Source organism: Netta rufina (assembly GCF_964035555.1).
Source record: "Netta rufina genome assembly, chromosome: 7".
NCBI lineage: Eukaryota > Metazoa > Chordata > Aves > Anseriformes > Anatidae > Netta > Netta rufina.
In genome coordinates, this window is record NC_140130.1 from 18,218,386 (window position 1) to 18,502,328 (window position 283,943).

Here is a 283,943-nt window from a genome sequence, read left to right on the forward strand (position 1 = left end):
CGATGATCTGGACGAGGGCATTGAGTGCACCCTCAGTAAGTTTGCAGATGACACCAAGCTATGCGTGTGTGTCGATCTGCTTGAGGGTAGGAAAGCTCTGCAGGAGGATCTGGATAGGCTGCACCGATGGGCTGAGGTCAACTGCATGAAGTTTAACAAGGCCAAGTGCCGGGTCCTGCACCTGGGGCGCAATAACCCCAAGCAGAGCTACAGGCTGGGAGATGAGTGGTTGGAAAGCTGCCAGGTGGAGAAGGACCTGGGAGTGATGGTTGATAGTCGGCTGAATATGAGCCAGCAGTGTGCTCAGGTGGCCAAGAAGGCCAACGGCATCCTGGCTTGTATAAGAAACAGTGTGACCAGCAGGGCTAGGGAGGTGATTGTCCCCCTGTACTTGGCTCTGGTGAGGCCGCACCTCGAGTACTGTGTTCAGTTTTGGGCCCCTCGCTACAAGAAGGACATCGAGGTGCTTGAGGGGGTGCAGAGAAGGGTGACGAAGCTGGTGAGGGGCCTGGAGAACAAGTCCTACGAGGAGCGGCTGAGGGAGCTGGGCTTGTTCAGCCTGGAGAAGAGGAGGCTCAGGGGCGACCTTATTGCTCTCTACAGGTACCTTAAAGGAGGCTGTAGTGAGGTGGGGGTTGGCCTGTTCTCCCACGTGCCTGGTGACAGGACAAGGGGGAATGGGCTTAAGTTGAGCCAGGGGAGTTTTAGGTTAGATGTTAGGAAGAACTTCTTTACCGAAAGGGTTGTTAGGCATTGGAACGGGCTGCCCAGGGAAGTGGTGGAGTCACCATCCCTGGAAGTCTTTAAAAGATGTTTAGATGTAGAGCTTAGGGATATGGTTTAGTGGGGATTGTTAGCATAAGGTAGAGGTTGGACTCGATGACCTTGAGGTCTCTTCCAACCTAGAAATTCTGTGATTCTGTGAACTATGTGTTTGACACATAGTAAGGAAACCTACTTTTTAGTAAGGAAAGAAGTAGGCAAGGAAGGCTGGATGGCTATTACATGTTTTGATGGGGAAAGACCTTCCTGAACTCACGAAGACTGCAGATCAAACTCCAGAAAATTATCAGCTGCATTAGCAGCACTCCATATAGACCAAGTTTCCCACCTTTCCTTAGCCATTACAAGGATAAAGTCTTTCTGCCCTTTCTCTTTGCTAGTCAGAGGCTGGGAGTTGACTGGGAGAAACAAGGCTTGCATCCACAGTGCACTGCAGCATCCTCCCACTCCTGCTGCTGTGGGGGGCAGCACCTAGGCAGTGAAACATGAAAGCAAGAGGCTTGACCAGTGGTGGAGTCTGGAAGTTTACCAGCAGCCTTAGATGACGTCCCATACTCTTCATACTCTTTATTTTTTAGCAGATTGATTTCATGGATGAGGAGACTGTGCCAAACATTTTACTCATTGTGTTTTCCTCGACTGTAGGACAGATACTAAGGGGTCTCTATGTCAAGGAGGAGGAAAAAAAAAAAAAAAAAAAAAAAAAAAAAGGCTATAGTAGACATCTGTGAAACTGTAAGGGTTTTGGAGAATGTAAGAAGGGAATACATATTCTCCTCCTGTACAGAGCACTAAAATAGCAACTGGCAACACTTAAACAGTCAAAAGAAGGTGGATCTTCACACATCACTTCCTTGATCTGTGGAACACCATTTGGCAGGATGTAGATTATTAGATTTTATGTGTTCAAAAGTAATCAGGCAAAGACATGGCAGAAAAATCCATTGAGGATACTCAAACACAAAGATACAAAGTATGGCTCAGGAATCACTGGAGGCTGGAGAGCAATCTGAAAATGATTTGTCTGTGGTTGCCTTACTCTTATCCTATTCCTTTGGACCTCATTTTGAGCCACTGTGAGCCAGGATCCTGGGTTGGCTTGGCTATAGTCATGATCCAGTATATCCATCCCCATGCTCCTCTCTCTTTACATTAAAATCTGGCATTTCACCGAACATTTGCTTTTAGCAGATTAGGCTGTGGAAATCATCTTGCCGGTTCTACTGCAAATAACATCTCGGCTGCTAAAATACCATTTTCAGGGAGGACTCTTGTTTAACACCTTGTATAAAATCGCAGTGTTGATGTCTGCTTTTCTTCTGACAGGAATTAGACAAAGGCTCTGATGTGTCCAGCATATATTAAGGTTCAGCATTTAAAAATTTACATAACATGTTTATTTGCAACATGCTACACAGGCAGTGCTTGAGATAAGATACAAACCCTACCACTGTGTTTCAGATGACCGCAGAAATGACCTTTGATCAACCAACTCAAAAGATTTGGTTAAATATTTGTATCTGAACTCGTCAGACCCAAAACACATCTCAAATGACTTAGGACCAAGCCAATAAAACAGCTTCTGTTCAGCAGTCATTTGCAATATGTAGCAAATTTCCAAGCTCTTGTTCAGGCTGCAAAAGGGCAAGGAAGTCAAGGTCGTATCAGCCTTCGTGTGACCTGTGTTGTGACTCCAGCAGTAAATTGCTGTGTAGCTTCTGTTTCTTATCATCTTTTAATAAAGCCACGAGGCTTAGCTCTAGATTATGGTCAGCATTAAATAAGAACAGGCCTTTCCCCGATCCAGACAGAAAAAATGTCAGGAAATAATACAGTAAGTCCCAGTGTTACACCTGGTAAAGAAGGCTAATGAATTGCAGGGAAGGTCTGAGCTTAGTAGCGCTCCTGCATTATGGGGAGAGTGCCCACCATTCTTTTCCAAAGGCCAAACTGGGAATCTGCAGTAGAAACAGGACCTGAACACCGATCCGCTGAAACCTACACAAGGCCCTCACCAGGGCACTCTGCAGTTTTAAGAAGTTGCTTATCACCATCACAAAATATAAGAGAAATATGTCACCAATAGTTTACATGCTCTGAAAACAGTGCATATCATAAACAAAAATGATGACAGACAAATTCTCTGAAAGACGATTTTAAAGCCAAGAAAATTTCAGCAATCAATAAGTAACAAAACCTTTGGCTATGCTTGCAGATATTGAGTAACTACAATCATAAATAAAACAGATGAAATATAATTTATTTAAAACACAAAGAAAAAAAGTTAATTGACACTAACACCAAGTGATATAATATATGCCTTCATTATGCTTTTCAGTCCTGCCGGAGACAGAAGCAGACAGGTAGCAAAATGGTTTTGGAAGCCAAAGGAGGAAAGCAAAGAAATGGAACAGCCCTAAAAATGGTGCCACCACAGTGGCACAGCCAGCACTGGACCATTTTAGCAGGAGGACAGTCCTTCTTCACTGTGCTGACACCATCTTCCCATCAATTGTTTAGAAAGTCTGGATATTGCAATTTCTTCAATATCATACAAGAAGCCCATAGTGTGATACAACACAGATGTCTGTAGGGGAACACACTACCAGTTATTCTTCTCATCAGTCTAATCTTCTGGACAAGTTCTCCCAGATGGATTTACTTATTTTCTTACTGTCTGGGAATCAGTTTTTGCATGGATAATATTGCAGAAAACAGTGACATTTTAGTACTGTGTTTACAGACATGCATATCTGTCACATTTCCCAACTTCAAACACTAACCAAGGAAATGTAGAATAACTTGAGAAAGAAGTCCTGTGTCAGGAAATGGAAGGAAATGAGGGAGGTGTACTTAATATACTTCCTGTCAACAAGCAGTGCAGAGGGCACAGGACAGGGCGGAGGGCACGGCCAAAAGCATCCTTTTGCTGTAGAAGTGAGTGCCAAACTAGTGAGCAAGTGTACACAGTGTACAAGGACAGAGGCAGGTGAGACGGGGCACTAGTGGCTGCCTTGGCTGAAGACCCAGAGTCATTTCCTATGTGAGGGTTTATGCCAGCTGCATGGTGACAGAGGGAAATGGAAAATTTGGGAGTTTCTGGGACATCTTTTCTGCTCCTTGTGATGGGAGCCTGTTATGAAATGCTCTGGCAAGGAATGACCTGACACAGCCTGACTGTCTTTGACCTGCATTCCATCAGGAGCAAGAACTTGCATGAACTCACTGGGGCAGGAGATGACAGACGGTGCATTACCAGCAGGACACAAGCAGCAGTGGCTGATGAACTTATGAATGAGACAAAACTAGTATTTAATTGATTAAGGCAAACATCTGCGTGCTTTATGCTGAAGTGAGATTTTTTTAATCTAATTTTTGTATTTCAGTTTCATTTAGTGTTTGACAGTGATTGACCTGTTCTGTTCTGTGGCAGCTTTCCTCATTTGAGTGTTGATTCTCTTGCCCCATCCCACAGCCAAAGCACGCAACAAGCTCTTCCAGTCCTCCCCCACTGTGTTTCATGCAAGGCACCACTGGGTGAGCAATCACAGAATCATAGAATCATAGACCAGCTCAGGTTGGAAGGACCCTTAAAGATCTAACTCCAACCCACCTGCCACAGACAGGGATGCCACCCACTAGATCAGGTTGGCCAAGGCACCATCCAGCCTGGCCTTGAACACCACCAAGGACGGGGCATCCACAGCTTCTCTTGACAACCTGTTCCAGAGCCTCACTACCTTTACAGTGAAGGATTTCCTCCTAATGTCTAATCTAAATCTATCCTCTTTTAATTCGAGACCATTTCCCTTTGTCCTATCATTATCTACTCAAGTAAAGAGTCCTTCTCCACATTTTTTATAATACCCCTTTAAGTATTGAAAGGCCACAATGAGGTCTCCCGAGAGACCCCGCCTTCTCTGCTCCAGGCTGAACATCAGCCTTTTTTCATAGAAGAGGTGCTCCAGACCTTTAATCATCTTTGTAGCCCTCCGCTGGACTCGCTCTAACAGTCCCACATCCTTCTTGTGCTGGGAGCCCCAAGCCTGGACACAATACTCCAGGTGTGGCCTCACAAGGGCAGAGCAGAGGGGCACAATCACCTCTTTCCCTTGCTGGCCACCCCTCTGGTGATGCAGCCCAGGATGCAGTTGTCCTTCTGGGCTGTAAGCATGCACTACTGGCTCATGTTGAGCCTTTCCTCCACCAGAACCCCCAAGTCCTTCTCCACAGGGCTGCAAGTCCCAGAAAAAGACTCTTCTGCAGCTGTCATTCCTGCCTGCTTTAAGTGTGAAGGGTGGCTCAGCTCCATCTCCTAGCCAGCATCATCTACCATATATGTCACGTCCTCTGGAAATGATGGTGCCTAATGCATTCTCTGTTGAACATGACAGATCTTCCCTATCCTTTGTCTTAAGCTCATTTGGAATAGTGGAAAAGGAAGACATCAACTATTATTTATTTTCCCCACTTGAGAGGTATGAAAAATATGACATTTCAACAAAACAAAAAGTCAATAATAATAACAAAATCTGGTTATGTACTGTTGCTTTCTTCCAATGTGACTTTCAGATCAAGTCATTAACTGAAGTAAATCTCCTTGTAGTGCTAAGGCAAAAGACACACAATGATCCATATGTGGTACAGTACAATATATGCTGTTGGCATGATATAACAAAACGAAGTACAAACAAGAAACAAATCAGACATACTGCACCACCTCTCTGCTATTTCATAAGGACTTGGCAAGAAGGATATTTGATTTGTCAGTGCACATATGTTGGTTAAACGTTTCCTGATGAACTCAGTTAATCTAAGAATTGGCTGAAAAGATCTAACATCAGACTTTCTAAATAGCTCTTATTGAAAAGTAATCTGAACTTCCATTACCTCTTTCAATCTACCTTTTAATTTACCGTAACATTGTACCTTTCAGTGTAAGATACATTGACTCCTCGGACTAAAAGCTATTAAGGAAGGACTCTTACCAATATTTAACTCAGGTGTACTTGAAGGCACCTAAAAATTAAGTATAGCTGAAGGCCTGCCTAAGAATACTTTACACTTTATAAAGGATAATTTAAAATAAAATAAAATAAAATAAAATAAAATAAAATAAAATAAAATAAAATAAAATAAAATAAAATAAAATAAAATAAAATAAAATAAAATAAAATAAAATTAAATTAAATTAAATTAAATTAAAAGCATCACCCCATTCATTTTACATAATAAGATGTTTTTTCTAAGTCTGAATTGAGTTTTCCCAACTCAGGAATCACAGGTGAGATGAACTACACCCTTGCAATGACTACTTCTGGCCACTCCATTGATGACCATAATGCCTGAAACATATTTGCATGGAGACATTTTTGATTCTAAAGGTAGAGTTCAAAACCAAATAGGCACCAAGTGACCATGTCACTTTGAGGTTAACCTTTTTTTTCCTCACTTCATTTTACTGTCTGTCAGCAGAATGCTGCTGCTGGGAGTAAGCCCTAAGGTAGCCCTAAGTCATACACCCACAGCCAATGGTACACATCAGAAAAAAAAAAAAAAAAATCTTTAGGGAAGCCTGCCCAGAATTTTTTTTCCGATATTGTCTGTTAGTTGTGTGGAAGAGTTTGGAGTGATGTCAGCAGGCTGCTGTCCTTCTTCTATTTCTACCTGCAAGAAGAAAGGACATCCTTGCAAAGCATCAATGTGAGACCAATCAGTCATGCTATGAATATTAGCTTCCCCTATCCTTCTTTCTGTTCCCTATAAATTCCAAAAATATTTTTTACATTCTAAGCAAACCAAAACAATAAATAAGAAGCCTCGGTGACAGGTGACATAAGGTGACATAAGGACAATACAACATATTTCCTCTCTTCATAGAGAATAAATAACCCCAATGACCTGCAAACCTGTAGTCATGCAGATGCAGCAAGGTAGGCTCCAACATGACAGGATAATTTCTTAGACTCTGCACTGCACTGGTTATGACCCTAGAAGTTTGTTTATTCTGCGTGAGAAAGTCCCGTTTCATTGTGCAATCACAGAGTGACCCAACCCACCCAGCATGAGCAAGAGATCTGTGTGGAGGTAGCACACCAGGCTTGCTCCTCGTGAAACAGGGATAACTGGAGTTGAAGGACTCCTCATTCTCCTAACTACTCAGAGATACAAGTCACCAGTAACTATCACTTTGAGAGCTGGGTTGACATAAAATTTGTGAGCAAGCCATTTGTTTAGGAGTCCTTAACAGAGGGGAAGATGAGTTAGAGCTGATCTTGGACACTCGTGGTCTGCAAACACTGCTTTCTCAGGTGCTCTGCAGAGCCTTTCCTCCCAGGTCTCCAGCAGAATCCATTATTCACCCCAGTCATAGCATCAGGCTGTACAACCTATCCAGTCACACACAGTGAGATTGTGTCAGTGGAGAAGGGTTTTATGAGCTATATCTGACATATCCAGGCCTGCAACACTACAATATATGTACTGTGTTCATCAGTGTTACATAAATCAGGGCAAATCTGCATGATGTTTATTTAGAACTGGTGGTAAACATTGCATACTCCTTGCCAGAGACATAGCAACAAGAGATTGATCATCTTGTGTCTATTGAAGCTGAATGCCTACACAGATATTGTAACACTTAACATCTATAAATTGTTCTTTCTCTTCTACGTGCTGCTCCTAAGACAATCAGGCAAGACAGGAATTGATCTTTCAGGCCAGACAACAGAACACATGTTGCAAGCAGACAGAATTGTGCTTCATGTATATACATAGGTGTCATAGTTTTGTCTGACACAGAGTTAATTTTCTTTGTAGAGGCTCATACAATGCTGCCTTTTGGATTTCTGATTAAAAAAAAAAAAAAAAAAAAAAAAAAAAAAGAGTGGTGATATAGCACACTGATATTTTGTTGTTTCAGAGCTGTGGTCACACAGAGCCAAGGGCTTTTCAGCTTCTCATGCTGCCCTGCCAGTGAGGACGCTGGGGGTGACCCAGTAGCTGGGAGGGGACAGAACCAGGACAGCTGGCCCAAATGTCATGCTCAGCAATAAAAGCTGGGGTAGATAAGGATGTTCAGAGTGATGGTGTTTGTCTTCCCAAGAAACTGTTACGGGTGATGAATCCTGCTTTCCGGGAAGTGGCTGGACACCTGCCTGCCAAGGGGAAGTAGTGAATGGATTCCTCATCTTTCTTCGCTTGTGTGCACAGCTTTTGCTTTACCTAGTCACTGTCTTCATCTCAACCCATAAATTCTTGTGCTCTTACCTTTCCAATACTCTTCCTCATCTAAGTTGGGGAGAGCGAGTGAGTAGCTGGGTGCTTGAGCTGCCTGCTGGGGTTAAACAACAACAACAGGCTCACGCATTCCCAGCTGCTGTCAGACAGCCTTTGGCACAGATGGAGCATTAGCCTGACCCAGGCTTGTCTGCTGGCTCTTCTTACACTCCTCTGCACACATTTCCAGCTTCGTGTTGCTGTACAACGTGAGCTGTGTTTAATTCACTTAATGACAGAGTTGAGAGGGAGCCGGGATAGAAGTGTAACTCTTCAGCAGGCAGCAATTTATTTTTTTGTTTTCTTGTTTTCATGCAAATCCACCAACAATCTTTGGAAAACAAAACAAAACCAAACCCTCTTTGCTACCACAGTTGTGTTTCAGTAAAAAAAACACCCAGTTTTATTCCCCAAGGCCATGTACTCCTACATTATCACTAAAACTGTGATGTGGTTTTAGTTTGTTTGTTTGTCTATTTTAAAATGTAATTAAGGTAGAGCAGAAGCAAAGTCCGTGTAGTACAGTCACAGAGGTAGATTGTGGAAGTGGCTGGATTTCTACCTGCCTCTGATGCATTCTCCTTGCCAGAGGAGAAATCATTTGAAACAGTGTTTGGAAATGGTGTCATTGTTAAACAGCCCATTGAAAGGCAGGTAGGATTTACTATGGAAAAGAGAGAGAGAGAGAGAGAGAGAAGGACTCTGTGTGTTAACTGATATGGTGTTATTTTGAGAAAAGAACAAGTGCTGCTGCTTGGCCAGTGCGTTAATATTTGAGCAGACCAGAAGGATGCAGGAGGGAGGATGTTCCATTGCTTTTCCATCCCACCAGTGACTGTGGAAGGGGTCCCGGCTGCTCCCAGTGTTTTGAGATCCCAGAGCCCTCTGCTGGCTGGTACTGGCCACGCTGGCATTTTCTGGTGCTACGAACCAGGGATTTGAAGAGGTCCAATGTCTTGCTTTTCACTCCTTCGTGTTTTTTCTTTAGTGACAGCCAATGCCAGTATCACCATACCACCCAGTCTCCTTGGCAGTGGCTGTGCTCCTCTCTATTCCTCTTTTTGCCTCAAACACATTAACCATGCCACCCCCATTTGTCTTGTCTGGAGAAATAAATAGCATTCCTTTCTAGCAGCTGGACCTTGGGAAATAGAAGGGTCCAGCAGGTTGCCAATGGCCTGCAGAAGACCAGGGTCAGACTGCAGCTACACTGTAAGTATGGCTGCAGGAACCCTCCTCTGAGGTGTTGCTCCTGAAGTGAACAGCTGTGGTCCTCCATGTCAGCACCAGCAGACACTGCTGCAAGCCTAGCAGCCTCCGAGTTCCTCTGGTGAGAGGAGACAAAAAGCATCACCCACATCCTGTTGCTGGGGTGTGACTTGGCTAACCACTGGCCCTGTCCCTCCAGAAACCTGAAAGGAACATCTCTGCTGGACCCACAGCCAGCTCACAGTGTTGGTCAGGAGCATTTAGCATCAGCGCCTACCCTCCACCAGCACAGAGCACTGCAGGATTTCCTCTCATTTTGGACAGCCATGGGGTGCTCTGGCAGCAGCATGTGGCTTGGTGCTGTTCCAGTGGCAGGGAGCAGCTGTGCTGATGTGGGTATCACACACAGCATGCGGTGACATGGAGCTGTGCTAGCCTCACTGCAGCAGCCTTATGCACTTGTCTTCTAGTTCAGTTTTTTTTTTTTCTTAAGATTAGAGATGTTCTGCTGTAGGCAAGTCCCTACATCTGCTTTCCATACCATGCGTTCAGATTTTGGGAGGTACTTTCCATGAAAAGCTCATACAGAGACAAACAAAAATCTTTATTGCTATCCCTTAGGTTAAAGATTGCATCAGGAAGGCAACCCTGTGGGACAGCGTTTCATGACCATGCCTTAAAAAATACATGCTGAAATTTACCATTTAAAACTTTTAATGAGAGTACTTATGGTGTATCTACATGGACACAAGACCTCCTTCCTATGAAGTTGAATGGTAGGAATCCCCATGAGGCTGCTTAGGCTGGGTTTGCCCAACAGAGGGGAGCAATTTCCCTCTTTTGCAGCGACTTGGTGAGCTTGCAAGTGACACAGACAGGTACCTGTTTTTCTGTTGCTTTACGCTATTTGTACATAGGATAATGAGAAAACAAACAAACAAATACAAACTTCCAAGGAAGCAGAAGGCAAGTTTCTATGCCCAGGGGAATTTGCTAAAGGTAAATGCAGCAAATGGAGCAGTTCCAGAACAACTTCTTCAGCAGTAAAGTGTTATTATCTGGTGTTATTGCCAAGTGCTGGTATCTGAACAATTCTCCTGTTCCTCCTCCTTTCACTGGGAATTTGGAACAACTTTTGAGCAGATAACTTGAGAATTCTTTGTCCAAGTGTTTGTTTGTGTGTTTGTTTTTTGTTCCTGCATGCTGCTCTCCTGCTATAGTGCTGAATCTTCATCAGACAGCACAGCAGTGCCTGAGGGACCAGAAATGCCGGCCAAAACATAAGGGCATTTGTGTAAAATTGTCTCCCATTTTTTCTTTGCCTCCTTCTCTTGTGCAAGTTAGGCTTTTAGCAACACAACTATTCTGGCAAAAATATCAGCACTGGACTTTAAGGCTGTGAGACTTCCCTGGGGAAAGAGCAACCCCTGTGGATATTACTAACCACCCACCATTGGAACTAAACATCCAGTTACAAGACTATGCAAAGAAAACAAGTGCCATTGTATATTATTACCTGATTGCTTGTTTTCCTTTTTGATCACCTGTAACATGTCAGAAAATGCAGGTCTCCTGGCGGGGTTGTGAATCCAGCAGGACTTCATGCACGCAATCAGTCTAGCAAACTTTGGAAAGCTGAAATCACCAGTGATATTTCCTAACTCTATGAATTTTAGAACCTGTTTTCATTTATGCAGACAATAACAACAACAACAAAAAAGCCACATCAGCTTTCTGAGAACTGGCGCCTGGATGCAGAATTTGGCCCCACCAAAAACATGTTAGTAACAAAAAAAAAGACTAGCTTGCACTGCATTGCATAATAATTGCATAAGAAACAGTAATTTTTATGTGTTAATTGAAGTTAGTAGGAATAAACAGTTCCTTGAAAAGAGGTTTTGCATAGTTGCTATGTAAATCCTTTAGCAATATGCTTGAGTTTACACTGCAGCCTTTTATTACTGAGGGCAATAACCTGTTTCTTACCTCTGCAGAGGGAATTATCTTCAAAAATGTCACAGGATTTGCACTGAGATCTGTGCCCAGCCACTACACCAGGTCAACAGGTTGAAAAGTCACTGTGGTGGAAGAAGGGGCAAGGGTGCTGACAAACTGATGGACAGACAGCTACAGCACAATCAGACCTGCTACCCTCAGGACTGGGCTAAACATATCAGCAGGGAAGGAGAGAGGTGATGCCTGAATACAGTTTACACATGGGAAAACGTAGATGAAGACAAGAACAGATTATAGGTAAAATGCACATTCTTGTCTAAGAAGGGAATCCCACAACCAGCATTACAGGTGCTATACTGAGAATACGGTGGAATATTTCTCAAATATTGACTGGATTATGGAGAAAATAATAACCCACTGATAAATGGCAACATCCACACTTGGGAAAAGCTTTTTTCCCCCAAAAAGTGGGGAAAGCTTTTTTTTCCACACAGGAAAGAGAAAAATTGGAAAATGGGTGTTCCCATTCCTAACAATGCCCAGGTTACAAAGAGGATGATACTGCATAGCATTGTGGCTTGAACATGTGCAGGTTGGTCAACTGAGCTGTTAGATCTTCCCATATCATAATCCCCAAATTAAAGATGTCTGATACTCAGGAATAGAGTCTATCATTTCTCACTTCTGGGGCAGCCCTACTGAAGAAATGAACAGGTTATTCATCCAATATATTTCTGTATATTATAGAGCTGAGGGCAAGGCAAAGCAAAGTGGTCCATGGGTTTTGCTGTGGATCCAGAGACTTGAGTTCACACTTTGCATTAGTGGCTATGGCTAACTGAATAAGAGAAAAGGAAAGGTGTATCATGAGACACATACCTAAGATACTGAAGAAAAATATGGGCAAAAGGCACAACAGCATTTTTATCTATAGCTATAGCTATATATATTTTACTTTGCCATAATGTCCAAGTTTTCTGCTGGTCAGCAAGCTACAAGACAGTATCTCTGAAGAAAGAAAAAAATACATTCTTCTATTTGGACAGGTAAAATATAGAATATGGAAAACACATCTTTAAAAGAAAACACTCCACATTTTCCCCATTTTCCACAGGAGCAATTAGAAAGACATAGATATTGTAAAAGAAGTTGGTGCTAAAGTTGTGGATGAATGAGATAGAGTTTGTTGTGGGAAAATGGGTAGAAAAGAAAGGGGAAGTAAAACATAAAAATGCACCTACCATTTAGCTGAATCTTTAACTTTGAGCATTATCTTGTTCACGGAAGGCTCAAACAGGTTGTCTTCAGTCCCTGAATGAGACTGCTCTTCACCAGTGACCAACTTTTGCCACCACCTTTCAAAAGAGAAGAGAAAGGGTGGGGGAAAGAGGAGATTTAAATCCATGGCATTTATCCACTGTTTAGGAAATGCAGCATTACAACAATGCAGGACTTACTAGACAGTTTTTTTCTATATTCAGTTAACAGCAACAAGCCCCAGTGTTTCTCAGTGCAAGGATGAATAATGATGGATTGACATGGCCTTGATATTCATCCAAATTAACCATTGAGAAGTTAAGATAGTCAATATAAGCTTTTTACACAGCTTACCTCATGGGACAGAGCTGCGCATCTCCAGAAAACAATTAGACACCTCTGTCTTGGAAACCTACCTTGGCTTATGATGAATCTCTGCCTGGGATGGCATTCCTCATTGCATTACCATCTGATTAAGAAAAACAACTAAACATTTTGCAAACTTCTCTGTTCTAGCACAGCTAAAACTGTATCATTCAACATGTGACAAACCATCTATGACTATAGTTATAGTGCTGTGCTCCTTAATGTCCCTCTCTGTGTATTTTCCTGCCCATTTGCTGAGGGCTTACTTTGGACAGGGATCTACCTGGGTGGAAGTGGATTGTGGCTGCAGGCAGCAGCGGGCCAAGTGGAGGCAGGAAAAGAAGCCAGGGAATAATCTGAAACAAGACTGCATGAGTAGAAAGCACAAATACCTCCAGGCAAACATGACCAGAGTTAAAGTAGATGTAACTGCACTGTAGATTGCAGTGTATGACCTTCCTAGAATGAAGATAGGCCATGGCAGAAACCCCCAGCTCCAGGCAAATTATAAATTTTCATCATCCATGCTAAGACTTGCCGCAATTTCTATTTGGAACTTTGGATTGCCACGGAGATGCTCAGAGCTCTGCAAAAGAGAGGCATGAGAAAATTAGGAAGTGTTGTCAAAGAGCAAATGCTTGTTAGCAAGTTATCACAAAGCAGAACTCTGCCTCCATATGTGTCCCACCCACCAGCTTCCCACTCTCCAGGAGTGAATAACAAGACATTGTATTTTGCCCCAGATCTCATTCCTCTATCAACCCAGAGGAACTGTCTGGGATCCCACATCAAGACATAACAAACCCAGGTAATAAGTCAAGGAAAATCTCTGTACAGAGAAAGGACTCTTTGCTCCATCCCACTGGTATAAATATGCAGAATTTCTCTTAAATTCAGGAGAATCACTCCAGATTAGTATAGGAATGAATAAGAGAAGAATTATCCAGTAACGTCTTCAGCTTCTGCCCAAAGACATCTCCATGATACAAACACAGATTTTCAACATTCGCCTGGAGGACTCCTGGGAAAGGACACTCTATGATCTATTTCTCAGGTAATTATGAACATCTATTAATTAGAGAGAAACCAGTCCATTGATGACAGGCTGAAAATCATTATGCTGTGGAGTTACACCTCCACTTTCCTTGCTTACAAGAAAAATAAAAGCACACATATTCAATAGCTCCCTATTAGCACTGTGAATACTCCTTTCTGAAGCTTCCATCTCTGCTTTCAGAGAGAAGGAAAAATGACCTTTCTCTGCCTGCATTTGGTAACAGAGCACTCCTACAGTCCCAGAGCTTGGGATAGACCTGAAGGCTCTGCACTGATCCCTGCACCTCATGGCCACATCACTGCTGCTTTGGGACAGCTTTTATCACTACCCGTGGGATCTTGTTGCGCTAACTTCAGAAATGACTGGTCTGATGTTTCTGCTGTGTCTGAGAAAGGAAGAAAGCCTTTTGTGTGATTGCACCTGAATGACAAAATGTCAGCAACATATTTAAAGATCTCAGACAATGAGGAGTGAACTTGTTTCGCTGAGATAAAAACAAATGCTGCGCCTACCCAGAGTGGGAATGCTGTCTACACAAAATGTCTCCATGTTTTTATACTGATAACCATGGAATAGCAGATGATAATGACCTGGTAATCAGCCATGGAAAGCCATGTCTGCATATTTATAACTGGAAAAATCATGGTACCAGGGGAATGTCAGACAAGTCTAGGCAAGTACATAACCTTCTGAACACGCTGAATGTGAGCCCAGGGCTGATTCCAAGGGAAATCAGACCAGCAGAGATCACTAGGGACCGCCCGATGCGTTTCTGAGAGTCATGAGAGGACTCTTGACTTGCTGGGAGTCAAGAGAGGAGGAGACCTTTGTGCTGTCAGAAGCAAAAATCTATCAGGAAGGAAAATCCCATATAGCATATTCCTACATAGGAATACTGTAGTGGGATACCAGAGCATTACTACTCTTTAAAGAGCATACTACTCTTTACCAAGTAGTGAAGATCTACAGTGTTGGCAAAAGACAAGAAATGCTTCCCCAGCAACTGCCCCACTACCACCACACTAGGCCACCCACCACACCATCCCATCCTGAGCAATGATCTATCTATAACAAGAATTTGAGAGGTCATTGCCACTGGGACTCACATTTTTTGAATCTATCATCAGACTCTCTCTGCTCTCATCATTTTTCTGTGAAGGAAGCTTCTTTTTCCTGATGTTCTCCCAGAGCACAATGGGCTATCTAAACACAGTCACAAAGCTACCTCCAAACCAAACAACTTTCCACCAGAAATGAGCTGTTTCTGGAATGCAGTAGAATAGCAGTGGCAACCAATGGCAGAACCACAGCATTAAAGGTGTAAGATTCATGTCAGTTTTCATATTGTCCTAATGTCAGATATTTCTCTCTGTTTTTCTTCATTGACTCACCAGTCTAAACTCCCCCAAACCAGAACCCTGCTGCAACTGAATCACATCTGTCCTCTACACGTCCTCTCCCCTCCAGGTCTGCATGCACAGCCATCCCCCACCAGTGCTCTATGCACAGGAAATCAGTCCATGGCCATCACTTACTTGGTGCCTACTGCTGAGTTTACTTCCCCAGGTCAAGTCAGATACTGAACATAAGAAATGTGTCCTTTGTCTGAATACCAAACTGATGGCTAGAAAGTCAAGATCAGTTCTACACAGTGGTGGCTTGCATATCCTACATTTCACTGGCTATTTAGAAAGATAAACGATAATTTCGTATTACTGGAAAGAAAACACTTCATCTTCCCAAGATACTCAAATCTCACTGGAGCAGTAAGATTTCTTGGAATTCTTTAGACAAGACATTTCAGGTCAACTAAAGACCTAAATGCAACCCTCAGGCTGCAAAACCAGATTTTTCCCCTACTTCTGTGACAAAAGATGTAGATTAAACAGTTAGAAGTGGTGTTTTTTTGTTTGATTGATTGTTATTTATTTATTTATTTATTTATTTTAAACTGCTATAGATGTGTGGGTAAGACTATCAGGCAATATTATCACCAAGTGCAGATAGTGTGACCTTGTTCTGTCTGTATTTCTAGCTGATGCAACCTGAGCGATGTCTATCTTAGAAACCATTTACACACGTCTAAAAGAGTTAGAATGCATTAGTCTTTGAAGACTGGTATGCATGTAACAGGGATAGTCTTCATAGTTTTCTGTGTGGCCTGTATGATGGTATCTCCACCAACAAAATTCCTGCAACTATAGTAACAGCAGTAATCATCATCCTCCAAGACTTCAACAATCTTCTTGTTAATAAAGCTGTCAACATCCATCTGCTCCTTGTTCCATGGTGCAGGTGCAAATGGGTTGTAGAGGTTGTAGCAATATAACTTATGAAAAATAAGGTCCCCTGAAATGATACAAGGTCAGCAATCATACAGCTCATTCCACTCAGCTGGGAATATTGGTTCCATATGGGAACATCCTTCCAAGAAATCCAGTTAACTTTACAGTTCAATGACTGTTTCTTCACTAGGAAGAAGAGCATTAGTTTTGCCTACTGGAGATGCACTTGGCAATGTATAAACAGGTATTAGAGTCTGAGTGGAAGCATCTACTTTGTATGAAAGAAAAAGATGCCTATTAGGTTAGTTTGTGATTGCAGTCTCTGAATAAGCTTTTTGGGTTCTTGCATTTCTCTTCAGGATTGTCTGAAGTTTTAGCTTAGCAAAAAAGGTTGAGTACGGAGCAAGATCTGATTCTCATGAAGCAGGTCATTGTCTTTTCTTCCAATTTTATTCAATATGATAGCCTGAAAGTGAGCCGAAGGTCTGTGAGAGGAAAACTACTTCCCCTTGGTGCTTTGAGGCTCCAAAGAACTGATCCTAAAGGTACAGTAACTGAAGTAAAAATAGCCAGTACCTTCACTAATCATTGACTCAAGAGATGTTGGTGTAATTGCTAGAAAATCTGAGCAGTGACACTGCAGTTCAGAACAGCCCTGAGTAAACTCAGGTTCTGCACAACTCCAGCGTTGGAAGAAAACAGAAATGTATTTCACGGTGAGGTTTTACTTGAAGTTCCTCTTGCATTTGGTTCTTGTTGAAAATTAGACTTACCACATTTGTAAAGTAAAGGTAAAATTTACATATTGTGCCATCAAGGCTCTGAGACTTGAGTAACCCATGTTTGCTCTGAAGTTCTCTACTGATGATTTCCTCTGAGACACTGATCATTTTCAAGTGTTTCCCTTTCTCTGCCTTCTCAGATCTACCCCACAGACCTGGGACAATATTGACCTTGTAATAGTGGGTTTGAGGGAAGTTTCCAGTCAAGAAAACAATGCTGTGAGCCAGCAGACCAGCTGCAGGTTTCAGCCTAGATGTACTGGTTTTGGAGACCCTCACACTACATTTTTTTTTCTCCATACTGCTGACAGGTTTCTGTATCGCTGTTGATACTCATTCTTCTCAGGGTATTAGCATGGCTTCTCTTTGCATCTATGGGAATTTACCACAAGTCCTAAAATGTAGAATTTACCAAAGTTCATCTCCCACTAGTTCTTAGTGGGTCCTAAATGCTTAATGTCCTTCGGCAGATGAAACAATCCTTCTCTGCCAGTAGATGAATAAAAAGTTCTGCTCAGGAGCCAACACTACACAAATAATTGCCACCAGTTCCCACCACAGAATTTGTGAAAAGCCAGTGGACCTAAACCATGGGTAGCCTCCAAAAAGGACACATTTTGTAGTCCAGTTTTTGCATACTGACAATGTATTGTATCCTTCTACTCCATACAAATCTCCTGTCCCTGAGCAACAATATGCAGCCAGATATCCCTGACTTTTGGAGAATATCCTGTCAGACACAGGTTCTGGTCCTAACTACCACATATACCCCTGGCCTAGGTAGCCTGCCAGTCCTCATGCAAATGCTCTGACTTGGCAATGTAATGAAGCCAGGTAGAGACCTTTTTCTGCCATAGTCAAATTAAGAACATTATAGATGAGACAGCTGTTTCTACAGTTGTGTTTGTTTGTTTAGGCATATTTGAAAGATAACTGTGGTTTTGTGACCATACATACCCACATGACTTCTGAGAATAAAGACTTCAAACCTAAACCTTGGCGGTTTCCTGTATGTTTTCTCACTGAGCCCAGCCTGGAATGAAAAATTATTAATAAGGGTGAAGAGTGTGAAAGCATCAAGACCTCATGAGCTCCAGAGCATCTCATTTATCACCTTCTCCTAGATAACCTGATTCCATTATTGGCCTGGAAACACAGGTAACTTGAGGGAGCACTAATTACTCTTTCATATGGCTTTCTGTTTCTGAATATTGCCATGAGTCAAGTAAGCAAAAAGGAAACAAATCTGCAGTCACAAGGCCTGCTCTTTATGGAAATGAAAATAAACTGCAGGAGCAACACCTGTAAAACAGATCTAGCAGCAGTCTGAGTAGGTGAATACACTATTAACTAATCTGCAGCTAAGTGGCTTAAAAAGAAAGAAAAGCAGAGCTGGTACCAACGAATACCTATCTGCTTACAGTGGGATCTTGGCTGAACTTGCCAACTAGTCTCACTGAGTGATGTTCTTCCCAAGCACATTTGTCTTGCAGTTCCCATACACCAAAGAGTACAAGCAGCCTGGATTCAGGGAGGTGAGCCAAACAGTGCCATTCATCCTGCAAGTAGCTTGTCAGGAAGGAAGGAGTGAAGAAGTCAGCAAAGCCGGAGACAAATTCATCTATCCTGTAAAATCACTGAGGAGTTCAGCGATTAGGGCAGCGGTATATATTTTACTGCCTCCACAAAAAAAAAAGAAAAAAAAAAAAAAGAAAAAAAAAAGTATATTATTTACCACAAGCCCCATCAGAATGTCTGCTCCTTCACATTCTTATATTTCGAATGTGGATTTTATGGACAGAATGAAACATCCTCCCTGGTTCTTCCCATTGCCAATTCCTTTTCTTTTCCTCCTCTCTGCACAAAGCCAAATTCCTTTTATCAGGAGCTGCCTGGGAAAACAGTGGAAAATGCTGGTGTCTGATAGCAAATCCATCTGAGGTTTAGTTCCTGGGAAGTGTGGTAAAGTGTTCCGGGCATATGTCTGATTTGGAGCATGGTTTTTTCCTTAGTTTATTTTTATTATTTTTTACACCCATTCTTGACTTCAGTCCAGTTAAGTACTAAAAAATGTGGAGATAAGAACTTTGCACTCACTTATCAAGAAACTCTGTATCTTGTTTCTTCCTGCAATAGATAAGCAAAACATGGCAGGTTCACTTGCCATCTCATGGAGCTACCTTAGTTTTGACAGAGGTCTTCCAAGAACTGGACAGCTTATTAACAAGTCAACTTTATTGACTTCTTATATTTTTCTTGGCTTTTTGAGGTGAGAATTCAGTTATTCAATTACAGAGTTGGCCTAATCACCAAGTAGTGGATTTTAAACACCACAGAACTGAAGTTAAAAGGCTGCTGCATGTAAGTTTTAGTTGTGCTCACCAGATAGGGTGAATTTGGAACTGGACAGAAACCTACCAAAGCACAGATGTTAAAACTAGGATATCAAATTCCAACCCAGCTCTTACAGGAAATTATGTGGACAACAGCTTACCTACTATTTCTCCCACTGCACTGAAGGCATTCAGGCATTGTTCACCACTTGCATATGTTCAACTAGGAAATTTAATGTTAGAGAAAAACAAAACAAAACCAAAAACAAACAAACAAACAAAAACAGCACAGAAAATTGCTGTGTTGATTGCGTAGCAAAGCCAACAGCCTTTCTAGTGCAGGATGCAACCCCTAAGGTGAAAACTAGAGGAGAGCTCCACAGGAGGCACTGAATACCGATGAATGGATACATTTTTATCCTACTGAACCTAAGGCTGTACCTAGGTATATTGTATAGACATTCAGTGATCTGTTGACATTGAGAAGACTTAATCCAACTTGACTTTGCCTGCTCTCACTGACTGTGAGCATAAGCTTTATGAAACCTACTACAACTACCCTCAGACCCACGCAGTGTTTAGGAACTTTAGCTACTTACACATTTCTCTGTCACCTAAAATGTTAAACTCTTACTATTTTGGCCTTGTCTGAGTCAAAGAGATCTTTCTTTGTTTTAATGAAGCAGAAGAAGATAACACTCTCAAAGTTCTGGTTTCTGGACATTAATGCCAGATAACCTGAAAAGCATCTAGTTTCCACCTGGGAAATCTCAAGAGCAGGTGAGGCGCTGAGTAAAATTATATTCCCTCCACACTGAGGGCTGACATGTGAATACCCTGTTCAGAATCCCCCAAAGGTTTGTTTGTTACCATCTGCTTCAAGCAGAAGGGCACCCAGCATGCAAAACCAGGAGTACTGAGTGTGATGAGGCAACATTCATATCAGATATGGCTAAGTAGATGGCAACAGCTCAGTAATGATATTCCCACTTGGTATCAGTAAGGGCTGTCCTTTAACAGTGCTGTTGGGACAGCCTATGTACCAGGAGTAGGCCAGGAAGAACAATGAGAAAGCTTCAGACAAGTAGATCTTCTGTACTGTGACATGCACACCAAGGAGCTTTTACATGCCATTCCATCTAAGCATGTATTGAAACCAAGAGGTGTTCCAATGCAAAGGCAGAGGTACTGAGCACAAGCTACCACACCATATCCAATTAGCTGACTGCATGTACAGCAAAGAGTGAATGAGGACTGGTTGTTGCAGTGAAACAAAGAAAGACACTTCAGTGAGAGGGTGTTGGCCCTAGTGGTCAGAACTGTGATGAACAAGATTACCAGCTCCACTGAGGAATAGGACTAGGAGACAGGAGGGCTTATTTTGGTGGCTTTTTCCAGGGCTGGCAAAAGATCAGTTTTTAGCATATTATTGCCACCCTCTTGTGCTTTGGAAAAGAATTTGCCCACAACTACTAGCCATAAACATTAAATTATTTTCTGACCACAATGATAACTTCAGGTCAGCTGTCATAACATTCCTCATAACCTCCAAAATACTCTCCACACACACCTCTGTGTTTGCTGTGTTGTTCTATGGCTACAGAGAATCCATTAAGACATAATATGTCTAAAATTCTGCATTTATGCTTAAAACAAACAAACAAACAACAACAACAAAAAAAAAACAAGCACTTAAACCACTCTTTTGCTTCTGGTTTTAGAAATGATAGCACAGATCTGTGAAAAGCAGCCCAAAATGACTACTTCAGCTGCATTTCCCTTTCCACTCTCCCTTTCAAAGCAATTTAGTGTATATCCATTCAATATGAAAAGAAGTATATGTTTATATAGTTGCGTTAGAGCTCACAGAAAATGAAACTGTACATCTCTGGTATCTGGAGAGCTCTGTCAGTAGCAGGAATACTTTCTTCAGAATCCCCATGTCACTGCATAGGACAACCACCCTTCCCAATGTTTGTCAGATAAAGGAATATTCAGGCTGGAGTTTAATTCTTCAACTAGCAAACCTATTCTCTCCTGCCACTGCTGAAGACAAGCAGTACTTTATCCATTATTTTGTCCATGCATCCAGACAAACAAATCATCAGCTTTAGCTTTGTAAGGATACTCTAGCAATACAGAAAGGAAATTCAGGCCTTGTGGTCAGATCACAGAACTAGCACCCTTGTTTTTCTGAGTTTTGCATCTATTTTTTTTTGGAGGCTATGGACAGATCTCCACAGATACTTTCCCTCTGCCTGCATAGCTGACATACATTCTGTGATGTGCACCACCTTTCAAGATGGCATTAAATTTCTCACAGTTGTGAGAGGGCCTCTCTAACCTTTTATAAAACCTCTTAGATGCCAAAACCCCAAAACATGGACAGCAACTTTCTGCTCACCTGAAGTCCCTCCTGTGTCTGTGATGATTTGCCTCATCACTCTGCACTTCCTCTGAAGTCACCTGCCTGTATCCTTGTGATATATTTATGTCTCTGTATATATGCAACTGCATATATATGAAGACAAGCTGGTAAGCACATAGTTCCTCCATTCCCCTGCATACTGATGTGTTATTGCAGAGTGTTTGAGTGCCTTGATGCAATGCACCTACCCTGACTTTCCATGCCCTCTGCACTCAGAGTCCACAGCTTGTGCTAACTGCAGTGTTCAAATTGGGTTCCTACCACCTACCAGCTTAGCAGAGATCACAGGCTGGGGGAGGCGACAGCAGCTGGATTTGAGTGTTGAAGCTGATGCAAGGAAGAGGTTGCTGATAAACCACAGGAACACAACAGTGCCCTCATAACTGGAACTGGTGAGGCTGGGCCACTGAGATCTGCATCCGGTCTGGATCTCTTGAGCTGCTGGCTGTAAGCAAGCAACCCGTGGTTTTTATTTGACACATCAGAGACTTAAATCCAGGGACAAACTGCAGACATATAGTTACAAACAGAGGGAATTCCAACCTAGGAAATAACTGAAATAACCATTAAATCATGGCAGCTGTCAGCTGTCCAGAGTGTTAATAAAGATATGATGTGAACTGATAACAGATTTAAAGAAATTCTTACAACGAAAGGCTCCAGGAAATTAAATCTACTCAGTGTAGCAAAGGAAAGGGGAAGGATGTAGAAGGGAAGAAGTCAGAGAAGGATCTTCAGTCACACAAAGCTACTGCAAGAAGCTGTCTGTTGCAAGAAGGAAAAACTGAATGTGTGCACACTGGAAACATGTCACGTAACTTTAAGAGCAAGAGGGAATCACCAGTGAGACAAGTGAAAAAAGGGTGAATCCTGTACTTTGGTAAATCATGAGTTTTCAGTGAAGATAGTTCACTAGTTAAAGCATCCCCTGTTGAATTTGAAAAGAAAAATCCTTCAGGGAAACACAAAGACCTGTGTTATGCTGAGATCAGTCTAAGCAATCATAAATACATCTTCTAGCCATAAAAACCCATGACTCATTTAACCTCCAAACTTACCAGCCCTGTTTCTGCAGTATTTATGCTTGTTTATAGTACAAATAAAACAAACCAAGCACTTTGAGCTACCATAGTAGCATGTGCAATTATTTCCTAAGGTACCACTTAACTGCTACTGTGGCTGGAAAGGTCAACTACTGATTACAAGTTACTGTTCATGAACAGGTCTTTTGGGGACTATTCCATGCTCTGCCCTGTGTGCAACAGAGCAAATAATTCTGAGTGCCCAGCCTTGAACATGATGTCTGCCCTCTAGAATCAAACTGTAAGTGTAAGCAGGGATCAGGCACTCCCCTTGGGCAGAGGAACGTGACAGAGCGATGGCAACCTGACTGGGCTGGTGACTGGGAGAGGCCTCTCTCATGCAACACAGAAGAAAGCTCTAGAAATTAACTGAAGTCTCACTCTGCCTGAGGGGGAAAGCTTCCAACAACACTTCCCCATCCCTTTCTCACTAGCATTAATCATGTTTTACAGCTGGAGCATAGTCTTCTGTGACCAAATGCCAAGAGGAAGGGCAGAGACAACTGAACCTCCCAACCTTCTGTCAGGACATTTGCAGAGGACGTCTCCCAGTCAACTGAGAGTCACCACAATTGGAAAAGACAGCAAAGAAGCTCAAGCTGAAAAGTCGGGTTAAATTTGTTTGCTTGGGCCAGCAAAAACAGCCATCCAGCCAAGACACATACCATTGACTTTCAAATACTGTTAGATACTACTGTTCAACATGCATCATTCCTTGTCTATCTCACATTGAGTGCATGACCCACACCCATCTGAAGTGAGCACTTTTTTTTTTTTTTTTTTTTTTACACTTATAACTTCCTCCCCTCTTTCCACAACCTCAGCTGCAGTTGAATCAGGCTGCTAATATCAACCTTCAAAGTTTTACAATCAATTCCCCATGCTTCCCATCAGCTGTACTTGTGTCCCCCAGGTCCACAGGCTGGAATGCAAGGGAACAGATCCAAGAGAACAGCCATCAGCCTCTCTTCCCATATTTTTCCTAGACAGGTGCTTGACCATACAGATCATTATCATATAAAAGCTGAGGCAAGAGGACATTCACTTTACACAGGTAAAGAACATATGTAAGGGCTAGTAAGTTGGATATATTGCATCGGTTTGTTGTGAAATTCAGGGGTGTTTTTTTTTGTTGTTGTTGTTGGTTGTGTGTTTTTTTTTTGGCTCGCATGTTATGTTCTCTGATCCCCAGGTACTATTTCAACGTCACTAAGCAATTGCATGCCTTGGTGTCTGCAGTCATCACTTCTTACGTGTTGTGGTAAAAGGAATATGTACTTCCTCAAGAAAAGGAAGTGGTCTCACCTTCCACATTTTTGCTGTAACTCTTCAGCTGGTGGGAGAAAAAGGGAATCAGACTACTGTACAGAGTCTAAAATCAGCTGTGAAACAGAAAGGAAATTCACTTCAGTAATACCCTTTTCTGAAACTCACATGAAAGACAGAAATAACTGCATTTCTTGAAGTGCTGAAGCTTCATTTTTCTACACAGTACATTGTGCATATTCCTGAAAGATTTTCAAAACATACAGCATTAGAAATTGAGCTAAGAAGTAAAAGCTAGATTTTCTTGTTCAGTTTTGTTTTATTAGCATATGAAGCTTTCTTATTTATTGAAAAAACACACTGCAGGCTTACAACACCACTACAATGAATAATTTCTTTGAAAAATATATGAAATAAAAAATGACTTTCTCAGGTGAAATAGATAATGATTACTTGGACAAATCCAAGGATTCCTCTTACAAACTGTCACTTAAACCTTCTCCATATTTTGTATACATGTAGCCTTTTTTTCCCCACAAAACAAAAGGAACTATCCACAAAACCCAGCTGCCTCAGCAACAAAACAGAAATTGAGCATAAGCACTGTTAAGTCTTTACTTGTTACTGTGATAAGCAAAATATTTGTCCATATGTATCAATGACAGTAAACTCTGCTGGCAGAGGCTGAAACAAACCTTGCTAGTTTTATGTAGAAAATACATACGTCCATACAGGTAAAAAAATTTTCATCTCCTATGTATCAGGTTTTATAATTTCACATGAACTCAGTAAGGAAGTGATAAAAAACCCCTCAGCTATGTTATCAAAATGTCCTGCTTCTACCTTCATCTTGATGGAAGCATTCAAAGTTGTAGTGAAAATATTTAACATTTGCCTTTTAATCGGATTAAAAAATGATATATAAACTTTGAAGTTTATGATATTATGTAACCAGTGTCATCTATTAAAAATAGGATGGATTTTTAAAACATGACTTGCTTATTGCTCCTGATACTATTTTCATTGAGTAAGACGAGTGACATGAGGAATATGAAGACACTCATCTTCATTCAGTTTTTACTGTTACTGTTCAATTCTCACATGTAACGTGGTGGTGCTCAGCTTGAAACCAACAATTTCTGTGATTTCATTGTTTTGACTGGAAAATGGAAAACTAACAGAAACCTGTTTCTAAACAGTACAAAAATCCTGGAAAAATAAGCTTGTAATAAATTTGACCTAAGGAGCTGCCAACTCACTTTTCAGTAAGGTCAGTCATAATTGTTTTGAAACCCAAAATAGACTATGGATCAGCTCCGATGGAGAGGGTATGTTATATTACCCATTTCTAAAAGGTCACTGTGAGAAAGAAGCATATGTAACAGGAAAGCATACATTAGCTTTACACTCCTCTGAGCTCTCCTGGGTATCTGCTCAAACAGCAACACTGTTGGGAATGCGGTCTGGGGAAAGGTAATAGTAAGGGAGCTTTTTGCTCTTGTTGCGCTCGGTGATGGTGCTGACAATCTCATCCAGATTCTTGCGGAATTTTGCCATGGCCTCTTTCACCGGCTTCTCCACAAAGTGTTCATCTGGGTACATGCCTAGAAACAGCTAATTGGAAAACACCAAGAAATCATGCTTAGAGATTTAAAACAAAACAAAAAAGCAAAATACTGTTCTGTCTTAATGTTACCTCACCCAGTAGAACACACACCCCGAGCTTCAGGAACGCTACTGTTAGGTACAATCACTATTAACCTAGCCTACAGTAGCACTGACAGTGAAAGGTGCTGTCCTGTTCTCCCTCCCACCCTGGTTGCTGCTTCTCATCCTTGCATGTCTCTGTCTACAATGCTGGTACAGGTGATTATTTGGAACCATCTCCACCTGCAAGGAACTGATCCACTCAAAAAATCAGCACTTTTATTTTTTTTTTTAAGGTTAGTGGTCAGCCAGACCAGATTCCCAAGCCAGATCCCTGCAGAGCCACTCAAACATTTGTGATGCTAAAGGAAGGAGCAGCATGGGAGGGGAATGAGCAGCCAGGGATGAGAAAAGAGGACGACTGCTTCTTTGAGTGACAGTGAAAGTTACTTCTGACTTAAAACTGTCCTTTGAAGTTCAGCCGTACAGTTGCTTTGGTCAGTTTGGATTCTAAGGGTGAGCTGATAGGTAACTATTTCCCATAAGACTACCCATACTACTAGCTTCTCAGCTGAGATCTGCTTTATCCTTAGAAACTTCAAATCAAGTACCCTCTCGCCTGTATCTTCCATTTAAGGACTTCAAAACATGACATCCAGATACAGCCCTTGGGTGAGACAACCTACAATCATTTTACATGAGGGAAATGTCTATAGACCACGCCTACAAAGCTTCCTATAGTGTTGTTTTTTTTTGCAGTCCACACCAGCCAGACACAAGCCACAGCTCTACTGCACATGGCACTGGGGCAGATTTTCCAAATGGACAGGACACAAAGGGACAAAGAGTGCCACAGCTTCTCTACCAGCTCTACTGGGGCAAGGACTGAAGAAAACTGTTGTGCCCCAGCAACTCTCTTCCTCCCACACCAGCATCCTTACTCGGTAACCCCATGCCCGAGTTCAGAAACTTTCATCTTGGCTGAAACACAGCTTCAGAATAAAAACGACTTCTTGCTCAGAGCTGGCTTGTATCTGTCAGAACAAGGGCAAACCCACACATCTCCTCATGCTGAATTCAAACACAGAGCCAGGAGCAGCATTACAGTCTCATGCAGACACGGGGTCTTGCCATGGTCCCTGGGGTCTCACCTACATCCACCAGGAGAAGGGAAGTTGACTTACTTCATTGTCCTGGAATTGGCTCAAGGCCCAGACAGCTCCAAGATGCCAACAAGAACGTCCCCTGTCTGGCAGGCTCTCCACTATCTGCTCGATGGTGACTGTTCCCTTTTGTGTCGGAGGAGGGCAGCGCATTGTTGGTGGGGCATTGGGAATCCAGGAACACCAGTCATACTGCACAAGGCAAGAAAGCACATTGAAAAGCTACAGTGGCTGGTTGCCATTTAGGAACATTGCACAGAAAATTTTAAGTCTTAGCCCTGGGGATTTTGTTTCTGTAATATGGGCCCCTCAAGAAAGAGAAGATACTCAGTACTGTGGTAAAACAAGCCTGCAGTTTTTATTGTGTTTTGAGGAGATTTTTTTTTTTTCCTCCAGTCATAATGCATCATTCTTAGATCCCCAGATTTGCTGATAATCTCTGTTACTGGGGTTGTGACTCCAGTACCACATCTCTGAGCTTACATGCGCACTTCGTGCTGGGGCACTGTCAAACCAGGGCTCTGGTTTCCTGACAGGCACCCACTCAGAGTGAGACATGGCCACAAGCCAGCATTTCCTTGCCAGGCTACTAGGGAAAGGTGGTTGGAGAAGCAGCTGATGGTGAATATGGCATATGGATATGCTGAACACCAGACTGGGAACTCAGTCTCACTCCTGGGCTGCTCCAATGTTGTGGAATGGTGGTGCTTCATTTTATTTTGCCTGAGATATGACCCTGAGTTTTGCTGCCATCTGAGATGCTGCAGTTACCTTCACCCCTTTTTTTCCAAGTAGTTTTTCATTATTTTCATACATATTCCCTGCCATGCCTGATGCTAAGTCCCATTTTAGCTGGGTGCCATGCTTACACTGTTCTCAGTCTGTTTCCACACTGCACAGCCATCTCCTCAGACCTCTCTCCCTGCCATTTTTTCCTATGGCCGAAGACCCTTTTGCTGACAAGCTGAATAACCTCTGCATGCCAAACTCCCCCTCTCAGTCTCTGAAGAGAGGATCGCATGTAACAGTGGATTTGAAGCAAACAGTTGCAGAGATCCCCAGTCACTGTTGTGGCACAAGAACAGCATGGGTTCATTTAACACCTGGCTCTAGACCTGCTCCAGGGGCTTCTGAGCTGTAGGGGAGGACAAGAGGGTCAGCATTGGAGAGTGATGTGGGGTATGTTTGGGAAAAAGGGTCTTCTTGCTTATCTGTGAAGTTATCTGTGCCTGAAGCCAGAATATGTACCAAAGAAAGCTCTGTGCAAAAGAGATTGACAAAGAGATTTGCTTCTGGCTGTGAGGTCTGTTTTCCAAAATGCTTTGATGCTAGGAGAAACAGCATTTGAAAAGCAGACTGCCACTATAATTTCAGGGTGGATATGTGTCAGTGAAGGGATAACACAGACTATCAGCATATGACACGTTAAACATCACAGAGAAATTGCCAGTTGGATCACAAACATGAGAAATGAGCAGCAATGCCCTATCCGTGCACTGGGAATATTAAGCATGTAGCTGCTTTTAAAAACCTGACCATAAACTATCAAAAAAAGCCAAGATCCTCAGGGATATAAGGATATACTGCTTACAACAGCTACTCATGGTAGTCACCCATGCACACCCTCATGGAAAACGCAAAGCAAAGCCACTTAGTTTAACTCTTTGCATTTTGCTGCATCTTGAGCCACAGACTACCAGCACACATCCAGGCAGTTCAGGTGATGTCTGGAAGGTATGGGGCTGTGATAGCGAGATTATGCACCTCAACCCTTCAGCATTTCTGAAATGGGTCTTAGCAACCTGTTTAAATGCTTTAAAAACAAACAAACAACCAACAACAAAAAACCTGGTCCCCATAATAAAATTTAAATATAAAATAATATAGAAATTATAGCCCCCAAACTTGAGCTTTGGTACCTACTTAAGACTCCGAATGTCTTTCTCAAAATAATTACAAAAGCCTCCAAAACAATTGTTTCCACAACCTTCACAGGGATATGCAGATGGCCCTGCAGTTATTTTGGCCAGAAAGAACTATGTAAAGCTGTTTATCTACTAACAATAACTTCTCATACCTTGCCCCAGTAGATGCATCTCCCAGACCAGAAGGAAGAACAATCTTCCCAGAAATTCCTACCTGTCCAAAATTCACAGCTGCATGCTGGGCTGATGTGGTGAATATTATCACTGTGAGATATTCTGCTAGCTTCTCTCGTGTCTTGATCATCTTAGGAAACCCTGAATGACAGAGAAGAAGTAACTGAAGTAACCCAGCCGTGAAACAATCCAGTTACACAGTAGCAATCAGCAAGTCAAAGAAATGAGTTAGAGGACCACGCAACTGTCACTGAAAAGCAGGGCATTCTCTTTCTGACTCTGCTATGGTTCTGCCATGCGTTCTATCAGGAGTTATTCAACATGTCTGCATCCTGGCTGTGCAGCCATAAAAATAGAGTGATCCTACCTTACCCCATTCAGGTTTTTGAGGCATCACTACTCCTTGTAAGTATGGGGCATTCCTTAACAGAAAGGCAAAGCGCAATTTTACCTTTAGAATATATGGTATTCCCTGTTCTCTCACCCTACCTACCCTGCAGCAAGGAACCCAGAGAGTCCACAGGGCAGGGGCCTCAGGTGCTCCCTTTTTCTTCCATCTGCAATGCAAGCAGGGAAAGTTCATGCCAAGGAGCAACTCTGTGTGTGCTTGTGTTTGTAAAGGTCCGAGGCTCAGCTACCAAGCGTTCTGTAAGAACGAGTGCAGGGAGAGCTTATTTGCTGAAAAGGGAAGTGAGGAAATGAGAACTTCTGAAACAGAAACAGCAGAATGAGGAACAGAAATAATTGCATCAAGGTGTCTTTGAGAGAAGAATAATGAAACAGCTATACAAAAAGGAAGAAAGGAATAGTCGGGTACAAGGGAAATATTTTGTCATCAAAGCACACCCAAGCCTGCGTCTCTCCTATCCTCATTACATCATGGTCCTGTGTTCCTCCCCCTGTCGCTGTCCCAGCCCAGCATGACCACAGGCCCCAGGATACCTAGAGAGCTGACAGCATCCTGGGGTGAGCTGCCTCTGCCCAGCCTGCCTGTGCCTGCTGCTGCCACATCTCCACCATGAACCAGATGCAGATGTGAACTCAACCTGACAGGGGCAAGAGGACATGATAACTCTGGCCAGCCACCAAACCCAAAGAGGAGAGGATATACCATTGCTTCTTGCACCCTCCTATCCTCAGCACACTGTGCTTTTCTTTCAAAGGTGCTCAGCATGCTCCCAGTCAGAGCAGTGCTCCCTGGGCACAAGTGGAGACTGGAAAGGGAGTCTAGGGTGCAACAGCACCCCCCATTTATGCCTGTTCTCTTCTTTACAAACCCAGACAGGTCATCCTGCTCTCTCTGACCCAACCCTTCGGGTGGCAGCAGTGCAGACAGGTGATGTTGCAGGCCTGGAAATTTTCCTACCTATAGTGGCAGTCCTGCTGCCAGTGGTGCTTGTACTGCCCCACTCCAGCTGTAGCCCTGGACATACTTGCTACTTGTCCCCTGTCCAGATGCTAAGGTCAAGCATAAAGTTCCCACTTGCGGGCTATTTTTAAACCCTAAGAGACAGCTGGAGAAATTAAAATGATAATAACTAGGTATCATTCAATCCTGTGCTTGTCCAGGCATGTAGGCTCCAGGAGGTTGTTAAAATGAGTGGGAACATCACAGTTTTGCCTGGAGTTCTCACATATAAACGTATGTGCATGTAATGCCAAAGCAATATGACACAGATCACCAGCCAAAAGGTGTTTCCAGATTTAAGTCAGTCAGGACAGTACAAAGAATCCCCACCCACATGCATTAGCTCCTGAAAATCCTCTTGGACAAAATATGTGGGTGGAAGAAAATAACATGTTTAGGAAAAGGCTGGAGAGTATTAACTTATGTGGAAGAACAGGGCCATATTAGAGGTGAGAGCTCCTACGGTCAAGTAACGGTTTGCAAGAAATGAGAGGCAGCAAGAGGAGACAGCAAAAGAAAACACCTCTAACGAATTATGAGAATTATTGCCTTCTCTTGCAGGGAAAAGAATAGCTTGACCACAACTAGTAAGCTAAACAAATGCGAAGTGCAGCATGACAGTTCTGGGGAGGTTCTTACTTGTTATTTGATGCAAGCTTTGTAGGGCAGGATTCAAGGGGGTATCACTGCTCCTCGGGATTTCTATCACCATCTGTCTGGTGGTGCCAACAACACATAACGACAGCCCCTCCCCTGACAAGCTTACAGCCTCAACAGAGAAGATCAAAGGTCCAATCCCCCATGTAAAGAGAGATTACATGTGTTGCCCAAGCTTATGGTGAGAATCTGTGGAAGAGGAATGAGTAGTTTCCTGAGGGAGGGAAGGAGGACCTGATCCAGGGTCTCGCCCATAAAACTGCGAGTCTTTGGGCCAAAGGAGAGGCTCTCCAACAGTTCAAGATGTGCTGTGCAAACAGCCTTGCTGTCACTAGTGACCTGACAAGCTGCAGACCTGGCCAGGTACATTACCTGCAGCCTTCACGCCCCTCATCCCGTACATGTAAATGTCCTTGACAAAGGCCTGGAGTTCCACATCCTCACACACCACCTCGTCGGTCTCGTAGTAGATGTGAATCACATCCTCTGCAAAACTGCGGATAGAGGAACAAATGAACAAGACGAAATGAAAAGCGGAAAGAAAGCCTGCCACTCCCGAAGGCCTTCTGCTGAGCTTGCAGAGAGGATGGACACTGCATGAAGAAGGGAGGGAAGAGCAGGACTCAACATGCTCCCAAAAGCAGTGGGAGTGCAGTCATTTCTAATTGCAGCATCACTCCTGCTCCACCAAAAAGGCTCTAGATCATACTCTGTACCCTGACCAGTTCCCAGTGCTTCTCTGTGCTCCTTACTCTCTTACTTGAGCTTTGCTCCTGCCCAAACCTCTTCCTCATGTCCATATCCTTCACTTAGCACAGACTTCTGTGCATTCTACTTGTATATGTGGCTCTTGCACTGCAAGCAAGGGTTCCCAAGCTGTGATAGGGGCACTGTCCCCTCTATGGGGGACACTCCAAAGCTGCTCCTGAATATCGTTCAGACAGCCTATCTCCTCCTACCACATGTACTTTTCACAAAACTCAGGTGGTACGCTCTAAAGTGGAGGTGGCCCAGGATATTACTGCTAGGGACAAAACAGGGGCTAGAGCTTCTTCCCATGCCCACAGCAGACACCTCCTTGCTGTTCAGTCCCTCTTGTCATAATCCCTCCTTCTATACAGCCTGCCCACGCTAACTCACCTCTGGGAGAAAAGCTCTGAAAACACTAAGATAACAGAAACGGTTCTGGAAGCAGTGAAAACAGAAAAGCCCGATTTCCTGCAGATGTGCATCTCATGATTACATGCGCTGTGCTGAGAAATTCTGTTAGCTCTGCAGGTACCTATAATCTCTTTCTAAATATTTTGACAACAACTCATAGGGTGAAACATTTGACTGCAGAAGTTCACTGATGAGATTAAGAACTGTTATCCAATCCAGACTTCTCTTCTAATAAGCTATCAATTTATAGCTATTTGGAGACCTTCACAAATCTGTATGTGGTTTCTGTTAGCCAACCAAATCAAAAATTGTTGTGGAGGCAGACAGACAAATAACTGCACAAACAGAAAGGATTTTAGTAATTTTTGCTTCCATTGGAAACCAAATAAAAAGAAAAATCCTGCAACATGCAGAGATAAAGCTGCACTGCCTGACCTCTGCCTCCATCACCTGGCACCTGTGCCAAATGCATACAGAAGGTAATCCTTGTCTTATGCAGCAGCAACACTTTAGCCCCCCTTCCATGCAAACACAAATTAGGATATGAAGTGTAGATAAGGTCTTTGGGAAGGAATATTTTTTGCCAAGATCTGCAGTTAGATCAGAAAATAAAAAAAGCTAACTATCAGAGGTTTAAAAATTTGCTGTGTGACCATCAGTGTTTCTAGAGGGACACACTTAGCAGTTTTCTTAAGGCTAAACCACCTACCTCCTATGAAGTGATGGTGGAGACAGAAGTTATTTCATCAAAAGAGTGGAGACTGACACCCCTTCAGAGTGTCTTCACACACCCTAAAGGGCACTGCTCACACAGATTTGTGGTGACCGGATGCATTACTGTTGATTCAGGGGTCTGGACATCATGTGCTCTAAAGAGCATTACTCACACCATTTATAAACCAAATACTTATGAAGAATCTCTCAATCACATCTGAGGCAGAGTAATACCTTCCTCCAGCTAAATTAACACATACAAGCAATCAAACTAAATTGAGTTAAGCACTGTCTGGTATTTGAAAAGGCATCATATCTCAGTTAGCACTAGAAAACACAGGAAAGAGAAGAGTGGCAGGAACAAACACACACAGGCAGGGAAACTCCATCAAGAAAACAACCACAGAAAAGTTATAATTTCCTTTTCTCTCAAATGGGCACTTAACAATTGCAGGAAATATCGCAAGATAACACCTTGCCAAGACACAGAAAAAGCGTATGAGGCAAAGATATAACCAACACTCTACTTCATGTACACAAATGATCTGATTTTTACTGAACATGCTTTTCAAAGGCCACAGGATCAGAAACAGCTGTATACTTAGCAAGCAACATACATGGTACAAAACTACATTGCTTGTTAAATGAAATGCAATTGGAGAATAACTTTTTTTTTTTTTTTTAAAGTAGTCCATTCTGATTTAGGATTTCAGTTCCAAAAAGGAGCTATGTTTGCATGGCAGCCTTGCAGGACCTCTCCAGATTCAGAATTGTTGCCCTTCCTGGCAAAACCTGGGTCTTGCAATTTTAAGGCATTTTAAGAAAGTCGTTCAAATTGGTTAATGGATAGTTTACTGGATTTCAAAACACAACTCTCTCACGCAAGCCACACTTACACTTCTGCTTCCAGAAGAACCCTGATAAGCTCATGTGGGTAGCTCAGACAGACCACTGGGTTTTCTCCTGGCTCATGCATAGCTAAAAAAAACCTAGTTAAATTCCCTTTGCAAGGCAAAGCTCCAACTCACTAAACCCTGTTAAATCCTATAGAATTCCTATTTCAGGGCTTCTGAAATACAGAACGCAAGAAAACAGGGCTGAAAAGAGCAGGAATAAGAAGTCTTTCAAGAGTGTGTGCTTCATTATATATTTTTTCTTCGGATGAGATGCAAGCTACAGATATGGCTGTCAGACTCCAGCCCAGTACAAGCTCAAAACTAGGCAGAAGACAAACAGTACTTTGCAGGTAAGGGACTGTTTGTCAGTTGCTCAGCTGTCCCTCACAAAAGTAAACCTGAGAGAAGCAGAAAACACTGAATAGGAAACCCAGCAGGAGCTGTGAACTTGTAAGTGTTTTTCGAGATGGGTTCACAACGCCCCATGTGATGTCATTTATTCCCTGCCCTGGGGCAGGATCATCTTTACCTATACCACTCCTCCAAGTTCTTTATTTAAAATGGTATTGGGAGCCCCCACATTTGAGGACCTCACAGGCTCTTCAGATGAGCTCTTCCAGTGCTCCTTTCTATCAAACAGTTATTTGTCCGAAGTCTAGCAAACATCATCTTTGTTGTAATTTTAGCCTTTAATTTCTTTTCCAATACAGACAAAGGGAAAAATTCTTTCTAGAAACATTTAACCCTTCTGAATAGCCCTCCCTCAATCTTCTCTCCTCTAGACGTAAACAATGCTAACTCTGAATTTCTCATTTTTCCCCTCCGGACTCTGTACCATCAGCCCCAAACTTTCCAAAACCACACTGTTCACTTTGTGGTTTGGGTCTTGTTGCTGCCACGCCACTGCTACTGTTTGACATACTGCTGGTTTTGCCTCTCCACTTCCTCAGGGGACGGATGTCTGTCTGTGAGGGAAGGCACACTGTGTTCACAGGTCCTCCCAGCTCTGCTATGGCAGGATTGAGTCCACACACTCTTTTCCAACCTCACACAGTTCCTGATGACCTAATTCAGTGCAGAGTGGTGGTACCAGCATGTCACTCAAGAACAGAACAGGGAGGAATGTTGACAGCCTTTGGCCTGTGAGGTTGTATGTGAGCAGTGGCGATGTGGGCACTGATGTGTTAACGATTCTGTGGGACGCATGAAAGGACAAACTGGTGTTTCCTAGCAAAGATCTATACCTGAGGAAGCAAAATCTGAAGGGAAGAACCACCACAGACAAGTTACAATTCACATGTACAGCAGACACATCAGATGCTGGGCATTACACATCTATTCCAAAGAAAACATTCAAACCAAATGCACCAGAGAGGAGTGCAAGGCAGCAGCTAGTATAACCTACTGATCCCCTGTTGCACCTTTACTGCCCAGTGCAGGCATTACCAAGACATGCCGGTGCCATGCTCACAAGGCTGTGATGAAGAGCAAAGTGTGCAGTGAGAAAACACAGTTGTCCCTGTGGGACAGTGACTTTATTGGCTCTTTCCAGAACCACAGTCTCTTACCTCTTTATAGCCTCCCAGACTTTAATGCCATCATCCCGATAATAGTAGTAGGGGATATCCTCTTTGCTGTCCATCCCTTTAGCTTTGATCTCATCAGGGAAGCAGAGTGAGCTGTAAGTCAGATCCTTCATTGCTTTCTGAACCATTTGTACATGTCCTCCTCCACCTGTAGCATTTGCCTGCAGGAAGAATGGCAAGACATGAACATAGATAATGTTTTCTTCATGTTGAGGTTGGCTTTCCAAACCCCCAGGAGATGGCAGTCAACATTGGTGAATCTGTTTTTACCAGCAGAAAAGCACATTTCCACACACAAAAAGCACCAAACTGCAGAGGTCCAGGATTGGACATTCAGATTTCACACAGTTCTGAACTGGTGACTTTGAGGTGAAAGATACCATCTTTAGCACAACAGGAAATGAATTCACCACCTCTGTGTCTCAAATGATGCTGGTTATGTTTCCCTTTTAGTAGAAAGGTCAAGAAACAACGTGGTATGCGATGGGTAAGGAGTTAAAACACATTGGGAACCATGAAGAATAATGAAAATATGCAAAGGGCATTACTTACCTTGTCAAAAAGGCCACATTCACAAATAAGCTGTTCTCGGGCTTTGGTATTGATGGCTATTGTGAACCGCATGTGTGGCACCAAGAGCTGTAAAATGGGATGAACAATGAAAGAAAGCAAATTCTCTGACTGAACTTAACAGCAACCATGTATAGAGTTTGATGTCCTGGATGACAGGAGCTAGCTGTATGCTGCCTTGCAAGGCAGCTAGTTGAACCATCTCAACCAGGATTTAACTTTTGGTTTGTTAAAGATAATGTGAAAACCTCCCCGACCTCCACATATCACTCATGCAAGAACCAACCTTGAAGAGGGGATGCACAGCAGGCAGCTGCCGGAACATAGCTATGCTGAACACCTCTGAGACTAAATGTGTCCGTAACAGATGGGTCACTGTCTGGTGGATGTGGAAATCCGATGAGCGAACCCAAATTTTGGCCAGCAGCCAGTCATATGTAGCATCTGAGGGAAGGAATATGGGATTTTCTGGCCCAGGCTTTTGACCAAGCTGAAAGACACGAAAAGAATACAAAACCTCAGTCATTCACATTTAAGATGAGACAATAAGAAATGTGCTCCTTTAAAGACCCTGACAGCAACCCCACCTGGATTGCAATGGGTACAATTTTATTCTCCAGATTCTTGTACAGCAAACAGATGGGTGCAGCCAAGTACTGTATTGTGCATGGGTCTGTTTTATTGGCGTCCACACCATCCAGTAGTTCATAGTCCACAATGAAAATGTTTCCTTGCTGGAAAACAAAAAAAAAAGCCTGATGTGTTTTAACAGATATGGGCAAGAGGAAAGAATACAGCAGAGTGTTCCTGGTGGGAAGGACAGAAAAAGGGCAGGGCAGCAGCTGGAAGGCAGATGACAAAGAAAAAGGAAAAAGACAGCACACAGGGAAGATAAGAAAGAAAAGCAGAAAGGCACACGCGGCAAGGCTCAGAACAAAAGTTGGGAAGTCTTGGCCAGAGACTGGCTTATGCCCTGCAGTTACGAGTGGCTGCAGGCCCACCCTTGCTCATGGTGGCCCAAGGGTGATGTTTGCCACTGGCAAAGCAAGCACCTTTACACAGACTACCTGACCTGTATCTGCTGAGCCTGACAACAAGCCTTTCAGCAAGGAGTGGCTATGTATTTGGCATTCACGCGGGGACACTAAGGTGCAAACAAGTTTTGTGCTGCTTCATCCCCCATACTTACTGTACAGGCAAAAGGAAGGGACCATCCCTGCCAACCCTTCTTCAGAAGATTAGTTCAGCTCTGCAGGTGACAGAGGTTAAGATTATTCTAGGGAAGGGTAGGACGTTTTGTCCTTCTGAAGCTCCCTAACCTTTTAGCCTTTTAGACAAAGCCCCTGAAAAGGGCTCTTCACCTCCTGGTGACACCTCTGCAATCTGGCCTGCAGACGAAGAGAGGAGATGTAGCTGAAAGCAGCTAAAACAGGATTGGGATGTTAGAGAACATGAGAAGGAGCAGATAGAGTCCAGCTTCACTTGGAGCCTCACCTTTACTTCCTCCTCCAGGGTCAGGTTCCTCTCCAGACTGCATTCTACCATATCCATAGTCACTGGCAACTTCTTGGGTATCTCTGTGCATCTCCGGATCAGCACAGGATTGCAGCCATTCAGGAACTGGTAGCCAAACATAAAATCTTCCTTCCAGTGCTGCATCACATATTCTAAAGGAAAATGGGCCTGCAGCTTCAGTATCAGTGCATTTTGAATTTCTGCCTTCCTCTCCACCTTTTGTTATACTCCACTGCAACTTTGACTAAAGAAAGTTGCAAGAAAGGAATTCCCAAAGTAGATTTTTTTTAAAAATCACTTAAACAGACAACGCAATCTTTGCTTTTCTCTTTGAGAAGAACAGAATTGATAATAACTTGTTTCTCCATACACAGCAGCTATGAAGAGTAAAATATTCCATTCCAAGGAAAAATACTCTCTCCATCTGCAGACCACCTTCTCGGGTCTTCCACAGCATTTTTAAACCTCACTCTTCAAATTCTCAGGGTACAGACAAATAAGCCTCAAAATAACGGCACCGGCAGGGGAAGGGAAATATTCAACATGGGAAGGGAAAGAACAGCAGCAAATGGAGCAGTTCACTTGCCTGGAGCTGGGTGAGGGCTTCCTGGGGGGAAAGGTTTTGGCTGTGGGCTTCTCATTGGCTGTTTTAATGTGTGTTTTGTGTTTTGTTTTTTTCCCCGTTTATTTTTCAATTGTTAATATAAACCTAGATTAACAACTCTTCTGAATAAAATGGTAGCTTTAGGTACTCCATCTTCTTACTATTACATATGTAGTAATACTGCATGTTTCCAAACTTGCAGTTCTCAGTCTCCTAGTATTATATTGCCACTTCAGCCTACTACTTCAAAGCCAGAAAAAACATGATTAACATAAAAAATTCCATCAGTATCTTCAAGGGAAAAACAAAAGACTTAACCAAGTAACATTTCCCACTATGGCCTATTATCAAAAATAATAATAATAATAATAATTCCAAAAAAATTTTCAGAAAAAAAAAAAAATCAGAAAACCTTTTTCTGAACTCAATTTGTTTTTCCAGGAAAGGTGAAAGGATGAAAAAGAGAGGTCTGGAGGAATGCAGTGATGATTAAAAAAAATTTTTTTTTTTTTTTTTTTTTTTTCTAACAGAGGAAGAAAAGTTGAGTTTACTTAAAGTTTATATTTACATCATCTCTGTCAACTGCACAGTGGGTTTGGAGCTGTATCTGAAGTCTATAGGGAGTAAAAAATGACTCATCTCCTTGGACAGAAACTGCATGACTAAAAAACGTCTTGAACCTGTTTCTGGCTGTGTATGGCTTGCAAATAATGAGATTTGGTTACATTAATATAATTGAGACTGATTCTTAAAAATTTAAAACTGGCAGAATTGGAGTATTCCTCAGGGACATGGAAATATTATCAATTAAATTAAATATAAATTATATCTAAGCCTTGTGTTAGAAGTATTTTAGGAAGCAATCTTATTAAACGTAACAAATTCCTGTAATTAGCTTTTAATAGCTCTGGACTCCTTGTGTGCTTTATTTTATACCTGAAACTGTAGAAATTCCTCCTATTTTTGTTAACTGGTCCTTAGCCAGCCTGAAGAGAGGAAATACTTCAGAGGAGGAGGGAAAAGTATATTCTTTTGCAGAGTCAGAACAGACCACTTACATGCACTTGAGGAGCCACACAGGAACTACTGAATAGTATCTGTTTACCTATTATATCCAGTATCACAGTAAAATAAAACCAAGTGATATAACCGCCAGCCATAGTATCAGGTTGGGTTTGGCTCACAAATCAAAGGCATCCCAGCCCTGCTTTACAGAAGTGACACCATCTGCCCATTCTGTCTGCAATACTTCTACTCAGCTTTCAAATAACTGCTAAGATTTCATACTGAGAAGGATTAAAGAAAAGAAGAATTTTCTCTTTGTATCTGAATACTACATCAGTGGAAGATTTAGCAGTACCAAAGATACTCCAGAAACCAAATAAGCATGAATACAAAAGTGAAACTCAGGCTCTTACAGTTTTGTTTTTTTCTAGTAAGAAGATGCCAGCATGAAATGGTAAATGCAGTGCCACATTTAATGCAGTATGCACCAGTAATTCTGACACATTTTTTAAAAGAGGTAACATTTGGGGTAGATGCCACAAGCCTTTTTAAGCACTAACTTGCACTAATTTCCAGTAAGAATTATGGTTCCTCTGGTTGTGGTCTGATGTCCTATTTTGTCTGCAGCAGAACCAGGTAAAAAAGCTACAGCTCCGAGGTCATTCTCAGCTCTGCACAACCCATCCCCAGACCTGCTGGACTGATGGCATGCATTTTCATGCTTAGAACAAGTTCTGTCAAAACGACCCCTGTTAGGAACAACTTACCACAAAAAGCATTTGAGTTGCACCTTATAACTGGTGCAGATGGCCTACGAGAACTGACAGAGGGGAGCTACAGCAGAACTGAGGCAGTGGTAACCTCCCCATGTCGGAAATGGCATGAGGAGCCAGGAGCTTTAGCAGAAGCATAACCAGGACCAGGCAAATGGCTGGGATGTTAGGTAACAGGCTTTAATTTGGACTATGCAAGAGGCCAGAGGGCTAATCCTAGCACTAACTTTTACTGAAGAACATTTCCAAACAGAGCTCTTGGCAGATTTTTCATGTGTTTAGGTGGCTGAAATGGGAGATATGTAAGCAAACTTTCAAAAAGGCCTTAATATGCTCTGAAAACCCCACTAAACTATCTTCAGGTTTAAATGCTAAATACATTTGAAAATTCGTTCAATGGGACTTGCACAGATCTGAAAAATAAGTTTCTAAAAGCCAGAAGAGACTATTTTATCTCCTTTTTTTTCCCCCCGTTTCATTTATATATTTTTTGGATATATTTATATATCTACAATCATTTATATTCTCTCTGGTATAACTTAGGACAGAGAACATCACTGAGCAATCCCCAGCAGTTCTAGCTTGTATGACATCATAAATTAGAGAAGTTGTGGATGCCCCATCCCTGGAAGTGTTCAAGGCCAGGTTGGATTGGGCTTTGGGCAACCTGATCTAGTGGGAGGCGTCTCTGCCCGTGGCGGGGTGGGGCTTGAAACTGGATGACCTTTAAGGTCCCTTCCAACCCAAACAGCTCCATGATTCTACAGTAACTTCATCTTTTGGTCTTTCAGGCTGTTACTATGATCAGCAGTCTAACATTAGAGTCTGTTTACGATAAATAATGTGAGAACAGAAGTGTAGATCAGCCACTTCCATCCTAATCAGATATATTCTCGACAACAAATTAGTCATTTGACGACGCAAACACAAGCAAATGCTGGTAAACCCACCAGAGATTGTGTTGCTGATTCTCACAAAGATCTTCTCAAAATCCGCGAAGTCACTCCAGGAGGACTGGAACATGTGCATAAACCGGTTGATATAAAGATTCTCCATTCTAAAAACAAAACAAAGTCCTGAATAAATGCTACATAAATGCTAAACTTGTTGTTATTAAATAGAAAGAACTTATTTTGATTAGATGATAGTGGATATAGAATAAGGTTGACTTTCCACTAACACTTCAAATGTGCAAAGAAAAGCACATTCACTGCACAAAGATTGGTAGGGAAGATAACAGAGCAAAGAAAGACCACAGCGTCACAGGAAATCCTCCCAAACAGAATTTGACGGATGAACAACTCCAGAAGCCTGGAGTTATAAACAGTACACTAAGACTGAGGAAACACTAAAATGAACTGCATTAGAAATGGCTGAAGAGGGCAAAAAACCTGGGTGAGGGTCTCTGCTTGCTGGTAGTGTAGGTCATATAAGTACCTGAAGCCTTCAGAATTAGCCCCACCTGCACATGATTAATACTCTGCAAATCTAAAGAATTATACACTGCCAACAGCATCTGAAGGTCCAACCCTGCAACAGACGAAGGAATCTCCCAGCTATATTTCTTTCTTTCTAAGTTCAGTTTTGCATGTCCCAAGAAACGGAATTTTCCCTCCTCTTTTCCACTACTCCCTATTTCCATATAACTCTCACAACTCTCACATTGTTCCTTAAGCTTGTACCCTCGTCCACTGTTCCACTGTGCCTGCCCTTGGGTTTTCAAACACACCTCTGTCTTCCTTCCTACTGCATCCAAACTAAAGGAAGACCCCATGCCTTCACCTCAGTTGTGCAGATAGCTATCCTAAGCCCCCAGAGCACAACAGGGTAGCTAGATAGGAACTATCAAACTAATTCCCCAGAGCTTTTCAGTCTACCCAGCCAAAAACGTAAGTGTAGATTTTCAACCAAACGTGCCAGTCAAGAACATTGCTGTTCCTTGGGAAAATGTCTTTTGTGTAATACCAATTCTCCAGAATGGCTGGCTATCTACAATAAAGCTTCAGATTTCTATTTCACAGTTATGTGCCCTTACAGCCAAAGACAAAAACAACAACAAAAGTCCCCGCACTCTGTTAAATGTTTTGCAAGTTTTACTTGGCTTTGAGTCAGGATCTCTGACAATATGTTGCAGACTGGTAGGGAAGGAGGCTAGATGTGCTGTTAAGCTCCCTACTTCTCTTATTGACCTATGCTTGACGTCAAAGCCCCCATCTGATGTCCTGGGAGGCACATCTTTCCAAAACACGGCAGGACCAGCACATTATCAGAATCACAGATGTAGAAATTATAGGTGATCTTAGAGCAGCCTGGTCTCACCACAGGCTACCTCACCATTTGATACAGCATGATGCAGCTTGGCCTTGGGAGACAGCTCCAAAGTAGACTCAGAGGCCAAAGGGCTCCTATTTTCCTCATTAACTCTGTATTATTTCAAAGAGTTCAGTGGGATTTTTCAGGCTCATCCAATAGTCTGGACTCCATTTTCAATGACATGAGACGTGCAAGTGGGTGGGTCGTGACTATTGCCACAGGCAGAACACACTCCCATGTGGCTAACCACACCTATCATCATCTAAGTGAGGAGCTGCTGCGAACAGTTTTTCTTCAGCCGGGTGTCAAGGGTACCCTGATACCATCTTTTGGTATCTGACTGAAAGGCCTAATTTTCCCAAATAGCCAGAGGAGAGAATATCTTCAGTGGGTGACACTGATCACTAAGTTAGATGCCTAAGGTAGAACATGACAATGACTCTTCTTCCTGTGCATTTCATCAGAGCCTTTCCTCCCCCTGTCTACACCCAAAACAGTCTAGCAAGAATGCAGAGGCATAGGCAGTTCCAAGAGTGAAAAGCCTAAAAAATTGATTTAAAACAAGACAATTTTTCCTTCATTTTTTTTTTCTCCTATTTTATTTGACTGCAGGTCCAGCTGTGAGAAAAGAATGCAATTTTGAGATTCAATGAAACATAGAAGGTGAACACATCCTTATCCTGCACTAAAAAAGTTTTTGCAAAATTCCACAGATACTTACGCTTTAGAGTAGTTCAGGACGAAGTCAATTCCTTTCTCATTGTCAAACTGGATGTCACGGGGCAGTTCACTGTGAGAATGGGCATCAATGCTCAGTGGAAAGCCAGGATGCCACTCCTTCCAGCTGAGAAAACAAGAGAGATTGGATTAACTACATAACCTTACCAGCATGAGAGCTGTATCATTCATTCACCTGCACTGCTTCTGTGACTCAGCTATAAAGAAAAATTGCAGCAGACTCATTTGGGACAAAAATAGTGACTTACACTACATTAATACTCACCAGTAACCTACAGAAACCTGAAGTACAATAGAAGGCATCTACTTGGCCACCTACTTTCACAAAACCCAAAGTATCTTATTATCTGTGATATTTCCAAACACCTGTCACATTTGGTTGAAAATGTCAGTAGCTACAAATTTATTGAGAGGGGAGGGGGCAGAAAGAAAGACGGCTGTGTAATGCACACTGTTTGATCACATTAGCCTCACAAAATACAGCCTAACAGTGTGAAATGAATAATGAATAACCTGAGAGTTCGAGTAAGCAGTGATGTGTTAAGGTTTTGTTAATTGTATTTGTATAGTGGAAAGACACAGGAAGACAGACACAGAAACACACAGGGGTTGTAACTGACTTGCACCACAAGTCTCTGCTGACCAAAGGCATGCTCAGACAGCTACCTCCATAAGATAAAAATGGTGCTTTACCCAACTGGCACTGCAGAAATCACTAAGCAGGAATATTATCTGCCCTAAATTTGCCAAAAATACTGTGAAATTACTAGCATCTAACGTACTCAGACATGTATTTAGTTTCCTCCAAAAGGCAACTCTACCAGAGATACACACAGTCTTGCCTCAGCTCCTCAGAAAAGCCTCACCTTCATGGCACTCATTTTTGGCAATGTAGGATCTTGCACTGTGCCCCATTTTTACTTCAAAAGAAAGCAGGGCAATTTGTAAAGAAGGTTTTGATGATATTTCCAAACCTCCTTCTGCACACAGACTGCATTGGGCACTGTCAGTTAATGCACATGAACTGCAAATCGCTATTTTCCTGGAATTAAAAGTGGTTTTGCCTTCCTTTTTGCATACATAAATAACATTTTGTGCCACCCATCTTTTTGATCTAGCTTTTCCTCTGCTGTTTCCCATCATTTGTGTTCAAGATCTTTTCTTAGTCAAATGATATAAACAACACATATGCCAAACCTCAATCCAGCAATTCTGAATGGACCCAGTGTTATTCTCTACTGATAAGGAGGGGCAAGTGAGAGAAACTTTTGTTCTTTTAACAGAGAGTATGTTTCCACAGAAAGGAAACGCATATCTTCTGGAATTGCCCACTGATAAAAGATAGCATTTTTTTGTTGTGACCTTCTCTTGATTAGGAAGGTCCATGACAGTATAGAGGTGGGTCATACAACTGTGTTTTGAAGGCACATTCCAGACCACTCAAACAGGGCCAGATCTTCCACTGCACCTTGTGTAAGAAGCAATTAAAACTAACTTGCTAGAGCAGCCAAGGAAGTTCTGCTAAGAGATGACATGCTTAGATGATATTCCAAAACTGGAGTACGGCTTGCAAAATGCAAATTAAATCTGTCTTTGACCATTCTTGAAAGAACAACTGCAGGTCAGAGGCTGTACACATGTAGAGACTGTACCATTGAATTCCAGCTTAAATCTTCCAGACAGGCTTATCTGGGATTCAAGTATCTCGTAACGCCACTTGCAGCAGCATGGCCGTCATTTACACGAATTCCATCTAATGTAAAAAAAGCATAAATGGCGAACATGCAATACATTTTTTTTTTTTATTTTTATTTTTTTTTACCCAGCAATTCAATATTTAGAGGAATATGATGATCTTCCAACCCCTGACACCTGATGGGAAGAGGCCCTGGACTTTCTGGGGAGCTATGAGAGACTCACCGATATGTTTTTTGACGGTTCTCAAGCTCTTTACGTCTGTGCTGCTTGAGAATCTGGGTCTTATCATCCCGAGGGAGCTTTGCTGTGAACCAGGGAAAAAAGACAGGGTTATGAGGTTTCTCTATTCCCATGCAGGTCTTGAGGAGGATAGCAATGTTTCCAAACCTTCAAACTTTTGACCTATACTTTTACAAAGTTTCTGTAAATGCTCACATGATCCAATTGAGTACCTCAAGTAGAAATGCAGGTCCCTACACAGTCTGTGGAAGGAGATAAGCTCCTAACTGGGTGCCTCCAAGAGGCAGGAAATTTGGATAAGCTAAGAACATCTGTCTTAACTCTATATAAAATCTGGATTCCTAACATAGACACTTGCTGCACTTATCTGGTGTTAAATGGTCTGAATAGGATCATGGGAATTAATTTCATATTTCAGCATGTAAGGGTGTTTTCACTGATCAAAGAAATCACAACCACAATATTATTCTAGCAAATCTTCTAAGTTAAAAAACAACACTGGGAAACATGTCCTACCCTCTCTCCTTACACTGTACTCTCCTTGACCAGCTTGGGGCAATGAGCACATTTTTGTGCTATGAAAACAGAAAGAAAACCAGGGAGGCTTCGTTCCCTGACAGCTTGCTCTTCTGGCCACATATTCACTATAATACTAAATAACAGAGACTTCCTTAGTGATCAGGAGAAAGGGCAAGGTATATGGCTTGCTTTACATATGCAAATGAAAAGGCAGATAAAGCCCTAGGAGTTCCACGGAAATAGGTATTTGGGGTTGGACACTTCAGAGGTAATGTAATTGTTAACACATATGGCTAACAATTTCCAGCTGGTTGTGTTTAAGTTACAGGGTTTCACTTGATTTTGTCCTCTACCTCACCATACTCCAAATGCCATGAAAAGCTGCTTTTTTATGGAAAGGTTGCAGTTGCTATAAATCAAACTATGAAGTATGGAAAGTCCCCCCCGAAGAACAAAAATAAGGAAACTGACACATAGTTGTCATGACATGACAAAAGGCTTTAAACACAGTTTTTCAGCACGCAGCATGTCTGACCAGACAGCCAACAGATTAATGGGAAGACAAGCATTTATTTCAATCGCTTCGTATATTGTCAGCTGTTTTCAGGCATTCATGCTGCAGCCTTCTACAGCAACAGATACTAGGAAAACACAGAGGGGAACAAGGAAACACCAGTGAAAAAAACCTGCCCCAACCCTGATCACAGTAAGTGGGTAATCGAAGACTGTTAAAACACAAATTTCAGGACCAGCAGGCTACTTTGAACACAGCACAGAAGTGCTGTAACACTTCTCTCAGTCAGTCTCTGCTACTTTCAGCAGCCATATCTATCTCACCCTGCTTTCTCCTGGACTTGATAACATGCAAAGAGAAGGAGCAAAAAGTGGAGCTGTTGTTTCCTGTCAGTCCTTGCACCTGCTGAACAACCTACTTTGGGATTTTATTTTACTCTCAGGAAAATGAGACAATTTCCAATCAATTAATCATGGGCCATTTAGGGGCTTACCATGAAACAAAGATGGGACATCAATTATACTAGCTCAAAAGGGCTACAGAGATGTGGAACAGACAAAAATTTGGCATTAGGGTCAGCCTTCAATTTCAAGCCCAGCGTATTGAGCAAAGGAAAGAGCGCTCCCTTGCATGTGTTTCCCAAAACATCCAACTCAACCGCCAGTGTCCAGCCTGACAAAGAAAGTGGTGCTTGTCAGCAGGGACTGCCCATTCCCTAGGATGCAGAAGGGTTCTGGCAATGGTTCTCCACATGATAGAGAAGACTGGGAGGTACAGTGGGAAAAAGGAATGAGCAGTGGGAGAATTCTGGGAACTCCATAGAAAATCTGGTTTCTTAAGGTGCTCACCTCTTCCATCTCGAAGGACAATCTCTTTTTCATCTGTAATCCAACGGTAACATGGAAATTCCAGATAATCACCCAGTGGTGTTTTTACAGTGACATACTTAAGGTACCAATCGTCTTGGTACCAGTATTTTCGTTTCTCAATTTTTATTAGCTGAATTTCTCCAAGGTCTTCTTCCACTGTCACATCATAGGAGTCAACCTACAGAGCAGAAATACAGTCAATGGTCCACTGCGTACACAGGGAGCACAACCAGCACTACACAAGCATACCTGGCCTTCCCAGTGGCCTGCTATGGCATGGGTACAACAGAACTTTCTCACTTCCACTGGTTGAGAAAAGGAAGGGCCATTATAGAACTGAAATGCAATAGAAAGATGAATAAAAGAACAAATAACATGCAGAGCACTCCAGAAATAAAGAAACATTTTGCATGCAAAGCAAAAATGGTATTACTCCTTCAACTGTTTGCAAGTCTGAGAAAAATCTACAGACCATGAAAGCATTTGCTACTACCCTAGCAATAGCCAAAAGAGACATTGGTTGGGCAAATCTATTCATACAACTGGACTGGAAGGATGATCATGAGACCAAGACATTGGACTAAGAATCAAAAGATCAGTGTGTATTATTCAGATGGGTTTCAGACTCAGGACAGCACCCAGATCACCTGAATTCCTTTTGCCTCTTGCTTCTTGTGGCTGGTCTGCTTCCGTTCTCCATTTTAAAAATGAGGACAATGATGCATTTTCTGTCTGTATCACTCAGATTCACGAAGGAATATAAGCAGCTAACTGAAAGCAAGGTTCACAAGAACCCCATCTAGCTCTGTATGTACTTCAGGATCTTCAGGCACTCAGTCTTTCACAGAAAACAAGTCAGCATGTGGAAACATGGCTTAGTTCCTTAGTTTAGAGTTAGCTCAAAGGCTCAACTACCGCAATAAGTAGAGAACTCAGAGTGGCATAGTAGCTAGTTTGGTTAGTCCTTTGCCATCCTAAGGATCACAGGAGCTTTCCACTGAGTGGGTACCGAAGGCTTGGGCTGCACACGCCTCCCCATTCAGCTGTGTCCTCACCAGCTGCCTACGGGGACAGGCTCCAGAAACCGTGGTCCTGTCTCTACAGGCCTTGCTAGGAAAGGCAAGACACCTTGCTCAGCCTTGCCAGAAAGTGTATATTTGTGACCATGTGCAATAGCAAACCTAAGCAGCCAAGTGCTCTAGCTACTGAGGTGCGTTCACTGAGGACCACAGAGAAGCAGTCACCCAGACAAAGCAAAATACCCGCCGAGGTCAGGCACCAGTTTACTGTGAAAATCCTCTTTCCCACAATGCTACTTTCAGTGTTGCAGCATGACCAGGCCTGGGAGAAAGCTGGTTGTGAACGTGCTGCTCCCCTCAGCACTTCTTGCCCATGCTAAGCACCTACAACCCAGAGCAATGGCTGTGATGAATGAGGATTAAGCGCCTCACTAATTGGCCTAGTGTATTTAGGATGGTGAACTCTTATCCCAAAGACAGGTGCTTCAGTCCACCCATGAGATGCAGTCTTTTACTGCATGCAGGGACAGCACCGAGCAAACTGTAGTTCTGGTAGCACTTGAACTACCAGAACAGAAAGAAATGAGTTATCATTTCCAGTATGACCAGTAAGGAACCACATGGTACTAGGTAGTTCTGGAGAATGAAAATTGACTCTCACTTTCCAACAGCATAAACAGCTAAGGGCAAATAGGAGCAGCCAAGTGCTCATTGTAGCAAAGCAGAATTGGCTACAGCAGTCAGGAGGGCAGCAGCCAAACCCCACTCTGTGCAATGATCTGCTAAGCATAATGTGGTTACAAGTAGAGACTGCATTCTGTCATGTGTTTTCTAAATGCCGACAATAATCTTAGAAACAAATCAGTTGCTGATATCGAAAGGGTGAGCTACTCTTTCTCTATAAGCTGCAGGGTCTTTAGGCATTCACCTGCCTGCATGTGCTTTATCATTTGGCTCTCTGCCTAGACACCGTGTTCTACTTGCTCTTTTCAGGAGGACTTTCTAAGCTCTCTCCAGGCATTTGATATATACCCACTATTACTGTCTTATTTGCTTAAAAAAAAAAAAAAAAAGGCAGCTATTTCACATAAGGACCAAAACCGAAAAGTGAAGCAAGATTAAATTCCAGACAGGGAAAAAAAATAATAATAATAATTTGTAAATGTCTCCAGATGGTACCTGTTATTTCAACTCTTATGAAAGTAAGAGTATGAAAGTTTATGAAAGTATGAAAGCACTCATACAGTTAGAAGAACACGCAGGCTAAGAAGGACCCCTCAGTATCCTTCTCTTTCTCATTCAAACCCAAGTTTCCCACATTATTGATGCCAAGTACCCTTTTCTGTGAGCTGTGCATCAATAACTATCTGTGATAATCACTTCAGGATGAAGACATCTATCTGTCCACCAAAAATTTGGGATGACAGACTTTAGTTCTCTCACAACTTGCTACATGAAACTACCAGCTTTCATAAAGTTCATCACATCTAATTGATTCACAGCAATGAGAGAAAAATAAATATCCAAACCCTTTAGGTTTTGAAGTCCAAGCTGCAGACAATGAAAGACTGTCTGTCTGTCTTCCCCAAAAGATGTTCTTTGATAAGCTTCGAAACTGTTCAAGCCAGATTGCTACACTACAACTCCTATGAAGTTGCTTCAAACCAACAAATATAATGAATTTCTTCTAATACATAGCCTAATTTCACTTTAAGCTCCAATATTTAAAATTAGTATCAGCATCATGCATTTTGATATGCTGAGACTTAACAGACTAATCTCAGTTTGAGCTATATTCCCCCTTTCCTACTAAAGCTAAAGATATCAAACAGTTTCTTTTAAAAGCAGGTTTATCATGTCTTAAATCAGAATTTGCAATGTTTTTGTCAACAGTGCACCCATGCAAACAAGGTGATAGCAAACAGGGGAACTGTGCTTCACAAACAGCATGGCAGTCCTTGGCAAGCTTGGAACGACAGCTTGCCTGCCAGGACTGGAGCTGAGAGATGAAAATCCCAGAGCTAAGACTTCAGTCAGCATATTAAAATGATGCCTCTCTTTCTTCTTGCATATCCCAGCAGAACAGAAACAGTTCTTTTAGTAGAGATAATAAACTTATCCTAAACATTTTGAATGCTTATGTTGCTGGATCTTGAGCCCTTTCACCCCTCCCACACACACTGTCCCAGACCAGCTAGAAACATAATGTGTACAGGTAAATCCATTCCCTTGATGATTCAAGATTTTGAACCAGATGTGGAGACTGAAAAAAGTTAAGCAGCTTTTCTCAGAAATCACCGTAACAGTGACTTGAGCCACCGCTATGGTGATTTGTGACTGCAAGACCTGTGCTCCTGGGCTAAATGGATGGAGATGCCTTCCTCCCACAAATGAGGATTGCAACTATCACCCTGATCTTTGCCTATCTCCCCTTGTCCAACATTCTCAGCTTCACTTGTTGATCGACACAAGCAATTCTGGATGATGCCTAGAAAACATAGGTAATAGGCTCAGATTATTTCCCATTCTTCAAATCTTCTTTCCAGAATGCAGTACTCGTACTGTTTCTAATTCAGGTTCATTTCCCTGCAACTTCTCATTTTCTCAATAAGAGGAGTGACCCTAAGCTTGTAACAACAAACTTTTCACCAGGCTCAGGTTTCGCATTGAGTCAGTGTTTCTGCAATTCCGTATGCCTTTTCTAAGACCAGACAGCACCTTGCAAAAGAGCCGCTAGTCTCAGGCTATCATACCATTTATCTCAAACTTGGTCACTTCCTGCTCATGCACCTCTTTACACAATTACAACACAAAATTAATTCTCTTTTCAATTTCAACACAATCCTGTTGCATTTGGTAGTCCAGAGCTGGAAGTAACCACCTTTCAGAGACACAGACCCAATGAAACCACAAAGCTACGCAAATAGCTTGTGTTCATTACTGCAAAAGGAATTTAAACACATCAAGACTAATGCAATAACCTATAGAGCAATAGTAAACTACATCTGGATCAGAATTGCTTTGTATTTTGCTATTTGGGATTTTTTTTCCTCCAACTTTTCACTAATTTCCAGTTCCAGAGTTAGTCATGTACAGAAGAAACACAGTCTGAACAAAGACAGTGTCTGGACAGGGGAAACATACTGCACCATTTTTAGCTCAAGTCCTCATGAAAACCTCTTTCTGTCAAATGTTTAGTATAGCACAGAAAGTCTGAAACCGTTTCCCCAAATCCTTGTTGCTCAAGGCCTGACTACTCTTTTTAAAATTGCTCTTCTCTAAATGTTTAGCTAACCTCCATTAAAAAAGAATCCTCATATATTTATGTCTATAGTTCCTGTAATTTCACATTTATAAAAATACATCTAGGATTAAAAATGAAACAGCAATGTGAACCAGACTCAATCTGTTGATAGAAATGCCAATTTGATAGCCAAGCCTTTGGAATGGGAATAAACCCATTCCTCTGGTAAAAATCTCTTTGAGAATATTACAAGAGCCCTTAAATAGTTGTCAGTGTAATGCAAAAAGGACATTCAATTAGCCTAAATGTTCCCAAGGGTTTTTAGACATTTTATGACCATCATGGTTCCATGTCAATGGCAATTCTGGAAGCAAGGATTCCCTCCTCACTCAGCTTTCTCTACCTCTAAGCCAGGAAGACTAAGGAATAACTGAGATTAACTAATGCAATTTTGCTACTGCAGTAACAGTACATCAGGCGATAGAGATGGTGCAAGGTCCTGAAAAACGCTGAAGGTTAGTTGTTCAAGGCTCTTATTGTATCCATTGCATGAGGTCTCCTGGTAAACACATGGTGCCCTTGATGTCTGCACAGTGAGCCAGAGGTGACAGGAGCTTTTATACGGCTGACTTCAGAGTGAAAGAACAGAATTAGTGACAGCTGCTGGACTCTCCAAACTCCTGTAGCATCCTGTCCAGCTATTTACTCTCTGTAAAACCTCATCTCTTTCTGATTAAGGGGAGCCTCCTGCTGACCAGCCTAATACTGCAGCAGGGATGACAGAGCAGCACCCTTTCTGTAAGCATGAAGCTCAAAGCAGACAGAGCTGTACTTCCCTTCTGGAAATAGTTGTGAGTGAGTTTCAGCAAAAAGCAGATGAAGGGGTAACAGGAAGAAAACAGAACTGAGGGACACGATGACACTCATGCTGAAATTGCTCTGCACCAACAGGAACTTACTCAAAAAACAGTGAGTGAAGAAGAGCAGCTATGGCTTTCTAAATTGCCCGCGTCCAGCACTTGGCAGCACTAAAACTAAAACTGAGCTGCCTTTGTGCAAGCCCCCTCAGTTTTCTCCTCACCCCTCTCCCTCTACCAACATTTGGCACACAAATCTTCCATTCAGGAGTGGTTGGAGCCCCTCATCCACTGTATCTAGTAAAAGTCACAATTTGCATTAATTTAAATGAAGCCATTACCAGAACTACTGAGACTGGCCCAACATTTAGCAACTAAACTGTAAAGTGGACAAAGCCTTACAAGACAGTACTGTAGAACTGTTGTTATCCACAGGAAAAATGTCCCCCCCCCCCCCCCTTTTTTTTTTGTGATCACATTTAAATTGCTTGACAGAAAAAGAAAGTTATAGGGATATTAGTGACACACCAAGACAGGACTGGTTTCAATTGCTGCATTTTACAAACCAACCAACCCAAAACTCTTTTTACCTTCTGTGTGTTTTTTTGTTTTGTTTTGTTTTGTTTTTTTGTTTTGTTTTGTTTTTGGGGGGGGGAGGATGGGTTTTCTGTTGTTGTTGTGTATTTGTATTTTTTCTTTTCTTCTCTCTTTGCACAATGTATTAGTAAGACTTACAGTGTTTTGGGCATAGCATTACCTGAACAGGTGCCTGGAGAAATCCACAGCGCTGTCCAAGAAAATGCCTGCAGCAACAAAACTTAGCACATCATACTGCAAACATCCCATAAACCAGGCATACTACAGACCACATTAAGAAAAGACTGCATAGTTCTCATATCAGACAAACATATAACAATGAACGGAAATAATTAATTTGGGTACTAGGAAAAGTAAAGGTTTTTGTCAAGGACCTTTGCAGCTGGAAACAAGTTCAGAAAAACAAAAGATGGACCCTGTCACTGAAAACTTACTTAGCTAACAAAATATTTTGTCTAAAATGCTAGCTAAACACTTTTACACAGACAAATCCTTTCAAATCTACCTAAAAGCTACAATCCTGAGGTGAACATAAAGGCTTTTTCTAGGTACACAGATCTGCTCTAGAGCTACCAAGCTCCACCAACCTCTGCTCCTTGCCCCCTCGCCCTGCAGAGCCCAATGCTCACACATCTGTCCCTGCTGGACCTGTTCCCACAGCAGTTCCTGGACAGCTGCTGGGCATACACTTGATGCTCACATCATGGCATTTGCTCCCTGTGACAGGATCCTGTCTCCCTAGATGTTCAAAGTACTGCCAGCCACCTCTCAAAGATCCTGAAGCCCTCTTTTGGAGCCTAGGAATAAGAGCAGACTGCCTGGTTGCAGGAATCACTCAGTGCTCATCTCCTTAGCCAGGAAGGGCTCACTCCTGGGCGAGCACCCTAACCCTGAGTCTGCAGAATACTCTGAAGCCTTCTTCAACCTCTCTCGCTAATGCTAAGCTTTGGTTAACGTTACTTACTTTGGTAAGTATGTGACTGTTCACTGGATAAAGGAAGAAGAATAAGAGGATACCCATCTGGGAGATTAGGATAACAAAATCTCTATGCAAATGAACGTTTAATCATGAAGAAAAGTAATTTCAACAGCAGCAGCTGGTAAGTGCCCACACCTCCGAACCTTCTAGACCACTTACCTCAGCACTTTTCACTAAAAATATTCGTGGACCATATCTACATACACCATCAACCCTTCCTCAAAATGCTGACTTCTGTTAACCATATCTGAGGTGTCTAATGCAGAAGAGGCCGGATAGCTGACTTAGGCTGTGAACCTCATAGGTAGAAATAAGCCTCAATGCGAGGCAGCACCGTGACAGCGAAGTCCCACTTGTACGTGCAGCTGTAGGTCTCATTTCCAAAGTGAGTTATGCTAAAACTTTCAAAACCACTTAAAACGGTGAGGATAAACTAAAGCATATGAGGCTGCAGACAGATAGCTGTAACACTGTGACAAGGTGCCAAGACCCCAGAGAGCACAGGACGCACACGCTGCAGTAGCGAAGGGCAGCAAGAGTGACCCAGCCACCTGCCCAGCCCCAGCCCACCTCACCTCTTTGCTCTTTTACAGCTTTCCCTGGAGCTGGGGGGGGCATTTCTCCTGGCAGGCATCCCGCTTCCCCTCAGAAGCTCCCACCAGGAGGTACCTCGGAGGCAGCACAGCCCTGCCTGCCGCCCCGGAGCACCACCCGTTAGCAGGTAGTGCACAAGCAGCGTTCACAGGGAAGCACCGGAGCCCCCCAACCACCCACCCCCGGGCAGCGCGTCCGGGGCCGCGCACTCACCGCGCCGCGCTCGAAGTCGTTGTAGAAGGGCTTGTCCAGGAGGTGCCTCTCGCTGCAGCCCGCCGTGCCCTCCAGGCTCAGGTACACGTAGTCGTCCGTGCCGGCGAACCACTGGCTGCCCGTGGCCACCGTGACGGTGTAGGACGGCATGGTCCCGCCGAGCCGAGCCGAGCCGAGCCCAGCCGCCTCCTGCCCGCTCCCCGCTGCTCAGCGCCGCCTCCTCCCCGCAGCCCGGCCCGGCTCTGTCCTGCCCGCCCCCCCGGGCCGCCCCCGGGGGGGGGGACATGGGGACGTGCTGCTCGCCCTCTGGCCGCTCCGGGTACAGCCGCGCTGCGCCCTCGCTGTGCGCACCCGAGAGCCGCAGGTCCCCGCGGGGCACCCGGCTGTCGGCTCCAGGCACCCCACACGTTGTGCAAGGAATTCCTCTCCTCTTGTCAAAATCCCTCCTGTCCCGGCACAGCTGCCTATCAGCGCTGTACATACACACATCCCACACCATTTCCACGGTAAAAATCCCATAATTTCACAGTCCACATCCTGCCTAGAACAAGCACCAAGTCTCTGCTACAATTAAGATGCTAGCGTTTGGACAAGTGAAGAGCTGTCTGATGCTGTACACTTGGCCCTTAGGCACCAAAACCTCCTATTCTATTCTCCTATTCTCCTATGCTATTCTCCTTTATTTTCACCCAAAACCACACGCTGTAACCCAGCCGTCTGATGCCGTGCTGAAAGGAGCCAGGCTGGGCTTTTGCAAATCCCAGTGTCCTGCCTCCATTGCTCTGCAGTCAGACCAAGCACCTTCCTTCATCGCTGCCAGCCAGGTTTCTGTGCTGCTGTGAATTTCTGTGGCAGGCACCCAGAGCAAGAACAATTAAAATCAGCTGAGGAGTGATAAACTAAAATCAGCTTTGCTCATGGCACACTGGCACCCCAGCTGCTGTGCTCACACACATTAACCCACTCCTCACAGCCTGAGGCACTCATTATCAGTCCCCAGCCATCACATACAGATGACAGAAGTGACAGACATCAGCAGCTTGAAGTTAGCACTGGCTCTGCCTGCTTCTGGTCTGGCAAATGTGGCTGCAAAGTGCTTCATGCCCCCTCCAGCACGAACAGTGAGCTGCAGCAACTTGGGCTGCTGGGCACCACTGCAGATACACTTCCTGAGGCTCTGCTTCAGCTGCTAAAATTGGAGTTATCCACGTGGATCGTGGCTTGCTTGCTTGCTTACCCACTGTAGTCAGTGGTGGCCACACAGCACTCTGGACAGCCTGCAATGCCCTGTTCTTCCATCTGGGAAGTGTGACGGCACTGGGCTAAGCTCCTACATCTCTTCTGTACAGAGACTCAGCCACTTGCTATACTGTGACACCATCAGATATCAAGGCTCTTCCACACTGAGAGTATGTATTTACATGTAGGCACAAAAAAATAAAAATAAAAAAAATCACTGTGCCTTCTTTGGCTATATGGAATTGCTCAGTGTGAGTCTCTAGTCTGCTGCTGCTTTTAAATTTTAAAACACCCAGAAGTGCAAGACTGGCAATGGTCACATTGCACACCCAAGGTAGCTGCAGAACCCCAGCCCAGAGCTCTGATCTCTCCTCCTGAGGTTTAAGCAGCAAGTGGCTTCCTGTGTAGTGGGTTTACGTGGCAAGGTTTTGGTAGCAGGGAGCCATAGGGGTGGTTTCTGTGAGAAAGATCTAGAAGCTGCCCCATGTTTGGGAAGGGCCCCATTGTTTTCCAGATCCGGGCCAATAAGCGATGTTGTTTTGCGCCTCTGTGAGAGCATATTTAAGACAGGGAAAAAACGCTGCGCCAGACAGCAGCCGGGAGTGAGAGAACAGCCTTGCAGGTGCCAAGGTCAGTGTAGAAGGAGGGGGAGAGGTGCTCCAGGCACCAGAGCAGAAGTCCCCTGCGGCCTGTGGTGAGGCCCATGGTGAAGCAGGATGTCCCCCTGCAGCCCATGGAGTACCACAGTGGAGCAGGGTTCCACGCTGCAGCCCGTGGAGGAGACCACGGTGGAGCAGGTGGCCCTGCACCGACAGAGGCTGCCGCCTGTGGAAGACCCCTGCCAGAGCAGATTCCAGGCCGGACCTGTAGCCCGTGGAGAGGAGACCACGCAGGAGCAGGTGACCTGGCAGGAGCTGCTGCCCGTAGGGGAGCCAGGTTGGAGCAGTTTTCTCCTGAGGGATGGACCCCGTGGTACGGACCTGTATCTGGAGCAGCTCTGGAAGAGCTGCTGCCTGTGGGAAGCCCACGCCGGATCAGTTCATCAAGGACTGCATCCTGTGGGTGGGACCCCACAGCACAGGGGACGAGAGTGACCGAGAAGGAGCGGCAGAGAAGAAGTGCTGTAGACTGACCATAACCCCCATTCCCCCATTCCCCTGCGCCGCTCGGGGGGAGGAGGTGGAAGAGGGTGGATGGGGGAGGAAGGTGCTTTTGTTTTTTTTTCCTTTGTTTTCTCACTTCTCTCGCTTGTTAGTAATAGGCAATAAATCTTACTATCTCCTTATGCCGAGTCTGTTTTGCCCGTTACAATAATTATTGCGTGATTTTCTCGTCCTTATCTCAATCCTTGAGCCCTTTTCACATATTTTCTCCCCATTCCTCTTTGAGGAGGGGCAGTGAGAGAGCGGCTGTGGTGGAGCTCGGCTGCCCACTCGAGCGGAACCACGACATCCTGCTACACCGCAATCCCTTCCAAGGATACTGTGATCCCATGAAAGTGCACCACAAACTCCTAAGTCCTTCCTTACTTTTGATTTTCCCTTTATAGCATATTTCAAAGAAATCACACATCATTTTTGCACAGGTGCCACCAGCACTAAAGTTCTTAAATTTAGGCTGACAGTCAGCTTTCACTCAGAGCTACCTGAAAATCTTTTCACACGTCGGTTCCTCAGAACCCGCTTTTGTCAGACACGAGGCCACCTTCTGGGCACCTTTGGTTTTGCTGCAAATACGGAGCAAAGCATTGTTCAAACCTTGTTTAGTGGGTTTCCACATTTCTTTGCATTTCAGTTCCCAAGCAGCGTTTGAACCCATCCCATTCCCATGGGTGTTAGGTTTTGTTTTCAGACTGTTCTGGCCTCTTCTGCACAGATCTGCCTGTGGAGTCTCCCTACAGTACTGCAACTTCCCTTACCAACACAGTAAAGAAAATACTTGGTGAGTTTGGTCCTGTATCTGAAATCCATAGGAGTGTGTTGTTCTCCCTCCAGCCCCTTCACAACTCTATCTCTTTTTAGTCTGCTCCTTTAGAACCTTTCAATTTTATCTCAATTTCCACTTGCAGTGATTTATTAATGATAGTGTTTACTATTGGTAGAATTGCACATGCTTCATATCAAGATCCTGCCAAACAGAATAGATCATTTTTCTATGTGCAAAAAGAAAAACCAGCCCTTTTACCAAGAGACTACCTTATTTCACCCCTGAGGAGACCGCACCATATGAGACCCCTGCATGATTCTCTTCTGTGTTTTACCTGATGGTTGCTTGACGTCGGACAAGGAAACCATACTTGGAAAAGGCAGTTGGATCACCTGGCTGCATCCAAGGTGAGTGTCCTAAAGACGAGGACAAGGGACGAGCGAGCCCGCTGCTCAGGCACACAGACAGAGGCAGCCTGCTTTCCTCTGGCCAGGCCTGGGAAGGAGGCGCTGCCTCTGCCTGGTAGCCCTGTTCCTGCAGTAGGGGAAAACACCCAGAATGGTGAAATAAAACTCCCTGCCCCTTTTTGGAAGCAGGGCATGAGCCCGCTGCAGGGACAGGAGGGTTATTCATGGGTCCTGTTCCTCTAAGTAGTGCTCAGATTCACTGTGTCGAACTTCCCAGCGGAGGGCAGTTGCTGTCCCTCTCAATCTCCTTGCAATGCCAATGAGAAACAGGGTTGTACTGTGAAGATGTCACATCCCTTATAGCTCCCCTGAGGCTACAGATAATTTGGATCAGCAGATGGCTCCTGAAGTATGCTAATAAAGGACTGGGGATGGGGAGGAATGATGCAACATGGTAATTACCAAATGATGGAGGTGATCAGCAGAGCCTGCAGAAATTTACAAGCTACATAAGTAATCTAGGGGGCATTGGCTTAGTAGCTGAGAACACACGAATGCTAACTGCACTGCTCCACCAGACCAGAAAGCAGCAGCTCCTTGTTCACAAGCCTGCTTCTGTCCCAGCTAGAGGGACCAGAAGTCAACCCTAGGACGGCAAAGCTCAGCACAGGGTGTCCTTGCTCTGCTATCCAGGTGGTGGCGACGCTGACACCAGTTGAGTCTATTACAAACCCGAAGCAGGGTTGCTATACCAACGCTTACCACAATATCCTTAAACAGTCTGTGTATCCTTAAGCACTTACCCGAAATCTGCAGATCCTCTCGCTGCCCCTGCAGATGTAGCCGTGCTGCTCTGGCATTTTACTAGAAGAGAGAGGAAAGGAGGCAGAGAGACAAGGAATGCAGCAGCATTTGGGGCCAACCTTTGGGGATCTGAGAATCATGAAACTGGAATAGCTGTGGGGGACTGAAGTCTGGTGCAAATGTCCCAAGCCCTGGCGACAGTCCCAACAGAGGCACGTGCAATATCAGCTCTAATTTGAGGGCAGGCAGGTCCAAATTCATCCCTGAACTAATACCTTTGACTTCTGCCTCCACTTACTTTGGCCCTGTGCTACCAGAAAGCTCAACTGTTGGATTTAATTTTCATGAGAAAGTGCTCTGTTGGGATAAAATTAACCATCATCTTGCTGGCAGGAGAGTGACTTAGGTAATCCTGTGGTCCTGGAAAAAAAATCAATCCTCGTGTAACAGCACTTTCAGGATGAAGAAGTAAAGCACGAGAACGAGACAAGTGGCAAGATAGACTCCAGAAAGACCTCTGTTCATCCTCAGGAAGGGAGCAATGGAACTTTATGAGTTAATTTAGGATGCAGAGGGGTAAAAAGCCCATATGAAGTACTACGTATGTTGCCTAAGACACCTGTTTTCTCAGTTGGAATCAAGTCAGAGACATTTCCTATTCTCTCCAAACCACAAGGATAACCATTTCCCTTGACAAAGGAACATGCTCTCCCCAACACCAGACCCTACAGCTCTAATAGTGATGAATTCTCCTAAGCTTGCATGGTCTGCCCTATTTGCAGGTGGTCTTTGAGGAAGAGAGCATCAGAGCAAACCAGCACACCACCAGGCTCCCAGCAAAAATGGTTGGGAGGTTAATTTTAGTGAAGTCTTAAAATGTTAGGAATTGCAAGCCCGATTCCTTGAAGTTTGGGGATTTAACAAGCGCACCCTGAGTGGTGATCACCCTCCTCCGCTCTGTGCAGCCTCAGGGTTGTTTTATTCAGTTACTTCAAACCCTCCTCTGATGTTAAAGCCTTTGAGACAACTTCATTCAGCCCCTTAACACTGCCAGCCAAGGTCTCCTCTCTATTTTCAGCTACCAGTTCCTCTGTCACCAATCTTGCCTTTTCTCTAGAATACACTTTAAAAGAGTATTCTTAAAGTTTGCCATCACTTGACCCTTTCTGAGTAGTATTACTTTTTCAATTATTCTATCCTGAGTAATGCACTGAACTTGTTCCATATTTCCTTTATGCAGAGCTCTATCATTTTTAAAACCTTCCCTGCCTCCCTTCTGAATTACTTACTCCTCTCCATGTGGCCAGGACGATTTTTTTTTTTTAAACCTCTGGTTCTTATTCTATGAGATATTTTTGCCTGATTTTCTGATGTCATCCATCCATCCTAAGGCTGTGAAAAAGCATCCTCTTCTCACTGTCTGGATTGTGGTAACACCATACCCCATCAATCCCAAAACATCAAAGAGCATCCTACACATCAGAGAAAGGAGCCAAACACATGATTTACAGGAAAAACTGGGATGTCAGGCTGACATTGAGCTTTATATACACCGTGCCAGTTTCGAGTACTTCCATAGTTATCCTTATGAATCACATGCTGACGTAATTTGGCTCCTCCTGACACAACCCTCTCTGCCCTACTTTGCCCAGAGACAAGCTGAGGACTGAGAAAATAATTACAGTGGTGAAAGAGGAAGGGCTGGAGGGAAGACAAAGGAAATTTGGGTTGCATGAGTAGAATGAATGGGAAGGGCAAACACACTATGATACGGGTGAACAGGCTGAGGATGGGGAAATCTGGACAGTGGCTTCCTGACAACGCCCTTGCAGAGAGGTCATCTCCTCTCCAGCCAGGGCGTCCTGTGAACCCCGCTTTCTGCACCTCATCCCTCTGCTTCCCTCAGCCCTCTTTCCTAGGGGTCCCACCAGAGCAGGCTAGCAGGCACAAGTCTGGCTCTCAAGGGGCTTGGTTTTCTGAGGAGCTGGGAGGCAGCAGCTGCAGTCTCCATTTAACACCTCCACAGCTCCTAGAAGACACTCAGGTGGATCTTCCCAACCCCTGCTGCTGCCCTCCTGCCTCACATGGCTTCCCTCTGTCCTGGTGCAAGACGCAGCTCACACTGACGCTGTCCACCAGCTGACAGTCACTACTCACCACGTGGCTTCAGCTCCTGAGGTCAGCTGAAAAATTCAGTCCCTGGAGCCACAGCTGTGCCACTGTTCTGCTCTGCCTTGGAGATGGGCACGCTTCACACAGTGACAGCAAGACTCTCAGATCAAAGTGAGGTTTGCAAGAGGGAAGAAGTTATTTTGTCATTAACTTGAGGTGCCTGATGCCAAAAGCGTTTTTAAACCAGAGTCCAAAGAGCTCTACAGGCTCTGCTCCTTAAGAAGCCTATCGGCTTTTTAGCCCAGAGACTGTCAATCAAATGGCAGGCCCTGTATCTCACTTACTATCTCTCCAGCAAGGTATTTTTGTATATAAGATTTGCTGGTGCATTTTAGTAAGCTTTATACAAGCAGTTTCATGTACCATCACCAGATGTGCTTCACTAAGGAATACAGGACACAGACATTTTTGCTTTGCATGAAAAACACCTCTCTAGGGCTGCAGTATTAAATATCCTCCCATTCCTTACCTGAAATAAAATTCAAAATTAGTCACTCTTTAAAAAGAAAGATAAATTAAAAGTCTCTTTGAGACCCCCCTGTGTCTGTTACTGCCAATTTTCCAGATCTTATTTACTCTTTGGCACTTATGCTTTTGTTACAAGCTGTCTCATATCAGTGCATATAGCAGTTTTCCTTGATATACCGGTGCTACAAACCTATTCTATACAAACTGCTGAAGACTTCATGCCTGAGGCTTGGTCTTGCCATGAAAGCACATATAGCACTGCAGTTGTGCTTTATGCAATGAACAGCTATTGCAGTTGTCCACCACTTGATGCTTATGCAAACTTTCTTCTTAGACATGAATCAGCGTAACGAGCATCATCTGCTCGGCACCAATGCACGTGAGAATGACGATATCAGACATCACTCACAGCAACACTCAGCATTGACTCAAGAAGCTCCACAGATTTTACTGCCCACAGGAGTCCTCTCTCCACCTCCTGCATGGAACAAACAGACAACTCTTCCCACGATTCCTACACCTGACCCCAAAGCACCTATACAAAGTTTTATCTTCTCACTGCAATGAAGGAGTCACCCACTTATTCTGGTGATTAACTAACCTTTTATGATCTATGACATCTAATTGTCATGGATCCTACTGCATGTTGGTGCCCTATGCTGAAGAGCCTTGTGGTCCTGGGTTCACTCTGGTGAAATTAACTCACTTCATTTGATCATCCCACTACTGGGAAGCTCAACTTTTCTCCAGGCTGGGCTGCTAGTGCTGTTTGAAACAAAATGGATACTATGCTGATTTTGGTTTGTTCTGTTTCTTTTTTTTTTATAGAAACACTTTATTGCTGCAGTCAATAACCCTGTGTATCACACACAAATAACCAATTACAGTTTAAGAAACTAAAAATAATTCTGCAAGTGGCAATACTGAGAAAATGAACATACATGAAAGTATACAAAACTATACATTTAAGTTACTAGAAATTTACTAGCTAAAAAATTCTGCAGAACTGTGAAATGTCTTGTATAAACTATACAACACATGCCAGTGTAAAGTTGTTTAATGTTATACAATTACCTATCTACAAATGTTTTACCTAAGTACAAGATCAGCTGCAATTTTTAAACAGTTATCTTCTATACAAAGACAAGTGCTTTCAGTACTTCATTGGAATATACAGACACTGCAATATCTCAGAACTAGAAAATAATCACAAAATAAAAGGTCCTGTTTAGATGTTTTCTTTGCATATCTAATATAATGCTGCGAAAATCCAGCCAGCAATATCCTTGCTTTTGTATTTGCCCTGTTTCCCGCATATTTGAGAGGGATCCAACCAGAAACACAGACCTCCCTTTCATTGCTGGCCGCAACCTCCACAGCAGACTACACTGGAAATCTGTATCTTAACACGCCTCAGCTCTGGGGAGCCAAGTCCCAGTTTGCAATAGATACTTACCCAGAAAACACAGGGCAGAAGGAATCTGCTCCTGATACAGCACCAGCACAAGTAGGCTGGATGCCCTGATCAGCACAGGGGACACAGTAGGAGGGCTGGACAGGGAGTTACTATTGATTCCCAGGACTTCTCATGCTGTGGTACAGAGGCCCAGGACTTGTCTAGCTCCTTGCAGGCTTGGTGTAACCTTTGTTGAGTCCCTTCTGCTGAAGCAAAGTCAACCTCAATGACATTCACCAGGTAATGGTGGTGGAACTGGCCACCTCTTCAGAGCCCAGGAAAACATTTTAAACACTGACCTCCTCTGCAAAATACTGGATTACAGTTGAAGAAAGTCCTGAGAAATCATAGTAATTTAACATTTCATGATCTCATAAAGTGAAGCAATCTTATGCAGCATATGCCTGTTATTTCTAACACAACACATGTTCATGACCTGGCAGATGCGCTGAACACGACATAGCAGGGAGATTTCCTTGGCATAGTCAGTGATTTTTTGGACAGGACTTAGGAGTCAATAGCAAAGGGAGTCTGGTCAGATGTCTGGGCCATACCAGTAAACGTTCTGGCAATCTAGCAAAGGGGCTGTGGTAGATGGTATTGAGCCTACATTCCCTCCTATTTAAATTCTCATCTCAGGGAAGTCACAGGTAATCTGAGCTAATCCCGGGGAAAGGACAAGGACCAGAAATGTCAGACTTTATTTGTCATTTCGAAAGCTGCCAAAAGGAAGTTTTGGAATGCCTGGTGTGATGGGGGGCATGATCGCTTCCCTTACCAACATTGGGCAGAAAGAACGGTGCTCACCTGAGCTAGCATCAGTGCCTCACAGCTAGAAGCTGAAAACAAGTCAACAGAATCTCCTTAAGGAGGAAAAAAGAAAAAACACCATTCAGCCTTCTTACGCCATTTGATAGCACCATGCAGAAGCAGAGAACTGCAGCTCCAGAAGCCCCCTGTTAACATCAGGCAAGAATTAGCACAAGTGTGATCGGCATAAACAAAAAATCCTGACAGATGGATCTCTTCTAGTTCAAACCAGCTCCTGCTGGTTTAAGCAATCCTCAGTAGAACAGAGAATTAAATACTATGCTTTTCTTTCAGAAAAAAGCTACTGTGGAAAGGGAACGGTAAGCAGCAACACTGGCTAAAACAATTTTATCTGCAATTATTTTTCCCCAGAAGATTTTACTAGAGATGGTTTTTCTTCCCAAGTTGAAGATACATAGGGTTACAGCAAAAACAAACAAACAAAACAAAACTTCAGCATCCTGAATACACTGAACACCAACTGGCATATGTTGCATGGAGCTTCCAAAATGCCAAATGAGATTTCACAATGCTTTACCAAGAATCATTTGTGACAGTGATTGAAACAGGACCAGCATCTTACAGTATGCCATACTGGCGCTTGTCAGAACATCAGTCAGACACTTTTGCTTCTCAGGTGTGAGCTGGAGCACACACAGGTTTCATACCAGAACTTGTCCATTTTCATTTCATTTCCTTAGTGGCCACAGATCAGATGAGAACACACACAGCATCAGTCTGCAACTGATTCTGTGCATCTTGCAGACACGAAAGCCGTGTGCACTTGGGCATTTCAGAAGAAAACGGTGAAGGTGTATAAGACCTGATCAACCCACCTGAGTTTATCCAGTAAACCTTTTCACAGAACAAAAACCAAACCAAGACTCAATGTTATCTATCTGAGTTCTCGGAGCAGGATCATCCACAGTGGAGTTCAAGAAAGGGTCCAAGTAATTGCACTTTAAAATATGGCAGGTGTAGGCAACAAACTCTACATGAACGTGGCCATGAAGACTGCTGCCCAGGTATTAGCAGGGCTTCTCTGCCTTTATCACATAAGTATGGGATATCCTGACACTTCACACAGTATGCAAACCCATGCCAGCGCAGCTTTGCTAGGACTGTCCAGAAATCTTAATATTTTAAAACATTTCAAGAACAAGGTACCATGTTGTTCATGAAGATCACAGCCAGTAAGCTTCAAGCATGAGATCATACAGAGGCGCGCACACACTTTTCTTCTAACAGCTCTTAGTGTGTGTTCTCTTACCATACACCCCTCTGAGGCTTTTTTTTTTTTTAAGATTAATTTAGAAATAAATTAATATTACATTTTAAGAAAAAAATAAATCACTGATCTCTTATTCTTTGGGATATGTTAAAGCAACTAATTTTAGTATGAGAAGATTATGCCCAATGAAAGTTGTACTTGGAAAGGACAAAGTAAAACCTGAACTGGACCTCAGGATTTAATTCAGTATCTCAGTAAATAAGCAGAAGCTTTTACCTAACTGAGAAGTCCAGGCAACTCCTACTAACACCAATCAGAAGATTATCATTGTCTTTACAGAGATTCAGACTAGGCTCTGGTAGAGAAAGTTAGCTTTCAGATGCAGAAGCCTCATGTGCTGAGTTTTAGTGGGGCTTTGGGCCTGCCCCAGTCACACTGATGTGAGACTTTGGTTAAATGACTTGAAACTGGACAGTGGTTCAGTGAAGCAGAACGGTCAAGTAAATGGGTAAGTCTGTCTAAAGCTCTGCAAACAGATTTTAACACTGTCCCTCTTTTTGTTAAAGCTGACTGATTAAAAAGAAGTCCCAAATTCAAAGCAATAGCCAAAGCAATTCTCTGACCATGTAATTCATCGCCTCAGGACTAAAACCATGTTTAAACTCATACACTTAATGTAACATTCACTTCCTCAACTTTGAACTTAGTACTTCCCCTCACAATGCCAAATTCTTGGGTAATTCACACATGACACAGCACTAAAGAAGGAAAACCAATTTCAGCTGTATTGACTAAGTATCTTTTTTCCATAACAGCTCACATTTTTACTAATATACCAACAAAATCTTAACCAATGGTTCGGAATGAAAGTTACATCAGGTATATAGGTGCAGGTCTGTTGATGGCCTGACCTGTTTAAAAAAAAAAAAAAAAAAGCAAAACCAATCCCCAGAGCATTGAAACCATTACGTATTGAAAACAAACACTGTACATATCCACTACTTCCCAAACACAAGTCACGAGTGCAACATTCTTTGAAAAAAACATTGTTCCTCAAAGGAAACCCAAAGAGGCAGTTTTTTAGTGTTATGTTTAGTAAGATAATGTGTTCATGTGTTGGAAATCACAGGTTGGAATTTTAATTTTTTTTTAAATAAGGCAAGAGGTTTACGTTTCAGTAGAATGGATGGGGTAGAGAATGAAGAAATGTTCTGAAAAATGACACATTCTTTCAAGTTTCATTCTCATTGGACATACATATTACAAAATAAAGATTTTTAAAAGTGCTATATGCTTTATGAGTCTCATCACAATATGTAAAGCATAATTTTACACTTGCTGCCTAAGACAAAATGTTAGTGGCAGTGTTAGCAGTAGATTAGACTCTAGCTTTCTCATTTCCCTCAGTTTCTGGGACAGCCTCCTTCATCCTGCTTAGAAAAAAAAAAAACACAAGACAGGAAAAAAAGACAACAACCAACACTCTACACGTTTTCCAGAATCATTTAGAGTCATCTTCTAAAGTAACAGACTCCATGAAGTTGATGACAGTTCACCAGCGGCTTGCTTAATACCACAACCAAGGCTCATTCTACTCAGTAACCTGTGGCTCTTCGATCAGCCCAGTACGTGAGACGAAACGTTGAGAGGTATGCAACCATGATAACATTGACAGATACGCCAAAGGGATTTAAAAAAATTCCCACAAAACGCAAATGTAAAAAACTTCATCTGCCAGACCTCGGCTGTTAGCCAATTTTAAAAAGGTAGAGCAGTTTGCAGTAAACAATGATATTTTAAATCTTCAAGGACATACAGAAACACCCATCCCACCCAGCAGTCAGACGTGAAGGATTTCTGCAGCACAGTCTTCTGGCTCTGTGTAATGTGAAGAGTTTGTATCTGAATGGTGAACCCCAAGCATTTCTTTACTTTCAAAGTTTGGCTCCATTAGTGCAGGTTTTTCAAAAATATTCTTTTTGCTAGTTTCCGGACAGTTTTGTACATATATTACTCGGTTATAAGCTTTAAGTCTCTTCCATAGCTGTACGTACACTTTGCATTGTACATACATGAACAGAAGTCCTCCAGTGAAACCAATAGCCACAACCACCAACTTAGTCCAAAATGGCCATTCTAGAATCCCTGAAAGAAAGAAAGAAAAAAAAATGAATATATAAAAAGGACCAGGTCAATATTGGGTAGACAATATGGCGTCTCTCAAAAACATTCCTTAAGGAGACTATCACAGAGTTTGTATTCTGCCAATTTTTTTTTGTTTTGCCTTGTTTCTCCCTTTAAGTTAAACATATGCAGGCTTCTAAGCTAGTTGAGTTCACATAACATGTTGAATGAGCAGACAATTTTATCCTCATCAGACCCAGTATCTTCTAGTTGAACTACAGCATCTCTTCTGGTGCAAAATGGCAAGTGTTGAAGATACTGAAGTGTTCTAGCAAGCTTATCTGCCATATTAAGAACAACCACCTGTACTTTTCCTGAATTTGTGTGGCTTGAATACTCAGCCACTGGATCTTGTTACATTTCTATCGCCTACATTTAAATGAGGGATTACATATTTTATACATCTTCTTTTATAGGTCCTGAATCCACTCAGTCTCTCTCCTCTTGAAAGATAAGCATCACAAGATGGATATGAAACCACACTGAATCACACACTTCCAGGTTTCTCACAGAATCAGCAGCAGCATAGCAAAATCACAGGCAAGTCTTCAAAGTTTTTACCAATGTGCAGGCCACTGTTCTTTTGGAAATGCATGGTAGTGTGAAAAGATGGAAAATGCTTTAGTCCCCAAACCCAAAGGGCACTGCAACATGACTACTGATGAAATCCCACCAGTGATTAATATCTGAACCTCTGACTCACAGGTGAGCCATCTGATGCTATCTGTAGGCAGCAATAGCCTACGCTTGCCACTGTGCAGACATGAATTCATAAATGTATGCACACTCCCCACATGCACCCCAGCTCCTCGGAGCACTCCCCAGATTTAGAATCCAAATGAAGGGAGCAAAGACAGCATTGTAACACGTGCTAAATATTCCGTTACTCTTCCTAGTCATGTTCATCTAATATATTTATTTGCTAAAATAACCTGGAGACTACAAATCTTTGACAGCATATGCTTTTCATTATTATATGGAAACCTTACATTGAAAGAACAACAATTTTTACCATACACAGAAAAAAGTGTTGGATAGAACAAAAACTACAAGCTTTCATTCAAACCAGCTTCCTGACTGAAGCTATGAACAATCTAACTACAGCTAAAATTAAAAATTACTGCAAAACAGTTCTGTTTAAAGTGTGATTCTGTTCTGAAAAGAATAACGGCTCTGTGGGTTTGCAGGCCTATTGATGCTCAGCTACCTCCACAGATGATGCTCTTCAACCACAAGCTAAGCATTCTCCAACTGCTTATCAAGTTGGCATCCAGCGCTCTGCAAGCCAGTACAGTTTACTTTGAATCAGCCACAATCGCTCCCAGCCTTGTTACACACCCTGTCCCTCCTATCCCTGCCTTCAGGGGGAGCTCAGTTGCCTGAGAAACCGTTCTACAACAGATGGAAATCATGGCCCAGCACACCAAGGTAAACAGATTTCAATTTGGTAAATTTACAGCTGGCATTCTGAAGAAAACTTACTGTTCAAGAAGTTAAGACATCCTTGCAGTGGGGTGGCAACCACTGCATGAATTGCAGTGTGTCTCATCTCAGTTGCATGAATTGGAGTCCTAAGAATCAACCTGAATTTCTTCTGCTTCATGTACAACCACTAATTACAATTTCTCCAGCTGAACATGTCTCTCACAGGAAACTTGTGTTAACCCATCTCACAGATGGCTGAATAGAAAGACTAATCCTGTTAGTTTGGCTCAAAGATTTGGATTTAGGTTCCTCTTTCTTCTTCTCTTTTTTTAAACTGTTCTCATTTTGCTCAGCTAAAGGTAGCCATAGCAGCAAACAAATGCTTACATCCCTATCTGCTCAGTAAGTGTTGCAGTTGAAAACTACATTAGCTAAGCCAATGCAATTTTGTGTCTGCTACAGTGGATTGGTTCCCGTATCTGTGCATTTCATAACTGCAAAAGAAATTGCTCTGAAATAGACTTAAAAGCACCCACAGACAAATTTACACCAATTTAACTAAGTCATTTAAAAACTGCTTTTAACCCAACCCAACCTCAGGCTAAAGCTGCCTCATCTATGTAAAAGCATTACCTGCACACTCATGTTGTACACCCTCTCTGCATTCAGGATCAATAATTATTCCAAGGGAATAAGTGGGAAGATAACCGAGTAACATACCAGTAGTCTGTCCCTGTTTAATCTCTTCAGCAGTCCTGTCTATGAGGACATACAGAGACCACACAACGCAGGTGATGGCAATGATATGGAATGTCACAGAGCACATGATCTTCCTCCTCTCGCTGGCTGTCATCTGTAACTTCTCCCACTGTCAAGAAATCCAGAAGCAGAGCAAAAGATTAAGTATTTATCACAGTTAACAGAGAGTATAAAAACCAAACACTGATAAGAACAAAACCAGACAGCAGACCAGTTTTAGAAGTCACACGACGACTGTCCTGACCACAGCATGCGCGTGATGGCTGGCAACTTGCTCTGCTGTGACAGGAACAATCGGTCCTGGTGCAGGACGGGAACATCAGGGCTCAACTCTCACCTGGAGCCTCAGCACAAAGTCATCACACCCTGCTCACCCACACAGGCTCCAGCACAGCGGGATCTACAAGCAAGGCTGCTTCTCAGTGCGTTCGTAACTGAGCAGCAGGCACTCACACTCAAAAATGAACATCTTGAAGGGCGAAAGGGCTGCCTTGCTCAGGCAGGCATTCAATAACACACAGCAGTAAGAGTAGTACATGATCCAATCGTCCAGTATGTGTAAGATATCTCACTCTGAGCTGTTAAGAGGCCCCCGGTGCACAGCCAAGGCTGTTTAGCTCTCAGTTGAAGGCTGTTTAGTTCTCACATCCTACCTCTGGAGGTTTCATTCTATCTTCACGTATATTTAACGCTACTTACAGCAGCAACACCCATATTTTATTTTCAGTGTTTCAAGTGCACTTAAACACGTGCCCTAAGAATATACAGCAGAACTGGGCTAACAGCTTTAGAAAGTGAGATTATGCATCAAGTTAAACTCCCAGACCTGCATCTTTCAGCAATGTCTTTACAGCCGCAATAGAAACCACAAAGTCAGGTCACTGACATTTAGGAAGGATAGAAAGAATGTAGACAATTATTATAGATGCTTCTAACATAAAATACATGGAAATTTTCAAAAACAGCTTTTATTTATTTATTAACCAATGGCACCTGGAAGTTTTTTGTTTGTTTGTTTTTAAACGCATTTTCTCTGTATGATGAAAACTTTTGCAGGTTTATTATGCATCCTTCAGTGTATTCGCTTGGAACAAAGTGTTAAGGTGTTTTGTTTTTTTTTCCCCTCACACTTCCATAAAATATATACCAGGGTACTTAAGCTTCTCATACATACCCATGTGTTAACAGAGAGCTGCATTTGATGTCTCCTGAAATAACTCATAGAAAAAGTTGACTTTGAAAAAGAGGGAAAGTGTGGAAGATAATGAAGATGACCTTACTGATACGACTGAGATCACCCATCATGTTGAATTATTGTTACCAGTGCTTCAAATGCAAGAATGGTTGAACAACAAAACAGAGACTTTGTGATCCTCTGTCTTACCAATAATGTCTTTGGCTAGTTCAAGCCATATTTCTACATCAGTGGGCGTCCAAGTCTCATTATGGCACAAGAACTGAAGACTTCTAGCAATGACGTTAAAGATTCGTGCTATGCTACAAAATTATATTCTTTCAACTTCCTTAGAAAAAGACTGGACAAAACATTCCATTTGGATGCTATGTTTTAAATAAGAACTGGATTTTGTATTTAAACAAAGATGTTTAGTTTCTACAGACTCTTACAGAGTCACAAGGTCTTGAATTTTGACTAGTTAATGCTCCTCTTTTCAGTTCTGCAGCTAGAGCTCCTCGGCTATATCTCCTGTGAACTGCTGCCATCGGAGTCACCAAACCAACCCACATCACTTCATCTCTTCCATCAATACAAGTCCACATCAGAGAAGTTGTTCTGCAAATTATTTGTTCTGCCTCATCCCCAACTGGAAACTAGAATCTGGAAGCCCCTGGTGCACTGTTCTGATGACAGAGCAAATGGCATTTCACAATTACAACACTCAATATTTCTTTCTTTTTTTTCTTTTTTTTTTTTTAAAGTGTTGCTAGAACAAACAAAATAGTAATAATAATAAAAAAACACAGAAAAATCAGGTCTAATTGTCTTTTTTTTTTCCTCATTAAATTAAAAAATGAAGCTTCCCTCTCTCTCTCCTCACTTTCACTTGTACCATGACATGGTTTGTTCCTCATTCTCTTCCCTTTGTAACTTACTGTTTTAACACGCCACAGGCCAATAGACAGTGATGCAATACAGCCTTAAGATGCTGAGGATTTTAGATTCCATTTCTACCCTACAAATATGCACAAGCCCTGTTATTTGTTCCATCCTGTTCATAATCACCAGTTCCACACTGTTTTGTCCCCACTGACAGGATACCAGAAAGGGTGAGTTGAAGATGCAGAGGCAGCTTGTCTTCTGGCTGCAGCTGAACCTCTACAGGACTCTTTAGACGTATTTGAAAGGTAAATTCCTTCTTATCCTTCTAGCATCTGGTCTCTCTTCCATGGATGACCTGTTCAGATATAACTAATGATGCCAAATGACTCATTTCTGAAGGTGGTCAACAGCTTTCTCTCACAAATACACACAAAATGCCTCCCCTGCCCACTCCAGGCAGAATGAGCATAGAAGAATAAGCAGCTAATTGGCACCTATCGCACCTCTTTTTACTCAGGCTTCTCTAGAATAATTTCTTTCATGCCCTATGAATGGGCTGCGCAAAGAGTTGTCTGTTGAAATAACAGAACCTATGGCAACCAGTACTGCAGCTCAGAGTGACAATGCTCTGTGCTAAGGGGGCTACCAAGGAAAAAGCTACGGTTCTTCGAAGGCAATGATTTGCTCCAGTCATAAGCAGAGGTCATCCTATCAACAGGAGACGCTATGCTATATATACTGCAAATTGCACACCTCCACTTAAAAAAAATAAAAAATAAAAAATAAATGAGAGTGTTTGAATTATGTTCCATTTTCTGTTAGGAGTTGGTTGTGGAAACTGGACAAGTCCTCACAGTAGCTTTCAGATGGCTGCTGTCTAGACTTCCCACCCTATATGATTTAAGATCATCATATTTGATTGTGACGTCTCTCATTTATTCGAGCTCCAGACTAAGGTTATTTCTATTAACCTCTTTCACTTTGGTAGATGTGGCAAGATTTGTCTGTGCTAAGAATACCAGTGACTTCCACCTCAAAATCACAATGGTGAGGATTAACTGAATTTGAAAGCTTGGAGGACATGAACAGAAGAATTCAAGCACAAAACTGGACTTACAATACAAATAGTGTTTAAGTACGTATACTTTAAATCACCAGATTTATTAAAGGTATTCCTATTTTATAAAACAAAAACAGAGGTTCTAGCAACATGAAGTACTAAAACTTAGTCACACACAAAGAAAAGATAAAACATTTATCGGTGAACCTTCTACTTACACTAAAATAGGTTCTTGATAAAAAATGCTACAAATTTCAACCGAATTATATTCGGAATGTATGATTTAAAAGAAGTTTAAACTGAGATCTTCATATTTTCAAAAGAATTTAAAAGCCATGTAGACCTCAGTACATACAAAGTAATACAAAGCTCAGTCTTTCAAGAAATAAAAAAACAACAATATGGATAACTGCAAAGCAAATGCCTTTGTGCATTAGCTCAGAAATGCAAATGTGAAGTGAAAAAACAGGTTGCTGCATGCACATATGCATGAGCAAGCATGTACGTACTTACATTTACACAGAGAGAGCTGCTGGGCTACAATAAATCTCAATTATTTTTTTCCTGTTAGATGTGGGGCAATGCAACAAGAGAAAGGGCTGGAACTCATTTTCAGTTTCAGGTTGGGCAGTTGAACAGTATTCCCACCTTAAATTCTCAAAGCAGAAATATCATGAGAAAGGTTAAAGCAGAAAAATGCTGCCTCTCAGAGCTGGATTCCATCGATGTTGAATTTGCGAGGCTGAGTGTTAAGCAATTTAAATTCTGCACCTATACAAAACTGACCAGATTTGCTACGGAGCCACAGAAATATGATAAATACGTTGGTTCTGTGAGACTGTGGGCAAGGACAGCCTTCTTTCAGCATGGATGCATGTGTAACAAAGCCTACCTTTCGCAAAGGCTTCAGTTTTGTCTCCATGATGAACTCGTACTTGCACAGTTCACAGCATCGCGTATCTGAGCTCTTGATCCATTGCTGCAGGCAGGCTTGGTGCACAAAATGAAGACTTCCCGTGCAGTGACAGGGGGTAATCAAAGGGCTCTCGTCATCTCCTTCACAGTGACATATCCTGAATCAGAAGCAAAGCTGCTCATTAGAAGAGGAAGCAGAAAGGATGTGAAAGAGGCATGTAATATCTGTGATCACACACGGCTGTCCGTTGAGGATCCTAAGACATACATATCAAAGGAACATCTTTCATAAAGGAGCTACAACTAGAGAACTCCCTTGCTGCACAAGCACACACATAAACGCAAAATAATTGAGTGCAGACACTGCTAACTAATAGATGAGGCGGACACACAGAGCCTGACAGAAATTTGGTATCCTAAAGAAAAAAAGAAAAGTGTACAAAACGACAACCTTTCATCTACCAGAACAATAGCACTTAACTGAAAATAGTATTTAAACAGATCAGACAGCACTTCCCAAGACAAAATATGCAGAGGCACTGCTATCTACTCATGGATTATGATCTAACACAGAAGATGAAACAAAAATCCCAAATGAATTGTGAAAAAGCCCAACCCAGTATCATGAAGAGTTAATTTAGCCTGGATTTTGCACAAGGGAAATGATTATTTCTGGTGCCAATTGCTAAGAAACAGAACCACGCTGCAAAGCTATAGCATCGATTTTCCTCAAATACACCTACTCTAAAAGGACTAATGGCTTTGCTCTTCAATTCCTACCGTGCAAGAGCTGCTAAGGAAGGAACAGCTCTGCAAAATTCCCAATTTCCCTTACTGCCTAACCATGCAGACAGAAGGGACACCTGATACAGTGCTACTGCCAGGTGATGGCATTTGATTTCCAGCTTTAATTTATACACAGCACTTGGGCTGCATCAGACACCACTAACTCCTTCTAACCATGCGGAAGTGGTCATGAATTGAAAGGGGGATGGTAAGGAGCTCAGGGAATGAAAATAAGTTACTAAGCATATGTGAAGTACATCCTGGCATGCTGCCATCCCTGTCTATTACTGAAATCTCTTACTGATGTGTAGCATCTTGCCTCTCACGACCTTGCTGATAGCTAGCAAGTGGGACTGAAGGAGTAGGCAGATTACAAGAGCATCTTGTTGATGACAAGCCAGTAAGGAACTACATATTGCTGGTAACGTGGTGTAGTGTGTGTGTGGGGGGGAGGCACCAAAAACTGGCAGGTAGTAACACAGCCAGCTTCAGAAAGTGGTGTCAGGGAGGAGAAAGATTAGGACAGTAAAATGCTAGGTAGAAGGATGTGACAGTTACTCCTGTACTTGGTGTCTCCTGCTCCTCAGACATTCTTTGGAGCTGAGATGGGGCAGACCTGCAGACAATTCACCACGAAGACAGTCCAGAGTAGCATGTTCTTACTACCTGCATATATGATTAATACTCTGTAGCTAGAACAAGAACACCCCATCCTTTTTGGACCCTATACTACAGACATCACATGGGCTCATCACTAGCACCCAGTGCTTAGGTCTCCCTTTCAACGAAGGCATCCAGAAAGCTCTTTATGAATAAAACAGCGTGTTGGGATACAAACTGGGAGGTAAAAAGTAAAGAAAACAATCTTAAGCTATATGGACCCGATCTCAGAACCAATGTTCAAGCAGCCTCTTTTCCTCCTCATTTCCCACCCTCTGACACAAACCAGCAATGGCTGTCAGGAAAACACATTGCTCATTAAAAGCCAATGAATTTTCAGCTTGGCTTTTAGTATGCGTAGCTGATTCTCTCATGATATTCCCAGTTTGGGCACTGATGAGAGAAAAATACAGCCTCAGAACCCTGAACCTGAAACAAATTGAAGACAATTTATTTGACTCCCAAGGAAATTCTTTTGTTTAGTAGACTTGTTAAGTGCATCAGAGGGGTTAAAGGAAGCAGAGAGAAGGTTGCATGCTTCAAATTGCACAAATTAAAGCAAGGTGACAGGGTGAAGGAAGAGACAAACAGCACAAAGGCAGGGAAAGCAGAATGGTCACCACCGCACACGGGAGGGCTCGAAGGTCGGCGGTTCTCCAATAAACCAACCTGCAGGTATCCCCCGATGTAGACACAGGGGAGACAGGGGGGAATTTTTCTGAGAGAGGGGAAGGGCAGTCAAGGTCACTGTCCTTCTCAACTGAACAGAGCGGCGCCCGCTGCTCTTTTGTTTTCAGTTTCACTGAGGTGCTGTCCTCAAAGACGTCATCATCTCCCATATCATCAGAGCAGAAGTCCGTGCTTTCCACCAGCATGCTGGAGGACTTTTCAGCTTGAAAGTGACTGGAATAGCTCTCCAGTTCATGGAACTTATGCAGGCTGCTGGTGCTAGAGTTGTGGGAGAAGGAAAAAAGGTAACGCAACAGTTTTTTGCTTCTTGAGGTGTCATGGTCCACTTTGTCCTCCAGCAAGGGGATGTGTACAGCGCTGCGGTTCTCTGCTCCTCCCGATGCACTCGAATAGTTGGAAAGGGAAGGGATGTAGGAGTGCTTAGAATTGCTAAAAGAAAGAGGCCTGAGATTCAACGATTTCCTCTCTTTAAGATGAAATTTGTTAATCCTCAAATACTGCTCTTGAGTCGGGGTCAATTTGCCTTCTGAGCATGTTCGCTCCACATAGTCAAAGCACTCACTGGTGCTCTGTGCCTTCTGGTCCACGTCATTGAGGGACTTGGAGAATTTCATGGTGCGGGTGGGCTTTACATTCTTAGCAGACCTGAGTGCCTGGCCCCGATCCTGCCCACGGGAGTTTCTCTTTGCTGCATGTAACGTGTCCTGACAGATTACTGTCACAGTGACCCCTTGTGTCAGAGAGCTCTGGCAGTGAGGATTTTTCAAGACAACAGCAGACTGCACTGGACTGTGATGACAACATTCAGAAAACACTGCACTGGAACTGCATGCAGAACAGTGGAATAAAAGCACAGAAAGTAAAACACAATTACATAAGAGAACATGTAATTAAAAGTGAAGAAATGAGAATTACAGCTAGTGTGGGAATGTCATACGTAGCGGGCCAAACAGTCAGTGGGATTCAATGAAGCAGTGTTAGAAAGCAGTTGAGTCAAACAAATGGGACGCTTCAGATCAGAACCCCGTGTTGCTTACTTCCCCATACACATGCTTTTTCAGTTTTGTTTTTTCTCAACTTGAATCTTGCACGAGCCTTGCTGTAGCCATGCAAACATCACACTTTACCTGCAGATGTCCTGATTGGATGGTGTAACAGAAGTCCGAGAGAAACTATGAGGAGCAGAGATAGAGGTTGGACTTCCAGCCTGCAGTGAAATAAATCAAAGAGAAAAAAACAGTCAGAAACTGAAGAGTTTGGTAAGCACAGCAGTCGCCTTCAGGGTTAAACACAGCATATAGAGCCAGATATCACTCTACATCACATTCAAGGGCGAGCTGCAAGAAAGTGAGGCTTCATTGTCAAGTGCTAAGAAGGGAGGTCACAAAGCCTCATCCTTGGGAAAACAGAAATCAGAACAGAAACATTTCTCCCCAAGGTCAAATTCAGCCATCTCTGGAGCAGAACCTGCCAGCTGTCAGACATTGCACAGAACAATAGCTCAGGAAATGAGCAATGCTACAGTAATTAGCATAATTAGACGGAGGTGTGTATATAGACTAGTCGTAATTGAGCTACCACATAATAGCTAATCCTTCCACTCACAATGAATACAATAGATTAGTGGCTTGTTTTTTGTTTTTTCTTTTTTTTGTCTCCCCACAAGACATCACCATCAGTAATTCAACAACTCAGGCACTATATGGGGACATATTTTCAGTACTAGCATATGTACACGAGCACTGTCTGCCAAAACAGACCATTCCCTGAAGTACTCTTTGTACTTCATGAGGCCTTTCATCCCTGCTCCTACTCTGACAGGGTCTTCCACCTACTTGCAGAAAAGGTGTGGCAGCAGCCACGCTCAGGGGACCTGACAAGATCACAGTGTGAAATAGAATAAGCAAAGAATTCAGAGTAAGCAGCATCCTGTTTCAGAGTCGGAACTTGATGGCCTATTATTACAGGTTTTTTTTGCTGCTATACGCTGTGGGTCACTAGCTGAAAATTCAGGACACTTCCCAAAGGTTTTGGTGAGAATGAGACTGATGTTGACAACCCCCTTAATGGGCAGAGAATCTCTGAAACAGTTTTTCCCATGTTCCACAGCTGTTGGATATGCCGTGCAGCTTACCCGCTGCTGCAAATCTGTGCTCTCACATCCCAGTTCAAATAACGCTTTATAGCTCTCTTGACCTGCCCAAGCAAAGCCTGAAAACCACAATAGAGGAATGCATTCAGCACAACAAAACTATTTACACCACACCACACCACTGCATTGCATCTGTTCTTGGTACACAAGCATACATTATCACCTCTCTCAGGTCTCTTCAATTCTGTATTTAACTAATTGAAGAACCCCATGGTATATTTAAACAGGACCACTGTGGGCTTTTACAATACACAATGCTTGTCACACAATATTTTCTTCTTTCTTTGTCTGAGAAGGTGGGTATGCAGGGAGACTTATGCTACTTTATAAATACAAACACAACCGTCATCTTCCGTGTTACGTGACTCATCTGTTAAGGTTTTGTTTCTTTAGCCCAGCAGTGAAGAGGGCAATGTGCCTTGCATTGCAGCAGGATGTCTCAGGTACACCAAGCCTGAAAAAACATGTATCCATTTACAGCTGGGCCTGCAAGAATCAAGGGCAAGGCTCAAACACACACCTCTTGGTCTGCAGCGAGACACCTCAACTTGTTTCCCATCCTACCAAGATAGGTACGCATAGAGAAAAATAATTAAAAAAAAAAAAAAAAAAAAAAAAGAGGAGGATAACCTCGTTCTAGAAGGCAAACTGAACAATGTCTTGACTGTGACAAAACAAATTAAACATGTAAAGTTCAGTTTGGGCTTTATCCTGGAAAGTATGGTTCTTACACTTTACACCGCTTGCACATGCTAATGATACAGGATGTTGATCATACAGGGAAATGAATTCAGCTATTACTTGGATTTTTTCTATCTAGTCTTTAATCTATTCTACAAATACTCAACTCCTATTTCTTAAAAAGAGTGCAGTAATTTTTTATTTTTTTATTTTTTTTTTACGACATACAAGTTAGCGAAAGAGCTGACACACTATAATCTGGTGCGGTAATTACGCAAATGAAAATTAATATGACTTAAGTAATGAATTATTTAAAAAGACATATTTAGCAATCTTTTAAAAACAAAATATTGAACCAGTAAAACAGCACATCGCATTCTGCCATGGAAACAGAGTCATATATTGCTGGAACTGCAGTGACAAATCAATTAATAAATCTGTGTCTTTTTTTTTGTTATGAATCTATCACAAAAGGTAACCTGCTTGTAAAGAATCCACTCTCTTTACTTCTTCATTTTAGAAATGAAGCATTAAAAAAGACAGATGTGTATACAATGTGCCAGTCTAATAGCAGATGATTAGATTGAGTAATCCAAAATTTCCCTTCCAAACCCATGTTACCTGTTTCTTGATCCAAATGCCTGTCACCATGATAGAATGTCAAAGTCACACTGCTTGGGAAAACAAAAGGCTGGGACAAGCAAGAAATTATGAAATTTTGTTTACATTTCAAGATTGTTATTCTGTGGCTAGATGCCAGCACTGTTCACAATAGCTTGCAAACAAACAAAAAACTAAAACCACAAATCCACACCAAAACACCAACAAACATACCAAAAAACCACCCATACACAAACACACATGTGAAACAACTTTCCTTTTCCTCTTATCTTCCTGCTTCTCTTATACAGGAGGTCTTTTACTCCATCTTCAGACAAAATGCAAATGCAGCCAAAAAATGAACATAAGATAACACTCATGGAAAGGCACCACAAACTGGAACAACAAGGTACTGGAGGAAGTTATATCCCACCCTCAGCTGAAGCTGATGTAAACTGTGGCTACCGCTAACAGCCGTGGTTCAGTGTACCTCCAGTCTCTCGTACCTCCCACCCTCCTTTCCTCCCATACTTTTCGCTCGTGGAACTATTTACACAGCTGCACTGCAGATCAGATTAGGATACTGAGGTAAGGCCAAACTAACCACTTATTTTGCTGAGCTTGTTTAACGTCAGTCACTTCCCTGGCTTCACTTGCCAGAGGAACATTAGTTAGTTACAGCAATGAGTCTCTAACAGTGAGAAGAACACAAAAAAAATGCAAGTTGCTGCCCAAGAAGTAAGGAAGCCACAGCAAAGAATAAAGGAAGAAATACCAGCAGCCCTGGACCAGAACAGGACAAAGAAGAGGTGATGTTATGGCAGAATGCAGCAGAGAGGTGGATCCAGCTAGCTCGTAGCACTGACAGCTCTCCCATGCAAGGCTTAGCTCTAAAAAGGTTGAGAAAATAAGCAATCAAAACCTTTACCATCATCCTTTATGCATCAGAAGCATCCTCCCAAGTGGTAGCACCTTTGGGTAAACTAGCTACTTATGATGTGGACAGCAGCAAAAGGTTTTAAAACACTCCTTATGATAGGGAGTTTCTGCCATGCTCGTTCTCTGACAAGTATCCTAAGCTTGAATTTCACCCGTCTAACCCCAGAATCACTTGCTGAATCACTGTGGACTTTCATGCCCTTCACTCTGGGTGAATATCAGCTTCAATGACAAGCCCTAGGAGATATGTGCTAGAGAGTTATCCTGTACAGCCAGACTGGTGGCCTAAAATAGCTCAGAAATAAAGGTCAATAGATAGTTAATTGTGTATATTGACATTCCCATCTAATGCAATTCAGTGAGGTCACAGTGCGGCCCTCTGCACTGGTATTTGGATAACCACTATAATTCTGAAGGCAGAAATCCCTGGAAGACTACAGCTCTCTATAGTGCTGCCATCAAGAAGATATACATACATCTTACATACCTTATATAAATATTTATATCTTACATGTATAAGATATATATATGTATAAATATGCATGTGTGTGTGCAGCCATAGCTGGTTGTCCTCATTCTCACCCTATCCTGCAAACTGTGATTTCTTGGTAAAGTAACTCGGTCTTTTCTGATTACCTACTTGTGACCCCATGCAGCACACCAAAAAAAAAAAACCACACCCCACCCTGCCTCAGAAAAATTGTCATCTTTGAAGTCAGCCACAGTGAACATGTCAAGGGCTTGGGTACATTCACAAACAACCTGCTTCCCTGAGATGTCACTTCTGGGTATAGTTGTTGTCGTCTCACTCTGGGCTGTGCTTTTGTACTAGTAGTTATACCTCGTTTTAAAGAGCAGGGCCTGACACATTTTAACAACGTAATTACATTACTTATTGATGATAGAAAGTTAAAAAACAACTTCAGTCCAGTGTATTTTTCTCCACTGAGGGAAAGTCTGAAGGAAGCAAAGAAAGGGTTTCCCCCATACCTGCAAACCTTATTTCTTGGTGCCACATGAATAGGAATAACATTGTGCCCCTAATATTTGTCCTACAAAATCATCTAGAAGGCTTAGCTAAGGACCCGGCAATTAACATAATAAGCACTACACACATTTTAAAATGGATCATACCTCTCCTTTGGTATACAGCTGATGTTAAGGCAGACAAAGAGTTCAAGAAAAGCAGCACAATCTTAAATCTTCCGCTCATGAGGAACTGCAGCACAAGAAGCTTCAGGAAAATACAAATGTAACAATAGAGCAAGCAGCCCAACACTCCACAACCCTAATCTCAACCTGGCGTTTTGATTATAGGTTTGCCTTTATTTTACACTGTGATGAACCCATTTCAAAACTACTCTCCTGCTGAGTTAGAAAAAAAAAAAAAAGGAATAAAAAGCTTCAAAAGGTAGCTTGCACCTGCTGCCAAAAAGACTGATGCTACAAGATGTGTCAAGTGCCACCAGACCATTGCAGCTGTTTCTGTCTGCCTCTCTTCCCTGTAAAAAAAAAAAAAATAATAAAATGGGAGGACAGTGATAGTTATCTCCACTGAGCCAAATCCAGCGACCACCAGGTCCTCCGGGGGCTTAAGGAGACACAGATAATCATGGTAGCTGCTGGCTAAGGAGAGACATCACCACTGCATTGGAGTTGTCTGTGCCCCAGGTACAACAGAGGCCTAGCCCCACCACATTACTCCCCGCCCCACACAGCCTCGGCACGGTGATGTTTTTTCAGCCGGACATCACAGTGCTGCAGTGGGCCACAGGGACTTGTGTTTGAATCAGATTCATCTCTGCTGGCATTAACGCATCACAGTGATCAATGTGGTATAAACAGAAGAAAGACAGAATCAGAGGGATGGTCATCGTGTGCTGTATTTTAGAGGAACTCATTATCGAAGAGCTATTTTATCTCTCTTGTGCAGACCCCATTTAAACATGTATTAAAAAGGCAAGGCTGCTACTAGATGTGGACATGGCAGACACTTATCTTGCACTGTGCATCTCCAAAGGCAGTAAAAGCCCCAGGCTCTGCTGCCTCCTTAACTTCGACCATGGAAACCAGAAACCAGCACCCTATATCTGTTCCCTGGCAGGATCTAGGTACAGTCCATACAGTGATGGGGACCTTGTGAAAAGAGGCCCTAAGTGCCACTGCAATATACTCCATAGCTAACCTGGCTACTCTTCAGGTACTTGAACGACATCTACGAAGAGACCCAGGGAATCTGTTGTTCTTCAAGAAGGGGATACCATTTTGTACATTACACAACTGTACCACACGCCAAGAAAGACTGCAGCTAGCTATGATCTAGCCTCTGCAATACAGCCATTGCTCAAACACCCAGCTCTCACCTCTGCATTACCTATCAGCTACGTTTCTTCTGCTTTTTTCCCCGTGTTAAGAGGGAAACAACAGGAGCAACCAGTCTAACTGTTCCTCCACCACACACTCCCAATCCTCTCTCTCTGTGGGCCACTTCTGTACCATTCTCTGCTTGCTCCTTTGCCCCAGCCTCATCTCAACCAAAGTGGCAAAATTCAGCTTTGCCTGACAGATCCCGAGCCTGGGCTGAGGGCAGGCAGGGAAGTCTCAGTTAAACCCAAGAGATGCATCCATCATTACATCGGAGTCACTGCAGAAATAATTGCTTTGCTGGAGCCATCCGACTTCACAAGGATGCGACGCATTTGTGTTTGTACATTTTCAGCAAGCACTGCATTCCCTTTACTCACTGGCTGAGGGCTCCTGCAGAAGTGCAATGCAGCTGTAGTCTCCGGCATGTATTTGTGGAACAGATGTTGCAGCTTTGCTGCACATGAGACAAAGGAGGCCTCCAGCTGAACCAGCACACCCATGCAGCAGTGCAATGGGACAGTGACAGCTACTTGTGCAACCAACCTGGCATTTGAGGTGGCCAGAACAGGCTACCTACATGCAGGCTAGGCATTGTGGAGGGTGGGCAGCCCTAGATGGCATGTTGTTTTTGAAAGCCTTTTCTAAATACCAGCATGTCAGGATCAAACATCAGTAACATCTGGTCTACATGAGCTAAAATTACATCTAGAAACTAGGAGTAATGGTGTAGTCAGCTTCTCCTCACATTTCCCCAAGAACTCTAAAGGTGAATTCTGGCAGGAATTTTTCCTAGAGATATCAGAGCTGTAGGAAACACAAAGCAGGCTATTTATCCTTTCAAAATCTCCCCAGGCATAATTCAGCCTGCCTATAGCACAGGATTAAAGTTGACTGAAAACAGTAACAACTACACAGATTCTGCAGGGAGAAAAAAAAAAAAACAGCCCATCAACTATAAAATCTTCCTCAAAATACCTTGAATAGACTGGGGAAAGAAAACTCTTCCAGGTTTCTCCTTCACAGGATTCCCTTCACACTTATATGAAGTAAGAATCTGGCGCCAGGAGGGGCATCACGGCAGAAGGAGACTATTACATCCCTACCAACATTACTGCACTGTGCCCCAGCACAAGCTTACTTCTCTTCTGAGTGGGGAAAAGAGTATACCTTACCCTTCATGTCAGGCATTTTTTCCTTCCTGTCTTATCCTATCCCTAGCAGCTCAACAGAATCAGGATTTATTTTGTTTAAGCAACTTCTCTTTCCCTATTCCTCCTTCCCCCCAGACCGACGTACCTGAGCAGCAGACCTTTCAGCTAGCCCTGGTCATCTGATAGACTACAGGACAGCTAAGCCCAGTGACTGAAAAACCTGGACTGCTTTTCTATGGGCAAACGCTCACTGAATCCATCAAAGCTGCAGGCAACAGTGGACGTGTGTATTCATATGCTTTCCTAAATCTGTTCCAAGCTGATGAACAGCCTAAATGGATTTTAAATTTTATAGCAAGCTTAGGCTACCACTTTGCATCTGCACTGGCTGCCATTCAGCCCAAGAATAATTTAATACTTTACAGCATGCTTCTGCTCAAAAGATAAAGCTATGCAGGCCTTCAGAAAAGACAAAAGCATTTACATTTTTTAAGGAGCATACTTTTGATTCCTTTGCTGTGATCCCAGTATTAACATTTTCAAAATTTACCTCTCAGAGGGCTATAAAAATAAGACTACAAAGTGCTTCCTCACTATGCTAAAATCAGCCCTCCACAGCAATCAGGTGACAGGAACAGTACGCAGATGACCTTAAGACATTTCCCTGTATCATGTCATCAGTTTCGGGGCCTATCAGACACTTTAAAGGTAAACAATATCACTAACATCAGGATAACTGTTTACAGCCCAGCTTTGTTATTGACCCCAGTTGTGCTCGTTAGCACAGTTTCTTTCAGTTTCTTTATTTAAAAGCAGAGGATGTGAATTACCAATACTATGCAAATCCTTTTTTGTTTTTAGCTACTCTGTGACTAGCTGTGTTTAAGGGTCAATTTTATCTATATTTAGAGGATGAAACTTCTATTACACTTAATTATTTCTGTGTGGCTTGTATGATGAAGGTATTTACTAATGAATAGTGGCTTCTTGACAAAAATGCTGGCTTAGGGTATGCAGCTGAGATTTGAACCTTGACTGTGTAGTTGTGTGCCAGCCAGCAATGTTTCAATCAGTGTCACTGCTCCTGAACAAGGCAAGTTTGGAATTGCGCCTTGCCCGAGTCCCACAACTGAATCAATTCAACCTCCCTCCAACATTTTTTTTTTTTTAATTTCAAAACAAACATAGAAGAGATTCCACAAATTCAAACATTTCTTGTGGAGCAGATTTAAAAAGAATGTTTGAAATATACACACCAGAAAAGCAAAGAAGGGCCTGGAGGAATGCCACATCCCCCAGTGTGCAACAGACTGCATAAAACCTAATAGCACCATATGAAGATCCTCCTACATCTTATCCCCTACTTCTTTTTCTGCTGCTTCTGGCCTCCATCCCCAGCCAAATGTTCTTCTTTTCTCTTGGCCTGGACGCATGCACCAGCGTCTCTTCAGCCTCTCTTAGCATCTGCCCCTTGGAGGACTGCCTTTTGCCCCTTCCTCCCAAGGGAGGGCTCCACCTGGCCCCAACACTAGAGGTCTAAGTTCGGAGAGGTCCTGCTACCTTCACCAGCTGATTTTATTTTCAGTGGCACCATCTGTCTGCCTCCCTCCTTGATCACTTTTAGCCCAAGGGCACTGACTCCTTTCCTTGGTCACACTGAGTAACACAGCATCCTCTCTTGGCTAGAGGCTGAGTTCTGACTCAATCCTTTCCACTCAGGTTGTACTGTGCAACTGAGAACAGTGGAAAGACACACGGTAATAATCACAGCAGGTTCATAATGACATAGCAGCACCAGAAAGGGCTTTGAATCAAGTGCCAGCACCAAGCATTTGTAGCAGCTCTGCTACACTGTAAGCTAGATTTGGATGGAAAAAATAACAGCTGAAACAGTCATTTGCAGAAAGTGTGATCATTATTTCTGTACACACAAACACACACACACCCCAACATATCTGGTAAAGCAGCATATAATTGATGAAACTCAACTTTAGTTAAATGGTTCTTCTTAAAATAGTGCAGTGTCAGCAAGCTCTGGGGATTCTAGAAAGGTCTATATAGGCAGCCAAGCACTGCCCGACGTTTTCCTCTACATGTATTCAACCTGAATTACTTTCTAGGTTGTTACACTATTCTAAATAAAAATAAAAGGCACTTTCATATTAAACCTTGGAACTAATGAAAAATGTTTCACACACTCAAGATTCCCCACAGCATCCCGCTACTATAATCCTTCCTGGTTTGCCCCACAAATTGCTTGTGACAGCCATCCCAGTGGTGAACTGCAAAATAAATTACTGCAGCTTAGCACTGAATTGTCTGGATGCACAAGGCAGCATTCAGATGGAAGGGGCAAATCAGGTGACTGATTTCACCGGCAGGACTTCCACCTCTTGCCCTTGTTAGGAGCTACCTCCAGAGTGAAGTGGTTGTGGATCAGACACAGGCAACAGAGGGTCAGCAAGAATGTTTGTACCTCTGGGAAGCTCATGTTTGGAAACAAAAATTCTCACAAGTTGAACTGGCAAAGCTGACTTTAGATCCCCTTGAGAACTTTTGCAACACGCAGCAATCACTTTGAACATTTCAGTGTTCCAAGAAGAATGCAAATATTGGCATCTCATTCACCAGGGAGAGCTTTGCCAGAGTACAAGGTCCTTCCCATTGCACTACCACGCCACCAGCTCTTGATGAATTAAGAACGAACTGTGCAGCCAGCTTTGCGTATGCTGCTTCTGCTGGGACTGGCCTCCTCTGTGAGAACAACCTAATGGGAATGAAACTGCTGCTGCCAAAAGGCTTGTTGTGCTGAATTTCACACACACACGAAGAAAAAATATAATGATACTTGATAAAAAAAAAAATGAAATTTCTAATGAAAAATGCCTGGAAAAAAAAAACTAACAGTAAGGATCCCTAAGAAGAGAATAGCAAGGGCAAGAAGGAATAGCAACAGTGCCGTTTCAGAAAAGTACAAATAAAAAGTTATACTCACCTGATATTTACTTCAAAATCCTGTGAATACACATTTTCTGAAGCTGAATGCAAAATGCAGTCCTACATCACTCCACAATAACAACACCTTTGGCTTGGTCAATGTTACGCACTCAGCCAGTTGCCCTGCTTGTTATTTAAGACATCTAGTAATCCTGCCTTTCTATTCCAAAGTGAAAGTTATCTGTGCCCATATAAACCATAAATTAAGTACAGCCACTGTTTCTTTTGCTGCAGATAGGCACAAATCGCTTCACATATCCCGAAGTACCCAAATGGCATAAAGTGATTTGAGTCTGCCATTAGAAGTCACTACTACCAGCAACAGCGGTGAAACAGAAGGGATAAGGTTTATGCACCCTGTGAAAAATACTGGTCAGCCAGAACAATGTTGCTTGCGTGAAGGCTTTAAACAATTGTATTCATGCAAGCAAAAAGGTAAACTCAAAGCAAATTAGATTTCAGCTAATTAGAAGTCCTCTTATTTGTTAAGCAGAAGTAGGGATAGGGTGTGTTATTGCCATAGGTTGTCTTGGACAGAAGACGTTCTTTTCCTGATGAAAAAACAAAGCAACTGTGCTTTTGAGGTCTCCATTTGTTATACTGAAGTGCGACTACAAGGAGCAGCGCATCATGTTTCCCTCACAAGACCAAGATTGTAATAGCAAACAATTCAAAATACTTACATAGCCATGACCTAATAGCAATGCACGTCATGACACTAGCAATATAATTCAATGTTGAAGTGACAATAAGTAATTCTCAAGAACGTATCCAATACATAGTATGGGGTATATTGCTATACGCGTCTTACACTGGACAGCTTATGCAAAAAAAAAAAAAAAAAGAACATACTCGATTGATGGTTTTGGAGCATTTTTTCCCCAAGATAAAATCTCAGGCATGTGTCATCTATCTTGCTCCTACTGAGCTAAGGAGGCTGACAGTGTGAAAGAGAAAACCTACTGTAGCTTCCATTTCATTTGACCTGTAAAGACAATCTGCACAACACCAGAGGATTCTACTGTTTCAGGAGAGTGACTATCAACTACAGATTGTCATGAGCAGCATTTTCTACTGGTCACGCTCTAAAATATACCACCCCGATTTTGAAATGAAAGAAAACCCAGTATCCCCAAATTTATCAAAGACAGTTATATCGAGGAACATACCTTAGAGATGTTACTGGAGCGGCTCACAGAATGGCCCAAAGCTTTCTCATTCTGAAAGAGGAAGAAGAAGATCATTGAAGGAACAAATTACAGTTACGAGGATATTTTAAACCTGGTATTAGTAACCAAGTATTATGGAGAAAGTCTTACAGCTGTGACTTTTAAGGATGTTGCTTCTATTGACATCAGCTTGATTTGCCGCATTTACTAAGCTGTTTTGTTTGCTTAACAAGCTATTACGCTGCTGAAAATCAAATAGGCAAGACAAATACAAACTGAGAAACACTAGAACAATGACCTCTTCTATCTGTACTGCAGAGCTCCTTCCCCAGATGCCACCTGATTTGGAAAGGATATTTTTCACCCCTGCCTCATCGAGATCTAAAGGCAAACATCCAACCACTAAAACTGAAAGCTCTTGCTTAAAGAAAACATTCCAGTGATGTAAACAGAAGTATCCCAGTGGTGCCTGGAAACAATTCTGAATAACCACATGCATGTCATTTCAGGAGACGAAGCAAGAACTACTGAGGAACTTCTTATCTACCACAGAACTCAGAATTAAGCTGGAAACATCATACAAGATGGAAATCAAAAGCCACAATTCTTAAAACTGAAGTCGGTGACGAACATATCTGTTACTTTTCACTATGCAAGCCCTGATGGATAACAAACATCTCCTACCAAAATAAACTACAAGTTTCACCAAAATATTTCATCCTTTATGGCTTCCTGCTTTCTGAACATCAATTTACCATCAGTGCAAATGGATGTGATTATTCCACAGGTATGAACCTAGAAACTGATCTGCAAAGGCTTGTTGCTCGATTTTCTGAATAAAATCCAACAACAAAAACGTTCTCCTAAAAATATTACAAACAGAGCCAGTCATAACATTTCATTACTGATCTGTATCAATGCTTCTCTAATTCTGTGAAGCTGGGAGGAAAAGCTGTTTGAGACTTAAACCTCCCGAAACAGGGCACATTTACTACTTCCTCCTATGGGCTCTGTGCTGGCTAAGAGCTTCTAGAAGTGCACCCTTCCATCTGGTATTTCAGGAACCTAACAGAGATGCTTTGATAGCACCCTCTTCCAGTTCTCTCTGGCACCAACAGACCAGAGACTAAGAACAGAAGTCCTGCATACATAACAAATGGGGACATTTAAAAAAAAAAAAAAAGGAAGCCAACTGCACTTGCTTCTAGGTCAGCTCAGATAAAACGCACATGGTTTCAGATCTTACGCTTGTAATTTGTCACAATTCAAGTCACCTTCAGTGACCAAATCCTGCATCAAGCCCGCCTGGGTGGCTGGGCACCCAGATGCAACCCCCACACTTTGGGATCTCTGCACCCCCAGCCATTTCTCCTTACAGCACACTCCCTGAGCAGCTTGAGAACTCTGTGCCGAGAAAAAGTGAAAGCAAAGCAAAAATTTCTGCATATGCTTACAAAAGCAGGAAGGCTCCATCTTACAACACTGGTTGCCTCTCCGCACAGTCATGGACACTGCCGTGGTTGACAGATATAAATTGCACTTCCTCCTTTAAAAATTTGAGGAAGCAGACAAGGTGTTCTGAAATCCTCTATCTGTAGGAGTCTGAGTACCTAAAGGGCAGTGAAATACTCTTTCAGAAGAACAGAGAAGTGACAAATTTTGACTGATAGCCAAATCAAAAATCAGCAAGGACCGATGTAAGGTCTGGTGTAGCTGTGGCCTAAATTACCATTGACCTGAATGCCAGATCTGCATCCTGCAATGCTGAACTTGATTTGAGAGATGACTATGAGCTTTTATTATGTGGATATCAGTGTCCCTGGAACAGAAACAAACAGCTAAAGACCCCCAAAGAATACAGACATGATGCTTCTGTGATGACTAACACTGGACTGGGCTCCTGCCAGAAGAAGCACTGCTAGGAACTGACTCCAACTGTAAGGGAAGGACCCAGCTAATTTCATCAAAGACATTGTAACTATAGCAACAGAAAAAAAAGTTCATTGAAGCTACAGAATGCAGGAGAAAGAAGGGGGGCAGGGATGTGTTCTCAAGCTATGACGACGAGAGAGCAACGCAAGTTGGCAAGCACGGAGATTTGTCACTGCCTGCGTGTGAGGTGCTGGGGGAAGCAGGCTGTGCTTGGCCTTGCAGGGATGTGTGGGAGGTAAACAAAGCTCAGCTATGTGGGACAAGAAGAAACGGTAGTGAAGAGTGAGACCTGCGGCCAAGAAGTCTCTGCCTGAAGCAACGCATAGAGCCCTACGCAGGTGACAGTCTGAAATCCAGCCCCAGACATCAAAGACTTGCAGGTGAAATTCCTGGAGACAAAAATCAAACAGAGCCGAGCTCTTTGCATTAACTCAACACTCCCCAAATACTGCTACTAGCTGAAGAAAATGCCTGCAAGGGAGCACGGCTGAGCTTACACAGGCACCTGTGTTGAAAAGCATGTGCTAAAACTCAGTAACTCTGAAGAGGCTGGAGGACAAGAGCTGTATTTGCACAACACAGTGAGTGATGCAGAGCAAACACACTCTTAGCCGTGCCGCAGAAACTAGTCTTTCTGCTCTGCTCCCAGCACTGTGATTTTATCTGATGGATGCCAGCAGTGTGAGATGCTCGTATCATCTTTATTGGTCTGCTGTTGGCTATGTACCTATCAGAGGTCCTAGTCAGTACATGACTGGGAACAGCTGGTATTGTTATTGCATGTGTAATCATTTCTAAACAAAAAGTGGGCTTATAAAATATTCCTCTATACAGAGTGCACGTACACATATATAAGTATCTGAGATATTTCTAAAGGACTCGGCTATGTAAATGTTTTTTTATGGTTCTGTTCCATTACCACATAAAACAGGTATGTCCATAAAGTCAACAGGAAATCACTGAAGTCTTAGCCCAGACTGGACAAATTCTGTCCTCTTAAGGGCTACTTGTACTGGCAAAGAGGAGGAGCACCAACTCAGGCATGTGCTGAAGGAATGACAACTGACACAACAGCCACTACCAGATCCAACATGGATTTGCAAATACCCACACACAATCTTTTCAGTTAGGTTGGCCTATCAATGACCAAGCAACTCCCTCACCTGGTTAAAATTGCTTCAACCTTCGGTCACCAATTAGCCCTGCCTTCTTCCACCTTCTAACATTTTTTTGAAACAGCTGCTCCAACTCTCCCAGTTTACATGCACCCAGACTTTAAAATGCGGTGGGCTGAAAACAGATAAATAACTGAGTTTCATCGTGTAACAGCAATTTCCAGTTCACTATGACCACTCAAACAGCATCTCCACTGCATGCTCTTAGTATTTTTCTTTCCAACTTCTGCAAAGAACCAAAAAGATTATTTTTTAATAAAAAAAGAGCAACAGAAACACCTCTAAGTAATATGTTTCATGAGGTCTAGCTATACCATTTAATTCTCTTTTACAAATAAAATAATAAAAATCTATCCTTAAGGGAAAAAAAAAAAATACTGTGGAAGATATTACATAGAGACAGCACTTGATGGTGTTTTCCATGCTGCAGTACATTAAGGATAAGGTATACACTTTCCAGTCATTAAGCTAGAAAACAGCTGAAAAGCCATAGATGGAGCTTTTGCAATGGATGTATTTTAATGACAGGCTCAATGCAAACAAACAAAAGCTCACTTTTCACACTATAACCATCACCAATACATTCATCCTGGGATCTTTTAGATCATTCACAAATTAACACTGACTTCGGAGTTGAAAAGGCGAAGTCTCCATGACATTACTCCTCTCACTATTCAACAAATAAAGGTACTCAGAGACTATTCCCAATATGTTTTCATTGCACAGTAAAACACATTCCAGTGCAGTAATTACAGCTCCAAACAAGCTATCCTTCCTTCTTGCAAAAGCTTTAGTCTTCGCACTTGAATGGAAAGCTCAGGATGAACTCAGCATCTGCCAGCATGGACCACACAGTCATCACCACTCAAAGCAAGTGTGGTTCTCCTTAAACACATCAGTCTTTCTGCATGGGATAATGGGAAACCTGCCTTTCAAAATTCATCCTACTCAAATAGAATTACCTCGCAGGCACTTAAAAAAAAAAAAAAAATCATCATCCAGATAGTAAAAGCTTGCAAGAGCAGCAAAGACTTCTCACAAGTCGCTCACTGCCCACTGCTGCTCTGAGGTCCCCATAAGAGCCAGGCTTCAGGGAAATAAAGAGGAAAGCAGGAGTGGAGGAAATGAATTACAAATAGGAGAACTGCTACCAGTTCCTACCGTGGCATGTTTTTCTAAGTTCTGGATGCAGTTGCTCGCCACTGCTTGAATTCCCCTCCCAACTTTCCTTTCTTTCTCTTCTCCTTGAATTCACTCGCTACTGTGGCAGCAGAGCTGTCTTATTCCTTCTACGGTTACTTCAGCTCACATCTGTTCCCCTGCAGGACCCTTCACCTTGCCTTCTGCACCTGGACAGCTCCTTTTCCCTCTGCTACCACTCCTCAATTACTCTCGCATAAATGGCTTGCCTCTCTTCAGAGACCTCAAAGCTGCCACTCCCCTCCTATCCACCTGTCTCCCATACTTGTTACTTTAAGTTATTTTACCCTTGCTTCCCAACTATAATGCACCTGTTTTCCAATAAGAGCAACAGCTATGTAACTCACACAGCCATGCAAACCCCAAAGCACTCGTTCCTATTGCCTGAGCCAGGAGGGTTGTCCACTCCTTCACAGCAGTTCAAGCAGCCAGAGGTGCTCTCGTGCACTCACAACACCCATGTGTTACACCACCCTTTCTCCAAACTCAGCTGTAGACTCAATGCAGCCTTAGCAAGTGGGTACCCTAAAGAAAAATGCTTTGGATGTCCCTTGCCAGGACAGAAGGAGAAAATTGTGAAATGGTTTGGATTTTGTGTTCCAAAACTACTCAGGACTGAGCTGCTGAATGACCCTTCCACAGTCAAGCTGCAAGTCATCCAAGAGTGAAACTCATTTCTTCTATCAAGCACCATGACAAGAGCATGAATGCTCAGCTGTTCTATAAGCACGCAGCCACACACACCCAGGTATTGTTTCAGGTTTCATAACTGTGACCAGATTTCTAAGCAACCTCTCCCAGTGTTTATGCAATCTTGCACTGCAATCCTACACCTGGGATATAGGAAGTACAAAGAACATGTGCTTTTAGTTCACGCAGGGGGCTGTTATTGTCATCGACTGTATCAGCACATGCACTTAATTGTCCAAAGTGCCTACGATGAGAGGAAAGAAATGGGAAATGGCTTTATGAATTACTTTCTTCTTTTGTCAGAGCTGATGGATTGTTAAATGACAAAAGATCTGTCAGCACTAGATCTTGTGATTGACAGAACCTAACATTTAATTATTTCTGCAGGAAATGGTATTTTGCATCATATCAAATGAACATGCCTTTTATTTCTTTGGCAGTCACCAGGCCATCATGGAAAAGCAATAAACTTAATAGTTTATATAAAGCCAGTGCTTGACAAACTTCTTAGTCCTTCCTCCTGTCAAATTTTTTTAATCTATGAAATATAATCAGGTATCATCAAGGTTCATCAATGATTTTGCATGCAGCTATTAAAATAATGGCATCTGAGCCTTGCATCTCTGCTCCTGTGTCGCATTTACTTCTGGACATTACCTCTGCTGAGCTGAGGCTGCCTGGCCTGGAAGCACAAATTTTCATTTCTGCACGAGACCATAAGCCTGCTATGTTTCACTAACATCACATCCATTTGTGCATTCATATGCCATGTGCCCAATTTACAACAAAAAGTAAACTGCAAAGTGTTTGGCATCCAAGATGTTTATGGATGTTCTTATCTTGCTGTTGCCAGACAACCTGTCTAAAATGGATGCATGTCTATGGGATGCAATGCATAAAAGCGAATCCTTCCCTCAGGAAACAAGTTATATGAACTACAGAAGACCTGATCCTAAAATATACACCCTTCATGGTAATGGAAACAATATGCATTAAGCTTACCTGTGTGAAAATGCCATTTCAAACAATTTCATGTATTTAAAAGCAGAAAGAGGGATACAAACACAAGAAGCCAGCAATTATGAACAGATTAAAAGGGATAACATACTGTCTTTTGTAGATTAAATGCACTTAATGCAACTACCAGAATTCTCATGGTACACTAAACATGTCAATATGCCAAAGCAATTGACAATTTTAAACATTCACAAATTAAAAAACCCCTAGGCAACTGATAATTTGTAATTTCTTAAGCTGCCAACAGACACAGGAAGACTGCAGCCCACATCAACTCTCAGAAGAGGTGGACTTTCTCAGTGCCTACTTAGCTTTGTACGTTCAGTTGTTTACATGCTTGATACCACACGTTCCCCATGCTCAGTTGCACAGTTTGCTAATCCTGTGGAACCTCCCAAAAATGACATTGAGAAAGCATTTGGGGTATTTTTGGCAACATTTAACATGATATGGCCAAAAACATGCAACAAAAAGCTCTTGAAAGAGAACTTGTAGATATCAGCCCTGTTTAGTAATACCTACTTATTACATACCAGCCTGGTTTTGCCTGAAATTTCATCTTCCCATTTTTATTAGTGCAGTTTGCAAAATATTCTGAACCACAGCATTTCAAACTCAGTGTTAAACAACCACACAAATTTAGCTAAATGAGGAACTGGGCCCTACAGAACCCAATAAAGTTATTTAGCCAAACACTGGTTACAGTGAGATCCTTGTAAAAATCTGACCTGTGATGTTTTGGAGAGTTTTAAGCAAATTGTTTTTAATGATAGTTTGTAAGGTGAAAGAGTACGTGCATAATATTATCTAAGAGAAAACACACAAATGAAAAAACACATTTAACCATCCTTACATAAGTAATTCAAAACTAGTTAAGGAAAATGATTCTCTGGAAGGAAAGATGTCTAGTCTAAGCTGAAAGAAAAGGTATGCTCATCACTGAAATGGCAGTACATTCGAACCGCAGAACAATAACCTCAAAGCAAAAGTCTGCTAATAAAAGTTGTATCAAGCGATCAGTTCAGAGCTCCTAGCTAATCATGCCAGCAACTGATTATTTACACCCAATCATTTTAAGAACATATATGTGCGCCTGTGAATGAACACACACACATACATTAAGGTTTTAATGTTCAAACTTAATAATAACTAAAAAAACGTACACCAAGCATACACACACAGCAAACTACCCTCTCCTTCCTGAAAGCACAGCCCCTGTACACAAGGAACAAAGCAAAGAACTCTCTAGGTGCAGCAGGCTACTTCAGCCAGTGACTCAAGAACACTTCGTACCCATCACATCGTCAGGTAAGCACAGTTGGTCTCGCCTGGGACTAGCCTGATGCTTTGGTACGCAGGCAAGCAGTGCATGCCCAGAGAAGGCTACACAGTAGCCTCTCCTTACACCCAGAAGATAAAACATGCTGTAAATGTACTTACTCCTTCTGTAGCCTAAAAACCTGTACTCATTAACTTCAGAACAACAGTCAGGGCACTTGACACATCAACATATTTAGCAACATTAAGGGAATTCAGAATGCTGAGTTCCCAAGAGTCACAAATAAACAAGTTTCAGAAACTGGTAAATGTGGGTTGCACTGAGAAATACTGCATTGTTCATCTGCTAGCAGATATTCTGGCACTTCGTCATGCAAAGGATGTTCAGGACCTGTTACTCATAAGAGAAAATCCAGCCAATTCTGGTTACCTTCCAACCATACAGCAGGGAAAGGGGAAGTATATCACCACACATCCAAGATATCAAGGGGAAAAATAACAAAAATGTAGGGAAAGAAAAAGAAGCAGAATTTTGATGTGTTCTGTTTTTTGTTCCTATATATAACACTCATTAAACTGGTCCCTGATGTAAGAGCAGGACAAGAATTCAGCATCTATCTCCAGATCAGTTAACATCACGTAGATCCGTGCCTACCTAATAGCTGATGCTATCCAGTTTACTGATATTGATCACTGGGATATGCATATGTCATGTTCCCACTTTTTCTCCTACATCTGTCACAATAGCTTATGCTCACCAATGAAAATTGATTACAGAAATCTTTTGGGAGGAAGACAAGTGCTCAGGAGACTTAGATTCTATAAATTCTTGATACTTTGCCTCTGAGTTACGCTTACCGTTTCTGAGTAAGAAAACACGATGAAAAAATCCTACGGGAGACTTTTGTTTGTTTAGGAAGGTCAACTTTTTGTTTAAAGATGTTACTGAAGAAAAAAGAGATGGTATTGCCATATAGAATAAACGGATATTCTTCCATGAAGGCACGGAAAGCAAAATCATCATCCCCATTTTGTCAGGGGCATTTTTTTTTTCGTTCTGTATTCAGCAGTAGTGCTTCTTGAAAAAGAAGACCTTAACAGGTATTTCCTCTCTTCAAAATGTAGCAGCAGTCAACACGGCCAACAAAATGCCAGCACAGAGAAAGAATGAGTGGAAATGAATACATGTATTAAAACCAGGATAAAAAACAAGGCAAGCCAACTTGCGTATGGTCACTAGAGTTTAAATCATGGCTTTACGTAAGTTGATGGAAATTCCACCAATAATGCAATCAGGTCTGGAGATCAGCCTCTGTTGATATGAGCAGATATCAACAGAGATATATTATGGCAGAAACGCAGAATTCAGAGCAACAATTGGGGTGAACAATATAGACAAACCTTTATATGAGGACAGCTGAAGCAATATATTATTGAAAGAGAAAGTAAATAAATAAGATGAAGAAAATACATGCCGCTAAGAAACAAGACATCACAGCTGTGTCCCACACCTTCAGCAGAACACCAGGAAGTAGGTGATGCACGCCAGTTATTGCAGACTAAGGCACATACACTTGCTGTGGCTTATCAAGCATTATTTCCTGGAAGATGCAAATAAACCAACTCTCCACGTAGATATAGTGGTCCCACTGAAGCCAACAAGAAATCCCGCTGGTTTCAGGGAGACTTGAACTGAGCCATGACCAACAGCCTGATCTGAAAAAAAGTATTTCAGAAACCGCAACTGGCATAAGGCATACCTTAGCATATTGGGACCTAGAGCACTTTATAAATACTGACTTGCCTTACAGTATGAGAAACAGAGAAAGAAATTGCAGCAGGAGCTAGCTAGAAAAAGACGTGTTTACCTTGCACATGGAAATCTATGTTTGCTTGACGTTCAGCTGGGAGAAGCAGGAACCCCACACAGGAACATACCCGTGTGCACTGCTAACACTGAGCACTGCTGCAGCCCACGGAGCTAAATAAAGCAGGGACAAGCCCAGTGACCCAGCACGGCAAGGCAGATAACCTAAAGGCCAACAAACAGGAAGCAAAGGAATGAAGTTTTATGAGCAGGTGGTGTGAACAGGCAGCATGGTGCTCGGAGCATCTCTAAGCATCTCTGTGTAGGGCTGTCGTAACTGAGAAAGGGACGCTCCGTGTAGGCGTCCTCGTTTCCCATCACTGTCATCCTAAAATCGTCATGTCAGATTACAGCGGAAGACTGTCTGAGGCAATCAGACGAGAGACGAATAAAACTTGCCGGCTGCAGAGGAAGCCCTCAAAAAGAGCACTGCTCTTCACCCAGTTGGGAAACTTCAGAGCCGTCACAGTCTAATGAGGAGGGTTGAGGTTTTTGTGTGCCTGCTGAACGAGCTGAATGCCAGCAGCTGCGTAAGAACTAAATTTATCACCACAGTCCCAGGAACGCTTGCATTTTCTGCTAAAATAAAATCTCAGGGCCATTAGCCTATTGAAATAGAAGCTTTTCCACTTAACTGAAGACATTTACTCATTCTTATTCCTCAGCTCTCATGCTCCAGTTCCAGTAAAATCCTGCTTGGTTTCAGAATTTATTTTTTGGAAACACATGCGCATCAGCTCAAAAATCCTGGTATTATGTGAGTAGTATTAAACAATTCACTTCACTGGGCTCCTCTGCCTCTCGCATTTATTCACATGAAACAGAAAATGAGCTGCAGCTGTCAGAGCCTGACCTATCGGGGACCGTACTGCATTCTTGCACATGAGCTGACAGAGCATTTTCTAAAGTTTATTTCCTAAGGGGAAAGGGTTATAAATAAGTCTCATATTCACAGTAAATCTCCTGTCCTTCATTCCCGAGAGCTCTGAGCTAGGGCAGTTTTTGTCACAGGAAATTGCAGCAAAGTTTTCAGAAAAAGTGTATTAGCTTATATGATTTGCTTTTGTCAAACTGCTTTAAATTTACTCCCACCAAAGCTAGGTTTTAAAAATTAGTTTCAATCTTCTCTTTGTTCACTGCTGTACACATTCATTATCTGTGGAAATCATATTGCACATCTATGAAATCTGCAGTTGCTGTAGAAGATAATAGATTTTATTAAAATACATTTTGTAGTTTTTAGAAGCAATTTTTTTTAAGAGCACAAGGAACTGCTAATTGGCTAAAGGCATTTCTGTATACCTTCTGAAAAATACATAAAGTCTGACTGCTAGGGATGTAAAGTTTTCTCTTAGGTTCTCTGCTTGTAATTGAGCTAATGAGAAACTCAAACAATAAAAGAAGGGGCTCACCATGGGCTCTAGAATCCAGCAGAGAGGATTCATGCTTGGGGTAGGATCCTTGGATTGTAAGCTTTTATGCCCCAGGGATCACACTGACAGTGTTTACTGATCCCATTACAATAAAGTTCTGATTGAGAACTTCTACATATATGTGTGTGTGTGTGTGTGTATATATATTTTTTTTTAATCCCTTTTTGATTTCTCTTACTTTTGAAGATACAAAAGATAAAATTATCCCAGAATGAGAATACTATCCCTTCCAGTTTGCAATGACCACTCAAGTATTTTCCAGGAGGCTGAAGAATAAATAACTGCTGATTTGTAAATTTATGTTCCTTAAAGGCCAAAACCCAGACAAACAATATTGCCTACCTAGACATCAACAAGATGTCAAAATTCTTCCTGATATTTTAGTTTTAAATGGGTCTTTCAGCAGGGACACAGTGAAAAAAATAAATTAGATCATGTATAGTCATTCTTTATAAGATGCAATAGATGATATGGCCAGATTACCACCTCAGGGAGAGGCGAAAGAGCAGGGGCAAGTATTAGATGCTGCTGAGCTGCACCTCGCAGTGCAGGCAGTTAGACTGATGAAACAGCAGCATGGGATGTGGATGCAACCTGCAAGAACAAGTGGACTTTGTTCCAAAATACAAAGACCTAAAAGCATGAAGACTCGAGAACATCCTGGTCCAAATTCAGACTTGCATACTGGAGATTCCCAGTTCTTTGTTTCCAAACACAGACAGTTAGAAAAGGTGAACAAGACTGATCTAAATTTACAAGGAAAGACTAAGGGTTAGATATTGTTTATACTGGGTCCTTTGCATTTTAGCCCTGTACTTCTCTATCACAATCCTATACGTAAGTGCTTTGTTTTGAAGAAATCATTGTTTTCTCACAGGCATCCAGGAGGAAATTCATTAATTAAATTATTTGTTAGGTCAGGCAAGACCTGAGACTAGCAAGCAGAGATTCCAGGAACAGAACAAGCCGCATGAACAACTGAAATCCACTCAGAGATAAAGGCAGGAAGGATGGGCACCTTGAAAGGGTACCCACTGAAAAACAGATCAGAGGAAGGTCACAAGGTACTGTTTGGCCTTGCAGTTATGATATCTATCTGCAAAACTTAACTGATGAATTTTTAATAATCCTCAAATTAGGGAGATGGGGATATATAAATACAAAGTCTGGAAAAAGCCTGTGGCTCCTTTGAAATGCTCCCTGTAGGCTCTAAATAAGCCTCCCTTGTGAGCTCTCATTCAGCACATGGAAGGGAAGAAAAAATCCTCAAAGCTCCTAAAACCAGTAAAACAGGCAGTCTAGTCCTTCAGCTAAGGACGAAGTAGTAGAGCAGAACGGTAAATCACAAAAGCAAGAGTTCAAAGGGACAAATGGCCTTTTCTCTAAGAACACAATCAGAAAAAAAACACAACACAACACTATTCTTGTGGGGTTTGTCAATAACGTCTGCCACTAGCACCTTGGAGGACAAAATGGATGATACCAAGAAGAGGGTGTAAAATTGGAAGAACCTCTCATAATACAAGTATGGCTTGAAGTAACACACCCAAATCATCAATGAAAATCAGGCTGGACCACTGGGCTGAAACTTCAGCACAGAATGAATGTGCTTCTTGTTTAACACCTTTCCTGCAAAATACTGTTGTCCAAAGTGAAATACTGCAGTTGGTTAGTGCTGACCAGCAGTAGGGAGCAGCTCAAAATAGGAACTGAACAACTTGATAAACTATAAGAGAGAAATTGAAGCCAGTTTGCAATTTACAGCCCCTTACACTCTATACCAGTATCTTGAAGTAGGCAAATGTAATGGTCACTTGGTAGATCAGAAACCCGAGACACAGGGAAATTTTGCTGCCCTCTAAAATTTGTCCTTCCTTGTCCTACACCTACACACAATGATTCTTAGTGTCACAGGCAGCAGCTGTGCCCTCTAACAGGTGTGTGGCACAACACTGCATGTATTTTGCATAGTACTTTTGCACAGGGTGAGTTTTACGTATAGTGAAACTGTGCCAAAGCAAGGAGACTGTCACTGAGATCTCTTTCATTTTTCTCAGTAGCAGAACACAAGTCTCCAAACTAGAACTCGTCAGGGCATTGATTTTCATAGAGTATCAGACTTTGGGATCTGCCTGAAGAGCTGCCACCTGGTAAAGACCAACTACACTTTATTAAGCTCTTCCTTGAAATCAGAAGAATGGTCTCAATCACCCCACCAGTCTTCCTCCTTGAAACTTTACACTGCTTGTCCCATTCACCTGTAAATGTGATCCCAAATTCTCCTTGCACTTCCCTTGCTGTACAACAGCCTTCGGATCTCTAAGCATGATAGCTCTCGAGAACGCAGGTGGTGGTACTCCATGCCCTTATTCCCACACAGGGAGGCAAGCAAACTGAGGCTAATATAGATAGATAATAAAGTAACGTTCAAAAGATGCCTTCTTTTTGTTAAAGGTGTAAAACTATCATGGCACCACAACACAAGGCAGCTACAGGCTTTTCCAAAAAAAGATGGAATTTGGGATCTTGGGATTCAAGACTAATACACAGTACTTTGTACAGTAGTTCTATTGGAAATCCTCATCTAGGTATACCGATATTTTGTTTTTTTCAGCCTTTGGCAATCAGAACCCTTGCTGCCCACGCTCCCACACATGCATACATAACCAGTGTGACTGTGGAACTGAAGTAAGAGGATTACATTCCAGGAGGGCCATGTTTTGGTGAGAGACTAGAGGCTTAAGGGGATTAAAAGATAGGAGCTGCTTCTGAGAGTGACAGGGTGAGAAACAGCAAAGCCCACACAAACACTGCCTGAAAGTAAGCATTGCTTTGTATTCTTCATCAGCAATGAGCTATAGCAAGCAGAAAAGCAAATGAACCCGTGACCATATCAGTTGCATCTTCAGCCACCTCCACTGGCCCCAGCACCATCTTAGCTCATATCATACTTGAATTTTCTGTTTCTTTGTGCCTTTTATTACCCTTATTTCTTCTTAGCTGCAGCTCCAACCACATGAACCAGACATTTTCTCCTGTCTCTGTATTGCCTGCATTCGTTTATCCTGTGTCATTTCCTGTCACCGCTGGTAAACAAATTGGAAATACTTTTCAATTCTACACAATGAAAGGGTATAGGAATACTATATAAAGGAGTGCAACTTCTATATCAAGAAATTACAGGCAGAAATGTAGCTGTCTTCAAAAGATCTAATCCTGGGTACAAGGGAACTCCTGTAAGCTTTAGCAAAAAGGACTGTAATCATTTTTAAATCCAAGAGGATTTTATTTTTATGCTAGCTAACGCTCCTCAAAGGTGAAGCATTAGATTTGGCTTCCAGTTAAATATGCTTTCCTAACAAATACTCACAGAAGCAGGAGTTTTGCTCCCTGAATGATACAGAGTTAAAATCACTATCAAGAGTTACAAATGCCAGAGGGCCTAGCAGGACTGAATACCCTATCTGGATGCAATTTAGAAATAAGAAAACAGTGCCAAATTCAAATGATGCTTTCAAGAAAGAACAGAATTCAAGAGCAGGACTCTGGTGCTAGGCATTATAAAACACAGCAAAAGGTTCAATAGCTTCAGAAAGCTTATAAGCCAATACAAGAAAATATAAAGGTGACTACAACACCCAGACAACAAACACTAAGAGGGATGGACACTGGTTTATTATGTATGAGTAAAAGCAGCCAGGAGTATTTAATGTCAAATGCATTAAAATAAATACATATGTATATATATACACACACAGGTGCGTGTGTTTGTATATATTACAAACTACATTTTTGTTTCATTTTATGGGGGAAAAAAAAAAGTTCTAAACCAGGCCAAATCCCAAATGATACAGTAAAATATAAGTCAAAGAAACTATCTCAAAAGAGAAGTTCTGAAATGTCTGCTGATTTACGATGACAGAGCAGTTGATCTCATTCGACCACATCCCAGACAGAATCCTAGAGCAAGAGCAAGGGTTAGGATGACCACTGAGCAAGGCTTTGGAACCAGGAGATGCACTTTCTGTGGTCAGACCTTAATGACCTTGGATACCAAACCTTTCTGAATCTCAAGTTTGCCATTTGAAAAGAATGGTATAGAATATTCAGACCTCACCTCAGAAAAGCACTGACGGTAAAACTACTTCATGCCTATAAATGGTAAAGAAGCCTCTCTTACGGAGGACGACCTGCAAAAATGCTAGCGTTACAATAGGTGTACTTAAATTCTCTTCCCAGTGCTGTTCATGACCTCACAATTTCCTCCTTGTTAAATTCACACTTCTTGATATTGCAGATGTTCTGTTTTCATTTCAAATAATCTGTGTTCACCTTTCTTTTCCTCTCAGTTAAAAGTATGTTAACATCTTCCCTGCAGTCAGACATGTGAGAAGGTTTCCGCTTGTGCTTCCACAAATCAAAAGCAGCTGCTACATGGCATGGCACAGCAAAAGTGAAATCTCTTAAATAAAAAACAGAAGAGCAAAAGGTGAAAGGAGGATAGAGCAAGCAATAAGCAATATAGCCTACAATCAATACAATTGAGAAGTAGTAAAACAAACAAAAAGAAACAATCTTTTTTTTTTTTTTATGGCAAGGCAACTATTACATTTCTTTGTTGAATTCAGTATGAGAAATGTAGGTCTTCTGATGAAAGTCAAGTTGCAGAAGCTACTAATGGTTTGAAGCATCAAAAAAATGTAGACTGAAGGGCATGCTTTATATGGGATTCTTCATGGGATAGGGGAAAATATCTAATAACGATCAATGTGGATTTCCCTTTCCAGCTGTTCCCACAAAGAGATGTCCTTATCCCTATTGTACCTTGCCCACTTTCAAGTTAACGGGCTACTGAAAAGAGAACATTCACATCCATCCTACAGCTGCTGCTTCTCAGGAATACCTTGGGAAAACAACACCAGCTCCCACTGCTCTTCCAGACTGAGTTTGCAGAATATGCTAAGTTCCCTGAAATGCCTTTAAAATGCCTTTTGGGGAAGGATGGACAAAGAGAGAGAAAGAGACAGGTCTGCTTTTGTGTTAGAATAGCACTGCATGTACTTAGCTTGATTTTTCTATGGCATTATATGAAATTTGGCCTTTGTTCTATTTGTTTTGTATAAATGCAGGTATGCCAGGAAAATCGTGGTGCAACAGAAACTTACACCCACACAAAACTCCCTGTCCTGTGCAGCCAGTGTTAGTCCTCCAATCAAAATAAGCTTTATGGACAGACTTTTTCTTTCTTGTCTACAGTGTATTTGCCATTTGTGTGCAGGCATTGTGCTAAATTGTGAACCTTAGAAGTACAAATTGTGTTTTTAGCCCTGCAGCTATAAGAAAAAATTGGTAAGTCTTTTCATTGCAAAAATGCTTCCAGTTGAAATACACTGGCAGCCTGAACCAGCTAGTCAAATGGGGGCAGGCTCTCTTTTGCTAAATGCTTATATAGCAAGGATGGGGTATAGTAACAATTGCACACCACCAAAGTTCATGCTTCAGGATTGATGCATATCAACACGGACAGTTGTGAACTCTTTCACCACTGAGGCCAGTAGTTTCCAAGCTTTTCCATTCAGTAAGTCATTTCAGGGATGATGACTGCAGCTAGGCTCACCATTTCTACATTTAAGAGCTTCTGACCAACTGTAATACCTACATCAGGCTACAAGACAGACAATCAGCGAGTCAACTCCTTCTCTGGACTCTGACCATAACTTTGGAAATGGGGATTCGACAGAAGTCGGGAGATTAACTTGACTTCAAACAAAGGATATTTTTAGGGAGAACAATGCACAGTCAGTGCTCTCATGGAGACTATAGGGGTTGCAGGGCCACAGTTATGGGAGGAGAAAGCATTACAAAAAAAAATTAGCAGAAACATTAGTTCCTTGACAAAGCAGACAGAAAACGCATGGATTATTACCCTAACCACAACGGCCCAGACTGGATTTGAAAGCAGAGCTGGTGCCTCAAATAGCCTAAGGTATTACATCTGGTTCTTCAAAGTCGTCTGACCCCTCTGAGACAGACAAACGCTTCCTTGGGGAAGAGCATCGTTCTTTCAAAGTCATAACGCTAACCAGTGAACGGCAATCAAGATAAAACAAGCACCCCAATGAGTCATAAAACATTAATTTTCCATTAGACAGCAAGAGAGAATCTGATGACAAGAAACAACAACAAAATTAGCTATTAACAAAAACCAGATGGAATGGCAAAAACCATTCAAAGAAAACTATTAACCTAATATCAAGAGAAAGAAGTAACAGGGTGTAGTAACCACAAAACATCTCAATACAAAGACCAACCACCCATCAAGGTCAACATAAGGGAGCTTAAATTGGTTGGTTCTGAGATAGCTTCCTGTTACGCTAGGTTAAGCTGACATTAAATTATCCAGAGGGGAAACAAACAAAACACTCAAACAAGAGAAATGCAAAACCCCATGTTGACAGCAACCTAGCTACCCAACAAAAAGCACAGGAATCAGGCCTTGGAAGAACATTTTAATGACATTTCTACCTCTTCCCAGCAATTCCCTGCTACCCCAGTGCCTTCTCTTTTGAACTACACATCTATCACTGACAAGCCTGAGATTTACTAAAATGAAGTGAAAGATTATGGCATCTCCACAGTCCAGACTAGGACCTAGGATAAGGTTGGTCTAGTAATATGCCAATTCAAGTCACCCAAGTGCCACTGAAGCACTACTGGATGTATTACTCAGAAGCTAAACTGTTCCCCACTTTTTTTAAACAACTACAATTCAACATTGTCAACCTCTGATACACACAAAACATGACTCAAGTTTCAAAATGATGAGATTAGCTCTAAACTCATAAAAACAAGTATGAGTGTGCACATCCCCAATCACAGAGGCTGAGTACACCAAAATACACATGGTAAAAATAAGTCTGCAACACTGCCTAGTAACTGCAAAAGACGTGAAAAAATGCAAGTTTTAAGCATCTGATGGAAAAAAAAAAAAAAAGAATTTGAATAAGGTTAAAAAATGTACTTTTATCTTCACAGCCTTTCTTTCAGTTTCATGCAAGACAGATGCATAGGTATGGTGCTTCCATGCTCCTGATATATATATATATATATATATATATATATATAAATATTTTATTAACCCTGTTTAGACTATACTTTCAAAAGTGTTAAATCTCAGAAGCAATACATATGTTTTTTTGGTTTTAGGCAAATATCACCATTTTCTTTTCTAGGACTCAAATTCTGGATTTTTTATTTTATTTTATTTTTTTCCAAATAAGGCTGCCATTCGCAGAGGCAAGGCTGTCTGTTTAAGGTTTCCACATAGCCAACGGGTTCAAGTCATTATGTCCTTTGCACGCAGTCCCTCAACAATGGAATATGGAGAAATGAGGGATAAGATAGAGGGAAAAAAGTGAACAAACCTGTGTAGTCTTTCAGTCCTGAACTGCTTAACTGAAGAAATGGAAAAATCACCCTCTTCGAAAACTCTTCTTCATTATCTCACCTTCACTGAGACAATAAGCTCACTGGAGCGCATCCTATGTCTTTAGGCCCATCTGTACAGCACCCTTCTGCTGTCTGCAGATAATAACAAAAAAGAAAACTTGGAAGAAACACCTGGGGATATGCATGTCTGGCTGTATGACAAAAGGCTTGAGCTGGGCCCGTCTGATTTCCTCACAGGTATCTTCACAAAAAAAGCACCATGAAGCCATACTGGGAGAGACAAGTGCCACTTCTTTCAAACCTATTGTGGAACTGGTCTTGCACGAAAGTAAATGACTAAAACAAGAGTTAAAAGGTGATATGAATCTCATAGGTTTTGCTCCTAAGGGCAGTAGAGGAACTTCAGAACAAATGTCTTTGGACTGCTACTTGAGCTCCTCTGACTCATTAAATCCTAGTTTCTAAGAACACCGGCGAGATGTTGATGGCTTGGCAGTTCTTGATCATCCATGTTTAAGGCATGTAAGGTTCCCACACACCTGTAAGTCATCAAGCATATTTATCTAGCAGCATTAGTTATCTGGTGATCTTGTAATCAAGGTAATAAAGCAGAAGCAGAAAAGCCCCTAATCATGATCTTTGTCCATCATCCATATATAGTAGACAGATGAGAAAGGGATGTTGCTAGTTAAGAAATACATGGATTCTAAGAAACATTACAAAAGAATATTTTTAGCAAATGCAACTATGGGAAAGAAGTGGGTAGCTTTAGCAACAAATGAAAAGAATCCATAAGTGAAAACAACATATCCAGAAGTGATATTTAACAAAAATTAAATGCTGATGTTAAAAACACATCAAGAAAAGACATGAAAGGGAAGGAGAACAAGCCACAAAAAGACATCAAAAAGGAGAGGTAGAGGCAAGAACAACATAATCTGAAATTCTCTGTTCCTTACAGGTTTATGGTTTTAAAAGACCAGAAAGAAGGGTGTTGCTTTGTTTTTGTTTTTTGTTGTTTTTTTTTTTTTTCCCCTGGTCTTGTTTTTCCTCCGGAAATCAACACTATAGTAACTTTGCAAAGTTGAGGCCTGTTCTGTAGCTTCAACTGAATAGTTTTGACTATCTTTGCTCTTCTCCAAATGCTCTTCTAACATTGTCAAGTAGAGTTTCCCCACTGGGGCTGACTGATTTCTATTGTAGTTGATAGGCTTTCTACTCTTCTAAAAACTCTGTAGTCCTTTTGATGCATCTCAGACATCTCAGAAAGAAAGATTCAACATGGCCCTCAAAGCATTATTAACAAGCTCAAAAGATATGGTTTGGTAGCTACAACACTTATGGTCATGATGTGTATGAGAGAGAAAGACAACTCTGTCACACCACATTATTATCTTTTAAAAAGGATACTGCTAGACACCCTTCTTTCAAACCAGGGAGACACATCTAACTCTTGAAAAAAAAAAAGTGTTGCCAGAAGGCAGTATAGCTGAGTAATCATCATGAAGAGACGACAACTTGTGCTAACTGGAATCACCAATACTAGTTAGTGTCAGGATGCCTTTACTAGGTGTAGTTAAAATCCACTGATGCCACTCAGAAATCAATATACCATCTGTACCAAAGCTTTGAGAATTACAGTAATCACATACGACCATTTAACAGAAAGCTTTTAACAGAAGAACAAAACAAAACCGGAGATAAGCCTTTCCCTCCATTTCCAGGTACTCCTAGCATCTCCTCTGCTTAAAGAGTTCAGGCCTCAGAAGGAAATGGCCCAACTGAAAACACTCTGAAGTTTCCGTGAAAGAAGCAGTCACAGATATATCGCTGATTGTTGTGTTGGGAGACGCACTTTCAGTTCGTGGTTTCATCACTGTTTTTGTATGCTCCTTGGGCAAGCCATTTCAATTTATAATTTAGTTCATTGGATGTAAAATGGAGCAAGCAAAACTTTCTTCTCTTGCCCTGTGGACTCACTTTTTTAGATTGGAAGTTTTGAGAACAAAGCTGGTCTTTACCTACATATCTACAGTACCTAGTAAAATGAGACATATGAGTTATCTTCAGTGCCAATATCACTCCAAAGTACCAAAAAATAATGCTTTAAGAGGGAAAGTACATGTTCCCAAAAGCTACTTTAACTGAAGTCTTGCTATAAACACCACAGGGACTCTAAATGCCACCAGAAACTGGAGGTGGCACAAGCAAGGACCATACTGACAGCCCAGTTCAGCTCTTAGAAGTCCAAAAAAATATATGGAAAACTTAAAAACATATAAGGTAAAAAAAAAATATTTCTTGATAAATCAACAGCAATATGAATTACCTTGCCATGACTGATGCCAAGGTTTAATATTTATAAAGAAGCACAGTGTTAGATAGCTCTACAGTGATACCCCAGCAAAAACAACCCTAGTTTGAGAAGGAAAGGCACTTGTACAGAAAAGACAAGTTTTGTACCAAGTCAGAATATTCCTCAAGCCTCCTGCTTAAAACTGTTTTAGCCATACTTGTTTCTAGCAAAGGTCCCAGGAGGTACTGAGGAAAATATAGAGTAGGAAGGCCAACCTCTATACTGCACAAGATCAGTGAGTAAAGCACCAGCAACCTAGTGAATAAATCTTATACATTACTGCTTTTGTAAAAGAAAGTTATTTTCACAAATTAAATAGTTTAGGATCCTTCCCCACTTCCCTTGAAAGCACCTCAATAAACACATAGACTTCAGGATATTTAGGGTTGAAATTTTGTCAAATTCTTTCTGTAATCCAGGTAATGTAGGTTGACTAGTTCTGGGTTTTCTATGCTACCACAGATAAAAGGAAAGGCAAATAATGGACTAAAGTAAATGGAGAGGTGTTGGTTGTTATGGTTGTTGTTGTTTTACTACAAATAAAGAAAACAAAGTTTTCATAGCAAAAGGGAGTCACCAAGTAGAGTGCCACAGGTATCCACGCCAGGGCCCATGCTACTTAATACAAAACAGTCTGAAAAGCAAGATACTGAGGTTTCAAAGTTGTCTTCCTGTAGAGCTTCCTGTCTTTAACAAAGACAAGGTGCAGAAATATAAACAACAATTTTAGCAGTTGCTAAAACAGCAGATGAAACGCAGGATGGATAAATGTGAAGTGACAGTTTGAATTTTACATATTCGAGGCTGGGGTCCAGGAACTTAGGAATACAATCTTCAGGTTCTAGAATAAATTTTAGAGAAACATCAGCTGAGTGCTTAGCAGTGATCAAATTAACAAAAACAAACAAACAAAACAAAAAAATCAAAAAACCTCCACAAGTATTTGTAATTATTAAGGAAAGGATGGAAAATAAAACAGGGAATCCCCATGTTCTTCAGAAATATCACCTTAAATACCACGTGCTATTCTAATCCCACAGAAATCAAACAAGAGTTAGTAAGACTGAAAAGGATACGAAATGGGTAATGGGGTGACTAAATGTGTGAATGTTTTCCACTGAAGAAATGACTAGAGAGACTGGGGCTCTTCAACATGGAAAAGTGATAACTGAGAGGCTGCATGTGATAAGCACACAGAGAATCATGACAGTCATGGAGAAAACAACTAGGAAACTACCACGCTTTTCTCCCAGGAGGCAGCCAATGAAATGAGCTATTCAGAACAAGAGAGACAATTTTTTGTACAATCTGTATTTAATGGTGGGACCCTTTGCCCCATGTGGCTGTGGATTCTCAACATTTTATTTGGGTCCAAAAACCTGTTGGAGATATTAGTGGAAGAGGAATCTAGTAAGAACTATTAAATATGAATACAGAAAAGTCCTTGAGCTATAAATCAGTGGAGGCCGGGAGAACTTTCTGGGGAAAAGCATATGCTTGATGATATAACTACTTTTAGACATATTACATAATTATATGCCTGCTTTTATTCTGGTCTCCAAGCACCTACTTTGCATACTGACAAAAAATGCTTTGGCCCAACCTGGTACAGCAGTTATGTTCTCAATTCTATCTGTGATTTCAACTTTGTTGACAACTTCAGGATTCCTTCTATTGTGAACATAAGGGACAATTTTGTTCTTTGCGTCGGTTCTCTGGAATAATCATCATTCATGAGACATGCATTTAGTCCTGAAGGATTCAAGAGAACACTATTCTCTCCTCCCATATGGGAGACAAATCTGTCCAGCAATGGAATTTAGGCCCTTAGGATAAAAAACAAAACAAACAAAAACCAATACAGAAATCAGAAAACCAACGATGTATAACAGGAAGCAAGTAGAAAAATAAATGCCACCAGCAGTGACTTAGATACATGTGGTGCAGAGACCCCCTTAGATAAAAATACCCTGGGACAATCCTATAGAGGACTGTGCTCTCCTCTGCAGGAAGATAAAACAAAAATGCATTCCCCAAATCCCAAACTGCAATAGCTGCTGCTGTCAGTTCCTTCCTGACATCCAATTTTCTCAGTGCCTTTCAAGCCAGTGTTCACTAGCTTCACAAAAACTCCTCCAGAAACACAGGAAAGGCACAATGGCCAAAGCTCTGAAAGTTTGACATGGAGGTGGTCTGACTTGGAAAGGTTTACAGCTCCAATTGGCCTGTCTTCATGATTTTGGATCTAAACCAAAAGTCGTAAACATCCCTACACCAACATTTGCCAACCGTGTTGCAGTGTCTTTCTGCTAGCTTTAAGCTTGGATGCCGCGCTGGTATACAGTCACCTCACCACAAGACTGGTCTCTAAACTTCACTGTGAGGTAAATGCAAGGCTGGGGAGCTCCACGGCACAACTGCAACGCCACATTACCATTTATTGAACACAAAACCTTGCAAAGCATCAGAACACTACTTTACCTCCTACCTCTTAATTCTGCCGTTACTTTAATAGGAATGCACAAATAACGTCAGAGCAAACCAGAGCTGTGCCACCAAGATAGCATATCACTGCACACTGTGCCCAGGACTTGCTCAGAGACTACGTGGCTAGGCAAAGCTCTGCAGTGATATGCTTCCACAGCTTTTGGACTGGAGTTTGCTTGCACCAGCAGTCAAGCCCTGACTTGCAGTCAGTCCACCGAGGTGTAAGGTGTGGTCAGACAACCATGTGCACATGGTCAGTATCCTACTGTAACCTCTGCCCACATTGCAGTCATTCCCATCCTGCTGTGGCAATCACTGACAGCTCACTCTACTGTTCACCAAGTTCTTCTACCACCGTATGCCACCATTAGATGACAATCAAGTGGGGTATCTACTATAAAAATCTTCTCCACCAGGACCTCTAGTCCCGTCACTGTCATGCCACGTGCCCACCTTTCCCTCAACTGCTAGCAATTCTTCCTGAGAACACAGTAAAATGTTGCTGTTATTGAAACCACTCCTCCTCACAACAGTAACCATATGAAGACATCAGCATCCTTCTACTGATGTCTTGGACTAAATCCACTGCACCAGTAAGAAGAGGAGAGCCAGTCTGGGTTGAGTATGATTTATTTTCCTAGTGGTCATGGGGATGGCCAGACCACAACACCCTTTGACCTTAGGACAATATACGCTACTCTGAACCAGAAACACACACTCATGTCCTTCACAAACAAGAAACACAGATTCACAGTTCCTAACAAATCTCCAAGGCTTTCAAGGTTGGAAAGGAGGAAAAGGATTGACATGGTTTCATTCCTCACTGCTCTGTTTTCATGGTATCAGCACATCCTGTGGTTGTAGTAAGCATTTAAGACAATGAGACACAGAAGTCTGGGGAAGTGTTGCTTGGGACAAGCAGCCTCTGTCCCTACTCTTACTAACCCTGTGCAAAGAAGCCTCCCACCTGCAGCCCCAGCACTTCAGAAGGAAGAAGCTGTTTCATTTTGCACTGCTGAAAACTTCATTTTCAATCTAAGCTTATTCTTCATGTCTTTTAAAATTAACAAAAAAAAAAACAATGAAATGGCAACAAATGTACATCTGTTCATCTACCTTTAAGATTCCTTGTCAGCTGAGAAATATAAAAACAAAGTTTCTTCACTGCTTGATAGGTCCAACAAAAGAGGCCACTCCACACTTGGCCTTATCTGTTTTTCCCACTTTTCCCAAGGACATCATAGCTGCAAATGTTTCATTTAGATGCTATTACAATAAGATGTTGCCTTTTTATGACAGAACTAGTTAATAACACCTCTTACATTCACTACTTTAATACCAACATAAGCATACTTTTCATTTTAGTTTGTGTTGTTTCTTGCTGCTGCCAAATTTTGTATATTTTCACTGTATTTCTTACTGTAGCAGTAGGAATCATTATATTCCATTACATAGACATGCTGAGATTGGAGATAAAACTGATATGGAGTTTTATCCAGTAAAATCTTAAGGTTTCCTCCTCACCTCGGTCTCAATACAGAGTATCATGTTTCCCTTTCTGGTTTGATTCCAACTCTTCACCATGATCCATTAAAGAATTAGCAAAAACTGGAGTTAAACCCTTTTTCCACCTTATTCATTAGTTAACTTTTTTGTTCAGTGCAAGCTCTCACCTTCCTGGATTGTAAGTAATGCCTGAAGTACTCTTGCTCAGTCCGAATATTTTCCTCATTCTTTGATAATGGAGCAAATTTTTGTGAACCTTTGCAGTCATTTTGATCCAGACATGGGACAATTCCTTATTTTATTATTATTACTATAAATGAGTCAATTAGAAAATTGCAAGCACCTAAATAAAGCAACCTCCTCTCCTCAGGAATGAGATTTTGCAATCTGCAGTGTCATAGTCCATCTAGGTTCCTTATGCCTCAGCTGCACAAGGATTCTGAGAAATTTCTGCAGCACAGGCATAAGCCTGAGTGCCTTCAAATGGCATGTCAAAGATAATTCTCCTGTCTGGGCCCAAACTGGTTTACACCAGAGATGAGCATGCTTGAGTCCTCTCTTTACCAGTAAGGCTGTAATTGCCATTTTGTTCTAAAGTGACAGTATTAAATCAGTATCTGATAATTAAAAAAATAAAAATTATGCAAAACCTGAATGTTGATAGTTGAAAAAGAACAACACAGAGATGCTTTTAGGAACTATCAACACATTATCCCAGTGCATTAAATATGAAAGTGCAGAAATAACTTCCTTCTCTATCCCCTGATGGCAGACAACAGGGCTCTAGACTACAGGTTTAACCAAGTAGTGCAGCAGGAAAATATGCTAGTAATGTAAAAACAAAACAAAACCTTAAAGTTTAAATAACAGAACCCCAAACCTATCTCTTCATTCCACTGACCTCAATCAAGTAATTGAATGCCTGGAACCTCCGAAGTCTCAGGAAATCAGAAAAAGAGCCCTGGTAGTGAGTTTCCATGAAGCAAGGACCTTACACATTGGAAGTTTTCACAGTCTATTTTCAAAAGAGCATTAGACTGTCCTTCTCCTTACCTTACAAAAATACAGAAACATCCGCATAATTCAAGTGATGGATCAATTCTCGCTGTATGCACAGCATATAATTTAAGGACCTTTAACATAGTAAGTGCAAAGGAGCTGAAAGTTTTTAAAAACTGAAGATTTCAAGTTATTTAGGACTCTCAAAAGTACTGATGTGCCCCACCCCACAAAACCACAGGTGGTAGTGTGTGACAAAATACAGTCACTCCTAGTTGCTAGCAAAAGGAAAACAGAAAAGTCACTAAATACCACATTCTTGTGTACACACAAGTTCTATTTAGGTGATCAAGTAATCTTGAAAGAAAACATACTGCCAGGCAGTGTACATTTAAGCTTCACCAAAAGCATGTGATCATTAATCTCCTCCTGGGGGATTTCACTTAAAGCTGACAATTTCTGCTTCCACTAGTAATACTTATTTACTAAACACTGAATCAGACTTAAAGCTACCATTTTTAAAAGAAAGCAGCTTGTCTGCACAGCACAGCATTTCACCCTAGTTGTCCAGCAAGGACTCAATCTTTGCACTCTCAAGTTTGGAGTTTTCAGCAGCCCACCCCTCTCTCTCTCAAAAAACAAAAACCGAAACAACATGAACAACAAAAACAATGAAAAGCCTCCCCCCCAAAGCAAACCACCCCCCTCAACAGGGAAGGCAGGCATGCAGGACACATGCACATGCACCCGTGCAGTTCACTGCCAGAAGCAGCATCCATACTTAAGACACACAAAGCAAAAAACATTTGAACATTCTTGCCAAACGACATTACGCGTTTGCATTCTTCCCTTTCTCACACATGCACAAACCCACACGTTACAGAGCAAATAATGCTCACAGAACCGAACAAAGACCCTTTGTTATTGTTCCATAAGGTTTTGCAAAATCCCCTTCTTTGTCTAAACTGAACTAGTGGTGTTGCTTGAGCCATGATGATCTAAATATACAAAGCATGTACGGAGAAGGAACACAGACTTCTTTTAGAACTGATATCATTAGAAAATATAGACAAGCTTTTGAGAATGCAAGCCACCATTTCCGAACATCTTTATTCAGAGAAAAAAAAAAAAAAAAGAAAAAAAAGTAGTAAATACTGCAGCCATTCAAATGCACACACTCTGAAAGGACACAATTGAAGCTTAAGGCTTATCACACCCAGCTGTGTTTTAGCAGAATCTCTTATGGTTACCTCCCCCCAAATAAAAGTGCTAATACCAGTACAATTAAAAATTGAGTTTAAAAGAAAAAAAAGACCAAAACCATCAGCAGAAGAAAAACAAAAAACAACAACAACAACAAAAAACCAACAGCAAGCTACCTCTCTACTTTTAATAACCAGCACCTTCAGAAGAATGCTAGTGTGCATGAAAGAAAGGTGCTTAATAATAACAACAAAACGCAGCTTCACAATTAGGACTGAACAAAGTACCACACTACAAGGGATCGCTCATGTAGCGCTCTAATGAGGAGCCTCTACAGCAGCCTTTCAACCGGCTGCCCTAACATACATATTTATTCCGCAAGGTTTAACAGCATCCCTACAACAAACTGCAAGCCACAATACTCTGCTGACAAGGCATTCGCCTACCTGAAGCTTCATTTTCCAGCACGAATGCATGTGTGCATCCTCAGTGTAGCTTCCCCTGATTGCATGACTCCTGTTAGGCAGGCTAAAGAGATGGAGCTGTGTAAGCAAAGCTGCTGACTGCCCTACATTTGCCTGCAGATGAAGAGAAGGAGTTGGTACTGTGCTTGCCCAGGCTTGTTTAAGCCCCCTAAATATAATACTCGTGGAGCTCGAACTAGACTAACTACATGCTCCAGCTGATCAAGTGAAAGGAGCCTGTGATGAATAATGCATGAGAGCTCCCATGAACACGCTCCATTCCTTGCTGCAGCTGATGTCCACCTCTTCCCCCTTCCCAAAAGCAATCCCTAACAATTTTTGTGCTATGAAGCATAGCAGTTTTCCCTGTGTTCAAAGAGCATGGAGCCTCTCCCAGATCCAGTTTCTTTCCTTTACTTAGTGAAACCAATAAATCTGGTGATTTCTTTTCTTTTTAAATATTACAAGTCCATGTAGGTAGAAGTGAAAGAAAGAACGATAAGCACAGGGCCACATCTCTGGACTATACAATACCAGTCAGTTCTTTTGAAATGACTTTTTCTTATTCCTAAGGGAATAGGAGAAGCCATATAAAGATGAACACTGAAGACAGAAAGAGTGGGACAAGTCAGAAAACAATACAACAAAAAGAAGATGAAAAATAAATACTTGCTCTAGCTGGCGAGTTCAGTTGGCTGTATACAGAGAAAAGAGGTCAGGGGAAGTTAGTGGGTGGAAGAATATGGGGTATAAATTCACATGGTTCTTCTCCTGAGCAATAAATTCCACCATCTACTACAACTTTGCAAACTGACTACCAAAATCACTTACTTTCAGACATTCTTCCAAAGAGTGAACAAATACAGGACTAATTTGCAAGTACTTTATTTGTGAGTGCAGTTACTGCAACAGGCAAATATCAATAAATGCCACTTGCAAGTTCTGTACTATTTATCAGAACTGTTTTGTTTTGATTTCTGTTAGATACACAAGTTATCTGGCATCTGTTTATCAGTTACCGAGGCTGAAGACAACTGAGAAGGGCCAAAGAGAAAATGATACTCAACACACTCAAGAGTCACCTAGTGCTCAGTTGTGACTGGTTATTCACTTTAAAGGGACTCTTCTTTCACCTCCTCTAACAGTGAGGTGAGGATTTTTCCCTTTAACTCTCTCTTTCTTCCTTCCCCCAGGTAGAATATCCCTTTTTAAAACGGAAAAGTCCAGTGCAAAATCAAACCCACGTAAAAATTTACCAAATCCATAACAAAGGTTATGAAAATACTTATCAAAATTCTCCAGATAAACCTCAAGGAGGCTAAGGTTTTAAACACCTAAAAGCTGGGGCCATAACTGTCTCCTCCAGGTTCTCCATCACTATTTTATAAAAAGGGAACCAAGAAGCTTCCAAAGAATTAGCAGGGCTGCCCAAGTCAGAAGGCAGTGTCCGTGCATGAATCCAGTCCTGTACCTTACATACTACCAGGTAAGTAAGCTGATGAATACGACAGGTACAGGAAAGCTACTTTATAGAGAGATCTGTTTCTGCAAAGGAAGCCAAAAAAATACACCTTGCTAGGGAAAACATAGTCATATGGCATTCTCAAAGCCTGCACTACAAATTAAGTGAATACAGTGAAATTAAGACAAACAAACAGTGAAACAAACAACTGAAATTAATCATTCTGAGTGCAATACACTTCCTAGCTTTGAAACAGGACATATTATGTTTGTTTCTATATATTTGACTTGATCTCATATACTTTAGCAAGCAGTAAACATCCAACTGCAAGACTAACTCTATCAATGGCAGGGTTCAAAACCCATCTATTTTCATACCCTTTACAGTTAAACAACAGAATCCCCCTCCCACTCAGGGCCAGCCTTGCAGACTCCTGCGTGCATGCAGAGCAATACCTGGATTTGGTTCTCCTAGCACCAGTGCTAACAAGGACTTTGCAAGCAAAATTTCTGCCTTCGCTAAGCCTGGGCATCTGCACCGTCATGATTTCACTCTCTAGATGTTTTCTTTAATATCTGCGCTTACGACATGGAAGCTGGAGTTGATCTCTGAGATTGTTTTCCACTGAGTTCTGAGATTGTTTTTCAGAGGCTCTGACTTACTGGGGCTAATGGGATTACTGGAGGGGAGGGAAAAAAAATCTGTCATAAACATACAGTTGTCGGGCTTTGTATAGAAGGAAGTATACATCACCCAGGCTTAGTAAAGAATTTGCTTTTTTTTTTTTTTTTTTTTCTTCACATAATCCCTTGGATATTTGCCCTCTTCCTCTAAGTACTCCAGGAGGTTAGGTCAAAGGTTATGAAGGTTGGTTTCTAAACTTAATTGGTATCTTACTACCATTACAAAGAACTGTGCAAACATGGCAAGCTGGAAGAGAAATGCAGTTTAATCACCCAGTGCATCAGCGTTATGCCAAAGGACTATCCCAGAGCTGTCTGCACATGGCCCACAGGGCTGCTCCCATAGCACTGGCTGCTAGGAGTACAGTTCTGGGAGAGACAAACCAGAACACAGACAGATGAACGTAAGAGTAATTAAATGCTGTTTATTATTCCAGACAGTTCTCTCAGTTGGGTATTTCAATTTAAAATGTAGCATGAGAGAATTCTACCCTATCTTCCTGCCCAAAAGGGTACTTTATCACAGAGAGATAAATTAAAAAAAATATAGTTTTCTTAACCTTTTGAAGAATAATGAACACTTTTTTTTCCCTGAACCCATAATTTCATTTAACTAAAAATCTCATCTTCCATTTAAGAACACACACCCATACACAAACCCCCCAATTTCTGTATGTCACCCATGCACCACAGCATCTGGGGGCACTTTACATTTCATTTAAACTGAGGAGCATTTCGTTGCATTCTCCTGCATGCCTGAAGAGTGATGTTGCCACCGTGAAAAGAGATGCAAGAGATGCCTCACCCCAACAAGAGCTATGCAGAGCACAATCATCCTTCATTCATGCGCACTTAGTAGGTGAAACTTGAAATAACGTGTGCAGTGTCAGCTCAGAGACACATCACTTCATTACATGCTTAAGCTAGGGGCCAAGTTGAATTGTTTTGGTTAAGTACTTAGCTGCTGGCTGGCCAGTTAATTTTACAGTCAAATTTTGTACAGTCTATTTAGTTTCTCCCATTTTTAAATAACTGCAACCTCCTGGGGAAATTCTCTCGTAGACCATCTGCTTGTTTCCTATAAATCTCCTTTTCAGACCTTACGCAAATTTCCAAGCTGCCAATCAGAACTTCTTTGATGTTTAGTTGGTGATGAGGAAATAAGAAAAAAAAATTAAAAGTACTGTGAACTGAAGCGTGCAGTACAAAAAGTTATCACCTGATCAGTAAAATAATGACAGCAAGGTCAGTCATTTCTCTGCAGCAGATACGTCCTCAGTAAGAGAAGCATTTCTGGTCCTTCCTGGCCACAGGTTAGGACAGGACATTCATGATCCACGGGCAACATACCTTGCATCTTTAGCTGAGTATATTTTCACCTGAGAGTCTGCACAGCCTTGCAGAGCAGTGCAGGAGTTGCCCACAAGCATCTCTTCAGCTTTTTGGCTGCTGACCCCAGAACTACCCCAGTGCAGCGGGAGAGGGGCTTACAGCTGATGGATGCAATGTTACCCATGTCCAAATCCAAAGGGGGGGGGGGGGGTAGAGGGAAGGAAGAAGTAATTTGGATGGCACAAGGGTAAGGAAGGAAAGAGGAGATAAGGAGATGGTAAATATCACTGTTTCTTATCTGTGAATTTGCATGGCCATGCTTGTGCAAAGCCGCCCTGCTCCCCAGTTTGTGCAGCACTGCAGGGCCCATGCTACCTGAGACAGTTTCCAAACAAACAAGGCAGGAGGGAGCTGCAGCAGTCACTGAGGGAGCTAACACACTCTGATGTAGCAGATGTTTCTCCCAGCCTGTGTGTGTCTCACAGTGTTAGAAAGTGAGGGGTTTGTATCTATTTTTAATGAAATTAACACCAGTGTTCAAACTCTCTCCCGAGCATGAACAAACACCACATAAAACCCCACACTTGCATGCAGCAGGCAGAAAGATAGCTGCACCTGCGGGTAGGAGCTGACTTTTGGCTGCTGCCCGTGCCCAGTTCAAGTGTTTGTCACTGCCACAGTAAAATTACACTTCTGCAGAGCACTATAATGGTGCCTTCCAAGGGCTGTGGGTGTCACTAATGCACCTACCAAACAAGAGTGGGATACAACAATACAGTCTGCAGATTTTTTTCCCCAAAAAGCGTTAAAAGACTAAAGGAAAAAAAAAACACACACACACAAAAAGCACTTCACACTAGAGAAAATCTAGTGATTGAACATGAAATGAAAAGGCCAAACAACTAAAGGGCATATTGAGCTTCCTGAATGGTTTTATTTCCCCTCACATCTACAGTTTTGGCTCCTTGTTCTGCTTTTTGGCCTCAGAAAACCATGCTGAGTTCAGAATAGCGGATTGCACACAAGTTCTGCCCAACATAACTACACATGCAGGAACTAGTTAAGACACTTTCACAACCATTTGAGAAATCTAAGGAAAAAGTAAAAAACAGAACTTTGTAATAAAGAGGAACTGCAAGAGCTTCCTCAGAACTTCTCCCATAAATAAATAAATAAACAAATGAGATCAGATTCAAACCTAGCAACAGCTGAAACCCACCTAAATATTGCACAAGATTTTAACAGAGAAGATGCAACAGACGTGGGGTCAGCGCTCTGCACTGAACACCTCCAAAAGTTCTGGTTATAAACCAGAACTTCAGACTTCAAGTTATTTGTCTTAATAAATGAACTGAAAAACAGCAGGGCCATGAAATCAGTTGATCTCGTCTGCTTTCCTTCACCCTGTAATCCATGGAGACTTGTCTGCGTGCCTCAGCCAGGTTTACTACAGGCAGCAAGACTGAAGCGAGTCTTCAGGTCTTTCAGTGATTGACTTTTTGTGTTCCAGTTGGTTACCCCACACCATCCTGGTGGGCTTTGCAGGGGCACCAGAGCCTGCAGCTGACTCATCGGTGGTAGACACGAGTAGAAAGGCACGGCAAGACCTTTGCTAGCAGAGGATGAACAGTAAGAGTGCATTTCAGAGGCAGACAGGGAAAACACATCTGGGTTTGGTTGGGTTAGGGCCTGGGGAACAGCACTTTTAAAGCAATTCCCTTAAAGGAGCAGCTGTAGAGTAGAGCAGCAACTAGAGTTAGGGAGAGGTCAAAGGGAAATCTTTAAGGGCTTTTCCTAATGGATAGCTATCTTCTAGCTGTTTTTACAGATGGGCTTATATTGCAAAGGTCACACTGAAACCAACAAAGTTGCCAAAACACTCAGACCCAGATATCGGAGCTCTTGAAAGCAAATATTTGTATCTGGAGAGCACGCCTAGCACATTCAATACATACTTCTGCTCTCTCCACATTAGTCAGTGACCCAAAACAGATCAGACCAGAGCTGAGCAAAAACACTGCACGCTTTGATGATGGCACAGCATGCTTTGAGCCCCTTCCCCAGCAGCTGACTGCATCTGTGCTGCTCCCAGAGGGTGCTGGGGCCATCTTGCAATGCCAGACAACTTGCCTGGGCATTTCACTCTCACCGGTTCTACTCACCTCACAGCAGCACAAGCTTCCAGTGGCTTCACTACATTTTTATTTTATTTAAGTATTTAATGTCATGGTAGCCTCAGGGTCTCAGTGAACTCAGGCTTACACCATGCAAACACAAGCAAGAGTTACAGTCATGCAGTAACTTGGAGACACATATGAGGAAAGCTTCCCTGGCATCCTGAATGCCTGAATAATCCCAGAGACCTAAATACAGCTCTGGCAGGAGGGTGAGGACAGCAGGGGGATTGCTGGCAGTTCAGGGGCAGAACTGAGGACTACAACAAGGAACGCCTTCTGACAATAAGCGGCTGATACCAATCCTGACACAGAGAGGGCTGTGAAAATGTTCATATACCCAGGAGCAACAGCACTGATTCATGATCTTTGCTGTATTTGCATTCAGAAAGAAACAGGTTTATAGACAAAGGGTTTTAAAAAAAACAACAGCAGGACATGGACGCAAAAGAGTGGGAACCAAAACTCAGAGTGGGACAACACAGCCCTACCACTGAGGACACGTACCAATTTCCCATGTAAACTATGGACACTTTAAGGGAGGGAAGGCTGTCTTGCTGGAAATGTGCTCTCCCCATCTATTTTTTTGCCAGCCTATCATCTCCTATTAACATTCCCTAGTAGCCTATTTTAGCCCACTGAAACTCCCACCTTTATTATGCCTGCAATGGTAAAGTGCTCCTGCCTTTAGCGCACCCCACAAGTTACAGCAGTCTAAGGTCAGATGCTGCCCAGCGCACAGCAAAGCATCTTTTTTTTCTTTTTGCAGTCTTTACATTAACTAGTTGCTATCCCTAGAAACATGCAAGTATTTGGAGACAGGAACAGAACAGTGCCTTCTCCAATTACCAGCGTGAACTAACAGGATTCCATTTGACAAGAGCTGTAAGGAAGCCATATGTTATTAGAAGTATTTTCCACGGTAGATTAATAGAAACAATTCTGTTCAAGAGAAAAAATATCTCCATAAGAAGAGGAGCAATTCAGTCCAAGGTGTTTATGAAACTCTTACCTTACTGTTAAGTCTGCCTGGATTAGTATTCATTAAAACCATTCAGTTCAGATCACGATTTTGTGAGAAGCCTTCTGCAGTGCCTGATGACCCTTTGTAAAGGGCACAAGACAGCAAAGCTCTGAGTTAGCATAAGACGTCATTCTGCATCCAAGTGACAGAAAGGGACACTCGCTATTCACAGGCATAACTGACATCAGAGAAGGAAGGTGAGAAGAGATGTTACCAAATGATCCCCGCTTCTTTCTTTAAATCTATGAATTTTTTTGAAGGCAGGTTACTTTACCAAGTAGAAGTTTACAATTGCTTTACATTATGTGATTTTCCTTCTAAAAATTAAAAGCAATACTAACAGAAAACATGCTAAATGGTTAAGAGATGCCTCCTGGCAAATCTGAAGTTGGCTTTGTTAATATACAATCAAATAAAGATCTTCCTAGTGGTCCCACGCCAGGCATCAGTCAATATTTTCTATCATCATGTGGAAATTAATAAAAAATGTAGAAAAGTCACTGGCAGCTACATTTACAGGTGACACAAACCTTTGCAGGATGGTAAAAATGAAGAGTCTGACTGCCACTGAGCAACTGAAATTGATTTGGGGAGGGAAAAAAAGAACTCAAACTGTGTTTTACTTTCAGCAAGTCAGTGACACCAAACTGCAACTGCAGTTATACAGGCTTCGACCCATAAAGCTCCTGTACACTGAAGGATTTAGGAAGTTGCAGTGAAGTAAGAACTGGAGATGAGAACCGGAACTGAGTTTAAGGACCAGATCAATGCATTTCGCCGCTGTGTTAGAGCAAGGAGGGATCAGTTTTCCCACTGAAACACAACACTGCCAAAGTGATGTGCTGGAGAACTAAGAGAGTACAGCAGAAGCAGCAACAAAACACTAACAGGAAATAAGTGTGGCTTGCCTTGTAATTGAGACTCTTGCATACGCAACTCCAGCATCCCAATCTTTCCTTTCAAATAGAAAGAGAGGGGGCAGAAAAGGATTTATTTTCCTGCCCCCAAGCATTTTTAAGGCTGCGGGAAACACCCTACTGGAGGGATTTAAGAACTTTATCTGTAAATTTCTCTAAAAAGAGAAACCTAACTGGCTTGCAACAACCAATAGGTCCAAGAGCACAATTTAAAGCCTGTTTCAATTAATAGAGAAGGAGGCACCAACAACTAGCTACTAGGAGATAGAGACAGATAAACTCAGAATTAAAAACATAGAAAATACAAGGCAGGTATGGTTTCTGTAAACTGTGATGGTGGTTGGCATGGAAACAAACTACCAACTAAACTGGAAGATCTACCCCTTTGTCTTCAACTCAAGGCTGGAGGCTTGGCTAAAGCTCATCTTCTTACCAAGAGTTACAAGCTTAACGTACATTGCATCTGGTTAGTGCTGTAACAGAGGTCATTGCAAGTCAGATGTGACCATCCCTGCTGGCCTTCAACATCAAAAACTTCAAAGAAGTCATTAAAATAAAACAAGGCATTCTCAACCTGACTGTGGGAAAGGGTTTGGTGGTGGAAGGTGCTGTTTTTGTGCTGCAGACTTCAGTTTAAAGGACAATCAGTCCTTTATTAGCAATGCCTAGAAGGACATAAATATATTTTTATTTTATGTTCTACTTTACGTCATAAAAAATTCAACTAGAATAGATTTTAAAATAAAAATCTGTACTCCAGCATGCCTTTCTCTCTTCCATGTAAGCCAGCATCTATTATTATTGTATGATGATAACGATTTTTTACTTGATAACTTGACACAATGTAAGCCCAATAAACAAGGTTTTCATATTAATCACAGAAGAGAACCAGTTCTGTTCTATTCCCAACTGTAATGGAAGAGGGTACCTTGCATTAGTTTAAGCACAATGTAACACTGGAAGTACCCAGTGGCCCTAACTGGTAAATGTTTCTGTGATGTACCCTAACACTCCCCTTTTAAGTGCTTAACCTAAAACAGCTTTGGTTTAAAGCTTACAGGTACTCAGTAGCTGTGCTTCTCTTTTCCTGAGTATCCTAACCTGGGTATCTGAAAACAGAGAATCCTATTTAGGGGGTCACTTCAACATTTCTTCCTGTGGATGTTTCAGTAACTCCAGTGGCTCTACAGTGCCTGATGCTTGTCTGCAGCCAAAAGGGAAGTTGTACAGGATTTCATGTGTTATAAATCTATTTAACTGCTGTTATATTCATCAGCTCATAGAAATTAAGATGCAAAAATTAGTGAATGTTTCACTTGGTTGACTACAAGCCTGCCTTGCAATCTTTACCCAAATAATGTGCTTTCTGCCATTCACATTACAGTAAACATAGCTACAGAGGACTGGAAACTGGGAGGTAGGGGAGAGCCCCTGTATTTCCTATTCTCTGGAGTCAATCAGAAATTTCCACTGTTGTGCATAAAAACTGAAACCAAAAACCGTCAATGTAGCTACTTGCTGAGTAAAAATGTAGTGATTTTTCAAGCTGATCAATCCAGAAACCTATTCGTCTGGCATCTACTGGTTGGGAATAGTTATCAGAAATAGGCAGGCAGACAACTGCCAGTAAAGAAACCTTACAACTGGTGTGGGTTTTGTGCATCCAGTCAGAACTGACTAATAAGTTTCCTGCTCTGAAGCTTTCCATTATGGAAAAGCTATCAATCTATGTTAAAATGCTGTTCCCTTGAGCACTTTAAAGGGAAAAAAAAGTAAATCAATTGACTTTTTTGGGGGGCTCCTGTCTCCAGTTCCTAGGAAAAGGATGATCTCGTATTTCCTTTAAGAATTCAGTGCCAATCCCTAATTCTGAACAACGAGGTCGTGGGATTTAAACTATAATTTAGGAAGAAGAAAGAAAAGCTAAACAAAATATTGCAGACTGACAATTTCCATGGGCTGTATAGTCAAATCTGATATCAACATTCCCGTGGGGCCTTGGAGAATTTACAGACACGCCTACTTACATCTGCCCTGGAAAGACAGCAGTAAACTGTGGGAATTACAACTTTTTATTCAGTACAGCTACTCCTCAAATTCTAGAAGATACACGTGAGATATGTATCTGGCTCTGGTTTCCGGCAAGCATCTTTATCTCTGTTTAAGAGAGGTCAACATCCCCCCACGGGGAAGCAGAAGTCTACACGGGAGATTATACACAACAGATCAAACTTGGTAGCCACCTCTGAAAGGAGTCCTGGTACAGGCTGAAAAGCTATCCTGAAATAGCTTGAAAATAAAAAGGGACAGCATGGCATGTCATTCTTCTAAGTCACTTCTTATTTTCCTAGTAACTAAGTACAGAAGAAACTAAGGCCTAGTCCTCAAGGCCAGGCTGGATGGGGCTTGGAGCAGCCTCTACTGGTAGGAGGTGTCCCTGCCCATGGCAAGGGGTTGGAACCAGATGGTCATTAAGGTCCCTTCCAGCCATTCTGTGATTCTATGAAAGACTAATACACTGGCTCAGAAAACTGTTGTTCAGAAAAAAAATAACCAGCTTCTACACAGATTTGTGGTGTGACGTGGAGCAAGCTCTTAACGTCCACCCTTGCCAGCTCTACAGAAACTTATCTATTAATGTAATAGCTCGTATAAAGCTCCACCTGCAGAAAGGTCAATTATTTCGTTGCAAAAAGATTTCCATGACTAACAGAAGGTCAAGGAAAAAACATCCACGCCTGCCTGCCAGTGAGCGTACATCCTTCTGCTGCACACGACCTCTCCTTCCCAGACTCGTTTCCTCACCCGCCTCATGAATCAGGCCAGCTTCAACCACGCTCACGGGGCTCAGCATCCCCAGGAGCCGTGATCTCAGGTATGCGGAGGTGTTCCTAATGTTCATCCTGCGTTCTCACTTCCCCTTATGATCAAGCCTGCTACTTCTGTTGCTGAAATGCCTCCTGGACTGGCCTTGCCACTTGAGATCACCTCTTTCCTGAGCTAGCCTTGAGGCTGCGCGGCACTCAGAACTCAGCCCTCAGCATCTGCTCAGTTCAATGCTGTGACTCCAAAACTATACAATAACAAGTGCACCTGAGCTAAGAATAGCATCTCAAGGATTTTTTCCCCATATATCACCCGTTCTGCAATCTTCCCGTCTACTGGCTGTCACCCACCTCTGTTTGCATCCTCAGGCAGGCAGAAATCTGGTACTCCTGGAGCAGCAGAAAATCCTGTGGATAAATTAAGTGTGTGTGTGAGGGGGAGGTATTTAATTATGTGTTGCCTGGCTTCCTGGCCGTACTGAAGCTTATCCAAGAAGGTTGCAATGAAGGATAAACACAGCACTGGTACAAACAAACCCAGAGAAATATGGTTAAGATAACTGTAATTAGCTAATATGCCAAATGATGCACATTTTCCTTCCGGGTAGCTGGGCACACTGGAAATCTGCATCTCCAAACCCACCTTTGATATATCCTTAAGTTATACAAAAAATAAGATGTATGTCACAATTCTTTGCTACAAGCTTCCTGAAAAACCTGAAATGTAAGATAGAAATTTAATACTGAAAATGTTCTAATGTTAACGCTATATCCAAACCTGCTTCCAGATGCTCTCAGAATCTAAGGACGTGAATATCCAAACTAAATGCACACACTTGTGGTTTCACTGACAGGTGCATAATGTGTGTGCAGTGCGTTTAGTCACACAGTCTCCAAGTATTGCCTCCAGGAACACCATGCACATGCTGCACCCTCGAAGAATGTGCCAGGAGCACACAGCATGTACATAGCACAAAGGCTAAGCCAAATTTTGCAGGCATGAGGGCAATCCCCTCCCTGATCCACAAAGCCACCTGTTGTCAGGTCCATGAGGAAACTGATACATCCTGCATTCAAGGATATGAAATAAATATAAAAGGGCTACTTCCACTCATTTGCATTAACATCAAAGTAGTGCTCATTTACAAAAAAAGAGAGAACTGAGTTGTAAATTAATATAAACCTCCACAAGTACATGATCCCATTCTTCCCTTTATCTTTGAGGGTAACAGAATTCAGTTCTCAACTGACAGAAAATGGAATTCTGAATTTCAGCCACTAACCTCATAAAAACACATTTGGGATTGCTCTGTAATAATAATAAAAAAAATCCACGGTCTTTCGGCTGTCATGAAAAAAAAATCCTTAGGTGACTTTCTAGAACAGCAGCAATGTAAACTAGCAAAGAGAAACATGTGGTTTTAATGGCAGATGAGAGACCATTGCTTCTGGGACTGTGAGAAGCTGAATGGATCCCAAAGGTGGATTTTGTTTCCAGGTGTGAGGACTCCTGACTCAGAAGGCCACAGTCCTAAGAGGTTAGATATCTGCAAAGAGCAGAGAAGCAATTTCTGAAGAACGAAGTGGATTTTTTTGTCCCTCCTCTGCCAGCAAGAATTCTTCATAAATAGCATAAAGGCTATGCAGAATTACTTAAAGTCAGAAGTGCAAATCTAAGGCCACATATAACTTTTCAGAAAACTGGGGTGGGGAGTTTAAAGGAAAATCAGCAACTTGAATGCCAAATGCAGCTTTGAAAAATCCGGAGTACAAATACTTTAAGGATACTCTACCACTTTATGCCTCCCTGGCACAATTTTTTATCTAGGCTTTGTTCTTCTCTCTCTCAAAAAAAGCTGAAAACACAAGATCCAACCCACTTCAAGTATTTCATCAAGTAAAGAAACAGACCTGTCTGAAAAAGCAAAACCAAAGGCACTCACTACCTATCAATGCATGACGCAAAACATGTTACAGGGGGAAAAAAGAAAAAACAAACAAACAACAAGTCCCTGCATTTCTGGTTCTCTCATTTACAGAAATTGCCTATAATAAACAAAGAGCTTTAAAAATCATTCTGCAAGAAGCTTGCTTGACAGCATCACTTTCAATAAACAGCATAGCCCCTGGATAATGAAAATCACTGTTAAGTATGTTTAGGGCCTTGACCCATGTCTTTATGGAACTGCAATGGTTTCAGTAGTACTCTGCCCCGACACATACATTTATATGCAGATACAGCTCAGTGTGGCATCATGGCTGACACACATTTCATAGAAAGCAAAGAAACAAACATGCTTTTGCCAGGGAAGAAAAAAACCTCCAGGATCACGAATACCTACAAACCACTGACTAAATGCATTTGGCTATCACACAATTAAACAGTGCCAGCATTCCTTCTACCAAATTTTCTTTTTCTAAAATGACGCTCAGCTTGTGGACATGAACTGCAAATGAAAACTAGACAGAGATTGTGTTAATATCAGAGAGCTGGTTTAAGGATTCAGGTTAATGCAACAGCTACAGATGATAACAATTAACTATAAGTTTCTGGTCCTGAGACACCAAAGCAAGGATTTCTCATGCAATAAGCAGACAAAAAGTCAAAACTGAGACTGTGTGTAAATGAATATAATTACAGGCAATCAGTGAAACCTGAAACTTTGAGTTTCTTCTCTGAAGTATCACTACATAAAATAAAACTCTGCTGTATCAACTGCTGCTAGTTTCTGTAATGTCTACTGAATTTTTAAGATCTTTTTCCTCTTCTCCCAAATCCCTTTCAGAAACCACTTCCCACAGTTCGCCTTTCATAATTCAGCTCCACTCAGAAGCCATCTGCTCCTTTCCTCACACACACGCTACGCACACTCCAAGGCGAGCACAATACAGAATCTAACTGCGTGATCTCACTTTTTTTTGTTACGACTGCTCGAGTGAGAGCAGCTCCCTCCCACTTCCCGCTTCCTCTCTTCCTCCTCTGCTGTGAAATTTTCTGGGAAGCTGCGTGCTCCTGCATTCAGCTCCCAAGAGCAGGCCTGCAAAGACAAGCTGCTCATCCTGCACTCAGCACAATGAGTGCAGAGGGCACTTACGGGGATTTCAGAAGGTCACAGTCAACTGACTGCGAAGTGTCTCTCTTGCAACACAGCCATCTCAGAGGACAATTACTTCCGGCTCCTCAGCTTTTATCTGTAAACCTGACGCCCTTTCCTAGGCTTCAGTCAGCGGTGCCAGCCCTCTTTCACAGACAGCAGGAAGGATAGCGTCAGCACCGAAGGGAATTGCCCAGTTCCACCTAGCAGGGTGGGAAGAGACTAATTAAATCCCAAATTCCAGACCAGTGGTTTAATCCAGGCCTGGCTGCACTCGGTGCACTTCCTGCCAGCTTTCCAGGTACCATGCTCAAGGGGGAGGTCAGCGGTGCTCCTGCCAGTAACACAGGGGTGAGAAGGAAGCCCTGAAGCTGGCAAATGATGGAAGCAGTGGCAAGCGCCCATGAGGAGAAGGAAGGCAGGTGAGGGCAGAAGCACCACCTCCAAACATCAAGATGCTTGTAGCAATAAAGAAATACCCTACATCCCAACATCTGCAGGTTTAATGCAAAAACTGGGGTTTGATGCGAGGCTCAGCTGTCATGACAAGCACAAGGACCCTCCTAACAACAGGAGAGATCACAGGCAGAGGGGCGTTGAAGTATTTACCTGTGCTCCCGTGGAGAAAAGAGAGGTGTTTGGTGTCAAGCAGTCTCTCAAACAATTTTTCTACAGTGCTCCTCAGTAGAGTGTTTACCTGCTGAGTGGGAGTACATTCAGCACGTGCTTCTATGTAAACAGGTACTAATATGTCAGAAGAAGTCAGTCTGTGTTAGCAAAGAAATCAGTCGTGGAAATCCGACTCTCAGCATGACAGCATCACTGCAGGGGTAGAACTCAGACAGCTGCCTGAACAACTGCCTCCATCATCTGATGTGCTCTCAAAAACACGAGGTCTGGAAAGTGTTCCTACCTGCTCAAATACCGCAGGAAAAAAAAAAAAAAAAAAAAAAAAAGCATTTTCACCGCAGCTCCTCAGGTATGCTTCTGTCACAGGCTGGCTGTTATGTCAGCTAAAATGTGTTTAACTGCAACTTTTTAAAAAGGAAGTGTGATAGGAAGTGTGATGTTAGCTTTTTCCAAGAAAAGCTTTATGATCCACTGAAAAACACACTAAGTAAGAGCCAAGGTTTGTATTGCCAGGAAAGGATTTTGCAATTCCCCCTTTGAAGGTAAGTTTATAAGCCTCTCTACAGCAAGAGAGAAGTTTTGCTTCCCACAGAAGAGTTAAAATATACTTGAACAAGAAATCTTCTGTAGTTAACTGGTTTCTATACGAAGTGAATTTAATAAAAGAAAAATGCCAGAGACAGTGTTAATATAGTACATAGCTACACATAAACACACAGATCTTGGTATAAGAATAATGAGGGGAGAAATTCTCAGAGGCTTCACAGCCTGGCTGCTTAATAACTGGTTTAATTCAATGGAGAAGCAAAACTAAGCACACGCTGCCTTACAAATGCAGAAGTATTTGAATCAAGTTCAGGCAGACAGAGCCCACATACACAAAGTCCAAAGAGTGCCTCTGTACCTTGAGAACAACGTAAGAGCTCACAAAGCATCATGCTAGACTCAACAACACAAAGCATTCACCTTTTATTACACTACTGATCTACAACTAAAAATTCGTGCAAATACATCTATTGCCTCTTTTTTTTTTTTTTTTTAAAGTCCTTCTTTTCCAGTAAGACATGGCTTATGTGAGTTATTAGGCTACAGTGCTTTTCCTGTTATAGAATGCAAGAGATCGTTAAGAAGACAGAATAAATTTATCAAGACACAGCACAATGCACTTCTTTCATCATAATTTCAGCCAGACAAATTGGGTAGTCATAGTACCTGGAAGACAACAGCTTTGAGAAGCACCTGGAGATATTTGAGATTGTCAGAAAATCTCTGCTAAGCACATAGCAGCCAGTAATTATTTCACAGCACTCAAAGACAAGAAGGTAGCTCCTCTGAGAACAGAAGACAGAAGGGAGTAGCATATTTATCTGCTTCTGTGGTCTGTCTTTGCTACATGACCTTTGACAGCAATTCAGTATTTCTTCACGAGTCCAGGCCATTGTGCACCCAAAGTGATTTGCACCAGCATCTCCCATTCAGACACCGACCCAGTCCACTCCAATCTGTTTATGAGATCTGTGGAGATCACAGCACACAAGGTCAGTGCTGTGAAGTTACTCAGATTTTTAGAAGAGCCGTGTAAAGAGCTATTCCTCAAGGAGCTTCATTCACCACAACAACTTTTACCAACAACTTGTGTTGTACAAAACTCTCCAACAGGCAATGCTCCATCACAAGACAATACAAAAGCAACACCTTAATCACATGCCAGCATCAGTGCCCCATATTCATTCCAAATGCTGAGGGCTGTTGGCTTTGGGCTAGGCAACATCACTGCCAGCACAATGCTCACCAGATGGGCAGGGTGTGTTGCACCTCACAAACAATAGAGCAACTCTCCCTTAAATCAGGTAGGTATGAAGCTATTCCCAGTGAAGGATAAGTAAGAAGCTAATGGTTGTTATTATTAGCTCTTAAAGCTAACAGTTCATCTGAGTTAAATGCAAGAATAATAATCCCTTTATGACCTTCTCCATTTTTACTATGAAAAGGGACAAAGTTTCATCCAAGATTGTTGTTAACCAGTTTTCAACTATTCTAAACCTTGAAAACTACACTAATTGGAATAAAATTCTACCAGGCTCCTCTATCATTAAGTATCCCTGACTTCTAAGGTCGTAATGCAGAAATGGTAGGCAGGTGGTAGACATGCCCAGGGACTACAGATTATCCATTTTAAAAACTGTTGTGCAATAATGGTGGTGAGGATTTCTTGCTTTTCTTCACTGTTAGTCCCAAATCATTAGTCCAGAAAACTTGTTCTTGTAGCAAGGAAAACTATTACTAAAACCAGTCAAGCCTTAACCTGAAATATCGAAGCTATATCTTGACCAGAAGCAAGAGAGAAAGAAGAAACACTAAAAGATCTGAACTATTCAGCTGGAGAAAATTTCCTCTGCACTTCTATTACAAATGTAATATGGAAAATTAAACACGTCTATATTCACAAAACATAGAAGAATAGGATATAAAGCATCTTCCTTCTGGGGAATAAGTCAAACACAGACTTTTCAAATACCAGCAAAGTTCCCTCTCTAGACACATACGTGTTTCATTTTCTGCTGTTGTACTTCTTCAACCTTTTTTTCTGACAGGCTCACTACAATGCAGGTACAGACAAGCTAATGGTCTGGTTTGAAATATCAAGTTCCCAAAGGAAAAGTAAACCAAAACAAGAATAAAAGCAAGAAAAACTTTTGATCTGCTAGCTGACATTATACCTTTATACACTTTGGTTTTAATCAGAGCTTGGTAATAGACAAGGCAGATATGTACAGAGTCTGCTCAGACTACAAAACACATTAACCTGCACTTGGTCAAAAAAAAAAAAGAACTTGGTATAATAAAGCAAACCTCCATATTATCTGCAAAAAAGTAATGTTGGTTTTGATTGTGATTTGAGGTTTGTTTGATTTTGCTCAGATTGGCAAGTGGCTTTGTAGAACTCACAACTTCTTAAGACCACAGTGTACACAATGTGTACACACTGGTTTGAGGTGCTCACTGCTATTCCTACATAGAGAGGTATTTCTATTACATAAAAAAGGTAACGTTAAGAAAGTTATGGTACTGGAAAACAAACTGTTAAATGTTTAACTCACTCCCCCCAAAAATATGATATATTTTCATAGATATCCATGTGAAAACTGTGTCTATGTCAGCCACAACATGGAAAAATAATTGTAAGCTGTGTTACATAATGAAAAGTTGCACTGTTGAAATTGGAGAGTATCGATGTTACACTGAATTTACAATAAACTTACAAAACTGAAGCGAAAATGCCTTCTTTCTCAGTTTTGCCTAGTGTCTTTTCTCTTGCATCAACTGCAGATGTTATCCAGGACACAAAAATCATCTACTACTGCTCAGTACAGTTTGCTCAATACAGAATCATGCTCTGCATCTTGCAGTGGTTTCTACCTCAAATGTAGGCATTTTGAAGTGCTTAAAAGTGTCAGCAATGATCCACAGTTTCATTTTCTTGCACTCTATCTCCCCTTTACCTTAAATATAAGCAAAACTCACAGTCATGGCCAGCAGGTCCTGATAGCATCCAAGAGTTGACAGCGACTCTGATTAGCAAGTGGCCTTGGATGTGCTCACCAATGCAGTATGAAAATTTAACTGGATTGGTCAAAGTCAACACATTAACAACCTGACTGCTCTCCAGCTCATTTATTAGATCCAATGTTAAAGGTTAACACCAGAAGTAAGGCAGTTTCCAGGAGAGGGGAAGAATGAAGAGGGGACAGCACGTTGCCCGCAGTGCCTGATGTATGCTGAGGGTGGTGGGCTGCTCACCCTGAGCTCCTGCAGCAGGTCTGGCAGAAGAATGGACACTTGGGATTGAACGAATATACTAATGGAGACAGGAAGGACAAGATTTGGGAAACAAGAAGTGTTTCCAGGTTAGTCTCATTTATTCTTTGTATAGTCTCAACCTCTATTATTTTCTCCACAATATTTCACATATTTAAAGCAGCAGCTTTTTCCAGTCCTGACTGTAATACTCTGTTCTGTTTTAGATGTCACAGACGAAAGTACAGTGGTGGCCTGGTGAGGAAAACAACAATCAACCCTTCAATGAGTTACCTCCAAGAAAACATATAGAAGGTTTGTTAACACTGAGGTTACTGTGTCAGAAACAAACAGGTTTAGAAAGAGACTTGGGACTCTCACTTCTGGGCTTGGGGCATGTTGAAATAGTCGCCATGAGTTGTTCTCATCCAACTGGCCTCTCAGTTCGCATGACCCTACTGGAGGGAAGCCAGTTCACAGAACTGCTGTGTATTTGCAGAGTGACTGTTTCACGCTCTCTCAGCACACAGAGTTTCCATATGGGAGGGAACCAAAACGAACAAAAAAACCCCTCTTACCCAGAGAGCTTCCCAGCACAGTCACAGACTGCCATTAGCGCTCTAAGTGGAGAGTAAGAGATCCAGCAGACGCCTAAGAAAAGATGCCTCACTGACTTAAAGCACCTCAGCTGTGAAGACAACTTCTTCAAAAGCAGTGTTGCTCCAGCCTACCTGGATTCAGGAGTCCAGGTAATTAATTACTCATCTATGAATCTGAAGGGCTAGTCTAAACATCAACTAAAGTGTGATGCACACCAAGATCTTTGGGCTTGACCAAAGACACAGCCCAGGGGTTAAATAAGGTTGACACAGAAAGATCAGACACAATATGCCATCATTATTTTTTTAAGTAGTCTATTAATTAAATTCTGGTAGGCTTCAGATATTTTTCCATTCAATTTCTCTCTAGCACCACAAGACCTCAAAATGATTTCACTCAAGTTTCACTCCCAAGTTAAGAATACAAACCATATCTTCAGGAAACACCACGGCAAATATACACAGAGGTGTATATTTCCTTTCTTACAATACTCCAGTCAATATGAACCATGACATGGCTACTAGATGCTGCAAAAAAAAACAGAATGTATGGCTGCATGTAGGAGTTCATACTCCATAATATTTTGCTCTTCAAAAGGTAAAATACACCTGGTATAGCTTTCATGACAGCGTTACTAGACCTGTTATACAGAACTCCTGTGTGCCTTGAACTGTTATGCAAAATCAAAAGTCAGTTTCTGTTTTGCTGAAGTTATTCAGCAATGAGTTCTAGTTTTTTGCAGCCAGCTGCTTTGAAATGGCAAATATTAGAATGAAGAGATAATTAGGTAACATTCATTTTCACTAAGAGCAGTAACCATATAAGGAGCTGGATCTTTGAATCAGAATTGAGTCTGATTCTGATCATAACTGTTTAGTAACTCGTAGCATTTTATGTTCAGACATATGCAACTTTCACAGGAAGTTATCTGACATTACCTGTTCTTCTTTTTCTTTGGTCTTGCTCCTGGAGACTCTGGAAGAGGTAACATCCTGAGCTGGAATGACAGAGATTTGATGCAGTGGCATGTTCATCACACCGCCTTGTTTGGTCCAATCATTTACAGGAAGGAGGCTTGAAGGCAGCACTCATTCAGTGCCATTGTCAGGCCTTGCACCTAAAACAACAACAAAAAAACATGATGTTAAAGTAGCTTGAAATGCAATTATTTCTAAACCAAAGCTAAGCCATCAAGTAAACCAAGGTGCACCTCCTTCCCTCTGGTTTCTGAACAGGAAATAGTTCGGTGCGTTGGCTGGGTGAGAAAAGACACAGGACTTTTCAGGAGCCGGTACCTGACAGGTCAGAGCACAGTTTATGCAAATAATTAAGTAAGTTATCAACAGTTCTGGAAGTGGTCCCAGAGCGGGACAGAGGGCAAGGCTCAAGCTTGAGCATGCGTAGATAGAGAGGAGGAGAATGAGCAGCTCTCCCTGCTGAGCAGCCAGAGCGTGCTACCTGGAGGTACAGAAAGCAAAGCTGGCATGGGCAGTTTCTTGAGCTGCCAGCTTCACCACACCAGATCAAAGTGCTTCAGAAACAGTCCTGAATGAGGCTGAGTGCCATGGCTTTATTTAAAAACACTCTGGTCTGCATTTGGCTCCTGACATTCATTCAAATATGTACCAACAACAGGAAGTCACGTAATGTTAGCTTATGCTTTCTTAGGGTCATTGGAGAATATTATAATCCAAATCCCTTGCTAGGAATCAGAATCCACTGGATTACATATTTTTCCTCCCCTCACTAATACAACTGTACACAGAGGAGCATTACACACAAGAAAGACAGTAATAGATATAAATTATCCAAATTTGGCAGCTGTAATCTGAAAGGCATGCATAATTAGCCATACCTTTTATTAAATTAGCAAAGTTGCATTAAATACAAAGCCTTCTGAAACATGTAGGATCATGGAGTGTTTAATTGGAACCTAACCTGTTGCAAATTAGAAACAATCAATTGTGTTTAAGGAAAGGATTAGAGAGGAATTAACACAGGAGGGACTATATAAGTGGGGCAAAAGGATGATGCATTGTTCTTCTGTTTCCATAACAGATCAACTTTTTGTTTGCTCATGAATCTGTCCCAGCAGAAAACAAGGACTAGATAGCCTATATATTACGCTGCTAAACAGTTTAGAAGAGGTATAAGCCAGCACTTAATGTATACCCTTAGCACATAGGGCACACATTTCTTATTGAATATTTACTTAGCTTTAGGTTTTAAAGATAGGCCAAACTTCCTAGGTTCTTGATTCTGTGAAAGATGCTGGCCTGGTCCAGTCTTATTACCATCAGGCTCCACAGGAGTCCTGCATGATCTTTGACTGCTTTTGATTAAATAGGGAAAAATATACTACATATCGCAAGGCACTTTATGCAGGGAATGATAGCTCAGCATACTCTTTCCACTGAGGGGGGAAAGAGTAACCAGAGGTCATACAGAAAGTCGCCAGCAAAAACAAAGGCAATGCCTGCTGCTTCCCAATCACACACTCCATTTGCCCATTAGAGCGCTCAGCCAAATTCAAGAGCGTTCCTGACACCTGGTCAGGATTTTTTATTACTTTCAGTGCCAAGACAGCACATCATAACGCATTCATGGAAGCTTTGAAGGCAATGCCTCCATAACTTCTAGACACCACTGATCTTAACAATAAAACACATCTATATGCATGAATAGGCAACAAGGACACTTCCTTATTGGATGACCGAGGGAAACATGGAACTTATCAGCACAACTGTAAATCAGCTCTAGCGAAAAGAGAAAAACCCTGAAACTCACTGGGTCCTCCACAACTGTTTAGTTTCATCCTCTAAAGGAGCTGATCCATAAGTGCCAGGAGGAGAGATAATCATGGGCTGAATCAGGAATAGCAAACTGAAGTAAACAAAGCAGGAATGGAAGGTATTTTCCCAAGAAAACATAAGGAAATGAAATCCAGAGATCGTCATGCTCCAATGAAAATATGTCAGGTAACGTGTTCTGTGCTACTGCCAGCAACGGCTGAACCAAGGGGGAGGACGGCAAGGAGACAGACCCTGCTCTGTGCCCCCCCGAGAAGGGTCCTGGGCTTGCAGGCAGGGGCATTTTATTACCATAAAAAGAATAAGGAAACTTATTAGAAAACACAGCTAAACCCTCCTGATTATGACAAACACATCAGACCAGTTTTTCTGCAGGTACTTCGAGGATAGCGCGTGTTAGAATTCTTTGCCAGAACCCAACCAGCAGATATAATCCAATTAGATATTCAAAGACGATGTGAAACAGCCCTCCGCTGGTAAAGTAGCCTGGCAGACACTCAATAAAGCCTGCCTTTGTTCAAGTGGAGCTTAGAAAAAGCTCTAAACTTACCCAGATGCCACACAGTAACATCTCCAGCCAGAAGGGACCCTAACAACACACAGACTCAAAGCCTGTTGGTCTCAACCTGAAGCACCTTAGCTCTGCAGTGCTAATTAAAGGATAAAGTTACACGAGTCAAGAGACCATCTGCAGTAACCAAGTGCAAACAGACCAGGTGCCAGAAAAGCAACGCCACTCAAAAAACACAACCAATTGAAGCAAGCTCTGTGGGATCTTTTCCCACAGCTAAATTAACACCAAGGGCTCCCTGACCCAGGGGGGCGAGGAGCTGGGCACCTGGGAACAAGGATTTAAATTTCAGGCACGTCAAATGGGTGACCAGCCAGAAAGGTTCCCCAAGCAGGCAATGCTAAGGCTAGGGGACTGCTCCTAGTTGCTCCCTTCCATTCAGGATTTGCAGCTGTAAGTAGTACTGTGCAGATAGCTGTTCAAGCCCTCTCTCGTACAGCCTAAGCAATCCTTTATTGCTGCAGCACCTCTCCCCACCTACCCAACAGCTGAGCACACACACCCAGGCAGATAACACGTCTACTTCCTCCTCCTTGTGCAGGATCTGTCTCACAAACCCCACACATGAGGGAAGCCCCATGACCATTCGTATAGGTGTCTTGTCTGTGGAGGAAGGACTTTCCAGCTCCATTTTGCCTGGAAAGCTGAATTAATCATGGAATGGCAGGAAAGGGAGAGATAGGGCACATGCACGAGCCAGGTCCTGTAAGCAGCGCAGACATTTGCCTGCAAAGGATGAGGGATCCTGATCTCCTGCCCCCAGGGCTGGTAACGTATCATTCACTCTAAGAAAATACTTAAAGAAAACCTCTAAGGAGTTTGGGCATTCAGCAAACAATAATGAGCTAATCCTGTTTTCATAGCTGGACCCATGAGAGCGTTCCTTACTGATACTTCCAACAGCCTGTAAGCCACAGCCTGCTGCTCGTGCCCCAGGCTTCCCACCAACCTGTCCGGGACACAGGGGAAGCCCTCCTGTCCCCCCATCCACAGCCATACCGGTTCCTGCAAACTGGATTCCAGCGATGCTGCCAACTGTGGAGAGCCTTCAGAAACCAGAATCATTTCAACAGAGAAAATCCTGGCCTCAGAGCCCCCAAGACAGCTCTCAACAGAGGGATGATTTCACCCAGGTAGCCCAGTTCTGCTCTCTGCAAGGCATGCAGACAGTAACTAAAAACACCAGCAGACACCTGGAACCACTTCAGTTGTAATGCTCTGCCCCTCCTTACCTTGCTAGAACCATGGCAAGATCAGTAAGATTCAGAGGGAATGAGACTAAGTCTTTTAAGGTGCTCCAGAAGAAAGGAAGGAAAAGCATGTGCATGAGGAGGGCCTGGCAGGCTGGGCACACCCCAGGGCAGTTCAGTCTCCTGATGGCAACAGAGCATTACATTCCTTTCAGTCACCAGCATTAAGTACATGAGAGGTGACAACTGACAGCAACAGGTAACCTCACCATGGCAAAAGCAGCTGGGAGACTGTTTAAAGCCCCGCTTCCATCATCTACCCCATCAGGACCTTGCTGACAAGACAAGAGCACATCAGCCATGAGGTGAGCCCTAATGCTCTGCAAATTCATGGCCTGCTATGGCAAGAAGTGCCACTGGAAGAAGCAAGGCCGATGTTCTGCTGTCCGCCACCCAAAGCAACTTTTCTATTACATGTTCCGAAATAAAGGCTCAACAGCTCCTTGCCAAAGATTCCCAGCTAGACTGTGGCAAGAGAACACAAATGCTGGTTTCCTGTTCGTGGTTTAGTATCTAGCAGAATCTAAAAATCTGGTCATTTAAACATTAGGACATTTAAACTTAAAAGTTCACCACATTTGGTTGTTACACAGCCTATGTTGGAGACCTCCAACAGAAGCTCTAGTGCTATAGTAACAGTGGCTGCAGATGTTCGCAGGCCATATCGAAATGAAAGCATCCTGTGGATGTATGTAGGTGTGCACACATGCTTTACATTGACCACAGGAGGAGAAAAAGAGACTCACATTTCTGTTGTTTTACTATTTGAAGTATAATAGATGCTCAGGATTACAAAAACAAACAACAACAACAAAAAAAACACCAACTTCCTATGCAAGAAAGACAAACCCTGTAACCTGCACTGTAAGCAAAATATGAAGCAAGAGGTAACTAGAAGGAATTTCACCTGCGAGTTGTTCCTGACTGTTTGCTCCAAGGCTTCTGATACTTTATTCAATTCCCTTAGCCCCCATTGATGGCTGTGAGTTGTACCACATAGGTCAGTGGTCTGATAATCTTTGGGAGGATGGGCAAGTTAAAAATAAAGAAACAGATCACTGCTGTCCAGATAATCCAGACACTGCGCAGCACTGTGTTATGCCACAAATACCCTGCCTCGAAGCTGCTGAAGTCCATAGAGCTCAGGGGATGCACTGGCTGCAGGGTGGAAAGTGCTGCCCTGAGGCTTGGTGGAACACGAATGTGAACTGTGATCTTCTAAAACTTCCCCTCTGCACAGCACGAAAACCAACCAACCCAAACAGGAATGGAAACCCTCTGAAAAACACCCTCTGACTACTGCAAGATGGCATAACGCTTATTTTAGGTGAGACTGGAAATAATCTATTAATGCAGCTTTGGAATCTGTTTTTCTACTGAAGGCCTTGATGAAGTTCCCATAAGCATAAAATTTTATCCTCCCCCCCGAAGTTAGCAGAAGCACTCATCTAGTGAATTTAGCAAATGCCTGTGTGCATCTTACTTTGCTTACCTACCTTGACATTTGAACTGGATAGGGCTTATATCTACTTTCTGTACACTGTATATTCCATATTTGTAAATACTTCCAATCCTATTAGCTTGTGTTGGCTCTAGTTTCAAGCTTTTATTTATTTTATTTTGAGCTTGTCAGGACTCCTCCCCTACCAATGTGGCTTACATAATTCTTTTCCAGAGATGACAGATGTGCATCTTCAAAAAGAGGATCCTGCATCTGCGTTTCATTTTGTTTTACTGTAGTTCAATCAGTACTTTGTTAACAGCATCATTTAAGAGATGTCATCATGGTTTATGTACTTCACATGCTTTTGTTAACTTGACAAACAAATCTAATGAAGAGAGCTTAAGCTGAGAGGGAAGAAAAACTGGCACTTCTTTCCCTGCAGTACCTTTCACATTTTAGGGTTCATTCAATGTATGTGAAAAGAGCTGCCAGAGTTGGACCTTGCTCTACACAGAGATAATTCTGAATTATTGCTATCTACAGCTATGCCTCTGTACACATTATCTTGCATTGTTTACTAACTCAGCTGCAACTTCTCACTTTGTTATCTCAGTTCCTCCTTTCTTCCACCTGCACGTGTACTAAAAATAATCAACTTGAAGACTTAAAAATATTTTTCTTTTAATATTTTTGAATTACATTATGTAGTTGAAATGAAAAGAAAGTTAGAAAGGGGACAAGAGATCCTTCTGCATGCTCTCCATGTTCCCTTTAAAAGCTTCCCAAGATACAGGAACATACAGCTGCAGACTACACACACCACATAGAAAAACAGAGATATCTGCCAGCTCTGGCTGACTACTCTCTAAATACAAAAATGATTGGTTTTACAAACATTTCTCCATAACGGAACTAGACAAGCAAGCTGTTAAACTACAGAATCAGTAAATTATAGTCCCAGAGCTCCCCTCCCTTGACTTCAATGAAAGCTGAGCATGGTCTGCACCTCATGAACAGATTCCTTCAGCTGTCCCCTTCAAATCCAATCAGTTGCTAAGTGCAATTACGAACTAGCTTGGCAGCACTGAGAAGAAAACGTCACTTCTCTCTGTTCCCATAAGAAAATAACATAGCCGTTATGTTCCCCTGAGAAAAACAAACAAACAAACAAAAAACCCACCATAGAAATTACTATTTTCTGCTTATCCTAGAAGTGACTTACCTGCACCACTGGCATCATCACACCCTGCAGAGCCATCCAAGCACTCAGTGCACATGCAGGGAGCAGCTCCTGCTACAGAGGCCCAACTTCACTGACTACATCCATGCTCTGCTAGGTTGTACATATTTTTAAGAAATTCCCCTTGCATATGTGTTGATGAAACCTCCTGTAATATCAGCAATAATCCCTGGGACAGTCTCTAACTATCACAAGCAAAAAGAGGCAAAGCCTCAGTTTCACTCTCCACACTGGGAACCCCTAAGGATGGAGGGGGGAGAGGTCAAGAGCTAGAGGGATGCTGTTTTCTAAGCCAGCATGCAGAGGTCTCTAACTGCACCATTCAATTTCCACTCCCATTTGCATTAGGAAGTACCACACATTTTCGTGCCTAGACCATCACCATTTCACTCATCCCTTCACATCAAACACCTTCCTGCTCCAATGTGCTTTCAAATAGAGCAAGTCTAGCACACGGTTGTGCAGCAACCTCCCTTCATGGCTTTGCTTCAAGCAGGATGTAATATCACAGCATTCATGGGGTGTGCCTTGTTATCACTCCTAGCCATGATCCTGTCAACTCCCACAATAAGTAGAGGTCAGCTTTCTGAAAAATTAATGCCCTCCTCCAGGGAAGACATTTCTCCCTCTGATCTGGTACTGACTGCACACTTGAGAGCAAGAATTCACCTGTTTTGATCACATGGCTCAAATTAATATTTTCTTAAAGATAGGGATGATGACTTGCTTCTTCATCATATTCAGGTTCTTGCTTCTTCATCATGCAACAGCACCATAACTGTTCCTGCAGTTTTTAAGAAAAGCTTTTACATCTTCATTGTGTGTCCAAAATCACTGCACAGCGTTAATCTACACCATGCCACACGGGTGGCTGCTTGCTCTTGCTGGTGATAGCCAGTGCATCTTTTCCTTACTAACCCATAGGAATGGCTATTGGTGAGGTTTCATACCATTTGAACTTCTTAAATGAAAGGGGAAAAAAAAAAAGATTACTGCAAACATAGTTTGGGAATGGTAAAGAGCACCACAGTCAGTCCTCTGCAATCGTCCATCACCCTGCGATCAGCACAGAGGGGTCCACAGCCGATCTGTTGGATACAAACAAACATATCCTTTCCCCCACTACTGGAAAAAGGCAAAGCCCACAGAACTATGACATGCCAGGCAAAGACAGCAAGTGGTATCAAGTGCAGCACAATAACACAGGCCCCCGGAGTAACAGGAAATCTCTTAGGCAAAACATCCACATGATCTGCACGATTAGGCAAAGCATTCCCTATGACGACTGATGAGTTTTGAAAGAAAATTTTGTTGAAGGTTGCAGTCAAATGGAAAGAGGGACACACTAACACATGTACAGACCAGTGAGAGAAGTCTGCACCAAAATAGATTTGTAGGCAAGCTTCTAGTCTAGGATAGAAGTCCTCATGATATAATTTATGATTGCCACCCCTATAATTTATGATCACCTCCCATTCTCTGCCGCAATCATTTTGAAGTTCATGAAACTAACTCAGTTCTGAAATCCAAAGAAAAATTGCTTTATATTTTGATCTTCATAATTAATAAAGACTATTAAAAACAAATACATAAATTTACATCAAAGATAATGAAAGTCTGTTTTTCTCAAACAATGTAAATATTTACAGCACAAGATAGCGAAGAAACAAAACAATCTCATTATTGTTCAGTGAGGACATTGCTCACATTCTGTATTATGCATGGATAACAATGATGCATTTTTAGGGTAATCCTGTACTACATCACTTATTTTCCAGTACATCAGAAGTTAACGTTTGTGAAAGCTATTTAAGAACAACAGGCGCCTAAGCAACGTTTTTCACCATTGTTTAACTGCTACCAGGCAAACTGTTCATCCTAAGCCAGAGTAAAAAGAAGATAGTATTGACTAAACGATTCTGCATTTTGGAGAAGTATGAAATCGTTGTTTCTCTGATGCTGGGTGAATAAGAAGCTTCTAAACTGATGCACATCAGAATGCATTTCTTTTGAATGATTCATGAGTTAAATCTCAGATCACTACTTACAGGCTTAAGTTACAACATATCTTTTCTCTGGAAATCTTTAAAGCAAACAAGCAAACAAATATAGATTTCTGCATCATTATGCCTAACCATTAGGCTCTTTTTAAGGAAACAGCTATAAAAGTTCCTTAGAACCTGCACAGTACAGGAATTGGAGAGCCCCAAACCAGTTTCTTCAAAAGCTCAAGCATTAAACAAGACTGTCAATGTACCTAGCATTTTGTACCTGATTCTTCCACAAACTTGCATGACATAACATCATTTTCAAGCATATTTCCCCATGCTTTAGAATAAAATGACCTTCTGATGCAAAACTAGGTACATGAAGTCATTTGCTATGCCCTGAAGTTAAGAGTGTTAAATTTTAAATACATTTTAAATCCAAGGGAATGCTACAGGTCACTACTTTTTATTACAGATATATTCATGGATAGCACGTCTACTTCATGGCTGGATAATGGTATTTCCAACTTCCCTACCTCCTGGATGCTTCACCCACACAAAAAACTTGTAGGACTGGCATCGCTCCTTACTGTGGCAATACACAGTACCTGGCACAACCAAATCCCAGACGCTATGGTAAGGCCTGCAATAACAGCAGGATGTGTGTTAATCACTCCTGCAGGGGTTACACCTGCACAGCCACCATTGCGATTCTTGATTTGACATAGTTGCTAGCGAGGCAAATATGGTATTTCTCATCAATTTCAACATGGAAATTGCACTATGAAGAGTTTAAGAACCTCTGTGTAACAGCATTATCATTAAATAGCAAAACTGCATAAAGCCTACAAACAGGGTGCAGGTCTGAACAGAATTAATTCCCCTCCAGTGCCAGAACAAGACAGTCTCTCCCAGCTACAAGCTTGTCACAGTGCACGCAGCGAGATTAAAACCCTGCACCTTCTCTTCTTATCTCAAGTATCCATACTGTAGCTTAAAGCCCAGGCAAGTGATTTCAGAGGGCTGACAAACAGTCGGGCTCCCCGCATCCCAGCTCCCCACGCGACACATTGCTGACACCAACGCGCACTGGCAGCAGAGAAGTGTCAGCAAAAACAATTTCCTTTCACTAGCAAGCTGGTTCATGCAAGTGTGCTGGAAGGCGTATGTCGGGTCTGCGTGTCCTCCCCCCTCAACTGTGCTCTGTGCCACCAGAAGAGAAGGAACTGGCACTACTGAGCCCCCCAGACAAGGCACTCCTCACCATGGTCTATAAAAGGCCATTCATCCCCACTGTACCTAAAATAGCTGCTAGATGCGGTCATGAGATGAATACACGACTGTGGATTCCTTTCTTATATTTACAAGAAACCTAGTGTCCACTGCTTACTTCCTCACCCTCCGTCCTTGTTCTTTGTTCTGCAACCGAGTGTTCACCCTTTCTGTCCCACCCCTAATTTGTCCCTTCGTTTCTACAAACATTTAGATGCCTGGAAAAACAGTTTACAAGAAGTTTAGAGAAACACAACAAAACTCCATCAATCCATTCCTATGCACATACAAGCTCTGTATATAATCTTATGAAAAAAATCTATTGCAGCTATCTACCAGGACTAAAACAGGATTTCTAAGCCCATCTGTCAACCACGGGCAGATGCAGAAGGCTGCTAAGACAGCAAGTGTGCAGGTGAACGGAAACTGTGCCTGTTCATGAGAAACCATGAGAATTGTACAGGTCTGTTTCTTGCTGCTTGGGAAGAGGCTGACTCACAGTGCCAAAATGGCTTCTGTTTTTTCACCCAGGAGATGCTCCAACCAATCTTCAGGTGTCTACTAAAGGTAGGAAGAAACCCAGGCCATTAGAAAGCAGCAAACTGTCAGACAAAACATGTTTTAGATGAAGCTGGTAGTAGCCAGGGCAATGCAGCGGAATGGATTCTGGGATGCAGTTGCATATCCACAGGGCAAGCAAAGGAAGTCAATATGGGAAGCTGTCCATACAGAGAAAGGCTTAAAATAAAATTCAGGATCATGACCACAGCACCGATACCAATTGGTCACATTTTTCAACCCTATCACATTTATAAGTGTTTTTTCTGTCTTCTTCCCTAATAGATGGGTTTTCCTTTAAATTAGTTTAGAGAGGAGCCATCAAGATAAGACAAGTGTGCTGAATAGAACCCATGAAATTCTGGTGCATGTGAGCACTATTACAAAACCTGAAACATTTATGAGGACAAAAACTGGAAGGAACAGCAGTTTCCATCAGGCATCTACTGAAACTGAAGGCAAGAAGAAAAAGGTCATTTTTTTTTTTTAACTGAAATTTCATCAGTCTGAGAAGAAAACATCCTGTTGGAAAGAGGGGAGCGTTGAACCTGTTGAGGTTGCATCAGAATTTTACATCAGCTGCATCCAAAGCTGCAGTTAAGAAGAAAAAGAGCCCATCTTGCTTTCCTTCATGTTTTCCAGGACCTACACCTGGTGCCCATGTGGTTTCCTTCTCTAAGTAGTCAGAATTAAAACAGTATCCAGGCATATCCACTCTTCCAAAAAGTAGATAAAAAATTACTACTGACAAGTAACCTGAATGTCTGCTGAACTGGCCTAATAGAGCAATAAGGACATATTTCTTTATTAAGCAGCTTTAAATGACAAATGTAAGATTATTTTTTTTTTGTAATTGAAAAAAAAAAGAAAAAAGAAAACTACTTTCTATTCCAAGTGCAACAGATGATGTCAGAGAACCAAGACAAAATCCCCTCAGTTTTCTGCTCGCTCAGGCCAGCTGGCCTGTTCCACCCCAGAGACAGCCCCAGTTTCGGCACAGGCTCACATCGGCACCAAGGCAGACATAAAGTACTTCATGCTGCAGGGTATGGATTCTGTTAGTTTGGAAGTGGCAGGAGCCTGCAAGTGACCAAAACATTTCTGATTTCTCCTCGGAGAACCCAATCATTCTCCTTCAGCGCCCGGGTGCAAGAGGAAGCACCTCAGGCGCTGAGCCCTCAGTGCCATAAGGCACCCAGTTCCTCCTTGCACACTGCCGCATTAGCTGTGCTCTCTGAAAGAGGCACTAAACCTTGGTCCCATGGGAAGTCACACTTCTGTTTCACAGGGACACAAGCTATTTGCTTAAGAGTATCAGCTGGCAATGGCAAAGCTCCTCTTTCACAAGCTCCCTTTACCACCCCCTGTTGAAGAAGTAATTTGGCACAAATCTCACATTCCCTGCATTTCCTGCAAAGTTAACGGAAGTTTCACACTTTTGCAAGGTCAGCTCAACTCTCACTACACTCTTATAGAGGACAGGGACTATCTAACTTAGAAACTAAACAAAAAAGAGGCTACCAAGTATTCAAATCCCAATCTTATGAGATGTTAAATAACCCAGTGGAAAAGGCTCTTTTTTCCCTTGTTGCCAAAACATGCTGGTTCTGCAGCAAAACCAGGCAGCTTTCTTGTTAACGCTAAACCAATGCTACGTAACAGTTTGAAACAGGAAACGAAAAGGATACCACGGACACACAACGTGAGAAGGTTTGTTTGCATGCTCAGTGTTTGGGGGGAAACCATATCACTTCCTTCAGGGCTACACACCAAGGAGGGCATCTCCTCTGCCTGAAAAATAGGCACTGCTGACGAAACAGCACCCTACAGTATCTAGCTGGGGACAAGATTCAGCAGTTCAGTGCAAGATCAGCACCATTACCCTTAGCTGGTGTCCCCTCAAAATTCCCCCTCCAAACTGATTCTGCCCAGACTTTCTTCCTGACTGACAAACCCAAGATTTCACTTCAGTCTCCGATCTTGTTCCATCTGCAGGCTGTAAATTAGAATACCTCTTCAATTAGAGATCAATGATGGGATTAGAAGGTGGATTATTTTTAGCAGCCCTCTGATTGAGCCAGTGTCACAGTCAGTTATGAGTCACTGCCTTTCCTAGAACTATATTTTATGCCCCAACTTCCAATGCAACATTTAGTAGCTCTTCAAAGGCCATCATCTATCAGTTGTCTTTGCTGGGAACAGAGAAAAGGGAAAGCAGCTATCATTCAGCCCAGAAGAGACTTCTTAAGATCTTCAGGATTCTCGTTCAAAACCTAGAAAGAAGGGCAAGGGGAGATAAAGAGCTCTGCAGAGGCACAGCCATCTTCACAGCTGTGCTGAAGACAGTTACAGGCTCGAATAACCTATCCCTGACAGCTGTCGTGCTGGAGTGGCATCTCCTACACAAGGGGTCTTGTGAGGCCCAGCGACAGTACACTGCACTGTGTTCTTGTTCGTTGGGTTACAGCATGACTTGGCTCGCCAGTGATTATCTCTCCCCACACCACCACCTTTTTTTTGGCACATTCCAGCAGAGGAAAGGCTCAGCACAGAAATTTGCCAGCTCTCCCTTGACTCATGGGGGTTGCTGGACACTGAGGACAAACAGCACCCGGGAAAAGCAGGCCTGTGCTCCAGCACGGCCATGCCACCAGCCTTGGCGGGATGTGCTGTGCGTGGCCATGCTGCCTTCCACCCCATCCTCTGCTGGCAAGACCTGCTTCCAGACTTGAAACCCAACAGTTTCTTCATCTCACTAAATTCCCTATTCTGGCTCAGATGTCTCTAATACGCATTAGTTAGATTACATCAGTCACAAAGAACTGTCCATGAGGCTCACAGGACACAGCTCAAAGGAGGCCAGTCAGAGTCTGGACAATCAATCCGCCGTTTCTCCTTCCCTTACTCACACAAGAAATAATGCCAGTTACAACTGTGTGACAAGAGATGAGTATACGGTTTGTGAGGTCTTGTGGAAAGCACAGCAATACTGAAGTATGAGTGTGAAACCCACAAGCACACCACCCCTGCACAGGCTCAGCCAGTTAAGACAGGCTCAGCCAAACCCATGCAGGACTTGCAAAGCTGAGAGCCCAAATACAGCAGCTAGGAAGGACATGAAAAGAGAGCTGAGAGCTGACAGCAGCCAGCCAGCAGCCTCACCAGCAGGATGCCCTGATGGCAGCATGGGCTCATTGCCAAGTCTGAGCACAGCACCTGTAACACTGCACAGGTATACACCCCAGGGGGCATTCAGAGATGGAGCACGTGTCCCAGCTGACAAGCAGAGCTCAAGTACACAGACAAAGCAAGCAACCATAACAAATGTCTAATGCACACACAATGGAAGATCACAGCCAAGAGTCAAATGCATGATGTATTTAATTCCCTTTCTATGTAAGGAACTGATCCTGACTCAGCTTCCTTGCGCTCAGGATCCCTGTCAGCTGAACCACACAATGCCACACTTGCTTCTTAACAGGGTATCACTGAATGCAGGAAAATGAGTGAGAAAACTGATATCAACACCAGCAGCAAATAAAAGCCTGGGCTTGGTGCAGATACAAGTGTCTCAGGGCTCCCTACGCACCAGATGTTGACCATGGGAGACTCAGATCCTGGGAAGAATAAAACCACCAAAAGACTACAAAACATACATCAGACTAACCAACTGCGTGTGGCAGGTAGGTAAGTAGAGGAGATGCACCCACTTTTCACTACAAGCATCTACGGTGAGGAGACACAAAATGCAAGAAGCTCTTAGACAATGCTGGTACAAGCCACAGGGCTCTGGCGGGGCTGTCTATTGCTGCTTTGAACAGAGCCTTGAAGCTGAAGTTCTCATCTTTCACTTGCACAATGTCCAGCTAGAAACAAAGCTATACACCTCATTAAAAAAAAAAAAAAAAAAAAAGTAATTATGTCAGGAAAGCTCAAAGAGGAATAATCTTGAAACCCTAGATATTTAGAAAATACAACAGGACCTTGCAAACCTCACCTTCTGAGCAATTCACCTAGAAAACACCACACTGCAGTTTTCCTACACTCCCAGGAAGGGATATAAAAAGAACCTCATCTCTAAAATGCCTTGGAGCTGCAGAGCTCTTCAGGTGTACCCGAGCATGGCTCTTTCTCACCCACCTGCCAAAACATGTAGCAGCTTGTATAGAACAGCATAGAGACCTTTCAAGCCTTGCAATTTTACAAGGAAAACAACACGGTGAATATTTTCCACAACATTTGAAAGACTTAACTCCAGGGGTCTCACTTAGAGGTTATCCTCTTCTTTCAGGTCTGACCCCAGGGCAAAGGGTACAAAATAGCTGAACACCACTGTCATGGGAATCACAGAAACACAGTACACTTCTCATGCAAAGGAACTGCTAAACAGCAATTATAGAGTTTTCATACCCCAAAGCAGAGATATTTTAACAATACAGTGTTAACACACTGCATAAGAACACAAACACTTTTAGAAGGCTGAAATCTGATCTCATTTTTATTGGCTTCTGCTTTGTCATGCCAAGTGCTAAGTTAAAACTCCCTTCTATCTTTTAATCAAACATGCTACTTTTTTTGTTAACTCTCCAGATCAAGCCAGTCTGACAAGACTCCTGTAATTTTACAACTGAATCTCTCCTCCCTCCACCCCCGTATGTTATCAAACATTAATTTTGTGAAGAGTCTGATGCACAGTGCCAATTCTAATTTACTAACAATTCTTAACCTTTTCCCTCCCTTACACTCTCAAAACACCTTGCAAAACAAGAAGGGCATCCACTGGACAGAAGGATCAGCACCCTCAGAGCATACATTTTGGTATCTTGTGGTTGCAGTGTTCCTAAGTGTCATCCACCCATGTGAAATACCTTGTGTCTAAAAAAGTGCTATCTCTGTGAGCTTCAGCGCAGGGTGAGGCCACAGCTCTAGGTCATGACATTGCAATTTACATTCCCTTCCTCCTGTTACATCTACAGTTTCAGCAAATATCTGACATTTGGCCAACAGGTTCAGAAGTTACTTGCAGTGCAATTGCATAAGCACACTTCCCATTGGAAAGCAGACTAAAAAAATCCAAGAATATTACAAAACACATGGGACAGATGACAAATGATCTGCAGAAAGTGAACGTATGCATAGGTGAGGTAGCTTACACCAGAAATATACAGGGCAGAAGCAGAACACGACTCAGATTTCCTGTCTTTCAAAATAAACCTTTAGTTGCAAGTGACCTTCCTCTTTTTTATAGAGCTAAGCAGACATTTTTTTCCTTTGCAACAAGACAGTATTTAGTTCTTTACATTTATGCTGTGTGGAATAAGAAAACTCTCTCACCTAGAGATAATTTTCAGTGTCAAAGAGCTGCAGCTCCTCTGGAAGCTTTCAGCTTCCTTGGTTTCTATCTATTATGTGTATGTATTTATGAATATACACATATACACTTTACAGAAGCAGCTGCAATGTAATTGACTTGTTATGGACTGAGCTAGATAAAAAACACTGATGGCAACTGTCCTTCATTGTTCTGGCACCTCCAGTTCAGATCTGGCAGGCAGACTGTGTATGAAAATGACCCTGAAAGCTACGATGATGATAATCACATTTAAAAGGACAACTTTTTGGATGCAGAACTAAAAGGGAAGTTCTCTTCATTTACCAGAAAGGAAGGAAAAACTGAATTCTACTGATAACCCCCCGGACTGTTTCCATGTGCAATTTGCACTCTGTTGTCACCTACAGTAAACTTCTACCTAGTGCTCTTCACATTGCTCTGATAATATCAGATGTTACCGGGCTCATTAAGAACAGTAAAGCCACTGCGAACTTTCACTTTCTCTCTGTTGTAGCAGAGTTTGTCCGGCTGCTCAGAGCAAGTCCCTTAAGAGCAGCCTGCTGAAGGCAGCCACGGGAAACAGGCGAGGAGGAGACAAAACCACAGACAGGGCAAGATGAGGCATCTGCAGGAATTTGATGCTGTAACATGGCCCATGGTGTGAAAGCATGGCAGAGCCTGCATCGCATGACTGCACGTTTCAAACCATCCATCTTCCCACACACACATACAGTCAACACAGAAATAAGCCATTTTTTTTCCATTAGCCTTCCTGTTCTGACTGATGCATTCATAGTTACAATAGATTATAACAAGGATTGGCCTAGTAGTGAATCACCCTCAATAGCACACTGCGCTTTTACAACTAGAAATAGAGGGATCAGAGAGATTAATCCTCTGTCCTGGCTGACGTGAGGAGCGGGGACAGTGAAAGCAAATAGAAATAGTCAAAGATGGTTCTTCGCCTTGACACAGCACCCCCCTAGCTGATTTTGAAGGAGACTCTGTCAGCATGATATGCTTTAAGAGGCCATTAAGAATCAAAATAAAGGAATTCCTGCAGTAATCAGGAGAGTAGGCACTCCCATCAATAACCCGCATAACATCTCCTTCCTCCTTGCAGGAAGGGGGAGGCCAGACTCATGCCTGCTGCCATGTGAAGCACTTACCGTAGTAAGGTTTGCCTGAACACTTCCTCAATGCTTAATTGGTGCTGCAGGGTGGATCGTACACAGAGAGCCTGCTGCTTCCTCTTCAGCTGATATTATTCAAATGACCCTCTACAGGCAAAAATCACCTATCGAAAAATTCACCTGTGAAGAAGGAACAGCCTTTGGTGCTGAGTCACGGCAATGCCTGGACCCCCACGGTTGCACCCCCAAAAATTCTTGGATAACAGGAGACCAGAAGTTACAAACTGCTGATAAGAACAGAAGAACGTTTCCCATCCTCAAGCTACACCCATGGCACAGAGTTATTAGCAGTAAGTTAGAGTGACAGATTATTCTGGTCATCAGAACCAGCAGATCAGACCCAAGGGAAGCCTGACTGCTTATTAATAAATGCCTTCCCCGCCCACCCCACCCCCCCCAGATACTCTTCCTTGCAGGAGCAGCACACATGATAAAGAGGAACCAAAAGGCTTTTTAAAAATAAAGTATGTTTGAGAGGAAGGGATCGGTTTGCTTTTCTAAAAAGTAGCAACCATGTGTGCGAGCTTCTATCCATATATAGGTATTTTTGGCCTGGCACCCAAGTTCCTTCTTTCTTTTTTTCTCCTCTGTTCAATTCAGCTGCCCCTCCTGGTTCAGAGGGTCAAGTTCTTGTTGCATGTCCAAAACATGACAGAAGTCAAGCTACCTGCTTAGGTAGGGATGAACAGCTGGGAATATTTTTTTTCCTTGTAATGAACCTCTTACCCTTCATGGTGTGTAAAAGAAGGATTTTATTCAAACTGGGGTCAAAGTAGGGGACAAAGTTGCCCTTGAATACACTGACATGTATTCTGCCCTCCTACTGCACTTTAAGGACAGAAACTTTTAGTGGCAGGTATCAAGGTATGCCTAACTAAAACATGGGATTTACCCATCCTTACATACATGTATATGATATTCGTGTTCTGTATTGATCCTGGCCACCTGCTCTGCAAGGTTTAAAATTGGGACCCTTACATGAGCCTCACAGAGCAAAGTGCTCACCTACTAGTTGACTAAGCATCTCATTTCATCCAACACTGGAAAATCTCAACCACAGTTTCCAGGATCTGTTAATATTTTGTAACCCATGAGAGATATACCTGGTGCCACAAATCCCAGCACTGTTTTCAGCTGAGTTCAATCAACTCTGACTTTCTGTCAGGTCTCTGGTTAAACGTGAGATGTGCTGCCAAGATTCCCTACTCGTCTGGAGGTCTCCCAGGTGAACTCCAGACAGGCACCTACTTTAAATGACATAGAAACTGAACAGCCATTTACATGCACCTTTTATTTACAGCAGCCCAAACCTGATAACCAGCTGGGCACAGAATAAAGGCTGGCTTTCCCCCTGGTCCCTGGGGAAAGAAATTGCAAGCACTAGAAACCGTTGATGGTTGAGACGGATCTCTGCTGCTGTTTGTGAGCTGTCTGGCAATGAGTTACATTTAAGAATAACACAGTTCTTAAATCGTACTGTTAATTGCATTGAACAGGTGAAAAAAACAGTGCTTGCAAAGACTGTGCAAAGGCATCTTGTCCATTTACCTAACCCAGAATCAATAAACACAATGTAATCTGTTAAATGCTTGTTTAGTGCTTCACAGCAATGTGGTTAGATTGCTTGATAAACGACCCACAAAAACACTGTGGTAAGCAGTGAAAGAGAATCTGCTTTGGAAATTACAAGTTCTTTAGCCAGCTGATGTTTTCAGGAAAGGCCACACAACAGAAATAGTAAAACTGGCCCCAGCTTTGTGAAGATGGTTTCAAGGCCCTGGAGTTGTGGACCTTCTCACTAACAAAACCCATCCAGCAAGCTGAATGCAGCTCTGCAATGCACAAACAAGCTGCCACCAGATCTTTACAGCCAATGCACAAGTTAGCAAAACAAGTCACAGCAAACGCCGCACAAGTTCCATGAATACTGCTATTTCCGTATCTCGCTGTAAGAATTCATACAGTGAATTAGACGTGTGGTTTATGTGGTTCCCTGGTGCTGTTGCTGCAGCAGCCAGCCTTGACCCTTCGGAGAAGGAAGCACCGGAGTAGGCAGTAACAACATTGTTTGTTCTCTAGGAAAAATGCCCCTTTAATATGTCCTAGATTTGAAGTTTTCCCAGACTTCTAATTTTCCGTTCTTTACAGCCTTCTACAGCTTTGCTATTCAGTATTTGTATGCATAAATACTATGTATTAAATTAATTCAGCATATTCTAAAGAGAATAAAATGCCATTTCCATAGAAGTGACAGTCTTTGACCTCTCAAGCTCAATGCACATTGTTTCTAAAAATTTTGCATGACCAAGTCTTACTCTGAAAAACCTTACGTTGCTCAGCCCATGCTACCCAAAGTGACAAATGAGCCTCCCATTGGTTTTAGAAACAGGGAAGGATGAAGTGGATGCAAAACCTAGACAAGAGCAATTGTTTAGAATTACAAGTGTTCTTATTCTCCAGTATGCAAACCCACAAGAGCACCCAGGAAAGGCAGCTATCCATGAACAACAAACATCTTTGGGTCCTATGAACCAATCAAATCAAATTAAAGACCAGAGACGACCTATTTTCCTAAGCAGTGTTTCAAAAGAGGATGAGCAGTTCAAGGGTCTCAGAGGCCAGAACAACCATAATTAAGAAAACAGGACAGCATTCCCACAAGGGTATTTGACTGGATTGCTGAATGTCTTAAATTCTGCTTTGCTGCTTACCCAAGTTCTGGATCTCCAAACCTTTATATACAAACAGATAATGCAATTAAAGTTTTGGGGTAGATTTCCAGAGACGTGGATAACATTAACTTGCCTTGACATCTAAGGGAAGTCAGGCACTTGAACTACTTCCTATGCATTTCTTCAGAACACACTATATAAACATACTGTTCATTTGAGAACATACAGTAAAAATCAGACCAAAAAAAAAACAACGGAAAAGACTTTTTTCCAAAAAGTGCCATGATAAAAATACAGTGCCTCTGTATTTTTTTTTCAGTGCTCTCTGGTTACAAATAAAAAGTGGAAGTTCTGCCTCTACTTCACCTCTTTCTACAGCAAACAGAGTGGAAGCACCTCCCTGTCTTTCCAGCCACATCCAAAGCACTGCAGAGCTTTGAGCTCTTACACAATGCTCATTAGACACTTACAAGGCTCAAGAGTTCCTTATATCTAACTGGGGGCAATGAAGGTACAGACACAATAGCAAAAGAAAATATAAAGCAAAATTCAAAAAGAACAAAGAGAAGGACACTTAATTCCTGGTTGCATTTTTCCTGGCAAATGACCCTTCTCACTCTAGTCTTCAGTAACTATTTATGAGGTTGGCTATCACTCTGTCACCTTCGGGCTGACTGCTTCTGACAGATATGACAGGAAAGACCCAGAGCAGGAAACTCCTTGTTCTCAAGATGCTGAATCAATTTAGGACTTGTTATAAGAACCTACCTCTCCTTCCTTGAGCAGCATCGCGACTAGGAGCTGCCACGCTCCTGCAGTGACCTGCTTCCTCCCCTAGTAACAGTGCTTGGAAGAGCAATAAGGAAACCAGGCTGGCAGAGAAGAGACTTTGGCATGTGTTGACAGCCCCAGCAGCTGGGAAGATTGAGTCCTTTCACCCTTGAACATGGGAGAGTTGTTTGTCCAAAGGGTTAGAGCTATGAGAGCAGAAAAACTTTCTGAAAATATAGGAAGTTCAGCCAGCCTGCTGAATTAATACGTCCCTGTGACACTTAAGACTAGGCAAAACCAACCAGAGAACAGGTGGATTTCCTGGTACTAGAATAATAACTGCTTCATTTGGACACCTCCGCCAGTTCTGACTACGTATCCGTACACTCAGTTATGAAAAAGGTTATAGCATTTCTTCCAACCTGACACCCCAAAACAGAAAATTGCTTCTTTTCAACTAGTCTACCTCTGTAAGCAAGACTGCTGACTAGGGCTAGCAGAAAGCCACGCCAGAGAAAAATCCACAAACAGCACCACAACACCAAATAGTCAGTGAATTCTGGATTTGTCAGGTTCACATCAGACAGTAACCGAAGTTAGGTGAAGCTCACAGAGAAGAGACAGTTGTTGGGTGTCCAGCAGCAGCACTAAATGCTGGGGAAGGTCTTGCTCTCACAGTGCAGCTACAGGTTGCTCCAGGGAGTTTGGCACCAACAGCGTGGGTCACAGCTGAGCAGCTTGCAGCACCCCTCAGCAGGTATTGTTATCCTGGGCACAGTTTGTTATCCTGAGCACATCTCTGAGCCAGGACTTTTGCTTCCAGTAATCCTGGTCCAGAGACGAAATTAGCTGAACTCTGTGTCAGGAGAAATTCACCAGCATTGACAGGTTTCAAAGCAAACATCTTGGGCTTGATAAGCATTTTCCAAAGAAAACTTTATTCCTCTGAAAATTTTCGGGCTATTTTAGGGCTGTTACTGCTTCAAGCCCAGCCTGACCTGACACTACTCCAGAACTGAAGTCGGCGGCACAAGCTCTTAAAGAGTGCTGAAGTGCTGCTGCCAGACCAGGGCTCCTCTGCCAGCCCCACCTTCCTCCCAAGCTCTCTGTGCACACCCACCGGGCCCTACCCTGGGTGTCCCCGGCCGGTTATGCCGCCGGTAGCTCCGCAGGTTTGCTTTGCTCAGGACCACGCAGGGACTGTGCAGTGCCAGAGCCAGAGGCGTGAGCGTGGAAGGTGAGCATCTCACACGCCTGGCTTCGCTCGCACTTCCAGCACGCTGGAGCCGGCGTTACCTTGGGGAGACAGCCGGCGGACGGCTGCCACCCTCCAGCTCCCGCAGCCGCCCGGCGATGCGGTTTCCCAGCCCGCCGGCTCGTTACGGTCACGCCACGACCGGCGCACCTCGCACAAAGTTTTCTCCCCGCTCCGCTCCCCGGGTGGGAACCGGGGTCCCCCTCGGAACCGAGCCGGCGCCTCTCCCCCTCGGCTGCCCCCGGGCAGCGCCGCTACCCCCGGCGCCCTCCCTCTCCGCAGGACGAGGTCAGGCTGCGCAGACAAAGCCGGCGGCGGAGGGCAAAGCCTCTTAGCGCTGCACCTGGCGCCCGCTCCCCGTGCTGGGCGCAGCCCCCGGCCCGGCCGCCTGTTGCTCGCCGCCTTCCCCGGGGCCCGGCGGGGACGAGCGGCGGCCGCCGGGCGGGGGCAGCCCCGCAGCGCCCGGCCCGGCCTCCCCGAGCCCGCAGGGGGGCGGCGGGGCTCGCTGGGCCCCCGCGGGGGAAGCGGCGGCGGCGGCTCCCCACGGCCGGGGCGGCGGCCGAGCCTACCTCGGTGCCCCGCGCAGGGCCCGGCCCGGCGGCTCCTCCTCCGGCTGCGGCTGCTGCCCGTGCCCGCGCCCATGCCCCTGGGAGGCGGCCGAGCCGCGGCGTTGCCGAGGGGCCGGGGGGAGGCTGCGAGGCTCCGGCTGGGCTGGGGCAGCCCCGGCTCCCTCGCCCGGCTGCTGTTTACGGCGGGCGGCCGGGCTGCCTGTCAGCGCACCGCCCCGCCCCGGCCCGCCCCCGCCGCCATGGCCCGGGGGAGGCCGGGGAAGCGAGGCCGGGCCGGGGGCGGCGCGGAGCCCTCCCGGGGGAGGCAGGGCCCGGGAGGAGCCCTCGGGCTGCGGGTTCCCTCTGCTGCCTCTGGCCCCGGCCCGCAGAAAGCTGCCCCGCCGGCCGGGGGAAGCCTCACCTGGAGCCGCGAGCTCACCTCGGCCCCCGGTGGAGGTGCTGAGGGCGTTTCCTCGGGGCATGGCTCGGCTGGGGTCGTTCCCTCACCTCCACGAGCTGCCCTATAACTTTATTTTTTATTTTACATATGCTATAAGCCTGGCGGTGGCTCAGAGCCACCTTGACGGCGTTGCTAATTTTTAACATGCACTTACTAATTTATCTTGTAAATTTATCCTTTCCAAGGTTACGTAAGTGAAAAGGTTCAAGTACTAATGAAGCTTGCCCCAGAGCTGTCTGGGTGCCAGATGCTGTAGCTATTTTACACTTGCATGCTGCACGTTTCGTTGTTTCCTCCTAAAGACAGAAAACTGGTAATAAACATCTGCTTGTTATCTGCAGGAACAGGTGAATTGTATATGCTACAGAGGTGAGCTATGCAGAGAAAGAAAAATTAGAGGTTTATGAGAAAATGCCAAGGGAGAGAGTCCCCTGTCCAGGCACGGTATGTATCACACTTGGGAATAAGTGAAAAAGAACAGGAATATGGGCAGCACTGCTAAACTGCTCCCGTCAGTGCAGCCCAGACAGGAAAGCAGGCACTGCTAAGAGAGAAACCAGACGGAAAACAAGGAGAGCTCCTGACTCGACGTGCAAGTTCATTCACTGAATCCGGGCAAAGTTTTTCATCTCCTGAGTCTGCAGTTTTTCACATCAATAATTTACAGGGCTCCAGGGAGATTACATTTACCCTTAGAGTACAGTGAAAAGGAATAAGCTGAGCAAGGCAACCCCATTTGATGCAGAGCACAACCACTCCCTACATAAAAATGTGCCACGATAGGTTTTCAGAGACCAAAGATGCCGGGCTGAAATTCTGTTATTACACATCAGAGCTAGGACCCAGCACACCCATGTAGTGAAGGAGTGAGAAGCACCACCTACAAGTATACAGTGCATCTTCCTGGGAGGAGGAGAGCCTGTTTACAGCTCCCATTTAGTCCTACATAGACTGAAATAAAAAATAATTAAAAAAAAAAACAAAACATCAGACAGTTCATTTCCCTTTAGGAGACAGGGGGTGGTGATGTCTGTGTGTGATGATAACCATGTCCTGTTAGTAGGCAGTGTAGTATGACACCGGCTGGTAAAGAGAACCAGCTTCTGTTCTCAGATGTGCTGCTGGCTTACCTTGAGGCCACAGGGAAATCTCAAAGGAGGCTGTTTTCTTCCTTCATACTTTCAGTCCTTTTCTTTTTTAATTACTTTTCAGGGTAGGATTTTATCTCACTATGGGTTCAGCACAGCTCACCACCCAGTACTCAGTGTGCCAGACTAGACAGGGCAACTGTTGACACAGCTGAATAGAAATTACACAGAAACCCAGCCGCATAGAGGGCAGATTTCCCAGGTAAACGGGAAATTGAAATTTCTGAACTGAAAGAAGCCACCATAAACCATCAGTACAACCCCCTTAATTCCAAAGGAGAGCAAGGTGCCTAAATTCCTTTGCAGATCTAAACCTTCCCAGTGTTTTGCAACTATCACACCACAGTCTTTTTGTTTCCCCAGAAAGCTTGTCTAGTATTTTAAATGTGCTGTTTTGGAGTTAAAAGTCCCTGCATCACCATGCTTGCAATACTGCAGAACCAGGACCAAAGCCTTGGTACTGAGGAGCACTACTGGGAACACCCTCCCTCAATGCCTGACAGACCTTCAGTAGAAAATGCAAACCTCTTGCAAATGTTTTCCCTCAAAATTTGCAACTAATTTAAAAAATAAGGAAGAAACTATAAACTTAAGGCCATTAGTCAAGTGGAAAACTTATATTCTTCCAGCTAGCATTGCTGTTGACAATCCCACATTTTAAGCGCTACAACACAACAAAACACGGAAACTGAACATCTCCATCTCGATAATTGGATACCACTGGCTCAAAGTTTAGGGGAAACTGTAGCTGGGCAAGGTATTCCTAGAAACACATGTCACACTTAGCTGAAGATAGTGTTAGGTCTGCAGAAAAGGGCTGTCCTGATGCCCTGCAGATGGGATGTGGACTGTGAGCATACTGATGTGGCCTTTATATACTTGCCATCAAAAAATAAATACAATTTGTTTAAAGTCAGAATAACAGAATTATCCCTGTGCCCATGAGACTCCAATTCTCTGCAGGTGCAGCACAGATTTAACGTAATTGTTAAGACTATGCTTTCCAGAAATACTTTTACTCCTTTCAGTGGGAAGGCCTGACAAGTCTTGTGGTGCAGAAATGCTGAATTCTAAAAAACATGCATTGGACAATCGTGCACTCCTCTTTGTCTTCAGTTATGACAACACACACAGTAGTTCTTATGTGGAAAAGAATCACTCATTTTTCCCAGATAATTATAACTGATTATTTTATTCCACAAACTCAGCCTGAGCACCTGCATGTTTCCATAGAAACTGCACAAGCCTTCAAGGGATTACTTCAGAATTCCACTGTGGTTTGGGTCTCCAAGTTATTCAGATTTTCTGGGTAAAATCTGTTTCCTGATATAAATTGAAATTATCGCTACCACATATTTAATGAGCTATACCAGTCTGTTATCTTAAGAAACTGAAACATTTTCTTGCAGTTTTCTACACAAAAACATGCAATATGGTAATACTGTACTTAATTAGTGTTGCAGCCATTAGGAACTCAGGACTGGAAGCAGCCCCAGATGTCTTGCAGGGGATCACACAAATGCGAGGGGCAGATGGGGGACTAATTCCCATAAATCCTTCTGGCCACCTCATCCCCAAAAGACCCTTGGAAAAGAATAGGCAGGTGTAAGTACCTTCATGCACTCCAGTACATACATGCTCATTCATTTCACATGCATGTGCATCACCTCTCCCGTCTGTGGGTATTAACGAAAAAAGTATAGCAGCAGATTTATTAGACTGGATAATAACAACTAAAAGAAAAGAATGTGTACCCTGGAAGCCTTAAATCTAGACAGTGCCCGGTCAGGCTGCTAGAAACATGCAAGCCTCCCTTTGTGTATGTGCTTATTATGTACAAATGCAAGCATGCAGATGAGACAGGATCTCCTCCCAAACCTTCTTTGCTACCTTTTCTCCAAGTCAGATCAGTTCCTCTACTTCCTTCCATCTGCATATCCTGTGCTGTGTTACCCCATTTGTTTGTTCTCTGCTATGCACACTACTCACAGAGAAAAGAGGAATTTCTTCAGTTCTCTGAAGGCCCATGGTGCAGATGAACCCAGGACTGACTTCCTGCACTGCTGTCTCTGCATTATCTGCCTGTGCTAAATAAAACAGATTCTGGTACAAGAAAGAAAAAGTGTGAAGGTGAAAAGAATGACAAATCTAAGTGGAAGGATGGAAGGAAATAAAAATAATGTTTATGTCCTTTCTGACCATCTTTTTATCCATGCAAAGATGATTTCAGGTTCTGAAAGAAAAAGGAGAAAAAAAAACAAACAAAACACCACCTTACTTACCTCTCTAACCTCTGGAACTCCTTAACACTCGTGTGTTTCACACAGTAACATTTCAGTCTGCTCTGTAGTATAAACAGGAGCGCTTTCTGCCAGCTAGAAAGCTAGATGCACCTTTCTTGCCCATTTCAAGATGAATACTATTTGCTGACATTTTTTCAAGAGTATAGAAAGTTGTTTTTTTTTTTCTAATTCCTTCGAGAACAGGAAAGGAACAAGTACCACTCCCCTTCTTCACCAGCCCAGAACACCAATGTTAGAACCAGCAGTGCTCAGACATACAATGACTGAAAGATGCTCACTGTCTGAAAACTGTTCTGCTCCAGTAAAGGGTAACAGCTTAGAAATGAAAGGCGAATTTAGATGATGCATGAGAATTGCATGGCAGGCATCTGAAAGGTACTGCATACTAAACAAGAACCACACAGTGTTAAAGCATTGCCTCTGTTTGTAAGAAAAGAGGGAAGAAAGGAAGTCCAGAAGTGAGGTTACTCATTAAATGTATACAGGCAACATATCCAGAGCTGCAGTCACTGGGAAGTAAACCATTTTTCTTTCTTAGATCGTCTGAGAGCAACATTTGTCTGTGACTTGCACCCAACAGAACACACCAAAGCCTGTTTAAAGACTGCTTTGCAGCTTTAGCCAGTGAGGCACCAGATTTCAAAGCTTGTATCACCTTTAATAAAAACACCGCCAGAGCTCCAAGTAGGTGATTTGCAGATATCTTAACCAGTGCATTCCTAAGTGCCTGAAATTTATCAGACTTTCTTCTGTCTTGGATGCTGGCTGTAAATTAGCAGTGCAGTAATACATTTCAGTAAAACCCAGCCTTGGAAAAATCATTAAGCTGAGATCATCTGACATCCATCTCTGAGACTGAGTGGCATCTACCCTTAAAGTTTCACTTGGAAAGCAAACAGAAGAAAAAGCATTCCTGCCTGCAAACCAAATCGTAACCTTTCTCCCAGTACAGGGATGAAAGACCCTGGTACATTGTGCATTCAGCAGACAATGACTGCAGCCAGCCCTACACGCAGTGGGTTTAATCTGGCGTGGCGCGTGACAAACAGGCGTACGGCTACACACCCCAGCAGGCTTCAGCCAGGCCTTACAGTCATGTGAGGGTGCCTTTGAAGACTGACAAGATTGGATACAGCTTTGAATCTGTCTCAGAGCAGATAAGCGTCTGCAGTCATAAAGCCTAACCCAGGCCTCATAAACGCTAACCTCTGTAGAAGTATTAACAGGAATTTTCTCATTATTGAACCTCAAAACTAAGGAAAAGGTTGGCAAATGCAACAAATTGACCTTTAAGGCAATTTCTCTAGATAAAGTCTAGGTATGGGTGAGCCAGCTCTAGGGCAATCCAAACCACAACATTAAGGCATCACACTTGATTAAGGCTTATAGCACTACAAGCTATCTGGTATCCAGAAAAAAAAAAAAAAAGAAAGGAAAAAGTCTGCTCCTTGGTCCCTTCTCTGCACCCCAATAAATTTAATGCTTGTTCAAGTAGGATATACACCACTCAGGGGAGGAAAAAAAAAAAAAGGAAGCTCAGTGGGAACTGATGCATCTCCAGAGATCAGATGGTGCTGCAGCTATGCCTACAGCTCACCATTCTCCTACTTTGCAACATGCAAAAAAAGTTCCAAGCTCTGCTGATCGGAACTTGGAAAAAGGATCCGACTGGTCTGCTGCAGTTCCAGGTTTGTTACTCAGACTCCTAAGGAGCATACAAAGGTATGCAAACTCACCCCTCCCAACCTCAAACATGCAGAGGAAAGACATTTGTCCTTGCTAAGCCTCTCTTAGCAATCTAGTTTGCAGATTTGGCTCTCCTACTGTAACGAACAGCTTGTATGCATCTAACACATGCATGCAGTGAAGACATAAAAATAGACAGCCCGTTTCTGTGTAACAAAACCCAGACATCATCTTCCTCTTAAGCACAGCTATTGTGCTGAGCTTCTCAGCTAGATGTTCCCCTTACATTTTCTCCCCATACTGCATTGCTATTTATATCCTGTCCAGAGAGGACAGATTAATACTAAGCATTTCTATAGGACCTCCCTCTGAAGAACCCTGGGTATATTTTACCATTTGAATCACGTTTTTAAAGGTTTCCATTGTACCATTACCTAGTAGCTGACAGTCACTACCTTGAGCAACTTGAAGCTTAATATACAAGACAGGAAAATGGGAAACAGGGAACTGAAGAAGACAGAAGGATCTCTGAAAGTGTACTGCAAAATTAGAGGAAATTCAGCAGACAGCAAGCACAATTAAGGCCTTGGAAAAGCAAAGACAGTGAATTGGTACCACAAAAAAAAAAAAAAAAAAAAAAAAAAAAGAGTAAGAGGAAATGCAATACATAGAACAAATTGAATTGTTTAGGAGACACTGTTCATGCTTTCTCACAGCACTAGACCAAATTAATTTCAATTAAAAAATGGTAGGAAAGTAAAAACTGCAGTGAAAGAAAATTATTTTCACAGTACACACAATTAGTACTAAGATTCAAAGATTGTTTTGGATTTTTATAGACCTCCAAATTAATCTCATACTGCAGATATAGACAGTAAATTCTTCACCATCCTCTAGCATAGGAGATTAAGATCCAGTGTTGAAAACAGGTTCCTGCACATTAGTTACTGAAGAATTCTTGCACCTTTTTCTGAAGGTGTCTGTTAGCTCCTATTCCTGGAGACATGTGCTGGACTGATCTCAAGCCAATCCAGCTTATTTTGGTAAATCCTATGTTTCCACTGAAGCAAACTACCTAGGATGATCAGCAAGACCAGCAACAGCAATGCTAGGAAGAAATCCTGTCACTGAACACTCAATCACACGTAAAATCAAAGATATTTCATTACAAATCCCTGTACTGTAACGTCGCATTGGCCAGCACAGGAGTTTAAGCAAACCATTGTGGCCCATTACAGGCAACAGTTCTAGAACTTGACATTAACTATAAAATAGGTTCATGCCAAATAAATCTAAGATCTGGTGGTGTTCAAACAACTTATTTTCAAGTAAAAAAAACAAAAAACAAAAAACCTGTCTGCACAAAGTTTATGGAGAGAAAAAAGCTTTTTTTTTTTTTTTTTTTTAAAGTTGTAATTAATAAAACAAGGGAGAAAGAAAAGGGTGTTTTGAAGCCCTTGATTTTTTTTTTTTTTTAAAAAAAAACTTTATTGGTTTTTATTTCCAACTCATTAACCCTCTTAATGATATACCATGTAAATCATACTATTTTAGTGATTAGGTCTTGTTTTAAATTTCTGATGCCAGCTAGAATGCCTTATTTCCGTAACAATTCACCATCTAGTTGCAATCAGAATGCATAATCCTTATCTAAAGATACATAGTCATCAACCCTACAGAAGACTGGCTTAAAAAGGATTGAAAACAACCTGAAAGTGTGGATTAGGAATAAATTCTTGTTGCTGAAGACCTGTAAAATTTCTTGAATTGCAAAGGCAGAAATGACAAGCAGCAAGAGACGGTCAGAGCTTGTTTGACCTGTTATTGGCGTACACTCCTCACATACCACTGAATTTATTCTTTCATATTCTCATTCTGTATCCGTAAGACAACAATATTTGTCTCCTTGCAGTATGAAATTATGGGCACAGTTAATATTTTTTACTATGTATACAGCATCCTGTATGACTTAGCTAGCAGACACTGCTGAAATACACATTTGCGTGGTTAGTAGGGAGGAACAGAGGAAACCTCTCTATTCTGCAGTATACTAAAATTAGATAATAGTTTTCGTCATAAGAAAAACTATTAGTGTTCAAGCATATTTTTGCATCATTCTTCTTTTCAAAGCTTTTTGAAACACTTCAGAATTAGGCAAGGTACCCTCCTCAGGTCTGTTCAGAGTGGGCTAAATAAGGGTCATAAAAAACTGCTGTCTTATCTATGGTTTTCTTTTGCAGAACTCATTGGATAAAACCAAAAATTTCTCCCATTCTTAAATCCTCCGCTGCCCCCTGGTGTCTTCTTCCTGCAGCTTCATACAGAAAGTTAACACTTCACATAGTTCTTTGCCAGAAAGGCCGCATTCCAGAGGAAAGTTATGCTGCAAAACAGTGGACCACACTTTCAGACACTTATTTTTTTTGGCGTGCTTATAATAATTTCTAAAAAAGATAAAATTACTAAGCAAGATTCATTCTAATAAGATACCGAAGAACAAACAAAACCAAAATGTCCTATGCTGAACATTTCCAGACCAAATTACTCCAAATTAGCTGGAGTTCCAATAGACTAACCCGGACTGCACTGAAGATGACTTAAGAGTAAGCTGGGAAATGGCTGGTTTCCTCTTTTCTGAAAACTTCTGCAGACATGCTATTAAATTGCTGCTGATGTAAGCATATGTTTTCTTGGCTAAAGAACTGTTAAATGGGAAACTTGAAGCAATGACAAACTATTTTCCATAACAGATGCACAAGATAGCCCTAAAAATAGAGGAAAAAAATATACAAGGCTGCATTGACAAGAGTGATAAAGAAACCCAAACATACTGGCTTATTTATGGACTTGCTATAATTTAAAAGATTAAGATGATGTTTGAAATACAGAAGAGCTGAAAACACAAAACTTCCACGTCACCAAGAGTATTATGGCTGGGAGAAGGAATGGCTGGAATAGACAGAACCTACCTAAGCCACAGAGTTTCACATATTGGTTCAGGATGATGCACACTGGATTCCGTAGTTTTCTTAAATGGTGCATTCTTCTTTTTTTGATCCACATGTGGGATTACATGGCTATTTCTCTTTTGAGAGAAATACACATAAAATCTGGCATGTCAATCTTTAAAGACTGGAAAGGCTTTAAGTGTAGCTTGTTCTTTAACTGCACAACTTTCGTAGTGGAACTCTTATCCGATGGAAAGATTCATCAGGAATAACCCTACAGAATCTCAGGAGGTCCCCAGAGCTAACAACTACAGTAGAGGACCTGCTTCTTTAACCCACGGCTGTAAACTCTGACAAAAAGGGAGTGGTGGACTTCCCTCAAGAGGAAAAAATAAGGCAAGCATCCACCCTCCTGTAAGCAGAGCAAGGAGAGGAAGATAAAAAACAGCTTGCTAAAATACTTGGCCCAAGAAGGTCACCTGACAAATAAAAGAATCTAAGCTTCACTGATGAGGAAATAAAGATAGGCTATGAACATAAAATAGGTCAAAATAGCAAACACCTAAGCATTATTAGAAACACCTGGTTCTGTCCAATTTTGAAGGTATGTTTGAATGGTTTATTCTGAACCTGCTCAAACTGGCATCTCCACTGACACCTAGGGGCTTTGCATGACATTCCTTAGTAGAAACACGACCCTTGTTATCTTTTCAAGCAATTGTTATTTTTTGGATTAATGGGTAGAAAAGCATTTCTGACTAGCAGTAAAGTTTTGCATGCAGAATTGTTCATTCTGTATTTGCTCAGTGTGTAGGGAAAAGCAGAATTGAAACTAATACCACAAAAAGGAATATCCCTCCCTTCACTCATGTACAGATATGCTTGTAATACTCACTGGTATTCTCAAGTAACCTTAGGAACATAAAATATAAAACAGGAATTGAAAACAGCTAAACAGGAGACTGTTTTGGGAAACTTCATCTGAGAACATGAAAAAATTACAGTTCTGTGTATTAAAAACCAAGCATTACTACCCAAAAAATCACAATGGCTCTAAACACATTTGCTTCACAAGGAAAATCCTAGAGTTCATCTTTCTATTGAGCACATCTTGTGACTTTAATAGGCAATAATCTTAAACAGGACAACAACCACACAAAGGAAATTGCTTTTTTTCATTGTTTTCTCTCCAACACTCCATCCACTGCAAACATCGCAAGCTCACCCCAAACTAAAATCAGGTTAAGAACTACAGCATTCAGAAGCAGCGGAAGCTCACACAACTATTCCATAGCTGCAAATGTCTCTCTTAGTCACAAGAACGTTCTCACATGAGTAACTGTGACTCAGCGCTAACATAAATGCCAGAGAAAACAAGAAATGAAATGAAATATTTCAAGATGAATTTGAGTGACATAAAAAAGAAAACCCTGACCAACACAAAGGCTGTAAGTGAAAGCAAATTCCTGGAGGTAGAAGCAACTCCAAACCCACAGTTTATACCCAGGAGATAGTGCCCCACTACAAAAGTTGGAAGTGCTTGAAAAGAATTCGAATTCCTCGTGTGTAAAAAAGCTAGAAAGACTTCATTTGGATAATAAAAAGCATTAACAATTCCAGCCTTGTCTATGACAAGTTTGTTAGTGCAAGGCATCAGTGCAATTACATCTCAAGGGGATGCCAGCTGAGTAGAGATGGGAATTGCGAGCTGGCAGAGTTTTATCACCACAGGAGATTTCTGAGAAAGGAAATCTTTCATTCAAGATCCAAAAGCACTTCTGACACCTCTGTAGAACCTAATAATTCGACACAAGAATCCTGAAGGTCATTCAACAAGAGACCAGCCTGGCTATGCCTTAAAGGTCCTCACGTTAAAAGAAAAAACAATACAAAAGGAAAGTAGAGGAGCACACAAACTCATTATTAAACTCCCAATGTGTAAAAGTCTTATGATACAATCTAGTTACATGAACAAGTACACAGAAACCAAATGGTTGTCTACAGCAGATGCACAGCACCTCGGAGCACTGACTAACGTTCAGAAAACCAAACCATTTAGGCAAGTTTACACAGTAAACAGTAATTAATCCATAGCACAGTTCAATACAGGATTTGGTAAAACCTGACATCGTAGATTAGCAACTGAAACATTAATTAAAAATGTTAGTGCTCTTAGGGCTGTATTACTGGTTGGAAATAAGGACTGCCTATAACATAGTATTGTTGAGCAGGCTCAAGAAAAGCCTTTATCAGGTATAATTAAAATGGGCTACAATAGAAATGATAAGAGGCTACAAACACAGAATTTACACATTATTACTATACTATACTTTCTGAAAAGTATGGTTATGCGTTTCAGAATGTCATTATGCATATGCAGAAAGAGTCACAACCGAGATTTTATTCACACTTTCTGATACAAATCTCAATTGTACACTCTTCGTAAAAATTTGAGTGTGGCCATTCTAATACACTGCAGAAAAAAAATATATCCTGCCATTATACTTGAACAATATCAGATTAAGTTTAAGTGATAACAGCCTACATTATTTTAATTCTACTTCCTACCAGAACTTGTACTTTATCTACAAGAGAACAATACTGCTGTCTTAAAGATGCTGAGCCACAAGTAACAAATTGCTAGGAAAACAACATATTTGCCCAGTTTCCTATTTTTTTCCTCCAGCATGAAGTATTATCCTGTGTTGGAAAGAAGAAAAACTACATGCACTTCTCCGCACTCAGTGCAGCTTTTTCTAGTAAGAAAAAAGAAGCCCAGAGATCACACACAGAATGACCATTTTACCTTGTAACTGTTCAGAAGAACAAATTTGAAAATTGTGTTCCAAGGATCTCACTTTCTGAAAATTCCAAAGGAAGAAGTTACAGGTGGACCACATGTAAAGGAATTTCTCCAAGGATGAGCATTCTTCAAGTTATTTCTCTTTCAATCTACTTTTCTTTATTGGCCGAACTTTTAACAGCTGTGCTCATCAGATGCTACTGTTTGACTACAAAGTAGCATAGATCATTTTAAAACCCCAAACAACCAAATCACTGAGGAAACTTTTAAGAAAGGGACCGTGACATTTAAGTGTCTAGATACAATGTGGAGGTACATGTATGTTCATACTATAACACCTTGGGCAACGTAAGCTTATAAAGACTCCAGACATGTTAAGTGAATGAAAGAGGACAAGTTTTAGGTTGGGCTTTCAGCAGGTATGGCTCCAAACACCACTTGCTAAAGCAGCTAAATGCTCATTAGAGGTGCCTCATGCAAGTAAGTACTGAACTGCCTTTTGTACAGTATCAGGAGGTGGTGATAAATTCTCAAAATTAAAATATGCCATTTGTTGAACACCCGTTTTTCCTTTGCTACCACATCCAGGAGGTTTATTTAAAATAAAACCAGGAGGTTTACTTATTTAAAGCACACACTGTTGGTCACATTGTTTCTAATGAAGTAGGTGGGAATTTTCCACCATCTTCAGTGGGAACAGAGATGAGCTGGTGCTTCTGAAAAATACAGATGTAAAAATATCCCCTTCTCCCCAACCCCAACAAAGCCCAACTTTTAATTTAGGCATGTGCTTTGAAATAGGAAGTTATTTTGTGCATCTATAAGATCATAAACCAGAATAAAATTTAATATTTATTAGAATTTCTTCCAGTAACAGCATTCGACATCTTAACAAACCAGGCTGTGAAATCTTAAAAAAATCTAGGATTACAAAAAAAGTTAAAATAAGTTGTTCCTTATATTTAATGTCAACAAAGGGGAAGATTTTCTATTTAAAAACAAATCTGTCATATAAACAGTATTATTTTAAGAAAACGTGATTAACATGATATGTTATTTTCAGAATGGATACACAGTGTATGAATACCAATCTGAATGGAATAGGGGGCAGAATACACTACCACCTCGGATATCTCAAAACAGGCTCTTTGAAGAAAGGGGAGGGAGGAGGATCTTTCTAGTGAAATAACTTAGATACCACGCAATGGACAAAAAACGCAAGAGTACAGAAGACATTACATGACACCCTCATTACAACACCCCCTCAAGTCTGGTTATACAGTAAATGAAGTTAGTAAAGTGCATCTTTTAAAGACTTGTCTAGTGAAATAGCTTTTCCAAATATAAAACACAACACAAGACGTGCAGTAACAGTTAATTCATAGTGTAAGTTTTTAAAAACTATCTTTAACTTTTCATTCACCAAAGAAGAAAAGTTTTAACTGCAGTAGTGTTCACATTATTCTTCAATAGGATGCATCCTCATGTGCTTTTGTTACTTGGCAAATCTTTAGATATCGAGCATGGCAAAATTATGCAGTTTAAGCAAGTGCTTCTCTCAATGTAATAATTCTTCAATGGCAGAACGGCCACATGCAGCACAACCATGTTAGATTTTGGGAAGCTTTGGTGCACTAACGACGGGATTGGTCTCTTGCAAATACCTTCTCCCTGCACTCTTATAGTCGTAGGTGCAGGTGTGAGCCTCTGCATAGCGGTGAGTTGCACAGAAGTTGTTTCCACATCTGAAGAATCAAGAATATTAGAAGTTACAAGCTTTTAGAAGCTTTTAACTCTCTGACATGCTGGGAACCCTTTGGCTTAATCATGTCTTGTTTCTTTGTCATAACTGCTTAGATTCCAATCATCCTTGACTGATAACATTAACTGGTAATCAAAATGACATTGTTGTCACGGAATGCTGCAGTTTTGACCCAACAATCTCTTCAGCTTGTAAATTAAGCCATAGCAGTATACCAGGAATCAGCTAGCAAGGATCACAAACACATAAATTAAGAATGATGGGCTCTCATTTATTTTCCTCCTTTTCTTTTTAAGGACCTCACACAACATCAGTAGGTAGACTTAGGAGGACAAAAACGTGGAACTAACATAATGGCATTAGGTGAAAGCCGCAATGCATTTCAATTAAAAAACACCACATCACTGAGACCACCAAAATAGATGTTTAGTTCAGCATGATTTCTGCCTGGCATAAACTCAGATTAGTAATTACCAATTTAGTCAGCTGTAAAGATGACAGATGGACTAACTATAGGGAACATAGCTTTCTATATGATCGGCTAAGCATGCATCATTCCAGAATCAGTTGCAAACTGAATGACTTAATATGATAATTTTGCTTTGACAGCTCACCAGTGAAGACTCTTAACAGGAAAAATGATACTATATATGCTGTACCTAATCTGAGCTTGGAAATCAATATTAGTGTCCTGTTGCCTGACGTACTTGATTAAGTTACTTCTTGACAGTAAAGCAATGACATCATCCAAAATCAGAATGCTCTTTAAACAGACTGAGCATTACTTATCCACCTTAACGTAACACACTATTAGACTGTACTTCTCTATTTATCTGTCTGCATTCACAATAAACTTTGCAGCTGTTCCTGAGGCTTGTGTGCGTGGTAACAAATTTATTTTTCTTTGGTTCTTGGTCCTGTAATCACCAGTTCTCTCATATGACTGTATTCTCCATTTGGTTGATGTTCCATTCTAGTAAGAGGTCACATGGCTGGAGATGTACTTCATTTTTAACCTTAAGCAAGCTGCTTAGTTTATTTCTAGAAGAGCTTATATCTATTTGCTCAGTAGAAAGTTTTATACTGTCCAAAACTGTTTCAAAAATAAAAACTGAAGAGTCTGTAAGAAGGTACTTCCTCACCCTGAAACTCACCATCACAATTCCCCAATGGCAGAAATCTTCTATTTTGCTCCTGTTTGGCATGAACTAGCTAGGTCATGGGAAACGACACCAAGAAAAGCATATCTTGGGAAAAATATAGCTTTGAGGACTGAGAACAAATGAGTGCTTTTTGCCTTTTTTTTTTTTTTTTTTTTTTAAATCTCAGTGATCACCATCAAGCACCAAATCTCATTACATTGTCTACAAACCATGACTTGGGGGAGCAGCACTCTTATATTCTGCTTTTGAGGTGCTTAAAGATGACTGAAGTTTCACAAGAATTTGAACACAATCAATTTTCAAGTTGTCAAATAGAAATTTGTAAGAGGCAAACTGTGCAGATGTTTTACAGTAGGGCCAAATCAGAGGTAGATTTTGTTAAATTGAAAAAAAAAAAGTTTTTCTTCAAGTTGTTAATAATTATTGTTGATAAACTTTGCAGAACATAAGTCTGTAGGAAGTTCTCCCGTCACCAGTCTTCTGTATTATATGATCACCAAACAAAGAACCATGACATGTTCATTATTTTCATTATTTCCTGATAACTTGCATTTCTTGATTTTCCTCGAAGAATGTACACCTCAACAGCAGAACAAGTACAACATTCCTGAGCTTTATTTCTTGCAGTTTTTGCTGAACTGAGAATTGCAAACAATTCTATAAACTTCTTTTGTAAATTCTCTTTTGATTTCCTGTGTTCAAGGAGTATCATGCAGCCCAGAAAACCTTTTGGTTTACCCAGCTATCCATTTTAAACAACAGCTGGTTATATACTCAGCCTACCTGCACTCATAGCTGGTTGCCAATCCAGTTTTCTTGCCACAAAGAAAGCAATGCTTTGCAATTTTCTTTTTTGCTTGAACTGAGCCATTCACAGGTGGAAGATGGGTTGCTTCACCTGCTTTCAGAAGTAGAGAGACAGCAAAGACATTTTAATTTTATTTATTCCTGACCACAAACTAATTAAATGTTCTTTTGAAATCCAGATTCATTCTGCATTTCTTAGGATACTTCAGATGGGACCCCCAAGCCTAAATATTGAACAAAAACACAAAAGCCAGAACAGTGAACACACCTCAAGCCTATGAACTTTCAGAAAAGGCAGTGTAATGCAGGAGTCCAACGCATATTTTTGTAATATGTTAAAAGTTCACATAAGCAAAACATTACAGAAGAAGTCAAACAACTCCTAATACTATTCTCAAATGCAAAAAATAAAAATACATAATGCAATCGGGAAAATACCCCCACACAACAGCTTTCCAAAGAATCAACTGGACATTTAAGTACATAGCATCTAGCATATGCAGTAACTAATAATTCAAGTTTATCAAATAAATAATAGTAACATTTTAAAACCTTGCTGGTACTTCATAATTGCAACAAAAGTGCATTATTAGACTACAGATCTCCATTTAGCTTTGTGGTTTCATAACACACTTTGTGGATGTTCCTTAGACTTCTGTACTTAGAAGCTTATTTTACTCTTTCTGTCCTATAATTCTTGGCTGTTGCTTCAGAACTGGTGAGCACAGAAAGAAAAAGCATCTTTCTTCCGTCTGCAGAAAGCAGCTCTTACTCATGCATGCTTACCATATGCTAGGATAATGAAAACGAGCAACACATTCTCTCAAACATTTTTCAGTACTTGAATCACTATATTGTCAGGATGCTGCCCAAAAAAATGACCTCATGAGCTGAGAAGTGGTCCTTGTGCAGTGCACCTTCATCCCAACAGTCATTTCTCAGCTGAGGTGCAGCAGCTGCATGCAACAACTGACACCAGGTAGTCACTACACATTGCAGTCCTGTTTACCAACAGTGCTATCATCCCACTGCTATCCGTTATAGAAATTTCCAGGCAACGTTTGTCAGTGCCATCTACTTCATCACCTAAAAGCATACTGTTCCAGAAGCACGTTAGCCCAGTTTGTGAGAAAGAGAGAGCTTGAAAGACAGTCCTCATGGTGAACCATACCTAAAAAGAAAAACGCTACACCTGTTCTCTAATTTACAGTCTCCACAGCGGTTATAACAAGAAGTAACTAATCAAGGCCTTAAGATAACAACCTGAATCTGTCCTTTGGCCAGTCATGTAAGTGATTACTACCAATAACCTTTCTCCCAAGAGCATGCATGATATTGAATCACAGAATCATTTACGTTGGAAAAGACCTCTGAGATCACCTAGTCCAACCATAAACCTAGCACTGCCCAGTCCACTACGTGTCTTTTAAACACCTTCAGGGACACTGACTCAACTACTCCCCTGGGCAGCCTGTTCCTGTCACAACCATTTCAGTGAAGACATTTTTCCTAATATCCAATCTAAACCTCCCCTGGTGCATCTTGAGGCCATTTTCTCATTGCTTGTTGCTTGGGAGAAGAGTCTGATCCCCACCTCGCTGTAGCCTCCTTTAAGATAACTAGAGAGCGATAAGGTCTTCCCCGAGCCTCCTTTTCTCCTGGCTGAACAACCCTAGCTCCCTCTGCTAATCCTCACAAGACTGGTGTTCCAGGCCCTTCACCAGACACGCTCCAGCACCTCGATGTCCTTGTATCAAGGGGCCCAAAACTGAACACAGTACTCACGGTGTGGCCTCACCAGAGCTGGGCACGGGGGAACAATCACTTCCCTGCTGACCACACTGATTCTGACACTAGCCAGGATGCTATTGGCCTTCCTGGCCACCTGAGCATACTGCTGGCTTGTATTCAGCCAGCTGTCGACCGATCCCCCCAGGTCCCTTTCCACTGGACATAATGACACCCACTTAGTCTTTCATGTGCCTGAAACCTTTCGGAAAATACACTTTTGTCTGACAAAATAGACCAGAGTAGTCTCTTCATCACAGTTCTATCCAAAATGGAGCTGGTGACAAAAAGGTTGGCTTCCCCATACTGCAGATATGCCCGTTAGGGCATCACCTCTTAGGCCACAGAGAATTTATGGACAGATGTGTTTATTAATGTTGACTGCAGAAGATGTGGAAGCAAACCACTGCATTTACCAATTGAACATATGCTTGGGGAGAGGTTAAAAAACACCACAGGATTCAGCAAGTACAGTTTTACCTACATAGGCATTTGTACACACCCAGGACAATTATTTTCTTGGCCAAGTATTTTTCCACAGAGAAGTCAGGAGATAGATCCCTTGAATTGGTTTATGCTCCTAAAGAGATAATACGGTCTAGACTCATGACCATTCTTCTACCCCAGACATACAGCCTGGTTGCTTCAGCCTAGAGACCAACTCATACGGATTAAGAGTTTTCAAGTGCTCCTTTATACAACTTTATTCCTCCTGAGAGAACTAATCACATAAGTTCATATTTAGGCAAATAATATCCTTTTTCAGTAGATGGTAAGCATTAAACACAATACAGTTAACAAGACTAGGGTAGAAAGAACAAAATTATAAAAAAAAATCAGCATGATATCAACAGCCTTCAGTATCCATGTCCTCCCCGCTTTCCTTCGCGGAATTATTTTGTCAAGGCTGTAGTCCTAGAGCAAATGCTACCAATGAATGTAGTCTCTCTGGTTCTAGTATACTCAGAAGTATTCATAGAACTGGTCTTTTGGAAACTTCTGAGCAGAAAGTCATGTTTTAGTTCTAAAGACGACAAGCATTAAGTATTAAAAAAATGCTAGGGAAGCCACAGCCATATCTACCCAAGATCAGAATGACATCTGTATATCAAATAATTGCTTAAAATGTTTAAGGTTATACCATGCTACAGAAGTGTAACACAGCAAGGACTTTCAAAAATGTATGCCTTACAAAAATATGATTCTTGCCCTCTAAATATGTAATAAATCAGGAATTATCAGTGAGTCGTCTTAAATTATTAAGTCACATTACTTACCTACTCTTTTCCCTACAGTTGCGTTAATTCCATTCACTCCAAGCGTATGAGCAGACTAAAAAAAAATTCCACAATGAAATTACTAGCAGATGGAAATTAAATGAAAGATTAGGCAGTCTGATATCAGATTGTTTGAAACCAATGCTGTATCAATCAATATACCTACAAAAACAGTCCAAGACTTTCATATGAAGAAATTAAAATTCTACAATAAAAAGCCTTACTCAAATTAATAGTCTCCTGTACTTCACAACATACAAAACAAAGTACATTAGAAATCTGAAGCTGGGAACATATGGTGCCAGTCACAGGGAAAACTTTGGATTAAGTGACAATTAGCAAGCAGCAGAATTAAGATGACACTTCAAACAGTCGTAATTTTGTCATTACAATAACTAATAATTTTAGTTGTGAACCAAACAACCACTTTAATTCTTAAGAAAAATTACTTCTAGGATCCATTTAGATAAGCATGCAGTTAATATACCAACAGGAATTTAGAAAACAGTTTCAGACTAGTAGAGATTTACATATGCACCCCACCCCATCTGCATTCCCTGAAAAGACACACAGACACACACAAAATACAGCTTTCATAATGCCAACACCAGAAGAGACAGGAAAACCCCAACTCCTTTGGGGGTATTAGTACTCACTAGAATATAATCAGCAGCTTCGTTTGGTGGAGTAGTTTTCCTAAAGCTTTCTTCCTGAAAATGCTGAAGATTTGTAGGTAGTGCAATACCAGAAGTCCGAAACCTGCCTGTCCCACAGGAACTCTGTAAACTTTCCCTGTTTGTGCTTCGGGCCAGCGAAGCTAGAAATCCTAAGTTATTTACAGAACTCACAGGTTCTTTGGATGCCTTGTTAGTCACATCTGTGATGTCCCTAGCTTCTGCTTTAGCAGTTACATCAGGTCTCTTGCCAAGTGAATCTACTTTCACGCTATGAAATCTAGTAGTCCTAGAAAAAGAGGAGTCTGCTATACTACGGACTTCCAAAGATCGAAGCACATTTGGGGAGGCTGTAGATCTCAAGTTATCAGCCTCAAAGCATTTGGGTTGTGTTTGTGGTTTCAGGGAACTGTGATGTGCCACTTGTGCCGAATAACGAAGAGGTGACAAAAGTGTATTTTTCCGAGGACTTAGTTCACGAGTACTGAGAAGTCCAGTCCCCATTGCTGCAGTGCTCAGCACTTTACTAATAGGTTTTCTATGCTGTTCTAAAACCTTAGATTCTTCATCTCCATCAGACAGTTCAAGTTCTGGGTTCACCTTTCCTATATCATATATCTCACTACACTGCTCTGTGGTGCTTGCTTCTGTTAACAAAGCGAAAGCATCTGCTTCAGATAAAAGTTTTTCTTCTGTTCCATACAGTTCTACATTTGTTAGATTCGGATACAAAACAGAATCCTCTTCATTTGCTGAGGTCACATTTTCAGACACTTTTTCCAAGTTTGCAGACAGAGATGAAACAGGAGTCAGAATACTATTTGTAGGTACTTTTGCATTTTCTAGTTCAACACGAGATATTTTCGGTGGTAACCTGATGCTACTAACCGAATGAGACCAAGAGGCACTCTGCCAAGTGTCATCTTCCTTAAGAAAGTCATTAGTTGTGGATGGCATTGTTCTACCAGCAGTGGCCAAAGAAGCCAAAGCTGAAAGTGCATTTTGGGAAGACTCCAAAGGATATGAATTCCCAGGAGGAGGTAGGCAGGACTGTCCAATATGGGGGAGCACTCTTAAAAACCGGTGACGAGCAGCAGCTGCTGAGCCACTAGATGGTCGAGGAGCTGTTGGAGGACGAGGTTTCACTTTGACAGTTTTTTTAGGCTATTAAGAAACAATAAGAAAAAAAAAACAACGCAACAACGGTTAGTATTTGAATTATGGAAACATTCAGAGGCCTTGCTGAAATCATATTCTCAGGAATTCTGACAGTATATGGCCAGAAATGACCACCAAACCATTCACTCTACTCCACCACGTATTGCTAACCACCAAAATTTCACACCACCATCAGAATATTAGAATCAAACATTACAACCTGAAAAGGCTGTACATCATAGGGATTAGAAAAGGGAAAGCAGAATGCCAAAGTTATCCAGAAGAGCTTAGGGTCTCAGCCAAGAACAACCATGAAAGAAAAAGCATAACGTTTTCATCTAGCATCTAGGGAACCGAGACAGACATTAAATAATTTTACTAATCCAGATCTCCTGAACACCACCTGTATGTTTTATCTGGTAGACAATCTCATCCTTGTATTTAACTTTATAGGTCTTTTAGTTACAGTATTTCTAATCCCATTTAAAAATTAAGTTCCACTTAAGAGCAAGTCCAGAATTTCCATTTAAGAGAAACACTGTTTTGTACCAGAGGATTGATGCAAAATAACACTACTTAAAGCATCAGAAGAAGAAGAAGGAAAAAAAACCAAAACACACAGATCCAGGACCCATAGTGAATTCTTCGAATACTGACAGGTCAATCCAGGTAAAGCCTATGCCTCACAACAGAAGAACATAAATAAAATAGCATTCATCTTTCTTAAATGGATATTAAATCATATACCCTTTATCACTCTACTTCCCAAGACAGTAAAGTATCTGACCTGTTTTCTAGAAAAGCCAGTATTGGGAAAGTGTGAACTACTTGATTATAAAAGAATTGAAATCACAGCTTTACCTTTTTACTTAGATTCATGTTTTCCATCTTTGCCTTGAGCAGTTTCATTTTATTCATAGTAATTGAATTCTCAATAATCTGTTGGCCAGAAGGTGATGCCTCCGTCTCATCTTCATCATCGGCATATAAGTTATACACTGAACCACCACTGAAAATAATAAAAGAAAATTTGTTTTCACCCTCTAAGCAATTTAATTATGTTTTCAATGTAGAGTATTCTGACAACTAGAAAGTCAAATCCGTAGGTGATCTGTTGACAAAGCATTACGTAAAACTGTATGCAGAGACATTTCGAATCCATTTATTTTAGAAAATAAGCATTCCTTATTAGAGTGCTCACACAAAGTGCTGATGCTGAAACCAGAACATAGCCCCGCTTCTGGGAAGTTGTTATACCATATACAGTTGGTTCACACTCACTATATATTTTCCCCACAGAGGGAATATCCAGTTCCACAAGTGTCTCCTGAAGGTATGGCCAAAGCTGTTAACAGTGTGATTCAGACAACAAGCTGATCAGTTTTCCAATTAACCAGACACTGGCATGGAAGGAAAGTCCAAATTTCTATCCATCCTGAGGGGTGTTCTCACCATAAATGGAAATGGAGGGGTCACCCATGTGGATGTGATATTCTATTTCTCCTTTTCAAAATAAAAACAAAAAATAAAAAAGGATCAGTTTAGGTTTCCAAAAAGTCTCACATTTGGAAAAAAAATTATACAGATTAGAATTGCTAGACCTAAGACAAAATATTTTAACTCAAGTAGTCACTGGAAATTTATAGCATCACATTGAAGTTTTGCATTCTGTTAGAATACAGAATGGAAAAAGACAATGTTTTAAAGTCATTATCTGGATTGTTTTTCCTATGAAGCATTAATCACCAACACACATCCAACATTTGACAGAGAAATAAAAGAACCATTAAGAGTGTCTATTCACTACAAATTGATGCATTTTCAACACTGTATATAGAACATTTTAGAATGTTTTAATTCTTCCATTAGGCTGTCAACATCTAGAAATGGTGACAATCAGGCAATTCCCTTGTGTTCATACAGATGTCTTAGTAGATATGACAAAAGTTTCTTCTCTCCAAATAAGACCAAGGAAGAATTAAAGGTTGTGGGAAAGTCAGTACCAAAAAAATATTTTTCACTAATTAAAGCTGGCATCTTACCTTATTCTTGGAAATACTCTGCTGGCTTTAGTCAAGAGCCAGTGTTTATGTACTGACTCTCCCAATTCATTTCCTAAAATGTAGCAAAATTCTGAAGGCAACACAGCTGGGAGACAGATTTTTAAAAACAAGATGGCAGCAGAACAGTCCAGTCATTTCTTACCAGAAACTGAACAGCTCTGTATGGAAATGGTCAGTACAAATATTACATACCTCTCCTGGTAAAGAACCAACACTACAGAATTATTTCAGAATTTTAAATCTGCAAAGACTTCAGTTATCAACTCAAACACATTCTTTGAACTCCCCTTCATTCAAGAAAAGGATAGAAAGACGAGGGATGCAACAGTCATGTCTCCTTTCTTCCTCTTTATGCAAAAAGAACTGTTACTCTTTTTCTTGCATTTTCTGACTAAATAAGAGAAAAAACACCAAAGAAGGGCTAATAAAGGAGTTTTTGCTTTAACATGATCGTAAAGTTATGAGAGTTGGGACGGGGATCTTTGCTCTTGATGATACTTATAGTCCATTTTTTAACTGACTTTGTCCACAGGTATCAACATTCCTGAGATCTTGCTCATAAAATGTGTGCTTCAAAGATGATCCATATCTCGTTAAAAAACTTTTTTCTTGCCATCAGTGCTCTACCACAATTTCAGGTATTTTATTTTAACCCAGAGACAGTAATCATTGTATGTATTTACACCTTGTCAAGTTTTAACTGTTAACTCAACTGCAGGCAAAGTAAAATGATCTGGAGAACTATAAAACAAAACCATTTATAAATTGTAGTCACTGAATTCTGCTAATGTGAGACAAACTGACCTTGCTTTCTTTGCTTTCAAACGGGAGCAAGAAGAGTTACTTAAAACATTGCAAGCCTTGGTCATGGAGAAAATGCAGATAGTCCCTACAACAGTACAAGTCCTTTTCTTGCACCTGTACGAATATTATGTTCTTCAGGAGATTAAAAAACCTGACCAAAAGCTGCGCTATAAAGACAGCCTAATATTTCTCCAATAGATTTTATCAATTTTGGTAGCTTCAGTAAGAAACAGACTAGCAGTCTGTTTACTGTAACACGGTAGCATACGTGACAGTCTCATTCATTTGATTATATCAGTACTTCAATTCCAAGACGAGTTTGGGGTCTCAACTGCAACTTATCTGAGGTCTAGTTATGTCCAAGGGCCAGCTCTATTAGTAATCATTTAAGTATACATAAAAACAAGTAAAAAATAAAAACAGTTTTTCTGAAACTTCAGGCCAACCCTGCCAGGACTTTGCACTGCTAATCAGTTATCTTCCTGACTAAATATTTGGTCAAGCCATATCCATATGGAAAAGATTTACCCCCGTGAACAGAGAAATCTATACAATACTAAATAAGTATCTTAAGATGTAAAAGTTTTTTTTTTTTTTTATATATATATCTTTTTTTTGATTTTCAAAAGTTTTTAATATCCCTATTGCCAAGTTGACTCTCTTATGTAAAGTTCTCTTTGAGAAGGGGCTGGAATTGCCTCAAGCACAAGGTCAGCATTACCTCACTTTACTGACACACACAAATAGACAACAGTTAGCATGACCACTGACCATAAAGTCCTACTGTATAGTTAGGCCACTCAGTTACAGCAATTTGGTAGCCCTTAGGCCACCATTCTTCCAAAATTCCAGATATTCTTCTGACAAAGTCAACACAGCATCCCCATCTTGATGAATAACAGTAAGATTAAAACCAACTTTACCTCAAAGATTCAGATAATGGCGTTAAAGTGCCATCTCCCCGGTCTACCACGCGGAAGAAATTCAGCTGATCTCCTTCTCGATATACTAAGAAGGTGACTTGTTTGTTAGATGGCCCTTTCTCCCAGATCTCATCTCTACCAGGATCCATGTATTCAGCCATTTCCCTTATAGGGTCTTCTACAGGAACTACAGAGAAAAACAGAATAAGGACAAATTATTGCACCTTTGAAGTCCCATATTTCTGGCAAACCCCTCACATTTTCAGACCATGCCTAAAGTCAACTGTAGTTATGACACAAAAGCATTTTAACAGGCCTTTCCCCTGGAAAACAACAGCAATAAGATTCAACTTGAAATAGTCAGTTTCAAACATTCTTGCTGATCTGTAAGTGGCATTCTCTAGATTCAAGTTAGATGCTTAAATATGTACACACGAAACATCTGGCTCAGGTCCCTCTCTGCCAGTTTTGCAGCTCTACACTGCAGTAAACTGTTTATTAGCAAACGGAGACTAAGAAACAACAAAGAAGTCTTTGTAAATGGACTAGTAGTTATGTTCTAAACTAGTTTAATTGTTTTAATAATCCATCCTCTGAAAACTTCTTTCTGTTCAATCACCTAACTATAATTTATTCTGTCCCATAGGTACGCTAACTGTCCTACTCTCACCTCTTCTGACAGACAAATGAGGAAAAATGTAGTAGCACCTACCAAACCATACAGAGAAGCAACAGAAGACCTTATTATGACCATACATATTCTGGAGAGTGCTTGGGAGGTATTTTTACATCCCATATGCAGGAGGCTGGCTGAATTGATGAATACAAATCTGAACTTTGGAATTAAAGTAGTCTGGTTCATCTTGAATGTTAAATTAGCTGTTCCTCCTTACCATCACATTACCACTATCTTTTCTTGTTCCATTAATGTATAGGATGCCACTTCACAAAAAGCTGTCCCACCAACACTGAGATGTGTGAAAGAAAGGAAGGAATAGCCTAAGAAATCAGCTAGTTACTGAATAGCTGGCCCAGTAAGATCATCACATTATGCCTCTCCCTGATTTCCAAGAGCTGAAAGGAGAAATTCTTTCTATATTGGTGATTATAGAATACATCTTTAAGCATCTCTCTCAAGCTCTGCTGTAGATAAATAGGAGATGGGAAGTATGACACAAAACAGCTTGGAAGACTTCTAGTTCATTAAGAATAAGGTACAATTATAGTTGCATAACCCAAAGATATCAAGTTAAGTAGAAGCAGTAACATAGGAGGCAGGCCAGCCCCTCCCACAAATAATTTTAAAACATTTTAGAGGTAAGTTTATTTCATGGTCAGAAGAATGGGTATAAAATAAAGTTACTGGAATCACTTTTTTTTTTCCCTGTAAAGAGCCTCATTTTGGGTAATTCTCTCACTGCAGAATAAAATAAAACATAATTTAGTTCAATCATTTTAATTTTACATGGAAACAAGTGTATCCCTGTATTCTTTTATTAGCACTCAGGACTCCTAACGGGATATTTTTCAAGAAGAACAGCTAAACATTTTCAGAAAACTTTTCACAGCTGGAATTATCCTACTGTCAACTGCTACTAGATGACAATCAGTCCTCTCATGGTACTGACTTCTCTTGAAGCAAAGATTAACACAGTTCTCCTGCAATAATAAAACTTTTAATTCAGTTAAGCGTACAATTTAAATATGCCTTGTTTTACAAAATCTACCTATGGTAAACTACACTGAGAGCAACTGAGGCTTAATTCCATTAAAGCACTCAAATGTTAGGCACAACATCTTGATTGTCTTTGAGAGCTCAGCTCAGTTTACAAGTGGATTTCCCAACCTGAAAGTTACGCTGAGTGCTTTCCAAGTAAAAAAAACATCAAGGAGATTTCTTCACTTTCAGCTTTCACTTCTCAATGGATGATTCACTTAACCAAGACTAAATCAATGTCTGATTCTTACTAACTAAATTTTAAAATGTAATCATATGATGACATTAAAGGAGCATTTTTTTCAGATGAAGGATTGCTGATGCTGTACATCCAAAGATATTTCTTAAACTAAGGGCAAACAAAACGAAAGAGATGGTGCGCTTGTTATGCTGAAGAAGAAAAGATGGTAAAAACATCCCTCTGTTTTTGTCAAGTATTTTCCAATTAATTTGGAACTGAACCTGCTTGTTTGAAATACTTAGCTGCAAGACGCCATTTACAGTTATGTTACAAGAAAACCATAATTTTTAATCAAGTTAACACATACCTCTTCTAGTGTTAATAGGTCCACCTCGCATAGCCAGAACTAACTTCAGAGTGCAGCCTTCTGAAATGCTGTAAATAACAATAAATACATTTTTATAACATTTTCCATTGCCTATACTAACAATCATATAGAAACATTCATTGCAATTTTATTCTATACTTACTTATAATCATTCAAACAATAGTCATCCTTCAGTTCCATATTATTCCAAATTAAGTGCTGCTGAGAGACAGGAATACCTAAAGGGGGAAAAGAGATTAAAATTAGTTTGATGGGAGGGTTTTGGGGGAGTTTTGCTTTTGGAAGAAACAGGGCTATATAGAAAAGAAGCGAGAAAGGGGATCACAAGAGAAGGAATGAAGCAGGACAAGGACATGCACTTGGACAGCAGCCCTCAGTCATGACATCCAACCTACTGAATAATTATTAAGAACAAAGTTAAGGTTTTCGGTAAGCTTGTGCTTGCACGTGGAGCTCAATCACTTGGCTCAGGAGGTCTGTAGAAGCATTCAGTTGCTTCAGACTTATTGAATACCTGCTCTTTTCCAGACATTGGTCAAGGGAGGGTTGGTTTGTGTTCTTCCCATACAAACGTTAATCTGCACCTCAGTTTCTTGGTTTCTGACAGGAAAAATGGGATAAAATTTCTAACTACAGAGCTGCTGAATAATTTATCTGGCTGACATTCTGTGTTACTCACGGTAAAGACAAGGTCACATTAAGTAACTGGTGGCAGCTCAGTTAACAGCTCAGGTGTTAAAGGTGTTTTTATCACTGTTTGACTTGGAACCTGAAAGTTCACATGTACAATAAACTTCATACTAGACAACTTTTACTTGCTTTAAGTGTTCTTTTAATCCATCAGAATGCTTTATTGTTTATATCCAGTAATACTCATTTCCAGCTCAAGTTCTGGGACAGATTTAGAATGACTTTTGTTAAAAAGAGGCAAGCATACAAACTATTTGTTCCTTATTAAGGATCTACAGTCTACACAATGACTATCTGTTTCCTCTTGCCTATACAGTCAAGTAATTTAAATACAGACCTAACACACATTAAAGAGAATAAGCACAAGCAGGTAGAACCCAAGGTCTTCACACAGTTTTATTGAAATGCTGCCACCTTCCACATTTTGAATTGAATACCAGCCAGGATAGTTATGAAAGGATGAGACATCTCTGACCACCAAAAAGCATGAAGGCTACTGAGAAGAAGAATAGCTTTTTCTGCCTTTGAAAAAAAAAAAATAAAAAATCTTCCCTTCAGCAACAAAAGGAAGTAAATTCTGTTTAGCCTGCCTAGTGAAACCCAGGTAATTAAGATTTCACTGTGCGTTCCTGAAAAAATTTAATTAAATTGGAATCTATAGAGGCCAAGAACCATTTGTTGAAAATGGTCTAAACACCACTCCACAGATTAAGCACCGAAAGTTATAAATATATTTTCCAAAAGGTTACATTAAAGTAATCACACACTTTCATCTTGGACAGTTCAGTGTCAGATCATGCCATTCACTGCCTAGTTGCATGCTCAGATACTTAAAAGGAGATGTAAATAGCAGTACTACACAGACTCCTCAAAATATACCTGGGGAAAAGAGAATGCAAAGATCAGTCTTCCAGTTGTTTTGCCAAAAACCTCTCAGCTTCCTGAGGCTTGCAACAGCAAGAGGCCAGTTAAGTAGCCCCTTCTAACACTGGAGAAAGGGCACCAACGCCCATCACCAGCAAGGACAAAAAGGGGAAAAGGGGGCCAAATTCTGGTGAAAATCCAAGCAGATTCAACAGACAAGCAGGAAACCTGCTAAGTGGACACCCCCGTGGAAAACACAGATTGCATTTTTGGTGCAACTACCAGAGTTTTTAGTAAGTTTTAGAGAAGATCACAATGTTCTTTTCTCACCACAGCTAGCATCTAGATTTTGTCCTTTATGAATGACAGACACATTACCGCACTTGGAAGGCAGTCAGAACGAGTCTCGCATTCTCCGAAGTACACAAGACTTTTATGAGGGGAATGTGTTCATATAGTAGACTAACATAATAGCTGTTACCCTGCCAGCTATTGAATAACTGGTTATTGGTTATGTTTCAAGTCTGCAGCATAAGCAAAACAAGAACACGCTGGCAAGAGCCAGCAAGTCTGCAGTGAAGTTCTTTTCTTTGTTGTTTTGTAGTCCTCTGATTACAAACAGTCATTACTGTCTGCATTTGTTATGGTTTCAGCAGCCTCCAAGGAGCAATTTCCAATTACTTTGATAAACTGAGAGAGTCTATGTTAAAAAGGCTGCCTCGCAACTGGCAGTGCTGCAGTGAAGCATGGTTTTGTTCATCCAACAATGACAATGTAATTTTGATGAACAGATGAAAATACTATACTCTGGTGTAATGGGAAACAGATGAGTCTTTATTACTAATTCCATTTTATGCTGCTTTCTAAGAATTCTGTACTTATGCACAAATGAAACGGGATGTGCTTTACAGGTTCAAGTGCAAGAAAATATGCATCAGCTGTTCCTTTTCTGGATTATAGTAAGCCTTTCTTGAAGAGACATTTGCACAAGGGATCAGTACATGGAATTGGCAACCATAATGACAACTGCAAGATACTCATCTGCTATCCCCTCCTCCCTAAGCAGCACATGACTGTATCACTAGTCTGCTCTAAATTGGTCCAGAGCAGAAAGGAAAACGAAGCAAAAAGCTAAAGCTCAACACTCGAATGGAAGGGGGCAAGCCAAATGATGCTGTGAGAGAAAAGAAGTTTCTTCAGGCTGTCGGCACATCTGCAGCCATTTCAATAGACAACACAACCTACTAAAATGGTGGCAAGGGGGGCAAAAAAGAGGGAAGTAGGGATTTGATTCTGTCTCTGAATCATCCCGTCAGTCACACCCTTAAGGTTCACTCCTTTGCTTTTCTTTCTGGCACACCAAGTAAGCTCGTAGAAATGGATGTTGGTTGACACCCAGAAAAACCCACAGATTTCAGAGTAAGCTTGATTTTATGTTGTGGGTAGAAGGTTACTATGTTTAAAAACACAAATATTTCAAAGTCAAAGTTCAAACTTGGTACTTATCTTTCATCTAATGTTGAAATTGCTGGAGACTTTCTTAAATATTTACTTTGTGTTCCTGCTTACAGCCAGGCTGGGCCCACAGTCTTGATTTTGCCCCATTACCTAGCTACATTATGGAAGAGCTGCAAAGATTCCCAACAACTAACAGCAGCAGGTACTGGTTTTATAACTGTCAAAATCCCCAGATACCATTTGCATGACAGTAACCTACATTAGCGTACATATTTCCTGGTATTATCCACAATTATTTTACAGATCAAAAAATTAATCACTACTAGGCGTGTGCTGTCTAAATGCTCCTTCCTAAAATTCAATATAATGTGTTTCTGAATGAAGAATACTAAACCTTGCCCAGCCCAGCAGCCACAAAGACTTGTGCAATGGAGGAAGCAAGAAAAGATCACTTGAGGGAGTGACCAAAGCATTTATTCTAAGTAAGAAGCAATTTCCTCTTCTAGTGAGCTCCTGCTATTTTTAACCTTGACTTCTAAGTTATGTCTCAGACTCTCACAACACCTTGAAACCCAGGTAGCATCCAACCTATGATCATCAACACATGGTCCTGATTTAAAATACTGAGTAGAGCCAAGGGAGCAAGCAGCACTGCTCACAATACCACATCCTGCTGTTGACTGAGTATTCTGGCTTTTATGCCACCAGCAGAGACAAAGGGAGCTAGTTCTTCTCTAGCACACCACCTAAAAAGGCTCATTCAGTGAATGTGAGACTCGACGTGACAGGTAGCTCCAAAGTCATCATTGTAACAAACCAAAGTTTTGGTAACTGAGCGCTTACTTTGCACGGAACGTATCTGAGACAAATGCCTGCAGGGGATCCAAATACACACACTGGGTCTGCTTGAACTCCAATTTACAAGTTGATTTGCACTGAAGTTTCAGATGTGCTAGAACCCATAGATGCATTTTTACCCATATTCACCACCTAAAACCAACTGGAATGAGACAGATAGAGATAAAGGAGCTCTGTTTTAGTAGGATACCAATGTCTACTGCAGCTCTCTAAACAAACCCTTTCCCATCAGATCATTAAAGAGGTACCGAGAATGACAAATGTTATCAGAAGTATTGAAGATTCCTTACGTGACACCCATACTATCCATTCTTATTACTGTCCACAGCTATTGATATTCCAGTTGTTGACAGAGGTCACTTCTTCTTAATTTAGTTTTAGTATTAGCCTCCTACAATTAGAGGCGCTGATGACAACTGAACAGATCTGTTAACTTCTGATATGATTCAAAATTTTGTGCTTGGAGACGTTAGCAAGACTAATCATTTTCCAGAACTTATTTTGCATGCTTTTCTACCATCCTCCTCGCACATAGATCAGTCCATGGAGACAACACGCACGCTCAGGGCCCCGTAGTGTCTCCTAGCAGTGTACGTAGGAGGCATTCTGCAGGCAGATATGCCTGGGGAGGTTCACACCCCATGAATGTTGAAACGATACAATAATAATAAGTGAAAAATCGCTGCTGCAACAGGAACAGAAGTAAGCATTCCGCTTCCCCTGCTAGACCACAACCACGAAATTATTTCAGGATTTTCCCTTCACATGGGTGATTCATTGTTTCAACTTGTACATTGCAGCAGAAACTTCAATACTGAGAAGCTGTTGTGTTTTTTTTGTTTGTTTTTTAAAATCACGCAATGGTAGCCTCAAATGCAACATAAAATGGATTTATCATAGCCTCTGTTCCCTTCATACTTATGCACACAACCAGTATTTTTCTGCCTTCTCCCCTCCAAGTTATAGTGAATTATGACTTGGGAAGTTGCAGATCTTTTAACTATGTTCTGGAGTATTAAGTATTTCATCTGATTTCTAACAATTCAGTGGTAAGCACCAGCAAGCTCTTCTGTGTTTTAATGAAATTTACTTATTAATAATTAATTCAACGCAGCAGGCAGCTAAGCCACTAACTGCTTTATCATCCGGAGAACTACAACATGTAAACCAAATTCCTAATAAACAACGCTATAACCTTAGTACTGATCACATGTAATTGTGATGCCTTTTTAAGCTAGGCTCACCCAGCCCCCAACAATAGGCTGTAGATATAGTTCAGTGTGCCTGTTTGCAGTCTCCTGTTTTGAACTACAAGAAATTCAAATTCTTCTCTCACATTTCCCACTGGTCTCTTCATGCATCCTTCCAGGCTCTTTCTCTTATCTGTATTGTCTATATAGACTGCCTTCTCCTGTACTCTATTGCCTATACTCCCTTTCAATTTACTTGTAGCATTGTATCACGTATCTGCTCACACCTCTCCTACTGTTCAATCAACCAGAGAAGAAAAAAACAACACCTTTCCTTGTCCTGTTTCACCTCTAGCCTCCAGGAGTTCCTCAACATGTTCTCTGATTCATGTTTAATTACAGCCTTGTCCACAGGAAACAAAAGCATGTCCACATGGCTATCCTAATGTAAACTCTAGTTATAGAATAGAGCAGAAGAGAATCATTTAGATAGGACAAGACCTCTGAAATCACCTAGTCCAACCATAAACCTAACCTAGCACTTCCAAGTCCACCACTAAACCATGTCACTAAGCATATCTATGTGTCTTTTAAATACCTTCAGGGACACTGACTCAGCTACTCCCCTGGGCAGCCTGTTCCAATGCTTTACAACCCGTTTGGTGAAGAAAATTTCCCTAATATGTAACCTAAAACTCTCCTGGCGCAACCTGAGGCCGTTTCCTCATCTTATCACTTGGTGCTTGGGAGAAGAGACTGATCCCGACCACACTGTAGCCTCCTTTAAGGTAACTACAGAGATAAGGTCACCCCTGAGCCTCATTTTTCTCCAGCCTGAACAACCCCAGCTCCCTCAGCTGTTCATCATCAGACTTGTTCTCCAGGCCCTTCACCAGACACACTCCAGCACCTCGATGTCCTTGTATCAAGGAGCCCAAAACTGAACACAGTGCTTGAGGTGTTGCCTCACCAGGGCTGGGCACAGGGAAACAATCACTTCCCTGCAGGTCATGCTATTTCTGACACAAGCCAGGATGCTGTTGGCCTTCTTGGCCACCTGAGCACACTGCTGGCTCACGTTCAGCCAGCTGTCGACCAATCCCCCCAGGTCCCTTTTTTCCAGGCAGCTTTCCAGCCACTCTTCCCCCAGTCTGTAGGGTTGTTGTGTCCTAGCAGGACCCAGCACTTGGCCTTGTTGAACCTTGTAAAGTTAGTGTTACTTGCATATTGGAGCTTCTAGTATGTGATCCCTCTAGCAGAACATCACCCTTATTGTTGCAACTCTTATGTTTCAGCTCATTAGCACAGATTTCCATAAGAGAAGGAGAATATCCTCAATTTAAGTCTAAAGCATCATATTTACATCTCCCAAAAGGTGGCTTCTACGGACAGAAGCATTATAAAACCGATGGACGAGCAGACTCAGTAAACCGGATCCCTTGTCTTGAAATAAGCAACTGTCAGCTTTTGCAGAGTTCTGTTAGGCTTATGAAGCGAGAAGATACAATCATGTTCTTCCATGCAGGATAAGAAAGGGGTGACAGAAGACTAATCCAACACATATTTTCTGTTTTCATTAGCCAGACCAACAGACCAGCCTCATAAACTAAAGGAGGTTATCGCTTTACAAGATGCCTGCCAAGTTCATCACACAAAGACACAGCAGCACTCAGCCAGACTCCTGCCAGCAACACATCAGCCACCTGAACAAAACTCAAATCAGTAACTTCAAGCTGTCTTGGTAGCTGGCCTGCACAGCAGTTGCTCTTGGGACTATGGTATCACGGACAATCCAAACTACCACAAACCAACGAACCTAAGAAGCGACAGCTACAGCACCAAGTTTTAAGTGTCCTCGGAGCTGCAGTAAAGACATACTGAGAGACTCAAGCTTATAACCTCTGTTTTGAGAGCCCTTGCTGGTTAACAAGCAAATTTTGTGTCACATAATCCATTGAACAACACAAAGATTACATGCCAAATAACATCAAGACAATTCATGATTTGTTATGAATTTCTTATGCTTTATCTTACTAACAACACACACAAAAAGAGGAAAAAATGGGAAAACACCCACTCCAATGAAGCCTAAGATATGAGCTGATAGGAAAACAAAAGAAACAATAGCAAAAAAAAAAATCCATTTAAACTGAAGTCATAAAACGAGCACCTTGCTTATGCCTATTACTGAATGAGTCACTTAAATTTTCTGCTTTGATTTTAGGAATTATCATTTGTAGAACAAGACTTCCTCTAAAGTGGTAAAGTTTAAGCTCAAATAAAAGATAAGGGTACCTTCCAGTCTTTGAATTTTCGCTTTCACAGAAATAACTGTTTCGAAGGGAGAAACTCGCAGCTCGAAGCAGGTTCCCGTGAGCGTTTCGATGAAGAGCTCCATAGTTTCATAGAAAGGAAGTTTGTAGTGAAACGGCCCCATGTTATCCTCGTTGAAAAAGGGAGGCTCCTTCTTGTTGGCCATCACAAAGGATTTACAACTTCCTTGCGAGCCGATCCGCCGGGAAACCGCGCTGCGCTTCCAGCCAGGGCAGCCCGGGGGACAGGTGCGCTGTGTCGCTGCTCATGGTCGGGCTCCTCCACCTACAACGGGACGGGCACAGCTCTAACAGCGCCCGGGCGCAGCCGTCCCGGTCCAACCGGGAAGGAAACCCACGCAGCCGGCGGTCGGTCAGCCAGCACCCGGGTGGCGCCGGCCACCGGGCACCCCCCGGGCTGCGCCGTCAGGGCCGGGCCGCGAACAAAGGAGGGCAGCGGCCGCCCGCCCCCGCCGCCCCTCACCTCAGCCTGGCCTCTCCCCGGGCCCCGCCGCTCTCCCGGGGCAGCAGGGCGGGGCCCGCTCCCTGCCCACCTACCTGCGGCCGCCGCCGGGCCCTCGGAGGGGTGGCGGCCCGGCCCCTCTCCCCCCGCGCTGCTCGCCCGGCGGCTGCGCGCGGAGCGGCGCCGCCACGGACCCGCCGCCGCCGAGGGGTGGCAGCCGGCAGCCAGCAGCCCCCCGCCCCGCCACCGCCCGCCCGCCGCCCGGCAGCCCCCGCGCCGCCTGGGCGCAGCCTTTATGACCTCCCCCGGGGAGCTGCCGGCCAATGAGGGGGCCGCTCGGCGGCGGCTCGCCCAATCGGCTCCCTCCGGGGGCGGTGCTCCCGGTGCCGCCGGGGAGGGCGGGGCCGAGAGCGTTCGGGGCGCTTGTTGTGGTCGTTAAGGGGCGGGGCGGGCGCGGGAAGGGCCCGGATGCAGCGGCTCCGCTGGGGGCGGCGGGCACGTGACAGGGAGGCCGCAGAGGCTCCTGGGTAGTGTAGTCCCACGCCTCAGGGATGCCCCAGGCTGGGGGGGTGGGTAGGACAGGTTGGAGCTGGGCTGTGGCGCCAGGCTTCACGAGGGGTTCCTCTCCACTGGAGCCTCAAGCCCCTGCCGTGCGTGTTTTTACCTCCTACTCCACCTCCTCCTAGCCCCTGGGGTGCTCAGCTCGTGAGCCTCAGGCTCTGCCATACTCGTATCAATTATTAATGCAAAGGGAGCAAAAGAAAGGAGGGTGGAGAAAAGAAGGAGAAGAATCCCCCATCTTTCTCCTTTCTCCCCCCTGGCTGTCGTTCAGTCTGCTTTAAGCACAAAAGAAAGGAGTAAAGAGGATGTCCAAACATATGCATGAGGCATGTATGAGGCATATGCAACAGATGCAGTGCCTATAAATACATCGCGAGCGCTTTCACTGTAGGCACCCGTTTGCAGACATCTCCCCCCTTCTCCTCCAAGCTGCTACTCCCAGCTTACCCCCACTTAATGTGAGTCAGTACCAGGCCCACCTCTGTTGCAAATCGATACGTGATAGTTCTCTGTTCTTACCCCTTCCACCCTTCCCTTCTGCTTTACCCTCATTAATGCTAGATGCTCCATCTGTTGTAGTTTCTGTGCCCTTGAAGTAAGGGTAGATGGAAGCAGGTGTCCCAGAACAAGGGCTTCAGTGACAGCAGGAATTGCTCTTAAAGAGATCCTCTGAGCACCTGCTTTAAACTCACAGAAAATAGAACAGGCTAAGAGCTAAGGTAGGACATTCCTATCATAAAAACAGCACACCTAGTTTAAAAGTTAGAAATTCAGGCAGTCACTAGTAAAATTTATACATTTGCTCTGCTTGGACATGAAATATGGTTAATTACATCCTTTCCACAAGGATAATCTAGAAAATAAGGAAACCAAGAAGGTTAAGCCAAATACAGTAGAGAGTTAGAGAGCTTACACAAAATAACAAGTTCCTGTAACCAGCCTATGATGTGTTACAGATAGGAAAGAAAAGCAGACAGTAAGAGGTGATCCAAGCCTTTGCCACAAGTGAGCCGCTGCATTAAGGAATTCACATAAGCTTGTCAACGCTGAAGTGACCAAGCATGCTCAGTATAGATGGACTGCTGGGGAAGTGTTATTTGCAAAGCTTTGACAAATCCAAGCAGGCTGAAGTCTCATTTAGTGGCTTACAACTTGAATAGAAGACAACGTTAGGTTTCTATTGTTCTCATAGAACACTAGGTACTCTTCTGTAACACACAATGGCAGAGAAGTTTTAAGCATTTATTTTTATAGACCGTATTAGCTGCCGGTATGAAATAACTGGTCTCTACCTGGTATCAATTCCTGCTCCAAGTGCTTGATTAGATATATCTAAGAGCTATACCTAATAACAGACAGAATCCTGCCTTACGCCAACATTAGCTCAGGAGACTGATAGCAGGCTTAGACAAAGCACGGCAGTAGTTTGGGTTATTTTCCAGGCACAATGTAGATGTCCTTAACAAGTGGTAAAGTAGAAAGCAAAACGTACAGACGGATCTAATTTAACAGACTCCATTTACTATTTAACAATATCAATGATTTTCTCTATAGCTCTGTTCAATAAAACAAACTATACTTTGTATAATAGATTACTTCGTCGCAGGTATTGCACAGGCTATATTCATCTGGCCACCATAGAAAAAAATAGCAGGTTACCGTCCTTTTTTAATATATCATTAAGAGTAATTAAACCCAGTAAAAGAGCATACTAACTATTTATAATGGGTAATCTGTCATTTACATATCCACAGCTCTCATTTCAGCTCTACTGGATTAGGGAATCCAGTGTATGAGACAGAGCATAAGGAAGGCCTCCTCTGTGCAACACATTCCCCTTGGCTACTGGCCTCCAAAGGCATTCAGTGGGTCATCAAATGTGCTCAGTGCCTTGCTTTCAGACTTCACTTCCGAGGCTGTCTGGGAAGATCTACTTTTGGGAGTGGGTATCTTGGTTTGGCTGCTAGAGAAGATATCATCTAGAGGGGAAGGAAAAAAAAAAAGATGCTTTTAATGGGAATTAACTGCTAAACAGAAGTAACATTGTACAGAAAAGTCCCCAGCACACAACAGGGACTGCCAAGGACATTCTGTGATAAACAAATGCTTTCCTGCTGCTTGCAATTCTACATCTATTTGTAAGGACATACGTGGGAGCTGTTAGCTGTAAGTCAAATCAAGAACATTTTTTCTTCTCGGTAAAGCAGAATAATACTTGTATTTTATAACGTCTGAACTCTCAGAAGCATTTGAGAAATACTAATAAGTTAAACCTCCACAATAAGTTTCATTGTGCAAGTTCCAGATAACCTTCCACTTATCTAGAACATTGGTGTCTGAAGAACTTGAGAGACTCCAAGAGTAGCCAAGACTGGTGTCAAAGAAGATCACAAGAGAAAACCAGTACTTGCTAGGAGCTATTGTGGCATCTGCTAGCCATAGAGAGAATCTTTAACCTATGGCAGAATAAAAACACAGCATACATCACTTGAGAATAGGGCACAGCTAAGATGCAAGGAGGCAGACTGCTCTGACTGCTATCCTAAAGGACAACAGGTAAGAGGAAACCCTCCAACACAGATACCCTGTATCAGCAGCAGAGCCCATAGACCTGCAGTTCTTGTTGGGGCTAGGGCTGCTCGTGTGTGGCTATACTCCTGGAAGAAGACAGTTTCTACAGTACAAACACTGAAGTGACTAGTGAGTCAGATACCTCACAGCAATTCACAAGGCTAGTCATGAATCCCTATTTAGAAAACACACCTTACACTGAGGTTCATAGCTATTTACTGGTCCAGAGGATGAATGCCAATATTCCAGACTTCAACATATATCTTAACCGTGAGCAGAGGCCAAGCAAGAAGTAGCCTATCACAGCACACTCGCCTGTCTGTCCTCACTGCTTCTTCCTCTCCGGTATGTTTGCTGTTGTGCTTATCATAAAAGATTACACAGGAATAATCCAGGAAAGCATCTCAGCACAAGAGCAGTTTAGAACAGCAGTAAAATAAAGTAATCCCTTACTGGCATCGCTCCAGAGCAAAAACCTATCACATGAATTAGATTCACAGGCAGCTGGGAAGTACAGTGAGTGACATCAGCAGTAAGAGGCATCACTCATATTTTATAACAAGGTTTAGGAAAGAGGAGAGAGTTTTGGTCATGGAAAACAGCATTTGTCAATGCACAAAAAAAGCTCAATCTCCATTTTTCTTGGACTGTCCCAGATGGGCAGTGATGGCTGTTGATTAAGCTGTTTGTGTCATCAGCCATAAGGTCACTGAGGAGGCTAGAATAAAGATGTGAAATACAAATTCCTCCTAATGTGCAACCACAAGCTTACCACAAATGCACCAAATAATGACACAAAGCTGCAGTAGGGCAAAGAAAGCAAGCAGCTTGCCTCCTCCACCCTACCAAACTGCATCCAGCTATTTGCAGTAGAAAGGATTTTCTAGGACAGCAACATTCAGCCTAAATAAAGTGCTACCACAATCCCTGAAGCCAATCCTTAACCTACATGGTAGGAAAGTGCCCGTTCTACTAGCCTACAGCCAAGAGAGCATCCTCACTATCAACTATCTTCCCTATGCTCCTGTTGGGCTTCTGAAACTCCATAGTTTTGGGCACTAAAAAGCTGCATACCTATAGCTGCACCACAAAACAGTCAATGCTTTAGAGGAAAACAAAGTCTATCAGATAACAGGATGCTGTAGCTGCTCGTAGGCATCAACATCACATGTAACAGACAACAAGCTCTAGGACCAGAGTAGATGTCAAAAGCAGAAGCACGAACAGGCTCTGTTGTGACTAATTTTCCAAGTTCCTTTCAAGTGATACTCTCAAATTGTTTTTCAATGTGAGGTTCTGATTTTTTGTGCAAAACTATTTAGAAGGGGTAGCTGTTTCAGAAGTCCTTTTGTTTGATATAGGCTACATATAGCAAAAAAACAGACAAATATTTTTGTTGATCCCATCCATATTTCAAATATCTTACTTGCAAATCTGTGTTATTTTTTATATCAATTCAGAAGATTTTTAAATCTCAATGTTTTCATTCTCTGGCAAGTTTTCTAACATCTTTAGAGACTTCAGCCAGGTCATTCCATCACATTTGCGTGCTTAAGAGTAGCACAAGCAAAACTGTGATGAATCAGATTCAATCTGAATAGGTGGGATGTGAGGAAAGATGCTGATCTCTTCACATCATTAGTGATTCATCTGAAAACAGGATACAAGAAGCTGTGCAAATTAAACAGAGAGCATATCTCTTAGTGCTGTAACAGGATGAGATTAGTCTCTTACTCCAGACGAGAAATTTTCTAATTCCCACAGATGAGAAAATCTCTACAGAAATTAAATTATTCCTCATTTCAAAAGAGGACTTTTATACGCTTTCCTAAACCATTTAGATCCTGTGCTGTTTCTACAGATCTAAGAAGTTCTCATCCAGGGGTAAAATCCAAATATATCCAGAGACTTGAGAGCAGCTCATAGTTAAGGACAGCAAAGGGTTCTAAAACATCTCTGGAAAACATGACTCTGGACAATATTATGAGATTAGTAACAAGACATTAGACACTTACCCATATCATCATCAAATATGGATTTTTGTTCCACCTTTTTCTTGGCGTTCCTTTCTTTTGGTTTTATGGTGAGATCCGCAAAGATATCAATGTTATCATCAAACAGGTTAGTCTCTGGCATCTTCTCTTTTGTTTTCGTCATTGGTTTAATTGCCTCAGTAGCAAATATATCATCCTTAGAGCAAAGTACAGAGAGATCATCAACACACACTACACTTCAAAAGAATAGTCATTACCTGTACACAGCAGCTAAGATGTTTAGAAGACTGACAGCATTGACAAACCTGAGAATTTTCAGTCCCTTGTCCCCAAGGGCAAGTGCCCTAGTGTGGGATTGTGCACAGGTCAAGTACAATACAGAGATACTTGTATCACCTCTCCAGTCTGCCAAATTCATTCCTCCTTTAAAGATCTATTTGAGCTAATGTGCATTGAACAGGCAAGTAACAAAAAGGAACCAAATACTTCACTACTTTGAAAATGGTCATAAACACAGGGATGTCATCACAGCACATTCATTGATGTGTCTGCTCTGTGTTAAGAATCCACCTTTTAATCCACATTTGCTAATAAACAGATGAACATCCAAATAAAGGGTTTCTGTTGCCCAATATCAAAGTATAATTGACAATTTACCTCACTCATTCTCCTGCACACCCCCAGTCCTACAACAACCACCATTCAGCATATGTTTAAGTAGAAACTTCTGCATAAAACCCTGGGGATCAAAAAGGCCAACATGGCAGGCTTTCCATCCTACTCTTTCCAGTAAGCTTCAACCATTACCTCAAAGATGTCTTGTGCAGTAGGGTCAACAGCTTGCCGGACAGAAGATCTCAACTCTTTCTTTCCAGTTTTCTGACTGGTGAAGAGAGAATCTTCCTCTTCCTCCAAAAAGGGTATAGGGCTGCTTTTCGATGATGATTTTTTCTGTACAGACTGGAAGAGATCATTGCTGTTCTGATTACCCAGAACAGACAGATCAGGCTTTTTCTCTCTGCCCTTAATAGGTGCGTTAGACACATTGTCTGGAATTTCCTTCTTCAGCTTTGACTGTGCAGCTGTTCTGGATGCTGAGCTGCTTGCAAAAAGGTCTTCTGATTCAAATATATCATCTCCTTCATCCGTGGATTCTGGAGGAAGAATTTTGTTTGTCCCAGCAGAAAGAACGCTGCCATGAGCCGGTAGTGACAAGCCAGACAGAAAGCCATTTTCCTTGGACTCTCCTTCAGTAACAAGAGGCTCCTTTACGTTCTCTATTGGTGACCTCTGTTTTGGTAGTGAGAATTGCAGTTCTTTAGTGCTGTTTACCTCCTCACTCTCACCAGACTCTTGTGCAGCTAGACGGCGGGCCATTCTGCTAGGAGGTCTTCGTTTTCCTGTAACCTTGATCCTGGTCTGCAAGAAAAGAGCAGGGTTATATATAAAGGAAAACAAAAAAACAAACAAACAAACAAACAAAAAAATCAAACAAAAAAAACACCAATAACAACAAATTTATGAAAGAGACATTAGGATTCACATTTTGTTCCCTTATAACATTTTCTGCCTTCATAACACATCCAATTAACACAGTACCCGTTTCATACTAGCACACTGAAACCAAATTAACTCCAAGTTTTGCTTATAATGCTGGTTTACGTAACTTCAGCAGCTACCTGTACATTTAAGCAAGTGTTTAGTTGTGAATTCTGAGCAAGGAATGATGAAACTAAATCATTATCTGCTCAGAGAGAGAAGCAGCAAGAACCATCATCATCTCAGCATTATCCACCCTCCCTATTTTGCAGGAAGGAATCTGGACATTCAAGCTCGGAGTAGCTTGCAGTAAGAAAATATTCTGAAAATAACTCAGGACTTTTGATTTGCTAGTCATTCCACAGCAGGTAGAACGGGGGTGCAAAAGCAATAGGACTTGAAAGAAGAGAGTCACAACACAGGTCAGCAAATCACACTAACCCTCTGACTTTAGGCACTACTTTAATCAGAAACTTTGCTAATCCAGAAACTTCTGTGGTGCACAGTTAGTCTAGGTCATGACTAATTACATTTTCCATTTAATTTCATTGCTTTTTATGAAAACACATCCTCCTGCAAGTTTCCATTATAGCCTCTATGATATACCACATGGGCACACAAGTAGTAAACATCAGTTCAACCTCATCTTCCCTGTTATTAACACCCAGACCAAGTCTTAACTGTATGATTCAAGATTTTTTTAAAGAACCGTTAAATCCTTAAGTAGAATGTCTTTTGCAGTCCATTAAGAAAAAGGTAGGAATAAAAAACAAGTGAGCCAGGAGACAGATCTACCATTTCAAAAGCTGTAACTTCTTTGTTTGTGGCTGGGTTTATTTTGTTTGTTTTTTGGTTTGCATGTTTTTTGTTTGCTTAGGGGGGTTGTGTGGTATTTTTTTGTTGTTGTTTTATTTTCTTTTGAGTTTTGTCTTTAAGGGCTTTTTTTGAACTTTTGTCTGAAAAAGAATTATGACTGACAGTTCAGGACAGCACGACATGTTTATCCACAGAGGGGATAAAGCTCAACCTCCAGTAGTAACATGTCCTTGACATCTTGCTACAGCAGCTGTCTATAATGTATTTTATAGTTAGCCTAGAGAAATGCCTTATGTTTTTCATGCTGGCACCCTTCAAGACAGTACAAGGTGTTAGACTAAAATACCTTCAACCTATAGGGAACAACAATGTGTTTGGGTGCTGTATGCATGTGCCTTAAAAAGGGACTGAATTGGGCATATGTGTAAGTCCCTTACAGAGCTAAGAATGCAGTAAACTTGTGCTTCTCTTCATTGGCCTGGTACAGTGGATTAGATTTCCACACCTTTATTCAGATAGACTACACTGATAGCAGAATTTGCACGTCAAAACATAGGTTTCCGAAAGAGAACAGCCTGTTTTGAATCCCCTTTTCTATCCTGTTAAATACCGAGGTTACCTTATTGGCACTGTGCAAGGTATCCGCTTGCATAGGCTGATCAAAGCTTACACCCAGTTCCTCATTGTTTCCTGCAGCAGGGAAGGCTTCACTGTTTTGTACATCGCTGGGTTCATTCAGTGGAGTGTCCAAAACTGGCAAGGGGGACTTTATGTTGGAGACCTTAGGCATTGCACCAGGAAGTAAGGCTGCAGGGTTAATAGCTAAGTTAGCCTACAAAATAGAGAAAAAACATACAAACACACACAAAGAAATCATGTTAATACTGCTCAAGAGCAGACATGGCTCCAGAGAAGCAGCAAGCGTACTTAGGCATTCAAGTTCTACTCCTAAGAGTACCTGGCCTCTCTCTCATATCTACTCACTTCTGCATTTCCCACGTCATCTGTCTTACTAAATCTGTTGAGTGCTCAACACTATTATCCTGTATAAAGCTCCAAGAACAGCATGGCCACTCTACATCAGGCAAAAATCTATGTGCCTCAGTATCCTGTCTGAGGAAAAGACTGGCTCTGACATTAGTGATACAGTAATGTAGATAGTTATTAGATTTTTCATATCAGAGAGGGAAGCAACCAAAACTCAAAACCCCTAAAAGTCTCTGAACATACTTAAAGTAGTGCTGAGTAGATTAGCAGGCCAACAAGCAGCCCACCCTCTGCCCCCAAATAGAGTTAAATAGCATTGCTCATAGTCAACTCTGAAAGGTGAGAAGGGGGAAATAATGTTAAACATGCAATACAGGAAAAAAAGTAGCAATATAGAACGTAATCTGAAAAAAAATTGCAAGAGTAAGGTAGGGAAGTAAAAAGATTTTGTTTTAGGGAGAGCCATCAGTAAGGCAAGGAAGATTTTTTAAATTTTTTTTTTTGAAAGTCAAAATGCCAATAAAGTAATTACTTGTAACTTTCCAATCCGAGATGAGGGCTCTTTGGTTTTAATGGGAACAGGACCTGTAGATTTCTGCACAAAATTACACTGGATTAAACAACAGCTGGACAAGTTAATATCAACATCTTCAACCAGACCATAGCTTACATTTTAATATATCTAAATAAAGGAACCAGCTCACTGCTTACCAGCTTCTTCTGGAATACCTTGTTATTGAGGCATCTCATTACATCCCAGTACCACAGCTATAGTCATTCAATTTTCAACTTCTCAGTTCCCAACATCATAGCCCTATGTTCATTATGGCATCTTTGTTCCACCCTCTTTGAATCTGATATTATGCTTTACCATAGTAACTCTACAACTTCCATCTTCTCCATGTCACACATGACTCTTGTCAAATCAAATTCTGACAGCCACTGTTCCTCCTTGCTTTTTCCTTCCCCTATGATCCTCTGAGGCCATGCTGCCAGATCATGATATAATGAACTTGTCTTCTCTTTGTAACCAGCTATAATAGGGCCACAGACTTTAATGCAGCACACTTAGAATCGAAGAGGGTTACAGAATAAAACCTCTTAGCTCACAAGGAAAACAGCTTCTGAGAAGGGAGTGCTCCTGTTAGGTCAGAGGTTGGACTCGATGATCTTGAGGTCTCTTCCAACCTAGAAATTCTGTGATTCTGTGATTCTACAGAAGGCAGACCATCAGTACCAGAAATAAGACCAGCAGACTAAATGAGCAAGAGCAGCTCAGTGGTCTGAAGATTTGAATCAGTTCTAGGACCTGGGAATAAACCAGATCAACAGAGGTGTTTGTCCAGGGTTTGCTCGCTACAAGTGTCTGATCTAACTGGTTTTATGAGCTGGGCCATACTGCCATTGGTGTGACTGGTCACTGAGGGTTTGGACACTGTTTTGGGGGACTTCATAGCATGACAGAAGAACCCTGCTGCCTGAAATTATTCTCCATTTAAATGCACATGGGATTTGGCTGAACCTTACACAGGAACCTTACCAGTAGCTACAAAAAAAGGCCTGACAAGTGTGGTTCTCCATGTCAAGGAGTACTTCACCAAAAGGGAAGACAGGCTTGCTCTGTGTTCCTCAACCCAGGAGGCAAAATACAGCCACCCCCCTTCCCGGAAGATGAAAAGCTCGTTTCCTACAGCTGGAAATCAAACAAGCATCTCTGATGAGACAAGACAGACTTCAGATCCAGACTGCCTCTCTGTGATATGCTGTTTCTGCAAGATTAAGAACAGGAGTAGGAGTCTCGTTTGCTCCTCATAAAGCCTTCAAGAAAAGATTCTCAACAGCCACAGATTTGTACCATATGCCATAATCTCCTTTCTGAGGAAGCCTACCTGTACTTTAAAGATAACATTCACTCCATCAGACACTGGCAATTCGAAGAATGACTAAGTGATCAAATCACACATTTTTCTATCAAACTGCACCTGAAGCCTAGTTCTTCACCACCCTGCACTTTGCCCTCATAAGCATGTGGGTAACGAATAAAACACTGTCAACAGCATTTCAACTTCTAGCAGTTAACTTAAATTTATGCTGCTGTTGATAAGCAGAGATAAGTATGGCCATGCATTACTGCATTTCTGCAGCTTTGTAGCCAGTGAATTCAGGCATTAGTTTTGATCTTAAAACATCTCCTTATCCTGTGCATATTGTTCAAGACACAAGATTTCAGTACTTGCCTCTGTAGTAACTGTCTTCGGACCTTCATCTTGTTTGGCACTTAAAGCATCTTCCAAGGGAGGGCTCGAACTGGCTTTAACTGTTTTCTTCTCCACTGTTTTCTGAAAACATTAAGCGCACAAATCCACATGAATTGGTAAAAAGCACAATCAGCAGAACAACAAAACAAGCAAAGATTTTTACAATCTCATTTCCATTTGCAAAGAAAACTACCAACATCTTTTGAGTCTGCAATGCACAGGCATTGCTTTTTGGTCACAATAGCAAGGGCCTTCCACTCTACCATACTTTTAACCTACCCATGCCTTTGTTGTCTATACTGAAAAATAAAGTGAGTTTGGATATGCTTCTGAATGCATACATATGCTGTCCTCATAGACAGGACAGTGGGGAAAATAAAGGTACAAAGATAGCTAAGCAACACTGCTATTTTTATGGATTCAAGCAAGCAGGCTCTGTACATAGCTGCCAAGCACTAATTAACTAAGACCACCCCTTCTACAGTCCTCAGAGAAACAGTTTCCAGGAAATATTGCCAGTTTTCCAGCCTAACTTTCAGCTAACAACCTGAAAATAGATTAAATTAAACTGTAAATACATTTAGAGTAGCAGTTTAGAACGCATGTTAGGACTTTGACCTCAAACCACCCGTAATGCAGCCCAGTTCATTACTGCAGCTGCTTGCACTCTAAAAACAATCCAGTGATCAAGAACATTTTAACACATTCATTACCTTAAATTAAACCAATCTGCAGACTTTAACAGCATAAGTTATCAAGTAAGGCTCAGTCATGCATGAATCACAGGGAAGAAAGTGAGACTTCAGTTGCTAATATTACAAGTTGGCAAGAATATCATTGGGTAGACAAACACAAAGAAAGATGGAAAAGTAGAGATCTAGTTTTGTTCCGTAAATGGCCTGTTTCTAAAACCAGGGCATTTACAGTAGTTACTGAATGTGGGTTCTTGCACTTAATAGACAAAACAGTAAAGATAGAAAGTAACAAATGAGCTCTCTACGGTCTGTATTCTTCAGGGTAGGAAAGTCAGCTTATTTTTTTCCCCAGAACAATGCTGCCAGGCAGCTATGGTTTAAGATCAACAATCTGCCACTGTACTAATGATCTGCAGTTCCTGTACTAGATATTCAATCATGATTTCTTATCCAAACTGTTATGCCTATTGAAAAGAAAAACATAATCACGTCTATTCTTTCGCATTTAAAAGGTTATTTTGAAGTAACAGATGTTTCCCCTTGTTACCTTTATAAAGTTAGTAAAACCCCTTAGTTCTAAACTCTATCAGAAACTAATAAAAAAATTAAGTCTACTCAAAGAGACCTCTCAGTGATATGCAACTATGTGAATCTCAGTAGTTTTTGGTGAAAGTGTAGCTATTCCTTGAAGAAGCTGGTCACAGGAAGATAGACCAGAATAAGGTTACAGCCCTTATCCATCTAAAAGGGTAACTACACAGCTAGTCCACTACAGTGCAAATTAAAACAGGTTTATCTGAACTACTATAGAAGCGGTTCAAGCTGCTTCTTATTGCAGTGACAAATCAGGTGTCATACAAATAGTGAATGCCTCAGGGAAGGAAGTGTAATTTTTTAATCTGTTTTCCACAGCTTGGTTGTGAAGCTATATCTGTAGGCAATCTGTAACCTGGAAAGGCAGATTTGAGTCTGGCCATCTGTGCTAGCTCTCCCACAAAGCATGCTGAGCCTAAAGAACCTCGTTGCCCTTTGGAGCAGAGAAGGTGTAAGCTGAAGTCCTACCATCTCCCTACCTGTTAAACCAGTCAGACCCTGAATAATACAAACATAACTCCACTACGATTTCTGCTCAGGTATATTCTCTAACACCTAAGCCCATCCCAGTGGCATGCAAAGATGAAAATAATCTACTCCTCACATCCCAATTTTGGGAGATTTGTTGCAGCTATTTGTTACGTAGGTCTTCAGGGTCACAGGAGACATTTCTGTTCTCTTAAAAAAGATTAATTCATTTCATTTCTTGTGGAAACACACATGGAAAAAATCCCTTTTATACACGTCTTTCCAAAGTCTTTTACAAAAGTCATTTATAATAGAGGACCAGATACCGGAGGGTTTGTTTTAGCAGTACTGAAGAGATCATCTTCATCATCATCCCCAAAAAGCCCTCCTCCAGATGATGGTTTCAGGATACAGTTTGCAGACTGAAGAGAGAGACGATAAAAATAAATAAATAACAGTGTCACTGATCAAAAGCATGTCTCCTTCTGCCTGTGATGCCTGAACTGATTTTAGCATTTGGCCGTCCCTGGAGATCAGGGACTTTTAAGTTACGTACAAACAAGCAATACTGGTAGGTTGCACACTTCAAAGACCATTTTTAAGTAGAAGGTTTAGAGGAGGGCTTTGAACTCACCACCGACTTCTTGGGGCTGGCAAAGAGGTCAACGTCTGGATCATTGTCCTTCTGAAGTTTGTGACTGAAAAGAAGCTCTTCATCTTGAAAGACTCCAGTGCTTTTGGGACGAGTGCTTTTCTTGGAAGGCTGAAAGGAAGAGAAAGGTCCGCACTATGAAAAAACCCCTCCCTACTGAGGGCATCTAGTTCATGGGTTTACTTGCCTAGTAATAAGACAGGTTATAATTCACTCGAGGCTGCACTACAGCCTTAGCAACAAAAATACGTTAACTATCAGTTGCATTTTTCACTGACTAAATTTGAAAAACCTACAAAGTAAATACATGTATTAATAGTTCATTTTTATGAGAAGACATTAACCAAAATGTACCTGTCTGCTGACCTGAAAGCCAGCTTCTATTCCTTACTCATTACATGTCCCTAGGAGGAGGAAAATTTTTTCAGTATGGTATCATGACTGTACAGGAAGGTTTATATTTTAGCAAGACACTTTTGTGCCTTGAATTGTTCAGATGAAGGTGCAGGACAGAAGTGAAAAGAAGAGAATCTGGGTAATTATTTTTCTGAGCTACCTTTAATTAAAAAAAAAAAAAAAAAAAAAAAAAAGAGAGAAGAAAGACAAAAGACAAAGTCCTGTAAAGCTGTTCTGGTTGACAGAGTTCCCATTCTCCTCCCTTTAAAGCAAAAGCACCCCCATCATGAAGAAAATAACATAACATCTGCCTTGGCAAAAACATGTACTTTCAGCTTCGCTGCTGAGTGGTAGGGAAGGTTGACAGTCAAATAGAGCACCTTATCAGCCCTCCATGATCTGGCAAGCCAACTGGTATCAGCTGCTATCTAAGCAGCTTCCAGCATATCATATTTGGTCCACTCTTCCTGTTCTACATTTTTTTTTTTTTTATAACTGCTCCATTCTCAGCCTTTCCATGCATCAGTTTTAACTTTACATCAAAAGCCAGGTCAAATTTTTAGAGAGCTAGATGTGCTGTGTATGCCTAGACATACGTAGACCTGATACAGGTCTAGTAGCATCCATATACAAAACACATGCTAGACTGAGACAAACACTCAAAATAGTCGTACCTTTCAGATTTCCCTGCTAAAAAGATTAGGTTCCTAAATCATCTATTGTGGTTTTTGCATGATTATGCATTTCAGCACCTTAATCACTCCATGGATGTTAGATGCTGACTGCTGAATGCTTTCCAGGAAAGCTTTGAGAGATTCGGGATCATAGGGAAGCATAGGAATCATTTATCATCCAAGAATTTGGAAGTTTAAAATTTGAAAGAGATTGAACTTCATGACTTGCAGAGAAGGGAGGGTAAAAACAAAACCTTGCCTATAATAGGAGAGGTATAGAGGCAGAAATATTGTTTCTCTGTTCAAGAACGTCTCTAGACTCACCACACCAATTTCTTTCTGTGCATTTTTAGTGCCATCATCTTCCAGTCTCTCCTCTTCCTCCTCATCAAACAAGCTTAACACTTTCTTAGCTTGGGTCTTGACATCTTTCTCCAGAGCTGGTGGTGATGTTGCAAACAAATCTGAATTGCTCTCTGGCTCCAAAGATGTTGCTGCAAAAGGCTCCACCAAAATAAATAAAAACATCAAGTTTTATTTAGTTCAGGTTTGCCCCCCCAAACCACTAAACTTTACTGTTTAAATGCCAGCAGTGGTCAGAGTTCTGTAATCTGGTATCATAGCAGACTACTAAATTCAATTCATTTTTCCTAAACAGACAGAATAGCAATACGCAGATTACCAAGGTAGATTTCAATATAAAGGACACACTTTATGGCTCTGAAAGGAACAAAGGCTTCCTCCTGGTACCTTAACACCACAGTGCTGTTGATAAGCAGCTTTCTGCATAAGGTTTCCTCCCCATCTATAAGTCAGGCTGTCTCTGCTCCACGAAGCTGCATACAACAGTTTTGATATTATCTATGAGGCACCGAGTTCATGCAACTTGAGATTCCTTGGAGTAAGCAGCACTACCTGAACACTGAATGTGATCAGGAAAACACAGAGTGTGATAATAGCACCCTGGAAACCCATCAGCTGGTAATTCTCCAGCAATCACTCAGTAGGAGAATACCCAAGAGTAAATTCTGCTGAAGCTTCTTCAATAATGCACTAAAATCTCATTTTGTAAACAGTGGAACCCAGGAGAAACTCACGACTCCAAGAGACACATTCCTACAGCTACCCAAACCATTTATAATTCACCAAACAGTATGCTCAAAAAATAAAGTTACTGAGCTTTACAAAGCCTATGCATCAGTATAGGCTGCTTTTCGGAAAGGAGAGCTCTACGAATGTGAATAAAGATTGCCTTGTCCAGTATGGAGGGGGAAAAAAACAAACGCCAAACAGAAATCTCTCATGCATGCCAGCTGGAAAACAAATTTAAAAGTAATTTACTCAATTTTTGGTCTGTTTGATCAAGTAATTTTGCTAAAGAAAGATTGAATTACTCTCTCTTTAGCAATAGCAGACACAATACAGAAAAATAATTCTGTCCCGAAGCAGCACCACTGAATTTTGAAACTGAACCTTTGCCAAGCTTCATATTAATGTAAGAAAATCGCTCACTTTTTCCTTTGTATGCTGCCCTGCAACATCTGTTCCTCTAGACACAGGAACTGTTCCAGGCTCTTCTAAAGACCACAAGGTATCTTCTACCTGGTTAGACTTTGCCTTATCTGGCAGATCTTCCTTTTCCTCCTTTTCTTCATCACTAAACAAAGGTGGTGCTTGTGCTGGTTTTACTTTCTCCTGCAAAATTAAGAGAACGTTATTGACACAAAATTGCTTGGTGTACAGGATGCACTTATTGCTGTGGGATAGCAGACTCCCAGTGTGCTATCTGCAGGGGTCTATGTGGACACTGGTAACATGCTTGACATCTCTTACTTTGCTCCCATGGGGCTTTCTGATTTGTGACTTTTGATTTCTATTGCTATAGTCTCTTAAGACTGAATGAAGAGTGCCAGGAGAAGAGTGCAGCTGCAAGCTTAGAGCAGATGCTGTGGGAAACCTGTTTAATTACTGCACTGGTTCCTGAGACTTCCAGCAGCCAGACCATGGCTTGCCTGTTTTTTTTTTTTTTTTTTTTCTATTCCCAAGCCTATGCTGAACCCAAACTGAAAAAGACAGGGCCTGGAATTATAATTATGTTCATCGCAACTGTCTTCCTGGTAACCAGAAAAGCAAAATTGGGGAGCAGGGGCACACAAGTTCAGGGAGTCCTACAGATACAGCTGAATTCAACTTCTGCAATTCCTACTTGATACTTCAAAGCACAACCAGACAGACAGCACACTGTGGGTTAAGCTCACAAGACAGAGGACAGCATAAGTGCCCTCCACAGAGGGCCAGTCAGCTTGGGCCAAGGTGGCACAAAGGATGAAATCCCAGCTTCACAGTCAGCAGTAAGCTATCTGTTCCTGTTAGCGGTACCTTTCAGCTGAAAACTCTTAACACACGCACACGCATTTAACATAAATTAAACAAGTGTAGGGTTGGTGATCAAGACAATTTTGAAATCTTTTAGGCTGATGTTAAAAATTTTTACATGTATGAATTCAGTCTGCCCTGATCCCCTTCCAAGTTTGCTAGAACTACTATTGTCTAGAACAGCTTGGGTTTACATTATCTATCAAGGAAGATATCCTATGAAAACACTGTGCAAGTGTTCTGTATTATTTTTAAAAGAAAGAGAAGGTACCACTGTGGCCTTTGAAGCTGAAGGAAGCAGTGTTGATTGGGAACTGAAGAGTGACTCTCCATTAACAGCATCATCTTCAAACAGCAGTGATACCTTCTGTGGCTTTCTTTGGCTGCAGGTGAGGCAGAGAAAAGTTGAAGATCAATGCAAAAGTTTCAGGGCCCATGTACTGCATCTGTTTAAGTATAACTTCATTTGCAGGGTCTGGTCTCAGATCTAGGACTATGTTTCCTCACCATGTCAACAATTGTACCACCACCCCTCTCATCCGCACAGCTTTCTTGTGAAGAGAGGAGAGTATCAAAAGGTATCAAAGGCAGGAAAATGGATTGCCCAGTTCAGTGGTAGGGAGGAAAGCAATCCATCATAGACATAAAAGAGGTGAAAGAGCCCAGCCCAGCCCACTCAAGCATCTCCACTTCCTCCTCAATAACACTAACAGGAGACAACACTCAATATGTCTGACTCCGTCAGGTTTTGAGGACAGTGCTGAATTGTTCTGAAAAAGCATTCCTGTTTCCTCCCAAAGGATTTTCACCTCTCTTTAGTGATTGCAAATAAATCCTCTTCATCTTCTTCCTCAAAGAGGCTCGTCTTCTTCACAGCTTTAGCTTGACTGATGGTGTTAGCTGATTTTGTAGGTCCCTCTTTTCGGTTATCTTCTGAAGGAGGAAGTTTAGGAGGCTTGGAGACATTCCAGTGTTCCTGAAAAATAAGGAACATTTAAGTTTCTTTTGTCTTGGTCAAAGCCACTTTCACATCTTCTCTACAAACAGAAACAGTTCAACATCTTGGCAGTCCTTGCATCTCTCTACCAGTTCCTTTTCCTGCCTTTGTGTTAGCTACTGACATTGTTCACGCTTTGCAGAGGGCCCAGCCACCTTTTGGTATATAGTATTCGTCAGCACAACAGTGTACACATATTTTACTATTATATTTAGTTCTTCAACTTTAGTTCAACTTCTTGAGAGTTGCTCTCAAGAAGTGAGATCGGTGCAAACTGCAGTCATACTACTCATGTGAGTAAATTCAGAGGCTTTCCAGACCATTTTTTTTAGTTATTAGTGCCTCTGATTTTCAATTAAGTTGTAGGACACCACTTAAGAGTGCTGGTCATTTATATTTCATTTTTCCCATCCCCACACTTGAAAAAACAAACAAACACCCTGACTATCTAGAACTGTTAAACTTTCCTCACAGAAATTAAGGCAGTAAGTGGAAGCAAACCCACTTTTTCCTCTTTCAATATTTTAAAGTCAGGTTTGTTGGCAGCAGCCTCCTCCATTTATTATTGACCTTTCTATAAATTACATTGAAAATAACAATTATCTCTTCCACATAACTTCTGTTACCCAGATCCGGAGTTAATTTGAGCCAAGAATCAGCTTCCTTGGCTGCAAACAAGTCAGAGGAATGAGGTAGCCATGGCACATGAACACAATCAGAGTCTGGCTGTGGTTCCTATCTCAACAGTTTTATGCTTTGTCCATTAATAAAACCTAGTAACTCCTTTCACCCAAATCTCACTCTTCACTACCTCTTCATCACTGCTGAACAGTAAGCTGGAAGCTTTCTTGAGTGGCTCTGACTGTTTTGCTTTCTCTTCCAGAGGCTTTTCCTGTTGCTTCTTGGCAGGTACCACACCAAAGAGATCCTTAAAAGAAATTAAAAAACAAAGCCATGATGGAAAGCTCACTGAGAAGTCATTAGCATGCAAGACACTGTTGCCTCCTACGTCTCATATGAAAGACAAACATCTTTTTCATTAACCCTTTCTGAAGGCTTTCTCAAGCACGTTACAGTATATTGTAGTTAAGGGAATTCCGTGCACATAGCATTTGATAGACAGTTTCTACATCTATGCAGTGGTATGGAGAATGAATCCCATTTTACAAGGATGGTCAATGGGCAAGCTGAACCACTACCACTGAGCAAGAACCGCAACTTTCACCTGAAGAATTGCATGCCAATTATTATACAAATATCAGAATAAACAAAAACAGATGCTGACTTCGCTACATAACACTCAGTTATGATTTGCCCCATTCAACCTGAACATCAGTTCAATAGTGGAACCTTCCTGGCAGAGACAACTGCATTAGAAAGTGTTTCACTACCCTGCCAGTTACTTCTGCAAACAGCCCCTAGTCAAAAAGGCAGTGAGCTGGAAGCAGCCCCTCCCTGAACAGGAGACCATTACCTCAAGTTTGCAGATGTTCCTGGTCTTACAGCTCTGAACAGGCCTCCTGTTTGCCTCATGTTAAAACTATATAGTAACCTTAAGTCACCATGAAGGCTGCGGGTCCAGAGTTGAAATCTCTCTGGAGAGCGTTTGTGAGGGAGAAGAGGGTACAAAAGGTAAGGAAAACACACACTAATCCAGATTTGAAAAGCTTCTTGCACAAACTGTGCTCTCATCTCAGTCTCTGCACTAGCGGCCACAATTTTTACATACTGAAAAGAAAGGAAAAAAAAGCCACAACAAACAGGAAGCAAGAAGTCCTCATATGGTTAGCTACCACAGGCCAGGATAAAGCAGCTTCTCCAAGTTCTTATCAGTTCTATATCTCAGTGCTCCTTAGCCACACAAGAGTGGCAGTATCCTTAGTGTTTAGGTCCAGAAACAATACGCAGTGACTAAAATACTAAGAACCCAAAAGAGTACCTGCTCAGTTCTCCTCCGTGATGCTGTCCACATGCACAGAACCGTTACACAATGTAAGATGACCAATTTGGTGCTCCAAATTTAGCATTTTTAAACACCTGACTGTTTCCTGCTGCATTTGCAAGGCTGGTCAGGAGGATTCCCATACACAGGCCGGATCAGGAAGCGGCACTTACCTCTTCATCATCATCAAATAAAGAGAGCGGAGCTTTTGTCATGGACTTGCCGGTGGGGAGAGATGGAGCTTTAGGCTTCACAGTTTTACTTGATGAAAACAAGTCCTGCACAAAAACATCGCAAAGAAACATCACTTTGTAAAGCCATGCTATACACTTAAGAACTCTAAAAAGGACATTTATGTTCTTCCTTAAAAAAATGTTTAGTAATCCTGTGAAGTCAGGAAAGACTGTTTTTCAGGTGTGCCAATGATCTAAAACTCCGTGGGGATTTCCTTCAGCCTTGCAGATTAATTGCTAGCTGGAAGTCCAGGACACAAGGGTAAACACATGCAGTCTTTCATGCTTCTTGCTCTTGACTTGCTGCTCCCCCTGCCCCCATCAGACTTTTAATTTATACCTGTTTGTACCACACAAGTTCAGGTTTCCAGTGTTGGGGAACGAAGTCTGACAGATTTCACCCTTGGAGCAAAAGTGAACTTTCAGAAAGACCAGGAATAGATGCACAGATGTCCTCAACCTTATGGGTAAAGATACCTTATGGTATCTAAGAGTCCCCTAGATACCAGTGAACTGAAGTTAGCCTGACCCAGATCCCAAGGATTTCTGTAGTGATTTAAGAGATACTCACTTCAGAATCCTCCTCATCAGAGAAGAGGCCCCTCTGTTTCCTTTGAGGTGCTTCAGATAAAGGCTTGAAGTCATCACCTGAAGATGGCTGACTCTTTAAGACAAAAAAAGAGAAACTCCATCTGCACCCATTTAAGGTTAGTAAGGACAGGCACCCTGTATGTCCCTTTCTACAGGACGGCATCCCAGCAGTCAAAGGGACACAAGCTTGCCATCCTAGAGCTCAAGTCCCACGTGCTATGTGAACAGCTCTTCCTCAGCCAGAACTATGCAAAGGTGAAAAGCAGATCTTGACATAGGCCTGCTCTCCCTCCACCTTACTTCTCAGCAGAGAATGCATGCAGCAACTCATATCAGGCCACATTGTGCGTTAAAGGGAAAATTATTTTTTAAAGCCATATTCAGCAAAGAAAGAGGGCAGTTTCTGCCAACCATCATTTCCCTTATTAGCAGTGTGCAGCCCAAGCCTGCCACCAGCTATATTGCCATTAAAGTCAGAATGATTCCAGACCCAAATGCTACTGTCAACAAGCCTGGAAGATAAAATAGCCCTTGCTTCCTGACAGTGCTGCTGAATCAGTTGTCATGCTCTCCTGGAGGAAAGCGAAGTGCCACAAGATCTGAGCAATGGCTATGGATGACCTCCCATCATTGCTCCTGCTCCACTGACCATGGATACTTTCACAACACATCAGAAACAGAAGCTGGCTTTGGGCCTTGTGCTCAAGTGCTTTTTATAAGGCTGCATGGAGAGAGTCCTACAGCAATTTGCATCACACACGCCTAGCTCTGTATACTTCTCAGTGTGGAGGGGAGAAGAGTCACTGTAGCTCATTATGTTCGTGTACTGCTTAGACAGTCAGCATGAACACGTACAGTTTGTTACAGAAACAAAGAGCATTACCGCTTTTCTCAAGACACTGCTCTGAAAAGGAAAGTGGAGTGTGAATTAGGAAGGTCTTAAAATTCCATACACGTGTCCTCAGGACAGCATTTAAGGCTTTCTAAAACTTACAGTTTTCAGCTGAAAGCAGCTTTTTGAACACTCAAAGTTTTGTATATGCTTCAGTAAAACTGTGACACCCACACTCCTATTCTAAAATATATACAAGCAACAGGTTACCAGTAAAGTTCCTATCTGTGGTCTGTATAAGTGCAAACACAGTTTCTACACAGAACCATGACACCAAAGGTTCTTAAGTCAGGCTGGCTTTTTTCCAGCCATGAACTTCATAAACTGTTTTTGTCATTGTTTTGTCCTTAAACTGAGACTTCTCATTTTGCTCTCACTTCAGTCCTGCTTTAACAATATTCTTCTAATCATTGTCTGCCCTGCAAACAACCTAAATAAACCCAAAATCTGAGAAGCAAAAGTAACTTATGGACACTTGAAGCAGTTTGGTCACAGAAGACCCTATGAACACGGTTCTGCCTCACAAATATGGCACTTGCATATCATTTTACGTGGAAAGATGACTTCAGCTGCAGTAATAACTTCTTCCTCAAACCTTGAGGATATGACCCATTTATATTCCATTACCTTTTTTGCTGTGACTGTCTCCCTGTGACTTTCTGTTTCTTTAGTTGTGCTGGCAGCCCCAGGAGAAATGGCAGGTTTTTCTTTGAACAAGTCACCCTCATCATCATCATCAAATAGGTCAGCTGTAGACTTGACTGCATTAAGAGACAAAACAAAAAGGGAATTAATAGAACAGAACAGCCACTACTGAAAAAGAGGAGACAGCAGTTGTAAAAGATACCATGCTCCCTTTTTAAAGCTGACCAATACCAGAGATCTTGAAGAGAAAAAACTAGCCATGATCTCAAAATGAAACATCATTTACCTGAGAGCACTAGTAACAGACAATGCAGTCAACATCCATTGAGCTGTAGTCAGCAACCACCTCTAAATTCCTGAATGCAGTGTTTTGCATTATCTTGGCACCTCTAAAGGCCTAGAGCCTGCTAACACGTAGTGCTGAGCACAGGAGATAAGCACTGAGCTCATTGGGTTCCTATCAGTTTGAATTTTGATGACCCTTAATGTTTAACCTGCCACCACACACATACAGAGGTACCTGGATCTGGAGGCTTTTTACTTGCTCCCCCAAAGAAGTCATCGTCGTCGTCGTCAAACAGAACAACTTTCCCAGGCTGCTTTGGAGATTTCTCTGTGCTCCTTGCTGCAGGTTTCTTGTTTTTTTCCACAGTTACGGGGGAACTAAAGACATCACTCCCTCCTGCAGGTCAGATGGGAGAAAAAACACACACAATTATTACCAGTTACTGAAAAGCTACTCCTTCCTAAGTGAAGCCAGGCTGATAGTTTCCATCACAGCAACTTTTGATGCATTCCTGCAACAATGTCTCTTCAAAAAGCATTAACTAGAAATTTCATGGTAAAATCAAGTTGCAGACTGATGGCCTCTCACTCACGCTGCAAGCACTTCTTTCTAACACCTGCTTATCTCCCCTAAAACAACAGTCAGCTCCTGTGTTAGAAGTAGCAAACCCATCAGTCCCACTCTGTTTTGTACATGGACTTCCCAAAGCAGAACCGTACTTTACAAACCAGTAAGCTACAAAAACGTGGACAAATAGAAGTGATAAGGTACCTGGGGAGAGGAGAGGGTAGATGACTGAGCTCTTCCAAGGAGCAGATCTTGTCATGTAAAAATCACTGATACCACTACCACTGGTTGAGTTTGGTCCCAAGATCCCTGAATACTTTAGACAGATAGTCTGCAAACACTTTTAGCCTTTCTGGTAAAATAAGCAGTCTGGTTCTAAGTCATCTTTTTGCTCCTTATATATAGATATTTGGAAACAGTGAAGAAAAGAGACTCATTGAAAGCCTGGTAGAAAGAGTAGAACTGCTATCTGGTTAGAACTCTGCTGATTGCATGAATTTAGAATCACAGCAGCAGTTCATCATTTAAAAAAATAAATATCACAACTAGAAAGTGCCACAGGATTTACAGGAATACAGCCAGGGAACCTGTTTAGATAGTTATTATATATTCTTCTGTTCCTAAACGGGCTGTTCACTGGGAGTGTGTTCATGAAGTGATTTTGAAGAGTAAATGAGCTGGTGACTTTAACCCGTCTACAAGGTACTGAAAAGATGCAACAGAACACTTTGAATAAACACTGCATAGAACTTAATGAACAGAACATGATTAGAATGATGGCAAGTTCACTGCTTATGCAATGGTACCTCCAAGAAAGAGCAAAGGATAAAGAAAATTGCTATTTACTGTTTTGAGCTTTGCTATCAAGTCTTACAATTATGTAGAATGACCAGTGCTGACATGTACCTTTGATCTTGGAGTAAAAAGGCTGTACTTGTATATTTCCTACTCTAAAATGTGCTGAAGGCTCAGCTCGCTAAAGTTGTTACATTAAACCAGGCCTTTATTAATAATGGGAAAAATTAAAGCTGAGTTAACTCAGGCAAAGACCCTGCACAGAGACAGTAACTCAGTTAATTCAGAAAGACTGAGGACATACTTCTTTTCATGGCTCAGACTGAAGTTGTATATGCAACACACACCTTAGCCTTTTGTTGTTGTATTTTTTGTTATTTTTTTGTTTGTTTGATTGGTTTTGGAAAGCTCTAAGCTACAGATCTGCTCCTTCTCCATGTATGCAGATCCTCATAATCAAAATGGAAGAAACATGAGTGATTTTATTTACTTGTGTCACAAGAACAGGAACTTGAATACTGTATTTATAATCTCAGGGAATATGATCTAGTCTGAAAAATCAAAATGCATTTCCTTCACAAAGTATAGAGGGAAGGTGTAACTGTGTACTGCAGATTTAAACAGTATATTACTAGTTAAAGCAACACACATCTTTAAGAGTAAGCTAGCATAGCAGCAGCTGTCAGCTTCCAAAGTTATCTCCCATCATTGACACCTACCTTCAGAGCTCCTACAGAATCTTGATTAAACAAAGCATGCTGCAAGTTAGGCTTAGCATGGTAGAAGCGCCTGTATTGGTCATTAAGCACATGATCAAGCAATGCAGTGTTGCTGTATTTTCGCAGCTTTCTTCTTTAAAAGCTCTCCAGTATGGTTTAAAGAAAAGAGCATTTTGTGCATGAAGCAATTTGCTATTGAACAGGTCATACCTGGGAACAGAGACACTGCACCTGCAGGAACTTTCTTTAAGGACTTTGTAGAGGATGCTGAAATCATAGGAAGTACAATACAAATGGATGTACTTGCTTTACAATGTCAAAGCCTTTAGAACTCTACCACAGAAATAGGAATCTGAGAAGTCTTCTGAGCTCCAGTTTTTGCTCAGTGGCCCAGAAGTCTTTAGACATTCTCCTTGAACCTCTTTCTTTTTGCAGATACATATAAGAACAGTCTAGCTTTCCGTGGTCCATTAAAACTTGCCTATGAAACCAAAGTTTACAAATATGGGGCACATCTACACACAGCAGTATTTACAAGGGTTGACATTCACATATTTGAAACCACTTCAACACAATGTGCCTAAACCAAAATGGCTTAGTCACCAAAGCCATATATGAAAATTCAACTAACACAATGCTTCAACAAAAGCCACTGCAGTACAGAATGCATCAGATTCCTGAAGAATCTGGCTATATAGCTAATGTGAAACTTAAACATTCATCAAGCTGTGAGGATCAATCTTGACCCCACTCAAACCCACCACCGGACACTGCAAAGTACTCTTCAGCAACAGGAACCCGTTGTATGCAGCTCTGCCAACACCAGCAAAGACCTCATTTTTAGCTCCAAGAGAACTGGTATGTGTAAACGATCACAGTGAACAAATGTGTAAAATTCAAAGAAAACATAGCTGTTCTCTATTAAGACTGGGGAAGAGAGCTGCCAACAATTGCTACTTCAGACTTCCCAGTTCAGAAAGAACAACACACTACCCGCTAGCTGTGATAAATCCCAGCATAGACAGGACTGCAGAGTTGGTTCTTACCTTCATTTATCATGACTTGTTCCTCTTGCTGTTTTGATTCTTCTCCTTGTGGTACCTCAGCAAAAAGATCACTCTAGTAATAGACAAAAATGAGTGGTGAATTTGTCTGTTATAGAAGACAGATGCCAACTTTTCCACACAGAATATCCCCTTCTGAGCCAAGACAGAGGTAACCACCACTCCCTTCCCAATGGTATGTCTGCACATACACACTTAAACCCAGCTACTCAAGAGTTAACCTGAGCACAGACATTCAGAAAGGTAGCTTTTTCTAAAGTTTAATTTACACTGCAATTCACTCTGATTATCAGTCTGTTTACCAAAGAGAAAGAATGAACTTTCATTTGCACCTCTTCAAGGGCTTACACTAATTAAACTACAGCTGTTTAGGTCCTGGTTACACTCCTCCAAGCTTTCCTATTAAGGCTTACACAGTAAGGTTTAAAGGAAGAATTCAGGTCAGGACACACATAAAAATACTCCTGAATTTCATGTGCATAAGATGAATGATTTATATTGTTGCCAATGAGTCTCCAAAACACTAATTTGGTGCAGATATATACATTATAGCTCAAGAACATTGCAAGACCCTCACATAAGAGTCTTTGAGGAGCAGCACACGTCACAGGTCACTCCCCTTCTCTTCACAACCCAGGGTAGCAAACTCTTACAGCACAAAGAACAGCAGCTAAACTGAAACAAACCCATTTTTAGTACATCCAAACCCAGAAGAAACCTGTGTCTGTCTTCTGGTTCAGTAAGGCCTCCTCCACTGTATAAGGTAAATGAAGATATGTTACCCTTCCTAGACGATCATTTTTCAGCTAACAGAAAAATACTATGTATATGTGGGCAGGCAACACTCAGAGACGTCTACTTGGCTGTCCTGTATCTAGCAGGATAAGGAAAACTGTCTTGATAATAAGTATGCAATAGAGTTTAATGATGGCTTCATCTGAATTTGCACTGACATAAAGCTGGCTAACAGTACCAGATTTTTTATTTTTATTTTTTAAAGCTGTTAGCTGCTACTTAAAAAGAAAGCCCGCTAGTCGTTTTTTTTTTGTTTGTTTGTTTGTTTTGGTTTTTTTCCTCCAAATAATGGCCACACCTGAGTGGAAAGCATTGCACAGAACTATCCTCTTCCCCTCACATAACACCCTTGACCAGTGCTTGTTGGATATATTCCAGCAGATTGACATGGTAAGCTTTAAGTCAGCTGTAGATGAGGTCTCCTCCCAAATTCAGTCCAATAGCCTCCTTGGCTCCAAGGAAAATATAACTTTTGTTCCTCTAGTTATAACTAGAAATATAACACCCTGCAAATGCAGTGATTTACCTGCCATTTTGGACAAAGCTGAAGTGTTAGTAGTATCAGCTGCATGATAGAATCAGATGCAATAATTTATTTTACACAGCTTTACGGTAAGATTCTTAAACCTTATTAATTTTAATATAAATCCTTTGTTTTAAGATGAACAAACCATATGGTGTTTGGTTTACTTCCACAGACAGAAGTGAGGTACTGAGCATACTCTGCTGGAATCAGAAGCACTCTAGTGTAATGTCAGGACAACATTTGAATTTCTATCAGCACCATTGCAGAAGGGAGGGCTTTGCGCCAAAGGGAACACAAGCATCTTACTTGTGTGGTTTTCTTTCTCCACTGGAACGATAACACTGTTCTATTATGCCTGAATGTTACCAAGCAACAAAATGTTGCTTCATCTCACTGCTGTCCAGAGATGGGGTTCTGAGGTTGTGTTTTTTTTTGTAAGACACACACACATTGCTATTCCTGTCCTCTCTTCCATTCTCACCTCATCATCATCAAAGAGACCTGTCCCACCACTGAAGAGTCCACCCCTAGAACCAAACGGTGTGAAGTCTTCATCGGTCAGCTTAGGAGGCTTGAAGATGTCGTCATCATCATCTAGAAAGCACAAGAACCAAGAGCTGTGACCTGATTTGAGGAAATGGGATAAAGGGACAGCCAAAACAAAAACTAGTATAATTCCAGCCCCTCCCTCTTATAAAGATGATACATACAGAGAAGATGCTGTAGATGGATCAGGTTGTACATGGTTACTCCACAATGTCCCATTTAAGAAACTCTCACTAGGCCTATTTCTGGCCCTGTTTTGCACATGCAGCACAACCTAGATTTGTGTACACACTCACCCTGAAGGATGTTCACTGATATCCCACCCAGTTTCTACTGCAGATACCACATTTTCTAAAGCAGTGTCTTACAACCCTGCCAATGACTGAAAAACAAGAGGAAATCCTACCATCTGATGGAACTCTAGCTTCCTTCTTCTCTTTTGCGGTTTTCCTTGTTTTAGTCTCTGGTGACAGGGCTTTAAGAAGAAAAGTTCAAATGAACGAAACATTACTTATAACCTGTGCTCAACCTATAGTAAAAAGAACCTTAAAAAGTAATATAATCAAACTGGATTATATGTCTTCACATATGTATAATCAACCCACTGAAGCAATTCTATAAGGTACAGATTCTAAAATACACACTTGAAATCATAATGGCATCGTTCTGGCAGACACTATAGGTTCAACAGGGTTGCCCACACACTGACTAGTGTCACCCAAGATGGCAGAGAGCAATGCAGCATTACAGATGGTACAGCTCCCACACGGGGCATACAGAACCTTTGAGCACCTCAAATGGCTCCAGACATATGTCATCCCATGATTCAGTTACAAATCCGTAAGTTTTATTCCCTCTCTCTCATCACTCAACAAGGTTATTTCAATAAACAGAAGACTTGCCTCTAACTCAATAAGAAGCTAATCTGATAGCTTTTAGTACTCCAGCATCCAAAATCCTAGGTAGACGGCTTGAACCAAGTAAGAACAAATACATATAGAGACCAAAAGACTGTAAGGACCATAGAGACCAAAAGACCATAGAGACTATAAACACAAAAAAACTACAGAGACCATAGAGACCATATACACCAAAAAAAGACTATAGAGACTATAGAAAACGAAAGACTATAGAGACCACAGAGACTATAGGGACTACGGAGACCAAGAGACCACAAAGAACACAGAGACCAAGAAACGGTAGAGACCATAGAGACCAAAAGACGGTAGAGACCACAGAGGCCAAAAAAAAGACCAAAGAAGAGACCAAAAAAAAGAGATCAAAAAAGAGACCAAATAAAGTCCACAGAGACCAAAAGACTGTAGAGAGTATAGAGACCAAAGACCACAGAGACTATAGAGACCAAGAGACCAGAGACTATAGAGACTATGGAGACCATAAAAATACCATAGAGATCACAGAGCAGAAAGACCACAGAGACCATAGAGGCCAAAAAAGCCCATAGAGACCAAAAGGAGACCAAAAGCCTATAGAGACCACAGAGACCAAAAAAAGGCCATAGATACCAAAAGAGTGTACAGACTACAGAGACTACAGAGACCAAAGACCACAGAGACTACACAGACCAAAAGACTATAGAGACTACAGAGAACAAAAAACTGTAGACTATAGAGACCACAGAGACCAAAAAAATACCATAGAGATCAGAGGCCAAAAGGAGACCATACAGAGACCAAAAAAACACTAGAGAGACCACAGAGACCGAAAAAAGGCCAGAGACCATAAGACTGTACAGACTACAGAGACCATAGAGACCAAGAGAGTATAGAGACTACACAGTCCAAAAGACTATAGAAACTACAGAGACCAAAAAACTGTAGAGACTATAAGGACCACAGAGACCAAAAGACTATAGAGAGTATAGAGATCAAAAGACTATAGAGACCACAGAGACTATTGATACCAAGAGACCAAAAGACTATTGAGACCAAGAGACCACAGCGACCACAGAAAGTATAGAGATCAAAAGACCATAGAGACTATAGAGACCAAAAAAAAGACCGCACAGAGACCGCACAAAGCACATGTGGTCAAACATGCAGTTTTACATACCAGTGGAGAATCAGATTAGAGAGAAAACCTGTACTATAATATATGCACCTGGGGAGTGACCTTTCTCACCTGAAAGCAGTAAGTTTACCACTATAACTCTCAGTAGGTTTGTGTTCATTCCTATAAGTAATGACCAAAATGTTTCTCAGAGCACAAAACCATTATAATAGTGTCTTTAATTCCTCCTGTCAGGCTTTCACCCAATATATGCTCAAAAATAGATCTGTGTAATTTCAAATATTGTTACACAAAGTCCAACACTCTCAGGAGCATCCCACTATTTCACAATCACGTATCAAAGCTTAAGAGTTAACTTACACGAACGGTCTTCATCCTCTTTGACCAGTACTTCTCCTTTGATTCGGGCTGCAAGCTCATCGGCAAATGATGTCGGTCTTTTCTTTTTCTGAGGAGTATGGAAAATAATAGCATATTCCTTATACGCAGTCCCATTACCAGTTTGATGCAATTGCAATTGTAAGTATTGTATTCTACAGCCTCAATTGTACAATTTCCTACCCACAATTTGATTGAAGCACTCATAAGAGGCAATGCAGCTTTCTATTAAGAAAGTGATTAGGAGATTATGTGTGAATCAAGGAAAAGCCATTTCTAGTCCTTTATGATAATAGTTTTTAATATCACCTCATTTTGGGAACATGACCAGCAAGAAGCATTTGCCACACCCAAATGCAACAATTTCTTAATGACATTTAGAGACAGCTGTGATGCCCATTTAGGGTTCAAGAAGCAAAACTGGAACAATCACGTTGAAAGACCATACAGGATTCTTACAGGCCCTCTCTATAGGATCCCATCTCAAGAGTTACTGTTATAATCACACCTTTCAGATTTTTCATGATAGAAGTAAAAAAAATCTATTCCCACAAAGAGGCAACATTTACTTACAGTCCTTGTATGTACCTCTTATGTACATACATGAAGTATGTACATTAAGTATGCTTACCTCTATGTCTCCATCCTCATCTTCCTCTTTTTCAGAGTCAAAGAGATCACCACCATCATAATCATCTTCATCACTCATCTGTGCCGTCCTCTAAGAAAAAAAAATAAATACTCTGTTGTGTTCTCCTGAAGTTGGCATACAAAAGCATAAGCAAAAAAAAATAAATTAAAAATCCACCTGCTTCGATAAAATATTCAAAGCAAATTTACTGAAAGGATGGAAACATTCAGCCAGTTTGAGGTACCACACAACTTTTTAGAGGTTAAGAACACAGTGCCTCTAGCTGTAAGTAACTTAATGTATTCTCTAGTACACTAGCTCTTTGGTGCATCACCAAACATTTCTCAATCAGGATCAACTGAGGACAATAAGGCTGTCCTCACAAGGAGCGTACTGCTACCGTACACAAGCCTGAACTGCTTTGTTTGCCCAGTTTCCCTTAGTTTACTAACTGCTCTCCACCAAAGACCTAGTAATTACGCCTTTTATCTGGAACACTGAGATTAACCAGTACAAAATTTTGCCATTTTGAGCTATTCCAAACGTAGATAGCAGTATCTTAAATATAGTACTAAGTTACTAAGTACTTAAAAACACATCAGGCATACAAAGTTACCCTATGAAGACCAATACAACTTCATGTAACTAACATCTGAGTACTTTTGTAACATTGCTTTAACAATTTTAAAAAAGGGTTAGTTTTTGAAACACTGTTCTTTTGACTGTCATCTTCTCAGCAGGTGGGTCCCCAGTATAAGTCTCTTTTTCACTGATCCGTTTAACATGGATAAGATTCCTTCCCCTAGCACCAACAGTTGAAGTCAGGCTTGAATTTCTAAACCTAAACATTTATTTTTCTCTTTTCATTTGTTACCCAAATAGTCACACTTTCCAAATGCTTCATACTGTTCTTATCTTTCATTTCATGTCATACCCAGACTGCATTGTTCCTTACTACTTGCTTTGCAAGTTCAGAACTTTAATTAGACATAATAATCCCTCAGAAACCTAGTTTTCCTAGGGTTGATTCTTTCACCTCTCTTGGAACCAAAGTTATTGCTGAGGAAAACACACATCAGGCAATGCTATTGCACACATGCTTTTCATCTAATGATGGCTTGCAAGCATGTCTTTAACCCCAGTACAGGTTCAACTGCACAATATAGTGCCACCTAGTCAGGACAACCTACCCATACAAAGTTATACAAACCAGGCTTAACCAAGCCTTTTAATAGTTAACTGTCTAGAGCTCTGATCTCTTTATTACATTCTCAGTCTGTCTCAAGCAGTGAGTCTTTCAGGTGGTACCAAGGTGTATAACCATACCGTCTTTTGGTCATCTTCACTAGGGTTTCCAAATTCATCATCTGATTCCTGGAACATAAGAGACCAAAGACAAGCATCACACATTGCTTCATTCAGTGGCTAAGGGATAGGGCTCAGAAACTTTGGACTTGCTTAGGTTTAGGAATTCACATCTCCTCACTGCAAACACATGATTGTTTGCCCACCACTGACCACCTTCATGAAAGGAGCTCAGTAAAGCATCACTGAGTTAGCAAAGAGAGCAAGCTCCATTTCAGTAACCCAAAAGGGATTAAACTTTAGTTGAACAAAGATACCAAAAGCAAATTCCTGAGGAAAAAGGGAGTGCTTCTACACCACAGGCATAAACCAGAAACATTCCAGCTAAGGCAGACAAAATATCAGAATTTGTTATTCCAATGCAGTGGATTCATAAGGCAAAGCCTGGAGGTGCATTACTGAAACCTGTTTAAATATATTCCTGATAGTTTCCATTCCATTCTTTGTCACTGTAACTTACAACAAATTTGCCCTCCATCAATTCAATTGTTCATTGCAAAAGCTTCAAGCTGAGTTTGCTCCACAACGTGAAACTAAACTGGAATAAAAAATTTCAGTCTGAAATATTCTACTATAACAGCAGTTAGAGCCAACACCATTTTACTGCTCTTCTGAAAGGCTGCAGAGGAAATTATTGTGTAAGAACAGTAACAGAAAAATACATTTACAACTGACACAGGGAGCATACCTTGCAATACTGTCTTGATACCACACACGGAAAACCAAGGTAGGTGATGGCCTCGCAGGCAAACAAGGACTCATGAATACCTATGCAAAGTAGCTAGTACTCTGTTGCTTACCTCTTCATCCTTTTCTTCGCTGTCAATCACACTTCCACGATCACTATCTACTGATCCTTCTATTTTAAATGAAAACAAAAAAGTTAAGATCAGACATGACATCTGCACACAGAGCTTCCTGGTCAGCAGACATACCTACTGCAACTTTAAAGGCTTTGCGATGAGAACTAAAAATCAGATTAAAAAGAGCGGTTTGAAAGTGCTTTGTAGTCTGCTGAAATTCTAGCATTTTGTGTTTCCAATACACAGAGCACAAGGTACTGATAACTCACATATTTGGAAAGGTGGTTGTTACAGCCTAGTGCATGTTTCGCCAGCTAACTGCAGTATGCATCTAAACGTGCAAAAACACTATGCAGCATAACAAAAGCTATTAAATTAAAACCAAAGACCAAAGTCTTAAATTAGGAGCTAGTTACTCCCATAGAAATAAAAGGTCATTCCAGCACATACCTTCACTAGTCAGATCTCCAAGACCAACATCATCTTGTTCCATGAACTGCTGAGAGCCAATCAAGTAAGGTAAAGGCCTGTCAATATAGAGATCCTAGAAAGAGACAACATGAAGTCTTTCTGATATCTAGGAACAGCTCTACATTGCTAATGAATCCTACAACCCTTATTTTAAGGCAAGGAAGATACAAACTAGATTCATGAGAATCCCACCAGACATACACTTCAAGTTAGGTGGGCCAACTGAGATTTATTCCTTTTAACGCTGTCAAAGAACATGGGCTACTTCTATTTGTATGGTCCCAGCACATTTTCTAGATGTCTTAACAACATAAAAATATCTTTTCAAATCCTACATCTAGGATTCTTCATTACTGGTACAGTAAAAAATGACTAGAAAGACACTGTTTGTACCTAAAAAGCATGACATTTAAAGGTGCCCTTCCACCCAGAACTCAGACTTTCATTTCCAAGTTCATCGCTGTTGAAATAATTCCATAAAGTGAGACATTCTTTAAAGATAAACCCAACTGCAAGACAAGCAGGCTACACAAGAAAATAGCTCAGCAAGGAGCATTTCTGCTTTAGATATAGTCACCAAATCCTCTTTTTAGATAAAAAATATCAATTTTATATCAACATAGTGACACTGCTTGCAGAAGTGAAGAGCAAGTCCAACAAAACCAAACACAAACGCAATGCTCCCAGCAAGAACAGGTCTCTCTACCTTTGGCTCAAGTATCAGTTCCACCCTTTCATTACTTTCTTCCTCTTCCGAGTCAGAGTTGCCTGCTTTGATGTCTAGCTGTTCAAAAGCACTGTCTAGAACTTGCAACCCATAATTCACCGCTTCTTGTATTTTGGGAATCAGATCAGCTTCTTTCTGTTCCCGTGTCCTTTCCTTTAACAACAAGAAAAAACACACTGTCATTGCATTTTATTCAAGACTCAATCTCACTGCAACACGTATGCAAAAATTTAACGTCAGATTAGTATGGAGAAAGCTTTTTCACTATATGAGAAAGACCTTCATGAGCTTCCCCCCCCCCCCTTAATTCACCTTTATCAACCTGGTGAATTGAGACATTCTAAAGACCCACACCAGCAAAGCACTATCCTATTTGGGCTTCCAGCTCATCAAGGGAACCTTTGTGGTATAACACACTAAGACTATAAGATATATAAAAAAGCTCTGAGTTTCTCTCCCTGGGAATTGTTGTTAGATTTTGCTTCCCTAGTTCACTACCTTTGAATCCAATACGGCCTGAGGCCTCAATTCTCTTGCTGAAGAAATATGCATAGCTGTTGAGATATCAACACAAGTCTTGTCTACTAGATTACAATATTGAGTTTGGGGGGGGCTCTAACAGGTTATCATAAGCTTCAATACTACTTTTCAATGTTATGCTTGAATGCCATAAGCTTATAAAGTAGAAAGACTTCAAGGAGAAAGGAAACACTTTGCTTTGTAAGCTCATAGAAGTAAATACTCATGGAATCTTAAGTTAACTACCTGCTCTGTTTTGTCTCCAACATCAGCTTTGGGAATAGGCTCTTCCACTTCTTCATCATAGACTCGCTAAAAATTCAAGCACAAATAACTCAAGAACAACGTACTGCTGCAAGGGCTAAATCATGAGCACTGCCAACAAAATAAAATACACTGTTAATATGTGATTAAACTATACATTAATTCATGAAATATTAAAAAAAGAAATAAACCATAGATGATGCCAGGCATCTTCATAGCTTCCTTCCTGCGTTGCAGTCATTATCAAGTTCCTATCATGCAGCCTCTCAAGCCAACTGAGGTGATTCAAGACTGCAAATGTCACTACAGTAGAAGAAGACAAGTTGAGCATTTAATCCCATTCACAGATTGACCTAAATATGTTTAAAAAAATACACACAACACTGTTTAACCCTCTATTATTAAGCTGTTCCAGAAGCCTTCAAAAATCAAGACTAAATTTATTTATGGTCAGTCAGGTTTGGTCACCCAGCAGCTTTTCTCCTTTTTTTGTATCTTTCTCCCGTTCTTACAGAGAAAGGTCACATCCTCCCTCAGCCTTCAGTTTGTTCTGATGATTCCTCCATCCAGCACTTTTGGCACTCTCTTGTAGGAACAGCTACAAGGAGACACAGCGAAATAAAGAGTACCCCTTGAATCTCTCAAGCACAGATGGAAGTTATCCTCTTGGAAGAGACAGATCTCTTTCTATTGCTAAATTGAGAACTAGAAGTGAGGACCCATTTCTGTGCACTTAAATTTGGGCACAAACATTTTGAAGCACCCAAGACTTAAGACATTTGGTACAAACTGTTCTCAGTGAAGTCATTACACCGAACAGCGAAGGTAGGCCAGAAAAGACACTGCTGTACTGAGAAAAAAAAAAAAAAAAAGGAAAAGAAAAGAAAAAAAGCCACCCACAACAGAAACCCAGATTTTCATTGCCTTGTCCTCTGCCAGCGTCTTTCCAATAATGGCATCGTGGCTTCAGAGGAGATACATGTGGCTTGCGAGGAATGCTGATCAAAACAAAATACTTGATAAAGGCCAGTGATAGGGAAAAAAACAAAACCCACAAATGTGTAAAACTATTAAAGCTCTACATCTTAATTACACACTAGCTTTTAGCAATACAGTATCACAAGGGGCTTTCACATCTTTCTTGTAACCCTTCCAAAATAGCAACAATCACAAAATGGTACAATTCATTAACAGGCAGCTCTTCTTGACCAAATATTAATAGACAACCACCTGCAGACTAGCACCTTTAATTTTATGTTAAAAGCAGTTTGTGTAATAGCACTGAGCAAGCCTACAGCACTGTACAGCATTCTTTATACTTAGACAGACAACCGAGTGCAGCCAAGCGCTACATTCACGCTACCTGTAAAGATACACCAAGAAATGGAAAGGAAATCCCAGTCACCACATCACATGTAAACATGGCAAGTAATGCAGAAGAGGCAAAAGGGAATCCACACATCTTGGACTGTGCATCACTCACAAAGGAGTTGGGAGGCCTTTTAAAACAAAGTGTTTAGAGATGGAGTGGCTTATAAACCACCACTTGCCACAAAGTGCAAGCATTTTACCCGTTGCAGCGCGGGGACCCACCAGGGTTTGAAGCACAAGCTCGGCGCCACACACCACCATACTCACGTTCTCTATGAACTGGGTGTTTGACAGCATGAGAAAGTCGTTGAAGACATTGTGGAGGCGGCAGTCCGCGGCTTTTGTTTCACTGATCAGCCCGTCCACTTGCTTCTTGATCTCGTGCGTCCTGGAGATGGTTTGCTGCGAGAACTCTTGCAGGAAACGCAGCAGCTGCCGGGGACAGGGGAAGGCAGCGCTAGGGGCAGCTCCTTCTGCCCCCCAGCGCCACAGCCGGCTGCGATCGCGCCCTCACCGCCGCGCACACGCCTGGCCCCAGCCCCGGCCCCGACCCCCGGCCCCGGTGCTCACCCCGGCGTCCGAGGCCAAGGACCAGCTCTGGCTGCCCTTACGGATCTCCTCCAGCGACCAGGGCCGCTCCCACACCGCCGCCGGCTCCGCCGCGTCCCGCGCCCCGTTCATCATCTGCGGGAGAAGGGCCGTGAGCCGAGGGGCCGGGGGGCCGCGGCCGCCACCTCCAGCCTCCCCGCCGCTCACCCTGACCGCGGGCCGAGCCGGGCCGGGCCCCTCCCCGCAGTCAGCTGAGCGCGGTCATGTGAGGCCCGGCGGGGCCCGGAGCCTCCGCCACAACCGGGCGAGGCCTGCGTGAGGCCCGGCCGGGCCGGCAGGGGGCGCGGCGGCGCCGCGGGAGCGGGGCGCGGGGCAGGCGGCAGCAGGCGGGCCGCAGGCCTCGGGGCGTGTGGCTGAGGGGAAGGAGCCGCCCTCCTCAGTGCCAGCTCTGTAATATAAACACACCACCACTAGGCTGGCCCAAACCGTAGCACTTCAAGAATTTTAATACACGTAATAAAGCAGAAAATAAAATAATAAAAAAAAAAGTACAAGGAGACAAATGTTTGTTCGGGGTCGTTTCACAACAATGTCCTGAGCAAGGTTGTAAAAATGCTACACAGATGGGATTAATCTAAAATTATTCTCCAGGCTCTTGGTGTTTTGCTGCAGTTCCTTCCTCTGCAGCATTCCAAAAAGCAGCAAAGCCTTTAGTTAGATTCCATATTTATTGAAATGTGGGATTAAATCCAACACGTTCTTGGTTGTTAATGTGAAGTGTTTGTCTGCCTGGCACAGAACTGTGTGCGTTACAAAACGTGGGGTTTATACGCTCTCTGTGTCGTGATGCTGAAAAATGGGCATCTTACAATCAGGCAGCTTCAGGTCTGAGGACCTTGTGGATTAGGTTCCACTGGGAAAAAAGACAACAACATGGAAGCTAAATGTTCCTTAGGGAAAATTGTTTCTGAGACACGTACACCGATCTCTGAGCAGATGGGGCTACAAAGAGCACAATAAAAATCTGCCTTCTAGAAGGTCCAACCTAAACGTTATTGTCAGGCACCCAAAGAACATTTCAATCCCAAAATTCCTTTTGGAGAAGAATTTTGCCATATTCCTTGTAGAGGTTAAAGAGAAGATGACAACAAGAAAAATCACTCGCTGTTCTCCTCAGAACTTTACATATAAGTATACAATGTAAATGTACCAATAATCACATTTATCATCAGGGATTGATCTGCACGATAAGAAACTGACCATGTAAGACTGCACAGATCTGAGCTGCCTGATACCCATGCTTACAGGCATGCCTGAGCTCTGTGGCATAGCTTGCTATTTCTATGTGACGTTGAGATCTGTATCTGTGTACTTCAGATTCCCTAGGACCTTCCAGAGCAGGGCAGAGTGCTTCTGGAATTGGGCTGGGGGGCAAGCTCTTTCCTGCATGGTCACCAGGACAGAAGTTACAGCTCCTTGCCATTCTTGCAGTCCCACTGGTCTGTTTTGTGCGTTTGCAGTGGTGTGAGAAATGCCAGAGGTCTTCTGGTGGGGCTCTGAAAGGCTGCAGTGGAAGTGTCTAAGGTGGGGTCAAACACTCAGAATGTTACTGCAGTCCTTGTGAATTGCAAAGGTGGGCCAGAATACAGGGCACAAAAAGTTTGAAGAAAACATGTGCAAAACAGAGTTGAGAAACATAGCACACACTGCAACTGCTGCTCTCTTCTCCTGGACATCCTTCCAGTTTCTGGTGAAGAACTGGCACAGTATAACAGGTTGCTATATTTACGCAGACATGATGCAAGAGGAAACAAACTTTCACGGACCTCTTCCCGGTCCTATTTCACTCTGTTTTCTGTAGTGAAGCTCCATAGCAGAAAAAGTCACTGACCATCCAGAAACTGCTTGTTAGCCTTGTCTCTAAACGTTTACTATCCCAGACTGCTGCCAGCTCATGAATCTTCTGGTTGGTTCTAGTAAAACAACACTTAGGATTGGAGGCAATAGCAATGAAAGTTTGCTGTTCTGATCTAGAAGCTTGCTTACATACAGACTTGGCACCAGGAATATGAAATTACAGCTGGCTCTGGGGATTTCCCAAACTGAGCTGGAGACACAGATGTAAATATGTGTCTGGAGTTTGCCTCCTCAATATGATAATGAAATTAGCTGAGCTTAGACTGAGCAGTGGAGAGTTCATCCTGGCACACATTAGTATTCTGTGCTGTAGCAATCTGGACGCTTTTCTCCTGGCTTAGGTCCCTAAACTTCCTTCCTCTGGAAACTAAGGCATAGGCTGGGGAGAAAAAAGGGTGGGATAAGTATGAGAAATGGTTGGAGGTACTCAGACCAAAGAGCATAGTAAGACTCCTTAATCCACCAGTTTAAGTGTTGGTTATCCTAACCACAAAGCATGTTCTTTATGTTCACAAAGAAATATCTGCAAGCATCGGTACAAAAAGCAACTGCAACGCAAAGGAGAAAATACAGTATTTATACTCTTGCACAAGCTGACAACTCATTTTCAATAGCATACACAATGATTTCCACAGGCTCATGGAACTGCACAGGACTTTTTGCAGCTGCGGAAGGCTAAAGACAAGATGATGGAACCTTGAAAATCATTTGGAGGCCGGTGGCTTGCACTTGATATGTATGACCACAGTTATTGCTTCTGCGCAACTTCTACAGAGCTGAGGGCAAACATTTCCATTTGGAATGGATCCCGACTACTCTCAGAGCAAGTAATAGGTTGCTTTATCCAGAAAATATCCCAAAAGCAACATGGCCAGCTTTAAGGGAGATATTGTGTATGCTGTATTTATTTGCTTCTAGACCATAAGCAACTCTTTTAGGCACAGAATAATTTCTAAACCACATATGCTGACTATGAAATAAAAATATATATTCTGAGTTGGTACAGGACTATTAAAAGGATCGTCTGATTTTTTTTTTCTTTTATTTATTTTTAAACTCTTTGGATGAAGCATTTACTAAATTCATATTAATGTTTGCTCATGAAGAATTTACAGCTTATAGTAGACAAAGATTTAGGATCTTGATGTGAAATTTTATATCAATTTAAATATAATTCTCTCTTCTTGAGAATCCGAGGTAACTATATGCCATACAGCTAGCCTGGATTTTATTTTATTTTATTTTTTTTTTTAGGTAAAACCTTTGACATAAGTACTGCTTTATGTTGCCTTAAATTTGAAATGCTAACAAAAGCTTAAACAGACACAGCATTTGGTTAATCTCACAAATGTTTACAAAGAAAAAAAAAAAAAAAAAAAAAAAAGAATACCACAACCAGCTTTCCTAACACAAAGTAAATATGTTTTTTATACTTTTAGAACAGGATGCAAACAAAAGAAACAGTTCATTTACAATAAGAAGATAAGCTCCTTTATCATTCTAGGAAAAAAAAAAAACAACCCACAGTTCATGCATTGTTCTTTATTTTTCCTGCCACTCCTCATTCTTCTGCATATATTGTGTTGTGTAGGTTGGTACAGACATGGATTGAGATGCAGTAATTGCAGTTAAAAGCCCTGCAATTACTAGAACTTGGGGCTGGCTACTGAAGTCAGGGCTGGAGGATGCCTTGGTGCCTGGCGCACAGTGTAGAAAGGAGTGTCTATAGCTAGAAATAAGTACATGCACTGGACCTGCCTGAAGCCCCCTTCCGCCTCTCCTGGTTAATGCATGACAGACTACACCACTTGTGTATCAGAGAATTTATCTCAGGGAATCCAAAACCAGCTGACCTTTCCTTTAAAATAATTAATTATGACCCATGTGTCAGAAATTAGCAGACTGTGATTACCCATTACCTAAAAGACCTTGCTGCCAGATACTCTGTCAAACTAAATGGATTTTTCTTGATAAAATGAGTTGTCATACAAGCAGGAAAAACAAAACAACAACCAAAAGCCAAACCAAACCAAACCAAAACAAAACAAAACAACAGGGCTGATAAACTCATTTCAGGTAAATAGAAGTCCTAAAGAAGTAAAAAGAGAAGAACTGCTAGCCCTCTAAAAGAAATTGGGCTCAGACACACATGACTTTGCTGGCTCATCAATTATCTCATGTGGTTTTTGATCCTAAAAGTTCACCTCTCATGGTAAAACCGTGGTCTTAGAAGGATGACCATTACCCTGGAATTCCCTCGCAGTAGGGCAGGATTGCCTAGTGTGAGGAGGAAGGGGGAAGGTGAGTATTGGGCTCCATCTCTGGGGTCCAAAGTCCTCTATGGTCAGGTAGTAAGCTCTGAAACTTGTAACCTCTGACACGCTTAAGCAAGCCACCCCAAGTAATACATCAGGTCAATATTAGAATCAACAAATAATAATAATAAAAAAGCTCTTAAATCATAGTCTCATGGTAGTCCTGTTCATTCTTTATCAAAAAAATGGAAATATGAAACTCACATGAGTAGTAAAATATTTCTAACCTCCCAGTTTTGTAAATAGGTCAAGAAATCATACTTCCCATATCAGTTGATATATCATACCCGATAAAGCAACAAGGATGCAGGAAAACTGTGAGTTTATATTCCCACCTTATGACCCTGGTTTTGATCCAGCAAAGCCTTTACCAAGCATATGCTTGAGAACAAGGAGTGGCTTCACTGGAGACAATTAAATTACCCACATGTCTAAAGCCAGGGGCATATTGAAGTGCTTTGCTCGATTCAAGCCCTAAGATCTAATCTGAAGAATGCAGAAGTTAACAGGTGTTTTCCAGCCTTCTTCAGGGGACTTGGAACTTAGTTAAGCTAAAACTGCTATTTCCAATGTATGTAAACTTTAGTTCTGTGTATGACTTCTGTACAAATATTTGTCTGTATAGTATATATATCTTCGATAGAATCTGCAGTGAGCATTGCAAAATCCTTGCTCTCCCACCGAGGATTAGCCCCCAACAAGGACAGATGTCCTCTGGTTGGGCAGAAGCTGAAAGTGAAAGCTTTGATGATAGGAAGTAAGAACATGCAGCTTACATTTCAAAAGAAGGGAAGGTCAGTCATATTGCTTTTTAAGTGAATTTGGATACATCAAAAATATACATACTTAGATGAGAAGCTGAAAGCAGCTACAAAGGGAATAAAGCTACAGGATAGTTTAGAAGCATACCAAAGAATTCATGCTAGGTTCTGTATATGCATATTCATATAAGCAACACTGCTATTAAAGTATCATTAAAGGGCTTTTTAATTGCTGTTAATAGATTGCTGTTGCAGTGTATGCATCAGTCCTGGCACACAGGAATGGCACAACAGCAGCAAATCACCCTCTTTCCATCACCCCAAATCAGACTGGTAGGATTTCATACACCCCTGAAAGAAGGTGAATTCAGCTCCTTTGAACTGAATCCCTTCCACCTTGCTCTCCACTGTTGCTGCTGGCTTGTGTCTCTTGCTGTCTCTTGAGTCCCCTTGAGTGGGCTGGTTGCTCTGGGAGACCTTCTTGTCCAGCCTCAGTTTGCCCAGGCAAAGGCAAATGACGGTCTGAATACCTGCTGCTGGTCCACAACAGGCTGGATAAATACTGGGTCATACTGGGCTGCCTACTGGAAGGTCCCAGAGAAGTACTCGTAACATCTAGAAAAATAATACCAAGATAGCTGGGCAGGATGAGCTTTTCAGGTATTTCTCTAAGTGTCAACACTTCTGAGAAAGTGCTGAGACATGAGAAGCTGAAAGAGACCAGACATGTTTAGCAGCATTCAACTGGGAAGCTAAGAAAGGTCCAAGTAGCAGTTGTTATACCAGCAAAGCCTTACAAATGTTTCCTGATTTTTAGTAGTCTTGGGCCGACCTTCAAGGCAGTTTTGTCTCTCTTCTTCCTGTATGACAACTGGTGAAAAGCAAATTAGCACCGTATTACGGAAGCAATCATTCTTGCAAAAAGTGTGTTAAAATAATCTCACTAGAAATGTAGCAAGATCTAAGACTTGAGGAAGAGACTAGGGAAACAATTCTCTTAAAGCAAGATCCTGAAACGGGAGGTTCAAAGACACTCGGAGGAATGCCAGCCTACCAGCAGACAATGAGCAGCATGGCTGGCAGGGCTCCAACGTGTTTATCAAGAGCTCATTGACAGAAGAATAAGGTGTTCTGCCTAACAAGTGCCTTGAAAGCAAAAGCAGTCTTGCTTTGAGCTGTCTATGAAAAATCACAAAAGGACAGGCATAAAATTTCTTGTCAAGCCCAAGGTGACCTAGGGTTAGCAAAGCCTGAATGTGGTAGGTGAAGGTAGGAATAATGTAATGTAATCTGGTGCAAGCCATAGGTGGGTACACATGGTCAATAGTTCCTCTACACTTGTGTGATTCATCTATATCAAGTGATCTGGGTGAAAACAAATTCGTTTTTGGTAGAGTTTGCAAACAATGCTTAATGAGTCAAATACTGATTAAAGTTGTGCTGATGGTGAAATAAACTGTGCTTGCTTAATTAATGCTTTAGAGATTTTTTACAGTTTGTAGAAATGGGAATTTTGCATGAATATCAGTTGGTCTGAAAAGAGTTCAGGGATGGAAACCCAAAGTTTGGTACCTAGAAAAATATGGTGCTTAAGATAGCAGTGGTGATACAGCAAAGGCACTATGTCTTTCCTTAATATCTGGGGTTATTTTCACAGCACAGGCAAATTTCCATGTCTTTTTCTCTATTCAGTTTTAAGATGAGATACTGTCAAATTGGAAACTTCAGAAATGGGTTACAGGAATGAAAGGAAGTCAGGCCTGCACACCTGATGGCTAAAAACAGTGTACTCATCTGAGAGAAGTTATAAGCTGACTTGACAGCCTATAAGCACAGACAAGAGGAAGATTTTGATGATAAAAGACTATTACCAGGTATACAGGAAGTGAAGGATGAAAAATGAAAGTTATTCATTTTTTCTCAGCAACATAAACAGGATTTTCATGAAATGAAAGTTTTAAAACATGTAGTGATTATAGCAGAACAACAACAAAGAAGAGACAGGTGCGTAGTCTGTAAAACTGAATCCTTATGAACTTTTCGTGAATTATGTATTTTTTACTAAGTGATTATTAAACCCACACAGACTTCAACTTCAGCATTTACTCTAAGGGGATTGTGGAATTATGATGTGATGTACTACAATTTTGTTGTTGTTTTTCCTGCTGAATTCTTTGGAATGAACACATCCAAAAGCTAAATTAATTATTAATAGTACTCAGAAATACACAGTACGTGGAGGTATGTGAATGACAAATTCTCTTGCTACCACTCCAAAATATCTAAAACTCTGTGAATAGTTTAATAGACTCTTACAACAAATAAGCCCCAAATTGTTTAGCTTATAGTATAGCCAAATTTTATTTACTATTCCAAACTTTCTAAATGTAATCTTAAAACCATAGGCTAAATTCTTTTATCTGGTGATCACTCTCATGTGGGAATGAATTTTCTATTGCTTGCTATCATCCATAGCAAAGTATTTATTTTTAAAACATAGGTAGGCCACAGCTTATTATTTCTTTCTGAAAAGAGGTTGCAGGAGTAAGAGAAAGCAGAGTATTTGATTAGCACTCTAACATTTTTCACTTGTGAAAGCATTTTGCACATATGAAAGTGGTCACATACTCTTATCACAGTTACTCAAATCAAAGCCTGAACAGTCCCACAAGAACAGCAGGCGGCTTTTGATTTGTTAGAAAATACTTCTTTTAGTTAAGGAGAAAGAAATGTTGCAATTGATCCAGCTTTGATTAACATCTGAATGTTAAGAGGTTTTAATAGTGGTATTTCCAAGTACCTTTGGTTATCTTGCAGTACACACAGTAGCATTAAATATGCATATCCAACGATCTGGCAAGAGATCTCTAAGCTATTAATTCCTTGTTTTCTATTCTAAGCATGTTCCAGCCCCCTGATAGAAGAAATGATTGGTGTGCATTCCTCCCACTCCTGAAAATTACCTGGACTAACTGTACAGTTCTGCCTACAGCTTACCTAGCAATACTTGAATTTTATCAGAAGGACATTTTTTTCTAATCATAATGCTTCCGAGTAATACTTGATTCTGGGCTCAACTCTTTACTCAGGTCGGTGCTGTACAGAATCAAACTTTGCCAGCTGGCAAAATTTCAGTAATTTCTTCAGAAATTTCAACATAAGTGCATTTGAGTTGAGCAAGCTATTTTTCTAGACTTAAATTGCTCAACATAAATGCACCATAAAACATTTGCTTTCAGGTTCTACAACGAAGCACTTGCGGAGATCTTCTGTGGACGTGGAGCTCTTTGGGAGCCACACGTTACACAATGGTGAGTAAAGGCTTAGCTTTTTTTAAAAGGAAGGTACAGATCACTATATGTTTTAAAACTGCAAAAGAAGGATATTTGAAAGGTCCACCTAATTATGCCTATATCTACATCCCGATTAGATATGGATGTATTCCATTAAAAACTGACAGAAGATGCAAAGAAAGACACATTTATGAAGATTACTGTGAATTTGGGTTTTGCTTTGTAATGATTTGGAAAAAAAAAAAAAAAAACACACAAAAAACCAAACAACTACATATATCTCTCTGGGTATTTCTCCTGCTGTTATCCTTTTCTCAGAATTGTTTGTGATAATATTCAGAATTTTGTAAGGTATAGATATGAAATAAAGCATAAAGCATAGCCTCTTTACAAGAAAAATGTATAATACAGTGTACTCCTTCTGTTTTTCTCTTTTTTCTCTTATCAAGCAATGTCCTGTTTCAGCTTTTCAAGCCTCCAAATCTGTTTGCAGAATCTGAATCAACAGTTAGGTATTGCTAAATAGATAGACAAAGCCCTATGGCCCAGTTATCCTCTAATTTGTGCTCACCTAGTCCCCAAAACTACAGACATCAATTACTACCTCTGACGATAGTCTAGGGAATGGCATAAGTTTTAAAGAAGAGTTAGCAGTTTCTTTAATACATGTAGATTTGGAGATGAAGGAAGAAATTATCATCTACTTATTTCTCTGCTAAGCTTTTCTTAGGGCTTGTCTTGTCTGTAATCAGTTGGAAAAGATTTTGTTGGACAAGGTGATCTGGCACCTCATTTCACATTAATTCATCCAGTTGCAAAGGCCATTAAATCCAGTTCAGAAGATCTTGCTCTGCAAGATGTGACTGGTGGCATTCCCTTTTTAAGAGAGCAAACAAGCAAAAAGTATTCCCTGAGGTGCCTTGCTCTTGAAAACCCAGAACAACGCAACCCTTATGTTGAACTAGAAATCCTTGGCATTACTGTGACAGTAATAATGTCACCTATTTTTAAATAAAGGGTATTGTTTCTGGCACTGCTCATTGATATCTTCTGCGCTCAGCCTGATTATATGTGGGACCTTTACTGCTAGCTAACTGTTACTTAGCTGGTGTACCCGTTGGTTGTTTCAGAAAAAGGTCAGTTCAGAAGTGGTTAGACAACACACACTTCCCCTTCTCTTTCTGTTCTGATCCAATAGAGGGTCCAGAACTTTGCTCTTTAGACAGAGGAGTGTGCCCAGTTTCACCTAACTGACATTTCTTTGAATAGCAAGATAAGGACAGATGTTGGAGCAAACTAAAGACAAAACATTCACAGAACACAGCCCAGGACAGCAAATGACAAATTTTAGTCAGTACTATAAAGACATGAGTACAGCACTCAGACCTCTGGTAGAAGTAGCCTGTGCAGCTGCAAACTTCTGCATCAGTTCAGAGGAAGCACCACCACCAGCATGCTCTAGACAACTAATATAAAGCAGGCAGCTTTAGTTAAATTGTTTAGTTAATAATAATGTCTCCTTAATAATTATTATTATTTTCCCTTTAATTAAATTAAACTTACCTCAACTTGAGAGTTGTTCTTTACTTTACTTCTCCCCTTCCTCATCTAAGGAGGGGGAGTGAGAGAGCGGTTGTGGTGTTTAGCTGCCTAGCACGGTAAAACCACCACAAACGTACAACACAGGGATTCTGCCCCAAGGCACTAATTTGTGTCTCTTCCCTATCTGGCCACCTATTTCACAAAACTTACCAGAATCTAATCTTATAAGACCCCAAATTTTCCAAAATTTTGGTGAAATTGCTGTGCTCAGAAGTGATGCTGGGATGCTACATAGACAGTGATTTACAGGAGAAATAGCTAAATCTGACTCAAAGGCAATAAATAAAGCACTAATAAGAATCTGACAGGGCTTTTAAGTCTGCGCTACTATGGAAGCTTTTGGTGATTTATAGAGCTTGGACTTTGACAGGGAGCCATGCTACAGACACATTTATATTACACCATTTTGTCTCTTCCCACACAAGAAAAATGCAGTGAAGTATCTAGAGTTCCCTTTTCCAACATTTTCGTGTGCACATAAGGTTCTTTCTAGCTTTTGTTTCAGGTTCAGTGACTTAGCTTCTCAAAACAAAGATAATCAAAGTTGAATTAAATTCATGCCATGTGCTCCATGTCTCTTTTACAGAAAAGCTTTCTCGCGTTCCTTCTTGCAATGGGCATCATTGTGACACTTGGTGATGCATACTGCTTTACAAAAATAAACAAGCCAGGGGAGTCTGACAAAGGTAAGAACAGGGAAAGTGCTCTCACTTGATAGTTTTTTGTTGGCTCAGCTCTATATAGAACTGCTGGGAAGGGCCCAAAATATCGGGGAGGTGGAAGTTGTCAGAAAGACCTGAATAAGATGTTCCACCACTAAGGTTCCAAAACTAGGGAAAAATGGAATTTTCACCTGGACTGGGTATAGTTGCAGCAATACTACTGCTATTGGTGGTGGGTTGCTAGTGCTGTGCCAGCACACAGAGCTGCTGCTGGAGTTGAGAGCGTTTCTGATTGCAGTGTGGTTCTAGATGGCAAATCTGGCTGTTTGGTTGCTCACTTTCACCCCAGGTCTGTAACACTGAAACTGTCTCTAAGAAGAAGATACAAGTTCAGGCTCTCAAAATAGTCCAGGTAACAGCCAGGAGGACAAAATGACTTCTGTTTAATCATTATCAGGAAAAGCATTTTCAGAAAATATACAGGCATTTTTAAACCTTTCATCTTTAATGTGGAGGCTTAAAGAACATCTTTTGTTTTGTTCCTGTGTTATGCAGGCTGTGTCCTGGATGGAAAAGTGTACCCATTTGGACATATCTCAAGGACAGATGATTGCTTCCGATGCACCTGCACCCAAAGCCAAATATCTTGCTGCTCCCTGTAAGTCTGAACTCACTGGCAGCATCATTGCCCATAGGAAGACCACAGGTTTCCATCTGCTGGGAATAAATGAGGCTCTAAAGGCACAAGAGAGCCTTTCCTCACCTCTCACAGAGGGATAAAAGCCACATACGGCTTCAGATGACTTGACTCCTTGGCTGTGGTTACCTTAGTTCACTTTCTGCTGACTGGGGGTGGACACAGGCCCTTCCAGGCACATCCAGTTGGTGCTTGCCTTTAATGCTAAGCCACTTGTGAGCCCCTCTTACACTGTAGTTAAGTAGAAAGGAGTTCATTCCACAAGCTGCTTAAGTGCAGATCCTCTAGAGAAATCATGATGATCTGAATCCCTTTTCAGAGATGCTTTTCTTCACTGAACATGCAGACGTTAGAGTGGCATGGCTCTGCTCTGAAGTATCTCTTTCCAACATCCTCTTTTCCTCTTATCCCACCTTCTCAAAAAATACCAAAATGTCTAGATTATGATCATTGCCTTTTCTCAGGTGACACCCACTTTCAGGAAATGGAAACCACACTCTAAGCATACTGAAAATAATGAAAATTGATGGAAAAGAGATAAAACATGCTGAGACCATGCTTATCTCACATTGTAGAGTGCTGTGCTAAAAGAATTCCCATACTGGTACATCTACATGTCATTGCAGAAGGACATCTGCTGAGGTGCTGGAAGCTGTAGCTGTGGGTGCTCAAGCTAGCTAGGCTGGTCTAAGCCACAGTTTCAGAGATTTCTGACTCTGCACTAGTTCGGTACTTCAATATACAGTCACCAAAGCACTGAATTATTGAATCTTTTATTGCTTTCAGTCTAACTTTTTTTTCTTTTTTTTTCCTCCTTTTTTTTTTTTTTTTTCTTCTGTTTATCAATGGTAGCTTTCATACTCCTGTTGGTTATGACAAAGAAAAATGTAAAATTGTTTTCAACAAGAGAAGCTGCAACTATGATGTTGTGGAGAAGAATGACCCCTCCAAGGAGTGCTTTGTCCACAGTCGTGTGGGTTAACAATGCACCTGCTCCAAGCCTACAGACGCTTTGCCATCAAAGATGCTCAAAGACACGGAAGATCTTATGAAAGAAAGTGCTTCAGCAGCTCACTTTTAATCTCCCAATTATTCTAATTCAGTAAACAAGATGCATAATCAGATACAAAGTCTTATTTCTGTCATTACTTGTTTTGGTATCACTGAGCTTTGTTGAATGCAATAAATCCAGATGAAACATCCAGAAATACTTCATAATGATGGCTCTTTTTATGTAATAATCCTGGGGAACATCGCCTTCTTTGAGAGAGGAATGCATTTGTCTCAGTACTTCAATGTGCCATACACCAGTGCCCTGGCAGAAGCTGCACTCATGCTTTGCAGCTTCTGTTCTTACCAAGCATCAGAACAGCCATATTAGCTCCCCAGGTGTCAAAATTTAGAGGGGAAGCACTGTTTGGGATATGCTTTGCCACAACTCCTACACCAGGCACCAGGCCTAGGGAATGGAGGAGGACATTGGACCAGATTCCTTTCAGTATGCTCTCTCCTTCATGTCACAATCTCTGAGGGTAACCTTTCAATATCTTGTTAGTGACTGGCACAGCTGGATCCCACCTGCCAGACACTGAGAATCCACAGAGTTTGAAGAGAACCCAATGCCAGCATAATCTTAGCTGTCTCAAGGTATGCTCTTGGGATGCAGAGCCTGTGTCACATCTTTGCCAGAGCTGGACATGCACATGAACTGTCTACTGCCAAGATCCAGAAAACACCTTGCTAAATTAAACATACACTCTCCTACCACTACTACCAAAGCCAGAAGTGCAAGCCTTCAAACTACAGTGTAATTCTTTGGGAGGGAGTCACACTCGGCCAAGCTAACAAGCCTTTCTATTATGTAGTAGGCAAAACACCAGCAATTACAAATCAAGTAGAAAGCATCAGATTTTTGAGCCATTGTCTTCCTATTATATCTTCTTTCTTCTGGGGCAATGTCTGCTGAGTAGAGGGAGACATATTTCCCCCTGGCTCATTGCCATATTTCAGCCAGACTTCGGACACAAGGAGATAGAAGAGGCTGCGGAGAGAAGCAACCAGTTTTCTTTCACAACCTGCCACTCCTCTGACAGTTAACTCGCGGATCAGCCCAAAGCCAGGGACTCACTTTCCAAGGCAACATCCTTTCCACCTGCCCTGCTCATTCTGGGGGGACCTAGTACCTAGGTCTGCTGCTGTGAGCATTCAACAATGGTCTGCTTCAGTTTGACAAACTACTTTCTGGTTCCAGTTCACAGGAACTGCAGCCAGGCCAGCCAGGGAGTAACAAGCTGTAAAATAAAATGGACCTTGTAGCTCAGACAAGTACACACTGTGAGTTCCTAAGTCCCTAAAGCATTCATGAACTGCCCATGGAGGTCATTTGCACTGCTGCAGGAGTTTTGGCAAGACCCATGCTGCTAAAACCCATGACCTCTGAAAAATCAGTGAGGATGACAGATCATTGCCCTTTTTCTCCTCCTCCCTCTCTCTCTCGCTTTTTTCTCCAGCAACATCACCACCCAATAGCAGTCACTATTCCTCTCCACAGCCCCCTCTGACTTGCTGCCAGGTGTCCTCCTCCAAGCTCCACTCCTGAAGCCTGTACACACTGCACTGCTTAATGGTTCTTGCCCACACTGCAAAGAGAGCTGGGTCAGCTCCTGGAGACGTGCTGAGCCACAGCTTCCTCATGGCATAGGGTTTTCTTCTATGAGCAGGTAGTTCTTTGCTAATAAGAACCAGGGATTTTCTTCCTGAATACTTCCCACTAAAACGAGCGAATCTGTGTGCCTAAATATGTTCACCATGCACATTTGCAATAGATCTAGACTTAGCATCCATCACATACCCTTCAGATGGGAAAGCAGAGGGGAGTTAATCTTATTTTCCACTTCTGACAAGGTATAAATTGTGTCTTCCCAGCTACTGCTCCATGTTCTATCTTCTGGAAGGAAAAATGGTAAATACTGCAGTCCTTGTTAATTCAAATACAGCCTGCAGGTTCTAGGACCAATTTGGTACTGGAGAATCTCCAAGATAGCAGAGAGGTGGAAACAACCTTCTGACTGACAGGGTAGGTTGCAAGGACAAGTTACAGACCAATGCAGCTGCGTGCTGGAGTCCTGTGTAACACACTGAGAATGTCTTTTCTGGGTTTTTAATGTAGCCATCGGAACAATAAGAGTCTCCTCCTGTAAAACTCAAACTTGGACTTCTGCTGAATGACACTTACACTGGGCTGGAATTTGGGGAGGTAAAATCCTGTCTGCATGAATGGACAAACTAACACAAAATTAATGAGTGGCTGGGATTTGACAAGGGAAATAGCAAGAAAAACATGCTGCAAGGTGAGTTAATCCACTGTGTACCACAGTTTCACCAAGGGCAACCTTTTCCTGTATAGTGTAGGAAGTGCTGAGCATTGCTGCTTTCTGCCTTGCCACCATTTGCCCTCTGTACTGGAACAATAGCTTCATTTCTCTTGTTCCTTTTTCTTTTCTTATCATGACACTGCCTTACGCTCCCCAGACAGCAGGTGTTCTTCTGCCTGTTTCATTTGAACAGCTGTGCTATGCCCTGACACTAGCTTCTGCTTCCCTGTCCTGCCTGTGAACCCATTGCCAAGGCCACCTCAAACCCAGTTTCCTGCTACATGCAAAGCTCCTGCCTGGGGCCTCCCAAATCCCTGTGTTTCTGCAATCCAGAATTTTGGATTCTGCCTATCACTGGGGATAGAATTTCAGCCACTGATGGGCTTCTAACAGAATCTCCCACTCATTAATGGCCTACATCTGCCCACGAATAAGAGACCAGGCAACAATACCCCCCCAAAATGCTGCTTCTGCACAGTCTCTTGTCTCCAGAACTGATTTTAAAAAAAAAAAAAAGTCTGTGGTTAAGCGGTGTGTGGTTTGAAAACACACACATCTTCCAGGGTAAGTGCACTGTTTAATGATACTTCACAGTCATGAAGAGTCTGTTGTGTTGTAAAAGTGAGCATTCTTAGGTAGGACAGAGATCCTTGCTTGGCCTAAAATAAATTGTCACCTTATGTTCATTCAGCAGAGGTACTGGCTTCTCAAGAAAACCTGTGTCAAACTCTGCTGGCCATTAATAAAATCAGATGGATTTGTGGAATGTTTTCTCTGGCGTTGTTTTTGGTAAATTGCCTATGAACATTGTTTTAAAGCTTTCTTATGGCTTCATTTGAGATACCTCTTTTTGGGAAAAACATCCAAGCAGTTTGCAAGCACTGGTATTACATTCTTAGCCTTTTAAAGTCCTCTGCACTGTGGGCTGGATATCAGTCAATAATTCCATGTTTCTGTAAAATTGCTTCCTGTGAAGTTGAAGAAAATGTGAGGGGCCAGAAATAGAGTCAGTTCAGCTTTTTCCAGCATGTATATTTGCATATGATTTTTTTTTTAAACTTGACCTTTACCCCTTGATTTAAGCATGTTATTCCTCAAGTTGCAGATGGAAGGCACTGTATGTGGCTACTAGTACTTTGCATATCTTTGTTGTTTCGTTATCCATTTCTCATCTTGCATTCCTTTATTATTCTTAGTGAAGTTCTTTATGCCAGGTAAAACATTCTCAATGTATTTACGGCCATAACCATGGATAGATCTCAGTAGCTGCAAGCTTTGCAGGACAGACAGCAGGTTTTATGCAAAACCTGCTTCATAAGAAGTGGCAAGACGGTGAATGGAGACAGGGCTGGAAGAGATGATATCCCGAGTCATTGAGCACTGTTCTTTACCATTGCAAAATATGCATCATACTATCACTTTCACAAGCTTAGAGTAGTGTCCAAGTCCTACCCTACAGGTGCTTCCCCTTTTCTTTCTCAAAGAGAGGGAAAACAATTCTTCTAGCACAAGTATGCTTTCACTGACTGTTAAAATACTTCCTATAAACAGTCATAGGAACTGTGTGTGTGCTTCTTTACAGCAGTGTTTCCTGAGCTTCCTTCTTGCCTTTGGCTTCTTCACATCACTATGCAATGTATACTGTTACTATGAGCTACATAGCCCAGGAGCAATTCTGGTGAAAATTGCCAGAAGAGCCACAACAGCCCTCTTTAGGTTACTCTTTTCTAGTTGTTGCCTACTGGAAACAGAGAGAATGTATACATGTATAGAATAGGAAATTGGATGAAGTAGGATTTTATACATTACAGTTGAAAACAGCAGAGAAAGAAAAGAGAAAACATCCAGACAGCCAAGATATCCCATGAGTTTGACTGAAGCACTCTGTGGCTGCCCTCCCCACCCCAGACTGTTATGAGTCCATGCAGCAATAATATCCAAGCAATGAGTTTTTATCTTCGTGGAATCAGTGACTAACAGATTTTAAAAAATGGAAACAAGCTCAAGTCTCTCAAAATAGAGCTGAAATATAGTGCAGGTAGAATATAAACAGAATTAACTAATTTTTCCCAAAAATGGCCCTGGCCCTAAGATTGCTGAGTTAAGTAATTGACAGCATAAAACTGAAGTTAAACAGGAATATTTCCTTTCATTTGTGCATACATTACAGATTATGTTAAAGGTGGAAGGCTGCCTGAGTTTGGCACCATCTGGAAGACCAAAGGAGTACTTCCAAAGTCAGTGTAGCCAGACTGGAATCTGCTGTTGTACCACGTAAGTTCCACCAAGCCAAATGCACCCATGGCAGGAATGGCAGCAACACTCCCACCTGTCTCCCTTCTCATAGCTGACTGCTTAGGTCACACCTCCATCAAAAATCTTTGCTTTTTCAAGGACTTATGATCTTCATTTGCTTAATCAACTGCAGAGTTTGGATAACAATCTGTTTTATGGAAATACTGTGTTTTCTCATTTCTGGAATAAGCTTTTCTTTGATTTTCTGGTTCGCAGAAGATTTCTAAGATATTTTTGTTACCACATGGCTTGAACTGAAAATTAGCTGTGTAGGAAATACTGCATTTCCCATAAATTCAAGCTCTTTTTTTGGCTGACTGTGCCACTCTTAACCATTCTGTTTTTCTGCTCCTGGACTTTTAACCTTGCTGCCATAGTATTTGTGGTTATCTTCCCCAGTGCTGCCCACACTGCAGAGACAGAGGTAGCCTTCTTGCAAACACAGCCTGGGCTTTACAGCTTGTCCTTTAGATCTTCTTGTCTTTATGTTCTTTACCTAGCACTGATCCTTTATTTTTGTGATCATGCCAGGACAGGATTTTCTGGGCCAGCTGAAGAATTACCATGCATTTTAAAACATGTGCCTTCGCAAGAGGGATCTTTGCTTTCCCACAGAACTAAACAGGAAATAATGAAGTGTTTCTCACCTTCCTGAAACTACATTGAATTCAAACTGAAATTTGGCCCAGTGATAGGGACTCTGTTACATATGGAAGGAGAAAAGGGTGTTCAAGTCAGGAAAGAAATGATGTTGTTGACTCCAGCTTAAGCCTTCCAGCTTGAACTGAGACTTCAATTCAAATTTTTGCTCTGCCAGATACCATCCTGGTAAAGCCATTCACACCATCAGTCTTTTGACTATAACATTTATACATCTCTTTGACAATGCCTAGAACAGGAGGGATCTGAGGGCACAGGTTTTGAGGTTTGTGTGTGTATAAGCCTCAGAGTTAACAAAAACATTCTCACCAAGAGAAAACTTCCTTCTAACAGATTTACTGTGTCAAAAGCTCACTGTATTCTTTATTGCTGTTTAACTATACCTCTCCTTAAACAATTGTCTTGTTTCACACGCAAATGTGGAAGACATCATTCAACAGTTCTAAAGCCAACATACACTACACGTAGCGTTGTCCACTTAAGATCACCATGAATTTATTTGTAAAGTGGTGTTTACTTATGATCTGTGAGCTGATATGCCTCACACTTCCTCTTGCTTTCTCCCTTCGAATGGCAGTGCCAGTCAACTTCACATATCCAGTGAGTAAAGCAGTGACTTGTCTTCCATAAGGAGTACAGCACATAGTCTCTCCCGTGCAGAAAGCAGAGCTTTCTAAAGAAAGTGAGGATGGTACTGAAACGGTGTGCTAAGAAACAGGCTTCCTGGGCTGCTTTCTTTTTATCTTGAAGTTGTTCTTGGATGTTAACTTTTTTTTTTTGGTTGTTTAAGAACTTTACTGCTCTGAAATAATGCTGTATTTCTCTGTTGACTGCCTACCACTGAAAAATACAGACAAAAGCAAGGGTGATGGGGGGTGCATTACCCTAGTTATCTCAGTGGTCATCAGTGACCTGTATCCAGAAACTCCAGGTGAGGAATGACCAACTAAAATAGTGAGATAGATCTTCAAGAAAGTCTCCAAGATTTCCCCTTCCCCCCCTCCCTGGGGAAGGGACGGGATACTCCGTTCATCAGTGTGAGTGCAAAGAGGGCACAGAACTGGGTGGAACATGGATATATTCTTTGAATGTTTTTAAGAAGAACTAAACTGGTTGAGTAGACAACAGGAAATTTCAACAGAGCAGTATCTGCTGTAGTTATATGTTCATTCCCCACGGCATCTATCATCCTGCACACAAGCAGCATGAAGAAATGCAACATAGTATGGGCCATATACATGTACGACGACCTCAGTAAGCATATATGAATGGACTATACATCAAATTTGCTATTCTGAGCAGTGTCAGAAACACAGCATGTTTTAAGGGTCACCTGAGGTGATCCTGCAAACTGAGGTGATCATGCAAAAGGCTTCTTCACTGTCCCTAGGCACTGCACAGGCTTAGACAGATCAGACCCTGCTGCATTCCAAAGGAAGCTGCTTGCAAGAGCCTCTCTCCATTCCTGGCATAGCTTGTGCCTAAAAATCAGGGAAGGGCCCTGCAATGGGGATGGCTGGGCAGTCCACACTTGTCTGAAAGGTTGACAGACTGCACACACCCATTTTGTGTTTTTTGGAGTTAGAGCAATAAACACATTCTCTGTCACTCAGCACCAAACCAGCAAGTTCAATGGGTCTTGGCTGTAACAGATTCCACAGGTTTCACTCCCGCACACCTGCGTCACAATTTGCAGTGTGTCTGGTGGTGAGTTTTGTTCACATACGAAACCTGCTGCAGGACATCCATCAAGCAAAATGTTGTGTGCAAGCTTCCACACTATGAAAGGAGAAAAAATATAAATGACTCACTAAGACTAACAGAATCAAGATGATATAATTTGATGGTCCTTTTCTTACGAACTATCACAGAATACTTCCTCCTTTAACCTTTCTAACTCCCACAGCCTTCTCAGCCAAGGTCAAATAGTTACTTACCCACCATGTAGAAATTGCGAAGTACAGGCAAGCAAATCAAGTACCTGCCCTCAGCCACCTCAGATGCAAGCAATTAGGTCAGGCAACATAGCGACAGGACAATGGAAGGAAGAATGTGAGCTCTCTCCATCTTCACTGTAACCAACACAAACGAAGGCCTTGGCCAAGGACCAGGATATATATTTTTGTTAACCTACAGAGTCTTTTATTTCCTTCAATAGAACAATGCATCTGGTCTGGAATACCTTCTCTGAAAAATTATCCCAGACCACAATGACACTGTGAAATTGGTTTCATATATGTTTGTGACACATCCAAAGTGGATATTTGTACTCTGCTGATGTCAGGAAAGAAATTTCCAGTACCTATGCTCATGGACTAACATGTTCTGTTGATTTATTAATTATTAGAGCTCAAGGACATTAACCATGTGGCTGTGGTACTAGTCATTTCAGGACAGTGCATACATTGATGTTGCCAAATCCAGCTTATTAATTATAAGCTGATTCTGGGCAGTTTTATCAAACCTAAGAATACCTGAAAACTCTGTAGGTCTTTTCTCCCATCCTGAAGAAAGATCTTGTAACTAAAGAAACACACACAGCGGAAGAAAAAAAAAGGGGGGAGGGGGAGCAGGGAAGTTACAGAAACACTGTCTTCTCATGCTGCAGTGAGAATTTACCCAGCCTACCAAGTTGAAAGCCAGCAAAGGTTGCCCCTATGAGTTGTCACACTGTGACATGCATTGCAATAATGCTGGCTTTCTCAAATGGGCATCCTGAGTGAGCTCTCAACTCTGGAGTTTGGGTAGAAGTGGAGTAGTCACCCCAGCATGGAGTTAACCTCAACTGTCAAATCCACACAATGAGGCAAAAGAGTTAGGCAGCCAGACTAGCTGAAGTATTGCTAATTGTGTAGCCCTGTTAACAAGAAGCCTTCCCATTCCTATCAGAGCTACACAATGTGCAATACCTGAATGAACTAAACCAAAACTAAGCAAAAGAGATCTGTTCTTGACTCCTTCGCTATCAAATTACTGATAGTGAAAAATTAAGAGTGTCTGTCCTGACACTGCCTACCGCACACACAGAGGGCCTCAGCACTTGGATCTTCTAAATGATGGAAAAGTAAATACTGAAGAAAATAGTCATCTAGCACCTTTTTTTTTAAGGGCTCATAGATGCCAGCTACTCTTCACAGAAACCCATCTTTCCACATAATCCTTTCAACCACCACTGCTTTTCCACAAGAGCCCTCCTTCATATGATGAACAAGAAAGACGAAAAATTGCTCAAAATTTGTCTCTTAAAATCTAGGTGGTTCAAATTAAGCATGAAAATATTGGTGTGAGCAACAGCCACAACCACACAGTCCCTAATGGGTTTTTCAGTGCATTAAATATTCCTCTCAGGCTTGAAATTCCTTCTGAAGTACCTCCCATAGCTCCCTTCTAAATGTGGAGTGGAACAAAAGCCACACCTATTTCATCAGTGCCTTTCAGAACCAAACATTCCTGAGTATAATTGGCTTATTTTAATAATCTCCACTGCATGAGGTCATTTTGCAGAAACCTTATTGGAGTTATTCATGTACGTTCAGTTTGCTCAAGAACTGGTATCAGAAGTTGCCTCTCTATATAAGTTCTTGGACAAGATGAACTTCCTTCAGGCTGGCTCCTTACTGGAAACCTCATAATTCTACAAGAATGGTGAGTCCCTACATCTTACATTGTAAATGACAATGATATGTTGCCACAGATTTTAGAAGAGGTTCTGCTGGTTTTTTCTGAGTATTCAGAATTCTAAATGACTCAGAGAAAGTAGAAACTGTGTTTTTAAGAACAAAAGTCAGACAGATAAGGACAGGCAGGTAAGAACCCTGGGTAAAAGATTCCAGGATTTACAAGGAAGGTGTCATCTAACAGGACTCCAGTTGAAAGTTTTTATTATAACCTTCTGTTTTCAATTCCTGTAATGTTTATATGAATGTTTAGATGTAATCACTTTTCTGGCAGAAAGCAACTGTTTTGCCTCAACCTAGCACTGGCCTTCATTTTCATGAAAAGTTTGGGTAACATACAAGTGCTTAGTTAAACTCAAAAAAATGTTATCTTGATTTTTAGTCATTTTTCAGCTCAAATATAGCAGAGTTCTCCCCACAAAAAATAACTCATCTCTAAGTACTAGAATCTTGTTTTCTTCTTTAAAGAAATAAAAAAATATTTGACGGAGATATGCTTAAAATCTTGATCCAACACCTACTGCTTAGTATGACTGCTCACAGCTCTATAGTGTACTCATAGGCTTACCAGACTGATACCTATTACCTGATAACTAATACCATTCTAGCAGGGTTCTGCAAATCTGTACCAAAATACTGCTTTCTGGGGCCAGACCATAAACAACATCAGCAGCTTTCGGCTTATTTTTCTTTGTAATTTTTTCCTGTTTCAAGACTACCTGATCCCTTCTATGACAGAGTTTGGTCTACAGGGAAAGCTAGAAATGAGTACAGATTGTGAACACAGAGGACATGTTAATATTTTGTACTTGACTTGCTTATGGTGACCAGATGCTCATACCTATGCGTCACTGCAAATGTTATGGAAACAATGATCACAAAGTTTGCATTATTTAAATAACTATTGTCTTTGTAGATTTCCTGTTCTCCAAATAAGTCCCTTGTTTTCAGTGCCCAGATGATTGGTTTATTTTCTTTAACTTGTCCCTCCACCTCCACCAAACAAGCTGGTTATTTTTAACCTCACCTTTGTAAAACTGAATGCTTGTTTATCCCTCCTTCCATACCTAAGGTAAGACTTCTTTTTCTAAGAAGTCGTCAGTTCTACTTTCTCTGACAGAGAGAGAGAAACAGTGTTTACTTCTCGTCTATCTTTTCTCTTACCAAGATTTTAAACTCACAGATAATTCCATCCCAGAGTTCTTGCACTTATTTCTCTCATGTCCTCACTGAAAGCCATTCAAACATTTCAGCCTAACATTGAAGGATGATGGACTAACCGAGGAATTTAAGTTAAACTTTGTCAACAGCTTTTTCTGAAATTTTATAGAATATAGAATTATCTAGGTTGGAAGGGACACCTGCAGGTCATTTAGTCTAAACTCCTGCTTAAAACAGGGCCAAATCATGAAGGTTTAACTTTGAGTAAAGTTCTTCAGCTCATTCCTTCAATATTAGGTTGAAACATCCGCTCAGTTCTTCAGACTCCAGTGAAGAAGATTTTTTTTTAAACAAATATGCAGTTAGTGGCAGAGACAGTTGGTGATCAATCCTATGGAGAAAATAATTACAAGAAAAATGAATGTGGAGGAGGAAGGACTAAAATACATTCCCTGTGCAGGTTACTTTCACAGACAGTGTCTGGATCTACCAATCCTGTATCAGGCAGTGCCTGATTTTAAAACCTTGGAAAGACAGACTATCTTCTCAAATGATGCTCTGCTTCATCTAAATGGCTTCTTGATTGTATGTTAAAGTGTATAAAATGCACAAGACAATTCGATTTTGGTTCAAAAGCACAATATATTTTTCCATCTCTAACAATAGTATTTACAACCAGGAAGTTTTAATATATACTTAAATATTCACAGTTCTGCTTTCTTGTTCAGAAAACCTTCTTGGCCTGCCTTCTTGTTCTTTCTGTTAGCGTGAAAGTGTCCAATGCTGCTTGCTACTTTGAACAATTGAAGCCAGTGAATCCTGGTGATGAGATAAAAGGTAAGAAGTCAATTGTCCTCAACTTGACACACACTACCACAAGTACTGCCTGATTTGATTTATCTATTCAGCACATTTCATCACAATTTAGAAATAATTGGAAAGAGTGGAAAGGAACCACTGTGAAATGAGGAAAATGGGGTATGGAGAGTAATGGATTTATAATATATTATAAAAGAGAAAAGTTTGTCTAAGAAGCATGACACAGGCCAAATTGCACATGGATTTTGTCTAGGGAAGTAGCATAGGCTTAGTTTATTCATCTGCATGAAGTCATACTTCTTGTTTTTACTGCGATTGCTGCTACAAGAAAATAAATGTTCAAAAGCAATACTCAATTATTTGGACACACAATTGTGGTTTAGCCCAGCAGGCAGCTAAGCATCACACAGCTGTTCACTCCCTTCCTGGGACAGGGGAAAGAATTGGGGGGAAAAAAAACGTAAAAGCTCAGGGGTTGAGATAAAGAAAGTTTGATAAGTTTTGGAAGTTCGTTGTTCTGCTGAGAACAACAAGGAACAGAGCAGCTGAGGACATCCTTTTCCATGTTTTTATATAATAATAGTCCCACTACATTAATGAAAAAAGCCAGCAGATTTCCTATACGCTTTGTGCGGGCAATAGCATTGTCAGTGCAATGTGTTTGACACTAACAGATGCTTGTGTACTACATTTTCAGGCTGCTATGACTCAAAGGGAGAGCTGCACGAATTCGGTTCCGAGTGGAAGACTGCGGACTGCTTTGAGTGCTCCTGTTCCAGGGAGGGAATTGACTGCTGCACCATGTGAGTTCAGAGCAGCTGTGGGGTTTCATCTGCTGCCACAGCACAGCACAAAGCGCTTCCCTTCATGAAGGGGTCCCTAAGAAACCACCACGACTCTTCTCTCACTCCTTTCATATCACAAAGTAACTTATTAACCCAACATCATCACTAAGCATGCAAGAAGTTGCTCTAAAAAAACAAAACCCATGTTTAAAAAATAATCCTTTTTTTAAAAAAAAAAAAAAAAAAAAAAGAGTGATTTTTTCTTGGGGCTAAAGTTTCAGGTAAGATACTGATTCATGAGGAAACATTTAGCTGCTTAAGAATTTTCTACTGCTGCTAATCCAGGTCTTTCCCAAGCCACATATTGCCCCTCTTTTGTCTCTGAGAGACAGCCTGGGATACACTGGCTTGCCTGTAGTTTTTGCTGTAGCGACACCTAACCACTCATGCAATTCTTGTTCCATGTCATGGCTAGATAGAAAAGGCAATGATATTGTTGATATTGGAGCAACAAATAAACACAAACATCCCTTGGTCATAAATCAGATCAGTAAGCTACAACTCTCTCTTCATCCTGTTTAAGCAGCAGGGTAAGTCACCTTTTATCTGGGAGATTCACATGAGCTCCCTTTTCTGCCCCTAAACACTGCCTCAGTATAGTGTCTTCATATTAGAAGTGTGTAGATACAACCTCAAATAGAAGCTGTTTTTTTCTAGGTCTCATCACCTCTTTCTTTTTCCAATGACAGATATTCAACACCAGTTGGTTATGATAAAGAGAAATGTGTAAGCATTTTCAACAAGGAGACCTGCACTTATGAAGTAGTGGAGAAAAATGATCACTCAAAAACATGCCCAGTATATGAGATGGTGGGCTAACACAGAAGAGCTCTAGATTTGAGCGATATCTTTTTTTTTCCTCCTCATTTCAAGGCTTCTTTTTCACAAATTCAAAAACACTGAAAAATGCAGCCATCAAGAGAAATCTACTCAAGAACTTGCTAAGTGATAAGATTGAGTATGTATGCACAAAAGATTTCCTCAGTTTCTCTGCCTTCCTCTTCTCCATGGAGTTAGAACTTATACTTTCCTTGACATCTGAAATTAAAGCTGACTTTAAGTATCATCAGTAGCTGCTAATTTTAATTATTCTCCCTTCACACATCACTGTCAAGGAGTATGCTCTGTTATCTTCACACAGCTGTATCTTAAAGCTAAAAATAAAATCAGATGAAGCACCAAACATTCATGTGACTTTTTTTTTTTTTTTTTTTTTTTGGGAGAAAGAAAACCTAAAGAATTAACAGTCCAAAAGATATGGGAAAACAATGAAAAGCAGCTTAAAAGTCTTTCTGAACACTTTTCCAGGACAGTGTCTCATATGATGATCATTTATCCTACTTGGCTCCCTGAAGCCTGCCCAACCTATGGACTTCATGATCCAACACCTACCCTGTATTGTGTGCCTACAACACAGCAAACCCAGTCCTCAGCCAATTCTCTAATCTTTAAAAGATTCAACTTGAGCCCCATCCACAGGAGGAACCAGTCTTCTTACCAGGTTTGTCCTTGAAAGATGAAGTGGCCTTTACCTCAAACTTCAGCTCACTTTAATCACTTTAATTTTGCAAGTGCAGGCCACTGGTTTCCTGCCTGCCTCTTGCTCCTGCCTGCCTTACTCCAGCACCCAGACTGTGTTTTCCAACAATCTGGGCTCCAACTCACTGTGCTAGGTGGCTAGCCCCAGCTCCTCCGGCACCTGCCAAGGATACTGAAGTTGGGCCAGAACTACTTCAAAACCACACCCGCACTCTTACACATGCAATCTCAATTCAGCTACCACAAACCACATGCTTCTGTTTCTCAGGGAAACTTTAGCTGATAGTGTAACTGCAAGCAGTGATACCAGCTTCCCTCTTCTGTTTCTGCTTCCCACTCTCTCAGCTGCTTGGAAAGCTCAGGACTTCCCATCCACAAAATAATCTATCAGCATTCAGTGGCATTGCTTGGAAGACACCAGCCCCAATAGCATGAGGGTCATGAGCCAGTTTACCTCCCTTTATTCACCTGTGCTAAGAGAAAGCATATTTGAAGGTATCTTCTAATGACACCATGTCCAGTACAGACTCCAACACTTGAGGTTTGAGTCTGGAGGACCCAGAAATGGATACTAAAAAAAACTACTGCACAATGGATATTGTAGGGTTACTCTTTGTAGTTTCATCCATAGGAGATGACACAGGACAGGTAGCAGCATGGACATCTTTCTGTCTGCAAGAGACCTCCAGATTCAGTTGTAAGGCATGTCCATAGAGAACATCAAGTTTCGAGTAAGCTGTGACCAAAGATTTAATTTCCTTTTAAAGGCTAATGACTTATGTACCCAAACTCCAGAAAAGCCAGCCTTACCAGTACTCCTACTGGATTCAAACTAATTTAACCATATTTTAAATGCATTCAAGCACCTTTCTCTAGCATCTGACAATTTTTGTTTTATGTGGATCTACCCTGTCTACTATGCAAAAATAAGACTCCCATCTAAACCAAAATATCTCCAGGGAGCTGTCTGTTCTCCTCTTCTCTGCTCAAAGCTTCAGCATGGGAAAGGATAATGTTACTTATCACATCTAGTTTCAGAACACCAGAAGCACAGCAGAAACTTGGCTGCCTTCTGCAGCAAAGAACCTAGCTGAGGCAGAATGATAGACTTCCAGACAGAGAGCATAAAACCTCTGCTCCTCCCACTTCTGCCAAGTAATGTTTTTGTCTTGCCATTTCTCTACTTCAATCCACATAGCTACAGTCCCCTACAAAGAATACATTCTCAGTCCCAGCCTTCAAGCTTTAGGTAATAACACCACTAGCTCCACGTAGAGTAAAGGAAACATTTGCATAGGAGTTTCCCCATTATCCTGACATGTAAAAATTTTAAAACAGACTGCAAAACCTTGGGAGTCCAAGCATAGCCCCAGGCAGAACAAAGAGACTGTGCCCTCTTCTACGCCCATTACCATCTCCCTATCTGTAAGAATGCAACACTTCCACTAGCCTTACTAGAAAAAGAAATGAATTTCAGGTGGCTGATCCTGATCCCTCTAATCCCAGTAATTCTTTCTGATGCAAGACTTTTAAATACCAATAAGACATTCTTGCCCTAAAGACAAAATATTATGCTTACCCTACCAAATATATTTGAACCTAACAACAGAACACATGCCATAATCTGGTGGAAATTTTCCAATTAAGGAGTGTTAATCACTTAAATCCTAATAGTTTTTACACCCTTTTTTATTGTTCCCATTAAGATTTTTACAAGCCTTAAAATTAAAATCCAGTTTAAACAATCATAAATAAGGAATGTACATATCTTATTTATATTACAAGCTAGAAATTTCCTGCTCACATTCTGCTTTGTGCTGCCTTTTTTAAGATACTGTTAAGCATGTTCACTTTGGTTTTAATTAATGCTTCTGTTGGTATGCAGGAAAGTTTGCCTTGGCACCTTTTGAAAGCCTGAAAGTTTCTGTTCAAATCTATTGTTGTGCACATGTTTCACTAAGCCAAGCTGTGGTTTATTTTAGGGCAAACTAATGGACTTTATAATAGTAATTTATATGAAACTCTAGAACATGTAAGTCATATGACCAATCTAAAACACTCAATAAGACTGGGTTACTTTAACATTTATCCCCCACATCCAAATTCTTCAATATTTTGTTTCTTACAGCATGTAGTTCTCAGCCACTAACATGGGTTTTTACACATCAGGATTTCAGCGCTCTTGCATAATCATTACTTCAGGTAGATCTCCATTATAGAACACTGATGAACTGCACTCCTTTACCACCATGAAGAAGTCAGCCTCTAAGAACAGCCTCCTATGTTTCTAAGTCCAGAGAGGTCTCCCATTTCTATCCTAGCCCACAAAAGATGAAACAAATCTACCAAAGCAAGCAGTTTTGTTTTGCTGATAAAAGTAATGGTTCAGAAAACCTTTAGATACCTGAATTCAGATGGGATTATTTAACCTCTTAAAGGCTTCTTTCTTCCCCTTCCATCTCAGTTGTTTCTTCCTTTTTCTAGTATTCAGCTGTGTAAGGCAGGCTATTGAACAAGTTAATTCAAAGCAGTATTAGCATTATTCCCTAATATTAACAGCAAATGATAAAAATAAGTTAAATAAGATATCAGTTCTGTAAGATTGGGTTCTGAAAGGAACATTTGTGAGCATAACACCTATAAATTCATTATCTACTTTGGCTACATCGTTTGCATCAAGCCTAGGTTTTTAGAATATAGTCTCTTTCTATCAGTCAATATTTCTCATCTTCCCTCACTCCCTTCTGAGTATCACTTGGAACCGGGGGACTCTTCCAACCCTCTTCAGTAGAAAGGGGTTAAAAACTTAGAACAACCAAAATTGTATCAGAAATGAAGAGTATCAAGCCAATACCACTTTGTTTGGTGCCGCTCATTGGGAGCCAAGGACTTCAGAGGGTACCTAGCTTTTCCAGCAAGTGTTGTGGGAAGTATCAACAACTTGGCAGAGTAGATTGAGCTAGCTACAGCTCAGCTACATTAGTACAGCTGTTTATGCACAAAGGTGACAGATCTGGAATTTCATTCTCTTCTCTGCTAAAAAACAGGGAGTCACTAGATGGCATCCTAGTTCCGCAGCGGTGCTCCTGTACTGGAAAGAAAGGCTGAACAAGCCAGATGTACAGATACCACGAAAACTTATATCCTGATGCTGCTGGCGGACTGGAGCTTCTTCATTTGTTCTAGTGAGGTTTAGGAATGCAAGCATCTTTTTAGAAGTATTCTTAATCTATTAATAAAGGGAAAAACTCCAAGGAGCTGTCATGGACAGGACTGAATAAATTTAAGTAGGCCAGTCTGTCAGAGTCCAAAAACTTAAAGCATCCTTGATAGCGGAGAAAGAAAGCTCAATAATAACACTACAAAGTTTTATTCGGGGAGTAGATGTATTAGCATCTCTAATTGTTACCAGAGGGGGGAAAAAAAAAAGAGGGTGGGGTGGGGGGTGAGGGGAATAGTCTACAGGAAGCTGCTCTGCTAGACAGACTGAGATCCTCACGGTCAGAACTATGGAGTACAAGTACAATGAGCTCAATGACTTCTGTATTTCTACCTAGGTATCATCTAGTAGAGAGCTACCACACTGTTAATGAGAATTTGTATTGCTTCAGCTTCTTTCCTGAAAGGATTTAATTCCTTAATCATTTGGGGCCACCTGCATCTACCCAAGATCCTAGGCATGTGCAACACAGAGGATGGAACATGTGAGTATGCAAGCACACAAAGCAGTTGGGCTTCGTTCCTAGTCAGTCAAGAAACCAAAACTTCCCTGGTTCTACCATATGCTTGGTAAGTGTAGGAAAGCTGACAAATACTGAAATAAGTACTGAAATGTTGGAAGTTGTCAAACTAAGGGATAGTATTAGGATATTACAGGTTCCTGCTCCAGCATCAGGAAATCAGTTATAAGAAGGCCTCATTGCCTAGCATCAATGAGAAGAAGGGAGACTCAGTTTAGGAGTAATTTTCCTCCCTCAGCATTAAGATTAGAGATCCATGCCTGAGTCAGGAGCAGTCTGGGAAGGGAAATTATGTCTGGGTAACATTAGAGAAAGATTAGAGAAAGAAGGAGCTCCTCAAAGTCCAGCTATTTGAGTACTTTATGGCAGTGCCAGTACACAGTCCCTTGTCACATGTGGAACAAGTCACACCCAAAAGGTTTAAAGACTCTCTTCAGTCAAGGACATCTGCCCAGAGCTGCTGTTACTGGTTCCCGCAGAGTTCAGGACCAGTTGCATCTAATCCCATTGACACCAGGACTTACTTTCAGCTCCCTGCAAAGCAGCCACATTTCAAGGGTATGGGCTGCTCTTGTCTTTGGGATGATTTATATGATCTGAAGAGAAACCAGAGTACTGCTCCCACCACTGGAGCCCCCTGGAAGGGGTGTGAGACACTCCTCTGTGTGAAGGCAAGCAGTGGTCAGATACCTACAGACTACTATGCTGAATAGACAGAACTCTTGTTCACTAGGTCAGAGAGAGGTGGGTGGGAAATATTTAAGCTTGTTTTTCTCTTCCTTTTGCACTTTGATATCACTGGCACAAACAAGCTTTCCATGACAAACCAAGGCTAGAGTTAGTCCCTTGTATGGTCATACAGGCTAGATTACACCAAAGATAGTAACAGATGCAATAAAAGCAACTCCATTCCTCCAGTAGTTTTTTCCTATCCAACAGGGAAACGGATGTTTATTTCAGTCAGTATCCATCCCTAAGCAGTGACCCATAAGCACTGTCATCTAAGCATTGCCAATAACCATAATGCCACATAACACCAACTTGCAGACATGCACACGTGCCTGTTCCAGCTGGAGTTCCCTGGGCTTTGCAGTCCATTGTCCAGGAGAGGGGGAGAAATGAGCCACAAGTATAGCAAAACCAACAAATAAGAGGGAGCTGCTCTGGACTCAGACTCAGTGTTTATGTGAGGGCCAATTCCTGCTGAAGGCAAGCAGAATCTTGGGATCTACACACACTTGTAGACTGAGGCCTAAATTCTCCCCTTACCAAGCCCAGAACTGAAGGAAGGAAAAAGCCAAAGTTTACCTCTCTTCAAAGTGGAGTTATTACATTATATTTATGTTATCTTGCTGATCAGTTTAGAGTCAGGCCTATTGCAAGAGCAGCAATTAGAAAACTCAATTCTTGCTTCAAAGAGCATTCGAACACACCGGCATGCTGGACAAAACGGAGTATGCTCATAGGCTGAACAACTGGAAGTAACTCAGTAAAAAAAAAACGCACACAACAAACAACACACTGTGCTCCACACATACACAAAAACCTTCTCTATCTGCCCCAAACAAATAGAGTTTTGAACTAATAGGGAGAATAAGTTAGAGCTAGAAAAATGTTCATTTTAAATTTCCTTTAGGGACAGGATTTGGGCAGCATACACATGCATAACCTGAAAGCATCAGGAAATCAATCCTGAATCCTTGTTGCAGAGGGAAGATGGCACCACCTGCCACAAGGGGTGATCACTCCAGTGCTACTGCACTCAGATGAACAACGGAGTATATTCTCATAGACAAGGGCCACATCATAGAGGAGGAGCAGTCATTAGCCAGGCAAGCTAAACTAAGCCATCCCTTAATGGAGGGACCCACAGAGGACATAGTACTACAGCCCTGAGAGGCACTGTTCACTGACACCTACACAATGGAGAACCCTTTCTGCTCCTTCATTACGTACTTGACCTGGAAAACCTTATTTGCCTCAAGAGAAGATTTCTGAGCAGGTCAGCACAAACATTAAAAGAGAAACAGGTTCAGTCCCTACTCTGCTACAAATCCCATAAACGACTCTCTCAATGTTACAGACTTTCAGAAGTATTTGGTTTCTTCATTCTCAAGTCTACAATCAAAATGGCCTTAAGCTGCCTTTTTATATAAATAAATAAATAAATAAATAAAAACAAAAAATAATTAAAAAAAATTGAAAAAGGCATAGAGCACACTTGAAATGTACACATCAGGTTAAGGAAATAGCACTACCAGGCACTTCTGACAGCAATAGCTTTGATCACACTGCGCTTGCCTATCAGAGAAACAACAGGAGTAATAAAACAGTCATTTACATCGTTACTTCTTTTCAAGAAATAAAAAAGTGAACTTATTATTTTAAGTGAATCATTTAGAATGCACCATGCCCTTCGAGTCAGAAGTTGCTTATCACATGTCCTTGCAACTACACTATTGTTACCAATACTATACACCTTAACAGGGAACCATCAAGAAACAGTACAAGATTAAGAGTTACATCAGGGACAGGCCAGAAGTTTGAATATGATCCCATGTTTAAGGGTTTAATAGCGTAAGAGAAATTGCTGCTTCACTTGATTTCCTCTAAGAGTCAAAGTCATTTTGAACAAACCATTCTTTTCAGACTGAAGTTCATTAATTTAAGGATTACAGAAGAAGTTTTTCCTTAAGACACTTCATTAGATACCACAACTATTTCCTAAAGCAGAACCACACAGAGTGTAATCTACCACAATCACAAGGTTAACACAAAAATACCAGCTGCGCTACAAGATCAGAAGTAAACTACTATAAAAGCTCTAAAACTTCTTTCTAAGTGCACAAAAACAAACAACTTACATAAATCAAATCCTCTGTCACAGCAAGCAGCAGCCACTTTTCCCACATTCATTCCTTTCCTCTGGACCCCCCTAGAGAAGGCAGGTGCTCTGCCACTGTGCCTTTTATCCCTAAACCCTTTCCAGGGCAGCTTTGCTTCCTCCGTTTGTCAGTCGGTGGAAGCTGATGAGTAACCAAGGTGTCTAATCAAGGAAAGGCTTGCTGAAAGACCCGTGCTAATAGAATTATTGCAACTCATTATGCTGGGAATTCCCTGGTAACTTTTAAAACTTGTTATGCCTGTGCTTCAGCTCAGCAAAGCAGTGGATTCCTACAGTCCCTGACACAGCTGCAGACAGTCTGGAATCTGTGCAAGTTTTCCTGGCTAATTTTGAGATGTAGCCTCACACACTGTGTCTTGCAACAGTCTAATTGTGAAAGCCCTGGACACCTGTGGTAAAATGTCCTCATGATCTCCAGAAATAATGCTGCAAGATCCTAGCTGTTTCAGAGGCAGGGCATGCATAAGGTAGAAGAAAACTGAAACTCTTCTTCCTTTGCCTTCCCCAGTCCTTAGCATCACTATTGTTGCTGTCAGGAATCCATGAGTAACCAGCATCCTGACTGTTACATTCAGTTCTGTACCAAGGCAATGCACACACAGCTCATCTCACTTTTGCTGTCAAAAAGGTGCTATCTGTTCATGGTGGTCTGTCTCTGCCTCCTCAGCCTGGCTTTGCATCAGCAACTGAGAGATACAGCACTCTACAGCTAGGCCCTGCAGCTCACTAAGTATGGACAAAATAATGTGTCGCATATAAAATAATAGAAATTATAATAAATCAGTCTGAGAACAGTGGCCACGTCTCCACACCACTGCACTGTATGAATGACCTGTTCTGTACCAAGGGTGATCTCCTTGCAGCAGGTCAGGCGAACAATAGTGTGCGGCTGCCTTGCTTCACATGTGCCCTTTCGCCACTGCTTCTTGATGGCCTGCCAGCTCTGAAGGCATAGCTTTTGGGGGGTCAAATTCTTCCCATGGCACCTGTGCCAATGTGGAGTAACTAGTGTATCTACTGGAGTTTCTTAAGATTTACACTGGCACAGTGGAGATCAAGATGCCGATGTCCGTCAGTGCATAAAACAAGCCTTTGCAGGCTTTTTGAGGTGACACCTTCTGATTGATGGTAGGAACAGGTTAGAGTGTCCACTGGCACCCCGGGTGCTCACATTTACATCACCTCCCTTTGCACTGACCATTGTTTCCTCACTGTATATAAATAGACAACTGCCCCTCACTATGAGATGTTAACAGTCCTTGCAAGTATGGTAAGTCAGCAGCTTATATTCTCTCTATATATATGTTTGTGTGTGTGTGTGTGTGTACATACAGTGGAAGTATTTTTCAAAACCACCTAGTTTTAAAGAAAGCTTCCTGTTTCTTTTGTAGAAATTCTTGCTGGTCTTCTGCTTGATCCTTCTCTTCTCAGGGACTCTGTGTGATGCTCGCTGTTACTTTAGACCATCCAGCAAATACGGTAATGGGAAAAATACCTGACAATCCCGAAGCAGAGATTCAAAGCCTAAATATGTTAGAAATGTTGGAATAGTATAATACATATTCTGTGTTGAAGAATGATCCAAACAGCTACACATTCAGGTACCAACCCATCTGGAAGCATCTCTGGACAGAGACACTATCTGATGGATAGCTGAAGTTCTTGCCCACATGGCAAAAACCGTATACTTTCAAGCAGCGCTGACTAACCTGAGTGGGTACCTGACACAAAAATCAAAGCAAAAACTATACAACTGATTTTTAAATTCAGTTTAGCAGAACAAGTTGAAGCTTAATAAAAGCTGTGGAGGGAGGAGGAAGGAGAAATTACAGTCTAGACTTGGATGTTGAGCATGAGAAAGGACAGAAAAATCCTACCATAGCCATCAGCTAAGGCATTTCTCTAGCAGAATAGTGCTTCTTTTGTATGTGATTGCTACCACGTTATAGTGACGTCATACACTCACACACTACAGAAGCAAAGACATGGTATGCTTTCTGCAGAGCACTGTGTCACATTCTTCCCTGATGTGACTCTATGGAAATCAGTGCTTTGATTGCCAGTCCACAAACATGACACTGTGGATTATGTCTATTAATATATATTCGTACTGACATACTGACTATTATTTTCTGCTGTGTGCATGTAGGGTGCCTTTCAAACAGAAACCTTTATGTTTTTGGTGCGGTGTGGAAGACTGAAGATTGTTACCAATGCAGGTGTAAGATGAATGCAATGATTTGCTGCAGCTTGTAAGTTCCCCCAGATTATTTTTTTGGGTTTTCTTATTCAGGAATTGGTTAAAATTTTCAGACTTGAAGAGACTCAATGACAGCATGCTCTGGAATTTCATACTCACTTCAACAAAATTCCTCTTTCTGTTTCTCAGTTAGCTCTAAATATGACCAAGCAGAATTATTCGCCAACCACACAGACTTTTTTGGGATATCATCCAGTCCTTCTTTTGATTCTGACACTGGGGTCATGGGCGTATGACAACTGGATGTATGATTCTCTCTATCCTCATTTTTCTTCCTCCTTGTCTTCAGCAGCTTGTTTATAGGTACCTAAACACATAACACAAATACATGTGGACTCCTGAAACTGTGCTCCAGACCAGTGCCTGCCTGCAAGCATTTAATCAGGCCAGTGCTGCTCCACACCCTTCCCTGTGCTGCTGAGCTCATCATTCCTGCTTAGCACAACAGGACACACATGCTCTGCTCTGATCATTTGGTTTCTAAATCTTCTTGTGTGTTCCCATCTCATAGATAGCAGGTGGCACATCAAGGACAGAAATCTTCCTGAGTATAATAGGGTGGACTGATTATGTCTCCAAAAGGCAAAAAAACCTTTTTGGGGTGAAGGATAGAGTCCCATACAGGGTCTATAAGGAAGGATACAATTTGAGGAACCTGTGGTGGGGAATATTTCTGGCTTTTCTGAGCCATAAGACAAGGTGACGTACCTCATCTGGAAGGTATTCATGCTAGGGTGATTCAGCACTCTTGAAATGGTTTGTTCTTCACAATAACGACAAAAAAGTCTTAGTTTGAAGGAGAAAGACAGAATTAATCCCTACTTGGTCTATATGCGAGAATTTATACCAATCCGTAACAGAATGACCAGTGAGAAATGCATTTGAAGACTTGAGGACACAAGTAAATCATTTCATCTGTGACCAGACATGATCAGGGCTCTCTATTTCTCTTACTATAATTCTTAGTGCTTACATTAATGGAGTCTACAAGACCAAACCAAACCATAACATATCTTCCCCAGATTGGCTGTGGCTCAATTAACATCCATATCTCAGTCCATACCTTAACTTCTGTTTTTTCTCTTTGCCTTTTTCAAATGACAGGGTTGTAATCCCCAAGAACTACGACAGAGCGAACTGTGTTGGTTTGTTCCACAAGAAAAGCTGTTCAATCAAAGTAGTGAAGAAGACAAACCCTGACATAAGCTGCAAAGTCTACAATGGAGTTGGTTAAGTCCATGTGATGTGTTTCTCCTCTTCTGTATGTCCCTGGAAGTTGAATATGTTTTGGATCTCTCATTTAGAGGAAATCATCAAAGCAACATGGTTTCAGAAGGAATGGGTTCACCTCATGCCTTTCCCAGCTCTAATTATGGCACGTCTGTCTGATTTCTGACACTAGGGGGTTTGTCTTATTATATGAACATTTGTAACAAAGCTTTACCATAGATAATTTTGTGACTTTATTCCTGTTGGGATCCAGAGTTAAATAAATTTCCACATATACCATATTACTTCTTTTCCTTCCAAGTAGTTACTGAGCGGTCTTGTTGAAAACAGAAGAATTCATGGTGTCTATAAAAACATGGTTGCAAAGCTAATTATCGATTTAGAAATCACCTAGCAATTAGAGTAACAGATATTACACAAAGCTGCCAGACAAACAGATTCATTATGCTATTACACCCATTGACATTTCTCCCGAGGACTTGTACACTAGAACAGGATAAAACAAAGCAGAAAACAGCCCTTTGAAAGCCTCCCCCAACCTGGTGCCTTCTGTAGGTCAATCCATTAGTGCAGATGTACAAGGGAACATATTTTTCAGGAGATAACTGGTGTATTACAAAAATGGCAAGCTCATTCCTGGGAGTCCAACCTATTGCAAAGAAATGCCATATAAATAGCTCCGTAGCCTTCCATACTGGGGTAGAATTTCCTGCAATAATCTTGCTTGGACCAAAGTCCAGTGACAAACAACCCTGTGAAAGCTGTTTGTATAGAAAACCCAGACTATAAAATATGTTTGGAGAGTAGACTTTAGGCGCTACACTGTGCGTGGTACAAAGTCCATGAGACAGGTTTATATAAAAATATCCTATAAAACATATTTATACAATATAAAAAGCAATTATAACAAGAGCACTGTACAACTTTAAAGGCCCAGATAAATTTGGGTGAGTTTATTTAACGGTGACATCATGGTTGTTCTCTTCATGTCCTTTCTTCTATCTTGCTGAAGTGTATTACAAAGAAATATTTCAGCTGATGGAAACACCAAAATATTTTTCATAACTATTGTGGTCTATTTTTAAGTGCAGTGCACATACTAAGGAAAACAGCTTACCAGTTTTTAGAAGAAAATCCATCCATGACTCCGTCTACGACCAGAAAGTCATTAAGGTGATTACCAGAAAGTCATTAAGGTGATTTGAGAAAGTAAGTAAAATGAGAAATACAATTGTACAATTGTAGCTCCTTAAATCTGTGGCCTTTGGGATTAGCAACTCCTTCAGACAGTATCTCCCAGTGCCTTTTTGGGAGTAAGGGAGTGGATATCATGGATCTGGCTATGCCCCTTCCAACCTCTAAGTAGCAGGACACTGGAGAGGCCCTCACTTTTTTACTTGCTGAGTGTGGATAAGAGGATTTCACCCATCTGTGGGGATTTCTGAGTACTCTGCTCTTGCTTTGTAAGCAAGGAAGAAAAGGCCACGAACAAGTCAAAGCTAAACCCAAGTCCATCTGCCTGATATCCTGTTTCCTACAGCATCCATGAGTGCAGGACTTGGAAACACTGTGAGCTTAGTCTAGTCTCACCACTGATGCTGAGGGAAACTTTGGGGAATTCATGTAATCTCCCTGGGGAATATTCCTATTGGAAACTTGATTCCCAGCAAATCTCTATCAATCTGCTGCAGCAGATACCTTTTGGGTGATCCAGTTTATGACCCGATAGTTCAACTGGAGATCTGGCTAGCAGTTATTTGAATAGGAGTAACAACTTTCCTCTCAGAAGCCTGAAGACCTCGAAAAGACACTGAAGACCCAATATCTACATATTTCAGTGCACTAGATCCCATTGAGCATGTTGCAAAATTGTTTCAGTTCCTCATTTTTGTTTTCTTTTACAGCTCTCTTGAAAAATGTGTTTCTGTGAGTCTTCACAGCCCCTCTATTTTTGCAAACAAAATCCCTATCACGAATGTCCATGTATAGCTCTGGGTTTTTAGAAGGATCCATGCTCAGATCTTTACCCTGACCAACCTTCACTGGGTGCCTTTTTCATCTTCAGGCATGGAGCCCACAGCCAGTGTGCTGCTCTCGTAGCCTAGCCCCAGATTTATTGCCCATTGTCTCTTCTGTGCTAACAGAGTGGGGGAAATCAGGTTCACTAGCTCCCGCTGTTGAAAGAGGGGTATGAACAACGTGAAGAAGGATGAAAATGATTAAAATATCAATTCTTCCTCAGAGAGAGAGAGAGATTCTGACAAAACTAAGCAACCAAGCAAAACCAAACTTCTTCAAAATTCCTACAAAGATGCAATGTAGACCTGTTAAGCTTAGCATATAGATGGACTATGGTGCATTTTTTCCATAATACTTTTGTCATCAAATAGCCCATCCTATTCTTTGTGGATACTGTTTGTTGCCTGTTTACCAGTGCCAGAGAGAGCAAGACTACAGATGATGGACCACAATTAGATTTCCTAAATGTACTATAGGAGAATTGGCCTCTGACATTCCAGGCTCAGAAGAGAGAAAGGCAGAGCCTCAGTGCTCCATCCAAGAAGGCTGATATGGCTGGAAGCCTCACACAAGAATGTTGGAGGACACCCTCGAAGCATCCAAGGTGCAGTCATAGTCCCAGTGCTATGTCAATTCCTTTTTCTCCAGGGAAAGTTTACTGTACCCAGTGAATGTTTCTTGGTAGAGACTTTGCTATCACCATAACCTCTTGCAGAAATGAGTTATCTGGCCATCACAAAGAGGACCACGTCCCATGCACCTCCCTTGAAACAGGTTGTCTTTGTGGAGCCCAACTGTCTCAAATAAAACAAAGCAAAGCAAAGCAAAACAAAACACCTGTAGAGAAAAGAGTTTGGTTCCCAAGTGCCTTCCCATAACAGGAGCACGTGCTGTGGACAGCAAATGGGCCCACGTGTTCTTATCGCTCTGTGGGTAGGAGGGCAGGCCTACGCCATGCCAGCCGCATTTTTACTCCATTTCCTATCAACAGTAAACAGAGGTTGGTCCATTGGTTGCTAGAGTCAATGTAAACCAACTGATAGGAACAGAAACAGCCAGTCTGACCAGCCCGTGACTTGCAGTAGCTGGACCTACCGCACTCCTGTGCAGCTTTGCAGCAGCAAGTATCCTGGATAAGAAGGAATTTCCATGCTTGGGCACCCTCTTACAAGTACTGCTTGTCAAAAAGCCTTAGCAGGCCAGGATCTGCACAGACACTCTCCACAAATAACAGCTCAGTGGTCCCCATCATATAGTACCAGATAGGACTCTAGAGCAGCCCCATTCACCTCACTAAAAATGGCCAGATCTTTGATACATCAGTTCATCCCAAAAATCTGTCAAGAGGAAAGACCCTGATACCATAGGAAAATATCCATAGTCAGGTCATTTCCCGATCCCTGGGCTGCATAGGCCTGAGCAGCCTTTCAGGAAGCGTGCTGCAGCTGTTCTTCGTTGCCTATAAGAAGAGAGCAGATGTTAATTTGCTGGTTGGAGACTCTGCCCAAAGGTCTGAAGTGAGAGAATAAATGTGACACAGTGTGTCTTTAACTGTTTGGGAGGTGTGGAGTTACCACTGGCAGACCACTTTCACAAGCTGAAGGGGACAGGAAGAACAGCACCATAAATCAAAATATTCCCCAGGAAAAGTACTGTCTGTTTCCTAGTGGTTTCCCTCCCCTTTCTTTAATGCTTTGAACAGCAGAGCAAATAAACATATGATAAATAAATTAAGGAAGGAACAGAAGTGAACAGGCCAGCTAAATAAATCATTTCTGCTTTTCTGGCTCCAGTAAGATAGGAAGCCTCAACTTCCTAAGGAGCTGGCAGGAGGCTGAGGATCTGCACGGGCTGCTGACTTCTCAGCTGGAAGCACAGGCTTCATGTCCCCTTCCTAGGAAGATCAGAAAGGTCATCTCCTGCTGAGGGGCCTGGGTAAAAGGGAAATGATGTTTAAAGCTAACTGGTAAATAAAGCTCCTGAAAAAGAGGCTGGGAAGAATAAATAACACAAAATAAACAACTGAGGCATGCACTGAAGAAAGAGGCACTAAGGACCACACGCTGGCTGATATCATTCATCACACAGATTCTGGTTTTAAGCCTCTCAGCATCATAAGATACAAGAAATGCCAAAATATGCTAGAAAAACTTCAAATATTTCTGTTTCTGCTGTATTTCTTTAATGAAGAAAGATGTCAGCTAAGAGCTTAATAGATGGGCACATCTCCTCTAGTAGCTGATACTAGAAAAAAATGAATACAGTACAAATAAATGACTATTTTCATAGTTAGTTTAGCTGATAAGAGCTTGTAGTTATTTTTGATATTGAAATGTTTTATTTCTGTTGAAATACTACATGCCTACAAATGAAAATACATATTTGCTACAACTACTTATCACACCTTTATAAGGGCCCCAGAACCGCAGTAGGTAGAGTAGACCTACCTTAGACTAGGTTAGTAGCTGACCATAGCTTAAAACACACTTAAAGACAAAAATTAGGTTATTCTGGTATGGCCCTTGAAAATATTCTGTTTGTGTATTTTCTCAATGCAAGGTAAAAATTTGCAACTCTGATTTCTGACTTGGGTTTTCACAAGAAGGGGGGAGGGGAGGTGGAACAAAACAAACAAACAAAACAAGACAAAACCAACAAAGAAAAACAATGAAAGCTAGTACTTTGGCAAATCCTTCTTTTCCTCCATTTCCAAATTTCTCAGTGCTCTCAGATTTCTGAGTTTTTTGCACGGGTAACAGTGCACATCTTCCCCTTCCACAAGCTGGATATTTAAAGACTTGAAGCCTGGATCATTCTAAAATAAAATTTCAATTCTGGTCTTTGGTGGACTGGGGGCATGGGGGCTGGGGTGGGGAGAGGGGAAAAAAATGATACTGTCAACTTTTTTCTATATGTATGAGGATAAACTGTCTTTGAAACCTATAGAAATCTTGCCTCAGGAAGGAGAACAGAATGAGGATTTATTCCTGTACTTCATCCCTCTCCTTCCACTCACGTACATGCTTGTGTGCAGCATGGGTCCACACAGTGTTTCACATCGTTTCATAGCTCTTTCCTGGAGCTGCATTTCATCTCTCGTATCTGTAGAATTTCTACATTTCTGGAACAGCAGAGGGAGCCAGAACTTTTAAGTCAGACCAACACCATGAAACGGGATTCATTGGCTAAACTGAACAGAGGGAAGGGGGGGAGGGAGAGAACTACCATCCAAATTACCTACAGAAACAGCGAGTAGAGCGTCTCCTCTGGATTGCTAAAACACAGAAGATCTTGCTTGGCTGCTACAACAGTCCTCTCTTCTTCCAAGACAGAAATGGGCAGCAGCAGTCATTTTCTCCATCAGTGAGAGGTAAGAGTTTCATAAAGTATTTAGCATTGTAAGAGCTCAGATTTCTTTATCAATTTTGATTGTCAAAAATTGTTCAACTGTCACTTGAGTGGCTGACAGATGATGCCATCATTATTAATTCCCTTTGTGCTCAGATCTTGCTCTGTTTTAGAGGACATTTTCTGGTCAGAAATCAGTCAGTTAACTAAGGATTCACCTGAAAATTTAACCTAGGATGTGAGGCATGAACTGTATATCAGAAATTTTTACAGGAGAGTTGCTGAGTACTTATTACATTAATATAATTTAAATAAACAAGTTTTAGAAGAATGTGAGAATATGAATTAAAACCAGTTTTGACATGATTGTTCATTCATTTAACTATAAGGGTAAACAGGAAAGAATGAAAAGCATTCAATTTGCATTTGAATTTTAAAATTGAGCCATTGGAACTGACAGAGATGTAAAGTTTAAATTTAGCAGAAGCTGTGGATTCAGAGGCTTTGCCCAGACTGAATTCCTAAAAGCAAAAGATTCTTACATAGTCCAGTTCCACAAAAAGTTGTGGATTTCTTGATGGTTTTAAACCCATACAGAAACAAGGGCAGAAATATGAAGTGAACTTGATCCAAAGTCCACTGGGATCAATGCGCTCTGAATTCAGTCACAAGGTAAGGAAAAACAGTAATAAATACTTTGCTCTGTTTGCATATTTTTAAGCTCTTTCCCCAACTCTTGTCCACATCTGTTGTCAAGAGATAGACTTGTCTCCTCCCCTAGACCTGTATAGCACCAAGCACAAAATGACCTATTCTCAATTAGTTTTTTCAACACCACCACAGTAAACATTAATTTCATTATTAATGGTAATAATTTAGCAAGGTTTATAAAAGTGAGGGAGTCCTTAATAAATACTTAACTTTATCATTCAGCTTTGATTAAGGTTGTGCAAACAATTGTTTTTATCAGTCAGTGCCTGAACCAAAACATTAAAAGCATAATTTTGAAAGGAAAGAAGACATTTTCAAATGCAATTAAAAAAAAAAAAAAAAGTTATTTTGGTATGAATGTTACTTTTATTTCATTGGCAATAAAATTTTAATCAACTTGTGAACTTCTCCATATTTTTTTTTATTTTTTATTTATTTATTTTTTTTTTTAATTTAAATAAACTAAAGGACTTGAGCTTGGTACAGGATATGGTGATACCAAACCTGGTATTTAACCCAGTGGAGCTGGTGATCCTCTGCGTTCTCTCTCCTCCATCCCATTCAGAAAAAAAAGCATTTGAATGGACATCTCTCAGCTCCAAGAAATGTTCCTTTCCCATTGTTTTGTGGTATGTCTTACTGGTTTTAGAGTTCCTACCTACACTGCAACTTTTTTAAATTACCCTGGCATTATTCTGTGGATTTGAGTTCAAAGAGTATGGGTACACAACCACCATGTGCCACCAAGCAGGTGACTATTTCTGACAGATTGATCCAGTCTTATTTATCATGAAAGGTCCAGCCCCTGTACACTGGGACTTTTGCAAACTTTCAAGGTCAAAGAAGGAGATGGCAACTTCTTGGGAGATCTTTGAGGCTTGGGTGTGCTCCCTGACACCTTGCAGTGTGCCAAAAAGACTTTCTGGTTATCATTAATCCCAAGACTTTTGGAACAGAATTTAACAAAGATGAAGATTAACAAAATGTTCACCACTAAATCTCATTATATCAAATCCCTTACACACTTTACATTGCTGTGACCTGTCTGTACATACTCAGTGACAGGTTCCCTTTTCTAGTTAAGTGTTGCCTTCAAGTGAGCCTATAACGAAATCCACCTGATTTTTAACCCCTCTCCAAGATATAAGGTTAAACAGGGCAATTCCGTTTTACTGAGATAACACAACTGCAGACAAAAATGGGGTACCACTGTTAGTTACCACCATCTCCATTAATATCTGCAATACGGATTTCAAAGTTCTGGTAAACCTTTCCATATGCATATTTCCAAACCTGCATATTTGTTTCTACTTTATAAGAGACAGTCCATAGCTACTTTATTCGGGATAATTTGCATAACTTTGTAAATAAGTAATATAACGACTTGGCTGTAAGAATCACTTCTCTCATGAAGACTTCTGGACTGAAAGCAGCAAATAGTGCTTGAGCTACTGATCAAGTTCTGAACTTGACAATTAATTCCTTCTGAGTACCAAATAATGATGCCAAACACTGCAAGTATATTTTTTTTTCCTTCTGCCTATATCTAATGTAGAAATCAACCCACTCTGTCCATCACAGCTATATGGAGACTGACTTTTGATTGCAGGGAGGGGCTGATGCTGATTAGCTTTGCAAGAAGGACCTACTCCCAGTTAGCAACAGAACGCAACGTTAGCAGTAGTGCCATGCTTCATCCTGCCTCCAGGAGAAGTTTTTATAGAGATTTAAATGGCATGTCTTCAAGTCCATGGGTCTTTCTAAAGGGCAGTCATGTATTAACTGCCTGGGATCACTTACTGTCTAGTAATCTCTCTTTAAAACCCACTGGGGAGTTCATTTTCTTCTCTGAGCCATTTCTGCAGAACTCCCATTCTTTTGATGAATTTTTCTTGGACATATAGGATATCCCTTTATCCTTTAACTTTCAAACTGAGTAATTATAGTGTTTTTTTTTTTTTTTTGTTTGTTTGTTTGTTTTTTAAATATAGCCTGATTATATTTGTTACTTTTATTTGTTACCTTTTGAATTATATTTGTCACCTTTAGAGGGCTGTGCTATTCGGTAAGGCAAATCCTTCATACCTTGGCTGCTCTATTTCCTTGCTTCCAACAGGATGATGAATGTTTGTAAAAGACAGAAATGGAGAATCTAACTTACAAAAAGATTAAATTGGAAAGTCCTTTTTCTGTTTTTGCATACAGTCAAGTTGCTGCAAACTTTTGTCATGCCCACCTTTCTGAGATGTCCCTCTTGCTGCATCAGTTAGAAAACCTTGCTTTTGGAGCATGTTAGCTGTTATAACTGACCTCTTTCCTGAAGTTCAAAGGCTCTGAATATATATATTCATTCATATTTATACCCTTCCTTCTTTAAAAAACAAACAAACAAACAAAAAAACTAACTCTTTCTCCAACTCCCTCTCCAAACTGATTTACGAGGTTTGTTACTCCTACAATCCAATTCAGTATTTCTAAGGTTCTGGAGAAAAAAATGTTGTCTTTGTAAATTTTTTTTCTGTATTTCAGTGGGTAATTGACAAACATTAAATACAGCAAGGGGAGCTAACACTCTTTTCCATGTGCATTGGTGATTTAGTTTATTAGCTAACATTTGACTGAATTGTCTAAACAGAGTAGGTCTGTATTGATTATTACTAGCTCTTAATTTAGACCAAACCAAATGGCAATCAAGCATTTTGAGATGACAAGCAATTTTGCAGCAACTGACTCCAAGAACCTGTCATTTAAGGATACTGTAACAGGACACATAAGTCACCACAATACTTCTTTTTCCTGTTTTTCTATAAATGTTTTTTTACATCATGGTTGCCAGAACAAGAGATATAGAGAGCTCTGCATGTAGGTGATCTAGGCTCTGACTTTTCCAAATACACAAGGTTTGACAGGCAGTTTTAAGCCCTGCACATTGTACCAAAGATTTCCTTGAGACACTCGGGTCTCACCTCCCTGTGTCAGTCCCCTGGTCTGTGATAAGAGGGTGATAATTCCTTATATACCTGTGGGTAATACCATGAGAATGCATGACCAGGAAATGTTTGCCAGTCACTTTGTGAGAGACACCACAGAACGCAAAGTACTAAAGAGGGAATTCCCAAGCCAACAAAATGCATCACAGAGCCTTCAGAGACATGGGAGTGCCATCTGCAACAAATGCACAGCCACTCTCTCCTTGGTGTTCCTCTTGGGAATACGCCCCTTAAAGCTGTGGGATCTAGCTTCCACTTTTCAGGTTGCTCCAATACTTCATTTCCTTGTTTAAACTTTATTAGTTCTCCTTACTGACCCCTCAGCGTGTCCAAAGCTGTCTGGCACCCCTGAGAGGGCTTACTCTGTGGGGCACAGATGTTTGTAATAACAGCACACATTTTTCAAGCAACATGAGAACCATGTATTTGTTGTCTGGGATACTGTAGCTAAGGATACTGGGCTGGGACTGTAGTAAAAGGCCCATGTGTTCACTTACAGCACAGTCTGTTTGTACTGTCCAAATGCCAAGACTGAGCTCCTTCAACTGGTACCAAACCATATTGCAGGCTGCTGATCCCTCTGCTCTGTTCCGTATGCAGCATCTCCACTGGCCAGCAGTCACTGAAAACTAAGGGCCTGGATACTGGTTTTTCATTTGGTCACCATCTTCATGCTGAGACAGATTCTCACTAACCCTCCGCATATGCAACTATGCAATCTACACATCACCACTGCTGCTTTTAGTTTCAGAAAATTAATCAGCCTGTTCACAGGGCTTGAGTAACAGCACAAAAGTAAGTGGATAGGAAGAGTCACAGCTATGCCCACAATCTGGAAAAGATCCTTCATCCTTTTTAATTACAATTTAAACTGCTGAGAAAATAAAGGAGCAAGTGTAAGAAAAGATTAGAATATCTTACTCCGTCAACCATCTCTGACAGGTAGATACAGATAGATGACAGAAAGAAAGATAAATCAGCAAGTCTAAAAAAAGGGGGGAAGGGGGATTGCCTCTACTAATTTTTGCTGATCAAACAGAACAACATCACAAAACACCTTTATATTTACTGTACACTATGCCTTTGTTGTCAGTTCTGGAGATGCAATGCTTCGTAAAGAGAAAACCAAGGCAAACAAAAGAGGCTAGCATGGCAGGCAGAGACTTTTTTTCTAGAGTGTTAGTTACCTTTATGCATGTAGTTGCTCAGCAGTTAATGCTACTCAAACAGTGATAAGCTCTCTATACCATTTTATTTATGTATTAATTTTCTGACCACTTGTTTTTCTGAAGCTCTGAGAAATTTATCACAGCCTCACAAACTTGTTTGAGTAGCATTTTATTGCTGAGGAAAGCTTGTGCAATGGGTAAATAGTGTCATTCCCTGTGTATTTATTTACTTTTCACATTACAAGCCTTCGTACAGCATGTAACTGCCTCTGACCTGAGAAGGGCAGGGTCAGATTTTTTCTTCTAATCCTGGACAAGGAAGATGTGGACTTGAAAGTCAGGATTATAGAGCTATGGCAAGGGGTAGTCACATCAATGTACCCCAATGCCTGGCTGAAGGGAAGGAGCTAGTAACAAAGACGAAAGGGGATATTATCCCCCATGCAGAGTGGGAAAGGGAGCTGGGAAGGACAGGTGGTGCCAGGTGATCATGGCAGCCTCCCAGAAGCCCTCTGGTAGAGTCCAGGCATTCCTGTGGTGGAGATTTCCAAACACATACAGCCCCAATTAACTCTGTGCGGTTGGTTCCCCAAGCCCGCTGAAAATCTCAGCTCAGGGGTTGCAGCCATGGCTAAGCAGCAGTTCCAAATGCCTATGCAGAAACAGCATCCAGTAGATAGCACATGCTGCTACAACACTTGAACTGTCCTAGATAAAAAGTGAATAGTTCTGCTGAGGAAGGAAGCTTCTTGCAGGAAAGTAAGAGAAGTCGTCAAAACCACCCATTCTTAAAGCCAAAATCAGGAGATTGGAATATATCCCTGATAAGCCCTGCGATGGCCACATTGGCCACCCAGAAGAAGGTATCAGTGCCCTGTGGACACTGGGGTTCATCCAGAAAGGGAAAGCAGAGAATTTGGACCGCAGTTCCCATGACCTATTGCAGCCGCGCAGAAGCTGGAAAATAATGAATTTTGAATTCCTTCAGACTCTTTCAAAATTGTCCCATGTTATCCTTCCTGAGGATACGAGCCTGAATTTTCGCATGGTGATCCTGTCTCAAGCAAATGTGGTTTCTGGCTGCAATTATGATTTCAGTGCACAAATTAACTCACATTAAAATATGATAGTGTTAACTTTATGCAGCTAATGTGCCTTAGTTTTTGCATTGATGTTTAGCTTGACTGAAGGAAAATGCAGCCCTAACAAAGGGCCTTCCACTCAGTTTGGGATCAGAACTTCGCAAATCCAGAATCACACATGACTTTTATTCTCAGATGTGTTTTGATCCAACTTTCTACCACATTTGTCATGTTTAGGATACTGCATTGAGTTAAGTGATGAAGTAAAAATATTATTAAATCCCTAGGGTAACCTCATAACCAGCAAACACAGTTAATCTATTTCTATAGATTTCCACAGACTTCTATATCACACTCTAGCAAATTGTTCCATGTCATGATCTGATAAGCCATATGAAAAGGAGCTGAAGATACACGGAGTCATTGGAGTTTGCTTCTCTGTCCCACTGCCCTCCACTACCCTTTTGACTAGTCTTTTGTGGCATAACTAAGTAATCTTTTTCCTTTCCTTTGCAGGCATATCCAGAGCTTCTGCAGCCAAACAGAACAGATACAACCTTTTTTAGAAGATAAAACCTTTTTAGAAGACCCAGACTGTATTTGATTATCGCCTTTTTGGATAAACATTTTGGGGTCCAGGATGAATAAGACAAGGTCTGTTCATGATGGTTTTCCTTTCCTGAACAGTAAGAACTTGAGCTCAAACCGAAGCTTCCCCTCACACCTTTCTAATCAGTGCAGGAATGTCACTGACCTCACTGTTTTTCTGGCCACCTCTTATAGCTTGGAGACAGTCCTAGGCATCGTGGGAAACATCTGCCTGATTGCTGTCATAGCCAGGCAGAAGGAAAAGACCAACGTCACCAACATCCTAATTTCCAACTTAATAATTTCAGACTTGTTTATGTGTCTTGTCTGCCTGCCTTCCACCATTGTTTACACCATGATGGACTACTGGATATTTGGGGAGGTCATGTGTAAAATGACCTCTTTCACTCAGTGCACATCTGTGACAGTGTCAATACTTTCCCTTGTCCTTATTGCTCTGGAAAGACACCAGCTCATCATAAACCCAACTGGCTGGAGGCCAAGTATCTCCCAAGCCTACCTAGGAATTGGAGTCATTTGGACTTTAGCATGTCTCATGTCCTTGCCCTTTTTGACCACGTCTGTCTTGTCTAATGATGTGTACCAGCAACTTTCACACATCATGAATTTTTCCAATGACAAGGCCATATGCATTGACTCGTGGCCTTCTGAGCAACACAGACTTATCTACACCACCACCTTACTACTCCTGCAATACTGTATCCCACTGTTCTTCATTATACTTTGCTACCTGCGTATCTACTTACGCCTACAGAAAAGAAAAGACATGTTTGAGAAGAGCGAATACAGCAACCGAGCAGTTCAGCTGAGAAGGATAAATATTTTGTTAGCATCCATGGTTGCTGCTTTTGCTGTTTGCTGGTTACCACTGCATGTGTTCAACACCATTGTGGACTGGAATTACAAAATCATTTCACCTTGCCATCACAATCTGATCTTCTCATTGTGCCACCTGGTAGCCATGGCTTCCACCTGTGTCAACCCCGTTATCTATGGTTTCCTAAACAGCAACTTCAAAAAAGAAGTGAAGTCACTGATTCTGAGCTGCCAGCATAATTCAGTAACTGCATCCATGGAAGAATACGATCATTTACCTTTATCCACCATGCAGACTGAAATCTCCAAGGGCTCACTGATGTTGAACTGCAGACATAATTCTATTTAGCTAGCAGAAAACATTTCAGAGGGTTGCATTGACACCACACACCAACAATACCTGTGAGTATAAAAAGCAACTGATGATGCTATAGCTGGGATGAAAACAGGAGCCCACTGCTGCCTGATTTTTGGAAGAACAGGCAAAGGATGTTCATAAACGTATACAGTAGTTCCTGTGATGCCCAAGCTGTTCACATCATTGAGGCGGTACAGACGTTGAGAAGACTGGGCTGATGTATAGCAGGCTGCTCTACCAGCTCAGTAACTAAGCTGCGGCTGCACATAAACTGACGTGGGGTTCATCAGCTAAGCTCACATCTCCACCACGGCCGAGACAGAATCTCAGGCTTCCAATATCAGTTCTACAGGCTGCCAAAAGCCGCATTAGTGAAGGCTTCATTTTTCAGTATTAGTAAGATTTTTATGCACTGATGACACACCAGTGGAACAGAGATATGTAAATATATACATTTTTGTGCTTTACCAACTCTGACAGCTTGTTAGGTAACAGTAATGTATCAACAGATCTAGTTCACATCAAGCTGGATGCCTGGAACTTCTCTCTCTCATCATACAGGCCTGGGAATAGCCACTTGGCAATACCAAGTAGGGACACAGAACAACAATCCTATTACATAAAGAAGAAAGTTACTTATAGAGGAATAGTGGCAAACAAAAACATTACTCTGTGGATTAAACTCCTGAAGCACATAGACATGATGCAGAGCACTATTTTTAAGCAAATGAAAAACAGTTGCAGATCTATGTGGAAACATATCTGGTTGATTTTGCAATTCCTGCTGCTGCCAGTCACAGAGCTCCACAATGCTAAAAGTACACGCCATGATGATAAGAAGTGGCTGGATTACTGGAACTGTTCCAGACCTCGATAGCAAGATCTCAATTCTGCTTCAGAAACATAATACTAATTAGCTCTTTGGTACTTTAACTGCAGGGTGTCTCATTCAGAAAGTCTGAATGATCATGGAAAACTGTTTGTGGAAGCCCTGTATTTTCTGAGTGCATACACTCCCAAAGAAATAAGCATACACATGGAGGTTTTCTGTTGCCTGTTAAAATAAAACCAGATATCAGACACCCGTCCCACTTGCTGGCATCAGCAACAAAGATAGAACTGAAGCTCCGACAAATCAATAGAAGGTCAGTAAAAATAGCACAAGGTGGAATCCAGGTCAGGTGGAAACACAAATCTTAAAGCCAAGCTACATGTAAATAAATAGTATTGTCTATTTTGTCTAATTGCTCTACTGAAGCGAGGGTCATGCTTTTTAAGATGTGTGGTATTTTTAGTCTTTGTCCACAAACTGTCTCAGTAACTGCTGAGAAACCAAGAAGTAGTTATGCCCAAGAAACCCATGCTGAGGAACAAAAATGAAATAAAAATATATATATATAAATAAATTAGAAGGCAACTGTATAAAAGGATATCAACATGTTAATTTAAGGTGCTGTAGGCTAATAGTAAAGAAATAGGGAACTATATTCTGTCCTGTGTTGTTAAACTAACTTTAGCAGAAGACTGGCTAAGTGACCAACTGAGGTCACTTCTAACACAAATTATGTTACTCTAAGTAGTCATTACTTATTGTAGTCAATGGGATTGCGCGGAATTGAAGCTATCTAATGTACAGTTATGCAGAAAGCTTCCCTTAGGTGGAAGCTCTCCAATTAGATGACTGGTAAACAATTAGGTGAGCTTCCCATGCTGTGGTCTGACAAGCAATATGGACAAAGCATCTGAAAACAAGATCAAACTCTTACGCTGTGGGGTAGCAAGAGCTTTCAACAAAGATGAATTCATATCTGCAACTGGCAGAGATAGCAAGTAATCCTTTGCCATGAGCTGGGACACAGAAATTGGTGGCAAAGCTTCAGGTTTGGACATTGAATTCTTGCACGCAGAGTCTTAAGGAAGAAGCTGGTCTGACACAGCCACCCTTCTAATTCTGGGCAGGACCTGTATATCTCAGTAAGAGTTTTTGTGTGATTTCCTTCTGCATCTTCTTCAGTTATCTGGCAAGACGGTTGCTCCTTTCACATGGACTTCTGCTTTCTTTTGTATTGTATTTTTTGTTGTTACTTGTTGCAGTATGAGAAGTAGTTTCTCTTGATTTCTTTGTATTCAGTGTCATTTCTAGAGTGGACATTGATCCCATTAGAAACACAGAACAAGAGGACTCATTTTTATCTCAACCACCGTTTGAAGTTTCCTACTATAACTGAAACCAGAGCTGACATAACCATGCAATGCTGAGTAGTAAAAATATATTAATTTCTCCTAATAGATTTTATTTATACCAAAACTGTATTGTATTATTCGAGAGCTTAAATACTGATTAAATTTTGTGGTGTTTTTATATTCAGGGTCCATTTCACCCAATTACTCAAGTAATTCTGCCTGTTTCCTGCTCTTTTTTGTAATTTCAACATTTAATTAAGTAATGTGCATGTCAAGTTATAGTAAGACTACCCTGCTAAACGTGAACATAGAAGATTAGCTGACTTATAGTCTTAAATGTACAGCTTTTCAAGCACCACTCTGAAATGGAAACACAATTACCCTAAGGTTTTTTAATTCCATGAGTATGTCTTTGGCGCTAGTTCTAAGTGAAAACTTTTTGATAGAAAACTTGCATAGCTCTTACGGCAGGTCTCTGACATACCATATTTTCATTGTTCATAAAGTGACAGTTCTTCCTGCAATGGCAAGAAGTATCTGACTCTTTCTTAAACTGTGATTTATGTAGCCATTTGTACACGGTCACAAGTATGCAGAGCAAGCAGATCCAATTTTACATTAACCCATACTGACACAAACAGGAATGTATCTTTCTCTAGTGAAGAAGGGAAGTGTCAAGCTTGGAGTCAAGTACCGTTTACTGCTAATGGACCTTGGGCTGGATAAACTAAAGGGTTTAGACGTTAAAACCCACTAAACTCCACTCAAACATCTAAGCACAAAATGCAGAGCCTGAAAATTCCCAGTCAGCTGCTGCCTATTCATCCCGAGGCACATGCTTCCACATCTAAAATTCCCTAGGTAACTAAACATAAAGTAAATCCAGAAGAAAACAAACAAACAAACAAACAAACACCTAAGTTCCAAGGGGCTAACCATATCTGCCACATATAAGCTCTATCTTCATTTACATGCTGGGCAACATGCTGTCACAATTAGCCCTAACAGGAAAGGTGCCTTTATCACCACATCTTCATTCTGCATGGACATAATGGTGCAAAGATTGTAGCTGTGCACAAAGCAGTAGAAAATATTACACTGTTATCTTTCACAAAGAGCTCTAGCAACTGTTCTCTGTCCCCTCTGAAGGCAAAGGCACCAGACTGGATGTAACTATTCCTGCATGGCTCTTGAAAGAGCCTTTTCATTTGTTGCTTTGAGGCTTTAACACAACCAAGAAGGGATCTGTTTCTTTAGTCATGGAAGAGGGTAACAGGACACAAATAGATTACATACATTTTACTCACTTGTAAATAACTAGTAACTTGATTTAAGGATCAAGCACTTCTGTGTTCCTTGTACTATGGCAGTTTTTTAGTATGCTCTTTAAAAAGTCATGCTACTGAGTTACAAAGATGATGTTGGGGAAACGTGCTGGAGCTATGTAAAGTTCGTACACTTCGAAGACTTTTCCCAGATTTTCTGTTTGTTTGTTTTTAAAAAAAATGCTTTTTACGTTCCTGCCTCTTGTGACATGCTGTAAAGAGATAGTAAGATTTTTCAGAGCAAGAAAACAACTTATTGGTGTAATATAAGTGGCACACTTTGGGAAATCTTGTAATAACTAATAAAATAATATTACCTCTGTTACTTTGTCTCTGCTTCTACAAAATAGCATAATACTAATCATAATATGAAGCATATAATGTTTGGTTCTCAAATAGTGTTTTTCAAGAGAAAAAAGTTAAACATAATCAGTGACTCATACAGTTTATTACATACACACACAAGGGAAAAAAGTATGATAGCGTTACCTGTTACATGCCTGGGTTATTGATATATGGCATAAAATGATAGCAGCAGCAGTTGGTAACGATGTCACTAAGGGTAGACACTGCAGGTCTGCTATTTTCAAATGCAGTTGTACACAACCATACAAACTGTTGCAGTCTAACACAGCTTATGGTAAATTAAGACATCGCATCCTAAGAACCCATTAAGGGATGCTTTTGCTTTGACCTATGTGTCTTCTCACACTTCAACCTGATATTTCTTTTATAGGCTATTATCTTCTAAATTTCTAGTCCATGGAATACTGGCTGATATTCAGAATGTATTGAACATTGATTTCAATAGAAATTGTTGCCTAGCATCATGAGTAACCTGAGTTTAAATTTTATGAACAGCAGCATCCACAGAGCTTTTATGACCTTCCCTCACTATCGCAGTTTGCTTAACAAAGTCACTTCTTTGAACTCAGGAAGTCATAAGTAGAATAAGCCTGAGATTTATACTTTTGTATAATGCCTTTTCCTGCCAGACAATGCTCATTAGGCCTTAGTCAGAATTGTTTTGTTATCCTTCCAATAAATGCTTAGTAAACATGAAGCCCAGTAGCAGCATAGAGATTATATGATGGAAAGCCAGGATGAAATTGAACACCAGTGGTTTCTTTATTTAGATCTTAAATTGATGAGACTCTACTCCACTTTTGTAAGAATCATTCAGTTATAGAGTGCTGTAGTATTCATCCCATATACATGAAAATACTTGGTCCAGTAGCAACTATAGTACAGATTATCAGCCGTAGTACTGAAAAGAGATTTAGTCATGGTACACGAAAAATATGGCACTGCATTTTTTTTCTACTAATTGGCAAAATATGGTGGGTTATATTAGACATGGTGACATAATAATAACAGTAAATGTTTTCTGTAGAATATCACAGGTGCAAGTGCAGCTTCATTTTATTAGGCTCAAGATGCAACCCTGGCAGTAGAAAGATAATTTTTTTTTAATTGCAAGCTATGCTGACATTCAGAACATGAAATTTGCACATTACCCCCTAAAAATAGGGCTTTGTTTTATCTTTAAGGCCTTTCTCAGGTAAAAATCTCTGTCTTTTGAATACTATAATTGTAGCTCATAAATTGTTGTGTCCTCTCTCCGGACTATGGGAGTATAAAGCCTCCTTGTCAACAGCTAGCAGGCAACCACTACTTCATCATTCATAAATATTTGTCTTGAATCTATTTTATTACAGCAGGACTACAAGTAGAATGCATTTATCCTGTGTTATGCTCATAGTGAGTTGGAGCCACTGATTCATCTGCTTGATAAGCTGATCTCATGGCTAAAAATAATTATGTGTACCAAGTATTTATTTCATTTCAATGCAGACATTAGAAGTGGTCCTGATGTTCTAAAGACCAATTTCTGAAAAACACTGCATTCACAGCAGAGAAGACAGCTGAAAAATACTGGAAGGTTCTGGTCTCCTCAGCACATATGTTAAACTCACAGCAAATATAGTCAAGTATAGGGTTTTGTTAAAAAAAATAATTGCAAAATGCACAGACTGCTTCTGAACCATAATGTGGATATACTGTCTGCCCTGTGTTTTTGGGAAGGCTCATGGGATTCAAAGGCCGCAGACGCTGGCTGGCACTGCAGATAATACTTTTAAAGCTGATGAAGTCATCTAACCACACCATTCCCATTTAAAATTCAGCATGTATCTAACTTCATTTGTCAGAAATACAGCTAAACTACTGCAGATTGTAAAGTGTCCTTTCCCAATAATCCGCATTTTCACAAGCCATCACAGAAGTCCCACATGGAACAATGCACACAGGCATGCATAGCTTCACATCAAGCAAGTTAATTGTCACTAGCAAACCAAAATGGATTGTTAAATCTACAAACTGCTAATATAGCTCCTCTATCTCAGAAATAGCCCATGAATATAGATATTAATAGGATGAATGTATTCCCCATGCATTGCAAAGGCAAACTTCACAGCAGTTTAATTGCATTCTCTGAGTTGCTTACAGACTTCTGGGCAAAGAAGTACTAGTAAAGAGCATCTTACTATTTGTGAGAAGGAGTCATGGAACTATTTGGCTGAAACAAGAGGAAATATTCTACCTGTACTCAGAGCAAAAGGCAATATATTTGCTAACAAAAATCTTAATCCAGTATATGCTCAATTATTTGTACTGCAAAATGAATGAACAATCCAGATTTGCAAATGCTAACCTTTAAGTGAGGACAATGGCAGGCTTTACAGTTCAAGACATTGTCACTGATCTGTTTTCCACAAAACACAAATAGTTAGAACAACAATATGCAAAGCATTCCAGGATTAATGTATATAATTACCACATTATTTCTCAGGATCTGGGGGCATGGAATAATAAATGTACACTATACATATTTTAAAATCATTCATAAAAGAATCCGCATCGAAGACTGTAGAGCACACATGAAAGCACTATTGTGACTGGTCTATAATTAAGTGGTATGATTTTGTGCAATACAGACCAGATATTAAGCTTCTCTTAAGTATAATATAGAAGGGACATACTTTTATTTCAACTATCTGAACTCAATATCACTTTTTACAAACAGAGTTCACATGAAAGCGGTAGTAGCAGGCATCTATGTGTACAAAGAATATCTGAGCATAAAGAACAGATTTAAGATGTTATCATTAAGACTTGTATCTAGGAGATTACGTAAAGTCTTTATTAGTTTTTTAGACCTGGAAACAAATTAATTGATGCTGTTGCTATGATTCAGCCATCAGCTAGACTGATTGTACTCATTTTTGTCTGAGTAGTCTGTTATTATATTTAGGGAATGAAAATAAGCAGTGTGATGCTTATTCTAAGTGTGTTACTCAGTGGCAATCCCCCCATTTTATACTAAGGAGCAAAATATGTTTAATATTTCCTTTTATAGCTAACTATAAGTTAATAAGAGGTATAAGGCCACTAAGTAGTACCAACACCCAAGAATACCTACTCTTTATCAAACTTTTTTTTTTTTTTTTAATAACAGTTTTAATACCTATCAAGGAAAACACCATCAAGTGTTTTAACAGAGGTTTACAAATCACTTCCCTATTAGAAAAGAACCCTTATGTTGAATCCTGTGCTGTGTGTATTAATTGTTAATAACTACCAAAAACACCTGCCCACAATGAGTTCCAAGCCCCTCTGTGCCATCATGATACACAGAAATTAAGTGTAAATGGCTACAGAGAACTCAATTTCCAGCTGCAGGAACACATGAACTCAGACAGGACTAGACATTTTCCTACATGCCACAAGCACACACACAGAGATGCACATGCATTCAGAGCTGCAGACACAGCTCCAGAGCTCTTGCTCTTCACCATATGAAAGAAATATCAATGATGTGCAGGTAATTAACTCCCAGGAAGAGAATGAACTATCAAATTAAATATGTTAGTGAGGAGCTGTTGACTCCCTTGAGGGTAGAGAAACCTTGCAGAGAGATCTTGACAAATGGGAGGGCTGGGCAATCACCAACATTATGGAACTTAACAAGTACCAGATTCTGTATGTGGACAGGACAACCATGGCTGTACATACAGACTAGGGGATGAGAGGCTGGAGAGCAGCCCCACAGAAAGCTGTCTGGGGTTTGAACAGGAGTCACAAGTGTGCCCTGGCAGCCACAAGGGCCATCTGTTCACTGGGGTGTACCAGGCTCAGCGTGGCCTGCCAGCTAAGGGGAGGGATTGTCTGCCGCTGCACTGGGCGGCCTCACCTTAAGCACTGTGTGCAGTTTTGGGCACCACAGTGTAAGGACATAAAACTATTAGAGAGCGTCCAAAGGAGGGCTACAAAGATGGTGAAGGGTCCAGAGAGCAAGATGTATGAGGGACAGCTGAGGTTACTTGATCTGTTCAGCGCAGAGCAGAGCAGGCTGAGGGGAGGCCTCATGGCGGCCTGCAGCTCCCTCATGAGGGGAGTGGAGGGGCAGGCGCTAAGCTCTGCTCTCTGGGGACAGCGACAGGACCCGAGGGAACGGCATGGAGCTGGGACAGGGGAGGGTCAGGCTGGGGGTTAGGGAAAGGCTCTGCACCCAGAGGGTGGTCGGGCACTGGGACAGGCTCTCCAATGGAGTAGTCATGGCATCAAACCTGCCACGACTTATTAATAAGCCAGCTTCTACCTTAAACATGCATCAACCTCTGAAAACTGCAGCCCCAGCATCTTCAGTGAAGAAGAGGCACACACGGATTAAGAGGACTGAAAAGAAGATGAGGCTGTACAAGGTGACCCAAATAAGGATGGGCAGTCACACAATTAGAACATTCATCCTTCTCGGGGAGTCTCTTGATTTTGTAATTAACTTAGTTTGAATGAGTTTACTTCTTGCAGGCTCTGTACTGCTAATGAGGCATCCAGCCCCTGAGGAACACATACCTGCACAGACCTTGCAGGATATACTTTAATGCAATTTTAATTCTTACTTGGTTAACTGTTAGACCTCCTCAGATGCACTGAAAAAAGAATACCTGGTTCTGCCTGCCCATATATGAAAAGCACCCAAGAGGTACAGTCAGATGAAGACAGAGACCTGAGTTTTTAAATTAATTAGTATCAGGTAACAGCCATTCCTACTTTCAGTGAGACAGGGTAGGTCAGTATACAGTTTTCCAATATGTTGGATTCAGGGATTATACTGGTCTCTTTCCAGCTTTCTCCCCATCCACTCATTCATCACTCTGTGAGACAAGACATGACAGTACCTCCCAGGAAAGCTGGCAAGTGGACAGCTGGACTGATAGGCAATTAAAAATAACATTAAAAAAAAAAAAAAAAATTCTAAAAAAAGGAAAATATCTATTTTGAACCTTGTTTTATCACTGATCCAGCTAATACTTTAATAGTTGTATTACCAAAACTAGAGACAGTGACCTTGCAGCGTGGGAACAAGCAGAGGAGGGAGAATGTTAGGAACTGGAATTTTAAGACAGCTTCGCCAGTGAAGTCAGCCTTGTGTCTTGCTAAACACTCAGTCTGGGGGTTTGT

General features: G+C 41.5%; 7 protein-coding genes across 15 annotated transcripts; 3 read left to right on the forward strand and 4 right to left on the reverse strand.

The window, feature by feature from the left end:
* Positions 1 to 24,456: 24,456 nt before the first annotated feature.
* ALOX5 (arachidonate 5-lipoxygenase) lies at positions 24,457 to 54,435 on the reverse strand. 2 transcript variants are annotated; one of them, XM_084289922.1, is made up of 14 exons: positions 54,275 to 54,435; positions 46,751 to 46,949; positions 44,852 to 44,933; positions 42,915 to 43,037; positions 40,831 to 40,937; positions 37,478 to 37,650; positions 36,571 to 36,717; positions 36,270 to 36,473; positions 35,966 to 36,052; positions 35,396 to 35,574; positions 31,429 to 31,550; positions 29,032 to 29,132; positions 26,914 to 27,084; positions 24,457 to 25,696 (listed from the first exon to the last, which is right to left on the reverse strand). In XM_084289922.1, exons 1-14 carry the CDS (start codon positions 54,422 to 54,424, stop codon positions 25,517 to 25,519), a joined length of 2,025 nt encoding a protein of 674 aa, XP_084146048.1. In that variant the 5' UTR covers positions 54,425 to 54,435; the 3' UTR covers positions 24,457 to 25,516. The 2 variants fall into 2 exon arrangements, with proteins under 2 accessions (XP_084146048.1, XP_084146049.1); XM_084289923.1 differs by lacking the exon at positions 26,914 to 27,084.
* A 7,650-nt stretch (positions 54,436 to 62,085) lies between these two features.
* On the reverse strand, positions 62,086 to 156,105 carry MARCHF8 (membrane associated ring-CH-type finger 8). 4 transcript variants are annotated; one of them, XM_084290479.1, is made up of 8 exons: positions 155,903 to 156,105; positions 133,916 to 134,094; positions 87,382 to 87,432; positions 76,453 to 76,532; positions 75,305 to 76,150; positions 73,167 to 73,347; positions 69,117 to 69,264; positions 62,086 to 66,932 (listed from the first exon to the last, which is right to left on the reverse strand). In XM_084290479.1, exons 2-8 carry the CDS (start codon positions 134,009 to 134,011, stop codon positions 66,628 to 66,630), a joined length of 1,707 nt encoding a protein of 568 aa, XP_084146605.1. In that variant the 5' UTR covers positions 134,012 to 134,094; positions 155,903 to 156,105; the 3' UTR covers positions 62,086 to 66,627. The 4 variants fall into 4 exon arrangements, with proteins under 4 accessions (XP_084146605.1, XP_084146602.1, XP_084146603.1 ...); XM_084290476.1 differs by lacking the exon at positions 75,305 to 76,150; XM_084290477.1 differs by lacking the exons at positions 75,305 to 76,150; positions 155,903 to 156,105 and adding an exon at positions 154,076 to 155,194.
* Positions 156,106 to 158,692: 2,587 nt separating this feature from the next.
* ZFAND4 (zinc finger AN1-type containing 4) lies at positions 158,693 to 190,017 on the reverse strand. Of its 4 annotated transcripts, XM_084290363.1 has the most exons (11): positions 189,865 to 190,017; positions 189,290 to 189,592; positions 182,077 to 182,152; positions 181,914 to 181,981; positions 179,649 to 179,835; positions 176,720 to 176,867; positions 174,683 to 175,864; positions 174,027 to 174,081; positions 170,938 to 171,055; positions 168,894 to 168,974; positions 158,693 to 158,812 (listed from the first exon to the last, which is right to left on the reverse strand). In XM_084290363.1, the coding sequence occupies exons 2-11, from the start codon at positions 189,471 to 189,473 to the stop codon at positions 158,782 to 158,784; spliced, it is 2,130 nt and encodes a 709-aa protein (XP_084146489.1). In that variant the 5' UTR covers positions 189,474 to 189,592; positions 189,865 to 190,017; the 3' UTR covers positions 158,693 to 158,781. The 4 variants fall into 4 exon arrangements, 3 of the variants coding, with proteins under 3 accessions (XP_084146489.1, XP_084146488.1, XP_084146487.1); XM_084290362.1 differs by lacking the exon at positions 158,693 to 158,812 and having other exon boundaries at positions 168,700 to 168,974; positions 170,938 to 171,052; XM_084290361.1 differs by lacking the exon at positions 158,693 to 158,812 and having other exon boundaries at positions 168,700 to 168,974.
* A 1,570-nt stretch (positions 190,018 to 191,587) lies between these two features.
* LOC311211321 (WASH complex subunit 2-like) lies at positions 191,588 to 226,287 on the reverse strand. The gene is made up of 30 exons (XM_084289959.1): positions 226,265 to 226,287; positions 226,079 to 226,192; positions 225,776 to 225,940; positions 224,120 to 224,185; positions 223,334 to 223,507; positions 222,607 to 222,700; positions 222,154 to 222,212; positions 221,315 to 221,362; positions 219,989 to 220,078; positions 219,340 to 219,427; positions 217,355 to 217,423; positions 216,884 to 216,996; positions 215,064 to 215,136; positions 214,228 to 214,284; positions 212,171 to 212,332; positions 211,633 to 211,766; positions 210,094 to 210,186; positions 209,463 to 209,567; positions 208,159 to 208,275; positions 207,160 to 207,326; positions 206,622 to 206,733; positions 205,487 to 205,669; positions 204,299 to 204,478; positions 202,887 to 203,015; positions 202,579 to 202,674; positions 200,475 to 200,576; positions 197,870 to 198,082; positions 195,703 to 196,314; positions 194,917 to 195,091; positions 191,588 to 192,309 (listed from the first exon to the last, which is right to left on the reverse strand). Exons 2-30 carry the CDS (start codon positions 226,190 to 226,192, stop codon positions 192,173 to 192,175), a joined length of 3,927 nt encoding a protein of 1,308 aa, XP_084146085.1. The 5' UTR covers positions 226,265 to 226,287; the 3' UTR covers positions 191,588 to 192,172.
* Positions 226,288 to 234,297: 8,010 nt separating this feature from the next.
* LOC311211635 (beta-microseminoprotein-like) lies at positions 234,298 to 238,323 on the forward strand (the record flags this gene model as incomplete). 2 transcript variants are annotated; one of them, XM_084290504.1, is made up of 4 exons in its annotated part: positions 234,298 to 234,361; positions 236,532 to 236,631; positions 237,163 to 237,265; positions 238,157 to 238,323. In XM_084290504.1, the coding sequence occupies 4 exons, from the start codon at positions 234,359 to 234,361 to the stop codon at positions 238,284 to 238,286; spliced, it is 336 nt and encodes a 111-aa protein (XP_084146630.1). In that variant the 3' UTR covers positions 238,287 to 238,323. The 2 variants fall into 2 exon arrangements, with proteins under 2 accessions (XP_084146630.1, XP_084146629.1); XM_084290503.1 differs by lacking the exon at positions 234,298 to 234,361 and having other exon boundaries at positions 236,508 to 236,631.
* Positions 238,324 to 244,838: 6,515 nt separating this feature from the next.
* LOC311211449 (beta-microseminoprotein-like) lies at positions 244,839 to 250,954 on the forward strand (the record flags this gene model as incomplete). Its single annotated transcript, XM_084290182.1, has 6 exons — positions 244,839 to 244,887; positions 245,247 to 245,340; positions 247,239 to 247,278; positions 249,200 to 249,308; positions 249,988 to 250,093; positions 250,825 to 250,954. 6 exons carry the CDS (start codon positions 244,839 to 244,841, stop codon positions 250,952 to 250,954), a joined length of 528 nt encoding a protein of 175 aa, XP_084146308.1.
* A 22,814-nt stretch (positions 250,955 to 273,768) lies between these two features.
* Positions 273,769 to 274,902, forward strand: NPY4R2 (neuropeptide Y receptor Y4-2; the record flags this gene model as incomplete). The annotated part of the gene is made up of 1 exon (XM_084290233.1): positions 273,769 to 274,902. One exon carries the CDS (start codon positions 273,769 to 273,771, stop codon positions 274,900 to 274,902), a length of 1,134 nt encoding a protein of 377 aa, XP_084146359.1.
* Positions 274,903 to 283,943: the final 9,041 nt, after the last annotated feature.

What these genes read in the sequence shown, in the direction of transcription:
- ZFAND4 (XM_084290361.1), bottom strand. Translation starts at nt 189,473, where the DNA reads ATGGCCAACAAGAAGGAGCCTCCCTTTTTCAACGAGGATAACATGGGG. An exon ending in TATTGTTTGAATGATTATAA is followed by an intron (nt 181,982 to 182,076) that starts GTAAGTATAGAA and finishes TGTTATTTACAG; the next exon opens with CATTTCAGAAGGCTGCACTC. An exon ending in AAGCTGCTGATTATATTCTA is followed by an intron (nt 174,082 to 174,682) that starts GTGAGTACTAAT and finishes ATTTTTTTTTAG; the next exon opens with TCTGCTCATACGCTTGGAGT.
- MARCHF8 (XM_084290479.1), bottom strand. Translation starts at nt 134,011, where the DNA reads ATGAACATGCCACTGCATCAAATCTCTGTCATTCCAGCTCAGGATGTT. An exon ending in TCCAATCAGGACATCTGCAG is followed by an intron (nt 76,151 to 76,452) that starts GTAAAGTGTGAT and finishes TTCTGCATGCAG; the next exon opens with TTCCAGTGCAGTGTTTTCTG. An exon ending in ACATCGGGGGATACCTGCAG is followed by an intron (nt 73,348 to 75,304) that starts GTTGGTTTATTG and finishes CTTCTGATTCAG; the next exon opens with GATATGTCACTGTGAAGGAG.
- LOC311211321 (XM_084289959.1), bottom strand. Translation starts at nt 226,192, where the DNA reads ATGATGAACGGGGCGCGGGACGCGGCGGAGCCGGCGGCGGTGTGGGAG. An exon ending in ATGAGGATGGAGACATAGAG is followed by an intron (nt 219,428 to 219,988) that starts GTAAGCATACTT and finishes CATACTCCTCAG; the next exon opens with AAAAAGAAAAGACCGACATC. An exon ending in CCAGCCCCAAGAAGTCGGTG is followed by an intron (nt 202,675 to 202,886) that starts GTGAGTTCAAAG and finishes CTCTCTCTTCAG; the next exon opens with TCTGCAAACTGTATCCTGAA.
- ALOX5 (XM_084289922.1), bottom strand. Translation starts at nt 54,424, where the DNA reads ATGCCGTCCTACACCGTCACGGTGGCCACGGGCAGCCAGTGGTTCGCC. An exon ending in GTCTGGGAGGCTATAAAGAG is followed by an intron (nt 31,551 to 35,395) that starts GTAAGAGACTGT and finishes CTCTATCCGCAG; the next exon opens with TTTTGCAGAGGATGTGATTC. An exon ending in GAGGGGCGTGAAGGCTGCAG is followed by an intron (nt 29,133 to 31,428) that starts GTAATGTACCTG and finishes TCTGTCATTCAG; the next exon opens with GGTTTCCTAAGATGATCAAG.